Source organism: Acomys russatus, chromosome 13 (genome assembly GCF_903995435.1).
Source record: "Acomys russatus chromosome 13, mAcoRus1.1, whole genome shotgun sequence".
In the NCBI taxonomy this organism is placed as follows: Eukaryota; Metazoa; Chordata; class Mammalia; order Rodentia; family Muridae; genus Acomys; species Acomys russatus.
This window is the reverse complement of record NC_067149.1, coordinates 53,878,718-54,163,359: the sequence shown is the minus strand read 5'-3', so window position 1 is coordinate 54,163,359 and position 284,642 is coordinate 53,878,718. Positions and strand designations below refer to the sequence as shown.

The following is a 284,642-nucleotide window of genomic DNA, read 5'->3' as shown; positions in this document are numbered from 1 at the left end:
GGGTTGCAGAGTCCTTTGATTCTTGTGGCAGATGTGCAGTGTCTTGGAATGGCTTGTTTCTATTCCACAGAATATTGTTCCCAGTGAGTAGGTGTGGTGCCACCATTTCCAGGACTGATATGTAACTGGCCGTCTTCTTCAGAACCAGTCATCCCACAAAGTGCTAAGTGTCAGGACAGTGGAGTAGTCTAAGGCGACCTACTCAAGTTCTGCCTCCCTAGCGTTGATAAGGACATGGTGATCACTTCATTTCCTGTGTCTGAATTCGTTGCCATTATAGTTTTGTAGCCCACCCACTTCTGAGATGGTTGGTGAATATTTTGAGGTGAATGTTCTTTGGGTTATTAGACAGGCTGAGACTGTGACTAACACAAACCAAGAGTACTAGGGATTTTCTTTGGGCAGCAGAACTGTGAGATGAGAAACTAGGAAGGCTAAGAAAGCCATTTGTCCTTCTATTCTGCAGAGCTAAAAGTGGCCTGAAGTTTACAGTTCCCTCCCCCAGTCAAGGATGTCATGGCACTGGTGTCGCCCAGTCTCCTACTTTATCCATATATCTTGCTGCCTATCAGCCACATGTTTTTTTTTTTTTTCTTAAAGGTGTTATGGTATTTTACTTTGGTCACAGCAAACAGATCACCAAATGGGAAAGATGCCATCCCTGCTCCTACAGGTCACTGTTGGGTTCTACATAGCTGTCGTATTAGAGTACACAGAAAATAGCAGAAGTGGCCCTGGGCCAACTTTGGAAGAACTTTTTTTTTTTTTTTTGTCCAATAGTTAGTGCCATTCATTTATTTGACAAGTTTATTAAACATCTGTTACATGCCACTCATGAGGCTGTCCCCTCAGAATAGATCATAGAGTCCTCTTATGAACAGACTACTGAGGGGACAAATTTAGCAACACTTTATACTTGAGAAAAACTCTAAAACTGAGAACCTAGGAAGGAGGAACCACTCTAACTTATGGCTGCATAGAGGAATTGCATAGAGGAATTATTCCAGAGGTGGGGGCAAGGACCCAGGTTATCCTCAGGATAGGTATTCCGGAAAAAAACACTCAGGGGGCCTGAACAGTAAATGCTAATATATTGGAGCCCCCACTCCCATTTGCAGAAAGGTCCTTTGCACTTTGGTGAGCATGCCCTTTTGCCTCTTTGTTTACTTAATGGGGTGCCTTCAGCAGGACGAACAGGTTGGCCTGATGCTGTGGGCACATCAGAAGAACTAGGCCTTGCAGATTCACTTGGCAGGCTGGGCACATTCTGTGGGTCAAGCCGACGACATTTCCTACGTGGCTGACCCTGTGACATACATATAAATCTATTTCTTCTCTTCCTTCTCCTTTGTTGCTGCAGCAGAGCTGCAGCCCTTCTCTCCTTGGCCTCTTTGGCTTTAACACTTTCCTCAGATTCAAGCTCAGGCCCCAGCTCTGGTTTTGGCTCCGGCTGGGGCTTGGGCTCCTCCTCTGGCCAGGCTCCAGCTCAGGTTGGAGCTCTGGCTCCTTCACCTGCTCAGGCCGGGGTTCTGCTTGGGCTGGGGCTCGGGCTTGGCTTGGGGCCGGAGCTGGGGCTCCTGCTACACCTCAGGCTGCAGCTCAGGCTCTGGCTGGGGCTTGCAGCTCTGGCTTGGGTTCCGGCTTGGGTTCTGCCTCTAACTCGGGCTAGGGCTCTGGTTCGCTAGATGGTTGGTTGGAATGTCTACAAAGATTTGATAGCTCACAAACATCCGATGAAGTAGGATCAGAACTACTACTTTGGACCACATCTTTTTCAAGCACAGGTGTTTGGCGCTCATCCCCGGAATCATTTCATTTTCTATTCAGAATCCCTCAAAAAGGGATTGCCATCTTCTTCATCATCAATAACAATTAGTGGGTGATCTCTGGGGTGATCAGTGTCATAAGACTCATCTTCATTGTTTATTTTAGAGATCTTAGCTCTTTTTTCTTCACAGGGAAAGTCAGAGTCTGAGTCAATCACCACACAGCTGGACTTTTTCTGCTCTGCCATTTGAGGCACGTAGGCCTCATTGTCTTCCCTGCTGCTGTTGTGTCCATGTTAAGAATGTAACTGCTTTTGGTGTCTGGTGCAGATCGCAGCCACCACCCACTCCTGAGGATGTGAAATCTCTCTCTCCTCTCTCTCTCTCTCTAAAATTATTTTTAGTGTATTGGTGTTTTGCCTGCATGTATGTCTGTGTAAGAGTGTCATATCTTGGAGTTACAGACAGTTGTGAGCTGCCATGTGGGTGCTGGGAGTTGAACCCAGGTCCTCTGGAAGAACAGTTAGTGCTCTTAACCGCTGAGTCAATCTCTCCAGCCCCTCTCTGGTTTCTCTTACTTTCTGTTTTTGCAGGGTTTTCCTAAGTTAGAGGGCATTCCTCCTGTTTTCATTTTCTTCATCAGTTGCTAGTGACCACAGTAGGCCAGTGAACCTCTCCCTGATAACATCGGAGCCGGCCTTACCAAGGCCATCTTGGGGGACCTCTGGGGATGGGGAAAAGTGATTCTTTAATCCACATCAGCTCCATTTGGGCCAGAGGGACCTGGTTGGGCATCCAGTGGCAGCTGAAAATGGCAGAGAGACTCAGGGGTCACTTCTAGACAGGCTAAGAATATTGATACCACAAACCAGAATTACTGAGAGTTACCTGGGCTAAGGAGAGAATGTGGGCTGGAAATCTTGTACGGTTCCCACAGCCAATAGTTATCGAAGGTACATGGCAACCAGCACATGTGTGGGGAAATGATGCACACTGGCCTGGGGACTATGGTGATAGAAGACACAAAGCATGCACTCTTAGGATCTTGGCAGCAGTCCCTTTCGAGATTCAAAACATCGCTTCCATGAAGAGTATCTTGCAATAAATTTGCACCAGGTTGTGGCTAAGTCCACAGGCTGGTAGTTGGAAGCACCAGATTTCAGAACATGGTTGGATAACATTGACATTCTTGATCTTTATCTCTGTTCGACCTGCAGGTGATCACCAACAGAGACATGAAGGAGACCTTGCAGTGCATTGCACGCACCCATGCACACACTCAAGGCTGGACCTTCTTTCAGGAGGCTTCCTCAGCCCTTTGCACTCTGCAGTCCAGGCCAGGGTTTTCCACCTTCCTTGGAGAGGGACCAGGTGTGACATTCTGGCTGTGGCCTCTCTTTTGGGCTTTCCTGCCACACCTTGTGCTGCTCACTGCTTCTTTCACCCCATACACTGAGTTGGGTCCAGTCCTCATGTCCCTCTGTCCATGCTGATGCAGGATGTACTCACATCTGCCTCACTCTTGCCTGGATTACCGCAGTGGCCTCTTCACTGGCTCCCTGTGATCTCAAAGCATCTCTCTCACCATGTTATTTCCAGGCTTAGAATGCCTCTGGCCCCAGGCTGTCTTAATGATGATATCTGAGCTCTGCAGTAGATCTGCCGGACTCCTGAGACCCAGTTAACTGTGTTCCCCGGTCTTGTCCACTGTCCTCCCTGCTCTCCCTCTGGGCTGTGGCTAGACTGCTCCTCCTGGGCCATGGCTCCTCCCACCTGTCCTCACCCAGGTTAAGTACCTGCTGTTTGCCAGCCTAGGGCTCTGCAGACCTCTGTCCAGCAGGGCATTCTTCATTGCCATTTCTGTTTGTGCCCCCGCAGCTGTATCTGTCTACCCTTGTGGGTCCCTAAGCAGTGAGCATGGCAGCTCCTGGGTGCACTGGGGCTGAAGGAAGGAAGGAAAGGGTTGGGTGGATGTCCTAAGCATGGGCTGGTGTGTTCAGCATGGCTGGCCGCTCTCCTGGACCATTCTTTCTTGGTCTCCTTTTTTCCCTCTGTGCTGAGTCTACTGCTTCTGTCCAGGATGCTAGTGGCCACCAGGCTTCCAGAAGGAAAACCTGTGTGATCTCGCTGGATGCTGCCACCAAATGTTGAGGTTCCTTTCCTGTTATGCCTTTTCCTTTCCTCTTTACTTCATGGCCTGGCTTCACTCTTCACTTGGAAAATTGCCAAGTCCAGGTGTGTAATGTGTTGTTTCCCAAACTAGAGTAGGATTGTCCGAAAATGAAAAACTAGCCTGGATGTGGCCCAGCGACAGGAAGCTTGTCTGGAGTGCTTGTCAAGGCCTTGGTTCCATCCTAGTATCACAAGTTAATAACAGCCGCAACATCACCAAAAACAGTGCCGACCATTTCCCAGCCTTGACTTAAGGACAGAATCAATCTTGTTAGGCCTGCACCCTTGGCTGGCTATTTACTGCCTGCACCCAGGACATGTACTTGAACTTCATGCTGCTTTTAAGCCCCACTTTCCTGACCAGCCCTAGAGGCACTTAGAGCAAAGGGCACACTTCATCAACATTGGCCCATTTGTCCAATCCTGCGTGGCAGGTGGTATTCTATGGATTTGAGGCAACAGTGAGCCGTCCAGGAAATTTCCTGTTCCCAAGTTCTCTGCAGTGCTGTGAAAATTGATTGAGTGGAGTCTTCCTTCCTGGACTTAGGTGCCTGCCCTGGGGGCCTTCCAACGCAGTTGACCTGAGACCCTCCAGATCACATCTGCTTTGAGTCTGGGCCTATGCAGTGGCTCAGTCCCATTGCATGATGGTGTGAGCCCTTCTGCACTGAAGGCTGCTCCCAAATGCCCCAGCTCGTGCTTGGCCCTAGCAGTCAAGACTCTTACTGGCATGGCTGAGTACCACAGAAGAACTTACAGATTCCAAGTGATTCTCTCATCCTGTGCTGGCTGTGAGTCTGCTGCTGGATCTCTCTGCACCCCTGATACCCTGTGGAAGGGCAACAGTGTAGCCACCTCCCAAGTTCTGGACCCTGGATTTTTTCCTTCCTGGAGCACCAGCGTGACCTGGGCAGGGTAGGTTCCCCCAATTCTGGAGGCTCTGTCTTCTACCCTGTCCTCTGGCTTCTTGCCTGCTCCTTTGTATGGTTTAATTTATCTTCCTTGGCCCTTTGCAGCCTCCCCTGCCCTGTTCTGCCTCCTTTCTGCCTCTCAGCTCTCAGGCTCCTTCCATGACCCTTATTTCCCCCTGTCATTCTGATGTCCTCTCCTCCCAGCCCTGCCCTTCTTTCCTTCCCTCTTTCCCTCCACTCTCTAACTTTGAGGGGCCCCACAGAAAGCTAAGGAGTTTCTGACATCTGATCCACAACTTCTGGGACACTAGCAGCAGGCTGGCTCTGCTCTGTCCCTTTTAGTGACTGGCCTCCTGAATAACCAGAGACATCTGTAAAGACCAGAGTAGCATGTGGAGGAGGCAGGCACACACAAAGGATGCTCCCACATTCTCTAGCTTGGTTTTTAAACTCAGAGCTTTATTAATCAAATATGTATTTCCTCAGAAAGCTCTGTGTGAAAGCAAACCTTTACTATCTCCCTTTTTCCAGTAGGGGAATGTAGTGAGAATTTTGCAACTTTGGTTTCTTTAAAAAAAAAAAAAAAAAAAACAGAAATAATTTAAGAATATGCTTTTGTTTTAGTCCCAGGTGTCGGGATATGGGACTGATTCGCAGCAGCTGACTATAATTTGCCTTGTGCTCTAGCAGAGACACGGTTTTGCCACCTGCAGATAGTTTCTTCGATTGTGTGGTTTGGAATTCTGTTTCAGAGGGTAAATAAATGCTAGAGCCCCATAGGTGGGTTGCTGGTTGGCGGTTGGATGCTGTTGGTTGCTGCTGGTCGTGGTTTGTTAAGGAGTCATGCACAAAGAAGAAACAAGAAGAAATTAGAGATCCTGATGGAGATGATCAAACTTGCCCCAAGGAGCTCGACACCCCTAATCAGCAGGAAGTAGTCTATCAATAATGTCACTCCCTTTCTTCTTCCCTTTCAACCCTTTAACACTAGATAGGAGGGAAAGAAAGGATACAACGGAAAGGGGGTGATGTTTTCATTAGACTACTCCTTGCTGATTAAGGGTGGCAAGCCCCTTGGGTCAAGTTTGATCTTTGCCATCAGGATATCTAATTTTTTCTTCTTGTTTCTTCTTTGCACATGACTACTTAACAAACTGTGACCAACAGCATCCAACCACCAACCAGCATCCCACCTATGGGGCTCTATTTACACTCTGAAAAGTTCCCAGAATTCCAAACATCACACAACAGCAGAAACGATCTGTAGCTAGCAAACCCATGCCTCTGCAAATCATAGCTGCTATGAAGCAATCCTCTATCCCCACACCTAGGATTAAAACAGAAACATATTCTTATAATATTTCTGTGTATTTCAAGGAAACCAAAACTCCAAAATTCTCACTACAAGGGGAAGGTGAAGAAAGATGAAGTGATTTGTCCCAGGTCATAAATGGGGTGGGCACTAGAGCTGTCTCTCTACTCTACCCTTTGGGCATCATCCTTAGACCAATGATTCTTCTGTCCACAGTAAGGCAAGCACCTGTCATGCACATCAGCCAGTCAAGCCCAAGCTACGGTGACCCTTATGTCGAAGCCATGAACATCTATCTACTATCAGAAATATGACAAAATCCCAGAGAAGAAGAGTGGCCTCAAGGAACTATTTGAACAGAGATTCTCCAGTGCATTGGTCTTCATGAGTGCTGGGTAAGCCCTGGGCCTCTTCTTCCTGTCTTCACTACCTGGAAAGAGAGCATGGTGCCCTACCTGTGGAGGGAGGCAACCAGAGAGAGAGGAGGGGGCACACGCAAGAGGCCCCTGCTGGTGGGAACCAAGTGCTGGAATAGGGCCAAGGCTGAAGCTCTGGGGGATGGAGGGAGGTCCTTTGTTTTGGTTATTTCCTTCCTCTCTCCCTCTCCTTTCTGTCTGTACTGGGGGTGGAACCCAGCACTTTCTCCATGCTAGGCTAGCTGGCACTCCTCCACTAAGCCACACTCCTAGCCCACGGTTCTGGTGACACCTGTGGCATTCAGGCATGAGCAGGAACTGGGACAAAGGAGGTAGGAGGGAGCTGTCACCTGAGCCTTGGGTTCCCTGCCTGGTGCTGGTCCTTAGTAGCCCTCCAGTGTTCATCCTGAAGTGTTGAGCTAGACAGACCTCTCACCTACAACTTAACCCAGTGGCTGGCTCTCTCCCAAAGAGGCTAGTGCTGGGATCGAGGCCTGGAGCCCCACTTTGCAGATGTTTTATTTCACCTTCTGCTTGTAAGCGGAATGGCAGATAGGCCTGGCTTTCGGAGTGGGCAGGATCTGGGCAGAGAGGAGAGGAGAAAGGCATTTCCTCCCAGGTAATGTATGAATAGGAAAGAGAGAAGGGAGCGGAGACATTGTGGGGAAAGATGTATGTGAGAGGGAACAGTAGAAAAAGGTGAGCGGCTCCTCAAATGTTATGATCTATAAATCTGGAGCTTAGTCAACACTGGGATGGGATATAGGGAACCTCTTCGTGTGTGTGTGTGTGTGTGTGTGTTGTACGTTTGTGCACTGGCCTTGTACATGCTAATGCACAGTACTCTTGAGCTGTACCGAGCATATTGATCTTTCTAACGTGGCTGTCATTGATAACAAGAGGCTTTTTACAATGAAAAGCATCAATTTCTCCCTTTGCCTTCTTATACCCTAGCCACAAGCCCCTGAGTTCCAGAGCGCCCCCTTAGGGAGGGTGGGCCGAAGTCAGAGAGGGAATGCCAGAGGCCCTGGCACTTTTTTTTTTTTTGAGACAGGGTTTCTCTCTGTAGCCTTGGCTGTCTCTGGACTCACTTTGTAGACCAGGCTGGCCTCGAACTCACAGCGATCCGCCTGCCTCTGCCTCCTGAGTGCTGGGATTATAGGCGTGGAGGCCCTGGCACTTTAGTAGCCATCATTTGTCTGTCCTCATGTGGGAGGGGCCCAAAGGCAGAAAATGCAGTGAGGAACCTTTACCTATAATAGTGAGAGTCTGGTCCCTTCCCTCCTCCTACCTGCTGTGTGCTTGGCCACACACGCACTTAGGAAGGAAACCTGTCCAGACAAGAAACTGTTGCCTGCCTCACAGACAGCCTTCCTCCTGCTGCCTTTGTTTGCTCAGTCTGCCTCCCAGGTGCTGGAGAACCTGCCTAGAGCAGAGGCCACTTCCACTTCCCTGGATCCAAGCCGCTGCCTCCCTCCCCTGAGGGTTGCTGTTTGCACTGAGGGGCTGTGGTGGTAGTTCTGCAGCCAGCCTGGGCTTACCCCCAGTGCAAATGGTGTCAAGGTACAGCAGGAGAGGAGGGGGGGCCACTAAGGCCCTCTGAGGAGTACCCCGAGAAGCATGTGAGACCAGCAGAGATTTGCCCTCTGTCCTTGCTCGGTAGGGGAAGGAACTAATACCCATCTGTATACTGGACTAATACCCATCTGTATACTGGACCAAGCCAGAACAGCACCTCAGGCCTTCTTCCTGTCTAGCCTGCTGCTCTGTTCTGGGTCTGACACTTGTCCCAGGCATATGCCATTACATGCCAATGAATCTGAGCCTCCTGGCCCCTGCCCCCATCCCCACAGCTGGCTATAGCTATCTCAGCTCAGTTGTCAGTCACCTGATCCCCCCTTACCTGTTCCAACCCATTTGTGGGGTGCCTATCTGCACAGAGAGGGTCCATGTTAAGAGCAGGATTCAGAAGGCTGGTCAGTGAAGGCTTGGATGTCTCGGACCGTAGGGATTGGCAGTGTTGAGCTCCAAGGACTAGTGGATATGCTGTGGGGGTGGTCTCCTGTGGCAGTGACCACCGTCTCCTGAGGTTCTGGGACAACTTTGGGATCCCCCAACCCCATCCGTCTCACTAACTCCTTTGATCTCAATTGTGATTTCCTTCATAATAGAAAAAAAATTCTTTAACCTCCTTCAGCTCCATGGCCCCCAACAGTGCTGGGCTGGGTCTGGATGAATGGATGTCTTAAGTGGGGGTCCCAGGATGGAAGGTGATGATCAAAGGTCTAGAACTCAGGGAGGTTTAGGTTTTGTTGCCTCAGCGACCTTCTTCTCATTCCGCGCCACCCAGAGGTAAGAGGTGGAACAGCTGCATGCAATCGTTATGTAAAGCCATGAGTGTGGTTTGAGATCGTGGCTCTTGTCCAGGGTCCTTCCACTGGTGGATCATGAGAGCATGTAGGTATGAAGAGGCTTGTGCAAGTAGCTCCTGGGGTTCAGGGGGTAGGTAGAGAGTCTTTGTGTATAACAGCTTTTTTTTTTTTGGTCTCCCTAGCATGGTGCACAGAGAGATCTATCTGATGCCACAGCCACTGACATTTCTTCTTTCATAGTAGTTACACAATTAGCTTCACAGAATCCTTTCTATCTTTATATTGCGTAGCATGAAATTAAAGTTAAAAACCACCACAATCCAAGCTCATACCCACAACCCTCATATCTGGGAGGCTGAGTCCAGCCTGAAGAACATAGCAAAATCCTGCCTGGAAAAAAATAGAAGAAAAGAAAATAGCACACGGGCACAGGTGGATGTGTGGCAGATGATTAGTAATGCAGTGTCGGCCAAGAGCCTGTGGCCCGGTGACTACAGTCCACGACTCAGCACCATTTTAGGCTCTGACCTCATTCTTTGAAGCCCTACCTTCTCAGGCAGCCAGCATTTTTTTTTTTTTTTTCCTTCTTAAAAGGTTTTTTTTTTTTTCAACAAGATTTTTTTTGGCCTGTAATGCACTATATACATGCCTGGGTCAGCCTCAAACTCATGGCAGTCCTCTGCCTCAGCCTCCTGAGTGATGGGATCATAAATGTGAGCCGCCATATCCAGATTTCCTATCAGCATTTTTTTAAAAGCATGGTCCACTTCTCTGCTCCATCTTTCTAGACACAGCAGAATCTGAACACACAAACCATCTTTCATCATCTTTTAGGCCAGTCTGACAAACTGGTTCTAAGATGTGAAGTGGGAGAAAGCCCCTGGCTCGGCTCTCGTCCTCATTTATCACAGGAAGAAGTCAGGCCATGGCTGCCTGGGTTCTCAGGTGCCTGCCACCTTGTTCCACACCATTCAGCTGCCCTCCCCTACAGGATGGTGATGGAGGCAAGATGGGGACACTGAAGCCACCTGGGTAGGGAGTGGAGGGTGTTTAGTAAAGGGCGCTGTTTGTTTCAGAGACCCACCAAAGGCCCAAATACTGTTGGAATTGCTTTTTCCTTCCGCCTAGTGGCTGCATTTAATCTGTGCATGGTACACCGAGCCATTTGCTGTTCCATTTCCTTGTGGAAATAGTTTTCCTGAAAGAAATAGTTCCTCGGTTCCATAGCTGCTTTCCTCACTCAGCCTGTGCATTCATCTGCAGTAGTACATGCAGGTCCTTCTCAGCATTTTTGTTGCTACATAATCTCTGCACTGTGCCATGGGGCAATTAACACCTCCACCTCACTCCTGGCGGTTTGAGAAAGACCTCACTCCAGGATAGCTACCCCACAGGAAAGGAAAATGGTGTCCGAGTGTCCCCTGGAAGCCACTGATGACAGAACTGCCTGTGCCCTGTGCTCTTAATCCTGCCCAATCTGGCTCTAGTGCTGTCTTTGTCTTTACAGGAGAGTTCTGGGTATCAGAACCTGAATCAGGGCCTGCCACTGCCTCTGTGTGTACACACCCTGTGCGCCCCGGTAGTAATCTGAAACCAGCCGTGTCATGAGTGAAAAGGCTTCCTGTCTTCTGTGTGTAATTTGCAGGAAGATGGGTAAGAAGTACCCACACTGTGATAAGTCAAATAAGATGGACTCATATGTGGAAACTGTTTTATATATACAAATATATGTATATATACATGTAAATGACAAAAAGTAGGGGCTGGAGAGATGGCTTGGCGGTTGAGAGCACTGTCTGTTCTTTCAAAGACCCTAAGTTCAATTCCTGGCAACCACATGGTGGCTCACAACCATCTATAATATGATCTAATGCCCTCTTCTGGCCTGCAGGTGGCATTTGGTGGGAAGGGCAACAAGAGACAGTAATTGGGATAAATATGGACCAATATGAAAATCTGCCATAATTAAACACTCAAAATGTCACTGTTGCCAGGCATGGTATAGCATCCTTGGAATTGTAGCACTGGGGAGGCAAAAGTGGGAGAATTGCCACACGTTTGAGACTAGCCTAGTCTACAATAGTAAGTAAACAGGCCAGATGCCCAGAACGAAATGAAACAAAACTTTTGTACTATCTATGTGCTGCTTCTTCTTTCCTTTTTCTTTCTTTTTTCTTTCTTTCTTTCTTTCTTTCTTTCTTTCTTTCTTTCTTTCTTTCTTTCTTTCTTTCTTTCTTTCTTTCTTGTGGCTGGAGAGACAGCCGTGGGTGCTGGGAACCGAACTCTTATTATATTTTTGGTTGTGAGCCTAGCCTTAAATGGCTGAGCCATCTCTCCAGCCCTATGTGCTTCTTTTGGCAGATGGAGATTTAATGCAGAGCTAAGGTATAGAGTGAAGAATCCTAAATGATGGAAGCCCCACAGCTTCAGAAACAGCATGCCCACAGCTGAGTCTCAAGGCAGGGGAACTGGCCCTTCTAGCACTTTCCTCCCCCGCTGGGCTGAAGCAGCATTAGACTTGAAGCCCTCAGACTTGGTCCTGGCACTTGTCACTAGTTAGCTGCAGGGCCTTGGGCAAGCCCACCTGCACCACTGGGGCTAGTTGATAAGACGAAGCTGCTGAGAGGGACTCATGAAGGGTAAGTCTGATCAGCCCGATAGATGCTGGACTTCTTGTCTGGAGCATGGTAATGACCTATGGGGAGAAAAGGCCCACCAGCCAGGCCCGGGGCTCAGCTGATTTCCCTGGTAGCCTCTGTGGGCTCTTTGGACTAGAGTGATGCAGGCAGACCTGTGTTTGGAAGACAATGCTCTGAGAAGTTAGGATGAAGCAGCAGGAGGGAAGATGGTGCTGAGGAAATTGAGCCGAGTGGCCCAGCCAGAGATTAGAGAAGAGAGTGGTGACTTGACTCAGTAGTGCTGAGAGATGTGGTGAGAGGCCCACTAAGAGCCATTTCCGGAAGAGCATCAGCAGGGAACAGTGAAAGGCTGTCCAGAGGAAGAGACATGGACGACTTCTCAGCATGCTGTCTGCCAGTCCTCCATTCTGGCTTTCTGTCCTCATGGTTTTTTTCACTATCAAAACTGACTCTGCAAAAGTTCGATAAAATCATTAAAATGAAAACTGCTAATACAGGTGTACATGCCTGCAGATTAAGAAAAAAAAAGTCTTAAATTATGGAATTTCTGTGTTTTAGAGGCAGCACTGAAGATCACGTTGCTAGGCATCTCCCATGGTTTGACTCTTGAACTTCTCCCATGGCCTCATGTTTTGAGTGCTTGGTCTCCAGCTTGGGGCAGCACTTTAAAGATGCCAGAGACTAAGCAGTGGGTGCTGGCTGGCAAAACTAGAGCACAAGCAGCCAGTCTTTGAAGGTTGTACCCACCCTGGCCGTAGCTCACACTCTGCTTCCTGGTCAGCCAGGATGTAATCAAGCCTTTCTCCTGTGCCCTTTGTCTTCAGAGTGGTCTCTGAAACTGTGAGCCAACATAAGCTTTTCCTGTCTTTAGTTCTGTCAGGTCACAATGATGTCAAGTAGCCAATATGAAAACTTGCTGCCAGTGAAGTGGGATTGTCTCAGTGGTAAGGCAGACTAGGTGGTTCATAGGCCTTTGGAACCACCTGCAGAAGTAGTGTAGAAGGGGTACAGGGTATACTGTAAGAGTACTTGAATGAGCCTGGCAAGGGCATAAATGGCCAGAATGCTCATAGAAGTGAAGACAGTAGGCTGCTCATTAGTTTCAGATGGGGACAGGATTCTATTGGGAATTGTGCTAGGTGTTGTGTTACATTTCGGTAAAGAATATCTATGTTTGAGTGAATCTGAATTTTAAAAAGCAATGGGCAGATTTCCTTGGCAGAGGAAATGTCAAGACTACAATATTCAGGCCATGGCGTCATCATTGCTGCCTTTTAGCCAGATTTATAGTGAGAACTAAAAGCAAAGAGTGAGACAAAAAGATTAAAAAATGTGTATTGGGCAAGAAAAGATGTGTGAAAACAGCTGAAGTTGCAGACAAATCAAATGTAGACAAATGAGCTGCATTTTTTAAAAATGTTTTTGTGTCACTGTGAGCCTGTTTTAAAACATTTAATTTGTGTGTGTGTGTGTGTGTGTAGGAGGAGGAAGAGGAGGAGGAGGAGGCCAGAGGGGTGTCAGATTCCACAGAACTGCAGTTACCAGCAGATGTGAACTCCCTGGTATGGGTGCTGGGAATCAAACTCAAACTCAGGGCCCCTGTAAGAATAGTATGTGCTTTAACTACTGAGCCATTCCTCTCTCTAGCCCCAAGGCATGTCATTTTTATAGAGATTAGAAGCCTTGTACTTTACCCTGGGACAATAGGAATGGTATCCTGACTCTCAAAGTAAGCTCTGAGACCTAAAGCTCCCAGGCTGTTAGAGAAACGTTCACTTCTAAAGAGACAGCAAGCTGAAGGGGTACCCTACTGGTCAAGAGTCACCCAAGGAAATGTTTTCCTGGTTTCAGCTGCTTGGGCGCATTTGGCACATCTGGGCCTGTCTGCTTCTCAAGCTAGAAGCAGAATTGGTCATTGTCCATGTGGTGCTAGTTTTTCAGGCTCGTAGAATTCCAAGGTTATTGGACCATGTGGATCTTTGTATCAGCATTCCAAAGATAAACCTGTGAGGCCAGGTGACATGTTTTAGGGTCAGATTCCCTGTGAGAATCCTCCAAGCAGGATATGCATGAAGCTGTGAAGGTGAAGTCTAAGGTATAGTGGAGACTCCAGGATGTTGGAGATGCGAGAATGTGGGATGATGTCTGCCCAGAAAAGCTAGGTAGTCTGAGGATGACCTTGACTTCTGATCTTCCTGCCTCTACTTCCCTAATGCTGGGGTTACAGCACTGTGCAACTGTACCCAGTTTTGTGTGTAGTACATGTAAGACAAGCCCCCTGCCAATGAAGCCCCGCTCACATCCTTGGCTTTGATGCAACTTGTTTGTTTATTATTATTACTACTGCTACTGCTGCTGCTTGAGATGGAACCTGGGCTTTTGCTCCCTTGATATTTATATTCTTTCTCTTTGTCTCTGTCTGTCTGTCTTTCTCTCTCTCCCTGTCTCTGTGTCTGTGTCATTATTCCCCTCCCCACCACTGCATGTGCCTGTGATCACTACTAAGGTTCAGGCACATGGCAGTTCCACAGTTAGGTCCCTAGGTGTCCTCCTCCACCACAGCTTCATGTTCAGCACCAGCCCCATCTCATCTGCTGCTCTACTTCCACGTCTCTGTGCCTCTGTCCTCTGGAGCAGTGTCTGCCTGTCCTGTTGCTGATGAAATGGAAGAGCCTGGTTTAAACCCATCTGCTTCAAAGGACAGCTCTGCTCCCAGGTCCCCCAGGTTTTCCTTTTCCTCCCATGGAGTTTGACTTGGCCTAGAAGTAAAGGGATTCGAAGTCTATTCTGTTCCTAGATGCTACAGACAAAACCTTTGTATGGTAGTCTCTGTCGAGCTAGCTTCAGGCCAACCAGTGTCGTCCCCAGGAGTTTCTGTACTCCCTGAGGAAACAGCAAAGAGGAGCAGAACCCAACAAGCCTGGGAAGAACCCACTAGGCTTCCCTGGTACATCTGAGAACCCGCAGGAGCTTTGGGTAGGTAGTCCTAGCTTCAGTGCTAGTGTTCAGTGCTCACTATGAGAGGGGCCACTTCCCAGATGACATCCGTTGGTACCTTCCTGAAAGCCTATGCTCACTTCCTTCACAGGCGGAAGCACCTGCTCCAGGAGTACACAAGCACCAGTCTGATGGAGAGCTTCAGCCATGCCATCTCTGTCCCTGGCTTTAACCATGACATCTGTGTCTGCCCTGTAGGTTATCATCAACTGAGGCTTCCGGGAGTCCTTGCTGGGGATTGAACACATCTTTGAGCAGCCTGGAGTTCAACACTGAATCTACACGCTGATGACAGAGAGACTTGGGGAAGAAATGAACGTGGTTATCAGGGACTTAGTAGCCCTGCAGGGACACCCCCTGGAAGTGCCTAAAATACTGAGCCAAGTAGTCATGACTTGCCACCAGGAGCAAACTGTCTGATCCCACGAGGCCAGTAATCCCAGGGAATCTTGGTTTTTCAAAAGAGCTAAAATGGCTGGGTGAGCTGGAAGACCTGAGAAGAAAGATGTACTTGAGTTCCCAGAAGCCTCAGCCAAGAATGGCATCAGACTTTGGTGATCAAGCCCTGAGCATCCCCAGGCTGCCACTCTAACCTGCATCTGATGGCCATCGCAGGCCATCAGCCCATGACTACTGGGCGTGATTGTGTGTGTACTGTTACCCAGGCCTGCATGCATGTCCACCAGGGCTGGATTTCAGGTGTGGAGGTGACAGAGTTATTGAAAGGTAGATTGTTTCTGCCTTCAGGGTAGCAAATGACTTCCTCTGTTATCATGGCTGGGACACTGGTTCCAGATCAATGTAGGGAGGGCACAAAGTGGCCATGGCAGAGCTAGGCAGGGACATAAAGGTAGGTGCTGGGTATCAGCGGCCATGTGTGTGGGAAAGGGCTTGCGAGGTAAATACCATGGCTGTCCGCTGACTTCTAAGTCCTGTTCATCTTGACTGTGTGTCCTGACACAAATTCAGGAAAAGCTAAGGGAGACCTGTTAGAGGTGAGTTTCTGGGAGCCTGTCCCAGGATAGTTCATGTCCTCTCCAGGGTGTCCTGTGCTCTCCCTGCTGTGGGGCAGGAAGGAAGTGAACCTTCATGGTCCCCTGGTATTTGAAAGGCCTTCGGGTTCAGCAGATATGGCTACAGTGCTGGGATTTCTAGCTGCCTGGTCTTGGCAAGCTCCTTTACCCACCTGGGCACAGCACCTTACTGCCAAGACTTTTTTTTTTTTTTAAATAGGAGAGGTACCTGTAAAGTGCTTGGAACAAACTGCACAGTGGTCTGGGTCTGACTCTCATGTTCCCTGGCTCTGAGGTCTTCCCCAGTAGGATCAGTAGTTCAAGTAATCTGGAGCAGAAGTGGCAGGTCCAACCTGGGTGTGTTCATGTGTGCCCAGCTCTCACAGAGGTCTTCTGTGGGAACATAGACGTGAGCAGGATAGCACAGAGGTGACGTTGCAGAGTTGGAGGTGATGAACCCTCTGGAGTCAGACCATACTATCTCAATGTGCAGCCTGCCGGGCAAGTCACTTAACTGCACTGTACCTCAGTTTCCTTGTCTGTAAAATAGGTATAAAGTTAACCAACCCCACGTATGAACAACACCTTCCAGTGATGAGCACATCCACCAGTCAGTATTGGCACTGACTCTGACTCCAAGTGAGGAGCCAGGCTAGCAACCAAGCGGTGGAGGTGGGGTCCCCACAACTGGCCACCACAGATGGGAGAGATCAGGGGATGAAAGACTCGGAAGAGGGCATCCCGTGAAGGAATGGGAAATATTTACTGATGTTATTTATCTTCGTCACTAGGGGTGATCCCCAGGGCTTGCCACCCCATCCCACCCTTACCCCCACCCCCAACTTCTGCATCAAAAAACAATTTAATGAACTCCAGCTGAACCCCAGGCTGGTTGCATGACAGTAGTATACAGGAGACCTGCACTAAGTCTCCAAGCCAGTGGCATGGGCTTGCCTGTGAAGTTAGGAGTTCCCAGGCAGCCCCAGCCTTCTTCTCCCTTCCTGTCCTATCCTGCTTGTGTGGGGGTCCAGGAAGCATTGTGACCTGCCAGCCCTGGCCACCTCCGACTGGTTACTGGAGGTAGGGTGGAGACAGGCTCTCGGCTTTAGGAAAAGAGCAGACACAACCCTTTCCCATGAGCATAAGACGGAGGTTGGTCATGATGCTGGGGCCTAGTGTTGTTGGCCATAAGCTTCTCCTCTGACCTGACCTCAGTGGTCTATTCTCCAAAGAGTTGCCATAGGAGAAAGCGGTGCTAGCTGCTTCTGCACTGGAGCAGTGTACTACCTGGGCCAGTGGGAGGGGGAGCTGTTTCTGCTGCTCCTCCCTACTCCCCATACACCTGACTCTAGCCTTCCTGGCTCACTGGCTGTCTATATTCTCCTGCACTTGGCCTTGGCACTCATGGTCCCATGACTAGTAATGTCCTTCCTGTTTTCTAGGCCACCTGTGGCTACTTTTCCAAGAGATGGCTAGTGGTTGCCTCCTCTTGTGCCACAGTTTGGCCATGCCTGCTTTTGTATTCACTCCATGAGCGCTCACATTACATAGCCCTGACTAGGGCATCTCCATGGTCTTGACAGGGTCACCGATGGGGGTCTTACTTTCTTGCCTGTGCTGGTCTCAAGCTTCTGGGCTTCTGTGACCCTGCCTCAGCTTTTCCAGAAGCTAGGGCTCCAGGCCAACCCTGGCAGTCCATGTTAAAAGTGAAAGTGAGGCCCAAAGAGCTCAGCTAAGATGCTTTGACAGTTATTGCAGTTGTAACACTTGCTTTGTGCGTAGTTTTAGATGGACAAGAGTCTGTTGTAGCATTGAGCTTTTGTTATGTAAGCCCACGTCATCTCACCAATGTCCAGTAAAGTCTCGTTAAAAAAAAAAAAAAAAAAAATGAAGGCCTTTGTGCACACTTCTTTGTGCAGGAACAATCGAATTCTGTACTTGTTAACAGATCACAGACACCAGCACCTGGCATGTACTGGAGCAGGCACACAAAGGACAGATGCACACCAGGAAGACACACACTGCACAGGTGCATGTGAGTAAAGTTCACTGAAGTGTGGGAACACCAAAAGTCCTATGCTGACGCAGTGTATATGTGCATGTGATCAACCTTCCTCAAACACTCCAGAGTACCTGACAGTTATAGCTGCCACTCTGACTGGAAAGCACTCAGAGGTGAAGTTCCAGCCGGCATCGCAGCCCTGCTCTCCAAGAGCAAGTGCATTACAAAGTACCCAGGCTCTGCAAATCTTTGATCACCTCTCCGTTGAGCCTCCAGCAGGGGGCTCTTTGTGCAGACTCTGAGTGCCCTGCTTTTGGAAGCACAGCCCCTGTGCACTTAATGGACAGAAATGGACTCAGGAATCATTGTATTTAAAGAGAGGTCTGAGGAAAAGGTAATGGGTTCAGGCAGGGCCTGCAGGCAGGGTGTGAGCCCTTGCTGAGCTTCTCAAGAGCTTGGATTTAACACTTGGCCTACTGATCAGCAAGCTGCACAGACTAGCTTACAAACAGAAATCAGACCCGAATGACTGATAAGCTCATGTGACACCCCACTAGGTCACACCCAGCAGCAACACTCCTTGGACACTAGGCACTCTGTCTGCTCTCCCGCACATTCCATCCTGTGTAGGGGGCACTTCCTCCATGGGAAAGCACCAGTGCCTGTGGCTGGCGGGGGAGGGGGGGTTGGTTTTTGATTTTTTGAGACAGGGTTTCTCTGTGTAGCCTTGGCTATCCTGGACTTGCTTTGTAGATCAGGCTGGCCTCAAACTCACAGAGATCCACCTGCCTCTGTCTCTGCCTCTGGAATGCTGGGATTAAAGGTGTGCGCCACCACACTCAGCTTGACATATATGTCAATAGGAGGAGTTGGATGACATTAGAAGAGTGTACTTCACGTCCTGTGCCCAATATGGGGCTCCAGTTCTCCCAAGGATCAAGAAATCCAATTTCTGGACATTTATTATCAGGAATCTCCTTTAAAAAATGTTTTATTCTCAGCTGGGCGTGGTGGTGCATGCCTTTAATTCCAGTGCTCGGGAGGCAGAGGCAGGTGGATTGCTTTGAGTTCGAGGCCAGCCTGGTCTACAAAGGAAGTCCAGGACAGCCAAGGCTACACAGAGAAACACTGTCTTGAAAAAACAAAAAATTTTTATTCTTTGACAATTTTATACGTGCATATATCTTGATCATAGCCACCCCAAGTTCCCACACCCAAGTTTCCTCAATAGTTCTTTATTCCTTCCTTTCTTTTTTGCTGTGTGCTCCAGAAGTTCCATTGCATCCTGAAGAGTCAGAGCACTCAGTCATTGCACAACACTCCTGAGCACCTAATTCATATCGACTGCTGTCCTGTGCTAAACTGAACTAGTTTGGGGTACAGAGAGGGCTGATGCAGAAGCCCCACTTGTGCCTGCTGCACTCTCTCCCTTTGCTCCCCATCATGAGCAGGGAGGCATGACGCCTCGCCCGGATGACTGGGCCTGCCTTTCAGTGGGCACCTTCCTCCCTGAACCAGACTGGGGAAGACACTGGATTCTTACTTGAGTTGGGAGTTGGGGACATGTCTGCGAGGAGAGTTGGGGCTGAGAAGAGAAGCTGTGGTCAGCTCTGTGCTGAGTACGCTTAGGGACAAAGGAAGGAGGATCGCAGGAGTGTGATTTGCTCTCAGTAGTAAAGGTTTTGTGGTCAGGGGAGGTCAGCTGCCACTCACAGGGACATGAGGATGAGGTTGGAGAATTGACCACCTACGACAGAGATTCCTGTGCCCTTTTCAAATAACAGGACTAGACCCCTCTGTTTTTATCCAGACACGTGGTCACTCAGAATAAAACCACATTTCCAGGGGCTGGAGAGATGGCTCAGAGGTTAAGAGCACTGGCTGCTCTTCCAGAGGTCCTGAGTTAAATTCCCAGCAACCACATGGTGGCTCACAACCATCTATAATGTGATCTGATGCCCTCTTTTGGCCCGTAGGTGTACATGTAGGCAGAGCACTGTATACATAACAATAAATAAATAAATATTTAAAAAAAACCCAAAAGACCACATTTCCTAGTCTTCCTTGTAGTTGAAGGCGACAAAGTTTGGCCAGTGAAGGTAAGCAGAAGCTGAATATCCAGGGTGACCTAAAAGGGGGGGGCGTGATCTTTATTCTAGGACATTGACTGGAATGCTATATAATGACTGGTTTTAGCTTTTTTATATTTGTGCTTGCACACACACACACACACACACATACACCATCCCTGTATGTGTGGAAGCCAGAGGACACCTGTGGGAGTAGGTTCTCTGCATCTATGTGGGTTCTAGGGATCAAACTCAAGTCATCAGGCTTGGTGTCAATCATCCTCGCTCTCTGATCTCCCCAGTCCAGGGCTGGATTTTGTGTCGCTATTTTAGACCAAGATAATGTTAGGAATGGAAGCTCCCCGTGGCTCAGACAAACAGATAAAAAAGATCTTGGATCTTTGATACCGTGCAGTCTTATCACAGCCCTGCATGGGTTTCATATGAAAGAGAAATGTGTTATTTCAATCATTTAATAGTTTAGGTTATTTTTTACAAGTAGAAACCAAACAGGTCTAACCTGGTAACTCACGTGAAGGCATACAGTTGAGGCACGAGACGCTGTAATCATAATTACAGTAATGCTTTGCTCGCTGAAGCTGGGTCTTGGGTAGCGCAGGAGAGCCTAGCCCTCACGTCAGCATCCTCCTGAGCACTGTTAGCAAGCACCTGATACTGCACCTAGCTTGGAGGCACATTCTAGTGACAAAGCACTTCCCGATACACTTTCTAGCTTGACGTCCCACAGCCGCATTAAAATACTGCAGACATTCCTTTCCTGGGAGCCTCAGAGGCACCTGAGTCTGGTTAGCCAGTTGGTGTGTTAGCCAGCTGAAACGTCTCTCCTCCCACTGACCTGGTTCCACAGAACTCGTGAATGCAGCCGGAGCAGGTCATGAAGGTTCAGGATTTGCCCGATGCTGAGTATGAAGGTGGAGAGTGAGCCCAGATTCCTGGAACTAGAAGGGACACAGTTTTGGGGTGAGGGGTAGATTAACAGCAGATTGTCTTAACACGTAAGACCCTGGATTCAACCTCAAGACTTGGAAAATTAAAGAGGAAAGCTTTTTTTTTTTTTTTTTTTTTTTTTAACCGCAATCACCTTGTGGGTAAAGCAATTCTGCTGCTATAGGGGGCACAGGAGGCTGTGGAGAATAAAGAAAAGTGAACAGCAGCCGACGATTGGAGGGAAACGTGTTTGCCAGCTGGCGGGCTTGCAAGCCCATTTTAGAAGTAATCAGGAGTCATCAGATGCTTAGCCCAAGTCTGCTGAGTGTCTTGTGACCCTGTAAATGCTTTCTTGGTATCAAAGGGATCTGCTACTCTTTGCAGTTCTCCCTGCTCAGAGGACAACCCAGGACCTTGGAAGTCTGGCGCAATCTTCTCTTCCCTCTTCAGTATTACTTTGTTGATTTCTTCCCAGCCCTGAATCGCAATCCGCGACACTGGGGCTTGGTGTGTGCCAGCACTCGCACTCGGGGGAAGGTGTGCACAGACTGAGTCCTAGCTTCGAGCTGCTCACCCAGGTTCTAACAGCAGGCAACGGCAAGATTTCACTTGAGTCAGGACGTGGAAGCCAGCCCTTGCAGCCAGCTGTGTGCCTCTTACGCCCACAAGTTGTCTCTCTGGGTTCTGCTCTGAGAAGCAAGGAGCCCTAGAAAATCCCAGTCTGTCCAGCGCCGCCCCTCCCCCATGGCCCCTCTGACCCTGACTTGCCCACCCCAGCTTGGCACTGGAGACACATTAAAGCAAGCCTCAAATGCCTGCTCTCCGTTGGCCTGGGCCCCTCCCGGCTGTGATCTGCCCACTTGCTCTTGCTTTTCATCCCTCTGGTCTGGGATTCTTGGCTGTGCTCCCTGGCTTTGATACTTGCTTCTGCACTCTCTGGTTTGGCAACTCACCACCTTCCCCTGTGGCTTTGGGGGCCTCTGGGGTTTTTGGTCAGCCCTCTGCTGTGTCTCCTCCTCTGATTTTTGTGGCCTTCCTTGGCCTTGCATGAAGAACGGACTCTTTGGTTTGGGCTCTGCAGAATCCCACAGCTAGATCAGAGTTGGAAGTGGCATTGAGGTAACTTGTGGTAGGGCGCAAGAAGACCCCAAGCCCCCCAATCCTGTGTGTGGTCACAGTTGCTCCTCCTATGAGGGAGACACAGGCACAAGGCACCCATCACTGTTTGTAGCAGAGCTCCCGCATTAGCTTAATGCTCAAAGCACCAGGCCATGCACATCCCACAAACCATTTCTGAGCAGCACACAGGAAATGTCTGGTCCTGTTGTAGTTCCCAGGGACAGAGCTGTGAAGAAAACCAAAGCCTCGCATGCAAGGAGCCTGAATTCTAGTGGTGGAGTCATACAGAAGAGAAATAAAATCAAGGCAGACATTTTGCCTATTTATTTCTCTTGCTGCAAGTTGCTGGCATAGAATCTTGAGTCTGTCTTCGCATGTGACAGTGTGGTGGCACATGTGTTCAGGGGCAAAGGCACACACAGACATGCGCACATGTGTGTATGCACGTGCACACGCATGTGCGCGCGCACACACACACACAAATAGTGGAAGACCAGGAAAACACTTTGCCCTAAGACTTCCTTAGATAAAAGCCCAGCTGTTATATGAGAAGAAGCAAGGGTGGGGGTTACTGGTAGGAGGTATGCACTAAGGGAATGGTGTGTGTGTGTGTGTGGGTGTGTGTAGGTGTGTGGAGGCAGGGTTGGGGGAGGGGAGCTCTGACCTAGCTGAGGGAGCAATTTCAGGTCTTGTGAAGTGGAACGGTGGGCAAGACCACATGCACAGGTAGACACAGGTGACAATTAATGGCTTCCAGGGCTACTGAGAATGGTTCCCAGGGCCAGTGGGTACATACTTCAGGGACTTTCTGGGAATACAGAGTTGCCATTCACTCTTTTTTGTTTTGTTTTGTTTTCAAGACAGGGTTTCTCTGCCTAGCCTTGCCTGTCCTGGACTTTGGTCTACCCTCCTCTGCCTCCCGAGTGCTGGGATTAAAGCCGTGCACCACCATGCCCGGCTCAACCACTCACTCTTAAATCTTTGGTCCAAACCTGTGGATGATTCCCACACAAACTGAACTGAAGGCTGAGAAGCAACTGGGCAACTGGGCTGGGCTTCTTGCCGAAGTGCAGGTGTTTTTTTCATATTTTTTTTCAGGGTCTAACTGTGTGTCTCAGGCTAGCCTCATATTATCAGTCTTCAGGCTGGAGAGATGGCTCAGAGGTTAAGAGCACTGACTGCTCTTCCAGAGGTCCTGAGTTCAATTCCCAGCAACCACATGGTGGCTCACAACCATGTTGTGATCTGGTGCCCCCTTCTGGCATGCAGGTATACATGTAGGTAGAGCACTGCATACATAATAAATAAATAAATCCTTTAAAAAGATTACCAATCTTCCTGCTTCCACCTCCCAAGTGCTGGGATTATAGCTGTGTACTGTTGGCTTTCAGGCCAACTCCATTTGAACGCAGAGATTCCCTTTGTAAGCCCCGCCTCTGGAGACTTCCAGCTGCGGGGCTCCACCCCTAGGAAACCCAAAGGCCTAGGCCCCGCCCCTAGGGAGCAACTACTAGACCCTTACTCTTCCACTCCCACTGCAGGAGGGAGAGTGGCTAGATGCCATTCTACAGGAAAAAACAAACAAACAAACAAACCCTACCAATTCCTCAGTTTGCCCCAAGATCAAGGCCACATAATCCCTCCAATTCAAGGCAGCCCTGAAAAGCTCTGCCCACCCCCCCCTCCCCACCTCCCCACCTCCCCACCTCCAAGAAACCCTGTACAAACCCCGACTTTGGCTCAGTTCTCTGCTGCTTCTCACCTGAGCAGAGGCAGCCACCCCTCCCGGGTTGTAAATCTCTTGTGCAGCTCCTGACTGACATTGGCTACCTTTCCTTCCCTCCCACTGTGGGACACGTACCACTGTGTCTCAGTACTTAGAGCATCGGTAACTGTTTCAAAAGTGTTTTTGTTCTTTTAGGTGGTGTCAGGAAGAAAGCCAGTGCCCAGCCCAAGGCAAGAGCTCTACAACTGAAATGCTCCTTCATCTCCAAGCCTCCATTTTTATTAGTTTACAAATTGCTAAATGTTTGTCAATTACTTGATTGTCTGAGGGGAGCTTTTATGTAATAGAGAATACTAGAAGGTTTTGTGTTGACTTATTTTTTCAATTTATTAAAATTATAATTTTTTTTCTTTTTTTCTTTTTTTCTTTGTTTTTTCTTTTTTCCAAGTCAGGGTTTCTCTTGTAGTCCTGGCTGTCCAGGACTCGCTTTGTAGACCAGGCTGGCCTTGAACTCACAGAGATCGGCCTGCCTCTGTTTCTGGTTGTGCTGGGACTACATTTTGATTTTCAAGACAGGGTGTGTAGACTTGGCTGTCCTGGAGCTCACAACTCACTCTGTAGACTAGGCTGGCCTTGAACTCAGAGATCCAAGCCTAGATCTGCCTGCCCTTGCCTCCCAAGTACTGTGCATATCTATATAGCCTTATAGTGTAAGCCCAGTCTGGCCTGGAAGTTGCTATGTAGCCTGAGCTGTGAGTTTGTGATTCTCCTGCCTCAGCTGCAGACCTGGCCTCAGCTAAGAGATGCACATTTTAAGCTCTGTAACTTGTCGGTGTCCACATTATGCATCATCTTTCTGTGCTCGCTAGTGGTTTAATGGCGCTCCTCCATCATCTGTTCTTTGATTAATGCTCAGTTAGTCATGAGTTCTCCCAGCCTTTAATATCACTTACAAACGTGAGTAATTAAATTGGCTTAGACAGCTTAAAATATAATTAAGCGTTTCAAACGTTTGACATCTAACATCTGCCTAAGGCAGACTTAAGAATGTTACATAATCTTGGAAGTAAGTCTTTAACGATAAAAATGTCGAATGGTCTTCATAAAACACAGAGCTTCCGTTTCTAGCTCTCAGTGTACTCAGCCATGCACTCTGACCACCACACCAGCTCTGTCTCAGCAGTAAACACCATGGAACATGCTTCTGGACTTTTCCAATACCCTAAAAGGCAGATTTAAAAATTCTACCCTTCAAATTGGTTAATGCTGGGTGCAGGGGGTTGGGGAGTTTGGAAAGGAGACTACTGGAGGTAGGAGGATGATAGGGTGGGAAGGTGGGGGAAAACAACAAAAACACACTTTGTTTGCTTCTTTTGAGACAGGGGTTCTCTATGTATCCGTGGAACTTGCTGTGTAGACCAGACCGGACTTGAACTCCCAGAGGTCCGCTGCTTTTTCCTCTTGAGCCCTGGGGTTAAAAGCATGAGCCACTATACCTGGCCAAACTTTGTTTGAAAAATTCCTAAAATAAGTTAATTTTTAAAATCTTGGATTAAGATGAAAATTAGCTGCTTTAGAATTTACATGTTGTTTTGATTTTTCAGGTTAAGCAAAAGCCAAGAATTCTTTTAAACAATGGTGGTTGGGCTAGGGAGGTAGGTCAGTTGGTAAAGTGCTTGCATTGCAGGCACAGGAACCTGAGCTCAGGGTCAGTAGCTGGGCACAGTAGCATCCAGCTAGAATCCTAACTCTGAGGGGGCAGAGACAAGCTGGCCTGGATCTCACTGGCCACTCAGTCAGACTAACTGAACCTACAAGGCCTAGGTTCAGTGAGAAACCTCATCTTAGAAAACAAAGTGAAAAGTGATAGAGGAAAACAGTTGACATGAACTCTGCCTCTGTAAGCACACATACACACAAACACATCTCTCCTGTTCTCTGTCTCTGTATCTCTCTTTCTCTGTCACACACACACACACACACACACACACACACACACACACACACATACACACACACACACACAGGTTAGGATTGAATCTTAAATGAATTTTACCACCTTTTTTTTTAAAGCCAAAAAACAACAAACAAAACAAAAAACCCTGTCTTTTTGGTTATAGTTTTTACAACTACACTGTCCTAAAACCCCATGACAAGAGTAGTGATAAAATTTAATGTCTAATGATTTTTATATTTTATATAAAGAACCAGCCTCATAGGTGGGCTAATGTGACTAAATTGAAGATATTCGGACCAGCGCTAGAGCACAAACAAAACCTGTGTGTGAACCTGGGTTGGACGTTCAGCTAGCCCCTCACAAAACAGTTACAGATTAGAGCTAGTTCACCCTGCCCCCCCCCCCAAACAGTTACAAATTAGAGCTAGCTCACCCCTCACACACACAAAACAGTTTCAGATTAGAGCTATGAGCTCCAGGGCACTGCTGTGCTATGGGTAAGCGAGAAGTGGGGGGGGGGGGGTCTCTTGGAGACGGGACACTGAGTCTGCGGATTTGGGTGTCTGGCATGGATGTTGCTTTGACAGTCACTTTTTCCCCAGGCGGGCAGTTACCCACGAAGCTGGCTTTGCCCACTACTCATTTTTGTTTAAATGTAACCAGGTGCATCCCCTAAACCTCACTACGTGATGCCAGGACAGCAAATGCTCAGAGTAATTATTAACCAAGACTTGGCTATGGTGTTGCTATGATTTGGCCCTGGAATGTCCTCCAAAGCCAGAATGTTAAAGGCTTAGAGGCTTGAGTGAAGCTACTTGGGGGGGCAGGGGGGCGGGGGGCGGAGACTGAAGGAGGGGATGCTTAAAAGGAAGTTTTTTTAGGAATTATTATTTTGTTGCTTTGTTTTGTTTCTTTGAGATTGTTCAGTCACTATGACTGATGTGGTACTTGCCCAGGCTGGCCTTGAACCCAAGACAATCCTCTTGCCCTAGTCTCCCAAATACTGGAATTACAGGAGCTCACTGCCTTGACCAGCTTGTCAATGAGCATAATAGGTTTTCCACTTCGGCCTTTTCTTCCTTCTGCCTTTGGGGGGGATAGAACCCAGCCCACTCCAGTATGATTTGCACATGCCCAGATGCTGGCCTCTAATAGCTTGAGTACTTAAAGACATGCGGCTTCCTCAGAGAGCAGCTGATTGAAAATAGGAGTAGAAGAAAAATCAAAGTAAACGTGGTAGCTGAGGCCAGAAGCAAGTTAGTCTCTAACGATGTTGACGGTAGCATTAAAAAGAAACCCACACCAAACCAAGCCAAACGAATAGCAAAAACAGCAAAACCAAAACACAAGGTAAGCTTTGATCATCACAATTTCAAAAAGAAATCATGTATGAAAACAGAAAAAACGGAGTCTGTAGTAACAATGGATATGTGTTCTAGTAAAAAGGTGTGTGTGTGTGCTTGCATGCGCACATGTTCCTCAAATGCCCATTATCCAAACAACAACCCCACCAGTTGATTGGTGAGCTTTCCATTACTATAAAAATACTTGTTTGTTTGCATGCTAGGCAAACTGTCCTGCGGCTGAGCCTAAGGTCTGAAGTTGTTGGTGTGCCCTTGAAGGAGACTGTGGGCTCCTGGTTTCTTTCTGGTCTCATGTCTCAGCCATGAGGTGACCAGGCTCTGTTCTGTGGTGAAAGCCAGAATGTGCGGCATCCACACAGGTCCAGAAGCAACAGGCAGGCACTCGTGAACTGAAACCTTAAACTATGATGTCTGGCTTCTCTCCCCCCGCCAGTAACAGCAAGCTTACCAACATGGATTCATACATCAACTGAACAGTTGGCATTTGGGGGAATTCACACACCTGTGCCTCTTTTTTCTTACAGCACAAATCCATTGTCATGACAGACTCTGTTTTTTTGTAAGCAATTTCTTTTTGATATTCTGATGGTCAAAAGTTGCTTTTTTTTTTTTCTTTCTTTCTTTTTGTGTCTGTTTTTCTTTTAATACTACCGACAACATCATTAGAGATGTGCTTTCGGCCCCAGCCACCATATTTACTTTGATTTTTCTTGCAGTCTTGGATGGGATCAGCTGCTCTGTGAGGAGGCCCTGTGTCTTTAAGTGCGGCAGGCTGGTAGAGACCAGTAACTGTGGACTTGAAGAGAGCAGCACAGTATCTGCTGAGGACTGAAGGCAGAGCAGCTGCTGCTGGTCTCCTCTTGTGGGAACTGGAAAAAATGAGTTCACCTTGATGTGTCCGATTTAACTCCAGCTCCACTAAGTCCTTCAAAAAAAATATTCTACAGTAAGAGGTTTTCATTTAGTTCACCCCCTCCTTTTGGGGGAGGTCTGGGCATGTGAGGCAAGCACCCTCCTGTTGAGGGGTAGGTACTTCCAGCCCCTCTTCACGTTCAACTCTCAATTTCTTCTGCTTTTATTCTCTTCTTTGTTAAAACCACCCAACCTTCCTCTTCCTCTCCTTCCTCTTATCTTCCATCATGTGTCACTTCAGCTAGAAAGGGAACATGCATAACTGAGACTCTCTGGAAATTCACTTCCACAGCAATAAACTAGCAGGTACTGTTTTGCTTGCGTTTCCTTTGAGACAGGGTCTCCTGTCCTCCAGGTTGTCTTCAAACTTGATATGTAGCCAGGGATGACCTTAAACTCCTGCTCCCCCTGCCTCTGCCTTCCAAGGCTGGCCCCGGGGTGTTTGTGTGAGAACTTGTCTAGACAGACAGACAGACAGGTGAGAGAAGGAAGGAAGGAAGGAAGGAAGGAAGCAAGCAAACAAGCAGGCTGAAGATACGCATATGTTCATCCTAGGGCACCAAGCTCTTATGGTTCCATGTGGCTTATAGTATAGGGAGATGGTTGCTGTCACTCTTTTAACAGATGACCTGCTGCTGTTATATGCTGGTGAAGAGGAAGCAGAATCTCATATGAGGAAGTGATAGATCAAGAATCAAGGGATCGAGATATGAAATATTAAAACAGAATAAGGAGTAACATACCGAATTTTAAAGATGCAAAGAATCTAGGGCTGGGGGGAGGGGTGGCCCGGTGGGTGAAGTGCCTGCTTAGATGCATAAGAACTTGAGTTCAGATCACCAGCACCCACATTAAGGAAAAAAGAGCTGGCGAGGCACTGTATGTCTCAAATCCCATAGAGGGAAGGCTGAGACACAAGCATCCCTGCAGCTTGCTGGGCAGATAGGTAGTCTCACCAAGTTGGCAAGCCCCATGTTCGGTGTCTCAGAATATAAACTGGAGGGACGAGTGAGGTGGCTCAGCAGGTAGTACTTGGTCCCAAGCCTGAGTTTGATCCCTGGGATCTACAAGATGGAAGGAGAGAACTGACTCCCACAGGGTCTCTGTGGGACCTCTGACCTGCACAGAAACACTGTAGTACTTGTGGGTCTCTGTCTCCCTGTGTCTCTGTCTCTCTGTGTCTCTGTCTCTCTGCGTCTCTGTCTCTGCCTCTCTCTCTCTCTGTCTCTGTGTTTGTCTGTCTGTCTGTCTCTCTCTGTCTCTCTCTGTCTCTCTCTGTCTCTCTCTGTCTCTCTCTCTGTCTCTCTCTCTCTCTCTCTCTCTCTCTCTCTCTCTCTCACACACACACACACACACACACACACACACACACACACACACACGTGAATAAGCAGAATTTTTAAAAAAAGAAAATAAGATGGACCTGGGTGTAGTGGCACACACCTTTAATCCCAGCACTCAGGAGGCAGAGGCAGGTGGATCTCTGTGAGTTCGAGGCCAGCCTGGTCTACAAAGTGAGGCTAGGCCAGCCAAGGCTACACAGAGAAACCCTGTCTCGGGGGGAAAAAAAGATGAAGAGTGATTGAGAAAGACACTTTCCACACACATATGTACATACATTCATGCATACTCCACTCACGTATGGGTACACAGGTAGACATGCAAAAGATGCAAAGAAGAAATTCATCCAGATTTAAGGGGAAATGTACTGAGTGGAAAGATTCCTCCTGACCCACTTGTTAGGAAGACAGGAGAGGAGGTGACTAGGAATGAGCTAAAAGAGGTATGGGGAAGGCCTGAGGAAGCCATCTGTGGTGGTTAATCTGCATTGCCAATTTGACTGGATTCAAGACCACCTAGGAAATGGTGAAGGACATCTTTTAGTGTGTCTAGAGATTTCCAGAGAGGGTCAATTGAAAGGAAAAGACAGCTCAGAAGGTGGGTGGCGCCATTCAATGTATCGAGGGCCCCAAGGAGGCATGATAGAGATAAGGAAGCCAGCACTGTTCTGCAAGCTTCTCCTTGAGAGTATGTTTCGAGCACCACTCCCATCACTGACAGGCATCAGACTCCAACCTGGACTTAACACCAGGAATCCTCCGGGAGCTCCTAGGCCTTCCGTGTCAGACTGGGCCACTGAGGTTTACAGATTCTTTTTTTCCCCCCTAGACAGGGTTTCTTGGTGTAGCCTTGGTTGTCCTGAATTCAATTTGTAGGTCAGGCTGGCCTCCAACTCACAGAGATCCGCCTGCCTCTGCCTCCTGAGTGCTGGGATTAAAGGCATGTGCCACCATGCCCAGTGGCTTCCAGATTCTTAAATGGAGTAGTTATCAGATTCTCAGGCTCTCCAGCATGCCCTATAGTGTAAGCCTGAGTCCTCTTTTATACTATATATTCGTGTGTGTGTGCGCGCGCGCGTGTGTGTGTGTGTGTGTGTGTGTGTGTGTGTGTGTGTGTGTGTGGAGAGAGAGAGAGAGAGAGAGAGAGAGAGAGAGAGAGAGAGAGAGAGAGAGAGACTGACTCTAGAGAGCCCAACTAGTAGCATCTGATGGCTAAAATGGTTGGTCTTGTTCAAAGTAGGCCAGTGTAAAAAGGTACAAACTCGCAGTTTGTACGAGCCAATGACATTTATTGTCTGTAATGAATGTGGAAATAGATGGAAGTTTTATTGAGTTTGGAGAATTAGCAAAGGAGCAATTAGAATCCACTAAGGAGAGGGGTTTTGTAATTAGTTTTAAAATTAGACTAAGCGTTGGTTTTGCCCTAACGTGCCTTCTTTAAGTGCCAGCTGTAGTTTTAGATCAATAGGGAGAAAGTATAATAATTCTATGATATGCGTTTCAAAACCTTTTCCTCCTTTTTATGAGATAAACTTTACTGTTAAGCAAGGAGAAAGAGCAAGAAGTGAGATATGGAACTAGTGGAAATAGTAAAAGAAAAAGAAGCAGGTGGCTTGCCCTAGTTAAGGCCCCAAGTTCTGCTAAGTAAGGTGGTGCAGCCGCTGGTTCTCGGCGCAGCAGTTGAAGGAGCTTCGTTTTCCATTGGCAGGGTCTCAGTCTGTAGCCCAGGCTGGCCTTTGCCTCCTGATCCTCCCGAGGCAGCCTTCCAAGTGCTGGGGTGGCAGGAATGTGCTACCATACCGTGCTGTCATCAGCCACTGCCTTTTTGTTTGACTCTTTTTCTTCACTTAAAAGCATTTTTAATATTCGTCAATCTCACACATGTCTATAATTACATTACTCTCTAGTCCGTCCTCCCTCTTCTTCCCGGCAAGTCCTCCTCTTACTTTCACACCCAATTTTTTTTTTCTAGACAGGGTTTCTCTGTGTAGCCCTGGCTGTTCTGGCACTCAAATCTTTAGACCAGGCTGGCCTTGAGTTCAGAGATCTTCCTGCCTCTGCCTCCTTGAGTGCTGAGATTAAAGGCATGGGTCACCATCATCCAGTCCATTTTTTTTCCTCTTTATTATGTACTAAATTTAATAATGTCCACTTGCGTGAGCATGGGTGAGAAGTTATTCACTGGGGTGTGGCCAATTTACCAGGAGCTATGTCACTGAAGGAAATGGCTTCCCAGCTCTCCAGCAGCCACTAACAGCCCAAATGGCGCTTAGTCAATGGTGAGACCTCACAGACCTCTTCCCCTATCCTGACGGAATGCTGAGAGTCTCAGTGTTGTACAGCTGAGTTCATAAATGCAACAGCCATGAGCATGCAGGAAACAGCACCTCACAGTGTCCCTCCCCCACTCTCCAGCTCTTATATTCTTTCTGATCTCTTTCTTCAGTTTTAGAATCTGATATTAAATTTTTGTCAACTAGCCAGGCGTGGTGGCACTCACCTATAATCCCAGCACTCATGAGGCAGAGGCAGGCAGATCTCTGTGAGTTCGAGGCCAGCCTGGCTTGCAAAGTGAGTCCAGGACAGCCAAGGGTACACAGAGAAAACCCTATCTCAAAAAATAAATAAAAACTATTTTTTTTGTCAGCTAAGATTTTGGCTATTTATTTATTTATTTAGGCAGGTATTAGGTAACCCAAGCTGGCTTTGAACTAATAACCAAGGATTAGCTTGATTTTCTTATTCTCTTGCCTCCCTCAACTGCTAGGATTACATGTAGACATTTTTTATATTTACATGTATCTACAAATATTAAAGGAAAAGGCAGCCAGGCATGGTGGCACACACCTTTAATCCGAGCACTCAGGAGGCAGAAGCAGGTGGATCTCTGTGAGTTCAAGGCCAGCCTACAAAGAAACTCTGTCTCAAAAAAAAAAAAAGGTAATATAATTCTAGATTGTTTTCCAAATATGGAATATATAATACTTGCCCAACTTATTGCAACTGTAGGTAATATTTGAATTAGTATATAAATTTTATTTTATTCAGAAGCTTGTAGAAATTATATGTTGTTTTGCATTTGTGAGTAACTGTGATGTCATTTCAAAATTTCCTACATATGCATATTACTTGTTCTTGGTAGAGTTTCCTTTTGGAAACAGGACTGACGGAAACACACTTACTGACATTTAGTTTGCTCCGTGAATGGGGAGCACATTATGCCATCAATGGTGGGACAATGATCATTGAGCAGAGGTTCACGTCTGGTGATGTGCTAATTACCACAACTGCGTACGCAAATCAAAACCATGGCCATCTTCCTGTTACAGGATCTTAATCATCTGAGCGGTAGTCACTGCTCACTACCAATTCATATGCAGCGTCTGCTGGGACTGACATTTGATGTTTTTTCCTCCAGAAAGAATGAGTGAATAGATGACATTTCAGAACAGACATTAATTTTCTTGTGGACAAAAAAGAACACTGTTTCTAAGATTGGTATTGGCGGCCAGGAATAGTGACACGGGCTTGTAATTCTAGCACACAAGAGGTAGAGCCTGGAGGATCCCCAAGTCGAAGGCTAACCTGGACTACAAAATGTTTTTTTAAAAAAAAAAACCCTCCCAAAAACTGAAAGGAAAGTGTGTACGTGTGAGAGCCCAGGCATGTCTATAGAAACAGCCTCAGTACCCCAGGCTAACCTCCAATTGGCTGTGTAGATGCAGATACTTTTGAATTCCTGGTTTTTCTGCCTTATCTCTCAGATATGCACTCCTGGGCCACCATCCTGGCTCCTTCCTTCCTTCCTTCCATCCTTTCTCTCTCCCTTTCTTCCTCCCTCCCTCCCTCCATCCCTCCCTTCCACCTGTGAGTGTGTATGTGTGTGCATGTGTGCGGATGCTGTGTGTGTGTGTGCCTGATGTTGATACTGGCTGCCTTTCTCAATTGCTTTTCACTTTGTATGTGGAGTCAGAGCTGATATTCCATTAGTCTACTCAGCTAGCTTGCTTGGGGGACCCCCTGTCTCTGACTCCTTAGTGCTGGGATTCCAGGCATGTCCCTATACTTGCATAGCAATCTCCCCAGGACCCTCCATTTGGTTTTCTTGCGGCAGGGTCTCTCTCTCTCTCTCTCTCTCTCTCTCCCCTCTCCTCTCTCTCTCTCTCTCCTCTCTCCTCTCTCTCCTCTCTCTCTCTCCTCTCTCTCTCCCCTCTCTCTCTCTCTCTCTCTCTCTCCTCTCCCCTCCCTCCCCTCCCCTCCCTCCTCTCCTCCCTCCCTCTCTCTCTCTCTCTCTTTCTACGGAACTATGTTGCCCAGATTGGCCTTGAACTCTTGGCAATCCTCCAGCCTCAGCATCTGAAATACTGGATTTTCAAATGTAGGCTACTACATCTGGCTTATTTTATGTATTAATTCCTTTTGTGGCAATGGGGATTGAAAGTTGGGCTTGGAGAGGGTAAGCACACATTCTACCGCAAGATTGCACTCTCAGTCTCTCTATGTTTTAATTATTATATTAATGAACTTTTCTCTGTCATAAATAGATTTGTGTTTACTTAGAGCCCAGACTCCCTGGCAGGGGCTACACAGGTATTGGCTGTCTATTTTTCATTCCGTGTGTCTTATGAACAGTCATTATCTGGTCATCTTACTGGCAGTCGCACAATTTAATTTCACCCAGCTCTACTGAAAACACTTGGCTTTGATTCCAATTTTGAAGCATTGGCTTTGACTCTCTAGGAGCTGAGAGCTGCCTCTGCCTTCTGACACTTCCCTGTATTTCGTGCTAGAGATCATGGTGTGTCATTTTTCTTCTCTCTGTCATCTTCAGGGCTCTTTTCAAGCTGTCCCTGTGTGTGCATGCTAACCATCTTCCTCTTGAAAAAGGCCGGGCCAGCTGGGCAGTGGTGGCACACTCCTTTAATCCCAGCACTTGGGAGGCAGAGGCAGGTGGATCACTGTGAGTTTGAGACCAACCTGGTCTACAAAAGCAAGTCCAGGACAGTCAAGACTACACAGAGAAACCCTGTCTTGAAGAACCAAAATAAATAAATAAATATTAAAAAAAGGAAAAAAGAAAAAGAAAAACGCTGAGCTATGCCAAGCATGGTGGCGCATTCCTTTAATCTCAGCACTCTGAAGGCAGAGGCTGTGAGTTCAAGGCCAGCCTGGTCTACAAAGAGAGTCCTGGACAGCCAGGGCTACACAGAGAAACCCTGTCTGGGGGCAGGGGAGTCGAGGACTTTGGAGGGGATATAATCAGCAGCACTCACCCATGTGGCACACATATCTTAATATACAAGTCAAGAGATTTCTTCTTCACACAATATACATGATGGGAAAGGCAAATAACTCAGTTCCTGCCAGTCTCTACCCCAGATAAAGCACGCCTCTCTGTCCATTATCATCTGCCAAGCTCCATTCTGATGGCTGTGCCCTGCCTCAGCTGCCACCATGCCTAGCTCCACCTGTCTCCCAGCTATGTACCAGGCTGCTTCACAACAGCCAGCAAATGGCTTTCTATCCCCTTTTCTTCATTAGAGGACAAACCCTAAGAGAGTCTCAAGATCTCCGGCTCCCAGAGCTCACAACCCATGTCCACTGCCTCTCCTGACAGGTGAGCCCAAGCCAGAGACTTGATTCTGTGTTTCTTTTTCTTTCTCTCTTTTCTTTGTGAGATGGAGTCTGACTGCATTGCTCTAGCTGGTTTTAGCCTCATGGACTCATGTCTGTTGCCCTAGCCACTCAGGGACTATAGGGAGATGTCACCATGCACAGTGTCTTGTTTGTTTCGTCAGTTTGGCATATCTCGAGTTATCTGAGCATAGAGAACTTCAATTGAGAAGATGCCCTTTTCAGATTGGCATGTAGGCAAGTCTGTTGAGGGTGCAGCCCACTGTGGGTGGTACCACCTTGGGCAGATGGACCTGACTGTATATGAAAGCAAGCTGAGCAAGCCACGGGAAGCAAGCCAGTAAGTAGCACTCATCCTTGGTCTCTGCTTCCCTTCTTGCCTTGAGTTCCTGCTATGAATTCCCTTCATTAAGAACTGTGAACTGTTAGCTGAAATAAACTGTTTCCTCCCTGAGTTGCCTTCGATCATGGTCTTTATCAGAGCAACGGAACCCCAGCTAGGACACTGGGTTCGGGTCTTGCTGTTAATAAACGGCAAAGGTGGCTGGATGTGTCATCTATGGTTTTGTTCTGGCTCCATCTAAAGACTCCTGGCTGGCTGGGCATGGTGGCACACTCTTTTAATCCCAGCATACGGAGGCAGAGGCAGGTGGATCTCTTGTGAGTTCGAGGCCAGCCTGGTCTACAAAGGGAGTCTAGGCCAGCCATGGCTACACAGAGAAACCCTGTCTCGAAAAACCAAAAATAAATAAATAAAATAAAATAAAAATAAAGACTACTGGCTGGTGTGGTGGAATAAGAGGCACATTATGGGTACCCTTGTGGCTGGTAACTGAGGACAGCTAGAAGCCAGGACCCCCAAGTATCCAGCTATCAAGGAAAATCCAGACAACACCATTTGGCCAGGACCTTGACAACACTTTCTAAGATCCCAAGTAGATGCCCTGCTAGGCCATGCTGGAAGTAACTTGAGAAACTATGAAATACTAAATTTGTGCAGGTTTTGGTTTATTCCTTTCCCTTTTAATTTTTCAAAATTTATTTTTATTTTTTTATTTTTGGTTTTTCAAGACAGGGTTTCTCTGTGTATCCTTGGTTGTCCTAGACTCACTTTGTAGACCAGGCTGGCCTCAAATTCATAGTGATCCGCCGGCCTCTGCCTCCCGAGTGCTGGGATTACAGGCATGTGCCACCACACCCGGGCCCCTTTTTATTTTTATTTATTGTTTTTTTCTTTGCCTTTTGAGATAGTGTTTCACATAATATAGGCTGGCTTCACACTCACTGTATAGCTGTGGCTGGCCATGAAACCTGGATCCCTTTCTCTACCTTGCCAGTGGGTCACAGACAAGTGTCACCACACCTGGCTAAATGTGTGTAGTATTTATTTATTTAATGTATGTACACCTATCTATCTGCATGTATACCTGCATGCCAGAAAAGGGCATCGGATCCCAGTATAGATGATTGTGAGCCACCATGTGGTTGCTGGGAATTGAACTCAGGACTTCTGGAAGAGCAGACAGTGCTCTTAATCTCTGAGCCATCTCTCCAGCCCCAATGTGCATAGTTTTAAGACCTCAAGTCAGTTCCTATCATTTTTGCAGCACTAAATAAGCAATAACCTACAGTGTACGGCATCTCAGCCCCATTGTATGGTAGCTGATTATTTTATAACAAGCCACAACTTAAGAACTGGAAAGCAGGGCCACTGTCGCCTTCTTGTCCCATCCACTTTGACATTTGTGCCTGAACCAAGCAGCTGTGTCTTCTTTTCAGGAGCCTCTTCTACTCCCTGACCTCCTGATCCTCATCTTCAAAGTATCTCCCCGTTTTGTGTCCCCTTGCACCCTTTCCTGCCCTCGTCTTAAGCAGATTCAGTGTTGGGATGAATGGCGTTTCCAACAGGCAGACTTGGTTTCTTGGTTTTCCCTTTGAAGATTGACTCTCCTCTGAAGGAGGGAGAAACCTGTTTTTGTTATGATCCCAAGTGTGGGATCGGAACAGTCTTGTGAGAACAGGTGAGGTTAATCCACTAGAAGACAAACTACCTGGTGTGGGAGCTTGATTGTTGTCAGCTGAAAAGATCCGTGAACAGACTCTGGGAGGAGCTATATAAATGAGCCCAAAACTGGAGGCGAGGCCTTTGGAAACTTGGGATAATTTTGTCTGTTCATCGCTTCACTTCGAGATGCTCCTAGAGAGAACTGCTCGAGGAAAGGCTTGGGGGGCTCCCGGCTCCTGCTGGGGTTCTGGATTCTGATTGCTCCAGGTTCCAGCAGAAGAAATCCTACTGACTACACCAGGAGAATTGTTCCTCGGTACTGATATCCTTACGGTTTTGTTATTGTATTCTTTAATCCTCTTTTCCTATTGTTTCAGTTAGTCGGGTTATCAGTGACGTACTCTTGGTCAATAAGTTCATAATAAAATACATTGGTTAAGAAAACTGAACCTACACTCCTCCTAACCCACTCACTGGACATAGGTGGGCTCCTGTGTCTTGAGGCAGAGCTCATTTTCCCTGGCGTCTTTCTCCATCCCCCTCCCCACACTTGCTGGCTTACACAGCTCCTCAATACACTGGTCCTTCCCACTGTGTGTGTCCAGGGACTGGGGCCCTACTAGGTACCCCACTGTTAAATCTTTCACTGCCCTCCTTCTCTTCCTAGAGGCTCAGGATCCATGTCAATGGCAATCTCAAGCTGCTAACACCTTACCATGCCAGTTTGACAAAACCCAAACTTCAGATGAGCTCAACCATGCAGCATCTCCATGCCTGTGGCAGTCAGCCCCAAGCCACACTGGCTTCCACGAACGCTGCTGACTGTGTTCAGGTGGGGCCTCAGTTTACCTAGAAAATCCCGTTGAGTGTGCATGGTCAGTTGTCATTCTGAGTGATGACTTCCAACCTCTGTCATATCACAATTTTGGCCTTTCCATACCTTTACTTTCTCTGTCTATTGTCTGCCTCTGTAAGATAGGGTCTCAAACTTGATATGTAGCTAAAGATGGCACAACTTCTCTGGAATCTCTTACCTCACCTTTCTGGATGCTGAGATTATAGATGTGGAGTCACCATACCTGGGTCTTTTTCTTTTTGTCAAAAGGCAAATGGAAGCCATCAAATGACAATTGCCATGAAGGACATAAAAATCCAGCTGCACTTGTTTCCATCTCATCTTTCTTTTGCAATCTGTGTGCCATCAGATTTTTCTGCCTTAGCCTAATCTCTACGCCGATGTGGAGCTCCACCCATTCCCGCCCTCTTCAGAAGCAGCTCCTCTATCTTGGATGGTTCCTCCCCCTAAGTGGTGTGTGTGTGTGTGTGTGTGTGTGTGTGTCTGTCTGTCTGTCTGTCTGTCTGTCTGTCTGTCTCTGTTGGGCATGGTGCTGTATGCCTGTATTTCCTGGCATTCCAGAGGCTGAGGTGGTAAGTTCCAATATAGCCTGGGTTACACAGCAAGAACCTTGCCAGTAAATAAGTAAGTAAGTAACCATCCTGTTTCCTTCTGGAGCTCCAAATACTTACACTACACATTTTAATACTGTCCCATAGACCTCTGAGATTCAGTTTTCTTTTTCTTTTCAATCTCTCTCTCCTTCTAAGATGGATAATGTATTGATTGCCTTCAAGCTTGTTTACTCTTTCCAGTCTTCAGTGGAGATTCAGTAGGCTCACTTAGTTAATTTTTTTTTTTTTTTTTTTTAAAGCCAGCGTCTCACTAGGTAGCCCTAGCTGGCCTTGAACTTGCATCAATCCTCCTGTCTCTACCCAGGTGTTTGGATTACAGGCATGTGTCACCACTCCCAGCTTGATTTTTTAAAATTTTATTTTATATAATTTATTTCTAAATCCTCTGGGTTTTCCAGTTTCTAGTTTTAGGCTGTGGTTTCCTCTGTGTGTCCATTCCTTGTACATTTATTTCTTAATATACCTTGGACCCATCACAGCTATTTTAAATTCCTTTTTCTGATAATTCCAACCTCTGGGCTAGCTTGAGTTTGCCTTCTGCACTTTGTCTTTCCCTTGTGGGTGGCCACAGCTTCCTGTAAGCTAAGAACTTTTGGGTAATGTCCTGAGGATTTTGAAGACTATGTGTAGGCGACTCAGATTTTACTTTATTCCTCAGAAAACTGTTGGTAGTTTTTGGTTCAGTAGATTATCAATGATGTCTTGCTTGAGTCTCTGGTGGGCTAGCTCCATCTCACCTGCATTCTTCCTCTGTAGCTGGGCTGCCTGGGCTGCCCCCAGTCCTGTTTGGGTCAGTCATGAAGCCCCTCTTTTCTGCCCTCCTCCTTCTTGGAACTTGCCTCTTGCTCAACAGCAAAATTCTTGCTTGGAGCCGGCCATGGTGGTGCACTCCTTTAATCCCAGCACTCAGGAGGCAGAGGCAGGTGGATCTCTGTGAGTTCGAGGCCAGCCTGGTCTACAAAGTGAGTCCAGGACAGCCAGGGCTACACAGAGAAACCCCGTCTTGAAAAACAAACAAACAAAGCAAAAAATTCTTGCTTGGGGCTCTGTCATCTGGCTGCTCAATCCAGAAAGACAGTGATTTTTTTCTCTTTTCCTCTTTCTCTCCCTCTATCCTTTTCTCCTTCCTTCCCTTCCTCCATCCCTCCCTGCCTTCACCTTTTCCTCTGTTTTTCTCTTCTTTTTTATTTTTGAGACTGGGTCTCTCCATGTCACCTTGGCTATCCTGGCACTTGGAACTCATTATGTAGACCAGGCTGGCCATGAACTTGCAGATGTCCACCAGCCTCTGCTACCTGAGTGCTAGGATTAAAGGTGTGGACCATCGTGCTGTTTTTTAAAAAAAAAAATATATATATTGTGTGTGTGTGTGTGTGTATGTATCTTAGGATTACTATTGCGATAATGAAACACCATAATCAAAAGTAATTTGAGAAGGAAAGGGTTTATTTGGCTTACACTTCCACATTGTGATCCATCATTGAAAGAAGTCAAGACAGGAACTCAAACAGGGCAGGAACCTGGAGGCAGGAGCTGATGCAGAGGCCATGGAGGGGTGTAGCTTATTGGCTTGTTCCTCATGATTTGCTCAGCCTGCTTTCTTATAGAACCCAGGACCACTAGTCCAGGAATGGCACCACCCACAATGGGCTGGGCTCTCTCACATCAATCACTTTCATACAGTCTGATGTTATTGAAGCATTTTCTTTTTTCATTTCTTTTCTTTTTTTGGTTTTTGGTTTTTGGTTTTCTGAGACAGGATTTCTTTGCGTAGCCTTGTCTGTCCTGGACTCACTTTGTAGACCAGGCTGGCATTGAACTCACAGTGATCTGCCTGCCTCTGCCTCCCAAGTGCTGGGATTACAGGCATGCGCCACCACGCCTGGCTCTGAGGCATTGTCTTAGTTGAGGCTCATTCCTCTCAGATGACTTTAGCTTATGTCAAGTTGGCATAAAACTGTCCAGCACAGTGGGGGTGTGCGCACCTACTGCAGGTGCATGAGGCGGCCAGAAGAGGGCGTTGGATCCCTTGGAGTCCCAGGCTGTGAGCTTTCTCACATGGGTACCAGGATCCCAACTGGGGTCCACTGCAAGAGCAGTGTGCACTCTTAACCACAGACATCTCTCCAGCCCTTCTTTTTCTCTTCCTCTTGAGACAGTACAAGGTCTTACTGTATTTCCTCGCTGCCCTTGACAGTATAATTTTCTTGCCTTGGCCTTCCTATTATTTGGATTGAGGTCTGTGGTAGCACGCACAGCCAGGACAGTGGCTTTCTCCTGCACTTCCCACCGTTGAGTGCTGCCTCCAACACAGAAAGAAGATACGAAATGTGAACCCACTTCCTGCCATTTGTTTTTTCCACAGTTTTGAATCCCCCTAAAAAATCCTACCTCCTCAGGTTAGCTCTTCAGAGCCCTCAGATGGGTTTCTTGTTTTGTGTTTTGTTCAGAGTATATGGATAATTGTGAGTATTGTCTGTGTGAGTACTGACTGGGTGGTTAGATAATTTTGTGGGGTTTTTTGTTTTTTTGTTTTTTCTGAGACAGGGTTTCTCTGTGTAGCCCTAGCTGTTCTGGACTTGCTTTGTAGACCAGGCTGGCCTTGAACTCACAGCCATCCAACTGCCTCTGGCTCCCGAATGCTGGTATTAAAGGAGTACTCCAGCACACCTGGAAGGTGGTTGGATAGGAAGATCCTGTAAAACACAAATAGGCCTCTTGTCATGAGGTTGGTGGGCTCTCCCCACCCCCACCCCCACCCCCAGCCCCATAGTGCTGAGTATTGAATTCAGCAACTTTTTCAAAAAGGTATTTAATTTTATTTTATGTATTGTGTATGTATAAATGTGACATATGTGCCTAGTCTTATCGTAACTTCTCATGCCATGTTGTCATGCCGTATTTCCGGGAGGCCTGAGCCTTTCTGAAGGGAAATGGAGGAGTGGGGGAGAAGAGAGGTGTGGGGGAAGGGCAGGTAGGAGAGGAGGGAGGGGGAACTGTGGTCAGGATGTGATATTTGAGAAGAAAATATGAATACGTTAATCAAAATTATTTACTTTTATGTATGTGTCTATGTTTTCCCTGTATGTATGTGTATTATGTGTACGGCTGGTGCTGTAAGAGGGAGCCATGTAGCCATTCGTTAACCATCCAACATGGGTGCTGGGATCTGAACGCAGCTCTTCTGCAAGAATAGTCTCCTGCATGCCTCCCACTCCCCCCAGGATCTCACCTTGTTGTTAGGTTGGTCTCGAATTCCGTCAAAAAATTGGGACTACAGGCATATGCCACCATGCCTGACTCAGACAATTTTCTTTTTCTTTACTTTTGTCAGGTTTTTGGTTTTGGTTTGGTTTGGTTTTGGTTTTTCGAGACAGGATTTCTCTGTGTTCTGTGTACCCCCTGGCAGTCCTGGAACTCACTCTGTAGACCAGGCTGGCTTTGGACTCAGGGATCCATCTGCCTCTGTCTCCCCAGTGCTGGGTTGAAATGTGTGCACCACCCCCAGGCTCAGTCTTCACTATTTAAAAAGAGTTATTTATGTATGTATATGTACGCTTTATCTGTATATATGCTGGGTGACAGAAGAGGGCATCAAGTCCCATTATAGATGGTCATGAGCCATCAGGTGGTGGCTCGAATTGAACTCAGGACCTCTGAAAGAACAGCTAGTGTTCTTAACCACTGAGTCATCTCTTTAGCCTGAGAAATTCTTTTGAAGGAATTGTGTCACCATGCCTATTTTCTCAGTTCTTATTCCTCTCTCCAGCACTGGTTCTGCCTGATCATATGGAAGGAGTAATTTTTGTCAAAAGTACCATGATTTTCAGTTTGTGTCTTGTCTTCTTTCAACTCACTGCTGCCCTGTTAAAAATCTCACTTCTCGCCTCAGAAAATGACTCGCCAACTACCTGCTTAGCCTACTCAGGAACCAAAAAAACCCCCTTCTTCTTGCCCCTCTTCCTGCCTTGCTGGCCTCCACCCACGTCTCCTGGAGCAGGGATCACAGACCCGCACCACCCCACCCAGCCTCCGACCTTTCTTTTTCCTAATCTTCCACATCCTCTGTGGATCCGTAAAGTTCACTTCTGAGCCCTCTCAGGTGTATCCTGATGGCTCCTTCTTCACCGCCATCCACTAAGGCAAAGCTCAGCCTTAGCTTTATCGCTGAAGCCTGCGGTAGCCACGTGCTCTACCCACCCCACCCCCTAATCCCTTCTTTACTATACCCACAGTCACGGTTTAAAATGCAAATCTGATCATCTTGCTTTCTTTTTAATGTCACCCATGATGGCCTGTGACTCTTGATCCGCTTACTTCAAAGCCTCGAGTGCTGGGATTCCAGGCCTGCGCCACACTCCACACGACCCATGTTGCTCTCTTTTGTTTGAAACACTTTAGTGATGACTTATTTAGTAAACAACATGCATTCACATCATAATCTTTAACCTGGGGGGCAGGGTCCTCTGCTTATGAGACTATGTGCTTATTTTGTACAGTATCAACCCCGCCCCCATCACTGGCTTCTTCAGTGCTATGGCAAGCCCATGCTTGGGTTTAGTGCTGTTTATTTACTCAGTTTTTTTTTGGGGGGGGGGGCACAAGAGTCTACTATATAAGCCCTGGTGGCCTGGAACTCACTGTGTAGCCCAGGCTGGATTTGAACTCACAGAGAGATCCAAGTGAGTTCTGTGTCTGACTCCCAAGTGCTGCAATTATAGCTGTGACCATCACTGCTGGCTGATGTTTCTATTTTATATGTTTACAGTATTATATTATCATTTTATGTGTATGAATGTTTTTCCTGCATGTATGTCTATGCACCTGTGCATGTTTGGTGCTCTCAGAGGCTGGAAGATGGATCTTAATCTCCGAGCTACCTCTTCAGCTCCTATTTACCCATTTAGACAGGATCTCACTATGTAGTCCTAGCAGGCAGGGGGCTCACTGTGTCGACCAGATTTGCCTATAATTTAAAGATCCCCTTGCTGGTGCCTCCCACAGACCATTATGTTTTATTTTTTATTTTATGTGGATGAGTGTTTTTGCCTGCTTTTAGAACCGTGCACCATGTGGGTACAGCACCCCCAGATGCCAGAAGAAGGCATCAAACGCCATGGAATTGGAGTGGCAGAGGACTGTGAGCTGCTGCGTGGGTGCTGGCTATCAAACCCAGTCCTCTGGAAGAGCAGCCAGTGCTCTTAAGCACTGAGCCATCGCTCCAGCCCCACCACCATGATTTTCATTGGCCACTCTTTTTATATGTGGTCTACAGGGTAGAATCTGAAGTGTGATTTTTTTGGAAAGATTTGCTTATTTAGTATATGCACAGTGTTCTGTCTGCATGTACACCTCCCTGCCAGAAGAGGGCACCAGATCTCATTACAGGTGGTTGTGAGCCATCATATGGTTGCTGGGAATTGAACTCAAGACCTCTGGAAGAGCAGACAGTGCTCTTAAATTCTAAGCCATCTCTCCAGCATCCTGAAGTGTGATTTTTAAACTATGTAATTGTCCCTATGATCACTTGCGAGCAAACTAATATAAACATGGCTAATAGGCTTGTATTTATAGACTTCAACCAACTATTTGGATTTCACAGTTTGCCCTCCCTGCCACATGCTCTGCAGGTGAGTGTCCATATGTATGCCCTCTCCCATGCCCCTCCCACTCACAGACAGTTGCCACGTGCTTCTGCATGCTCTGTGTCACGTGGACGAGTGCCAACAGCATTGCTGTACTTGAAGGTCTTTCCTTGGCCTCTGTGATTCCTGTTCCCTTTCACAGCATGCCTTCCTGTCTTTACCCAGTCCAAGCCGACCCACAACGATCCCAGACACAGAATCTGCATTTCTTCAGGCACGTCTGATCAAGACCTTGTAAAACTCACTCAAAACCTGCCTCTACTAGAGAGGCATTCTTCCTGTACTCTCAGGTCCATTTTGGGTCAGGCACATGTATATACATGCTGATAGGATTGCTGGTTTTCATCCTGCTCACTGCACAACCTTTTCCTGTTGTTTTTTTTTTTTTAACCCCACCCTCGACAATGCATCTGAGGCTAGGCATTGCACACTCCAATATGAGAAAGATGCTAGTCGGAGGTGGGGTTGGTAGACTACAGTTCAGTGCCTGGTTTTGTAAATAAAGTTTTACTAGAACACAGTCATGTTTATTCACAAAAGTACTATTAGAGCTGCTGTTGCTCATGAATGGCGGAATTGTGTAAGTGTTTACTCTATGTCTCTTTGCAAAGTTTGCCAAGCTTTGATTTAGTGAATGCTTTTATTGTTCATTTGCTTTTGTTTGTGAGATAGGGTGTTGCTATGCTGTCCTGCCTGCCTTCTAATGAATGTTTTGTAATTGTTTTATGTAAAATCAATAAAAAAAAGGGCACAGTTGCCAGATTTAGCAATTAAAGATAAAGAGCAAAGGTATTTGTTTGTTTGTTTGTATTGAGGATTGACCTGAAGGCCTTGGCACATGCTAACCATATGTTTTTCCTCTGAGCCACATCTCCAGCTAACACCAGTTCTCCTAAAACAAAGACGTGTTACTCCATCTTACCTCCTCACAATCCTCCCAATCCTGTCACATCCACTTCACTCTGAATCTTAGAAGTAAAATACATCAAAGGGAAGGATCCTTTGGTAGGATATGCATTCTGTAGAAGAGCTGCACGGAATAGAAGAAGAGAACAGTCTTGGGTCCTCTTTGTCAGCCTTACCTTGACAATTAGTTTAAAGTCTTGCTGAGACCAGCAGGCATCAGTGACCAGCAACTGCTCTGCTACCAGCACAAGTCAATGTTGTGGAAGTCTTAGGAAATGGCTGCTTCAGCCTTCACTCCAGGGGGTGCTTCTTTAAAATAACAGATCCAAGCCTGGGGGTGTGTGTGGCTCAGGGGCAGAGCATTTGTTCAACGTGCTTATGGTTCTGGGTTCCATCCCAGAGTTACAAGGGAGGCAAGGAATGCCCCACTAAACAAAGATGAATTAGCTGTTAAGTGTGCCGGCCAAGCAGACAAGCTGGGATTATATCCCTCTGTGTGTGTGTGTGTATATACATGTGCACACTCGTATGTTGTGTGTGATTGTGTGCATGTGCCCATGAGCTGGACAGAGGCCAATGTTGGTGTCTATCCCTAGTCATCTCCATCTTATTTATTGAGTTAGGGTCTGGAGCTTGCCCCACTGTCTAGTGACTCCCCAGTGTCCTCCAGTCACAGCCTCCTCTGTACTGGGGGATTACCAGTGCACCTAGTTTTAAAGCAGGTACTGGGGATCCTAGCTTGGCTTCTCATGCTTGCAGTGTAAGCATTTTATCAATTATGTCATCATCCCAGCCTCCTGGCATAGTCTTTGATGCTGCCTGAATGGCTTGGGAGGCATTCCCTGGCCTTGTGAGCCCCAGGATCCCTTTCTATAGAATGATGGGATGGCAGGTGCTGTTGTGGAGCCTGTGATGGAAAGCGCTTGGTAGATGTTAGCTGTCATAGGTCTACTGGAAACTCAGCATCCTTGCAGGTCCAGTTCTTCCCATGAGGTGGCACCAATCAGCAGCAACTGTCCCTTTGACTTGGGGTGGCTGGCTGGAAATTTACTCTTTGCTTATTATCATTTTTGATTTGGTATGGTAATTTCAAGGAGATAAACTGACATACTAGATTGTGAAACCCCTGGGAGACCCAGAAAGGCCAGAAATATTGCTGGCGTTGGGGGCTGGAAGGAGCTGTTCCGGGTATTGCCTGTGGTCATAGTTAAAGTGGCATAAAATTCATTGTGCCAGTTAGGGTATCCTGAGAGTAAAGGCGGGATAATTAACAACCATGCCAGGACAAGAGGAGTAGATGGGATGTTCCCCCAAAACTTTATCTATATCTAGCTTAATATACGGTTATCCTTCCGTGTTTCTGAGATGCAATGGAATTCTTCAGAAGCCTGGTACCCATGCCTTTTGACATTCTTTTTCCAAAAGCTTCTGGCCTCATCACGAGGTTCATTTGAGTTTTTCCCTCAGTGGACACGATCAGAGTGTGTTCATCACGTAGGTGCTCAGTGACTCCCACCCCAACCCCACCGTTGGGGTTGTGTGTCGAAGTTGGGTGGGCAGCCTAGGCTAAAGCTGAGGGGAGAGAGCTCAAGATTCTCCATAATTCTGAGATTTCGGATCTGCCCGCCCACATTCTTTTCAAGTGAGAGGAGGTGGAGAAACGAGCACCCACCCCAAAGCCATCTTAGATGGTCCTCTCATCTCCTAGGCCTGGAGGAGTGCTACTGATAAGACCCTGTTCCTGGGTGAGGAGCCTAGAGCTGTCTCCACCCAGAAGAGGCAGGCAGGATCACACACATCCTGGTTCCAGCAGGAGCTCTCACTACCAGGCCTCCTCTTCTGGGTACCTCCCATTCTGCAAAGTAGACAGAATTGACCCCATGTGGTTGGAGTGCCGGTGTGGGTCAGCCTGGCAAGGTTGGGTGTGAATGAAGGTTTGAAGGAAGAGAGGAAGTTGTTTCTCTCCACGGGAAATGAGAGTCCCAGGGAGGGGCCCAGTTATGGGTTGAGTCTAACAGAAACAAGCAGGACGATGGGAGATAGCCCAGGAGCTAAGCGGAAACTGACAGGTAGCTAGGGGAATGGCCTGGAGATCCTTGCAATTTAAACATTTTGTCTCAAGCTGGTCGTGGTGGCCTGCACCCACAGTCCTAGCCGCCCCCCCTCCGCCCACCCCCCCACCAGTAAGATTGAACAATCATTTAAGCGACATAGCTAGACACTATCAAAGCAAAGCAAAGTAAGAAAGAAACACTTGTCTTCTGCTGGGCATGGTGTGATGTCTTTAATCCTTGCACTCAGGAAGCAGAGGCAGGAGGATCTCTGTGAGTTGGAGGTCAGCATGGGTGGTCCACACAGTGAAGTCCTGGCCAGCCTGGTCTGCAGAGTGAGTCCCAGGTCAGCCAGAGTTACATAGTAAGATCTGTCTCAAAAATAATTTTTTTTTTTCCTTCTGAGATTTTAGTGCACTTGTCAGGACAGAACATTTTCTATGACAGGACAAAAAGAGGGTGAAGGCTTTAGTGGCCACTTTGGAAACAAGTTTAGACTAGCTGTTTACATGAATCCAAGCCTGCAGGAAGGTAGGCTAGAGATGTCAAACTGAGTATCCCGCTTCAACTCGGCCCCTCCCGGCCCGAGTGCCCTTTACTAACACTTGGAGGCTCCACCTAGCTCAAAGGGAGGCAGCAGCTCCTCCAACAGGGTATCTCAGGGCAGTATCTAACTCACACCCCGTGTTGTCAACACCTCAAATAGTCCTCTCGAAATACCAGGCAAGAATTTCTTGGGTGCCCAAGTTGGAAAGCTGAGACCCTGGTCCCGTAGCTTTGGGGTAGCGTGAGTAGGCACCCAGCCCTGGAGCACTACCTTTTAGGCCCTGCCCTCCCTCCGCCTAGTCCCGGGAAGGCAAGGCCGGGTCAGATAGTTGCCAGGGACAGGCTCAGTAGTGCCACCTTGGGGGAACAGGCGAGCCGGGAATCAGGGTGCAGAGGGAGGCTTCGGGAACCCCGAGAGGAAAGAAGCACCGTCCTCCTTCCAGTACTTATACGGGGAACAAGCTGGAGTGGAGGGGACTCCGGTGCGAGCCTGGGCGAGACTCAGCCTCTGCGTGGCTTCTGGCAGCCGGGCCCTCCTACACCTCCTATGGCTAGTCCCCGTTCTCTCCGCCCCACCAACCCCGCCCCTTAGTAGCCCCACCCCCGCGCATTCAGACCCCACCCAGCCGCCCGGTGGAGGCCCCGCCCCCTCCGCCTGCCGGCCCCGCCCCCCGTTTCCGCTGGCTGCGGTGGTGCGGGAGGGAGCGGAGCCGGGGCGCCACACCGAGTCCGAGCGAGGTGAGTACGGCCGGGGCGGGCCCGCAGCTCAGGGCTTCTGACCGCACGAAGTTGCGGGCTTTCGGCCCGGTGTGCACCGCGCGGGACGGGCTGGGCTGGGCCTGGATCGGGTTCCCGGCTGGGTGGGCGTCTAGGGGTGCCCGGGGAGGCGGAACTCTGGGAGGGGGTGCGGGCTTGGGGAGGGGCGGGGGCGGAGGAGGGGCGGGAAGGGGCCTGGACCTGAGGGGCCTGTCTCGGTGTCCCCTTCTCAACCCCCACGTCGCGGGCTCTGCTGCTGGTCAGCGAGATTTCTGGAATGTGGGGCTGCAGGACGGTGGACCGCAGCCACCTCACGCCCCAGCCCCAGGGATGGGAGACCCATAGGACGCCTTTGGAAGAGAGACCCCTGGAACGTCCTGGGATCCCGCATACAGGATGGGGACGGTTCATCCTTGGCCACAGAAAGGGTCGGGGCTTACCGACAGACCCGCTGGAACCCCGGGCCACTCCTTGGGCTACTGCTGGCCCGAGCGACACTCAAGAGTGACAGGGCTTTGGCACAATCCTACATTTGAGATGTAGCCCATATGTGCGCTCAAGTTGGGCCTTAAAAAAAAAAAACTTTTTATGTGGTTAAAAAAAAAAAAAAAAAAAAAAAGTCCAAACAAGCAACAGCTTGTGACAGCGGCAATTGTAGTTGTCCTCTTGGGACTAGAGTTTTGGGTCGCTTCTGTCTGTGATGAAGGATGCTAGTCTCTTTAGCATCTTCCTCCAGATGACTGTCTAAGTTTGCCTTCCTCAAAGCAGAACTGACCATGCTTCTTTATGCAGCGGGCAGGAATGCAGCAGTTTACCTTTCTTGGTTCAGAGAACTAAATTGCCGTTTTGACCTAGTCTGCCCCCTCTCCTGGGGTGACCCAGGCATTTCCTCCTCCAGGAAGCTTTCCTGGACTAGTGGAGGGCACAAAGAACACTTGCTTTGATCTCTATATACCTGTCTGCCCCCCATCTATTCAGAACAGCGTCCAGGAAAGGGTGTGTGTGTGTCCTGTGAAGCTTGCTACCTGTAGAAATGGGAAGATAGGGGAGGGATTGTTGGAGCATCTCAAACAATGGACTGGGCGAAGCATTTATATTTAGCTGAGGAATGCAGCCTGGAGTTGGACAATCACACCACTTCCTATACTGTACCAGCCTGATCCTGGCGCCTGCCTGATGTGGCTGAGTACAGGGAAGGCTTGGAGTGAGAGAGGGAAGGACACTGAAGACCTACTGTGCACAATGTTGGCAACAACTGGGCGCTTCGGAATGGAGTGGTTCCCCCATCCCCTTTTATGTGATCTGCTTGGGAGGACTCTGTAAATCTGGGAACAGAGATGTCATATTAATACCTAGTAGCTAGTGTTCATATGAATTTGTGGTCAGCCATGTGCGTTTGCTGCCCGTAGGCTGGCTATAGTTCTAATGATCTGTACGTGTCCCCTGGGGTGGTACTTTTACCTGCCTTTTTGCTTAGGGAGATGAATTATCTTTAATGTTTCAAAACTCATCGAGAAGCAGTGCTTGATCTGGAAGCTTTTTAGTGCACCTGTCTGTCCCCATCTTTACTGAGCCCATCTGCACCCTCCCTTCAACCATGTGTGACGCCTTGGGCAAGTTACTGTCCTCTGCTCCCCATTTTGGAGGATGGGGTTGAAAGTCTCCAGGGCCTCTTTCAGCAGCACCTAAACTAACAGTGTAATACCACCTCAGCACCCAGGCAATTTATACAGTAAGATTTTTAAATTTGTTTTAAATTAGCATACAAAGTAATAGGTTCCATTATGGCATTTTCGTATGTAAATAGTAAGAGAAAATAGTGAATTTACTATGTAGACCAGGCTGGACTTGAACTCACAGAGATCCGGTTGCTTCATTCAGCCTCCTGAGTGCTGGGTTAAGAGGGTGTGGCGCCATTCCTCTGCCATTCTGCTCTCCATTTGGGGGGGGGGGGGTTACTGTCTTAGTCTCTTGCTGTGTGCTTAGTTTAAGTTTACTGTGGGCTTCTCCACAGGCATTGTGGAGGTGAGGTGAAGGCAGGATTGCAGTAAGGCCTGGAGCGAGCACCTCTGTTGGCCTAGGCTTCTTGCTCACATGATGAGGATAACAATACTGTGCCTCCTAGGCTGTGGGAAGGAGCCCTGACATAATGCGTGTAGCTCAGGGGCCTCATGCACAGCAGGTGTGCAGTGAGTGGAAGCTGTTATTTATAACCGCCGGGTGGCCAGACTAACATGCTGGGAACATGAGAGGGCAGGACTGCCCTTCTTCTTCCACTGAGGCCCAGGACTACAGGGGTGGTCATCTCATCATCTCCATCCTTTCTCTTGCGCCTCAGGCTGCCTGGTTAGCTTCATCTCCTACTCTTGTCCTTCCAGGATCCCACAGGTGCAGCCAAACTGGTCTCCCGAGCATGCTTTGGTCATTTCTTCTTTGCTCATAGTTTGTACTGTTTTCACCTTCCTGAGTGTGTCCTTTCCTGTTTCCAGCCTTCTTGCCCTCCAAGGCCTATTCAGGTGTAGCCCTTCTCAGAGGTCCTTCTGAGTCACTAACCTTTTGCTTTGGAATTCCTCTGGCATTTTGTGTCTTTACTTGTCTCTTGCTAGGTAATTCCTTAATGAATTTTACTACCATCACCGTCGCCACTGCCACCCCCCCCATCCTCTTCTTCCTCCTCCTCCTTCTCCTCCTCCTCTTTTTTTTTTTTTTTTTTTGGTTTTTCGAGACAGGATTTCTCTGTGTAGCCTTGGCCATCCTGGACTCACTTTGTAGACCAGGCTGGCTTTGAACTCACAGCGATCCGCCTGCCTCTGCCTCCCGAGTGCTGGGATTAAAGGCGTGCGCCACCACGCCCGGCTTCCTCCTCCTCCTCCTTTTTTTAAAATTTTCTTTGAGACAGGGTCTTGCTATATATAGTCCAGGCTGGCCTTGAACTTGTGATCTTTGTACTTCCAGATTTCTGGGAGGACAACATTTCCCGCCATGTCTGGCTTCCTTATTGAATTTTTGTGCTAACCCGATGATAAGAGTTGCTAGGCATGATGGAGTGTACCTATGATCCCAGCACTGTGAGGCCGAGGCGAGAGCGTCAGGCATTTCAGGTCATCCTTAGCTGCTTCCTGAATTTGTGGCAGACTCAGTCAGAACAAAAACAAAACAGAAAAGATCGTTTTCTTCTTTGAACATAGGATTCAGTCAAGAAGCTAGCAGAGAGGGTTCACAAAAATCACCGTTCAAAGTATAAAGTGAGATATGGTGGCGTACACCGTCGTTCCAGGTACTTGAGAGGCTGAGGCAGGAGAATGGCTTGAGACCAACTCTGGACAGTACAGTTAGTGAGTGCCTTCTAAGAGCAGGATGTTGTGAGAATTCAAAGTCAGAGGCTCACCCTGACTGGAGGTCAGGCAGCAGGAGGTGAGAGACACCCACTTTGAAGGGGTGTGGTTGTGGGAGCAGCCTGAGGACAGCCTTCTGACTAGCACAGCCCGATGGAGAGACTGGGCGGGTGGATGGGCCATACTGTAGGTGGTGTCACTTGTCCAGCTGGGAAGTTATTTCCATCCATCGATCCATCTGTCCATGAGTGTTGGTGAGCCTTGGGAGGTCCTGGGATGTTTGTGGTTTTGGCACAAGGGGCACAGGAGCAGATCTAGGCTCAAGGCGGCTAGTAATGGATGGAAGTCATGGTGAATGGCTGCGACCTGCCAGGAGTGGTAAGGAGGCTAAGACCCAGAGAGATGGTAGAGATGGGATCAAGACCCTTAGTTGGAGCTGGGGTGTGGCTTAGTGGGAGCACACATGCCTTCCGTGTGTGAAGTCCAGGTTCCCTCCTTATCATTGCAAAAGACCCAACTCACATGGACTGTGAATTTGTCACCTGTGAGGGGACAGACAGTACCCCGCTGTAGTCCTCAATAGCCGACCACTTCCCCTGATCTCTTAGGGACCTCGAATCAGGCCAGACCAGGGTTTGTGGCTTCAACACTAAAAAGAATGACAGGACTAAGCAGTACAAACCCGACCTGGAGATTTTACTAAAGATATTATAATACAGACTATACAGGTGCGCTGGGGGTGGGGTGAGGGTCCAGGGGTGGGATGGGATGGGAGGGGAGGTGCTTAGAAAGAAAGATATGCTGGGTGTGGTAGCATATGCCTTTAATCCCAGCACTCAGGAGGCAGAGGCAGGCGGCTTGCTGTGAGTTCGAGGCCAGCCTGGTCTACAAAGTGAGTCCAGGACAGCCAAGGCTACACAGAGAAACCCTGTTTCGAAAAACTAAAAAAAAAAAAAAAAAAAAAAAGATACTATGTGAGTGTGTTCTTCAGAGGAGATGGTGGGTGGGTGGGGCTCTGAGTGTGTGTTCTTCAGAGGAGATGGTGGGTGGGTGGGGCTCTTCTTTATAGTGTCACAGCTTGGTGTTTAGCCATATGCACAGTTGTGATGTCTGTCAAATTATATCTAAAAGCTTGCCTAGGTATAGCCCCCTTGTACCCACTTAGGTTAGAAATAGTCAAAATAACACGCATTCTTATTTTGTTTATGTTGATGCGTGTGGGCATGCGTGTGTCACTGTGAGTGTGAAGTCAGAGGACGGCTAGTGGAGTTGGTTCGCCCCCTGTGCCGTCTGGGTTCCTGGGTCTTGAACTCAGGTCATCATGGTTTAGCCCTGAACGATCTGCCCAGCCCTTCTCTCCGTTTTGACGAGAGGTTGTAGGGTGGCTCCGGAGAGGCCTTGGGTGGAATTAGGAGTAAATCAAGAGCCACCAAAGTTGCACAAGGAGTTTATTTAGTACACGTCCTTCCCTGCAAAGAAGCTCTCTGCTCAGGTTCCTAGGAAATTGCAGGCTACATCTGGGAAGGGAGAAAGGCCTCGAGCACTGGTTGCTGGCCTTGGAGCGCTTGTTTCTCAGCTGTGAGAGGTTTTAACCAGAATCTTGGGCGAGGGGCTACCCTCCCTTTTCATTTCCTACTGATTTTCTCTCGCGGTCTGCCTTGCCTAAATTTGATTGGATGGGAGCCCTAAGAGATGGCCCAGCGGTTGTTGCTGCTCTTCCGGAGGACCTCTCTCTAGTTTTTAGCATCAGTAGCCACATTAGGTGACTCACAGTTCCAGAGGATCCAGCAGCATCTTCAGGCCTCTGCACATACACCCACCTTCCCATAAATAAAAACAAATGGAAAAATATACCTAAACCCTAAAAAGAGTCGATTGGCGCTGGGCAGTGGTGGTGCACGCCTTTAATCCCAGCACTTGGGAGGCAGAGGCAGGTGGATCTCTGTGAGTTTGAAACTAGCCTGGTCTACAAAGAGTCCAGGACAACCAGGACTATTATACAGAGAAAACGTGTCTTGAACCCCCCCCCCCCCAAAAAAAACCAAGTTGATTGGATGAGGTCATGAAGGAAGCATGCCTGGGGATTAGCACTGGAGCCAAGTGGGGTCTGAGTAGGTTTCATTTTTCCAATGAGTTTCTCAGTATCTTTAGGATGTTGCTTCTAATATACAATATTATATAAATTATATATAAGTATAATTATATATGTATAAATTATATATACTGCATGTTATGTATGAATGATACAATTATATGTAAATTATAAAAATATAACTCTATACATAAATTATATGCATGTAATATTTAGCCTCTGATGTCCTCCTTGTACTTACTACCCAGGCATAGAGCTGTCTGGGTGTAGTTTCCTGACATTCACAAGTAACGAGCCCTGTATCTTCTGGAATCCCAACACTGCACCCACAGCAGTATCTGTACACAGGCCCGGTCTTCTCCGGAGTCATGTTTCCGTGGGGCGTCAGATGTTTCCTGTGTCTCTCCTCATGTCCCAAGTTGACTGTCCCTAGTGTTTGCTGCAGTTTCTCTTTCGCTCGTGGACTGTTTTCTACCAAGTTGTTACTGCTCCACTAGCGTTACTGTGGGTGGGTGTGGAAGACACGGAAACAGTGCATGCAGTTTCTTCCTATCTGCCTTATGGTATACAGACACCAAACTTACACCTCACGAAAGTTACAGATTCTTATATGTTGGTGAAAATTGTAAATACTAAATCTTTGGATTTAGTCTTTAGTCTTAACAGTCTGTTCCAGGGTTGGCAAATATAGGGCACGGATATTGTTACCTACAAAATGCCTAGAGCAGACATTACTAATCAATTACATCTGCCTTTCCTGCTGAGCAAGGGCTTGGGTTGTGCTCACAATGCTTTAGGCACCCACCACCAGCTAAGTGGAGTTGGCACCACAGCTGGAACCTGTTTGCCATTTCTGGCTTTTGCCAGTTGTTGAATGAGTGCATGGGAGACTGCTGCCCTGTAGAGTGGCCACCGCTGCACAGAAAATATCTGGTGCAGCTTCACAGCAAAGTGATGACTTAATGTTTCATTTTTCTGCAGGAGCATCCTGGGGCCAAGGTGCTTGCAAGAAATACAAGGAAACCAGGTCAGTGTCAGTCTGCTCAGAGTGCTAAGACCTCCCTCCCTTATCAGCCTGTCTGAGGTCAGCTTTGTATGTGTGACCTCAGAGGACACTTTTTTTTTTTTTTTTTTTTTTTTAAAGTCAGATCTCTCCTTCCTCCTTGTTTTGAGGCAGGGTCTCTCTTGTTTTCGCTGCTGTATTGCATAGGTGACCTTCCAGCAGACTTTAGGAGCCCTGGGATAACAAATTCCTGCTTCTACTTTTTACTTGCGTTCTGGGGACTGAACTCAGGTTGTCAAGGCTTGCTTGGCAAGCACTTTTTACCTATGAGTCAGCTCTCTAGGCACTCCTCCTGTACTCCTTCCACCCCCCACCCCACCCCTACACCTCCCCTGTCAGAGTTTTACTATGTAGCTGGGACTGGTCTAGAATTTACGTTGCAAGTAAGGCCTTGAGTTTTCCTTCCTCAGCCTCCAACATCCTGGGATTACAGGTGCAAAACTGGTCCTTTAACTGTAGACTGGGGGCTAGATTAGGATGCTGACATTTTCTAGCCAGCTCTTGTGCTCTGGCTCTTGACTTTGAATTAGATTTTGGGGTGAGGGGATGGTAGTTTGGAGGGGCCGGTAGCTCCCAGTTTCCTGTCTTCTGCAGTAGGTTGGGGAGCCTGATTGGAGGCACTTCCTACAGGCAGGCAGGCTAGAAAGACGCTTTGGGAACCTCTGGCCAGCCCCTGGTGCTGCCATCCTAGCACCAGGAGTGCCTAACTCTGCTTCTCCAGGCTCCTGGATCCTGCTGGTGGGATGTCTTTTTTTTCCCCCCAGCACACTGATACATCCAGGCCCCTGCTGAGCTAGTGGGACAGAAGCTGCTAGCAGGAGTAGAGTGGATGGTGCTGATTCAGGCTCCCTGTGGGAGCTGCTTACAGACCTGGGTTATGTTTTAATTTATGTGCATTTTATCCTGTGGCTTCTCCCTGCTGGGTGACTTGTAAATCTCTTACCTTCTGTGAACCCTGAAGTGTGGTTGGTGGAGGAAGGAGAAAGGGCTTTGATGGTGCATGTCTGTGGCTTACTGTTGACAGAAGATTCCCTGCCAATGAATCCTGGAAAAGCCTGTTGAGTGGCCCAAGAGCCTCTTGTCCCGGCATGTTTTGCGTATTGAACTTAGATGGTCTGTGTTTGTAATTTGTCAGCATTTAGCCCCAGGTTTTGGCCCTTTACATGTGTCCACCGTGAATTTAATGTGGTTCTGTTTAACAGCGGTTAAAATCTCATTTAACGTTCATAACAGTCCCAAGAGGTAGCATTTTACAGGAGCAGTGGCTAAGGCTGAGGTTTCATTTCTTGTGGGAGATGGAGCAGGCATGGAGCACAGATACTCTTGCCTTCTGTGACCTAGGCTGTTTCTTATCAGCCCCTGGGAATCCCCTGCAGGACTTTCCCAAGGACTCATCCCCCAAACTTTCATGTTTTGAGGGTGGGGTTAGTTCTGGCTGACCCTAACATAGGTTGGTCTCAAACTCACAGAGATCCACCAGCCTCTACTACCAGAGTGTTGCTGGTCTGTTAAAGGTGGGTGCTCCCAAGAAGTTGCTCCCAGTTCTACTTGATATGCCAAGGCAGGTTGATACCCATAAGAGGTATCCCCTTCCCTGAGAAGAAGGTGGAGGGAGCATCTAGGGAGGGTAGGGGAAGGGAAAGTTCTGACTGGGATGTAAAGTAAATAAATAAATTAATTAACAGAAAAAAAAGTGTTTGTGCTTCCATTTTTAAGTCTTTCCCCCTCTTCCTTGGGCCTGGACCAGTGTGGGTGCCTGCTCTTAAGAACCTGGGGACAAAGGGATGGTGTTCTTGGCCACAGTGCCTTCTTCCCCGTTCCAGACCCTATTGGGCCCCCACAGGCTGCATGAGGAGGAAGCAAGCTTCCCAAGAGGCCTGCGTCACCTTGGGCAGACAGACAGCTCCTGACATCACGCCTTTTTCAGCCAGGTGACTTTGTGTTTCCTCCTGCACATCTGTGCTGACGCCCTAAGTGAGAGAGACTCATTGAATGGCTTAGCAGACAGGAAGTTTGTCCTGACTGATGGGCTGTGGCCTCTGGGGCTTTGGTTTTGTCATTTCTTGTCATGCTTGTGAGCGGCTGGAATGACGTCCAACTTTGGGGAGGGGTCAGATCCTGCCTCTCATTGCAAGTGACCTTTGCAAAGTAATTGCTTTCTTTGGGCTGGGGCAGGGTGGTGGTGGCCACAGTGGGGGCGAGCGGGGGGGCAGGGGGGTGGTGGGGGAAGGCTAGGGTGTGTGTGTGGGGGACTGGTACTAAGGTCCTTTGTAGTTCCTGTCCAGGTTGTTTTCAAGGTGAGCTCTGTCTGGATTTAGCTTCCAGACCCAGGCCTTCCTAATTCCTCTCCTCTGAAGCTCTCTTTGCTGTGGGCCTAAAGGATGGTGACGGAGAGAAGAAAGAAAGTTAATGAGTAACCTGCTGCTCTCATTCCTGATGAAGGACTGGGATTGTTTAGAGAGATGGCTGCTTGTCTGGGGCTTAGGGTGGCCTGCCTCTCTGCCTCTCTTCCCTTTTCCTTCCCTTCTCATGGACCTTATATTTGGGCTCCCCTTGCTCACACTGTACTGCTAATATCTTTGTTCTTCTTTTAAAATTCTGTTCCGAGGATGAAACCAAGGCCCTCACGAGTGCCAGGAAAGCCCCCTACCTCGTTACGCCTCAGCTTCTGGTCAGCAGCCTTCACTTGGAGTGTGGGACTGAGGCCCCGTGGCTGATGCCTCCGGCTTTCTAGATTTGACCTCCATTGTAGCCCCAGCCAGTGAGGCGAGAACACCAGCCTAAATGTACTTCGGCTTCTAACCGAACACAAACCAAAAGCCAGGCAGAGCTGTGAGAACCCAAGGGCACGCAGGAGCTCCTTCTGGCCACCCGAGCCTCGTGTTCCAAGAGCTCAGTTTGTACTCTGGGGCCACATGTAGCATGTTGGTGTTTTGATCTTTCCCTTGGTTACTATTGTGCATGTGTATGAGTTTGCCACATCCCTTCCATCCACTGTTCCTCTTGTAGTGGGTGTCTGGGAATGACTTTTACTCTGATACTTGTGGCTGTCTATCTCTGTTCTCAGTGGCCAATATTTGCTAAACCATTTGGTCTTGTGGGTGAAGCAGGTGGAGAATAGCCAGGAGTCACTGAGGGGTCAGGAAGCCCCTAGATGCTTCTGGGCCACCCTTACTTGTTCGGGAGACATGGCTGTCCCTGCAGGATTTTTCAAGGGCCATGGTCTCTGGGCAGATCCTAGTGAGGCGTCGGCTTTAGAGCAACTCTGTGCAGATTAAAAAAAAAAAAAAAGTAATTTCCAAGCTGGGTGTGGTAGCATACACCTTTAAATGCCTTAAATTAAGGCAGAGGTAGATGGATCTCTATGAGTTCAAGTCCAGTCTGGACTGTGGAGTAAGTTCCAGGCCAACCAAAGCTATGTAAAGAGACCTTGACTCAAAAAATAAAACAAAGAAACAAAAGCCATAGAAAGAGAAATGGCAATTCCTTAGGTTAAAAAGGAAAATTGAAACACACACACACACACACACACACACACACACACACACACACACACACACACACACACACACACACACCCTCTTCTGGAGCTCTGGTGGGTAGTGGTCTGTGTTGTGAGTACAGCCTCCTAGCATGGAGTACATATATACTTGCTGCTGGCAGCTCACATAGTGTATTCCCTCAGGAATATTCCTGATTCAAAGAAGGTCTCAAGAAGCACAGTACAGGGGCCGTGGTCTTGGTCAGGGGTAAGCTCAGAGTGAGCTTGTAACGGGGTCTGATCATGCACACGCATGCTGTTAGTATGTATATGCATGGCTCATTGTGCCAGTGTGGATCTGGATAAACAAGAATGGGGTATTGTTCTGGGACTCAGCAGAGAGAGGCCCAGCTGTGGCCTCTCAGTAGGTCAGTATGTACCTGTGTCCCTCTTTAGTGGACATAGTACTGGGAGCCATGCCTGGTCCCTCTGCTGTAGTGAGCTGCCACAGCGTGGTCTCTGGGTAAGGCCCAAGCTCTTCAATTAGCTTAAGGGTGGAGGTGCCAGGGACAGAGGAGCAGATCTTGTGTCAGCAAGCCCCCAGCGTCCCCTGGGCCACAATCTGTGGGAGGACTGCTCTGAGCAGCAGGGTGAATGGCTAGGTTTGAGTGGAGTGTGTGTTTCCGGGTGTGTGCGCATGCAGAGTGACATGTTTTGTTTTAGAGAAAATGAGGTAGAGGTCTGGGCTTGCAATTTTCCACTTGTCTTAATCCTGGGAGAATCTAAACAGCTTTGTTTAAAAATTGGACATGGAGATTGCAGGGACCTGAGTGAAGAAGAGCTGTTGGGTCCCCTAGGAAGGCAATTAAGTTTACAGCCAGTGTGTGTGTATGTGTGTATGCAGCGTGTGGACTTGGCGGGTGGTGAGGCACAGCAAGTACAACATAAACTATGAAATGAGTCACTAAATAGTATATGGCACTGGCTCTCACTGGTTTGCTGCTGGGGGCGGGTGGGAATGGGGGAGGGGGAAGTGCCAGGCCACGAGGGGCAAAGGCAAGCAGGGTTGGCATTGCCCATCTTGGACCTGTTCTCCAGTGTTAAAGAAGCTGCGGGTGGTTTGGACTGGTCAGCCCGTGTCTGAGAAAACAGCTCATACCTCAGTGCAGGGAGAGTGTGGATGGGCGCCTGCTGTGGGACCTAGAGCCTGGCCTGGAGAGAAGGCTGGGCTTCAGGTGTATACAGGAAAGGGGCTCTGTGTGTTTGTAGTGGGGATGACAGGCTTGGAGGTTGGCAGAAACAAGTGTCACCAGCAGAGAGGAGGAGGACCTGGCTGGCCAGGAGGGTGGGGTCCTTACTCTAAGGTGCCTCAGGGGCTCCCCAGAGCAGCTTGGGTTTGGGAAGACTGGTACTGGGGAGCAGAAAATGGAGGATGGGAAAAGGATGTTTCAAGAAGCACAAGCTTATAGTAGAAACTGCAGTGAAATTCTAAAGAAAGCAACAGCTGCTCCTTCTTCCTTCTCCTCCTCCTATTGTTACAGAAATAAAACGAATATTCAAATATTACATAAGCTATAGAAATGGGAAAATCTCCTTCAGTTCTGCTTTTCAGGGATAATGGCCGTTAATACTTTGGTTTGTGCTCTTTCCAGATTAAAGTTTTTTTTTTCCTTCGTGTTTGTTTTGTATGCGTGTGTCCCAGGGGGTACTCCTACCAAGGTGCATGTGTGAGGGACTTCCACCATGTGAGTTCCACGATCAAACTTAGATTTTTAGGCTTGGCAGCAAGTACCTTTTGCCTACTGAGCCATCTCTACAACACTTTCCAGATATTTTTATGGGAAGCTGGCGCCTGGCCATTGCCCTGCTCATCTTCTTTGTCCACAGGTAGACTGCTTGGTTCCCTTATTCTTCAGCCATTTTTCCGCGCCGGAATGACTTCATTCCTCTCAGTGGCTGCGCAGGCTTGCTGAGTGGAGTTTGTGTCAATTTCCTAAGCAGCAGAATAGATGGCTCCAAGAACCAGTGGGTTCACAGAACTCCCGTCTATTCTCTGTGCTGTGGGCTAGTGCTTTGTTCTGAGCTCAGCTGCTCATGCTATGCTGCAACACGGTGACAGTCCACTGATGATCTTTCAGATCCTGGCGGATCCAAGAGAGCCTGGCTAATGTGTGGAGAGGCTGACTCTGGCTTTCAGGCGGTCCCCTCCACCCCCACCCCCACCCCCAACATGGTTCTCACTATGATGCAGGCTAGTAGTCTTTCAGTTAAAATCTGTGAGTGCCTGTAAGATCTGGCCTCTGAATTCTCCCAGCACAAAATCCATCTACTGCCAGTGAAGGCAAGGCACCGTCATCTACTGTTGGTAAAGGCAGCGCTCTGAGGTGGGAGAGAGGTTGTGCTTCTTGGTGATAGGACTGGCCAGGCCACAGTCAGAGTGTGTGTGCCCAGGGATGGGACAGCACGGATGAGCAATCGCTGTGTGCAGGGGGAGGAGAATAGCCTAGGGACCAGACCCTACAGGCGTGTGGGCAACAGAGCAGCCCCCTTCTCTGCCCAGCTCACTGTTCATCCTAGGCAAGTCAACTCGGGTCATTGGTAAAAAGGGGCATCTGCTCCCATGCCGCTTCCAAACCCTGCCTTGGGTAGTTTTGGTGTGCTGGGTGTGGGGTGGGGGTGAGCAGCTTGTCTATGCGAGTCCTCGGCTTTGTAATAGATGGTGTCTGCTACTCTCAGGGTCCTAGGACTGCTCCCTTCCTCCTTTTGCCCTTTAAAACTTAGCAAGGGCTTGACTTCTGCTGCTGTTTTTTTTTTTTTTTTTTTTTTTTTTTTTTTTTTTTTTTTAATTGTCTCTTTGAAAACTGTCAGTCTGGGTGACAGGCCTTTAACAAAGCCAGATGGGCACTCCAGGTCCAGATCTGCTGGGATTTCGTTCATCCATTGTAGACTGCAGGCTTTCTCCTAATCTCCTAGTAACCCCAGCTGTGGAAGAAGAGGACCAGGTCCTTAGGACTCAGAGATTTCACTTTCCCCTATTCCTCAGGCAGCTCACAGTGGACTTGACATTTTGACTTCTTACAAGGTGTTCGTTTTTTTTTTTTTTTATAGTTTTCTCATTCCTTGCCTCGGTAGCTCTTCTCTCCCTGTGAAATGTCATCGATGGCTAGAAGGCTGGAGGAAGCAGAAAGAGTCAGCAGCAGGACTCTAATGAATCCAGCTCCCTGTTCCCAGGCTGCTCTCTTGGAGCCATAGTGGAGCAGAGCTCCTCCTGGCTCTAGCCCTTTATCCATCTCACCTCTCCATAGGGCAGCCGCGGGGCATGCTCCCAGAACACAGCAGTGCTCTCTTCTGGCTGATGTGCGTTCTTCAAAGAAGAGCAAAGGCAGAGTGGGCCTTTGCATTGGGTTTTATTTTCTCCCTGCTCCCTGGCAGCATCTTCTGGGAAAAAAGTGGTTTGCAGCCAAGAGGTTCGCTGTGAAAGCGTTCTGCGCCCCCAGGCATAAACTCTTGGTAGCCTAATGTAGCTCAGCAAGGGGACTTGGTGAAGGCTGTCATTTGGGAGGGAATGTGGCCTAGTGTACCTGAGTGAGTTAGGGACACAGTATCATGCTTCTGTGGTGGCATTGGTGGGTGACACCTGGCCACCTTACTGGCTTTATTCTTACCAGTGCTGAGTGCTGATGGACATTCGTGAAGCTGACCTGCAGCCCTTTGAGCTATCTGGAATTCTGGGAAGGGCAGTAAACCTCAGCCGTACTTTGGCCAGGCATTTGGAAAAGCTGAGTAGAGGTCCTCAGCCTGCTGTGTTGGGGCGCTTGCTTAGTTTGAAGCAAATGGGAGGTCAGCTTCCCATATGAGAAGATCCATGGGGGGGGCTCTCTCTGATACCTAACCCTTCTGGTCACATCCTCATCTCCCTGTTACTGGTTCCTCATGGCTGTGAGGAAGGACTCAAACTTCAGTAAGCTTCAGGGTCGTAGTATCAAGCAAGCAACAGATAATTACTGAATGCTCCAATTCCTCAAAAAACCGAGAAACTCTTGGGTCAGGTGCTCTGAGGAAAAAGAAAGCTGTCAGAAAGTGTAGCCTTAGGGATAGGTGAATGTCAACTTCTGCTTGTGACTATCGATTCTCTGTTTTATCTAGATCTCTGGTTTCTGGTCAGGATGCTCCCATAGGGCTCTGTGGTACCCAGGAGTGGGCTGTGAGTAGGGTACGAATGGCTGCAGATGCAGCCAGAGCCCTCTGTGTAGGACTCAAATGAGAAAGCCTTCCTTGGCAGAGCTGGAATTTTTATAGTTAGACCAAATTGGCCATAAAGAACGGTGATACCCAATTTCACCCTCCACCCCAGCTACGACGTATCCACCTGAGTCACAGTTGTTTATAAAACCGCACATCCCTAGCAGGAAAGTATTCTCGCCTAAGGATGCTTACAGGATTATGCCTTAAGCCTTGGGGACCATTCTTAAAGGAGATAATTGCAGGTGGCACCTCCGGAATATGGATGTGGTTGAGATGGAGTTAAGAAATGGGGAGGGGCTGGGCGTGGTGGCGCATGCCTTTAATCCCAGCACTTGGGAGGCAGAGGCAGGTGGATCGCTGTGAGTTCGAGGCCAGCCTGGTCTACAAAGTGAGTCTAGAACAGCCAAGGCTACACAGAGAAACCCTGTCTCGAAAAACAAAAACAAAAAAAAAAAAAAAAAAAAAAGAAAGAAAGAAAGAAAGGGGAGGCAGGCCTCCCTACTACCAGGCCTAAGGCTGGGTGAACTTGGGCGTGTCCTGTACCTTCTCATGCCTGGAACACTGCAGTCTGGGGCGGGGGCGCGTGGAATGGCCTCTCTGTCTGAGGAGCCCGCATGTTGACATGCAGAAGAAGAACCCTGTGCATATGCTGGTGCTGGTGGAGTCTTCTACATCGGTTTCTCCTGACGGATTCTTTTTGGTTTACTGGCTTTGGGAAGCTGATAATAATCGCAGGGCATACATGTCAACAGAGGCAGCCGCAGAATTGGCCTTAGCCCTGGGGGACTGGCCTGCGGTTGATTTCCTGGGCCTGCCCCGTTGCTGGCCCTGGTGGTGCTGTGCCCATCAGCAGAGGTGGGTGGACTCAACCTCTGTCTGCGTGTGGGGGAAAGGGCAGTGACTTTAGTAAGGGAAGAAGGTAAATGGTGACTCTGGGCTGAAGGGCCTTTCTCGTTTTGGTCCAGTTGCTCCCTGTACTAGTGTGCTGATTTTGACGCTGGCTCATGGCTGGAAGAAGGGAAGAGACTGGGAAGGCAGGGTCAACTTAGCTTATCGTGAAAGCCTTGGTACACCTTCAGAGAAGTGGGGAAGGAGTCAGCTGCAGAAAATGAACATGCCTCCAGGCTGGCTGACACCACCCCGGCCCAGCTATCGAGGAGGGCGGAATGCTAGTCTAGCAGATCCCTGTTGGAAGAACCACACCCATGAGAGATGTCATTAAATGTTTGTTGATGAAGATACGAAGATAATAGGGTCCACTATGGAAAGAAACACAACTGGGCCAGTCATGGGCTGAGGGGCTTGTAGAAGACCTGCTTGCCTCTAGCCTGAGACTCTGCTGCTTGCTATCTGTCATTTGGAAGCCTCTGTCAGTGTTGGCAGTAGCTTGAGCAGGCATCTGGGGATGAGGTCTTCAGGGAGGGTCAAGTCAGCCACAGGTCTGGATCCTTCCCTGTCTTGCCTCCAAGGGAATAGTTCCCCAGTATGGTCCCTTTGTGAATGCCAAAGGCCAGCCAAGAAGTACTCTCTGGCCTTCCCCGGGCCGCGGTGCAGTTTTAAAGAACCTTCAGAAAGTGCTGTTTTGTGGTAGTGCTGCTTTGAACCCAAGGGTCTTTACTATAGTCTTAGTTCATGCCAGGAGATGAAGCCTTGCTGCTGCCACATTCTAAATCCAGTGGGGTAGGTCTGGTCTGTGGCCTCTGGTCAATCTCTGTGTGAGTTCATGCACGCGCGCGCGCACGCACACTCACACACACACACACAGACAGACCCAGACACACACACACACACACACACACACAGACAGACCCAGACACACACACACACACACACACACACACACACACACACACAGACAGACCCACACACACACACACACACACACACACACACACACACACACACACAGACAGACCCAGACACACACACACACACACACACACACAGACAGACCCAGACACACACACACACACACACACACACACAGAGGCATGGCAGTAATTGCTATCTTAGTATTGGGGATCAGAGATACAGCTTTATGCATGCTAAGCATGTACTCTACCACTGAGCCACACTCCCAGCCCCTATATTTTCATTTTAATAGATTATAGTAATTTATGTAGTGCTGCATGATATCTCAAATACGCACACAGTGTGCAGTGATCAAATCAGGACAATATCTTTTTAAAAAAGATTTATTTATTTATTTATTATTTATACCGTACTCTGCCTTCAAGAGGGCACAAGATCTTATTAATAGATGGCTGTGAGCCACCATGTGGCTGCTGGGAAGTGAACTCAGGACCTTTGGAAGGATAGGCAGTGCTCTTAACCTCTGAGCCATCTTTCCAGCTCCCATGGATAATATCTTAGGCACTTATCGTTTCCTTGTGTGGAGAACATTCAACATCTTCTCAGTTGAGAGGTGTGGTGGTACATCTTTTGAGTTTGAGCACTCATGAAGCAGAGGCAGATGGATCTCTGAGTTCGAGGCCAGCTTGGTCTACAAAGTTCTAGGATGACCAGGGCTGCATAGCGAGTGAGACTCTGCCTCAAACAGCAACAATAATAACAAGAGAACATCCTTTCAGTTATCTTGAGACGCCTGCTTATTTCTGTCAAGGACCCCCCCTCCCCGCCCCCTGACCCCCATGTGTGCTCTACAACATTCCAGCTGCACCCTGTGCCTCTAGCCCATCAAACGCGCTCCCTCACCATGCCTGTATTCTCCCAGGCTCTTGTGACTCTCCGGACTTTAACTTTTAGCCTCTACAGATAAATGAGCATGCAAGAGACATGCCTGCTGTGTCTCAGCTCTCTCTCATTGCACATGGCCTCTGTCCTTTCCGAGAAGCAGAGACTGGGATTCTCCTTGTTGGAGCTTTTCCTGTTTTTGTGTTGCTTGGCGCCTAATGGATACTCACATTTTTTTCCTTCTTCCGATGGTGGAGACAGAACCTGGCTCCATGCATATTTAGCACACACTCTACCACTGAGCTATATACCTCAGTCTCAGTTAAAAAAATATTATTATTATTATTATTATTATTATTATTATTATTATTATTATTTTTGGTTTTTCGAGACAGGGTTTCTCTGTGTAGCCTTGGCCATCCTGGACTCACTTTGTAGACCAGGCTGGCCTTGAACTCACAGCGATCCGCCTGCCTCTGCCTCCCGAGTGCTGGGATTAAAGGCGTGCGCCACCACGACCGGCTTATTATTTTTTTTTTTTTAAACTGAGTCACAATTTACTATAATGGTGGCTGGTTTGGAATCATGACCTTCCTGCCTTGGTTTCCTGAGTGCTGGGAATACAGGTGTATGGTACCTTAATCGCATCCCTCTTAAATTTTCTGAATGAATGAATGCTTCACATGTAATCTGAAAAGATATGTGCCCCGATGTCATCTGGTGGTCCAGGACTGAGTGCTTGCTGGCTGGGTTTAACCATCCATTCCCAGTCTTGTGGTTTAAGGTGTTTCTGGGAAGGATACAGGGGTCTGCCTCAGGTCAGGAGCCCCTCTGCAGGTACCCCCAGCTCTGGAAGTGGAGAGTCACACTGTCTCTCCCAAAGTCTCTGGAGAGGATGCTGAGGGAAAATGGGGGTGCTGCTTGGAGGTCTCACATTTGGGGAAACTGAGGCTGGCTCTCTTGGTCTGGGCAGTTGGGCAGAGGAGCCTAGAGAAAGACTTTCTTTTTTCTTTTTCTTTTTCTTTTCTTTTCTTTCTTTCTTTCTTTTTTGTGCTCAGCATTTTAATTTATTTATTTATTCATTTTACATCATGGTGTTAGTGAGACACACTTTCTTTTTGTTTTGTTTTGTTTTTTGAGACAGCATTTCTCTGTGTAGCCTTGACTACCCTGGACTTGCTTTGTAGACCAGGCTGGCCTTGAACTCACAGTGATCCACCTGCCTCTGCTTCCCAAGTGCTGAGATTAAAGGCATGTGTCATCACCACCGGGTGAGACAGACTTTCTTGATCTTAACCTGTATTTGCTTTGCTCTCGTTTGTCCTTCCCATATCCCAGACTGTTCTCTTCCTTTTCTTCCTCAGCACTGCTCGCTCACCCCACTCTTACCACCTCTGCTTCTGGTAAGGCTTGCAGTGAGGTGACCTCTCTGGCCTGTGGGCAACTTTGCAGGAGACCATGTTCCCAAAGGACCAAGTCCTTAAGGACTTGAGACCAACCAGCATGTGTGGGGTTATTTTGGGGTTGGTGGGTCGGGCTGAGATCTCTCTGGCATGCCCGGCCTCTAGCCTCTCAGAATTGACCAGAATATAAAAATCAAGGCTCCAGGAATAGCTAAGAATTTGCTTAACTTCTGGGAAGAGGTGCCACTGCCCTACCCAGAGCCCATAATGGAAGTGGGGCCCCCCGAGGGAGGGTGGGATGAGGAGAAGGGGCGGTCCCCAGGCTCCTGCTTCCTCTTCCTCCCTGAGCCTGCCTGGTCTAGGGGATGGTGAGTACACTGCAGGGCTCAAGGCCAATCTGATAAGGAGCAGGACTCAAGGACCAGAGGAATGTCGGTCCCCCCACTCCCATCCCTCCCCAGGGAGTTGCCTGGTAACAGCCATTGGCTGTGCTGGTGGTTCAGACTCTCTCACTGTTTCTCTGTCCTTTTCAAACTGAGGACTGACTGGCAATAATAGCTCTGGCTTCAGATCTTCAGGGAGCTCTTGCTTCGCCCTACTGCCTCCAGAACTTATGGGTGAGTATGGAGCACCCTCTCTATGATGCAGAGTATCTTGGAGCCCTTCCTCTTCCTCTTTCTCCTCCTCCTCTTCCTCCTCCTCCTCTTGCTTCTCCTCCTCTGCCTTTTGTATTTGAGACAAGATCTCACTGTGTAACCCAGGTTTACCCCTGGTTCACAGTCCCTCTGCCTCAGCCCTTGAGGGCTGGGTCCTGGACATGAACCTTTACATGTGCTGACCTGTCTGTCTGCTGGGAGCTGAGTGGACAAGCATGTGTGGACACATGAGGTCGACTAGAGCAGTGCAGGGCTCCAGAGCAGAGCAGCCCAGGGTCTTTACTGGCTTCTCCGAGCCTTAGGTTGTGTGTGTGTGTGTGTGTGTGTGTGTGTGTGTGTGTGTGTGTGTGTGTGTGTTACTGGGGATCAAAGTCAGGGTTCTGTTCATGCTAAGCAAGCCTTCTACTATGAAACCGCACCCCACTCCTTGTTTGTTTTTATTTTTATTTTTCGGTAGTTCTCACTATGTAACCCATGCTGACCTATTAACTTACAGTCTTCCAGCCTTAGTTTCTGAAATTCTAGGACTACATACCTGGCTAGCCTTAGATTTCTTTTATCTGTGAAGTAAAGGGCTGTGATGCTTGGGGAGCTTTCTGTCTTAAGAGTTACCCGGATCTGGGGGTAGCAAGAGGAAGGACCTTATATGGGTAGGATGTTTACATCCCTTCTGTGTTGCACCATGGGTTCATCTCAGCTAGCCTGACCCCATGGTGATTCCACAACCTGAGCGTTCAGAGGTCACACCAGTGTCTGAAAAATTCTCTCCTGTTCTCCGGACTCTTCTGCTTGTAATCGTTGTTCTAGCAAGTTCAACAGTTATTTTTAGCTACCGTCCGTCTCCACTTCTTTCTGTTTTCTTCTAGAACTGCCAGGCTGTCGCACTCTGTGCGTGTGGGTTGCTGATGTTGTGTCTGCTTTCCTCCGTCTGTCTTTCTGTGCTGCTGTTTGGACAGTTTCTGTCCTTGGTCTTCCTTTGCGGTGTCCATAGTGAGCAAATCCCCTCTGGCGTATTTCTCACCCCAGACACAGCGCACACCCCCTACTCGGTCCCATGAGTCTTTTGTATCTTTTCCATCTCTTTTGTCATATTTCTCTCTTCGGCTGTAAATGTGCCTGTAAAACCCGTTTTGTGTCTCCTTGCCTCTGAGGCTCAGCATCTCACATTTGACTTGTACCTCTTGATCTTTCTACTTCTTTAGTGCTTGCTGGATTTTGATTGGAGGCCAGTTAGTGTGAGTTTAATATTGACAGATGCCGGGTTTTGTTGTCGTTGCTTAAGTGTTGTCACACTTTATTCTGGCATGCATTTAAATGACTTGGGATCAGTTTCATACATTTAAGGTTTGCTTTTCAGCTTCTTAAAGGGTGCATCTTTAAAGCACCAGGCCTAAGTTAGCCTCACTGCGTAGTTAACACCCTTCTGAGGACTCTGCTGAGCGCTCTGTGGGTGAGGTCCCTCTCTGCATGTGTGCGCTCCACAGATGGCTCAGGTACTGCTTCCCAGTGGCTCTTTCCTAGCATTTAGAATTTCCCCCTGGTAAGTGCAGGGTCAGCTGGACACTCCAGGGGGCTCCTCTGCTCCTCTGCCTGGTTTTGCCTGCTCTCCCTTCACTCCCCTTCTCTCTGGTATTTTGCCTTAAAAGTCCTAGCTGCATGAGCGAGCGAGCTCTAGTTTCTGTCTCCTCAGCTTGGCGAGACCAGCAGACTCCGCTTGGAATCCTCTTCGAGCATCCATCGTGGGGGTGCTGCCACGGCTGTCAGCTCCTGGGCACAGGACCCCGCCTCCTTTGTTTCAGGAATTTCAGTCCTGAGCTGCCCTTGGTCCAGTGTCTGAGGCAGTTTCATGCCTCTGTTTAGTTTCTTAGCTGTCCTTCATCGTGGCTGGAGCCCTGCACAGTTTTACGACTCCTCGTGGGCCTCAGCTGTCCCTGGAGCCACCCTTCCCCACTGGGGTGGGTATCTTCAGTAAGAAGTGTCCTAAGACTGCATTAACAGCATCCTCCCCCCGCCCCCGCCCCCGCCCCCACTATCTTATGTGTTTTCTCATTTATCTCTCCAAGGTGGCTGTCCCCTCTACTACAAAGACACCTCTGCTTATAGTGCATAAAGTGAGTACCTAATGTTTGTTGAATAAATAATTGAGAATAAATAGAAGAAAATTTAAGCTACCAATAGCATTTGGTAACTAAGGAGACTTTTGGTGTTGTTTGATTTTGCTTTGTTTTTGTTGGATTGGAGCCCAGGGCTCCTGTCTACTAGTGCTGTAGCAGTGGGCCACACCCCTACCATGGGCCACACCCCTGCCGTGGGCCTGGGTGCAGTGTCTGTGCCAGTGGGCCACACGCCTACTGCGGGCCTGGGTGTAGTGCCTGGCTTATGAGAGTTCAGATATATGTAAACTCGTATGGTATTGGGTTAAATTTTTTTCTTGCTATCTACAGCAAGAAGAATCACAAAACAACCAGGAATTATACACACACACACACACACACACACACACACACACACACGTTATATTCATAATGTTTTGGCTATTTGAATTTGACAGCTTTGAAGAAAACATCTTTCCTATTTTGGTGAGTCTAAAATTCTGACTGTAAATCAATATCTATCATATTTCATCATTATCAACTTAAAACATCTATCTAGTCCTAAAAACAAAAATATAGAATGCTTCACGAATTTGCGTTGTCATTCTTGCACAGGGACCATGCTAATCTTCTCTGTATTGTTCCAAATTTAGTATATGTGCTGCCGAAGCGAGCACTTTTCTTGCCTATTTTGAAGCAATTCTATTCTGTAGCCCAGGTTGGTCTGGAACTTACTGTGCAGCTGAGGTTGGCCTTGAACTCTTGACCGAGCCACCCAAGTGCTGGGATTATAGGTGTGTGCCACCATATTCAGCTCAGCATTGGGTTTCTTCATTCTGCTTGGGACGTTGTTGAATCTGAAGTCATGTAGAGGAGGGGACCAGGAGAGTGGAGATGACACGACATGGGAAGTGGATGAGAGTCTCAGGAATGTCCATTTTGTCTGGGAATGACTTTTCTGAAGTGTGGTAGAGGAGGGCGTATAAGTGATGACCATCTTAGTGGGAATGAGAGTCCAGCCTACAGATACAGGTCAGGAGTCCAGGGGACTGGAATTGAGGCCAGGACCCGGACAAACTCTTCCACACTTGATGCCATCTAGCAGAGGAAGGGGCACCTTGGGAGCTGGTGAGCTGCTGGGATTTAAGGAAGAGCTCGTGTCTGCTGGTGAGGGATGTTGTGTTTGTGATGTGGCATTGTATAAAGTGATCTCTTACATACTGTGTACTCAACTCTAAATCTTACAGCTTAATTAGGACCCTGGGATTCCTGTCTGCCTTTTAGTCTTCCATCTGCAGTCTGTGTACACACACACACACACATACACACATACAAATACACACACACACACACACAGACACACACACAGACACAGATATACACACAGAGACACATACACACACAGATGCACACACACAGACACAGACACATACATACAAATACAGACACACAGAGAAACACACATAGACACACAGACACATACATACAGACACACACACACACACACACACACACACACACACACACACACACACCTGGAGTTAGCTTGCCTAAGTAGGTTTCTTTTCAGGGGCCTGCAGACTGGCAGCTAACCCCTCTCCCAGCTGCCATCTGCTCTTATCTTTAGCATTTTGACTGCCTTGCCCTCTTGTCAGCAGCTTGTCACGTTGTCTCCTTATTTGGACACACAACATCTTTGAGATAGAGATGACTGGCTCATCACTTTCCTGCTGCCTTCCTTCCTTCCCCACCATGTGGCCTGGGAGCTCCATAAATACTTCAATCTGTCCACCAGGCTCTAGTGGTTCTGGTTTAAGACGTACCACTCAAGGTAGATGCTGCTGCCCTGGACTTGCTCCCTTTGGGTCTCCTGGATCTTCTCTGGGGGCCTCAAGGACTGGAGGCTGTCATGGAGTTGTCACTCATCGGTCTAGGACATTGCACACTGTGGACTCAGTGAGCGGTTGTCTCGAGTGTCTGAAAGGCCCTCAGTTCTCTCTTGCTCTTTCCCATTTGCAGAGAGGTCAAGCCATATTCCACCCCAATGAATGATGGTGGCCCTGTAGCTCCTGGCTGGCCAGGAATGGAAGAGAGGCCAGTTCTGCAGGAATCATAAGCCAAAGAACCTTCTAGGCAGGGCCAGTCTTAGCTATTCTCAGGCCCTTGTCCAGCCTTCCTGCTTTTGGAACCTTTGGGGTGACTTCTCAGCTTTACCTGTTGGCTAGGAAAAGAGACAGCACTCGCCTGGCCCTTGGGGCCCTGGGTGAGTCAGCTGAGTGCACTGGGGAGCAGGGGCTGGGGAAAGCAAGACTGAAGTGAGAAAGTTGGTCAGGTGGCTGAGTGCCTGGGAGGACCATGGGCCCTAGACTCTTGCCAGCCTTTCCTCCTGTCTTTCTGCTCCCCTTCTGTCAGCTTTTGCAGCCAGGCATGATGGATATGGAGGAACACTGTCTACTTGACTTAGCTGGGGCTACCAGACAAGTTTGCCATGAGTAAAGTCCGAGTTTCTTCCTCTGCTAAATGGGGAGAAGACGGTGAAGATACCTTTGTAGGCCTTCCTGCAGTAACTCTGCTGGCTGCTGACTTCTCAGAGAAGGCCTTGCTATCCTGAAGACTATGGACTGTGCCTTCCTCAGCTGACTGCCAAACCCTCTGCAGACTGCTCTCCTCTTCCTTATAAAGGAGAAGATGTGATATTTGAGGACTGGATGGTCTCAGAGGGCTGGGGCTGGAATGCCCGTGGGCTCTAAACATCAGTACCTCCTTGGGAGGGGTGTTGCTCTTTGTTCTCAGCTGTATGCCCAGTGTCTACAGGGGCCTCTGATGGAAGCAGTCGCTCAGCAGATGCTGTGTGAGTGGAGTCCAGGGAAGACGGTCCCAACATCAGGTGGGAACCATGGTGCTCTACTCTGGCTGTCTGCTTTACACAAGATGAAGGCCAGTTCAGCAGTGAGGTTGTGTACCTGAGGCCACATGCTGCTAGTGGGCTGGGCCTGCCTTAGAAGCTAAGCATTCTGCTTCCTGTTTGCAACTTGTTCCATCAAAAGATTTGTCAACAAAGTGAGTCCAGGATGGCCAAGGCTACACAGAGAAACCCTGTCTCGAAAAACAACAAAAAAAAAAATTTGTCAAGACAGTGATACAAATGGCAACATCATTGCAGTCAGTATGGAGAGTGCGTTCTGTCTTAATCCCCAGGGCTTTAGCATCAGTGGCTAATTCTTCCTCCTCCCTCCCTCCCTCCTCTTTCTTTCTTTCTTCCTTCCTTCCTTCCTTTCTTTTCTCCTCCTCCTTCTTCTTTTTTCTTTTTCTTTTTTTGTGGAACGGAACCCACACTTTACCACTGAGCCGCATCCCCAGCTTCTTATACTACCTTTTTTTTTTCCCCTTTTCTTTTTTTGTTCTGAGTCAGCATCTCCCTGTGTAACCCAGGCTGCCTTAGAACCTACAGTGGGCTGCCTTTTCTGCCTTAGCCCCGAGGCCAGGCTCTCACAGCCTTCTTCTTAAATTGCATTTTCTGAAAAGAAATTTCCTAAACTTGTTTTTCATTCCCTTTGCCGACTTCACCAGTTCCGTGTGTCTGATCCAGAACATGCTTGTCCTTGATGGGACAGTAATGAAAATACGGTTTTACTCTGGGCCTGTGGATGCTGGTTCCAGGGCTTCTTGGAGGACATTAAAGCCCAGTGATGCTCGGACTCCTGTGTAGCCTGGTGGTATCTGCATACAATCAATCTATGCATATTTCCCCCCATATTTTTGGATTCATCTCAAGGTTACTTATGGCTTGACCTCTTCCCTAGAAAATGTCTGAACCGTTGGCAGACCAAAGTCCTTTTTCTGCAGGAGGAGAGTGCTGTGGTACTTGAGGCTGCAGTATGTGCTACGATGTTTCACACAATATAAGTACCCTTAGACTGTGCTGTGGAGGGAATAATGACAAGAAGGAGGCCCTAACATGTTGGATACAGAAACAGTTCCATCCCCTAAATACTTTTGGTCTGTAGTTGGTGAACCCTCCACTATGCAACCTTAGGTAGAGAGGGAGACTGCTTGCTTATCATTTTGGTCAGCTGTATCCATGGTTGCTGTTGTCTGCACACTAATATTTCACTCAGGTTTTTATGTTGTTTAGCTGTCTGTCTTTTCTGTATGGGTTTCAGTGTGAGATATGGTCACCAAACTTTGCTTTTGACACTGAGAGCATGCAGGCAGGAGGTCTGAGGTCTTGGGATCTCAGGAGTGCATTGGCTGTAATAGACTGGGTTTCTGGAGGCGGGAACCATGTGGCTCTGGGTCCCTCAGTGTGTTCTCTTAGCACTCAGAGCTCCTGGCTGGGAGACTGAGAGCTGGGGTTGGTGACGATGAGGAGAAATCATTTCAGAGCTTTCTAGTTCTGTAGGGTTCATCACAGTGCCAAGCTCCAGATGCTGGTACCCTATCTTGTCATTGTTACCTCTTGATAGTGACCTTGAGGTGTGGCTAGCATGAAGACTGTTTCTGTCTTAGGGTGCTGAGGAACCTTGTGACCACACTCTGTGTGTGTGTGTGAGAGAGAACAGTGGCGGAGGATGTGTTTTTCATCTTCACCTTTGCTTGGCTCATACTGGATGTCCCAGGTCTCATTAATTCCAGAGGACTGAGGATCTTTCTGTACCAGTCACTGTTCTTGGCTCTGGGGTACCCAGAGTGTGGCAGCGTCCTGCCCGAAAGTGCTTACATTTTGGTGGTGGAGATGGATTGTAAGAGTAGAAATCCCCAGATTTGGGGATGGTGACAAATGGCGTGGAGAAAGGTAACGTGGGAAAAGGAGTAAGCGTGGGTACAGGCAGGGATGTGAAGGCCTTATTGAAGAGGGAACATTTAAGGAAAGATGGGAGAAGAGTTGGAATCCTGTGGATAATGAAGGAGATGGGTTCCTTCTAGGGCAGAGGAGGCCGGGAGGGTTAATGGCGCTGAGGTACCAGCCCGTGAGTGAGGCTGACTGTTAAAGGCCCATCCATCTGGAGGAACATGAGCCCAGGGATGGTCACCAGGGGGATCTTAGAGCCTTTGAATGCCATTCTAAAAGCTGTAGCTTTTTGTTGTTGAGACAGGGTCTCACTGTGTGGCACTGGCTAGCTCTCTTGCTTGCTTTTGTCTCCCTGAGTGCTGGCTTTAAGGGCATATCCCACCACACCCAGCCAAAAAGCTGTAGCTCTTGTGGTGGGAGAGAGGGAAGCCACTGGGGGAATCTGGACACTGAATGACACCTTCGTTAAGTTTGTGTTCTTTCTCAGGCGCTTAGGGTACCCAACCCACTTAGCTCTCACAGCTTCATCTCTATCTTTCCGAGGAGGAGGCTGAGGTGTCCAAAGACCCAAAGGTGCAGGTCAGTCTTGAGGTAGTGTGTGCTCTGCGACAAGGGAGGGTCAGGCTGACTCTGTGCTTGCCCCTGGGCTACTCAAGCTCTCAGGAGGGCGATGGACTGCCCCTTCTCTCACTCTGGTTTGGTGGAAGGAAAGGCAGATGGGATCCAGATGGGGCCGGCTGCTCTAGGGGAAGGGGGGACTTGTGCCCCAGCTGCAGACAGCAGCCCTCCCACTGCAGGGCCCGAGTCTTTGTGTTTGGCTCAGCAGACTCACCCTGCTGTTTGGAGCTCTCTGCTACTGACTTGGGCTGGTCTTGAGCTTGTTGCCCCAGGCAGGGGAGCAGAGATCACTGCCTTGTGTTCCTCAGGGAAGGAACCTCCTGTTGTTCTAGTGAAGTTGGCCCCTAAACACCCAGCATTTTATCCTCTTTTTTTTTTTTTTTTTTTGACTTCAGATCACAGACTGTCACTCTGTAATCCTTGTATTTATCACTCCCTGAGGAAGAAAGGAGGGGTTTTCTCCATGTTTTAACGAAAGTGATCCAGGGTGGAAAAATGGAGGTCAGAGAGTGAGACTAAGTGAGGAGCCAGAGAGAGAACTTAGCCCAATGCTGGGTGAGCTCTGCCTGAGTGGGGCATTAGGGAAGAGCGGGAAGGCTCATGGGCATGGGCATGACTTACACACACTGGGTTTGTAGGTGTGGAGCTTATTACTCTTATATTGCCTGCACACCTTGGTGTCTCAATTCAAGGAGGTTCTGTTTCTTTCTTGTGTGATTTCACACTAGCTGAGTGGGGACTAGACCTGTTTTGTGTCTTATACTTGTATGCAGATTTTCCTGCACACTTACACATGCCCTGACTGCTAGCCTCTACGTTGACTTCATATACACACTCATACATGGTACACACACTTGCTTGTACAATGTGGCTTGTGTGTGCATGCATGCATGCATGCATATGCGTGTGTGTGTGCGTGCGTGCGTGTGTGTGCGTGCGTGTGTGTGTGTGTGTGTGTGTGTGTGTGTGTGCGTGCGTGCGTGCGTGCGTGCGTGCGTGTGTGTGTGTGTGTGTGTGTGTGTGAGAGATACATGTACACACCATCCAGGCCCAAAGAAAGGTGTTTGGGTACAACATTTGCAGTCGGCACTAACAGCTGCCCATTGGCTGACAAGACATGAAAGTTTCTGACAGTGGTACAGTCTCCACTATTCTGGACGTCACACTGTGACTCGGTTTACCCACTCTGTGTACAGAGAAGAGAGAACCTGGAGAGACTGAGTACACAGTAATCACTGCAGTGCTCTCAACTACTTAGACTATAGAGTCAAATGCCAGGTGTGTCCTGACCAGGAGCAAAGAAGGGAACTGGTTGTGGGAGGGGGAGCATCCTGCTGTGGCTCCCTGCTGCACAGTGCCAAGCCTGGCTTCTGCTGCCTGAGCAAGAGTGTCCTGACATGGAGTATGTACAATCAACAGAACCCAGTCCTTGGCTTCTGAGCCTGGGGGCTTGCTGTTGCTTTGCAAGGTAGAAGTGACAGTTATCATTGAGGGAATGTCTCCTCCCTGGCTGCCCTGATCCTTCATGTTCCCAGCCAGCCACAGAGCAAAGCAACCATGTCCTTGATTTTGCTGGGCTGATAAGATGGTTCTGCAGGTAAGCCCGAGGAACAGAGTTCAGTCCCTGGGACCTGCATGATGGAGGAAGGAAAACAACTCCCACAGCCTTTATCTTTTGAATTATGCACACGCGCATGCATACACACACACACACACACACACACACACACACACACACACACACAGCAACCTTGCCAGCACCACTGCCAAGAGCTTCAGAACACAGAATCATCACGCAGCTGCAGAAATCAAATTAGACTTGGGACTCTGCAGAGGCTGTAGAGAGAGGAAGGCAGGTGCTGGCTACTATGCTACCTCCATAAATTTAGGTGAGAGTGGTGGGGGACCAGGCTGTTACTCATCCTTGATTATGACTCCTGATTGAGAAATCCAGCAAGTAAAACCCAAGGGTAGCCAGGCAGGACTGCAAGGGGTAGAGGTGGCCTGACACTCATGTCATAGCTCAGCCTATTTGTCATCCTTCTTAGTTTCTACTCTGGAGTCTTTCCAAGTCTTTAAGCTGTAGCCTTTCCATGCAGGGTGGGAGAGAGGGACCAAGTACAGACAGTCTGCTCTGGCCCATGCCAGGTGCCTGTCACCCATGCCTCTGTATTCTGTGGGGTCTGGCTTGCCCTTCTGTTTACAGCAGTGACTTCATGGTGGCCTATGTCCTGTGGTGCTGCTGTTGGGCTGCTCCAGGAAGTACCCATCACAAAGATGCCTTGGTGTCCCCAAGCATCATATGTATAGACTGTATCTTCCGCTTTTGGTTCTTTGAGATAGGGTTTCACACTGTAGCCAAGACTGGCTTTCAGGTCATTTTCCTGCCTTCAGCTTCCCAAGATCTGGAATGACAGGTGTGAGTCACAATGCCTAACCTGGTTGTATTTATTTTCTTTACCACATTGTTTCAGAAATGACAGTTAAAGTGTTCCCAAGTAGCGAGGTGGGGAGATGGCTCAGTTGCTAAAGTGCATGTAAACTTGACGGTCTGAGTTTGATCTTTTACAGCATTTGTGTGAGAGACAGTTGTGGCTATACACATCTGTAAGTCCATTGGTGGGGAGGTGGCCAGCCTATTAGGCTGGTGAGCTTCAGGTTCAGAGAGAGACCTTATCTAAAACAAAACAAAACAAAACAAAAAAAACCCAAAACCAAGGTGGGAAGTGACTGAGGAAGACCCCAGGTGTATACACACACGCACGCACGCACGCACGCACGCACGCACGCACATGCACACACAGTAACCCCCAAATAGCATATTGGTGTAATAGTACTACTTGAGCATGGCTTTGCTCATTCCTGCCTTCAGTTGCAGATGCCAACTGGAACTCTTGCCTCCTGTGGTCACCGGATTGATAGATGGTGCCCAGACCCTGAGCCTCTGCATCCATTCGTGCTGCCCATGGCACCACAGTGTCTGTCTCCCTAACTGATCCCTGAGGACTCAGCTTAGATGTTTCTTCTCTTCACTGAATGCCCCTGCTTCCTCCTTCACGTGTAGCCCTCAGCTCCTGTGCTCACTCACTTCTGCATTGTGGGCTGTGGACAGGGAGGAGGATAAGATACTGTCTTTGCTGTGGAGTCTGCTGGGCAGAGAGTAAGTGATCTGTCATTTCCATTACTGGGACAAATGGCACAGGGTAATATGTCATGTGGTAGGTGCTCTTGTTAACAGTGTGGCATGTACAGATCTGAACTAGCTATCCACTGCACGCATAATATATTCATATTGGCTTAGTGTATGCTGGAAGCTGGAAGTGTGTGTGTGTACACATGCGTGCGCAAAGCATTGCTTAATTTTCCTTTGAATCCTAGGGTTTCTGTCAGAAAGTTCAGTAGCACTATGCTTTTCATCCTTTGCAGGTGGCATGACTTTTCTCTCTGGAATCTGATGCTTTGTGAAGTACCACCAAGGCGTGTCTTATGAGTGCCCAGTGTTTTAGGCATTCTGGATTCTTTGAGTTGTGAAACAAACATTATTCAGTTCAGGGAAATTTTCTTGCATTACTTCATTGATGATTTCCTTTTCTCTTTTTTTGAATTTGGACAGTAAATCTAATTGTTCAATTTAAAAAATTGTTTCTAGTCCCCTCATTTTGTGTGTTTGTGTGTGTGTGTGTGTGTGTGTGTGTGTGTGTGTGTGTGTGTGTTTGTGTGTGTGTCAGAGAGAGAGAGAGGGAGGGAGGGAAGGAGACATACAGAGACAAAGAGAGAGACACACATAGAGAGAGACACAGGCACACACACACACAGAGGGTGAGGGAGAGGGAGGGAGGGAGGGAGAGAGAGGGGAGGGGAGAGGGGGGGGGAGAGGGGGGGGATATGAGGAGCATGCAGCTGCACATGCCAAGGCTGTGTGTGGAGTTCAGCTCTCTCCTGCTTCCGTGTTAGAGACAGGCTCTCTTGTTTGCTGCTGCTTGTCCCGGGTTAGCCCTTGTGGGGATGTTTTCCTCTCTGCTCCCCATCTTGCTGTAGGAGTGCTGGGACTACAATCCTGAGTTCTGTGGGTTTGGGGGATGAGCTCAGGCCCTCACACTTGCGTGGCAGGTGCTTTACCCACTGGGCCATCTCCTCAGGCTTCATGGAAATCTTTTCTGAGCTTTACTTTCCTACCCTTTTTGAGAGGGAGGGAGGGGGATGGCTGCTGGGAATTGAACCCGGGACCTTTTGTAGGGTAGGAGAGCTCTCTATTGCTATGTCACATTCCCTGCTGCTACTCTCTTATTTTAAATAAGTATATTTTTAAGTTCCAAGAGATTCTATGTTTTCCAGATCTTCTTTTTAATAGCACCCTGTTTTGGCATCATGGGTACACGATTGCCTCTTATTTATCTGAGGACGTTAGCGCTTGTTTAACTTTTGGGAGAGACTATCTATTTTTACTATTTCCTCTGTGTGTGTGTGCGGGTGTGCGTGCGCGTGCGCGTGCGCGTGCGTGTTTTCTATCTTTCCTCTCCTCAGAGGCCTAGTGATCCTTGAAGCATGCTGGCATTTCAGTGAAGCATGAACAAGGCTACTGGAATCTCAGTTCCCCCTCCCCCAGCCACAGAGTCAGGAGACACCAAATGTGCATCTCTGAGCGGGTTGGAGGAAAGAGAGCAGGGGAGGGCACTGGTGGTGTGGTGGTGGGCAGCACAGTGTGGTGGGAAGGATGGAACTCTTAGGGAAGCAGGAAGCAGGCCTGTGGCTATCTGGCACATTTGTCGGCTTTCCTTTGCTGGGTGAAAACACCCAAGGTGAATGCACTCATGAGGGGAAACTATTTTTTTTTTTTCTTTGTGGCTAGTGGTTTCGTCTATGGTCAACCAGATCTGTTTCCTCTGGGACAGCATGCCATGGCCGGAAGCATGTGACAGAGCAAAGCTGTTCATCTCATTATGGCCAGGAAGCACACAGAGAGAGAGAGAGAGAGAGAGAGAGAGAGAGAGAGAGAGAGAGAGAGAGAGAGAGAGAGAGAGAGAGAGAGAGAGAGAGCGCCCAGAACATGCCCTGCAAAGAAGCACCCCTCGGTGGCCTGCTGTCTTCCACTAGCTCTCCCCTGGCACATCTTATTTTGCCTCTAGTGCCATGGTCTGGAGTCCAAGCCTTCCCCTAACATAGGCCTTTAGTGGGGACATTGCAGACCCAAACCAAAGCACTGGAGAGGCACAGTGCAGGCATTTGTTGTAGGAGAAGGGTGACGGGTGCTGTGAGCATTTGAGCTTCTCCCTGAAGAGCAAAGAGCACCTTTTTCTTCTGTGGCTTGCATGTCATCGGAAAGCAAGCAACTGGTACTTCGTTGGGTGATCATTACTTAGTGTTAATTGCTCTGCCCTCTCCCTTACCCTGTGCTTGGGCCCTTCTAGCAGCCTTTCTGAGCCAGAGCTCTCCCTCCTCAAGACCTCTGCACAGGTGACTCCTGCCCGCTGCCCCATATTCACAGTCAAGCCCTTCCATGGAGGAAGTTTTCCTCGGCCTGGTGCGGGATGGGTCCCCGTGTTCTGTGTGCTCATGGGTGCGCCCCCACTGGTAGTTTTATACAACAGTAGTGTGGTTCTCAGACACTGCACCTCAAGTGTCTGGAAGAGAGGCCTGGGCTGTGCCCTCACCCACCCTGACTCCCACTGGCTTGGCGCTCGCTGGTGGGTAGGTTTGCCTTTAGTGACCTGCCTGTAAATACCTCAGGTTCTGCAGACCACACAGTCCCTGTTGCGGTTCTTCAGCTCTGCCCTTGTCACACACAAGTGTCCACACACAACACACCAGTGAATGAGCGTGCCTGCGTTCCCATTCTATTTACTTATGGATACTGAAATGTAAATCTCGTATAATTTCCACATGTCATGAAATACTATTTTGCTTTTGATTTTTTTTTTTTTAAATCTTATAAAATATAAAAACCATTCTTAGCCTGCAGGCTGTGCAGAAATTGGCAGTGGGCTAGATTGGGCCCACAGACCGCCGATCCCCAAGGTAGGGCAAGCAGGGCTTATGGTTTCAATACATATTTGTTGAATGACTGACTGACATCTTGGACTCTGGCAAGAGGTAGTGAGTTGTTGCTTTCCCTTAATGAACTCCATAATCTCTGTCCTTTATCACATTCCCCATAAAGCATTGAAATTAAGAAAGAGAGCCAGCTGGTTTGCTTTATTCATATGTAGTTTACTTCCATAAAAACTCACCCATCATAAGGTATATAATTCAGTGTTGGTTTTTTTCTCCGCCCCCCCCCCCCCCCCAGCGTATCCGGTTTTGTGACCATCGTCACTCTTACTTTTAGAACATTTTCACTGCCCAGAAAGAAATCCCATTAGCAGTCTCTCCCATCCTTCCCCATCCTGTCTCTCAGTCCCAGCCCCAGACAGCACAAGTGCACTTTCTGTCTCTCTCTGTCTGCCTGCTCTAGCTGGAGTCATAGCACGTGACATTTTGTAACTGGCTTCTTTAACTTTGTGTCGTGTTTTCAGATCTCCATGTCCTAGGAATGTGTCAGAATTTTATTTCCTTTCTTTTTGTGTTACTGGGCAGTGAACCGTGTCTCCACCCCAACCAGCTGAAGAAGATTCCAGCAATGGAAAGGGCATGTTTTGTGTCTGTTGTCTGCTCATCAGTTGACAGGCAGGGTTGAGTTGTCCTTTCACTCATAGATTATGCTGTCACGAATACTCACGTGCAGGATTTTGTTTTGTTTTGAGACAGGGTCCTGAACGTTACCCAGGCTGGTTTTAACTTCCAAGCTTAAGCAGTCCTCCTGCCTCAGCTTCCTGAATAGCTACAACTACAGGCAACATGCTACTGCTTCAAGTCAGACTTTTTTGAGACCATCTTATGTAGTCCAGGCTGGCCTTGAACTTCTTCTATTTCTGTTTGTTTTTTGTTTTTTTGAGACAGGGTTTCTCTGTGTAGCCCTGGCTGTCTTGGACTCACTTTGTAGACCAGGCTGGCCTCGAACTCACAGCGATCCGCCTGCCTCTGCCTCCCGAGTGCTGGGATTAAAGGTGTGTGCCACTGCCCAGTGGCCTTGAACCTCTATTGTAGCTAAGAATGTCCTTGAAGTTAAAAAAAATTTTTTTTAAAGATTTTTATTTTATGTGCATTTTTTTTTTTTGGTATGACTGTGTGTATGTATGTGCACCACTTGTGTCCTTGTTTCCTTTTAAATGCAGGAGAGGGCACTGGATCCACTGGAAGTGGAGTTGGAGATGGTTGTGAGCTGTCATTTGTGTAGTGGGAACTGAATTAAAAAAAAAAAAAAGATATATTTATTACATGCAAAGGGTTCTGCCTGCGTGTGTGCCTACAGACCAGAAGAGGGCACCAGATCTCATTATAGATGGTTGTGAGCCACCATGTGGTTGCTGGGAATTGAACTCAGGACCTTTGGAAGAACAGCCAGTGCCCTTAACCTCTGAGCCATCTCTCCAGCTCCTGGGAACTGAGTTTTGTTCTCTGCAAGAGTAATAGTGCTCTTAACTTTTGAGCTATCTCTCTAGCCCACTTTGAACTTCTTTTGAAGAAAATATTTATTTTTTGTATCTGTGAATGTGTGTGTGTGTGTGTGTGTGTGTTGTATACACGTGTATAACACAGAGGCAGTGGGAAGACACAGAGTGTCTAAGAGAATCCAAGGGTCTTTCTAGCTCATCTTGCTGTGTCCTCCAGACTGTGGTCCAGTCAGCGTCTGGCCTCTCTGGTCATTTCCATAGTGGGGGACTCTTTTTAGCTGCTGGGCAGCTTCTCCTTTTTGGACCATCACTTCTCCTTTTTGGAACATCACTCCTTCAGCCGTGCTCTGCTGCCAGGACCCGGGAGAGCAAGCTGGCTCTGTAGTCCCTGTGTCAACTCTGAGAATACTTGACAACCACTCCCCTGGCCTGCTGGCCAGTCCCTTCAGCTGCCTCTTGGCTAACTTCATCTCTTGTGCCTGTTCCCGTTGGACGCACTCCAGTGTGTAATGGGTTTGTAGCCTTCTGGACTCCATGTCGAGGTGGACTGGAGGGGTGGGGCCATATTATCACTACTGCTGTTTACACACCAGAAGGAGTTGTGAACTTTTGGGGTGAGGAATCTTCACCTTTACAAGAGGGTGGTTTTATGGAAGATAGTGCTGAAAGGCAAAGCTAACTTCCAACTTCACCCTGACCGATAGCAAGCATAAAGCAGCAGGTGAGGCCTACAGAGCCCCTCTCTCTGCCAGCTCAGGCCAGGAGCCCTGGGCCTCCTGATGGCTGTTATTTGGGCAGTGTGCCCTGCTGGAAGGGTTGTGAGTTTTCCTCTCTGCCACCCGGTTCTGAGAGGGTTCAGACTTTGAGCTGGGGGAGGGAGGTTGTGACAAGCAGCAGCCTGTTGACAGAGGCATCTCAGCAAAAGGACGAGGAGTTGGAGCTGATCCCTTACATCTGGCTCTCGTTTCCGGGGGTGTCTCGCCATTTGGGGTGACTGCAATCCATGTGCATCCCACAGTCTCTCTGCTGTTGTCCATGGAGGAAAACATTCGGGGTCTGGGGAGATGGTAAATGATTAAGAGCACAGGGTACCCTTGCAGAGCACCCAGGTTAAGTTCTCAGTACCCACGTGATAGCTTACAGCCACCTGGAAACTGAGTCCTGGGATTGCAGGCTTTGTGCCCTCTGTGGACACTAAGGCATGTAGGTGTACACAGACATAGATGTAGGCAAGACACTCATACATGTGAAGTCAATCTTTTTTTTTTTCTTTTTTTAGAGATTTATTTATTGTATATGAGTGCTCTATCTGCATATACACCTGCAGGCCAGAAGAGGGCATCAGATCCCAGTATAGATGGTTGTGAGCCACCATGTGGTTACTGGGAATTGAACTCAGGACCTCTGGAAGAGCAGACAGTGCTCTTAACCACTGAGCCATCTCTCCAGCCCCGTGAAGTCAATCTTTTTAAAAAGAAAAGAAAAGAAAAGAAACAAAAACCTTGTATTTTTGTAACTGGGAGTTGAGAGGCCCACACTAGGCTGTGCTGCCCAAAGCTGTCCATGGGGAGGAGCTGGGCTTGGGGCATCTGCCTCTCCCTGCGGCTGTTTTCTAAGTTCAGTCTGATTTTCATTGCTCTAGCCTTCTGTGGTTGGTTAGTCATCCAGAGGTTCCACTGTCCATCTGTTCTAGGACTCTGAGGCAGTGGGAACATAATCTCCTCTGGGGTTTGGGCCTCTCTGCCTCCCTTTGTCTCATCCCTGCCTGGAGGCTGAAGGCAGATTAGTCTCAGAACATTCGCTGAGGGGGCTCCTCAGCACATCGGAGTTGTGTTGTTAGGCCCCACAGGCTCAGAATTTGCTTATGGTCTTGTGGCTTGGTAGATCAGGGTAGTCTGGAGGTGACAGGCTTGTGTGAGAGGCACTGCAGGCTGGGTCAGCACTGTTGCTATGGCCTCCACTTGGTTCCCAGTCGTTAGGATCTCCTTGGGAAGAGTGCACATGAAGCACATGGAGTAGAGTTTACTGCATTGCAGGGAAGATGCGAGCGGAGGAGAGGAGAAAAGATTCAAAGGCGGGAGAGGGCGGTGGCCGAAGGGACCATGGCAGAACCAGCACATTCTCAGAGGTGACGTGGACAGTGGGCATTATACTGTTCGACATTTGGAACACGCCTTGTCTCTTTTTCTGTGCTTTGGAATAGCAGTTCTCAACCTGTGGGTCTCGACCCCTTTGCTGCGTTAATTGACACTTCACAGGGGTCATATACCAGATCTTATGCACATCAGATATGTACATTATAGTTCATAATTGGCAGCAAAGTTACAGTTATGAAGGAGCAACAAAAACAGTTCTATGGTTGGGGGGTAGGGGGTCACCACGACATAAGGAACAGCCTTAGCGAGTCACGGCATTAGGATGGCTGAGCCACTGCTCTAGAACAGGAAGCTTTTCCTGAAGGGCTTTGTGCTGGCTCAGGTGATTGACAGACCTGTGTGGACTGGCTGTTACGGAAGGCCTGATGGTATGTAATACCTCTTGCTAGACAGTAATCCTGTAAGATTTAGTTAGGGCTTCTAGAGCCAGGGTTAGCTAGTTATGTGTTAATGACCTTCTGGGCAGTCAGGATGTCACATCTCCACCCAGGGCGCGAGATGTGACTCACATCCTATTTCTTAACCAAACCCCTGCAGTTCCATGTTGATTGTGAGGAAGGGGTCCAGGCCTAGTGTCCTCTAAGCCTGCTAATATCTAATTAGCTACCTAATAAGATCGAAGCTCCTGTTCACACCCCGGCTTTGCTAGTCCTCCTGTGACCTTGGGCAAATTAGATGAGGCCTTTTCCTTATCTGTAAAGTGGGGCTACCAAAGGACTTGGTTCACCCGGCCTTCAGGTACCGAGGTAATGGGCACAGTATCTGGAGCCCTGCCTGGCATGTGGGAGGCAGCATGCACCTGTCTGTGGTGACGGTGGTAATGAGGGGAGCCAGGAAGGAGAGAAGGAGGAGGAGGTGACCCTTACATTACTCATCCCCTCCACCAAACTGGAATTCCTATTCTATATTTGGTGCCAAATGTGGGGATGCTATGGTCCAGGCTTCCTTCTCCTCCTTCGCTGGCCCTCTTATCCATCCACTCTGCGCAGCAAATCACCACCCGGACACCATGAGAACCAGCCTCAGTCAACCAGACAGTTTCTTCATCTGTGACCCATGGAAGTTACCCAGGTGACATCGACTGAGCTTGACAGGTGGATTGTGAAGCCAAACAGAACACTGATTAACAGCCAGGAAAAGCTGGGAGGTGACAGTCTTAGGATGAAGGGTCTGGCAGCCTAGACATTTCAGAGTGGCATAGACTCAGGGCTTAGCTTGGCCTGGGGTACTGTGAGCAGACATAGCCTCTTGGGTTAACTCATCCGCATCCAAGGGGGATGCTTTGTGAAGTCCCACAAATGAAAGTTCTCCAGCTGTGTTCTTTGGCCCTGTGCTGGGTGAGCTGCTAGGCGTTTTGCCCTGGGGTGTTTAGAAAGTGACATGGTGTGGGTTAACTATCAGGATGGACTCAGTGACACCAATAACTCTGATGTACCTCACTTGGACCACACAGGTGTTTGGCATGTGTTTTATAGGGGTAACTCGAGGCTCAGAGGGGTCTTTTAACTCCCCTGAGTCTACATGGTCAGGGACATAAACTCAAGCCCTGGGGATTCTCAAGTCTACTTTCCAGGTGAGAACTGGCTCTGAACCCCAGGCGGCCTGTGGGAGTTCAGCTGTTCTTTGAGTTTTTGAGGTTTGGTAATCACATGATGTGCTCTGTGTGTACCTGTGCAAGTCCAGCCCCCCCTCCTTCCCACCCACCATGCCTCGACCTGGAGGGTGGGGCCGTGTAATTAACCGGTGGTCCTCCCCGCAGAGCGTGCACCTGCCTCCTCCTTACTGTGGGAGCATCCGTTCCCTCTCTCCTTCCTTCTTTCAGCCTGCCTCTTCTCTGCAGCCATTAAATCCGAATCAAAAGGCGTGGGTGACCTTGGGCTTTTGTTCAAAATACTGATTTTTTCTAAGAGCCCCCCTGAAGAGATGAGCTGTGTGAGACAGCATGCTGTGCACGGAGAAGTATTCCTGTGTGAAAAGAAGCAGACTGGAGTGCCCTGCCCAGAAAAGGCACAGGCCCGGTGGGTACTGGCCGCAATCTGGTGCCAGTCTATGGCGGCTGTGCGATCTCAGGCCCGTCACTTCTCTGTCTGGACCCAGGCTTTGCCTGGTCACTAAGGGTCTTTCAGCTTTAAAAGTTCTTCCACTCGAATGGCTTGCCTTTGGAGAGATGTGGCCCAGGCCCAGCTGCTCTGTCTCCAGCAGAGGTTTTCTTGTCACCCTGCTATGAACTGGAATGTGAACTCCTGGTCTTCCTGCTTTCTGTCTCCCAGGTGCCGAGTTAGAGGTGTATGTGCCCCCGTGCCCAGCCCTGGAGGCTAAGGTTTTGAATTTCATGGGTCTCACATAGCCATGCATATAGTCAGGGTCCAGTGGTGCTGTTCTGTATCAGAGCTCATTCCCCAACACAGGAGAGAGTTACACACACCCGTGGTCACCCTGAGCCTGCTTTCTTGTGGGGAACAACCTGTCAGAGTTGAACCTCAGACCCTACTCAGACCCTCAAGTCCTGGTTTTCCTGATCATTTTTATTATTTGTTTGTTTTGGAAACAAGACCTCAATGTATAGTCCTGCCTGACATAGACCAGGCTGGCCTTGAACTCTTAGAGTTTCACTTGCCCCTGCCACTGGGGTGCTGGATCACTTGGTCTTTACAGTGTCAGGATGTGCCTACACTGGCTCCATTGATTTCCGTTACCAAACTGTCTGCTGCAGACACTTGCTACAGACCTTCATCGAAGGATGTCAAATGAAGTGTGCTCTGGGGGACACAGAAATTAGAGGACACAGTTGTGGGGGGTGGCTCTCTGACTTGAGGCCACGGCCTGCCTTCTTCTGTTCTTTGAGCTGGTTCTGAATCCCAGAGGGGAAGGGGCCTTTATCTGCACAATCGACATCAAGTCTGTAGATAAGGAAGTTGGGATGAGCCCTCCTTTAGGGAGCAGAATGGCGCTTGTTCTGTCTGAATGTGCTGTGGCATTGGGGTAGTAGCCAGCTGCTCAGGCGCTAGTCCATGTAGGGATGCTTTTCCTGAATTAACGCAGTCTCATAGTTGTGCCTATTCCCTGTTTTCATGTTCCTTTGCCCTGACTTACCACCAGCTGGCATCATCTGGGAGACGCCACTTCTCTGCTCTTAGGAGAGTCCCCAAATGCCCGTTGTGTTTTGCCTCAGAAATATGGAGGCAGGAAATGGGGTTGTCTGTTCAGGATGGATGCCTGGGGCTGGTCCATGGTCTCTAGGAGACAGGCAGGCAGTGGGCTGGGCATCTAAACAGGGAAGGGCCCTGGGGGGGGGGCACCCTGAGGAGGTTGAGGTTTCCTGTGTTTGGTGTGTTGGTCAGTCCAGCTGTTTCCTGCTGATAGAGTGGGCGGACAAAGGCACAGTGACTCACCTCTGGTGTCCCTGTGAACAATGGTAGCTTTGCCCAGGGTCAAGCGGGAGAGTGCTGTCATTCTAGTCACCTGCTTGACCCTGCTGGGAGGATCCAGTGGCACCTTGAACCATTTCCCTGCTGGCTCATGGTACTCCAGAGTGTGGCCTGGTGAGCGGCTTCTTTCTCGTTTGCTGTGGCCTGTCCTCAGCCTTCTGTGCACAGCTCCTGGACTCCACGCTGACCGGCTGCCCGCTTGCTAGACTGGCCGTGTTTCTGTCCTCCCTTGTCCCGGGGCTGAAGTTCAGGGTTTGGCACAAGCGTCATGGTTTGAGTCCCTGCAGGCATTTGGGGCTGGATAAGTGTCAGATGTGTGAGACAGCTGTATGAGCCCTTAATCCCCTCCAGTGGCAGAGGATTAGACAATTTTTTGGTGGTTTCGTTGTCTATTACAATTTTTTGAAACAGCTATCATTTATTTTGTGACTTCTAGGTTCTTCTCACAGTGACTAAGCACCTCCACACACTAGCTCGCTCACTGATCTTTCCAGTAACTCCAGAGGGAGGTGTCATCACTGTCACCTCACAGACTAGGACTCTGAAGTATGAGAGGGTGTGGAACTGGGCCTAAGGTTCCCAGATCTTTCTCACGTCAGAGTCCTGTGACATGTGACTTCCCGGTAAGGACAGAGATATTAAAAGCTGCAAAGTAGGTGGTTGCACATCTGCCATGCAAGCTACTTGGGAGGCTGAGGCAGGAGGATTTCCACAAGGTCGAGGCTAGCCTAGTCTACGTAGTGAATTCTAGGACAGCTAGAGCTATATAATGAGGCTGTGTCTCAGCTCCTCCCCCCTGGGGGGGTTGGCAGAGAGAGAGAGGGGGAGAGGAAGAGGGAGACATGGACGGCGGCGGGGGGGCGGGGAGAGAAAGAGAGAGAGACAGACACACACACACACACACACACACACACACACACACACACAGAGACAGAGACAAAAAGAAAGAAAGTTTAAAAGCAGCTGATGACATGCTTGCAGTCCCAGCTACTTGGGAGCCTGAGGTAGGATTGCTTGAGCCCAGGAATTTGCAGCCAGACTGGGCAGCAGAACACTGTGACCCTGTCTCTTAAAAAAGAAAACGGGGCTGGAGAGATGGCTCAGCAGTTAAGTACACTTGTTGCTTCTGCACAGGACCTGGGTTCAGTTCCCGGCATCCACAGGATGGCCCAAAACCATCTGTACCCCAGTTCTCGGGCATCTGAAACTCTGGTTGGACTCCCATGAGCATGCATGTGATACACATAACATATAGACAGGCAGGAAGCATTCATATACATAAGCTTTTTTAAAAAATTAATTAAAAATGCTTTGGGAACTGTTGGTGGAAGATGAAAGGGTTGAATGAGAAGATACAGAGGTGAGCAGGGCTGGTCTCTGCCCAAGTTTGCAGCGAGGTGGACCAAGCAGCCGAGCGTTAACTGTTGGCAGAAGTGGTGTGACCAGGGCTCACAAAGGAGCCTCCCAGAGTGTGAGGTGCGTTTTTCCTGGCAGAAGTGGGAACTGCTTAGCAACAGGAGTGATCCAGATGTGAGTCTGGTCTTTGCTGGCCCATGCAGAGAACAATGCCATGTATGTGGAGAGCTGCACAGGGGCAGCACTGCTTGTTAATAATATTGCAGTTATTTGGCAGCTTGTGTCCGGAGTCTTAGAAATGTCCATTCACAATTCCGTGGCTTGGAATTTATCCCAAAGAGTTTTATATATATATTCAGTGAGGCATCATCTGCAACAGCAGAAAGTTCTAAGCCTACAAAGTGTCCAACAATAGAAAACGTATGTTTTTTTTGTTTTGTTTTGTTTTGTTTTGTTTTGGTTTTTCGAGACAGGGTTTCTCTGTGTAGCCTTGGCCATCCTGGACTCACTTTGTAGACCAGGCTGGCCTCGAACTCACAGCGAGAAAATGTATGTTTTACACAGCAAGCTACACTTATATAGAAGTAAGAAGTTAGGGGTGAGAACACACACACACACACACACACACACACACACACACACACATAAACACACACTGAATAAGTGAATATAATTAAAAGAAAAAGACATGCTGGTAACTGTTCCACAGCCAGGTTCTTGTGGATAATAATAATGCACTACGTATTTTAAAAAGCTACAAGGAAGATTCTTGAATGGTTTCATCATAAAAAGATGAAAAGTACTTGAGAAGCTGGAAACATTTAGCTGGGGTGACCATTACGTGACACATGCATCTATGTCATGTGATAGCCCATCAGTGTGGACAATCTTCGTTTTTATCTGTTAGTTAAGAAATACATTTAGATTTGGTTTAGTGTCTTAGGCCTATAAAGCCCCCACTCAGGAAAGTGGGCAGGAGGATTTGGAATTTAAGGCCAGCCTAGGATACATAGTGAGTTCTAGACTAGCATAGGCTAAACTACCGTAAGAACAAAGAGAAAATTTGTATAAGTTTTGGGATACCTTCATGTGAGGGGCTACTGTATAGCCTTTCAAAGAAATCATGTCTTCCAAAACAACATAACTGAGTATGGTGATGTTTATCTGTAATCCTAGCACTGTGAAGACTGAGGCAGGGGGCTGGTGAATTTCAGGCTAGCCTGTGCTACGTAGCAAAACCCTGTTCCAAAGGAACATCCTCCCTCCCATGGTTCAAAACATGCTTCTAAAAATCAAGTGAATACTGGAGGAGAAAGCTCTTTATGCTATAAATGCTGTTTTTATTTTTAAGGTTTGTTTGTTTGTTTATATGAGTGTTTTGCCTGCATGTATGTTTGTGCATCATGTGCATGCAGTTCCTACAGAAGCCAGAAGAGGGCATCATACTGCCTTGGAACTGGAATTACAGACAGTTGTCAGCTACCATGTGGGGTACTAGAAATCAAACCTGTGTCCTCCACAGAGAAGTCAGTGTGTGCTCTTAACCTCTGAGCCTTTTTTCTAGCCCCACACTACTTTTTTTTTTTTTAAGCAAAGGACAGTGCTAGTGATGGCTAGTGGATCTTAGTGGTTTTTCCTTTCTCTCCTCTGTCACATGCTTTCTGAAGCTTCTCTAGTGAGTCACAGCAGCAGAGAAAGGGGAGGTGGCTGGGGCCTGAGAGCGCTGCAGCCCTTCTCTGTAGAGCTGCCCCCTGAAGCCAGGCCAAGCGCTCTGACAGGGTGGTGGGGTGAGTTCAGAGAGACCACTCCTGCCTCTCAGCTCCTTTCTTTCCCTCACACAGTCTTCCCTTTGCTTTTCTCCCTTAATTGGATATAAATGTATGACTGAGGGATGATTTTTTTAAAAAAATGTATTGTTGTCATTGGCTGCGTTTCCTGAACACCGTGACAAGAGAGCCATTTTAGATTTCTCACTCTGAAGGATCCCTAATTTAAGCTCCATTCTACTCACGTGATTGTGATTGATTTTTCTCTCAGTAGTTCAGATGGTTTTCGTCAGGGAGAAGACTTTCCTATTCCTGCCTTAAATGGCCTCTGAAAGCCCAACTTGAAGTGATGGCTTGCTTGTTGCCAGGTTCTGTTGGGCAGGACCCGGCTGCCTGGCTCTCCTAGGAGATGGGAAGGGGTTGGGGGGTGGAGGGGAGTTTTGCAGTTTTGTGGCTGCAAGTCAGGTTGAAGGTGATTCTCAAGTGAGTTTAGAGCATTTGGGATCCTTACCCCAAAACAGCCTTGCTAGGGTTGGGGTGTGTGTGCGTGGATCAGGACTGGCACTGTCTGAGAGACTTAATTAATGGCCCAGCACTTGGCCTCTGACAGCTCAGAGGTTAAGAGCACTTAGTGACAGCTCTTCCAGAGGGCGCAGGCTCTCTTCTCAGCACCAACCTGGTAGCTGACTTTGGTGGCATTGTTCACTCCTAATGGTGCTGGGTGAAACTAAGGTCTTGAGAATGCTAGGCAAGCCTGAGCTATACTCTGTGTGCAAAGAAAGTGGCCACTGCCCTGAGCCTCCTGTCTCCTTCTACAGGAAGGCGCAGTCAGTTCGGAGAATCGCTTGAGCCCAGGAGTCTGCAGCCAGGCAGAGTCTGTCTCATAAAATCAATCAAGTCAGTTAACCACCTGCAGTAGGTCAGACAGTAGGTTTGGGATCAAAGACCCAGAGTCGGGGCCTTGCCATTGTGACTTGTTCATGTAGCCTCTGGGAGCCTCGCTTCCCTCTCTGTAAAATGGGAATCCTGCTGAAACAAAACTGTATAGGAATGATACGCGGGTTAAATGTACAAGTGTATACGAGTGCTCACTAAACGAGCAGTACGCATCTGCGGCTATTAAAGGCTACTGCCGATTTTAGAGGAGAGGTCCTTTCCACTTGCTCTGAGCCAGGGATATGGCTGAATCCGAAGTCTCCAGGAATCTGCATCCCCAGCCACATTCTCTGCCCCAGATCAGCCTTTAGGCTTTCCGCCCTCATTTCAGATGCTGAGCTCACCTAGTTTCTGAGATATTTGAACTCAGTGGGGAATAGCCTTTCAGAACTCACACAGCCTGTTTTCCCATGGCTTTTAAGGAGGCCTCAAGCCCAACACCAACCCTACATTGTCTCACAAAGAATGTCCCAGCCTCCTAGTGACTCCCCCATCCCTGCTGGACGGACCACTTTTGTTCCACAGAGCGTGAAGCAGATGTAGCATTTAAAGTCCATCAGGCCACCAGCACCATATGTATTTGCTTTTAATGGTTATTGTAGTAACTAAAATGTATCATTTAAATAAATTGCAAGTCTTCAGTTGAGTGGGCCTGACATATTCACACTGTTATATCACCACCATCCGGTCTCTGGGCTGTTTCCATCTTTCCCAGATGGAAACTCTGTGTCCATTGAACACAAACTTGCACCTGCCCTTCCTAGTTCCTTGTAATCATTTTTACTACGTCCTCTCTCTAAAGTTTGACTATTCTAGATATTTCATACAAGTGGAATCTTTTACTGACTGACCTTTTGTGGGTAGGTTTTTTTTTTTTTCGCCTACTCACCATAATGCCTTCAAAGCTTATCCAAGTTGTAGCTTGTATCAGAATGTACTCTTTTGCTAATGAGTAATATTTCATGGTGTGCCTCTGCCACATCTTGTTTACCTGTCATCCATAAATGATCACTGGATTTTTCACCTATTGTCCATTTCACCTTCCTCCACATATTTTAAAATTAAATAACCATCATCCTCAGTCCAAGTTACCCCAGGGGCCCTCCGCTGCATGTGTGTAATTGCTATATAATTGAAACGATGGGCTCATGTCCTGAGTAAGAACCATGGGTGTTCACAGGTGTGTTCCCGAGTGTTGCAGCCATGTATCCATTTCCCTTATGGGCTGGAAATGATCTTTATTAATTTGTCCCAAGTTCCCAGGGGTCTGTTTTGGGAAGCAGTAAGGGGTCTTGGTTAAGGCTGGGGGTTCTGAGGTCAGACCACATGGCCTTGTGCTGACCCCGTCACCTATTAGCTTGGCATCACACTTGCTGCTTAACTCTGGTGCGCTGTCTGTTGGGATGGTGTTGGTGGGGATGGGGTAAGTAACTTGAAGTTAAATGAGATGCTCTGTGTATCAGAACCAGCACAGCATCTGATGCATTCTTAAACATTATTTTAAGATAAAATTAAAGTGTTTATTTGTTTGAGACAGAATTTCACTGCATAGTTCAGGCCCACATGAAATTTACTATGAGGCCTGGGGTGGCTTTGAGCTCTCGATGTACCTCCTTTAGCCTTTCAAAGCTTAATATTTATTCATTAATATTCACACATGTGTGTGTACACACATGCTTGTCATAGGGTGCATGTGGAAGTGTCAGTGGACAACTTTGTGGAATTGCTTTTGCCCTCTTCTGCCCTTTTACCACGTGGGTCTCATGGATATAACTCAGGTTACCAATTTTGGTGCCAAATACCTTTGTTCTTGGAGCCATCTTGCCCAGCCCTGCATCAGCTTCCAGGTCTGTGTCTCCCTGCCAGGGCCAGACTTCCACATCTTACTTGAATTTGACTCCTTCCTGATCACACTTTGCTTGGGAGGAGTGGCTGAAGAGTAAGGTGAAGGGCCTCTTCCTCCACTGGCATTCCCCAGAGACAGGAAAGAGCAGCGGTGGGAGCGAGGCAGAAGAAGCCCTGCTCACTGTGGTCCCCCCCAGTACTTCCTCCTTCTGTCCCTTCCCCTGCTGGGTCAGCCCTTCTCAGATGTCTTCTCTTGTCCCTTTTCTTGCACAGACCCCTGCCTAGTACGATGAACTTGGCATTGGGGGAGGCATCTGGAAGCTTCCTTCAGGGCAGCGCTGGTGAGATGGCAAGAGAGTGACGTCCCTGTTGCTTTTGCTTCCCGGGGTCACTCAGAGCTCTACGAACCATTCACCCAGTGGTCAGTTCCGCTTCATAGCGGGACCTGGAGCCTCTGCCCGGCAAAGTGGGCAGAGAGAGAGAGAGAGAGAGAGAGAGAGAGAGAGAGAGAGAGAGAGAGATTGGCAATATGCGAAGCAGACGTCGGTTTCTCCCTAAAGCTGGTAGAGCTGGTGAGAACAGAAGCATCTCTGTTTTAGTCTCTATTTGACTACGATTTTCCAAATATTTATCATCTCCTCTCATCCCTCCTTGCTGACGTCAGCTTCTAGCTCCAGCCTGCTGGTTGTGTTGGGACCAGGGGTCGTCTCTGTTGCTCAAGCCCAGGGACCTGTTCCAGGAGATTTTCTAGGTGTGGCTGAAGCTGAAGGAAGTTACGAGGAAGAGTAGGGTGAGAATACGCACGGTGAGACCTCTCAGCCCCTGTGCTCAGGGCCAGCCCATGTACAGGGCAAAGCAGACCCCTTTGCGTGTGACCTTGAGCAGGCTTCTTTTACCCTCTTTGTCCACACCCTGGTGGATGGGATGGGATTAATAATGACTTGCCCAGTGGAGATGTGAGGAGGCACCGCGGGAATCTGTAAAGTGCTTAGCGTAGCGTCTGGCACACTGAGGATGCGCTAAAAATGCAAGCTCCTTCTATTTTTATTGGCGAGTTTTATTTCTGCTGTTTCCAGCCTTGCTTCTTACACCTTCTCCTTCCTGGTAACTCTGACGCTGTTAGCATCCCAGTGCCCTTGAACTTCGGTCCCTGTCCCCCCACTAAACCCACTCCTGGCACGGGTTCTCATACAGTAGCCGTGCCAGATTTCAAGGGTCAGACCTTCAAGGTCACTGGGATATTGACACTTGCTGTGTGGCATCCTCTCCTGCCCTTAATTCCTTGCCTGCTCTGCCCACACGCCATACACCTGCTGAGGTTCTCAATTCGGGTCTTTGTAATTGTTCTCTACCTTGAGGGAGGAGAGGAAGTGGAGGTTTATGGAGCCTTTTCTTGTGCCAGGAGCTTTTGGACATAATTCATTATTTTATGGGTTACCTCCGTGGACCCTCAAGGTCCACGGCATGAGTTACGTTTTTGCAGAGGAAGAAATGGAGGCGTTCCAATAGCAACTAAATAGCCTAGGGTCACATGCAGATTGCACTGCAGGACTTGGCTAAGCCTGTGCTGTCCCCAACTCCCAGTGCTGGCCATTGGTGATGACAAAGAGGGGAGAGGGGACTCCCTAGCGTGTAGGGCAGCTTCTCAGCTGCTCTGTGTCCTGGCTGTAGGGGACAGAGTAAGTGCTTTAGCTTTGTTACTGGCAGTTACACACACTAGCTGTACCTCCCTCCCGGGGCTGTTGTGCATTCCAGGAGGGAAACTCTGAGGCTGGTAAGCTTTGGCAAAGCACATGTGTGGGCACAGCAAATGTGCATGAACGCCAGCCATGCTGGATGCTGTGCTCAAGATCTTGGCTTCTCTGACTCTGGGGTGTCTCACCCTCTGATCAGCGCTGGCAAGGCCTGCCACTGCCTGATAACAGGGCTCTCTGCCCAGAGTCTCCTAGGTTTTAGACGTTTGTTAATTTTTTAACGTGGTGAAAGGCATAAAACATAGACTGTACCAGTGTGACCATTTCAATGTTGTTGTTGTTGTTAATTTAGTTTTTGAGATAGAGTTTCAGATAGCCCAGGCTGGCATCTAACTTGCTGCGTAGCCAAGGAAGATCTGCCTCCCAAATGCTGGGATTACATGCGTGTGCCACCACTTTCTGCTCTCACTATGACCTTTTAAAGGGGTACAGTTCAGTCCTTAGCATACTCACTGGGTTGTGAAATGATCCTGCCGCCGTGCTCAACTTTTTCATCACCCCGTAGCTCTTAGCTATTGTCTGCCAGTCCTTTCTCCCCTCAACTATTGGCAGCTACCAATCTGCTCTGTCACTTCTGGATACATGTCTGTAGCACAGTGCAGCATGCGGTCCCTTGCGTCTAGCTTTCTTCATTTAGGTAACTTCCGGGTCTGTCCAGATAGAAAGAGTGTAGGCATGCGCCTCTGTTCTTCTATGGCTGCGTAATATTCCCTCATATGTGCGCACAGCATCGTGTTGATAGATTCATCTGGCTTACTTCCCCTCCTGTGAACCTTCCTGTACAAGTGTTTGTGTGGGTACCTGGTTTTGATTCTGTGGGGGGTATGGACAAGGAGGGGGAGTGGCTGGATTATATGTAAAACTTCCTGGTCTGCTCAGCAAGAGGTAGCCAGACTGCTTCCACAGTGGCTGTGTCGTCCTGGCTCCCACCAGCAGTGTGAGAGGGTTCCAGTTTCTCCACATCCTTGCCAGCACTGGTTATTTTGCTTGTTTCTTTCTTTCTTTTTTTCTTTCTTTTCTTTCTTTCTTTCTGCAGCCCTAGGTGTGAGGCAGAGGTTCACTGTGGCAGATTCTGCTTCCCCGATGACTAATGACTCAGAGCCATCTCCTGTGGTTTTAGTATTCTTGCTTTCTCCTGACCCAGTTCTGTGTCTGTTCCCCGAGTCCACTCACACCTCTCCAAACTGGCTCCCAGCTCCTGGGCGGGACTCCAGCGAGCCAAGCCGGGGCAGGCAGCCTGAGTTGAGCATCCCACTTCTGGCTGCTGGGAATGCTACTTTGTCTTGTTCAGGCTCTTCTGGCTGGGCGGGGCCCTCAGCTGCTCTTCGGATTCCTCTTCAGTATGCCACTGGCTGCAGGGCATCCTTGTCCTGCCATCCGTTTGGTGGCCATTCCTTCTATGCAGGTTGTGATGAGGACCGAGCACCTTCTCCTCCCCTTCAGGGCAGGAATAGCTCCACCAGGTTGTTGCTGGCTTCGGCCTGGAGGCCCCTGTTCCTCCGTAGGATTGTCCTGAGAGGCCCAGGAAGAGCCTCACTTCCTAGAGCCAGCAGCTTTGTTTCCTCTGAGTTTCCTAAAGTGCTTCACTGTTCTCTCCCCCATCACTCATCACTGTGTGTGATGTTGGATCCCCACATGTCATAGGTTTATGGTTTCAGGCCTATTTCTGACCACGGAGTCAAAGCTGCAGTTCCCCCCACCCCACCAAAGGAATCCTAGGCAGGGTAAGCAGGTGGAAGAAGTATTTTGGGGGTCTGAGGGTTTATCCCGAAGCCCCATCTGCTAGTGGCAGACCCTATCCACCATGGTCTCCTCCTCTGAGGCCCATCCCCACTCTACCCCCTAGACTTAGTTGCCTCAACAGGCACCATCCACCAGAGTAGGTTGGAGATAGTGACACCAAGTGCTCAATTTACTTAATCAGCGACTTGGTTATTACATGAAAATTTCCCTACTATAAAAGATATGAGGCTTGGTGTGGTGACACTCACCTTTAATCCCAGCACTTTGGGAGGCAGGGGTAGGTGGATCGCTGTGAGTTCAAGGCCAGCCTGGTCTACAAAAGTGAGTCCAGGACAGTTAGGACGATTACACAGAGAAACTCTGTCTTGAACAACCTTAGAAAAAGAAAAGAAAAGAAAAGAAAGAAAGAAAGAAAGAAAATAAAAAGATATGATAGTGCTGAGGCAAAATGTGAGAGCCTCCATGGCCTGTATAGCCCCCAACCACAGTGCCCTTCCGTGGGAAATCAGACATAAAATTGGGTGAGGATTGAGGATCCATTTAGATCTTTGCCTCTCATCCCAACTCCAGAAAAACCCATTTGAAAGTATTTGGTTGGGGGTGGGGTACGGTTGGGGGGGGCAGTGTGAAAATAAGTTGTGGGAGACGTGAGGAGGCTGAAGCGAGGGTCACCTACCGTGGTGGAGGCCAGCCACCACCCTGGTCAGTTCCTGGCAGGACACTCTCTGGCTCCACAGTATAGAACTATCCTGGGTTTCAGTTCCTCAGCTACCAGTGGCATTAGGTCTGCCATTGTGAGCGGTGATCCCTGGAGCAGCTCCCAGAAGGTGTCACAGGAGGGTGGCCGCCCTGACCTTGTTGGGGGTCAAGCTCCAGGCAAGTGCTTTCCTTCTTGCACGAGCCAGTGTTGACCTTGACTCTCCATCCCCCAGGCTGTGGCTAAAACAGAGCTAAACAAGTCACAGTGTTAAAAATAGCCTCACCCCTCACTTACATGTTCAGTGTGCTGCTTCAGCGGAGTGGATGGGCGATGGCTTGACACCACCTCCCTAGTTACCCAGTTATTGACATCTTACATAAGTTAAGCGTGTAGATACATTGGCCTCAAAGGGACCCGTGTAATGACCCTTTGTTGTACAAATGGGAGTCTTCTAAGGGAGGAAGGAACTTGCCAGGCATGTGACACAGACATTTAGGTGTCAACCAAAGCCTGAACTCAGGTCAGACTATGTCTGTCCTGCCACTTGGATGGGCAAGGCAGCCGAAGGTTCCTGAGGGCCTACCGTCTCTCTCTCGGGATAGCTGCTTTAGAGTGCAAGGTTGCTCAGGTTTCAAGGCCCACAGGCAAGCTGGCAGACAGATGGAAGGAGGAGGCCTTGCAACACTGGCAGCTAGCTTTTTTGAGTCCTCGGGGCTTCCAAGGTGAGAAGTGGGAAGCGTAGGTGTCTCTGAGGTCTAGGCTGGACTGTGAGGCCAGCTGCCTAGCCGTAGGGTGACCACTAGTACTGATGAAGAAGTAGGAGAGGTGGATGCATGAGCCAGTGATTGGGGCCCAGGGGGGGCCGGTGTGGGAAGAATGAGGGGGGGGTGATGTGCAGTGTGGAAGAGACAGCCATGCTGGCACAGGCGGGGGGAGGGGAGGGGGCCCGCAGCACGAAGACAATGTGGCAGCCTGGGGGCCGCCAGTCTGTGCTGAATGACAGGAAGGACAGCTGCAAGGCACCAGCGGAGGGGAGGAGGAAAGGCCACCCAGGACAGTAGCCTTGATCGGGACAGACATCTTGATCTACTGCTGTTTCAGGTCACATCTGTCCTTTCTCCTAGAAGCCCTCGGATGGAGAGCCAGCAGACACTGTGTTTTGTGCAGGTGTTGTACTTTCTTTGTCGTGCACCCATGACTCCTGCCTAGGTTCTATTTCACCTGGTAGTTGCCTAGTCCTAGTCCAGGCTTGTTGGGGAAGTGGATATGGTCACTGAACGTCTTGGTGGCCTGTGTGGTGGCCTCTGTGTGGTGCCTGTTCTTCTGTGTGCTGGCCACTAGATGGTAGCAGGAACCCTATTGGTTTCCCCAGCAGGTTGTATTAGTCAATCTAGCTCTGCCAGCCTCTGCCTCTGCCTCACTGACCTGTCACTCGAATGGCTTGGGACTCAAATCCCATTTGTCACAGGTTCAAGGATGGTTCTGAGGCAAGGCTGGGTGGAGTGAAGCCACAGCAGCCTTTTTTTTTTTTTTTTTTTTTTTTTTTTTGAGAAGCGGCTGACTCAGTGCACTGTCCCACGTTTAGATGTGGCCTTTGAGCACCCTACATGTGGCCAAGCCCTTTGGAGGGAGCTGCTGCAGTCAAGTGCATCCCAGCTGTGCTTTCAGGGCTGTATGGGAGCCAGAAGCAGGGAACAGGGTTTCTGAGGAAAGGGAAGGGTCATGCATGAGGTGGGGCTAGCCTGGGAAGAGCAGCAGTCTAAGGCCAGGGACATGATCTCCAGCAGCAGGCACACACAGCGATAGCAAACTCCCAGGAAGCTCAGCCTAAATCCAGATGTGGGCGGGCTCTGCTTCCAACAGCTCCTGGGTGTGCAGCACTGTATCCCGCTGCCCACGGCTGGTCGTGGTCACACATAGCTTTAGATCCTAGCCTGGTCCTACAGGGTGCCAAGCCATGCACCACCATCTCAGCTTCATCCTTCACTACTCTGAGCCTCGGCCCTGTGTCTGTAGGGTTTTTTGTTTCTTGTTTCTTGTTTTCCTGGCTTCAGGGGCTCACTGTGTCTTTTCTGTAGTTTGTGTTCAGGACTGGGATGTCCTCCTGAGACCCGTGAGGCTCAGAGAGGTCAAGGGTATGTTCAAAATTTCAAAAGTAAGCTGCTGAGCTGCGCATGACAGGGTTGGTGGGTGGAAGAGCAATCCTCACCCAGATGTCAGAGATGGGGACACATCTGTTGCTACCCCCACCTACCACCTCCAAGCGTCCTACTAGTCTGTATCCCAAACTGGAGGCTGGCGTGGGACCCCAGGTGGAGCAACCAGTCAGTCCCAGCTGCTAGAACTTTCCTCTGGTCAGTGGTGCTGTGAAGGCATTTGGCAGGGGAGGACAGTGTGTGCTGGAGTGCCCTTTTGCAGGCCTAACTGGCCTCCTAAGCTAGTGTTGCCACCCCAGGCCTATCTGTGGTAGTGTCTCTGCCTGGGACCCCTTTCCACGTGGCCTCCCCAAGTGGCATTATCCATGCCGGCTTCTCCATAGACACTCTCTGCTGTCGTTCACAGGCTTTGTACTGGTGCCTATGTCCACCCCAGGCTCGCCTGCACATGGGGCTCAGGGGAGCATCCCCTCCCCCGTGCGTTGCCATTTCAAAGGCTGCTGCTTTCCTCTCAGCCAGCCAGCTTGGCTGCGTTAGGCCTACTTCCAAGGCTCCAACATCCTGCTTGGCTTGTGTCCCCCCAACTCCAGCTGCAGCTTCCCTGTTGTGCTTCTGGCAGAAGGCATGCTGGGGTGGGGGTGGGGGCTCCTTCCCCTTGGCCTCTCTTCTCCCTATTACATCAGCTTACAGCCAAATACCCCTGGGGTCTGGTAAGGGAGGGTTTTTCATTAATTTTTTTTTCCAATGGAAATAATTTCCATCACTTGTCAGAGGGATTTCTGCATGCATCTCTTTAGGGGGGTTGACTTACTCCCCCTTTCCTTCCCAGCCTTGGGTAGCTTTGTTTCCTTAGCTGAGCTGTGTTGCTGAGGAGGGTAGTTTAGTCACTGGCTGTGTGACTTCCAGGATGTCTCTTGCCCTCTCTTGGCCTCTTGGCCCTTTCATCTGTCCTGTGGTGGTGGTGACAGGTAGTGCTTGGTGGGTTTCTGGCTTCTGGCTTTGGAACGGGATTAGCCCTTGTTCAGGGGTCCAGTGCAGCAAGAGGCCTTGGAGGTGGGCATACCTGTGATGGGACACAGCCTGATGCCCACTGTGCTCAGGAGGCTGTGAAGTCTAGTGAGCAGGGTCTCTCTGGCTGGCCATGTCAGGGATCCCTGCGTGGGAAGAACCCCTTTGCCTCAGCTGGAGCCAAGATGCCTCCTCCCAACCTCTCCACTTGGTTTCTTTCTTTCTCTGCCTCCCTTTCTCCAACCCTGCTCCCCATGGCCCTGCCCTGGTTGATGTCTTTGAGTCACCAGACCCAAAGACATGGAGGTCCTGGTCCCTGCCCTGCCTTTCTGCTCTGCTCTAAGCTCACTCTGCCTCAGATCCAGGCCTGGCTGTTGGTGACCCGAGACAGGGAGCCCTTCTCGGTACTTAGGCACAGAGTTTAGCCCACCCCCTCCCTCCTGCCCAGGGCCCACATCTGGCCAAGGGCTCAGTTTTCCCAGCTGTAAATTGCCTCCCGCTGCCCCCTGGCATCTTCTCAGATTTCAGCTTCATGGTCCTTTTTCTTTTTGCAGGGCATGGGGGTGGGGGTGGGGGAGTGTCTAGGGAAAAAAAGGCTCAGAACATTGCTCTCCCCCCCAACCCCATATGTCTGAGGTTGAGGAGAGTAGTCTTTGCCCAAGTGTTGGGTGAGCAGTGACCTGCTTGAGTTAGATTTCTTTTTTCTCAGCACTCCCCCAAGAGGGCCCAGCCTTACCCTGTGGTGTCCCTCTACTGTGTGTATGTGTGCGTACGTGCATGTGCGTGTGCGTGTGCGTGTGCGTGTGCGTGTGTGTGTGTGTGTGTGTGTGTGTTATGTTCTCTCTGCAGCCTGGCTCTGGCTTGGGGTGACTTGGGGATGGTGACTGTCTTCCCACCTCTGTTCTCCCTCCTGCTCATTCTTGGTGTATGTCTTAACTGTTAGCTGTAGGGATCATCTTGACTCCCTGAACCCCTCAGGTGGCTTCTCTCACCTCTCACAACTGATGAATCTCTGACTCCTGACTCCTGCAGGTTACCTGTGGGCCATAGGTCATACTCTGTCTCTATAGGTGCCAGCTGGTTGGCTGGCCAGGTCCTTGCTGCAGAACTTGCCCCTGCATCACCGTGGCTCTTGGTTGTTGTCTTCCTCCTCTTCCTCCTCCTCCTTTTCTTCTCCTGTTTTTCAAGGCAGGGTTTCTTTGTAACAGCCCTGGCTAGGCTGGACTCACTTTGTAGACCAGGCTGGCCTCGAACTCACAGAGATCCATCTGCCTCTGCCTCCCGAGTGCTAGGATTAAAGGCGTGCTCCACCAAGCTCTCTTAGTTCTTCTTACATGGGGAATACCTGTTTATTTGGGTCATAGAAGGGTAGGCATTTCAGGGAAGCCACCAGCACTGCCTGGAGGTGGATGTCATGAAGTGGCCGTGGCAGTGCCCTGGCATGGACAATGGCTGTGGCACTGCGGGTTGGTATTTTCTGGGGCAGCTCTGGATTAGCCATGGTTTTAGGTGTCTCACACCTACTGAACTCTCTGGGGATGCTGTTGAAACTGAGGGTGTGTCTTATGGAACAGGATACAGGACAGTGAAGCTGTTGAGAAAATCTTTAGGATTTTAAGTGGTAAGAAATGTATTGTCCTAGGCTTTGGGAGCTATGGGTTAACCCAGGGAAAAAAGCCTACCTCTTGCCTAGATGGGCTGAGAAAGTGCCACTCCTGCCATTCATTCCAAGTCACAGGAACAGTCCCTCAAGGTAGGAAGGGCTTCTGAGGAGACAGTGCTGGCATTTTAGGACATTGAGGACTTTTACAATGAAGGGCCAGAGTCAGTTTTGGACTACTTGTGTGTGTGGGGGCAGTGGGGCATCCTAAATGAAGAAGGCATGTAACTGGCCTGTAAATGAAAAAAGTATTCTGGAGTTGATGGTGAAAGACTCCCCCCATGGAGGTTTTGGGGTGAAGTGTAGGAGGACCTAGAGCAAGTCTAGTCAAGCTAGTAGACGTAGTTTTGGGGTTTCGTGTATAACGGCTCAAGGATGTACTGGGTCCCAGGCAAAGGACAGAGGGAAGAATGGCCAAGTGTTGTGGACCAGTAGAGATGTGAAGTCTATGATAGGAAGTTAAACAGAAGCTGGGGTCACTTAGAAGGTTTGGAAAAGCGGCGAGTATGGCATAAAGGCCTGGTGCTGTAAAGACTGGCATAGGCTGGTGGAAAGTGATGGAATGTGATAGGTTAATAGAGGTCAGAGGGGAACGTGGGAGTCTATGCTAGAGGTCAAAGGGTACTGTGAGATTCAGTGGCCTTTGGGGTTCTGACCAGAGGAATGGGCTGGGTTTTGTGTTATCCAAGGTGACCCATGCTTCAGAAAACTCTGCCAGCTCTCAAATATCCTGCCATGAGGGAGTTTAAAAGCTGCTGGGCGTGGTGGCACACTCCTTTAATCCCAGCACTTGGGAGGCAGAGGCAGGTGGATCACTGTGAGTTTGAGGCCAGCTTGATCTATAATGTGAGTTCAGGACAACCAAGGCTACACAGAGAAACCCTGTCTTGAAAAATCAAAATAAACAAAAACAAAACCAAATAAACAAAAAAAAACCAGACAACCAAACCCAAAACCCCTCTCCTGTTCACTTTAAACTAGCTCCTTAGTGCCCAGACCTCTGTAGTCCTCTGAGCCTTGGGTCCCACAGGGGCATCTGAATGAGAGCCAGCCCCTCTGCTTAGCACAACTTCAATGGCTTTTGCAACTGGTCCCCTCCACTTCCAGCATGGCACTGACGGATGGGTGTTCTGCTCACCTCCATGCTTTCAGGATGTTGTGTGTCTTGGTGCCACTCCCTTCCTCCTGCCCCCTCTTCTGTGCTGTTTACTTCCACTCATCTCCCCAGGGCTACCAGGACCAGGACCCCCGTGTCCTTGCGGAAGCCTGGTGTGACCCCATCACCCATGGCCTCTCCTTCCGAGGCCCTGGCCCTTATTTGCTTCTGGCTTTCATGATGGTGGTGGCGGCCAGCCCATTCTGTTTTGAGCAGAGGCAGGCATGTGGATTCGGTGTGGTGTCTGGGTGTTTGTGCAGCACAGGGTTAGTGGTCTGGATGTACCTTTTGGATCGGGTCCCTCATCTGCAGCTCCAGCCTGACTCCACCATGCCTTGGGGCCTCGCTTCCTTTCTCTTTTGTGGGAGCAGTGCCTCACTGGAAGAAGCTACTGCCTTGAGAAGGCACAACCTTGAGTGGGCAGCTGCTTAAGGCCGAGGCTGAGCTGTGCCACCGTGCTCAGAAGGAGACCTGTGACAGTGACTAGGAGACCGCATGGCTTCTCTCTTTGGAATTTGTAGGACTCTAGTTTCCCACTTTCCCCACCTGACTGGTACATGAATAACTGGGTTTGGTGCTCAAGGCTTTCCTGTGGGGAAGCTCCTAGGATAACCCCTGACATGCATGTCTTTTGAGTTGAGACAGCTGCACGTAGGTGACACCCTTCCACTTTCAGTTACCCAAGCTTGAGAGCCATCATCTGCCTGCTGTTGCTGGGCTGGTGCAGCCCTGGCTGCAGGGGTGAGGGGTGGGGGTGGGGATGGGCATGGGGAGGCTGGTTGGGGGCAGTGGGGTCCAGCCTTGGCTGTGTCTGTTCTCTCCCTTGCCCAGACCAATCTTTCATACGGTACCACACCCCACAGTCTCCCCTCTTGGTGGTGGTGGTGGTGGTGGTGGTGTGTTCTCTCTCCTGGGGCTCCAGTCCTGCTTTCAGGCAACCCAACAGGGTTCAGGCTGCGTCCCTCTGCACAAGCTATTCCCTCCCTCTTCCCACTCCCCTTTCTGAGAGGGCATGAAGCTGTTCCCGGGCTGGTCCTAGCCATAGGAAAAAAGGGCTGTGGGATGAAAGGTGATATATAAATGTAAGGTGATGATTATTGATTTGACAGGGACAGCTGCCTGTGGTGAGGAGTGTAATCTAGTAATCCTTGTGTGAAAATCGGATCCGTGCCTCAGCAAGTTGCCTGAAAGAGCAAAAAAGACCATTTTCCCTCTCCCCTCCCCATCCCCACCAACCATGCCCACTTCCAAAGCTCCCATGCTCCTGTTGTCTGGCAGAACGTCTGCAGATGCATGTAGCATGCATATGTATAATTATATTATGCATCCTGCTGCATGCGTATGGCATCCATGTGGCACACACTCTGTGCACCTTGCTTCTTTTGGTTGTAGTTAACACTTTATCAAGAGAGGCAGGAGAATCGCTGTGAGTTTGAGGCCAGCCTGGTCTACAAAGCAAGTACAGGATAATCAAGGCTACACAGAGAAACCCTGTCTCAAAAAACCAATAAATAAATAAATAAGTAAATAAAAATAAAAAAGCACTTTATCAAGGCTTCTGAAGCTTTCCCACTCATAACCGATTTCTGCCAGGGAAATTTTTACATGATCCTGGGCATATAGTATGTAAATCAAGCATTTACTGACAATGAATGTTAAATTTATTTCAAGATGATTGTTAATATACATATTTTATCATTTATTAAAGACAATAGCAAATTTGCATGCTAATGAGTTGGATGAGCTTGTGTGTTTTTCCATAAAGAGTTACATCGTGGTGGAATATTTGATGCTGCGAGACACAGAGATCCTCAGTGTTTTTCAGAGTTGATCGATATTTGGATTTAATGATCGTCAATGCTGAGAACGCTGCTTCACACAGATACGTAGCATGAAACCTGCAGAAGTCTGTTGAGACCTATTTGAGAAGTTGTTGGAAATGCTAAACCAAAAATCACAATTTTATACAACACTCAAAGCAGCAACTCCAAGAATAATTTTTAAAAACCAAACATGCTTAGTGCAACACAATTCAGAGATATGCTAATTTGATACTTAGGCACTGAGGAGTGACAGTAGGAAAACATGCAAAGTCTTTGTTTTCTGTAATTAAACTATTATGTTTCTGTAGGAGCGCACAGTGTTGTACGTATGTGCAAACACTGTGGCTCACAGAACTCAGGGGTCTTGGCTCTTAGCAGAGATGCTGCAGGCAGTGTTCATTGGTGTCCTGTGGTGTGGCAGGTCACGTTGCATGTCCGGTGTTCTGATCCAAGGCTGCAGGGAAGTCCCATGATGCACCTGGAGTGAGCTCCACCAGAATCACCTTGGATCCATTACAAATTTCAGTTTGAATTAGTTTTTGGACAGTGTGAATTTATAAAGTCTTTTCAGCCCCTGTAATGTTCATTTGTATGTGGGGTTCAGTCACAGCCCGTTGTTTAAGAAGCCTGACTTTCTATGATTTTGAAAGCCAGCATGTTAAGAGTGCAATATTACTAACTAACCCTACACCTGATTTGAACTTCTCTTCACACAGACATCCTTTCTTGCTCAAGATTGCACATTGCATTTAGTTGTTGGGTCTTTCTCAGTCCCAGCCTGCCTCAGTTCCTCAGGTTTTCTTTCTCTCCATGACTTTGGATGACTGAAAGGCCTGGTCAGCACCCTAGATGTTGTCATTCTGAGTGTGTCTCGCTTTCTCATGAAGAGATTGAAATCATACATTTGGTGCACAACCCCTCAACAGTGACACTGCCCTCCTCAGAGTACAGTATCAGGGGGCCACGAGGCCCGTGTTATTACTGATGATGTCACCCTTGGTCACAAGGAGGAGGCGATGCCACCCGGTGCCTGCACTTATAGAGCTGTAATTTTTTTTTTCTCTGAAATTAATAAGGGTTTGCAGGAGCAGATACTTCTGACACTAGACAAACACCCAGCTGTGCCTTGGACTTTCACCCACTAATTTCAGCTAATCCATCAACTGTGTTGCCTGCTACAGTGGTGTTTGTATAAATGTAATTTTCTGTTTACTTCATTGTTCTGCATTTATTAATTGTAATTCTGGAAGGAACTGTCCTTTCCCTCTTATTTATTTATTCACTTAGTTATTCTTATCATTACAGACTCATAAATATATAACACAATAAAAAGCACGGACAAGTGATACATAATAAACACAACATTTATTCTCTGGATTCTGGGTGAATAGTTGCCTATTTTGTTCCAGTTGCTCTTGCTGTAGTCATTGAGACATCTTTCACTTGGCGCCTGTGACCTTTTGAACCAACACTGCTCCTATTGTTTTATTTTTAAAGCACTGCTTACGTTCAGGCATTGCAGAGGAAAACTCTAGATTCATGCCCTGTCCCTGGAACCTGTCATGCTGTAAGGATCCCTGTTTCTGCTGGAGACCAGTGTTTACAAACCTGGATTTGGTCATTGCTCTTAAAAAGCCCTGGCTCCTGTTGGAGAATGGTATTTAGAAAGCAGGAGGCAAACCCGAGCTTGCTCAGTGACGCCAGGGTCTCACTGCTTCCAGAGCTCCCAGGAGAACAGAGCCTGGAGACACATGGCTGCCAACAAGGCCATGCGTGCATCTCTGTTTATTTCTGTTTATATTGTTAAAATTGTGAGTTTGTGCTGATTTTTAATTGCTTTTAATTTGGCAGCTTTGCAGCTGGCGAGAACTTGGACTATCAGATCCAAGCTGTCCCCTCACTGAGGAGAGTGACTGAGGGGATCCAGTTCAGGTGACCCAGGCGGTCAGAGGTAGGTTTGGGGCTGGAGCTTGGGGTTCTGGATACCTGATGTACTAGTTACTTTTCTCTTGCTGTGATAAAACACGATGGCCAAGGCAGCCCACGGAAGGAAGGGTTTAGTTTGTGCTTATGGTTCCACAGGGATAAGAGTCCATTATGCTCATGGCTCAGAAGTGTGGTAACACGCAGGCGTGATGGCTGGAGCAGCCGAGAGCTCACATCTCAAAACACAAGCAGAGAGAGAAAATGTGACATGGTGCAAGATTTTAAACTCTCAAAACCTGCTTCCGGTGACATAGTTCCTCTAGCAAGGCTGCACCCACACCAGGGCCAGCAACTGGGGACCAAGTATTCCAATGCCTGAGAATCTGGGGGAACATGTTACTCAAATCAACCACACCTGACGTCTTTTGATAGTGCGTTGAACAGTGCCCTCTGTTTGCATCGATATCTACTTGGAGCCTGGGTGCGCTTTCTAATTTAGAATAAGGCTCTTTAGAGACAAAAATCAAGCTGAACCGAGATCCTGTAGGGTTGGTTATATTGGATTAGCTGATGACTAGTATTCATCTAAGAGAGAAAGTTAGACACTGACGCGTAGGGAGAATGCCATTTGATGATGGAGGCAAAGAGGATTTGTCTGCTAAGGACTGCCAGCTACATCCCCATCTGAAAGAATTAGGAAGGAGGCTCTCCAGGCAGTTTCACAGAGGCCTGGCTTTGTAGACATCTGGGCTGTTTAGCTTCTAAAACTGTGAGGCACGAATTCTGTTGTTTAAGGTGTTAGGTGTTGAAGGATCTGGCGGAGCATCTGATGGTATATTGCTTGTCCATCCCTTGCGGATAGGAATTCACTCACTGTCAAAAGATGTCGGGTGCGGAGGTGTGAGTAACAAGTCCCCCATATTTTCTGGCATTTGAACCCTTGGATGGCAAGATCCCCAGGCCTCTCAGTCACTATGCTCTGTGAAGTTCCACACCCCTGCGTGACCTGGGCTGTGCTCTGTGTGATTCTGCATTTGGGCCAAATGAGGATACTAAAGGCTTGGAGTTTGAACAGTCCCTTCTGAGGGTCCTCACCCCCTTCCCTTGTCCCCAAACCTCAGCACTGCACCCTGTGTCCTTTGCCTTGCACAGCTTGAGGGCACCTTCTAGCAGCGCTTGCTCCTCGTTTGACATAGCTAGTTCATTCCTAAGGTTCTCCCTGTGCCCTTCTCATGAGCACAGGCAGCCTGGGGCATGCGTGGGTGTGTGGTTCACTCTGCTCAGGACCTCTGGTCACACTGGCCGCGCTCCTGTGGTGACTGCCCTAGCTCCTCCTTCCTTGCTGCCTTTGCCCGCCGTTGCCCCCCTGGCAGCTCTGTCATTTGGGAAGTGGCTGTTTTATGTCATACAGATTTGATTGAGTACTTCTGTAAGGATAGGGGCCATTGTGTACCTCAGAGATGTTTCACTTGAATTGGTAAGTGTTGTCTTTATACTGGGGAGGAGGGGCCAGAGGAACACCCACGTCAGCATATCTTGTTGCCTTTGGGTAGAAGATTCTAAACTATGTAAGAGGAAGTTGAGATACTTTAAAAAAAAAATGCTGTCTTACTACCTTGTATCCCAATAGCACGTTCACAGCAAGGGCAGGCAGGGTAGGGACCAGGTGTCTGTGGCTTCCCAGCAGGCCTCTGCCAAGATCATCCTGCCTTGCTCTTTGCTCATTTCTCTGTCCAGATGGCTGGGGGAAGGCATGGCTGGCATCAGCTAAGGTAATGTATGACCAACTGGGGCCAGAGCAGAAAGGGCCCAGACCATTAGGGGGGTCAGGCTGCGAAATCGGAAATTAAAGGCTGGAGCCATGGCCAGCAGGCCCTTCCCCTGGTGCGGTATTCTGAGATCACCTGTGGTGGGCTGCATTACCTAGGGTACATGGGAGGGAAGGCTTGTTGGCAGGCCTTGGAGACAGATGGCTGCCGGCTCCCAGCCTAGTCTAGCAGTGAACCTTTGGGCACTCAAGTCCTGCAGCCATGAGCACAAGAAACTGTCCTCTACTCTGAAGCCACATTTCCCACCCCTGACCCCCGTTTGCTAGCCAGGTCCCCTCTTGGATCTCAATCTTGTCATCTTCAAAGTAAGAGCTTTGGATGAGAGGATCTCTCAGTGTCTCCCACCCTCGCCATTGCCTAGATTATGATCTGTAGTCACAATCAGATCAGAGCTGTGGCTAATAGGGGGCAGGCCAAGGGGCCAAGTGATAGGCTAGAGCCTGCTGGGGAAGGACAGGCTCTCTGTGGTGACTCCTCCCCTCAGGGAGCAAAGGTAAGGGAGGTCCCAAGGAAATCGAGGTCTTTGAAAAGGCAGAAGAAAGGGCTTTTTCCTTGTCTCTTGTCCTTGGTTTTGTCTTTCCATCTATCACCTGTCTCTCTCTCCCTTCCCCTTTCCCCCTTTGCTGCCCCATTTACAGGTGCTAATTAAGTGCCTACTGTGTTGGGAGCACAGCTGTGAGGAAGATGGCCTTAGACAAACCGCTGCACACATAATTAATAACAACCAGACTCAAGAGTTCAAGAGCCTCTGTACTGCCCTGTGCCTTGGTCTTTGCTTTCCTCTACTCTCTTCCGTCCTCCCTCCTTTTCCTCCATGGGGTATGGTGCAGGGGCCTTTCCATACCTCCTCAAGGCTGGGATTCTGGACTGTTGTTGGCCAGAAAGGCGAACTGTGCCTGCCCCTGATGCTTCTCTGTTGTGGGACCACTGGAGGAGGAATGGTGATGCCCATGTGCTTTATCAGAGGCCGCATAGCTTCTGAAGGTGTGATGCCTTGTTGGCTTGAAGCTAGACATTTCTTCATTTGCATCCTGGTACTATCTCCCACAAGTCACCCTCCCTTCTTTGAGCCTCAGTTTCTGGGTCTGGACAAAAGGCTTTACCACACTTGTTCTATTTTTGGGAGCATCATGTAAAGGAAGGGACCTTGTGATGCCTTGAATATGGCAGGTGCTTTCTATTCCTTCTCTTTCTTTCCCTTCTGCGTGAGTTGTGGATCTGGGCTGGAGGTAGGAGAAAGCCAGGAACTATGCAGTTCCCACTCCAGCCCAAAGCCAAGCAGGTTGTGGATGGAGCATTACCCGGCAGCAGAAGGTGGTACCCGGACAAGATGCAGACCTTGAGCTAGGAAAGGCCGGGAGTCTGCCAGGGGTTAGAGAGAATGTCAGGCATCCCGTGCATCCCAAAAATGAAGTGCGATGTGACAGCTGCCTGCTGTGTCCTGCTGGGTGTGGGAGCCAGAGAGATCCTTGGTAAAGAGGGTGGTTGATGGGCCTGCAGGACTCTGAATGCTGGAGATATCTCTCTCCTTCAGGTCTGCCACCGGCTCCTTCTCACTGCGTCCCCTTCCAAGTTCAATGCGGGCTGTGTTGGAGTTTTCTGCCCCTGTGGAGAGCATCTTGTGCCACGCCTGTAGCAACATGCCTCTGTTCTGCGTGCTCTCTGGCATGTTGCGAGCATTTACAGTGCATATAGTGTGCCTGAAGCGCTGGCTTTCTTCTTACATTTCATTTACTTTTGGTTAATAAAGTGTAAATGTAATTGGCCACCTGCTTCATCCTCGATGGCAGTGCTACCATGCACTGACCCACCTGTGGTGTGAGGCGCCTTCACAGCACATTCATGGACGTGGGATGTGGGATGTGTATTCATCACTAGAGTGTACACATGGTGTCCTATGCAGGATGATAAAGGGTGCCCTCAGTCTGATTAGACACACTTGGAGGCTGAGTGTAGGCTTGGCCCCGGGGCATAGTAACAAGTGCCTCTCTTGTGTGGGAGACACTGATGAGACAGGCAGGCCATTACAAGGGGGACTCCTTAGAAGAAAGGCCTTCAGGGCGCTTGCCTCTGTGGTCATGACTGTATGAATTTATAGGATCAGAGGAAACAAACCCAAGTTCAGAGCAGTCATTCAACAAATGTGGAAACCGAGGCCCACCATATAGTGGGCACTAGCATACCATCCTTCTGATTTCTAGGGCTGCTCCGTGGCCAGCCTTTCTTGGCACCAGGGGACCTGGAGACTGAAGCTGCAGAGGGGCACTGATACTTGGTTTTAAGTCTGTAAAGATTCCCAAGTTTGATTTGTGGCAGAACCATGTCTCCTGACCCTCAGGCCACCATCCACTCATACCGCAAGGCTGTTGCATTGCCATCTGCCTTCTTGTCTGCAGGCGAGGGTCCTGGTTTTTCTCCTCCATGGCCTAGGGTTAGCTGGTGAGTAGAAGGGCTATGGGGGTGGAGGGTGGGGGTGTTGAGGGAGAAGGTGGGTGCTGCAGGATGTATGAGAGGGCATGGTCTCTCATAGGGCTGCTGCTCCAGGCTCGTAGGCATGTAGCTTACTCCCAAGTGGCCTTGTTCTTCTGTGGAATCCACAGAAACCTGCCTGCCTGTGAAGGACCAGGAGGGATTGAGGAGCAGGGTCAAAATGGAGTCGAGTGCTCACATTCCACCCTTAAGAAGCCATGTACAGACGAGAGACCCTAGTTTCTCTTTCCTCTCCAGTGCTGGCTTGGCTGGGACTCTGCCCAGCCCGGCGGGTGGGGGGTGGGGAGGCCCTCCCTCCGTCCAGCTGTTGTGCACCCCAGCCCCTCCTCCTCTGCTGCAGCTGTCCTGGCTCCATCAATCTCAGCCAAGGCTTGGGCCGAGGTGGGGGTGGTGGGGGGAGGCGAGGAGAAGAGGGGCCTCTTGCATGTGTCTGGCTGAAGTAACTGGCTCCCGCTTCTAGGGGGATGTGTCTCCAGAGGGAGGAGGCTTCAGGGGGTTTCTGCCCTAGGCTCTTGGGTAGATCATGGGGTGTGGTTGCTAAGCTTTCAGCTTCATAGCATCTGTTTTTCTGGAAGGTCAGCTCTCTTCTTGAAAGAAAATGTGACTAGATAACTTCTTCCTTCATCTTCTGGCTCTTTATGGCTTGGCACGCACAGTGTTCCTGTATTATCATGAATGTATGAATGAACGGGCTGGCGAGGAAAGGCCTGGGGCCTTTCTTCTTCCTGGTGCACTGGCCTAAGTGTGTGTGCAGGTCAGACTTAGGCGTGTGGCCTGCAGGACAGGGACATTTTGTCCCAGCCTTGCATGGGGTCGGATAGCAGCCTGATTGGGCATCGCCATCATCTGTGTGTCTGGCCCTGTTGTATTTCCTGAAACCTTGTCCTTGAAGACTCTAAGGATCTTGGATTCTCCCTGAACTCAAGGGTAAGATGAAAAGAGGAGAGAAAGAACTCTTTGCTGACCAGACCTCACCGTGTCTACCCGCAGTGTTGGGGACATGTGGCCATCAGCACCATTCCCACAGATAGCAGCACCCTGTGGAAGAGGTTGACCTAAGGCCTCTGGAAGAAAGGCTCCGTGTAGAAGAGGCTTTGTTTGTTTGTTTGCTTGCTTGTTTGTTTCTCTTTCTTAGTTTTACCTAGTCCAAACACAGGATCGAACGACTGTCAGTCAAGGAATAGACATCAGTAATTCCAGGTCTGGCTCTGAGTTGGAGACATCTGGGAAGCTTGTCAATAATTCAGATTCCTGGGCCCCTGTCCCAGATCCTCTGAGCCTGCACCCTGCATCTTGAAAACCTGCGCCGATGATTTTCATGCAGAGACATTTTTGGGCTGGGCCAGCCATCCCACCTTCCAGGAGGAACCTCCAGGGAAGTAGATTTTCATGAGAGTGTGCACTGAAACGCGCCATCTTCTGAGGAGCCGTTGTTCGCTGAGCCATTGTGCACGCATTCTGTACTTCGCGACTGTCATTGGTGTTCTAGATACAGCTCAGGCCAGAGGCTGCAGGCAGCGTGAGTGGTACATGGTCTAGTTGTGAGACAGACAAGTTAAAATACAGTGTGAGAGGTGGGCTGCTGGGGACCCACACTGGGCTAGTGTGTTTACCTGGTTCTTACCTGAGGGACAAGAGATGTCCAGGGAGACAGACTTGACCAATAGCACCAGGGAGTTTTATTTGTTTGCTCTTTTGTTTTGTTCTTTAAGGGAAGCGAAGAAGTGTTTACTTTTGGATAAGTGGTCACAGAACTCCAGGTGGAAGGTGGGGGTGGCAAACGGACCCGGCGTTGGTCTTGGTTTCTGCCGTGTGACTCCAGTCATTTCTTGAGTCCCCAGTCCTTGCCAGTAGTGTGAGGCGTCCAGACTGCTGGCTCATGCTAGCTGCTCAGTGAACACTAGCTTCTCTTCACCCCTGTTTTACTGGGTCTTTTTGATGAGGACAGTATGTATTTGGAGTTCTCAGGCTTGCTGAGCCCTTCTTAGCTGGGGGTGGTCAAGTTAGTTAATTCCCACATACGGGCAGACTCCAGTGGGCCAAGTTCTAGGCACTGCAGGAGAGAGGGGGTGAATACTACCCTTTCACTACCCCAGGCTCCTTCTGGCCTTTGGGGACCCAGCTCTCTCCTGTGTGTGCCCTTTAACTCAATATTCCCTGCACAGCTCTGGACACGTGGCCGGAGTGCTCAGCATGCCCACTTTCTCAGGAAGCTGCCTTCACCCAAGCCTTCGTCCTCCGCTTGACATTAAACTCTGTCAACATTTTTTCCCCATGAAGTTCTTCCTCCTCCTGCACAGTCCCCAGTCTCCAGCCCGCTTCTCAAGCCAAGGGACATGATTGGATTGCAGTTGCTAGTACTTCCTGGAGATGAGTCCCCGGAGAGCCATAAAATCCAGGAGTGTTTCTGGCCACCTTTCCATGTAGTTTGTAGTGCACTGTCACACACCCACAGAACACGCGATTGTTTGCGCGTATTGTTTTCGTGTGTGCACATGGGTACATCCCCGTTGCATGTGCTCAGCTCTGAGGGAGCTTTCATGCTGTGTTACCTATGCCATGCGTTCTGGCTGCCACTGAATCCCTTGAGGAGATTTTCTGACTCCAGGCTCTGGAGGCCAGCCCCCCAGTACGTCATCGGAGTGGGCACCAAGCCCACGGCAGGGTGGATTTGGGTCTTGGCCACACTGCATTCCTGCCATTCTTTTCTCACAGGAAAAGTGCCTGGAAATAACCCCCGGTTGGGATTGCCTACATACAGGAGGGGCTGTGGGCTGCCACCCCGCCTTCACATTTGGTCCCCTTTGGCCTGTTCAAGCCCTTCCCTCCTACCTCCTCTTAGGGCAGATGCAGCCAGCTGGGTGGCCCACAGGGCTGTACATGTCCATCAATGGTTTAATGACCTGACCAGCTCCACTGCTGCCCCCTTCCTACCCTTGGTGGCTGCCACTCAGATGCCCATTCCTAGGAATTGGTTCTACACGCCCAGATACTGAACCAACTGGGAGGGCAAAGAATGGCGTTACCCTCTCTCCCTTCCACCATAACGTCTTTCTTCTGTACCCCCAAAGGAAAAAAAAAAAAACAAAAAAACAAAAACAAAAACAAAACCAACAACAACAAAAACCAACAAACTTGAGCCAGCCTGTAGAATTGAAGAGGAACACTGGCAGTCTGGTGTAAGTGAATCTGCTTGCAAATAAAAAGCCTGCTGGATGGAGGTCTGACTGGGCCTCTTGGCTCCGACAGCTCTCAGCTCTCAAGGAGCTTTCATTCTCCTCCTACCCTCATCTTCAGGGACTTCCTAGTGGGAAATCTGTCCCTGGGGAGTCTGATCTCTTTGGAAACTGGAGGCAAGGAAGTTTCTTTCTGTTTGCTGAGGCACCGGCTTTTTTTTTTTTCCCAGAGTGCATAGTAAAGGCACTTGCCAGTGCACACCCCTCCGTGCTCAGCCACCCAGGAAGCCATTGCAGCATCAGTTCTTCTGGCTGTCCACATGCCCCCAACACCAACACCCAGCTCCTCTCTTGCCTACCCATCAAGCCTTTGCCAGAGGACTGGCTTGATGCTTTGGTATCCTCCTGACCCTTGGTCATCTCCCTGTCCTTCTGCCTCCATCTCTGTTCAGAGGCCCCAGCAGCAGAGACAAAATGTATCTTGAGAAGAATGAATAAAGGGCATTCGTGGGGACCCATAGAGGTTGGGATGGACCATGGCATCACTGTGGGTCCATGGGTGTGAGATTGCTGCTGCTCTGGGCTGTCTCTAGCCTGGAGGCTGTAGTCAGAGTCACTTTCTTTCCTTCCCGTGGCATCAGAAGACACACTTGGAAACCACTGTGTAAATCACAGAGCCATAGAGGGTCCAGTGCGTGTGGTGGGTGGGGACCCCAGGGTGGCAAGAAGTCTGTGGTCACTGGAATGCTATGCCTCCTTTGATAGAGCGTGGGTGGGGGTGGTGCAGAGCATGCCTTCTTTGAAGCTCCCAAGTCTGCAGACTGATTGATGACATGCTTACTTTGTTCCTGACCCTGTAGCACTCCCACAGGCCCAAATGCAGCAAAGATTTCCCACCTAACTCTCACCACAGTCTGTTTTTGGATTGCACTAGTTTATTTCAGGGTCAGGAGCAGCTGGGCATATTCTTAAGAAAAGTATTATTGCCTAAACCATGCTTTCTAATAAGAATGCAAACCAAAGAGACAGGAGAAAAGGCCTCGAAAACTACCGTCAAGGCAAGCCATGGTGCCTTCAGCCCACGTTTGCTTGCGAGCATGTTGCCAAAGTCAGGATGTGGATAGGATTTTGTCTTTTTTGCTTTTTTCGTTATTCTACCACAGGCTCCATAATCCTCACAATTAGACTTTTAAATGCCTGTCACCTAGTGTTTTTCCAGTAGGTTGCAGAAGATCCATTAGTGTGTATGTCGCTGTGACAGTACATGTGCATGTGCATGTGTGTGTGCGTGCGTGCATGCATGTGCATGCATGTGTGTCCACATGCCTCTTTAGCTCTCTGTCCCCACTCTCCTTTGTGCTATTTCTCTAGGACGAATTGAGAGGCCCAGCCGTTCTTTCATTCTTTCCTAGAGTAGCGGAAGAGCTTACTATGGGTTGTTAAATACCAGCCGGAAGTCAGGTGCCTGAGAGCAGCCCCAGATTTAGCTCAGATCACAGTCCGATCAGTGTCTGTCCTCACAGCCTGCCCTTGGGAAGTCAGTCTGGTGGCAGAGACCTCATTTTAGAGGCCGGCAACTGCATTTTTGTTGTAGCTCTGGCTTTGAAGTCTCCTGGCCTGGGTGTCTATATTGAGGGTGTGCTGCGTGACTTATTCAGGAATTCTTTTTTTTTTTTTTTTAAGGTGTATTTACTTATCATATATACACAGTGTTTTGCCTGCATGTACACCAGAAAAGGGCACAAGATCTCGTTATAGATGGTTGTGAGCCACCATGTGGTTGCTGGGAATTGAACTCAGGACATTTGGAAGAGCAGCCAGTGCTCTTAACCACCAAGCTAGCTCCCAGCCCCCAGGAATTCTTTTTGATTTGTTTGCTTGACACAGGTCTCCTGTAGCCCAGTCTAGTCTCAAACTTACTATGTGGCTGAGGATGGACTTGAACTCTCCATCCCTCTGCCTTCATCTCCTGTGTACTAGGATCAGGTACACCATGGAGTCATTCAGGTTTTTCCCCCCGCTTGCTTTCCTGTCTGATGCCACTGACAACTACAGGAGAGAACTGAGCTAGCTTCCACCCACAGGGAGCATGAAGTGACCACGTGCTCAGTCCATTCATCGATAGCCAGTGAACTTGAGGCAAGGCTGAGAGCTCAGAGCAGGGATACAGAGTGGCTCAGTGGGACCAAGCTGGGGATGCTACATGTCTCACTCCTAACACAGTCCTGCTCTTCAGGGCCCGCCGATTGTTTACATCAGAATGTGAGCCTGGCGTTGCCAGAACTCGCATTTCTCTTTCTCCCTCTCTGTGTCTTGGTCTATAGCACAATGCCCAAACCTGTAGTACACAATTGCAAATATTTGGCTATGCAAAAGAGGAGCTAGTGCTTAAAGTCCAAATGGGAAACATGATTCTTTTGTTTTAAATAAACACTTAAGCACAGCTCTGTGCCTGCAGGCATCTGGGCTCCAGGTCTGTGCAGCAGAAGTTGCCGCCACTGTGGACCTTCAGCGAAACTCTGATTTTCCATGTCCTTCCTGGAAATCAGTACCCTGGGTTGGGGTGCCAGTGATCATACATGAGCACAGAGAAGTCTCCTTTCTAGAGCCTTCCCCAGCCCTGTGCTTACATGACCTGGTGGACACAGTTGCAATTTCTCAACTATGTCAAGGGTCTGGAACTGTTAAGGGACCTATATGTTTCTTTCTGTTCCCAGGATCCTCTCTCTCTCTCTCTCTTTCTCTCTCTGTCTCTCTCTCTCTCCTTCTTTCCCTCTCTCCTCCTCCTTTTTTGTTTGTTTTTGAGGCAGGGTTTCTCCATGTAGCTCTAAATATCCCGGACCTCGCTCTATAGTCCAGGCTGGCCTCAAATTCACAGAGACCCACCTGCTCCTGCCTCCTGCTGGGATTAAAGATGTCTACCACCAATGCATTGCTATCTTCTGTTTTTTCAAAGGGAGTTTCAATTTCCTAATTTTCAGGTAAAATCTTTTAGTCTGATTGTAAACAACTGACATTTAAAAGACACGAAGCATACCGAACTAAAACTGTCTCCTGGATTTGGATTTGGAGTGCCGGTCTCTGACCCTGGCTTCGTCTTTTTGGTAAGTTGTTAGGCTGAGCATAAAGCAATAAAATTAATATAAAGTCATAGAGATAGAGGGAGGCGATGTCCTCATAGCATTGAGGTCCCCGTCAGTAGCACAAGTGGGAGGAAGCCAGGCTGTTGTGGATGAGCCACAGTAGGACAGTATGCATGCTCTGAGATGCTCTGTGGATCATCGCTCGCCCTGTGTAGCTGTCGGACCTGATTGATAATATTCTGCGGTAGTATTCCCTCTGCTCCTGTTCAGTGGTGATAAGGAGATGAACGTGTCAGTGGTTGTCTGTCTGTCTGTCTGTCTGTCTGTCTATGTGATACCACGCCACTCTTTCTAGCCCCATTGAGTAAAGCTAGGCACTGTCTGAGCACCCATGTGAGGCCAGGAGTTGGCATCTGGGAAGACCAGATGGGGCAAGAGTCTGGTAGTTTCCCTCTGCTATGAGGGAATTGTCCCCGTTGAGCAGTTAGTGAGTATTTGCCACAGGCACTCAGGGGCAATTGCCTGCTTCTCCTCCCAGCAGCCCTCTGAGATCTGCACAAAAGATAAAGGGGTGTCTGGCTGAGGTGCTTTTCTGCCTTGAGCTCCTCAGGAAGCAGAAGGGACTTGAAGGCACCATGTATGACTCCACGGCTTCCGCAGATGACAGCCATGACATACGAGCCTAGAGACACTTAAGAATTATGGCATGTGAGGGAAGTAAACATTCTGTGTTATTTATTATTTATTAAAAAAAAACAAAGCTTTTCCCAGCTGGGAGGTTTCAGATCACTGACAGTGTCAAGTCCAATTTCCCTCCATTAACAACAGGTCGCATTCCCCTGCTGTGTCTGTGCCTAAGACATGACTCTGGTGTGCCTTGGCCATGTGAGGGCTTCTGGAGCGGAAAGCATGGTGGTGTGAAGCTTGGAAAGCAGACTAACCCCAGGGCACAGATCCATCATTCTCAATCCTGGGCCCAGGGCAACATCCTTCCAGGCTAGGGAGCAAGGGTAGCAGTGGTGCAGAATCAAGGTGAGACTTGAATATGACCTCCAGGAGTCACTGGAGTCCAGGGATCCAGTGATGACATGGGGAGAATGAGAATGTGGGACCCTGGAGGAGAGGGGCCTGGTCCAGGGCCTGTTGAGCGGAGATCTGGCCAAGCCGAAGGCCAACTTTGCCTTGTGCGACTGCAGGCTTGTATGTGGTTCCTGAATGTGACTCTCTCCCAGGGAGCCTACTGGCAGGCTGGTGAGCAGGAGGGAGTGGGCTTTATTGTTTCCCATACTTGAGGTAAGTATGGCATAGGTTAAAGACGTAGGTTTTGAAGCTAAACAGATCGGGTTTAGCCTCCACTTCCGGGCCTTATGATCTCTGTACTGAGCACCAGCGACTTCATCTGCAAAGTAGTGAGACTGATACTTCCTAGGGTATTCTATGAGGTTTAAAAGCCAGCACGGTTCTCGGACACAGAGCAGCAGCCGCTGTTGTCAGGGCCAACTGAGAACACGGCATCTGTAGGTGTCCTGTGTCTTGGGATCCCACGGGGACCAGCTTGAGCTCCTCCACTCTCAGGCCTCATTTTCCCACCCCCCTGGATCAGATCTGTGCTGGCAGACATCGGCAGGAGGACCTGCTGTCCAGGATGCATTCATGCCTGAATTGTAAGGCGCTGGCTGCATCCCTGCCTGAGATGTGATTATAGGGTACCGAGGGAGCTGCACCCCCTGATAAAAATGAGGCACCAAAAGAGAAGCAAAGCTTTTGTTCTCTCAGCCGTTCTATTGTGTCTCGCTCCCCTCCCCCACCCCTCCCCTCTATCTCAAAAAAAAAAAAAAAAAAAAAAAAAATTAAAAAGTATGAAAAAGAAGAAAAGAAATGGAAGAGATGAAGGGCTGTCAGCACCAGATCACAACACGGGCTCCAGGAGTTGGCGGCTTTTCAGTGCCTGCACAGAATTCCCTCCACTTGCTTTCCTCAGCTCAGCCTAATTAAGATAAATTGGAGCGTACCCCTAGAAACACAGTCTCCTACGTCCCTACCACCCATCGGAGGCCTCCCTTCAGTGCTCTCTGTTAATACCCTACACGTCCCTCAAAGGAGAGCCACTGAAGTGACCACCCCGCTGTCCACTGCTGTGGTTGGAGTCACCTTTCCCCAGAACCCTTTGGGTCGTGTCACACTTCTGTCCTGGAGCCTTCAGAGGGTCCCTGTTGCTTGTCTTCAGGCCGTGTTCATGTTCCTCAGTGTGGCATGAGGCTCTGCAGAATTTGACCTTGGCCTGCCTTTGCCTGGTTGTCCCCCACTGGGCCTTGCAGACAGCATATGCTTCCATGTAGCGGCCAACTCCCTGTTTCCTTCATGGGTCTGGAAATTACCTGCCTTTGTGCCTTTGGTCACATGGCCCGTTTGCTTGGAAAGCCTTCATCCTGGTGGGATTAGAGCCATTCTTCAGGGATTAGCTGAAGTGCCAACTCTTCCAAAAACTGCATCTTGCCCAGGAACATGCTCCTGCCTTGCCTGGCACACAGCAGATTCAGAATTAATGTTGAATTTACCCGTGGACCCTCCACTGTCACTGTGAGGGTCTCCTCCAGGGCCTCCTCAGAGCCCTGCTGTCTGTGTCCCCCCAAGCAGTGGAACACATTTGCACTTTAATTACACATGATCTAAGTTCTTCGGTATGTCTCTCTTTAAGTTGCACGTTTTGTTACTTTCCCAGCGTTGTTTGTCCTGTCTCCAGGCCTCAGAGGCAAGGGCAGTGACAGGGTTTGAGTAGAGCCTCTGCTCCGGGCTCTGCCCTGACCAGCTGTTACCCTGGGCAAGTAGCCATCCTCGTCAGGGTCTCGGTTTTCCACCTGTAAAACAAAGGGTGGGACTCAGCTGGCTGTAGGATTTGTGGGTAGGATATTATGAAGACATGATTGTATATCGCGTGTTTCGTATGGTTTGCGGACCGAGCTGTGCCCTCCAGATTCACTGGTTGAAGAAGGCCTTCTGACAGTAGTTGCGTTTGCAGAAAGGGGTCTTCAAAAATGTGCTCATTCATGGGAAGGGAGGTCACGAGGCTGGGCTCCACTGTGCCTGGCATCCTTGCAAGAAGAGTGTAAAGTCGCGAGAAGGGCTGTAGAAAGGCAAAGGAGGAAGGAGACTGCCTCCTGACGAGGAGAGAGGGGAAGCAGGCAACACAGGCCTCTCTCGGACTTTGAGCTCCAGAACCGCAGAGAGAGACGTTGTTGTTGAAGCCTGGCTGGTGCTTCGTTGCACAGCCCTGACAAGATGCTGCGCCTGCCTAGAGAGGCTTGGTGTGTTTAATTAAGTAGGTGTCACCTGATTTCTGTCCCCCCCCCCCAAAGGAAACCTCGTGCCTCCTAGCAATTTTTCTCCATTTGCCCCAGTCCTTACCTCACGTCCAGCCTGGACATTGTCAGATCTACATTCTGCGCCTGTGGAGTTGACTGTTTTGGTCTTCTGTCGCTGCCTTTTTCCTTTAGCATCCTGTCATCAAGGATGACCTGTGTCGTAGCCTGTACCAGATCTCCATTCCTTTTCACTGCAGAGTAATATTTCATTCTATGGGCATGCCCAGTGTTATTGAACTGTTTATCATTCCTGAATCCTTTGGATTATTCAGATTTTTTTTTAAATGAATGAGGCCTCATTGAACATTTATTTACAGGTCTGTGTGTGGCGTGTATGTTATCACTTCTCTTGGGTCTATACCTAGAAGTAGAATTGTCTGCTAACTGTGTTAGCTTTTTGAAGAACCCCAAACTGCTCTCTAAAATGGTTGTGGTCTATAGAACAGTCTACCACAGTGTCTCCATACTGGTTACTGTCTGACTTTGGGGGCCACACTAATAGGGATGAAACGACAGCTCCTTGTAAAGAATTGCTCTGTCAGAGCTACATTCTCAGCCCCTCGGTTTGTTTTCAGTTTGTGTCTCCTTTGTGAGTGATGTTGAACATTTCTTTCATAGAGTCGACGAGTCCATCCATGCTGTTCTCTTTGGAATTCTTTTACAGACTGGCTGCTTGTCCCCTTATGATTTGGCTGCACGAGCTCTTTGTATATTTTAGATTATGGACTCCTAAACAAGTTCATAATTTGCATGTATGTTGATGACCCTATTTACCCCTAGAGCCTTTAAACCTACCGTCTGAGGAGAAGGGGGTTTGGCACACAGCGGCCCCCATTCCTGCATAAGCTCCCCAGCCCCTGTGTGGCACACTTCTGTGAGGAGATTTTTGTAATTCTATGTTTGTTTAACTTGTTCTTCACAACTCCCAGAGTGGTGCTGTGTGCAGCTGGATGCTGAATAATTGATTCCGGGGGACACTGGAGGTCAGAGTGAGGAGCTTCTGTCGCAGCAGGGGGTGCTCCTGTCTCCAGCAGGGAGCTTGTCAGCCCTCCTCTTACCTTGGAGAGAGGTCTGAGGGCCCTAGAGGCCAGTGGTTGGTCCCTGGTAGGTGCCCAGTGGGGCTGTGGGGGTGGCGGTGACAGCCCAGACCAGCGGTAATGAATGTTTGGGAGAAAAAGGAAAGGACTTTCCAGTTTTCTGGCTCCTTAAATCCAGGCCTGCTTTTGGGCCAGAGAAGGGCCATTTCCCTTCCCTCAGCACTTCTTGGCGGAGCTGATAGGTCCCTTGGGTGGATTTAAGGGAAGTTAGCGAGTCAAGTTATGGTTACTCCAGGCTCTAGGCTACATGCTGCCCTTCTCTCCCAAGACCTCTTCTGTGGAGGCTGGAGGATAGGCCTCCCCACCTAGGTGATGCTGGGGAGATTGCGTAGCCTGTTGGCTAAGGTAGCAGTGTAGGGCAGTGGACAGCAAAGGGCTCCAGCCCCCTCCTCTTCAGTTGCCTGTGGGCAGGGGAGGGTCTTTGTCTAGGTACCAATGGATAGCTCCAGTCGGCCAGTGGCCCAAGTGTTCTCCACAAGCCTCTTCGTAGTCTTTTCCACGGTGCGTGGCCCACGAAGGCAAAGTATTCCCGAGTTCCTTCCTGCTGCTCACTGCTTAGTCCTCACAGGAGGCAGTTGGCGATGCATGAATGAATGAATGCCTCTGTCTCCTGAGCTCGAGCTGTTCCTCTCAGCCCTGAGTGTTATCTACGAGCCCTCACTCGCACCTGGTGACTGTTTTTTCATCTGCGTGCGCTCTCTCTCTCTCTCTCTCTCTCTCTCTCTCTCTCTCTCTCTCTCTCTCTCTCTCTAGTTCAGGACTGTCCTCCCACTACTCACCCCGGTAGAGTGTTTGAGCACAGGTCTTAGAACCGAGGCGCCATGCATGGGACAGGATCTGTTGTCCTTCTGTGTTTTACTCCGTTTCTTCTTCCCTGTCCACTCTGCTGGCACCTGCCTGTCGTGGACACTTGCCACCTACGAAGCTTACACCTGGTGGCGCCATGAGGACATCGGACTGCCCACAGGTGGGCGCTGCCCCGAGGGCTTTCCTGGGTATCACATCCTGGCGTAGAAAGCGTTCGCGAGAGATGGATGTCAGTGAGCACTATTCCTCATCTGTCATGTAGGATTTGCATATCTCTGTGTAGCTAGCCTCAACGCGACCATGTTCAGAAGGTATTACATTTGACTCTTGGCAGGAAGAATTGGAGCTGATAACACATGGTGCTAATCCCTTGTTTTGCCCTGGAGGATGCAGAAAACCCTCTGGTGTGAGCTGCTGCCTTGGGGATGTTAGAGGCTCACCTGCTCTCATTGATGTCCTGACGTGTTTCTCGCTCCTGCTTCTCTCTGCAGCCCTGGCCAGCCCTCTGTCACAGTGTGGTGCTGAGCTGGGATGTGGGCCGGTGGGAAAGGCACTGAGATGACCAGTGGTCGCTGGTCGCGTCCTTGGTTGGAAGCCCCTGAGAGCAGGGCTTATTCATGCAAAGCCCCTACTGGGGGACTAGGGAGGGAGGAAGGAAGGGGGGTGGCTGTACTTTATACTGAGTGGAGCTTTCCCTGGCTTGGTGTCCTGCTGTGGTTCTCGCTGCTGTCCTGGGAGGCCAGCTTAAGACCCTGAAGCAGAAAGGAAGGTGGAATCTTGCTGAAGTCAGCAGTGGAGGCAGGAGGGAGCGCGCCTTTCCGCATGTGGCATGGTGGGCATTTGGCCTGTGCTTTCCCAGTAAGGGACGGATACTCTGAATAACGGCAGATTCGAAAGAGAAGCGGAGGTCTGGAGGCTGCTTCCAGATCTCCCTGGCCCTGTTTATTCTTGGACGCTTTCTTCTCCTCCTGCAAATAGCTGTTTTCCCTGGCTCTACACTCGGTTAGGGTTGTAAGCGGAGAGTGGCGCTGGGTAGGAATGCTTGTAGGAAGAGTGGTGTAGTAGCTCAGGGTAGCAAACACAAAAGACTCCCTTTCTTTCCTAGAGGTAGAAGTTGCTGGTCGATGGCAGTGCTCGGCCTGCCCAGCCTACAGCCAAGGTGGCCTCTTCTCGGCTGTAGAGACCAACATTAGGCTGCCCGATCATAGGATGGAGCTGAGTCGGCCTTTCCATGTCTGCTGTGCGACCTTGGGATAATCCCTGGACATTTCGGAGCCTGGAACTTCCTGGCATGTCAGACCCCTCAGGGCCCTGAAATTCTAGGATTCTGCGGTTCACTCACTGGGAGGGTGTCTTCAGCTTGTGGCCTGGCCACGGAGCGGCGGGATTAACCTCCAGGGTCAGCGAGCTTGCGGAGTGCAGGAAATGCCTCTGTGTGATCCGTTTTTGGTCCGAGACAGGTGGTGGAGCTGGAGGAGGAGGGGGAGGAGGGGAAGTCCACTCACAGCCCTGACGGGGGAAGGGAGGCTGAACCAGGCCTCTCAGCTCCCTTCTCCTGATGGGTTGGAGGTCTTCAGGCCTCAGTACTGGGCCTAGAGTGAGGGTCTCAGCCGAGGGGCTGGGCTCAGGGGATGGTTTAGCCAAGCCAAGTGCTTGTTTGCTGTTCCTGCTGTCTGAGGGCAGGAAAGGGACGGTGTCTTTACTCCTGACTAAGGGGGAGGGGCTTGTTGGGAACCAGGGCTCACTCATTTTTCAGTAACTGTTGTCAAATGTCAGTCCCTTGGGCAGGTGCTGCTCTTTGCACTCTGTTGTGACCGCTAGAAAATTACTTCCTTTGAGCCATTATTCCTCCTTGTTCTTTTGTGTTAGGCTGGGGAGTCCTGGGGGACTTAAAGCGCCAGCAGGTCAGTGCCTTTGTCAAAGCTGGGGGAGAGTCTCCCCATTACAAAGAGGAGACACTGGGGCTCAGCAGGAGTCCCTGGCAGAGCTGATCCTGCAGAGGGTTGGGGGAGATAGGTGCCTCTGTCTGGGAGCTCCCTGGGCTGCACGTGAGCCCTAGTCGATCTGCTGGAGTATTTGCAAGGCGCCTGTGAGATTAGCTACTGAGCAGAGGTTTTATTTATGATGATGCCTAGAATTCTCATTGTTGCCTGCTGGAGTCGGCTCCCCTCCTTGGTGGTGCTCGACTCTCAAGGGTGTCATACGTCTCCCAAGTGGTATGTATGTGGGGTCATGTTTGAGGACAGCGGTCTGTGGAGGATGGTCCTCAAGGAGGCACTGTGCTATGGAAGAGGTCAGCTTTACCAGTCCATAGGCTGGGGAGGAAGTGACCAGAGTGTGGGAGTGACAGATAGCCCAGTCAGAGTGACCCACAAAATACTGTTATTTGGTCACTTGGTCATACAGCAGATATATTTGTCATTCAGGACTCCTGTGCTCAAAATAAGGACCTATTATGGGCAGGACAGGGCACTAGTAACATTTAAGCAATGTCAGTTGAAACACGCTGTCTTTTTTTTTTTTTTTCATTAACTTTAATTTAGTAGACATTCAGATTTTAATTTTAACGTGTTAAGCTATTGAAAGCAGCGATACTGCCTTTCTTTAAACAAATGTTCCATATTTTGTACTTCTCACTAATTCGGGAAGGATTTCTTATTACTGATTAATGAGGTTTTACTAAGAATAGGATCAAAGCGTTACACTGTGGAGCTCGGGTCGGTTCTATAGAGACGAAAACCACCAGTTGTTAGACTCCGAGATTCCGTGATCAGCCGCGCGCGGACAGTTCGGTCTCTCATGTGAGAGGCTACAGGGGTGAGCAGATGGGTTGAAGATGGGGAGTAGTCTTGATTTTTCTGTCAAAGGATAACGTGCTCTACAAAGTCCAGCATTTGGTGCTGAACTTTAATGAAGTGAATACATCCACGAGCCCTGACTGAGGGGCAGTTTCAACACCTTCGATCTCACCCCACATTGCTCTAGTCAAGGATAACCACCGCCTGGGCAGCGACTGGCACAGATTTGCTTTTGAACTTTACTACTAGATATACTGTACATTCTCTTTTGTATCTGGCTTTAAAAGAATAGTTTTAGACCAAACAGACACTCCTGTGTGCAGTGAGTGTCTGGAGACTGTTGCATTGCTTGTGCTGTGTGTCCGGATCTCAGCGGATTGGGATTCATTTATTTATTTATTTATTTATGTATTTATTTATCCTCTCTCTCACTGAGCATCCTGGTTGTTTCCCAGATTTGGGTTATTTTGAAGAAGTGCTTCTGTGAAGATTCTGACATGCCGTACTCACTGGACCCCTTTTCTGTTGGACTGCTGAGGGCAATTGCTGAGACATAGACTATGGTTCCATACTATTTTACTTCTGTAGATATTACTGGTTTTCCAAACTGGTTGTACCAATGTGGTGTTTAATGGGTATGGGAGCTGTTGGTGATGTCTCTTGCTCCTGGGTTAGCCATTCCGGGAGTTATGTTGTGCCATCTTGCCGCTGCTTCTGCTAATTCCACTGAAGACCAGCGAGGCTGAGAACTATGACTCTTTTCCCTGGGTGTGTTTTTTGGGGTGACATACAATTGTGTAGCAATGGATTACTGATCAGCTGGGAGTAGAGAACACTGCACACCTGGGAAGGTGGGCATGCTTATCATCTTCTCTTGTGCCTGCCTTCCTGCTTCATGGTCAGGGTGGTGCTGGGCACACAGCTATTCGGGACAAGGTAGTTTAGCTTGAGAGGAATGGCAGAGTTGTGCCCGGGTGGATATGGGGCTGGGAGCCCACCACGGGCTATCATTGAGGCACGCACCACTCCCAAAGTGTGCTCCATGTCCTGGTAGCTGCTGTATTTGTACAGTGAGCATAGCTTCTCCTGACCTTCTGGATAAGCTTAGAGTCACAGGGACTAGGAGCATTGGGATCCCTATGGCCATCAACTGGAATTTGGGGACCAGTGTGGATAGTTTCCTCCGGGGGCCTTGGCTGGCACCCCCTTGTGGAGAGAACCTGCCATTGCACCCCATTTGTATTGCCTTCTTGCTGGTGCTTGTTATTCTCTGGGCCACAAGTCACAGGCATCTTTTCTGGTAGACTGAAGCCAGCAGGGCTTTGGAAATGAAGCAGGGCCTGGGGCCCAGGGCCCAGGGAAGAGCAGTGCTCAGAGGAAGCCCTCCAGCATACAATCCGCGTGCAAAAATGTCTTAAAAACCCAGGCCTTGGGCTGAAGATAGGGCTCAGTAGTTAAGAGCAGAGGAGCAAAGTTCAGTCCCCAACACCCACATCTGGTAGCTCACAACCATCTGTAGCTCTAGCTCCACTGGGACCCAACACCTCTAGCCTCTGCAGGCACAAAGCTACACCTGCCCCTGGCCCCTCCCCCACATAACTAAAAGCAATACAAATAAGTCTTAAAGAAGGAAGCTCAGACCTGGGCCCTCCGTGGTATCAGCTCAGCTCTTTGCAATGCTTGGGGGTAAGTGTCAGCCTTGGCAGAGAACCCTTTCCTCTTTGCTTTATCATTGGGAAAAATCTTCACCCTCTTTGTGGCACTAACTCTTTCCAGATGCTTCAAGTCTTTAGCTGATAAGGTCTTCATCAGAGTCACTCCTCTGGCCCTCTTCTTTATGCCTCTTTCAGTTCAAGAGCCAGCCTGGGCAGGTTCCCAAGTGTACCTGATGTCCAGGGACACTGGAGGAGAGAGACCAGGATGTGGGAGCATGAGCTCCGTGTCCAACATGAGCAGAGATGGAAACGCAGGTGACCATCAGGACCCAGCCTGACACAAGGACAAGGGGGTGGAAGAGAATGCCACGTATGGGGGAGTTGGCAGGGCTGGGGTGCACATTCCTCTCCTCTGCCTCTTTTCCCCTCTCTTCTTTTTCCCACGAACCCCCCCACCCTTCCGTCTGCTAATCATTAGTACTTGCTTGCGAGTTGCCGCAACCAGTCTCTTTACTGATGAGTGTCTCCAGACAGATTCAGGGTTGGGAGAGACTTGGGCTCTGGCTGGGGAAGGTTTGAGCAGTCCCACTTCTCTTCCTAGCCCAGATCCTGAGAAACCAAGATGTCGTGCCTTTACACATCTCTACCAGTAAACTGAGCAAATGAGTAAGATGAGGTAGGTCCGTCAACAGCCCCACCCCCTCTCCTGGCCGGCGTGGGCGTGCAGATGGATGAGCTCAGGTTTGGACATGGCTCACGAGGAAGATAAGGGAGAGCTATCAGGTGGTGATCTCATGTGGCATTAAGTGGAGCAGGAACGTGAGGTGTTCGCGCACTCATCCTGTCACTCCTCTCCGCAGCAGTCCAGACTGTCTGGCAGCCGACTTCCTGGATGGGCCTCTCTGTGGAGTGTAGTCAGAAGAGAGAACTGGCTCTGCTTCCACTCACGTGGGCCATCTCGCTGCCCTCTGCTGTATCCACGTGAGGGCAGAAGCCCTAACACGCAGGCTGCCTCCCCGCTCTGGAAAGTGCTCTCTCTTCCCCTGTCTGTACAAAAGCTACCCACAGTGTTTTGGGTGGTTGGGGCAAGTTTGAGTGACTTCGGTCAGTGCCCTCGGAGTGGAAAGGTCCTTGTTCCGGGAAGTTGTGGGGAGAGATACTATGAATATGAATATGAATGAATAATGGTTTAGCCAAAAGCTCTTGGCATAAAGTGAGTAGCTATGAATTCTGGTTCAGAATCTAATTAGCTTGGTGACCTTGTAAATTCCTTCATCCTCCTTTTCGATGCCATGACATAGTGGCAAAGCTAATCAACCTACTAAGCGAACAGGGTTACTTTGGCTCACAGGTTCGAATGTTTCAGTCCATGGTTAGCTGGCCTGTTGCTTCTGGGTCTTGGTAAAGAAGAATACCATAGTGGTAACAGGCTGCATGTTTCCCTGAAGGAGACATGAACACATATGTGTTGACCTCACATAGGGAACCAATGGCGGGGCAAAAATACCTACTCCATTTAAGACTGGCTTGGTGAGCCGCTGGGCTTATGAGTTTGCTCAGAGGAGTATGGGTGATAACCTTTCAGAAGATTTGTCCGTGGAGTTCCCCTGTCCCCAGGCAGCTTTCCACCTCCTGTATACGCTAACACAGTGCAAAAGCCTGTGCGACTGGGACTCCAGTGCTTGTATTCTCGGGGGTGGGGGGGAGTCTGATGGCCCTTGCCCTGCTCCTATGAAGAACTATTAATAGATGTCTGAGAACCTCATGTCGGTTACCGTAGCATCTCTGCTTGGTTGTGGGCTTCCTCTGGCTCTCTTACTCGTTTTCTTGTTGCTTGGTCCAATACCTCGCAAGAAGCAACTGGGGGTTAATTTGTCTACAGTCTGAGGGTATCACTGAGGTGACCGTGTGGTGAAAGGCGGCTTTGGGCAGGAGGAGTGCAGCTGGAGTGTGGCTGCCTCTCATCTTGCCTGAAGAGAAAGCAGAGCACAGGCTGTAAGGCCCCAGTGGCTTCCAGGGGTCCGCTTCCTCCAAACAGCACTGCCAGCTGGGGATCAGGTGGTCAAACACCTGAGCTTGCAGAGGACATAGCACAACCCAGCCATAACGCTACTTATGTCTCCAAGCCAGTGTGCCATGGGCTGATGCCATTAGGAATCTGGTGTCTTGAGGTAGGGCGAGGTGGGGTGTTCCTGTTTGTAGCTGCTCAACCTTGAACAAGTCCCTTTACTCCTCAGACTCCACATTTGTCATTGGGAATAATAACGCCTGTCTCATAGAGTTGCTGTGAGAACTGAGTGAGGGAGAAGAACAGCTGGGAAGTATAAGGTACTCACAGAAAAATGTCACTTAGATCTGAATTCCTCTCCCATTCGTCTCATTTATGGTGTTTGCAAGGAATATTCCAGAGCATTTTTGACACATCCTCACTGGTCCATGCCAAATCTCAATATTTTCCGTCTTTTATTTATGGAGACGAGCTTTTCAGTTTCCCCAGATTTTTGTCTACTTCTAGCATCCTCATGTTGGACCCTCCTCTCTGAATATGCATTCATAGGGACCCCCAAAGCAGTTTTTTATGAGAAAACTTGAAGCCGTTTCTCTTCCCCCCTTGTTATCAAAGTCACGATGCTGAGAACAAAATCTAATTCGATGAGTTGTGAGACCTAAGGTTTAGGCCGCTCAGCTTAGCTCTGTGGCGAGGTGGGTGTGGCCTTAGGCAAGTCATTGTGGTTTTTGGCACCGGGATAAGTCCTCTGTAGCACATAGGTGAGGATCTTAGGGGTACTGAGTGTGATGGCACAAACCTCTAAGTGGGGCAGAGGGTGTGGCACCTGCTTGGAAGCAACCAGGCAAAGCTTTATGCTTCTCTGTCACACCCTTATCTTCTGGGAAGGAGCTGTCGCTCAGCAATCCTTCCGGTCTCTTCATTAACAAAGTTCTTTAACTCATAAAATCACAGGCTCCATGTTCCTACCACTGGGACAACTGGTACATGTATCAGTGTGCCCTCCTGGCCCAATCAGTCAGGGTCACCCTATTCTTACTGCTTCTGCAGCTATGCCCCAGTCCCAGCCTCCACCTTCATCTCCTGTGTGGACTGGTGTCGTGCACGGGACACTTTCCCAGACCTTTCTGCTTAAAATAGCTGCCTGTTCTGCCCCTCCCCCAACCCCTCTCCTCCCTCTTTGCACTTTCTGGATCAAACATCACAACTTTTCATAAGTCCTCAATTCAGAATATAAGCTGTATGAGGGTGAGGGCTTGTCTGGTTTTTTTCTGATTTTGTGTATTGCTATAAACCCAGTTACTGGGTCACATACTTACTTGGTAGTCTTTAGAAACTGTTTGGCTTAAGTCTGGGGATGACTGTCCACCCCCTTGTCACCGTTATTTGATGTCAACACCAGCTTGCCCACCCCCTCAGATCTTCCCCATCTTTCCTGTAATTGTTAGTTATCAGCCCTTGTGTGTACTCATAATAGATCCAGTAGATAACCTAGTTGAAGACTTTGCTTTGCCTTGCTAACACCCCCTAACCCCTAGCCCCACCATTGTCCTTCACAGATCCGTTATACAAAGCCTCCTTTAGTATCCCCAGGAGAGTTGGTTCTGGGACCACCTCCTTTTAGGTGCCCAAATCCATAGACTTTCAAGTCTCTTATGTAAAATGGTGTAGTTAGTATTTGCATATAACTGCGCATATCCTCCTGCATACCTCTCTGGCTTACTCAGGGAGGCAATGCAATGCAAATGCTATGCAAATAACCATTATGCTATATTGTCCAGGGAATAATGACAAGAGCAAAAAGCCTGTGCTTGTCAGAACAGATGTCATTTCTTCTCTTTTCTTTCCTTCTTTTTTTCCCCCCTGACTTTTCAAAAAGTTTTGATCTGAGATTGGTTGAACGCATGGATGCAAGAAGCCATGGCGTCAGTAGTAGTGAAGATATTTGGTGAATTTGGCATTTGCTTATTTGCTGCAAACATTTTAATGACTTTTCATTGACAAATTCAGCCTTAGAAGTGCTCTGGGCTTTTGGAAGGTGTGTCTTTTGGGTCACAGGATGCTGTCTCCTGTGGTAGGCAAGGTGCGAGTGTGACTGTTCTGGGTCGAGACTCTAGAAGTGTCCGCCTCCAGAGTGGTCTCTGTTCCCAGGGCATAAGGAGCACACCTACTTCTTTAAATTTCCTCGGAGGGTCAGAGTGGCTCCTTGAGATTTTAAAATACGCCTCTCTGGTCCTGATGGTGTCAGGTAGCTGCTTTATGGGTCCCGTCCTGGTTGTGATAACTCAGGCTAAGCTGGATAATAAACGAAAGTGGGACAGAGCTGCAGGATAAATATTGCTACAGGGCATCTCCAGTGGCACAAATCATGGGGAAAATATCTCCCAGGCTTTTCATTTCTCCTCTTCCTCCCTAGCCCTCTGGCACAGCAGCCTGCAGAGCAGGATCCATCCATCACAGGCCGCCCCCCCCCCCCGTGCCCCCCAGCCCAGCGTCTGTTCTCAGCATATTGCTGCAGAAGGCAGGCGGGGATGCAGATAGCTCCCTATGATGCAGCCTCTGCTCAGCCTTTCCACTCAGCTCCAGAGCCAGCCTCCAGAGCCCAGGTGGTGTGGGGAGCCAGCCTCCCCTCTGTGGCCTTTCCCAGCTGTGGATGTCACTTGGCCTGGCAGAGTGCGTTCTTCTCCTCTGAAACCAGAGGGGGTAATAATTGGTGCTTCTTGACTTGCTGAGTGTTTTCTGGTCCCCCAGAAAACCGAAATGGTATGCGGAGCCCACCCTAGTGTGCAGAATCTGCGCCAAGAACAGTCACTTGTCTCGCCTGGGTCCTGCCCTTGAGGCCTCCTGATTGTCCTGCTGACAACGACTGTCTGCAGGGGCAGAAGACCGTGAGGTGGACTGTGGGCTAGTTACGTGGGGAGACAGGTGGGTTCCTGTGTACCACTCTTGTAACTGATCCATCATCACTGTCACTTAGGAAGGCGTTGCTCAGCTTCGGGAGTGTGCTGGCTTTGTAATCAGTGTCAGCTCGGGTATTGATGGAGCCCGTGGGGAAGACAAAGCTGTCTCGGGCTTGTAGGATGGACCGGTAACTAACCACACATAAGGCAGGCGGGTCCATTAACCAAGAGGTTGAGAGGTAAGGTTCCCTTCCTGCTGTGCCTCCTACCTCAGAAACCTCAGCATTCTCTGCCCCAAGCTGACCCTATGCCCGTGTTGGCTCTCTAGCCCACATCTCCAATTCAGGTGCTCCAGTCTCTTCCCGGAAAACTCCGGAAGCTTCCTACCTAGTCCTTTGTCCTCCAATACCGAGACTGTACCCACTGGCCCGGTTATCTGGCTTATAGTCCCTTGCCATCCTTCAGAGAAGCCGTGCTTACTGACCTGGTTATTCTGACTAGTTCTTTGCTGTCCTACGGAGTAGCCATACTCGCTGACCTGATTATCTCAACTAGTCTTTTGCTATCTGATAGCAAACTCACTGACTTGGTTAGCCAGGCTTGCTGTGTGGTGGGTGCTCAGTGCCCCTAGGGGGTGGGGGGGATTAATGTCGGTTCCCTTCCCTGTGGCCCTCAGCAGCTGCCTTTGCCAGCCATGCTCCTCTTGTGCATTTGTGGGTCTAAGCCAACTTAGGATCCGCATTTCATGCTCTGGGAGGCGTTGCATTCTTCGTGGGAGACAGGTATGGGCTGGTACCTGTGTATGGTGCCTGGTTTAGAGCAATGGCATCCTGGGTGGAGGAAGTCTCACCCTCTGAGCCCCATGTTGATACTGAAGCACTTATCACATTCTTGTGCCCAGGAGGCAGAGGCAGCCAGAGCTCCGTGAGTTCGAGGCCAGCCTGGTCTACTTAGTGAGTTCTAGTACAGCTAGGACTATGTAGAGAGATAGGATCTCAAAACAACAAAAATAGTGGTTTTGTTAAAAATGTTTTTTCTCATTTTTTTCTCCAGCTCCCCTTAGGGACTGGAGAGATGGCTCAGTGGTTGAGAGCATTTACTGCTCTTACAGAAGACCTGAGTTCAGTTCCCAGCACCCACATGACAGCTCACAACTGTCTGTTAACTCCAGCTCGACAGGATCTGATACTCTCTTTTGTTTCTTTGGATACCAAGCAGTCATGGGATGCATATACATGCAGACAAAGCATCCATACGCTTGAAATAAAAATAAATAAATCTTAAAAATAAAGTTTCACCTTAGATTTCAAGTTCTTTGAGAACAGGGACAAGTTATGCCTTATGGGAGCCTGTATGCCAAGTTCAAGGCTCATCAGAACTTAATGTCTTTTGAACAAATAGAGCATAGTAGGACGCTCATGGACCAGGGAGGCCAGAAACTGTGTGTGTGTGTGTGTGTGTGTGTAGTTCTTCTCCCTCATTTGTTCAGAGGGATTGGTGCCTGAGTGACTCCAGGTTGCCTTCAGTTTCCCACATCCCATACTTCTGTGCAGTGAGGAGATGGCTGTGTCCATTGTCCTGAGATAAATGTCCTCCTTACAGGCCCAGCATACCCTCCCAGTTGCTCTCCTGTTGTTCCTATATGCGGATAGTGCCTCTTGTTTTAGTGGTATAGGAGCGTGGCCTCCTTTGCTGCTACCTCCCTGTTTTCTAAGTAGGGTAGCCAGGAAGACTCTAAAGGCTTTTGCCACCAGCTTTGCCTCTTGTGATGTGGTACGTTGGGACAAGCCTCTGACTTACCCTGTGTTCTGTGAAGATGGCCCTTGAGAGATAAAGCTGGTGTGCCACTTACAGTTCTGAGGGACCTGGAAGCGGGGATGGCAGCAGAATTGGAAGTGGTAAGGAATGGGAGTGATCGCTCTTCTTTGGTCTTGATCATGGAGGCACTAGGGTATCTGGACTTGTGGTCATACATGGGTGAGTCAGAGAGACAGAAGGAAGCGGGATGTTGGCACCCAGGCCATGTGCAGCTGGAGAACGTATGGGACCAGGTTCCACTGATGCCAGGAAGGAAGCCTGGGTATGGCAAGCCAGATTCCTTGTGCTTCCTGTCATCCTGGCCTCCTTTTTCTTAGCTCTTAATACACTGAAAGCCCTAGACTGTCTGGCTGTGCCCGTGGGAGCCATGAGAGAGCTAGAGACTGGAACTTTCCAGAAGGCAAGGAACTTTTAACAAGAGGGCCTGGCTTTGAGGGAGCATCCCCAAATGCCCCCAGAAAGAGTTTCTCTCTAGTGCAGAGGTGCTCAGTGTTTCGAGCGCCTTGTTTTGCAGCCTCAGTTTCTCCTCCTGTCTCACTCCTCTTGCCCTGTGGTGGACTGTGTGAATGGCATCACAGCGCTGCAGTAAGAGTTGCTTTCTAAGAGGAAGGATGCATAATAGCGACCCAGGACTGAGCAGGGATGGAGGCTCTTGCAGAAGTATTGTGAAAATGAGCATTGATTTTTAAGTTTTGGAATCTGCATTAAGGAGAACCATGCTAGTGCCCCTGCTGCTTTTTTGGGGGGTGGGTTGGGGAAACATGCACTGCCCATCTGATCCAGTGAGGTCTGAAGAGCCATGGGCGTGGGCTTCGCCCCAGCCTTTGCCTCCATGGACCTTCCCAGTCTTGAGCACTTTCCACATGCGCGTCATTTTTTTTTTTTTTTTCATCTGTCATTCTAGGCGCCATGTTAGGTTCTGGGATCCACAGAGGAATAAGGATACCCCTGTTCTTATTTCTCCAGTGTTAGGGTGAGGACTGCAGCATTGTGTGGAGCAAGAACCTTAGTTTTGGGGTGCTCAGAGAGCGGAGGAGAACATGTGTACCTGGGGTGGAGAAGACAGTGGCTCCGTAGCGAACCCGAGTGAACTGGGAAAGGTATGTATTCCTTACAGGGAACAGTGTGTGCAAAGGCCTGAGGAAGCATGTCCTTTCTGCCATGAAGAAGCAGCTAGCATGTACCAGGCACCTCCCTATGTCGCCTGGGTTTTAGTGGATGCCAGGACATTTTAATGTGCTATGCCTGCCCTTTCCTGTATGGTCTTAGAGGACATCTGTTAGTATCTGCCGATTAGTTTGAATGTTTTGTTTCTTGGTCCAAGCACAGTGCAAAGGCTGGCTAAAAGAAAGCTCAATAGTTGAACGACTTCCCTGCCACTGAGATGCCTGTCCCTGCCATTTGGTGTCTTGGGCTCCATTCTAGGTCCAGGACCAAGGCATAGCCAAGGATACATCAACCTAGGGTAGAGAAAACCCTGGGAGAAGTTTGAATAGGAACTCCAGTATTTACTGAATACCAGGACCCACCCTCCCATCACTTCACTGAGAATTGGATACTGTCAGGCTTTCCTAGCCTACCCAGTCTTGTTTGACACGATGCACGCTGGAGCCATTGAGATCCTCTGGAGGGTGGGGAGTTTTGGAAAAGTGGCCAACGTTTGTGTAAAAAGAGGCCTAGATAGAAGAGGTCACACAGGAGATGCGAGAAGCCCTTTGAGAGCCACTGAGCAAGGAATGTAGGGGTGTGGTGGGATGAAGACGGTGAAACACCTACAGTCATACCTGTGTCAGCACTTGTCTGGAGTGGATGAGGCCTTGGGTTCTAACCCTAGCACCACACCACCACAACTCCCCCAAACAACCAAGGAAAGAACGAAAGAGGAAGTTGTGAAATTTCTTACCGTAGAAATGTAGACACAGTTTGCACTCGAGAGCACAGCACTGGTTCTGCCATTAGAAGGCATTGAGTCTGCCAGGGGTCTCTGGGCAGATCGTGAGCTCCCATTGGCTCTTCTGTCTGGGGTCTTGCATTTGACTTGGCTTCCCTTCCACAGGCCGCTCAGGGCTGGGCGTGCAGCATGTGTTATCACATTGTGGTGAGGGGCCGGCTGGGTTCCTTCCATGCCCTGTATTCCTTGGTCTTGCTGATCTTTTGTTCCTTCCCTAACCCTTTCTTCCACTCCCTACTTGCGTGGTGTATTTTTTTTTTTTTTTTCATCTGCATCTGTCTTTAGCATGATGGGCGAGCCATAAAGATGGAGGTCTTTGACCCCGGTGCTTGACACTTACAAGACTCAGTGTAGTCACCAGCTCATTCCTGAAAGCTTAGGTGTGGTTCTTACATAGTTTGAGACAATTAGGAGAAGCTGTGTCCAGGCTGAGGGGACAGGTAGGACTCTGCCCTGCCCCTATTTGCTTGTGACATTGTGTTTGAAGGGTGGGCTGGGCTTGTGGGTCCGGGCAAGTGATCTTTCTGGGTACACTGCAGGGGATTGTGTAGACGTTCTGTGGCTCCCACCTGCCTATTTCCTTGGTCCTCATTACACAGAGAGATCTGGTTGCTCGCCCTCTGATGTGGTTTCTCCTGGGAGGATGGAGGAATGAGAGTTATTCCGTAGCTTTTTATGCAGAGGAATGTGTGATTTGAACAATGCTGAGCTTGGAATGCCCTGGATTCCTCTGATGACGCTGGCATTAGACGGGACCCCATCAGGATCTAGAAATAGGCGCTGGGAGCCTCGGGAGATCCAATTGTTTGTGGCAACCCCAAAGTCATCATCTTGCCTTATCCTGGAACCAGGGATGCCACAGACAGGAAGGCACCTCCCAAAGTCATCTAGGAAGGAAGGGACTGGGAACAGCCATGCAGGGTAAATTACACACCCTGACACTTGGCCGGGTGTACCCCAGGTGGGGCAGGCTCAGCTGGCCTAGGGTTGCAGCTAACACCTGCTCAGGTCACCTGTTCCTGTCCTTAACAGTGCCCCTCTGCAGGCTTCTTCCTGTTGCATTTGAAGCCTGTTCCTCTCTTCTGCCTTGACTAAAACAAGAGGTGAGGCCATCATCCTCCTCCAGTGTGGAACCTTGGGACCCAAGAGGGTATGATGTTTCCCTTCTGTTTTGGAGACCCAGTGGGAGGTTCTGTCTGCTACGCACAGATGAGGCAGGCAGCTGAGTGGAATTTGTAACGGATAAAATATTGGCTCAATTTAGAATTGGTTTTCTGTAATCTAATAGATCACACAGGTGTAGTTCTGTGCCGAGCTCACGTCATAGGTTTGTAAAAAGCCAACTTTGATTTGTTTCAGCAATCAAGCGATGAACCCATGAATGAAGAGTCTGGGTTATATATTGTGCGTTGGAGAGCTGGGGCCCTGCAGAAAAGCACCCAGAGTTCAGATTCCTAGCCAGAGTCTGCAGCTGCCACTGGGTCAGATGGCCTAGGGACACCTTTCTTTTTCTTCTCATGGTGTGCCTAACTTTTTGGCATTCATAAAACTTATTGCCATGTTTGAGAGTGAATCCCCAGGTATTTCATGCAGCTGGGTCAGCCTTCCTGTCCAGGTGTGGCCCTGCAGGAGGGGACCAGCTCAGAATTCAGTGTCTGGAAAGTACATGCTCTAGTGGGCCATCAACCCACGATCACTGAGACTCTTGTGGGTGATCCATGTCTCTACAGAGGTGCAGGGGCTCCTTCCCAAACTCTGTGATTTGTCACATATGTGCATGTATGCACTCACGCACACACGCACGCACACACACTCAGTTATGATAGAAAAATATTTCATGAAGTAATTATTTAATTTTAAAAACTATTTTTGTTGTTGTTGTTATTATTAATTATTTTTTAAGCGTGCATATGTGTGCAAAATGTACACATGCCAGAGCTTAAGTGTGGAGGTCAGAGGACAACATTGTGGAGCCAGTTCTCACTAATTACCTTTCATAGGTTCTGGGGATGCAATTCAGGTCACCAGGCATTTGTGGCAAGTGCCTTTACCCACTGAGCCATCTCACTGATTTTTTTTTTTTTTTAATTTACTGTGTGACTATGGTCTCTTGCCTCCCCTCCCTTTCTCTTCTTCAGTATCAGAAGTGAGGCTCCCGTGGACACAGATGCCAGGATCCAGATCCGTGTATTTGTTTTGTTTGTCCAAAAATCCTCTGCTGACCCACTCAACTGATTTCATAGCCCGATTGGGTCACAACCTGTGGTTGATCTGGGGGTTGCTACAGAGTAGAGCAAACGGAGACAATTAACATATGAATCCATTTGGGTCACAGCACAGGCCCAGTCAGTGTAACCCAGGTTATTTCATTCTTGAAATTGGCTTTCCCATCTTCTTTGTCATCGGTGCTTTCAGAATAGGTGCCTGTCAGCCACGTGTGCCTTCTAGCAAGGACCCTCGCATCATGTTTTCACACTCTCTCTCCGAAAGCACCTGGGTCTTAAGTCAAACATGGCTCTTTCCCGGGGTTGATTGAGGCTTATCATTTATAAAATTCTAATCAGAGCCCTGATTGGTGGTTTCACTAATTCAGCAACATTTGTCGAGAGCTGTTAGAGTCTAGCACCTCAGGACACCAAATAAATCAGCAAATTTGTGCTTGGGAGTTAGGGGGCTCATAGAACCCACAGTGCCCTGCCCTCAAGGAGCTTGGGTAGGAAAGGGGGGCACAAGGCACACAGAGGCAACGCTGCATGAAGGGTGCCATCGCAGAGACACTGGCTAGCCCTGCTGGAAGGAACTCAAAAGGGGAGGAACCAAGTAAAGAGGCCAGTTTTGAGTTGGGTCTTGATACCAGAGTTTGAGTGGAGGGACTTGCCAGGTTGTAGGAATGTATGTACTCCAGGTTCCCTGCGTTTGGAATAAAAGTAACGATTTTTACGTTGAAGCAACCCCGGACCAGATTTATGTCAGAAAGGCAATTGCTAGGGCTTGCATAATAGAAGGCAATGTGGAAGACAGGAGGGACCTGGGGAGTGCAGCCTGGGCGTTTGATAATCTTTAGATAGGTTAAGGAACAGGACCGGGGTATGTGGACAGGAAGAGGGTGGGGGTGGATTCTGGGCTTAGGGGCTGGTAGAGGGGCAGGGCCTGAGGTCTCTCTGGGCTTCCAGTTAAGTGACCGTGTTGTTGTTGACACTCTTTTCAGCGAAGGGAAGAGAAGTGGACTTGGTATTGAGACCCATTGGAGACTTCTGTGGGACATAGGCCTGTTTAGTGGCTCTGGGGTACATGGAGCAGATTGGCTTTCTAGTTGGTCCTGTGCTCATGAGCTAAATGGCTCAGGGTGAGCTACCTAAACTTTCTCTTTCTGCCAAATGGGATATTTATTGTGTGGGTGGCTTTGGAGGGCTGGAGATGACGGGCACTAACAGCCTGGTGTTCCATGCGGGTACTGTCAGTCGTCTGGACTAAGAGCTAGACCCGGTCTCAAGTCTCAAGTCTGCCCCAGAATTGCATTGGACCTTGGATATGCTACTTCCATGCTTGGGGCTTCAGTTTCCTTTCTTAATTATGGAAGGCACCCAATTGGGTGATACCTAATAGAGTTGAATGCAAAATTTCTGTAAGTTCCTCTAAAACCGAGAGACGAGAAAGTGTCTGCACGTTGTATGATGGAGCTTAACATGTTTGCAGTTGTGCTGGTCATGGCATCCTCTACCTTAGGGGACATTATTGAGAGGAGAGCGCCGGCAGATGGCGTCCTGGTGGTTTAGGCCGTGTGTCTTCAGTGTGCTGTGGAGCATGGAGAAGGCAGTGTGTGTCAGCCTACAGGGACAGCACCCAGCACGCAGATCCAGAGACCTCATAGACTATATAGCCTTTGGCAATAGTAGATTCCAGAATTGAGCACCCTGTGTGCCTACTGTGTGCTAGATGCTTCAGTGGGTATTGGAGGCACTGCATGGACCAGATATGGGAGTTTAGGGGCAGGCATTAGCAGAGGAGAGGTGGGGAGGGCTGTGAAAGGGTGGCCCAGGGTCGAGAGAGGGAACCGTGATAGAGAAGGGAAGGACTGTGACGTCATCTTTCTCCAGTGAGAGCCTGGTACTCAGAGGGGAATCAGGCTCTGGAAGGAAGACGTTCTATTAGGCAAACCAGTGATAATTAGAATTAAAAGAATAATTCTCCACTTCTCCACTACTTAGTAGCTATAGCTCATGCCATGTACTGAATCAGGCGCCTTCTGTATGTAGTTCACCAACTGCACACTGTTAGGGATTTATTGTGAATTTAGATGAGGAAGCTGGGTAACTTTTAAAGAACGCGGAAGTGGCTGATTGTTCGTCACATGCACCCTTCCTACATAGAAAGCCAAGGCAGGCAGCTGGGGCTCAGGAAGAAAGAGCTTGTCGTGGGACCTGAGGAGTGACGTAGATACTCCAGCAAAGTTTGAGCAGAGTGTCATCGCTGCCCCTGTTTGTTCTCTGCCCTTTCTGGAGAGGGGAGGAGAGGGTAAGCAAGAATACTGTGAGTCCATTGTATCCTGGGACAGCTCAGCAGGCCGGCACCTTGCCTGCAGGAAAACTGAAGCCTACAGGGGTGAAGTGATTTGTCCACAGGCAGAACCTTGCCTCAGACCTGAGTCTTCTGGCCCTACCTCCTGTGCCCTTCCCTCTGCTCTCCACTGCCTCTCCAGAAATCCATCAATTCTATGATCTGACTTCCTTTGCCCACCTGGATCTGCCAGGCTCCCCGTGATGTCTGTCAGTGGCTGAGCTTAAATCAAGCCACAGCCGGAAGGTAAGTTCACTGAATGGTTCAAGGCACAGTTGGTGCGGATGCTGAGTGTGCATGCATGTGTGTCTTACAGGGCCACCGTAGGGCTTTGACGTCTCTGTTGGGGAGGGGCTGTGTGTGGTAAGGAGTGTACTGGGTTTTTGGCAACATGGAACTGGTGGCGAAGCTATGGGATGTAGAGCCATGGCCTCTGATCTGTCAGCCCCTCCTGCCCAAAGAAAGGGGTGCAGATGTGGGAAGTTAATTACTCAATTAATTCTAACAGCTCAGGCAGCTTCTGCTCAGGAGATGATCTGCTGATGGGATGCGGAAACTGCTCATTTGCTAATTCTAGTAACTGACAGAAGATGGAAACGTCAGAGGTTGGGAGGCAGGAGTGCAGTTAGTGCGCCCTCAGGGACCTTAGAACGCCAACAACCTTGTTGAAGGGGTCTCTTACCAACCTCTGCCTTTCTTCCTGTGATTTCCTGTTCCTTAGCATTTGCATTAGCACAGTTGGTTGGATTACATCCATCCCTCTATCCCTCCTTCCATCCATCATCCATCCATCCATCTGTCTGTCTGTCCAACCATCCATGCATCCATTGGCTTACTGAGTAGCGGCACATGACGAGGCTGTGGTAGGAGCTGAAGGAGACTTGTGGTGTCCTGTTCTCCGCAGCTGACAGTCCACCTGCAGTTTGTGCCCTCTTGCGCTGTCTAGGCAATCCATTTACCCAGGGGCCGTGCAGAAGGAGCTGTGTGTTGTGGCCACAAGGAGGATCTTTAATTGGGTCATCAGCTTGAGGAACCTCCAGGCCCCGGGACAGAGGGCTGATTGAAGCTGAGAATTGGGGCAGGTTGGTCGGGAACTTAGTGAAATGATATGATCATCTCTGAGACTGGAATGGCCAGGGTGGAGCTGAATTAGAGGCAGAAGGAGAAGAATCAGAGCAGCGTGGCAGGATTGTGGAGTGGCAGGTTACGTAATAGCCCCAGTCAGGAAGTAGAGAGGTGGGGCTGGAATCAGACACGGCCCTGTGTCTCCCAGCTAGGCTCCATCTCCCAAAGGCTCCAGTCTTCCAAAACCAATACCACCAGCTGAGGATCCATTGTTCAAGCCCATGAGTCCTTGGAGGACTTTTCATGCCCAAACCATGATGCAGTGTCACTTTAGAGGCATTTAAAATGTCTTGAGGCTGCTTTGGTCTTCTGTGCAAACCCCTACAGAAGAGGGGTTGAGGGATAACAGTGAGAAACTCCTGCCCCAGCATCTGTAGCAGGAGAATGTTTTCTTGAGTTCGTGGCACACCCCCTGTATTTGTAGGGAAAGGAAGAGCCAGTAAGAGCCAGTCGCCTAAGACAGCCGTCTAAGCCACAACCCTTAAATGGTAGCACATTTTAGAATCCCCTGGAAAGTTTATTAACAGAGCGGCTGTGTCAGGGTCCAGCCTCCAGATAGTCCAACTTAGCAGAGCAGCACGGGCCAGGAATTTGCATGCTGCTTCTGACTCGCAGCTTCTAAAAGAGGAGGCTTGGGAAGCACAGAGAAACTGCTTAGAAAGCACACTGCGTTGTGCAGAGTGTTGGGCCAGGACTCTGAGGAAGTGGGTGCTGACCAGTAGGTGTTTGGCCTCAAGTCTTTCAGGCCTTTCAGACTGTGAGGGATGGTGTCTGCTGCTGTTACCTCCTGGTACCCTGTGAAGGTCATGCCAGTAAACCGCCTCTGACCACATACATTTTCCCATATGCATAGCTGCTGTCACTGCTTATAAAATGTTGTCTGTTTAGAAGAGTCTGTCCACAGAGGTTGAAGCCAAGGAGAGGAAGGGAGAATGCTGTTCCCTCAGCCCAGAAAGTGAGTCTATTTCTTTAAGGTGTGGGTGGGTACTTCTGGCTTGAGGTAGACGGTGACAGGGAGCCAGGTCCCAGAGCTCCCTAATTACAGCACCTGCTGGCTAGCTCTTCTCTCAGTGGTGCTGATGCTGCTTAAACGGTGCAATTAGAGTTGTAGGATGCTGTTGGTGGCCCTGGGCCTGCGTGACCTGTCCCGCCCTGGGTGATTTTGCTGATGTCCTGAAGTGTGAGGCTGGATTGGTGCTAGCCCATGTCCAACGCGCCTGCTTTTTCCTTCTCTTCCCAAGGCAGCATCCAGTCACACAGATATTGTTTGGTGGTATAAAGGTTGGAATATGGCCGCCATGTGTTACAGAGGGATGATGTCATTGGAGTTGTGTGGAGGTTCACTGGGTGGGGGGGGGGGTTGTTGCTAGACTCCATCCGTTCCTTGGTTCTATGGTCTTTGTTCTTAGCTTTCGTGTCCATTGAGGTCAGAGGACATGCTACCAAACATGACAATGACAAAGCCTATCTCTAGACTTTGGCTTTAGCTTTAGGACGTATGTAGATGTCACCAACACTTCTTTGCTGAGTGAAGCAGTCTGACTAGCGCAGTAGTGGGAGGGGCTCCGTGGTGGGGGACGGTGAGGAGTCTTTCTCAGATAGCATAGAATTCATCCCTTGGGGCTGTTTTACTGTCTGACTCTTGTTATCAGGACAAGGGTGCTGTGCTAGCTTTGGGCGGGGCTAGGAGTCCTTTTTGCTGTGTAGCCTGGGGTCACGTTCAGAAATGGAATCTGGATGTGCCTAAGACCGGCCCTGACTCATGTTCCTATGACCTGTAGGTTGGAAGGTGTGGCTGGGGGTTTCTGGTCTCTGTACCGAGGGCTGGTGAAAGGGGGTAGATGGCCAGGCCCCGCTGCCTAACTCCCAAGTCAGCCGTCTCAGTGAGCTAGTTTATCTATCTCTCACCCGGGCAGGCCGCCTGCTGTGGTTACGTGCTACAGCTGGGCGTGCAGAACTTAAAATAGCAGTATGAGCTGTCCGCCTTGCATGTGGGGAGCCTGCCTGAGGCATGATGGGGCAGCCGCTTGGCCCTAACCACTGGGGTAGAGAGCATTTGGGGGGTTTCTTGGCTCAGAGTAGGAGATGGGGTAACGAAGTGGCTGGAGGCATGTAACTGGTGTCTAGGGGTGCAGAGGGCTTGTCTTCCCTGGACCTTTTAAGGAACACCTCAATCGTGACCTCAGGTCTCCCACGGCAGCTCAGAGGCCTTCAGTTTTGGTATCTTGCTTGGCCTTCTCCCCTGCGCTTTCTGCTGTTCAGGGTTAGCTATGTAGAGCCCCATTATAGCCTAAATGAACAGAGCAAGTAAAGGTCAGAGTTGGGACAGGGGACACCTGTGCTAGGTTCCAGTGGCAGGGCCAAGGCATCCGGGGTCTCTCCTGGGCAGGCGATAAACTGGGGAGGTGCTTCCTCATCCTAGCTGCCTCCTCTAAGCAAATCAAGATGGTACCTAAGAGAAACCACCTCCAGCCCTCCCTGCCTTCATTCACTCAGGCAGAAAAATGTTCAGGACACACCCACCACATGTGGAGCTCCGTTCTTGGCTGTGGAACTATGGCGATGAGTGAGACAGACATAATAAATCCCTGCCCTTCTAAAGGGCATTTCTAGTGGGTGGCGGCATCATAAACAATCTATGTAGTTAAAAACGTAAGTTCCGTTGTGTTTGGGCAGTAAGTGGAATGGAGAAAGCAGAACGCGGTGAGAGTGTTGGCGGGGAGGTCCTGGAGGAGACATCTGAGTGACGGTTAAGCAGGCAGGGGAGTTCACCGTGTGGAGATCCCGAGGAACGAATGCTCAGGTGTAGTGAGCACCTAGGATGAAGAGGCTGAAGTAAGAGAAGAGAGTGGGTAGTGTGGCTAGAGTCGGGGTGGGGAGAGTGAGTGATCCTGTAAGACTTTCATCTTTTACTCTGGGAGCCATGGGAAGGCATAGGGCTTTACACAGAGCACTGATTGGGTCTGCTTCATGGGACAGGATCACTGCACTTGTCTTTCTGGGGAGGACTCAGCAGACCAAGGAAGCTCCCCTCCCTCCTTTTAGGCCACAAACCCCAACCACGGAGACTGTCTGTGTGAGGAGGGCCCCGCTCGGCATGGGTTTCTACTCCCTGCCTTTGAGTTTCTTTCAGAGGGAAGAGAGTGGGTTTGTTACAGTTGGCCAAAGTCCGCATACTCTGCCAACTGAGAGTCGTAGTAAGTAATCAGAGAATTTGCCAGCTGGTGTTAAACGATGGGTTGTTTGCAATTGGCCATGGTGGCCATTGGTAAGCATTGTGGACCAGGGCTTCCCCCCATGGGCTGCTGGGTAAGCACTTAGTAGTCTATTGCTGTTTTATTATCTCCACTCTGCTGGACCGTGGTTTTGGAGGGCAGGGCCCGCCTTTGCTTTCATTTGGCAAAGCGTCTGTGTTCATGGTCTGTGAAGTGTGAAAGGGCATAGGGAGCAATGGCTGGAGGTGCTGAAGGTGGTGGTCGGGCAAGCAGCGGTACGCCTCCCAGGGTAGGCAGGCCATGCGTGTCCCACGAGGTTTCAGTGGATGTGGAAATTTCATGATTGTCCTGACTGGGGAATCCTAATGGAGGCTTGCTTTTTGTTTTTTTAAATCCAGCTTCTTTTCCTTTCCTTTGTCCCCATGTGTGTGCAGGGTGTGAAGTGTGCCTCAGTCCGCGCCGGCCTCGTACACAAAAGCAGAGCCTAGCGCTGGGCTCAGTTAAAGCTGCCAGGTCTGTTTTAGAAGTCAAGAGACGTCGGTTTCCCCCAAGTTTCTGAACTGATTTCTCATTTAGAACTTGGAACACGTCCCCTGCTTTTATCTTGCAGGGGTCTGGTGTGAGCATCCGATAGGATCAGAAGTACGAAAGTCCCTCACAAAGAGCTGGTCCCAGGAAGCGTTTCTTTTGCTTATGCTATCTCTGCTCTGCAACTCCCCCTCCTCTGTCTTCCTCCTGCTAGGATGTCATGCCAGCCCCGGCTCAAGCCACTTTTCTTTGTCTGCCTTCTTCTCCTCTGAGCAGGGCCCACCCCCCACCCCCCAGCACTTATAGTTGTACATTCTCAGTCCACTTATTCTGTTCTTCCCAAGACACAGACGGAGCAAAGACATTCCCTGGTGACACCGTAGTGGTGAGTCCAGGATGGGCACTGTATGGATGCTGAGGAACTCTTTAGCGACCAGTTAACTCGTGTGGTCTCCTTTGTTTTTGGCAAACTCCTATGACATGTGCCAGTCAGCCAGAGCGTGAGTGTGAATGGCTGTCCAGAGGACAGTGCTTTCTAGTAGATAAAGAGATTTCCCAGATCACCTGCCCCTCATAATCACACCTTCTCCATTTCATGGATGAGAAAATAGAAGTGTGCCCATTCATTCATTCATTCACTCACTCACTCACTCACTCATTCATTCATTCATCAATCACATGCCCTGAGCTCAGAAAACTGCTAGTCTCCTGCCTGGGTAGCCTGGGATAGAACTAGGGCCCTGAGACTTTTGTATGGCCCCCGGTCTCAGTGTGTTTGCTTCAAGCGCATCTCTTCAGGATGCAGGTGGGGTGGGGTGGGGGTAGACCATGCCCTTTCAGAAAGATGGATAGGGCAAGGCTTTACTCCTGTGCAGGCTTGGGGATTAGGAGGAGAGGGGTGGCTCCTTAATGCCTGTCCTTGCTCAGTCCAGCCAAGCATGGGTGTGGCTGGCATTTGCTCTGGCAGCAGGCGGGGAGGGGAGGAGCAGATGTGCCCTGGCTCTCAGTCTGGCTAGGATATTAGAAGCACCTCTTGAGGCTGAGCTTGAGGGCCGAGAATTACATGGGCACCTGGACACACTGAGGCTCACAGGGTCCAGGATGGGCGTTTGACCTCTGTTATGGTTTCTGGAGATGGCTGAATCTGGAGGGTGACTATAGATGGATGATCTTCAGCAGGGAGGACAGGTGGCGGGGATCCACTGAGGTAAAGACACACCAGCCAGGCAGTGGAAGTGTCAAACATGTGTGATGACTCTACCTTGTAGCAATAATGTTTAACGCATGGAAGGGTGAATAAGGAGGAGACCTGGTAGCAGAGAGCCCAGGTAGGAGCTGGCAGGCAGAGGGCAGTAACAGGGAGGGAGCTTGTGTCAGGGAATGCGTGTGTGTCACTGTCTTCAGGGTGGTGTGTGTGTACAGAATGTGCATTCTGGACCTGGGCTGAGAAAGTGTGGCATAATGGGTCATACACATCCAGTTTGATTGGGTGACAATGGGAATGAACTTCTGTTGACTCAATCTATCTACAACTTTGGAAAGACTTCCTAGAGCTGCTAGAGGTTTGGGAGGCCAGATGGCCGAGGAAAGGGGCGGCTTACGGCAATTTTCACCTCAAGTATCTTCACATGAGGAAAGATGTTTGGAGGGTTTGGGGGGCCACTGGGTGCTTTCAGAATGACCTTCTAGCTGGAGACATCTTCAGTGTCTTGAACCAGCCTGAAGAAGGAGGACAGAAGGAGCCAGGTGGGAGCACCTGCTTATGCCTTGCTTCTTATAGTGACCCTGGAGGTTCTGAGACCCTAAGGTGCCTTGTGCCCTGTGAAATTTGTGAGTCGTCAGACATCCAGCAGGGAGACCTACTCTTAGGAACACCGTCCCTCTGTCAGTGGAGACGAAACACACACGACTACCTCTGATGGGCTCTGAGCTGGCTGGACATCTGAGTACATCTTCATCTTAACTGTAGAGCATGGCTAAGTGCTGTTTCTGCTCCGTCTCCCCCAGGTGACTCCAGCACCAGCCCTGTGGCCTCCAGGCACAGTGGAAGGAGACAGGGACAAGGGATAGCAGACAGTAGCTCCTAAAGTCAGCATGAGGGTCCTGGCTTTAAGGCCAGCTTGCTGGGTCAGAGAGCACTATCCAAGCCTGCAAGTCTGTGTCCTCTGTGGAGTGGTTTAGGAATATTATATTTGCTGGGTCAGTAAATTTCCACTGGAGCACAGCAATAAACCTCAGGCTTCATCATACTTGCCTGTGTCGTGCCGTCTGCCTTATCTCATCCTCCCGAAGCCACCTGCCCTCCTCGATAAGTACTAATAACAAATGCTTGCTTTCTTTTCCCTCTGCTTCCTGGGACTGAATGGCCCGGTATCGCCACGTGTGGGGCTGCAGGCCCATATGCCTGTCCAATATAAGTGCCTCAGGCACCAGGCTTTTCTAGGGAGGTGATTGGCCTGAGGAAGAAAGAAGGGTCTGGCTGGGGACTCTCTTGAGAAAATGTCTCAAGGGGCTGAATGCTTGTGGGGACAGAGAGGATGCTGGCCCTCAGCAGGTCACAGCCTGGGAGGGGTAGGCGAGCCCAGGTAACACTGTAGCTCATTAACTCTAAAGTTAAACTCTCTGCTCATGGACACATGGCCGTGGCCATACTGTTGCCCACTGGACTGTGGGTATGAGCAAGTCAGACTCCCAAGGAAATGAGGTTACAAATAAGGGAGCAGCTGGGAGGAGAGGAAGGGGGTGATTGGTTGGGACTGTAGTCCAGGAAAAGTGTGGGATGGAGTTGATGACAGGAGGAGAGGGGATATGCGGAGTCTTGCTGCCCTCGTGGCCTCCCGTGCTCCAATCTCATCTTCCTTTCAGGTCTATTCTTGTTCGTTTTAGTCTCAGCTAGCATGTGGCAGCCAGCACATGGAGTGCACTGCACCTCTGCTCCATGCCCACTTTGCCCAACTGCATCTCCTCCCAGGATGCTCTGCTGCTTGCCTATCCCTTATCTTCTTCCAAATTGTAAGCGCTGGCATCAGAGCTCAAAGATCCATAGAGAATCTGCCAGTCCAGCACCCATGGGTTATAGTTGAGGAACTGGTAACCAGCACCCTGAGCCTCTTGTCACTGACTGGGCAGTGGAAAGCTCCCACAGACTCTCTCCTATACATGCCCTCCTTTGTGCTTTTGTGAATTTGTTTCATCAGTAAATTCTAGGCTGGGCCTGTGGGTCAGCCGTAGTGCTGGGTACTGGGTATGCAACAATGAGAAAGATCAGGCTCTGCTGCTCAAGGCATTGTGATCTAGTGGGAGAGAACCAGCCAGGAAATTGTCACTTGGAGAAACACATACTTTCAAACTGTGATGAATACTGTGGGAGAAACAGGCAAATTGTACTCTGAGACTATAATGGTGGGGAGGGAGCTTAGCAGCCACAGGTAGGGAACCCAGAAAGCCAGAAGAGAGATCTTTGTGAAGGATCCCAGAGACTTACTGAGGAGGAGTGGAGTTGGGGAATGCATAGTGGGGGGTGGCCAAGCAGAGGGAACAGCATGCCCAGAGAGGAGAAGAGAGCTTGGAGTGTTTGCTGAAGCCTGCAGGGTGGGAGAGAGTGGCTGGGAATGGCCTGGAGAGGCAGGCAGGATCCACTGGGCTGGACCTTTAAGGCTTTTTAAAAACTCAGAGACGAGGTCTCATACAACCCAGACTGCCTCAGACTCTCTATGTAGCCAAGGCTGGCTTTGAACTCCTGATCCTTCTGTCTCCATCTCCCAAGCCCTGGGATTACAAATGTGCATCACCATGCCTGCCTCTTCAAGGTTCTTTTAAGAATTTGGATCATGTGCCAGGCAGTGGTGGCGCACACCTTTAATCCCAGCACTCGGGAGGCAGAGGCAGGTGGATCGCTGTGAGTTCGAGGCCAGCCTGGTCTACAAAGTGAGTCCAGAACAGCCAAGGCAACACAGAGAAACCCTGTCTTGAAAAACAAAACAAAACAAAACAAGAATTTGGATCATGCTACAGTAGCAAACATGTTTGTACATATGTATCTGCACACACGGGCACATGATTAGAATGTAAATGGGCACGAGACATCACCACAGGTGTTAAAGCAGAGAGGCTTTTGGTAAGATGATGTGCCTGCAGTTGGGCTGTGGAGGTTGCTGGGGCTTGTGCAGCCCCCCACCCCACCCCCGGGTGAGCAATGAGGTAGCATGGGTCAGGCAGTGTTTGCAGCATCCTATGAGGTGGAGAGAGACACTGTGGTAGGGTTTAGGGTTGGTCTGGAGCAGGTGACATATGGAGTCTAGGATGAGGGTGAGGGTTCTGGATTAGACCATGTGCTAGACATCCAGGCCATTTATCAAGAAGGGAAGTGCTGGGTAAGTCAGCCTCCTTGGGGAATGTAAACTCCAAGACGCCCCTGACAGCCACATGGGGACAGTGGGCAAGAGGAGTCTTGTCTGTGTGCTTGGGACTCAGACGACAGGTGAAGACCAAGCGAGCACCCAGGTGTCATCAGCTGTCAGAGGAGGCACTGGCGTTCTCAGTCATAGGACATTGCATGTTGGTGGTGGGGTGTCTTTTTTTCTCTGTTCAACCCTGCCCTAACCAGACAGGGATGGGGGCTCTGTTTACTATAGTTTTATTTCTGTTGATCATGATCATGGTACTCCAGAGTGCTGGACGTTTTTCTGTGGCCCAGACTCTGTGCTTTGTGTATTGCAATTATATTCCTCACCTCGGGTGTCTGATTTTACCTGCAGCTTGGAAAGTATGCGTTGTTGTCTCATTGTACAGCTGGAGACATAGAGACACAGGGCAGCTGGGTGCTCATGATAGAGTGTTCAGATTTACCAAGGCCCAAAGCCCAGAGGCTCCACATGGCTGTTTCATAGACCTGCTTCCTGTACTTGCCTATGAAAACAGCTAAGCCTTCTCCAGAACCCGTCCAGGTGTCTCAGTCCCTAAAGATGTCTAGTGTGAGTTGGCTTCAGGGGATGAGGTTGACTTTGTGACAGTCCCTGTAACTGTGTGGCTCTGCATGGTTGGAAGCCATATTTCAGTACTTCTGGCTAGATCAGGAGTGAACTGGTTGTGGTCCCGTTTCTTAGAATCGTAGGTGACTGAGTCAGCTAGAGGTACTGCATGCTTCCCTGTCGTGGGGTCCTTGTGTATGTCCAAGGGTCTCTGACTCATTAGACTTCCTCAGCAACCACGCTTCCAGCACATGTTGACTGCAGGCCAGAAGTGGCTTTGCTCTTGAGTTTTGAAATCTGGCATGTAACACTGTGGCATTCACATGAGCTCTTGGGACTGAGCTGCAGGCAGCAGTGTCCCTGTCTGTGCTCCCCTGGGAGCCCCTCCACCAGGTTCTATATACCCAGCACAGGCAGGGGGTCAGTGCTGGTATCCCCCCCCCGCCTCCCCACCTCTGGACTCATCTTCCAGAATGGCTCTGTGGACAAGAGGTTAGCTTGTTACCTGTTTATCCATCCATTCAGGGCCATGTCATATATTGGGGCAATGGCTGTGAGCACATCAGTTAACATCATGGCATTTGTCCCCCATCACTTGCTGGGTGTTTCCTGGACTGCCTCATCAGAGTCTGATGTCCTCAGGTGGCCTCCCTTCCAGGAACAATTCCATAGATTTTGGCTTGGGTCCCATCCTTTGGTGAACGAACTTGGAGCTCAAGTGTCCAGCTTGGGCATGATAGCCTTCCTTTTTTTTTTTCTTCCAAGTAGCTACTAGGTGCATATGTGTAATGACCAGGATGTAACCATGTAACTGCGGTTGTGTTTTAGAAGCCCACAGACCAGAGCAAAGGCAGGTAGGTCATTACAATGTAAACAGAGTGCTAAGAGGGAGAGAGGAGCAGCTCTCTAGAAGCGGCGCCTTGCCCCATTTCTAATGTCCTAAACAATTAATTCATCCCTTCTTAGCACTATGAGCCCTCCCACGGGGACAAACCTTACTTGTTTTCCTTTTTAGTTTTAGGAACCATACACAAACACACAAAAAAATAAAGAAGTATCTTTAATATCTTTCCCTCCCTCTTCCTCCCTTTCCCTCACCCCCTATTTCCGCTTCCTCCCCCTTCACCAGTATAGCCCAGGGTGGCCTAGAACTCAGTCCTGCCCTAGTCTCCCAAGAGCTGAGCTAACTGGAGTAGTGTGTGCCTAGCTTCATTTAGCGCCCCACTTTCCACCTCTTCATAGTTCTTGTCATCCTCCATTTCAAATCCATGCTCCAGCTGTTCTGCTTCCTTAGCAAATAGGAGCATGGCCTCTTCACTGTTTCCCGCCTACTGAATTTTCATGTAGACCTCTGGCAGGTGGGCCCCTGCTAGGGACCACTCAGGCGTTCCTGAGGAGTTCGCTCAGCAATGAAAGCGTTCCTTCTATAGCCAAAGAAGATCCCAAATTGGGAGTTTAGAACCTGGGGCGAGTAACTTCTTTCTACAAGGGTTGACCAGCTGGCTCGTTCCTATTCACTGCAAGGCCCCACCACCTTGGTCTCCCCTAAACTGGTGTCATGTAAAATGCTGCAACACACTGTCGCATACAGCAGTGACAGCTTGGGCCAGAAGGTGTCTGGGCTGGTGAGGAAACCAGCAAAGGTTGAGCCCGTTTCACCTGCAGTTTGGTGCATTTTATAGAGGCACTGAGCACTTGGCATTTCCTAGGAAGCCCTATCTCCTGGCTGCCAGTCAGGAGAGATGTGGAATGCTGGTTTTTCACATTTACTTTTCTTGCTCTTCTTTGAGAAGTCTGTACTTGCTTTACTTCTTTCTTGAAAGAAAGAAAGAAAAGAAAGAAAGAAAGAAAGAAGGAAAAAGTAATACAGGAGGAGCCTCTTAAAAGGCAGCCAGCACCTCCAGGCTCTTCTGGACCTGTGAGGCTGGGGAGGATTGTGAGTGGCCTGAGAGAGGAGAGTCTCAGGCTTCAAATCTCAGGAGCTGAGGCAGCTTCCACTGCTGACCTCTCACCCTCTCTTCTCCCCACGCTGCCAGGCTCAGCTTCCTAGGCTCCATGCTGGCCATGGGCCTGGTTGTCTGGAAAGCTACAGAGTATAGCTTCAACTTTCACATGCCCCACAAGTAGGTTGCAAAGTACCTCTTGTTCACACCCAGGCCTGTCCCCTCACTGCTTTCTGAGTGGACCACACTCAAGACAACACCCCCTTCTGCCCCCCATCCCCATCCCCAAAGAGCCCTGGTCCAAGGCCATATGATGGGCAGCTCCCCAGTCAGCCTACCACTCTGTTGGACTTCCCTGGGTACTAGTGGGGAGGGTAGAAGGGTGGTTGCCACAGCCACATGGTGGGTTCCAGGGACCCTGGGCTTGTCCCATTCATTCTGGTCATTCATCTTGGTGTCTATGCTCTTGGTCACAGTGATCCTTCTCTCACTAATGGATGGTTTCCTCAAGGAGGCAGAGGGCAAGATGGGCACGTACTGACCATCTGCCTTTGTCTAAGATAGAGTACATACCCTCCTCCTTCCTCACTGCGTTCTTTTGCACTCTACTCTCTCCATTCTTTGTTACAGCCCTCAGGCCTTTGCTGATGACCTGTCCAGTCCAGAGCACCACACCAAGACCTGCAGACCCCACCCCTCATTCAGTATCCCTTTAGCTAATGACCTCTCCATCCCCTGAATCAGGACCTGCCATCTCAGGCTCCCTGTTGATCTTTTTTTTTTTTTTTTGTTAGACTGGAAGACTGCCAAGGGCAGCAAGTGTTTAAAAGCCAAGAGAGGATGGCATGTGGGCTTGGAAAGCACACCCAGGCCCATCGTTTTCTTTTCTGGAAAACGGAGTGGTTACCACGCGTATGTGATAGATAGGTCAGCCTGGAGATTATAAGGGCTGATGAATCGCATTTGCTCTTCTTAGTCTGATAGTGACTCAGCTGGGTGTCATAGTAAGACTTCACTGTAGCTCTGACAAGTGTGATTGAGGAGGGAGCAGGGCTGTGGCACTGGACAGCCTTCTTCTCTCGCCTGCCTATTGTCAACCTGGCTTTTTGGTCCTAAGTCCTGGAGGTATACGTTTTTTTCTAATCAGACACAACCATGGGGCAGCTCAGGGACCAGGGGAGACTGGTATGGTGCAGGTGTGAGCTAGGGAGAAGAGATGGAAAAAGATAACAAGGTAGGTAGGGGCTAGCATGAGGGTGGCTCTTGGTGACGCCTCATTCCACCAGAGATAATAACAGTACCTCTTGTGTTCAGAGCCCACCCTCTCTGACTGGTCTCACCCCCTGTTGGCTCACTTCACACTTAACACATCCGGGTGTTCCTGAACTCCACAAGGATGGACAGAAGGGATGGTGGCCAGGCAGGTGTGAACTACCAGGGGAAAGCAGCACCCCTGACTCCAGTCCAGCTGATGGACATGAAGTAATGCTGTAAGAAAGATGTGATAACCCTGCATCCTTGAGCAGTCCTGAAGAGGACAGGAGGCATTAGCTATTCTGGTCAGACTGCTTGGTAGTCCCACAGGAGCCAGCTAGACATCTGCCCCTTTTTCTGCAGACAACATCCCAGGATCATTGTGCCCAGCAGGAGAGATTCTGCTGGTGGTGGCTTCCACACTTTGCTGCTGAGCTGTCCCCCCTCCCCCCTTTTCAGAAGGGGTCCAGAAGAGTGAAAACAGTGCAGTGTCTCTAAAGCAGCTGTACCCTGGATCTAAGAGTTATCACCTCTAGGGTGGGATGGGGGGGGGCTAGTGAAGGTGGAGTGAGTCCTTTTAGTTGGAATCTCTGTCCCCCTTGCTGCACCGCCTCGGCTAGTTGTGTCCATCTGTGCTTCCTTGGTAATGAATAACTTCCCGTCCTAATGAGGTTTTTGTGCTGTCTAGAGGGCAGGCAGTAGCAATCCCATGTTTCCTCAGGGGCTACCCCTTAGGGCTCAGGACAGAGGATTGAGGGTTCCAGGGTGGACACCTCTATCCCTTGGAAGGGCATGATTAATCCATTTGGTCATCCCTCTGGAGTGTCTTCCGGAGGCGCAGAGCTCCTTGTTAGGTGCTGGGAGCCTGGTAAAACTTAGCTTCCACACTAGGGATTCCACTGCACAAAGAGAGACTCGGTCCCTGTCTCCCCCACCCCCAGCCTTCTAGTTCTTATCATTTGCAATCCGTGGTGGCCCCAGGTCAGCAATGCAGACTTCTGCACAAGCCCCGGGGAGGCTGTCTTCATTGCAGTGCAAGAGGATCAAGGGCTGTTTTGGACGTTCCCCTGGCAAGCACATTCCTTCTGTCTTTTTTTTTTTTTTTTTTTTTTTTTGACCTCAGCTTTAAGAGGTCCCGGGCTGTGACCAAGAGAGCACTGCTACCTTGCGCTACTGCTGGCATAAGCAGCGCCTCACTTTGAGCCCCTTGCCCCTTGTAGCCCACCGTCCCACTCGAGAACACGGAGGCGGGGGCTCGCGCAGCTGCAGGAGTCTTTCGGAGCCGCGTGCGCGCGCGTGCGTGCGTATACGCAGGGAGGGAGCAGGGAGGGCGGCGCGCCCCCGTGGAGGCCTGGGGGCGCTTTCCTACACCTTGCGTCTCCGCTGCGGTCCCTCTACCGGTGCGCAGTAGCCATTCTCACGTGTGCAAAAGCGTGTGTGTGTGTGTGTGTGTGTGTGTGTGTGTGTGTGTGTGTGTGGTGTGGGTGTGTGTAAAGGTACTGCTTGAGACCATGTACCCCAGGCTAGACAGGCCGGGTATTCGTAGGGGGCGGAGGCCAGCCTGGTCGTAGCTGCGATTCTTTACCTTCCAGCTTTTCTCCCCAGCCCTACACTACACTCTGGCTTCCTTGGGTCCTTGGTACCTCCAACTGTCCCCCTCTACTCACCGTCTTGCTGGGGCAAAAGAGACCAGTGCTTTCCCATGGAGGTGCTAGTTCATTCCCAGCCACTGAGCCCTTGACATTTAGAAGGGCTCTGGGCACACTGGTTTAGGCACACAGCGGACCGCTAATCCTATTAAAGATATTATGTCATTGGGGAGGGGGGTAGCTCCCCCACCGGAGCCAGGCAGGCCTTGAGCCCATTGGTCGAATGCAAAGCAGGGGGCGGGGCCCAGAGCCCGGGGAAGGGGCTTTAGGCGATTCCAGAGTCGAGAGTCAGGCCTGGGATTTCGCAGGACAAGCCCAGCGGTTGCAGCTGCGGCGGATCCCGAAGCTCTGCCCGTGGTGCACTCGGGCAGCCCAGAGCCGGCAGCGGCTCCTCAAAGTCGCGGAGCAAGGGAGGCCGGGCTCCTGCAAAGTGGTGGGGCTCCAGGCTGAGTCTGGGCTGGAAGAGGCGTGCCTGCGGAGCCTGGATCCCGGCGCCCTTCGGCCTCGAGTGCAGCGTCCGGTCGGCGGTGCAGCCGCTAGGGAAAGAGCAGTCAAATTGCTGCCTCCCCTAAGAAGCCTAGTTACGTAGGCGAGCCGACTCCAGAAGCGTGCTTATAGCAGTGCCGCAGAGCCCTCCCGGGCCAGCGGGCTAGGGCTGGGAGCGGGGCGCCGTCCCAGAGGCAAGGAACCCCAGGCAGCGGGTTGCTCCGCGAGTGCTCTTGGGTGCAGAGAGGGGGCGTGCAAAGCTCCAACAGTCCGCCCGCTCAGAACCTGTGCCCGACCGGGGTGCCCCCACCGTCCCACTCTGGGAGCGATGCCCCCCGCCCCCCGTGTCCCCCGGGAACGACTCGAGCATGGAGAAGTCGAGTAGCGAGGATTCTTCGATCCACCGGAGTCCATCTTTGGACAGCAAGGACTCAGACTTTGCCAAGCCGTCCACCTCTGGCCGCCCATTCGGCCGCGGCTTCACGGCTGGCGCCTTCTACGGCACCGCGGGTTCGCGGGGTCAGAGCCGCACGGAGGCCGGCGTTAAGACTGACAAGTACAATGCGCCCAAAGGCAGCAAGTACGTGGTGTTTTACCTGGACCTGTCCTTTGTGTTCCTCCTAGAATTTAAGAAGTGCAACATGGCCAGAGGCTGCCTCTGCTGCTTGAAGTACATGATGTTCCTCTTCAATTTGATATTCTGGGTAAGTCCTTAACGTTGAGTCTTCAGTTGCTCCCTCTCCTTGCTTTCCACACTATTCCTCCTTCTCCTCCTTTCTCTTCTGCTCTAAGGTAAGTGCTTAAAAAAAAATATCGCATCCCTCTTTTTGCATCTTCCTTTTCTCCTCTCATCCGTGGCTGAATGGAGGCTCCAACTAGTCGGTGGTCTTCCAGGAGAGACATGCTCTGCCCCTAGGAGCCTGGCAAAGTTTGCCACTGCCTCCTACCCCACGGAAGGAAAGCCACGCTGAAGTAGCTGCCTGGGGAACCTGCATCAGTGGGCGTGGGTCAGACTCTGAGCAGCTCTGCCCTATGGTGGTGGGAGACACCGTGAGCATGGTTTCTGAGTTTCTTCCATTGCCTCTCAGTGCAGAACAGTCTGGAGCATTGTGGGAGTGGGATGGGGGTGTGGAGGTCACAGTCTCCTGCTCATTGAGGTGGCTCCCAGGAAAAGGAGGAGGCAATAACATGGGATGGGGGACTGGCTGCCGCTTTTGGCCACACTTTCCCAGGCTCTGGGATGAGAAGGGACAAAGGGAGACAGGCAGTGATGCCCCCTGTCTTTGATGAGAGATGAGAAACTGTCTATGGATAGACCGGCTTGGAAATTCCCCCTGCCTCACATGTGACACTGGTGACTGTTTGTTCACAGGAAGTACTAGTTACACAAACTGGATGCAAACTTCTTAAAATTCTTACCGGGTCCTTTCACCCTTACTACTGCCTGTGCCTTTTTTTCACCAGAGCTCAGACTAGTCAGCACAGATGTTTGGCTCAGCCCCAGGCTCTGTCCTGGCCACTGGTTGGAGGCTGCCATGCATGGTCCAGGAGGAGCTTGGGGGCAGGAGAAAGACATCCTCAGTGAGGCTGGGTGGCAGTGGTGTGCATCTTCTGCGTAGTGACCTACTTTAAGAAAAACTTTTGTGCGTGCGCGTGCACATGTGTGTGTGTGTGTGTGTGTGTGTGTGTGTGTGTGTGTGTGTATAGGGGGCAACATTTCTGGAGAAGTGAAAGCTCTGAGCTTGGAAGGAAGAAGAGCGTGTCTTATCTTCCTTCCATTCTTCATTAGATTCTTGTGTGACCTTGAGTGGCTCACTGTGCCCCTTAAGATTGGGGCCTCGTCCGCAGACCAGGCCGTTAAGAAGGCTTCATGATTCTTGCTGGCTTAGCTACGTGGTACCCTGAGGGTCAGGGGGGCACCTGAGTGCATCAGTTTCCTTTCCTGAGAGACTAGCCTGAGATGAGGTGGGTTCCTCTAGATGTTTCCATAGTTGGAGGTGGGGGCTGGGACTGGGTCTGGGGAAGGGAGGTGTAGGGGAGGGGGCGCTATGATGATTAGTGTCACCTGTCATGCGGTTGGAGTTTTAGGAAAGCTGGGGCAGTTATTCTGATTCTCTTTCTGGTGACGAGAGCCATTGGAATGTTAAGAATGACAATGTCACTGTCTTGTGGGCCAGTGCCTTCTGCTCTTTCCATTCCTTTGCCAGGTTCTGTGGCAGCCAAGCCCTTGTGTGTGTTTCTCTAGTGTCTTGGTCCACATGGATGCCATCGTTTTTATTGTTGACTGCAACCTTCTTCCTCTTTCATTTTTTCCCGTACCTTTTTGATTTGCCCCACACTGCACACATATTAACTATATGAAGACTCTGGGCAAAGTAGATGTTTAGTACCTTTTGACCAATGACTCTCACTTAGCAGCGTGGGCTCTTGGCCACCTTCACCCCGCCGCCTGCTGGCCTCTGTTGGTATAACAGCTTGTGATGCCTTCAGAATGTTGGAAGCTTGGTGTTGGGCAGGAGACCTATTAGCAGGCCAGGGTCTGTCTGTGTCATGAACATAGCAGGGACCTGTAATATGTTTGTAAGCAACCAAATGAATTTCAGGAGTGAACCGCAGCATGGAGTTACGTGGCTGGGAACCCCAAGTCCCAAGTTATGGGGAAGAGAAGCTGCCAATAATAAAGGCCGTTCTAGCCCCTTAAGCCATTGTGTGAGGAGTGATTCTGTCTTTTCTACAAGCGTGGCAGCAGTTCCAGTCGAAGCGGTTTGTTGATGTGTGTGCTTGCCCTTTCTAGTGTGTAGTTAGAAGCTGGAGATCTTACTGCCTGGTCCTAATTAGAACTCCTCCCTGGCAAGCATTTGTACTATCCCACTCCCTGACTTTCTAATTTCTTAGTATTTTCTGAATTCCTGTGACAAACTACAAGCTAGGGTGAGTTGAGTTTCGAAGACACATTTTCTTTTTTAATGCCACTACCAGATGAGATGCTGAAACAGGATGCAGATTTTTAGGAAAGATGGAGGATCTGGCAGAAGAGGAATGGGTGGCTGCTTATGTGTTTGCCAGTGCTTTCTGGAACTCGGAGGGATCTGGGGATGGTGGGTCACCGTACTGTACTCAGGTGAGGAATTCTTCCAGGCAGGTGCTTCTTAGCGTGATATAGGGGTGGAGCAAAAGAAGGAGCTAAATGAGGGGAGACCATGTGGTAGCGTGGCTGCGCATGGTGCTTGGGAGGCCTCTGCTGCTCTCATGCACACTGCGTGGGGGAACACAGGAGGAAACGAAGCCGGTGGCATAGGGAGGGTCAGACTCAGCCTACTGACATCAGAAGTTAGAGTGATGTAGCCATCACCTGTTTTAGTGTCACGGCCCAGAGAGGCTTTTTCTGAGGACTAGGGTTGAATTTGACTTTATAGTCGATAGAGTATTTTTCATGGATCCAGAGCCCATGAGGTAGGCACAGTGCCACACCCCCTATATGATGGAGCCTCTGGAGGAGGCTGGGTTCAGTGTGGTTCGGGTGGGCTCACACTGCAGCAGCTGCCCCCGCGCCAGCCCCCCTGGCCCCCCGCCCCCTCCCCCCAACACCCCCCACCACGCTGATGGTTTCCTCACCACTGGGTGGAGCTTTGAGTGCAGTGGTATTGGTGACATCACCAGGGGTAGGACGGAGGTGGGGCTGTGCTGTTTGCCCTCCTCCTTCTTACTAAGAAAGGGGCAGGTGCCTCCCAGACTGCTGGGTGCTTGCCTGCTGGTGGGGGTCCAGGTCTGTTCCTGGCATACTGGCTTCAGCAGACAGTTCTAGCCTGGTAGGCGGCCCAGTGCACCATGGGAGCCAGGGGCACCCAGGAGGACTGCTTTTCTGGGGACCTGACATAGATGGAGAGAATTAAGGAGGGGGATTTGTGGCATTCCCTATCTTGGTTCCTTTTATACACACACACACACACACACACACACACACACACACACACACACACACACACACACACACCCTGATTCTCAGGACCACAGATACGTCTGGTTTCTTAATGGACAGAAATAGGAGGTCTGCAGTCTACAAAAGCTTTAGCCCATCTACCTCTGGATCCTCTCCAGGGTGTCTGGGAGAATATTCCAGATTGAGATTAAGTGAATATTCATTCCTGAAGGGCTTTTGCCAATAAGGAAAGGAGTCAGGCACAGAAGGGATCCGTGTGTGCTGAGGCCACATGGCCTTTTCTCTGGCCAGCAAAGCCTGATCCCAGCCCAATTCTTCCCAGCCTGAATCCAGTTGAGTACAGTTGCTTTCTGAGATGGAGGGGCCTGATAAATCTCCTTGAAGGGCAGGCCCCTCTTGTTTGCTGTCTTTGGGTGTGGTTGGCCAGGGCAGACCTCTCTACTGCCTCAGCTGCACATGTTCCATACTGGCATGGCCATGCCTTAAGTGCCTCTGTGGGCTCTGGACTAAGTAAGGTCTGTATACAGTGAATCTGTGCTATAGAGAATTTGTCGGGTACCTTCTGGTTTCAGATTGGGACTTGGCCTTACCTGATCCTTCCATGCAGGAGATTCACGTAAAGCAGGCAGCATAGGGAGAGACAGGCATTTCCCATAGTGCTTGGGAGTGAGGGCTGACTCCCCAAGAGACTGCTATAAGCAGATCTTTTGGAGTTTGGGTGGGGTCATGTCTGGCTGCTGGGGTCAAACAGCAAGATTGAAGGGCCTGGCAGGTAGCCTGAGAGACCCCTGGAACGTGGCCGTGAAAGAATGCCAGCCCTCTGTTCATTTCCAACGCATTAAAAATTAAACTTCCTGGTCTTAATATCTATTTTTAAATCATGTCAGAGCCAGAAATTGCTGTCAATCAAGAGGGAGGAGGAGGGGAGAGAGAAAAAAAGTCCCAAATGAAATAGAAAGAACTGCTGGGACCTCCAGTCTTCTCCTGCCTGGCCAGGCCTGGCCCCAGGGAACACAGCAAACACGGCCAGCCTCTCCCCTCTAACACTCCGGCTGCTCCCACCTCCTGCGCTTGGCTGCCCTTGGCTGAACTTGGCAGCAGGCTTTCTATGGCTTAGTAGGGTATTGGGTCCCAGTTGAGTCCATTCACTCACTCCACAAGTATTTGCTGAATGCCCGCTCCATGCGCAGGAGCCTCCAGCTGGTAAGGACAGGGCAGATCAGTTTTCTCAGGCCAGGAAGTCACGGAATCAAGAGGTCATCTGTCCTCTCCTGTGTGCAGCACTTGAACCCAGGGCTGCCAAGGGTGGGATCTATGGAGATGGGGACCGCCTCCTTCCCCATCATTTTAGGGTGGGCAGCTACAGGCCCCAGCATCCTGGCTTGACTTGGCCTTTGCTCTCCCTGCCCCCTCATGGCTATACTTGAGTTCCCCTTCACTGAGATGCTTCTCATATCAGAAAGAAAAAGAAGTTACAAAGAGCTCCGGGCTCCTCTTCATCCCCGTTAGTTTGTAAAACACACTCAGTGAAACATGTAGGTTTTCTGTTTTCTTCTACTAAAAGGACAGGTAGATGCCCAGTGGCTTGTGTGTGCAGCGTGAATTTATTGAACACTTGCTGTAAGCCATTGTGTTAAGTGGCTCAGAGTTCCATGGAGTCAGACACACATATGAAGACAGTAGGTACTCAATAAAGCTACTTAATAGAGCAGTGTGGCTTAGTAGAGACCAACTACAAAGATCCTAAAGCTGACCAAGTTGCACTTGGGTTTTGAGGCATGGATAGGAGCTAGGTGGTCAGGTGAGACTGGGATCCAGGCGAAGGAGAAAGGGTGATAGACTCTTCAGTGACCACCATAACAGGTCTTTCTGTGTCACTTGGCGGTGAGCTGTTGTAGTGAATAATCTGGCTTTAGAGCCAGGCTCTTGTTTTCCCTCCCAGTGCTGCTCCCCCTCCCCTGCCCCTCCCCTCCCCCCTCCCCCCCCCCTCCCTGATGTGTCTGCCTGTTTGGTTCCAGAAAGGAAGCTTTGAAGCTGGGCTAAACCCATCGCCAGAGTTAAGTCTTCTGAGCCAGCTTTGTCCCTGCTCACATTCGAAAGCTAATCTGCCTGCAGAAGTGGTGGGGGCTTGGCAGGGGGCACTCCTGGCAGGAACATGAAAAATGGCCTACCAACCATCCAGGAAGAATACCAGGTCAAGATCTGGGCCCCGCTCTTTGTCTGGAGAGCTCTAGGCTTCGGAGGACACCTAGAATCTTGCTTCTGAGGGGTCTGTTTTCCCTTCAGCAGCCTGTCAGGAGAGCTAGAGAGGTCCTGGGGGTGCAACTGGGTGTGTATGCTGCTTCAAAGCCCTGCAGGGGCGCTGTTTTGGTGGCTTGAAGAGATGGATGTCATAGCCAGGATTTCTGTCTTCAGGGACCTTTCATCTTGCAAGAGTGTAATTCACATTGACCAGGCAGCTTTCCACACAGACAGATTCTATCCCCTCTCTCCTGTGTTCCCATTACCTACTGAGACAGTCTCCTCTGTGTGTGTGTGTGTGTGTGTGTGTGTGTGTGTGTGTGTGTGCGTGTGTGCACGTGTGGTCTGTCAGCATGTTAGCTACCCATCCCATTGTGTACACATGTGGTCTGGCAGGACACCTAGCCCAGAAGATGCCGTGGTGGGTAGCTGTGCTCACTTTCCTGCATGCCCCACAGCGGAAGGTTGGGACATTCACCCTTGTGTGGCAGTGTAGGCCATAGCTCTGGAGTCCTGGAAAGAATTGCAGGCATCTCTCTAGTTAGGGATTATTTGGAGCGCCTTTGGCCTTAGGGGTATGTGGAGCAAAGGAAAGGGGAGCAGAAATTCCCAGAGAGGGCAGTATTAGAAGATAATGTGGCGTCAGCAGTACCTCACCTCAGGGCTTGCAGCTGTAACTGACAGTTCTTCATGAATCTGTGCTTGTCATAGACACAGTTAGCTACATACTATCTCACCATACTCTCCTGGTCCTTGGTGTACTGAGTGAGGTCTGGACCAGGCTAGCTGGTTAGTGGTCATGTTGTTGTGGACCACATGGTGTCCCCAGTGCATGTCAGACTTTGCTTAGTCTATGACCTGGCCTGACTAAGGCACAGTAGGCACCAGTTGTTGCACCATATAAAAGCAGTCAGTTAGGGCCGGAGAGATGACTCAGAGGCTAAGAGCACTGACTGCTCTTCCAAAGGTCTGGAGTTCAATTCCCAGCACCCACATGGTGGCTCACAACCATCTGTAATGAGATCTGGTGCCCTCTTCTGGCATGCAGGAGTACACGCAGGCAAAACCACTGTATACATAATAAATAAATCTTTTTTAAAAAAGCAGTCACTTAAAGGGTTTAATATTGCCAATTGCATGTGACACACACACACATACAAACACTATATATGTGTATTATATGTGTGTATATATATGTGTGTGTATATATAGAATATATATACACACACACACATACATACATACATGCAACCTATTTTTGTCTCTCACCAAGTGTCCCCACCCCACTCCTATAGCCCCAGAGAGAACCTTTATCTTTTAAAACAGTGTGCCATGTATTCCAGGTGGCATCCTTGCTCATCATTTCATTGGCTTATTTTAAAGCTTTATGCATAAGCCAGGCATGGTGGAGGCAGAGGCAGGTGAGTTCAAGGCCAGCCATGGCCACATAGTGAAACTCTGTCTCAAAAACCAAAAACAAATTAAACTTGGAAAAACTCTTTACACGTGTTATATGGTGTATGAGTGTGTACGTGTACATTTGTTTATGAGTGTGTGTGTGTGTGTGTGTGTGTGTGAGTGTGTGTGTAAAGATATTGGCTATCCTTGAATGTGGAGGCTAGAGATGGAGTTCAGGGATCTTCCTCTATTACATTGTTTTATTTTTGAGACATAGTCTTAACGCTCAACCTGCAGTGTGCTGTTTCGGTTGACCTGGTATAGTACAGTGAGCCCTTGAGACCTGACAGTCTCTGCCACCCTATCTTTGAGTTATAGTGGTGAGCCACAACATCTGGCTTGTTACATGGGGTTTTGGCATCTAAACTCGGGTCCTCGTGTTTCTGCAGCAAGCATTTTATACGCTGAGCCATCTCCTGATCCTTTAAACTTTAGATGGAATGGATAGATAGAACTATTCAGACTGTGTTTCTACCAGCAATAGAGCATTTGTTTAGCGTGCATATAGGACCTTGAGATTAATCTTTAGCAATACACACACACACACACACACACACACACACACACCACACCACACCACACAAAAACAAAACAAACAAACAAAACCCCAAATTAAAATCCAACATCTTTTGTGTTCCGTTTGTGTCTGTAAGTATGCCTCTGTCTCTTCACTCAGTGGCAGTTCATAACATGACAGCCTCAGCGTGGTCTTTCCTCTTTTGTGAACATTCCTGCATAAGTTTCCTGGAGGATTTTATCTAGGCCTCAACAACACATGCATGCACTGCAGCATGGCGGCCATAGGAGATTGCTGTGAAAGCATTTCAACATCAGGCATTTCCATAGACTACACTTGGAGACGTGCCCCCGTAGATACCCTGTGTGCTTGTGGCACACAGGAAAAGGAGAGTTGTTTCCAGGGTGGTGCATACATTGACTTTCCGGTGGCTCTTGACTGAAAATGGGTGATGGATGCTCCAGCGCTGTCGGTAGGTGTGAGGTGCTGCATTGCGATGGCCTTACTCAGCACCCCTGATACCAGCAGACACCGTTCCCCATCCTCGTTAGCCATTCTCACCTCTTGAGTGGGTGCCCCATTGTGTATTTGGTCCACTTTCCTATAGATTGGTGTGCCATTTTTTCCCTGTTACTTGTTAGTTTTATGTTTTGGGTATTAATTTGTTGTCAGTTGAATGCATCACCAACACTGTTGATAGCTTCCAGTTTGAGATTCTGTTTGTTTTTACTTTGTTCGTGGACTCTTTGGATAAACAGAAATACACCTTTGCTGTTTCTTTTGTTAGATTGGACTTTCTCTGTTACTTCGGAAATGTGTTATTTCATGGTGTTCTTATATCTCGATAATTGCATGATGCTTGCCACTACATGGGCACTCAGGAACTGCGGACTGAAAAGTAAGGAGGAGCTTTTGTATTTCTCCAAGTTTTTATTTTTGTATTTAGGTCCTTAATACATTTGGAATTATTATGTGTGTCTGACATGGGACAGAATGCTGATATTTTTTTTCTCCTGTGTATTCCAGCTTCATTGATTAATATCTTCCTTCACAGATGCATGATACCACCTATGTTTTCATACATGCCTGGGTCTTTTTGTGTGACCGCAATACTGTAAGTCTCTATGGCAAGGCAGACTTCTGGTTTTTCAAGAGTGTCTGGCCATTCTTGGCCCCTTATTCTTCTGCATAAATTCTGCAATCAGTTTACATAGTTTTTTAGCTAAAAATCAGTCAGTTCCCCTCCTTGTCCCACACTGTTGGCATTTTCATTAGCTGGCCTCTAATTGAGTCTGTTTATCAGCTCAGGAGGAATTCCATCTTTGTGTTTATTTGTGAATGTAAATTGTATTCAAGCATTTCAATCCATGAATATTTTATATCTCTTTACACAGTAAGTCATCTTTAATGTCCCATGTTGTTTTGTAATATTTGGAGGTCTTACCCACCATTTATTAAGCAGAGGCTTCTGAACTTTTTTCCACTTTGCCTATTCCCCAGGGCTCTACTGTCACGGCCTAGTCACCTCCCCCAGAGGACCTGTCTTCTTATACTGTCCCATTGGGGTTAGAATTTCAACCCATGAATTTTGAAGTTGGAACAAAAATTCAGCCCAAAGGCTTGTCTGTGTATAAATACATGTGAGCATATACGTTTATGCCATATGTATACTTGGATATAAAACAGCCAACACTTTCTCAAGTATATGTGTGCAGGTATGTGTCGCTCTCTCTACATGAGTCATCTGTTTCTCACAGTTTGCTCCATGAATGTGTGTGGCTCTTGGGCATGAGCTGCCATTTTCTAAGCATCTGCTTCCTTAGGGGACTGTAGATGAGCAGGAGCTCTTAGATGGCAAGCACCACATCCCCTCCTTAGGAAAACACCCCTGTATTATCCCAGTGGTGCTGTTGAGCATCCAGGGTGGAGTGCAGAACATTTGGCAGATCTCTTTGGTTTTTTCTGCCTCAGCCTCTTCTCTGTTTGAGATCAGCCCCTCATTTTCCTCTCTAGGGAGCTTCCTTGGTCTGTGAAAGGATGTAGTGTAGTTCACAGTCCGGAAGGAAAACTGAGCCACACAGGCCATGGTGGGCGGGAGCCAGGGCTGCCTTGGAAGTGTGGGCATCGGGATACTGATGTGTTGACCCCCTGACACTGTTGCATGGGTGTGCTGCTGCTGTTTTGTGTTTCATTGTCAGGAGTCAGCTTCTGAGGAGAGGGTCTAGTATGGCCATGTGCTCGGCCTTGCTGTACTTGAACAGTGTGCTTTGATTGGTTGGACGAGACCATCCATGCTGGGGAGGAGAGGTGAATTCCCCAAAGGAGATCAATGATGTGGACACGAAGAAAAGCGAGAGGGCAGCAGGCCAGCCAAGCAGCAGATGCCAGCTGCAGTGCTTCCCCCTGAATGCATGTGACACCGGGCTGCCAGAGCCTGTTCATGCCTGAGATCTGTCCTCTTCATCCTCTCTGAGAGGACAGGGATGGACAGGGAGGCTGAGACCCAGGAGAGAGAGAGCAGTGGCTACTGTCCCTTTCACAGTCTGGGCATCCCCAACCTGTCCCCAGTGGGAGATGGCTCTAGTATTCGCTGTTGCTCTGCTTGGATGCACATGTTGTCTGAGTCCCACAGAGGAGGGTATTTCCAGGGCCCCTCAAGCTAGGACATCTTTTGGGGGGGGACAATTCCTTATAAACCACAATTGCAGACCCTAGTATCTCAACCCCTTCTCCACAGCCATTCCCAGTGTACTCTGCTAGACCTGCTCACTGTCAAGACTTAACTGGTGACCTGTTCATGGCATTGCTTTCTTACCGTGCTATCCTGGGGGCCAGCTCCTCAACATGCCTTCCAGCAAAGCCCTGCAGTCCCAGGAGCCAGAACCTCTGTTCCTCTTTCTTACCTTTATGAGGCAGCAGGACATGGATGACCCGAGCCTTGTCTAAGTTCCCGTGTGCTGCCTTGCACACGTAGAAGGCTTGCGTATCACTGCACGAGCCATGCGATCCCTTCATTACTCTGGCTTCCAAGAGGCTCCGAGGTTGTTTTCTTTGGTCCAAATCATCTTGTTCACTTTCTTCTCTTGATGTCCCTTTCCATCTGGGTTTCCATAAATAACCTTTGGAAGTGAGGGCAAACCTATGGAAGCAGCAGTTCTCAACCTGTGAGTTGAGATCCCTTTGGGGGTTGAATGACCCCTCCACAGGGGTCACATGTCAGATAGCCTACATATCAGATATTTACATTACAGTTTGTAATAACACCACCGTGGCAGTCATGAAGTAGCAAAGAAAATCATTTATGGCTGGGGCTCACCACGATGTGTGAGGGGTCTGTATTAAAGGGTCTCAGCATTAGGAAGATTGAGAGCCACTGTACCAAAGGCTGGTGGCAGGACAGTGGGAAGACTTAAGTGTGAGAGAAGTGATGCTGGGGAGCCGCAGTGGCTTCGGGTGGGGCCATATGGTCCGGGAGCTTGGCAGCTTTGTGAGATTTAGCCCTGTGGAGGCAAGGAGAGGGGTGGGAAGTCTGAAATCAGCAGGATGAGGCCAGATGCCCTGTGTGTGACTTCCCACTTACTGCTGTCACAAGGCAAAACCTGATGAATAAGGGACTGCTCAGAGGCGAGGGCAAGAGAGAAGGGTTCGCATGTATGATGAGCACCCAGCACTGTCACTCTACTCTCGCTTACCGTGGAGGTCAGAGTGTGAGTCTGAGTACCAGCTGCTGCCCCTGCCCTTTGACAGGCACAGGCTTTGTGTAAGAGGTCTGCTGCTCAGCAGATGCTAAAGGGCGGGGAGGGAGGGCCCCAGGGTCTGGAGGACCAAGGAGTGGGAAGTAGCAGAAGGGAAATAGGAGGAGGCCTGTGGAAGGGCAGAAACAGTGGGATTGTGGCAGTGGGGCAGGCAGAAATGTCAGGCCTGGGAGGCAGCTGCAAAAGGGTGAAAGCAAAGGTCAGGACCTTCTGTGTATGCAAGGATGCTCAGAATGGGGCCTGTTTGGAGAAGACCTCTAGGTGAAGATGACAATTGGAAATCCTGTGGGGATGGCTCTGTTGTCTAGGGGGAGGGGTCAGGAGAGCATGGTGGCTGCCTAGGTGCTGGACAGGGGAGCTTGCTCGCGGGGAAGCACAGTGGTGTGTCGCAAGGCTTTTGCGCCTCTGGCTTGCCGTAGGAGGCTAGGTGCATCCCGAAGCCTGGCTCTGTCCACTCCTTCCCAAGGGAAGAAGTTCATGCTTGTGGCAGAAGCCAGTCAGACCCAAATCAGAGCGACAGCTTGTCAGGTTGATGCGCCCAAACTCCACAGCAGCTCTGTGATGTCCAAGCCATTTAGGACACCCTGTATGACTGGTCCCCGTTGCCTTGAGGGAGGCATCGGTGGGAAAACAGGGACCTTCAGGAGCTAGGAGGATGGGGGGAGGAAGGTAGATGCCTTCAGGAGAGGAGGATAGTGAACAAGATGCTCCATTTGTTACCATTTATGGCAGGCATCAAGAGATACCCGCCCTCTTTTCCCCTCCCTTCCTCCCTCCTCCCACCTCAGCCTACCCCCCTGAGGGCCCCCTGCCTCAGCCTCCTGCTGGGAGGAGGGGGGGTCTATGTGAAAAGTGCATGTTTCCCCGGTGGTGGAGGGTCTGATTCAGAGCCGTGGGTGGAATATTGACAAGAATCTCAGCCTCGCTGGTTCCTTTACTCCTCTCCTAAATGGCAGCAGCTCTCAACCTGTCGGGATGGGTGGGGTAGGGTGGGGCTGGGCAACCACCCAGCAGTCTGGGAGGTTCTGGTACCCAGCCACTAATCAGCTGCTCCCTCCCTGCTGCCAGAAGAGAAGGGACCCTGTCCAACAAGATGCCACCAGGTAACTTGTGAGGAGGAGCCAGGGGGGTTGGTCCAGACACTTGTTTTCTTGTCCTAAGTGTGTTGCCAGCTGGTTGTTTGACCCAAGGTGAGCCACTCTCCCGGCCTCAGTTTCCTTATGTGGAAAGGGTTAGATTTGTCCACTCAGGGGCAGGGCCCTTTCCTTAGGCTCTGATGTTCTGTCCTTTCTGCGCACTTGGATCTCCTCATTTCACAGTGGCCTCAGTTGGGCCGTGGACCAGAGTGGTAGGTATTTCATCTCTCACATGTGGTAAAGCTGGAGCCCAGGGCGAGGGGGCCCGGCAGCTAGATAGGCCCATGCCGTGACGTCAACAAATGGTAACCCACTGCCTGAGAGTTGGGGAAGCTGACCCAGATTCTTGCTATGCCGGGAGCTCACAGTGCTGGGGGAGCAGCTGTTCTGATGCTGGCCTGGGTCAGAGACAGGAGCTCCCGGGCTTCAGCTAGATGTGTCCCTGGGGGCTTAGCAGAGAGAGAATTGTCCCTCTATCCCAGTTCCCACTGTCGAGTAGGAAGGAACCTGAGTCTGTAAGAGATGGGGACTCCGCCTCACCATGGCGAGTGGGTTTTACCCTGCCCCCATGCCTGGGAGGGCTGTCACGCCAACGGAGCAGCTAATGAGGGGGCGGGCTGCTTTATTAAGCACCCTTTCTAGGAGACTCTCTTGTTTGACACAGGAACTGTGGCGGTTCCCTTCCTATTGTTAGAAGCTGTAATTGCAATTGCTTTAATTCCTCCCTCTAGCAGTCAGCATTAGGAAGGGTTTTCTCTTTCCTCCCTTGCGCTGCCTGGCCTTCACTGGCCTTGCCTCTTCAAACTGTCCATGGCTATCTGGGGTAGCCTGGTATCCACAGCCTTTTCTTCTTTCCTCTCCCATAATGAAATGGCCTGGCTTGTGCTCCCCGCTGCTACCCAGTTTTCCCTGCAGACAAACAAAGCCTCCACCAAACACATGGCTCAAAGCCAAGGCTAGTCCATGTGTGTGTGGCAGGGCATGTATGTGAAGGTCAGAGGACAACTGGCAGGAGTGGCTCTCTCTCCCTTCATGTGGATCCCAGGCGTTGAACTCAGGCCGTGAGCCTTGGCAACAAGTGACTTTACCTGCTGACCCATCTGGCAGAGCTAAAAGGTCGCTTCTGAACTGCGAATTTGAGAGTCTGTCCTGATCTCTCAGTATAAGGGGAGGTGCCCTCACACAGCTTGTCACCACCGCCAGATCCTCCTCTGCTCCTCAAAGCTTCGCCTCTGTCCTCTTTTGGCTCCAGCATATGGAACATGAGTGTGTGGAACCTTAGGCAGGGTCGGCAGTGCAGGCCTCCCCTCCAGCTCTGCCATGGTTCCCCTTGAGGATCTGTGTGATTCAGTCTCTAGTGTGTAAGATGAAGCTCACCTCTTACTCCCTGCCTACCCTACCTGGGAGAACTGGGAAGGGGTTACAATGGGATGAGTTAATGAAAACATATATTACTTCTCGGGAAAACTTGAGCCTCATAGCCATTTACATGTTTTGTGTTGGGTTGATAAACAGAACTGCAGACTAAGGGAGAGCATTACAAAGGCCACCAGATGTTCTGGGTTCTGTAAATCTAAAGAAAGATTGTTTCGCGGTTAGCAACGTAATCAGGTGAGAATTCACTTTAGAATTTCAAAAGCAAAGCAGATGACAGGCCATGGAAAAGTGACTTTGTCCTGGTCACCCCCCTCAAAGGGTCAGCCACTGTTAAACTGCATTTGTGGGACCCATAGTGGTACCTCTGGGGGTCTCTCTTCCTTCCTCGTTGCTTCCAGCTGCCCTAAATACAGCAGAGAGGAGAGTGTGAGCTATGGAGGGGCAGCTTCCGCTGGGACTCCTCAGTCTTGGTGTTGGTGTTGGTGTTGGCTCTATCCTCCTGGCAGAGGCTTCACTAGATGACCATCAGGGACCCTTGTGTGTTTCAGGGGGCTGGTCTCCGTTTCTCTCTAGACAGGAAAGTGACCAGTCAGTGGCCAGGGCTATCCCTGCTCCAACTGCAGCCCTGGGCTGACCATCCAACCCCTTTGATTGACAGGCACTGGAGCAAATTTGCTAGCTTGGGTTTATCTGCCCTGTGGGGATACAGGCGGATCATCCTGGGCTGGTTTCTGCTTTAACCATCTGATGTGGCAGTAGGTTCTGTAAGCGGGAATTCACCCGGGAGTCTCACTTGTTCCTGTCGCTATGTATCTCCTTTCTTTCCCTCAGAGACCAACTACCCTGGGCACTCACTAGTCTTTATGGTCGGGAGTCTGTCTGGAAGGGTAGGAGAGCCTTTCCTGCTTTAGTCCTCCCCCATTTATGGTTTCAGGGCTACTGGTTCTCCTTGAGGAGTTTCTCTGGGATAAACAACCTTATTTGGCCGTTGGGGAAACTCAGTGACCGAGAGAGAAAGGGATGTTCAGGTCACAATACAACAGCATCTACTTGTCTAGGTGGATGTCGCAGGACCCAGGATCACTATGGCGGTCATAGAAGCTCATTGTGGTGGTGGGGGGGGGGGTGGGGTTCAGGCTTCTAGTGCCAGCCATGTAGGTTCCTAAGGGTTTAACCACCACCACTCCTTTTTTTTCCAAGAAGATTTTAGATGTTGGCGAGTCAAGGGTCCTATAGATGGGAATCTATCCCCCAGGCCTTGAGCTTAGTTAGTCATCAGTTCCCTTTGTGGAGGGCCAGGCAGGGACACTGTCGTGCAGAAGTTGAGCTCTCTGAATGGCCTCTGCCCTGTGAGGGAAGGGCTGGCACAGGAGGGCCGCGCGGTGCATGATGGAGAACCTCTCAGCCTGGCTGTTTTGTTATTTGCCATATACCCTTATCTCTTTCAATTGTTCCTTAAATTTTACCATTGCTATGTGTGTTAGTTACTTTCTAATGCGATAAGACACCTTGACCAAGGCAACTTACAGAATAAAGTTGGGTTTTAGTTCCAGCGGGTTAGAGTCCATGATGGTAGAACATAAGCATCAGGAAGCTGGGGCCTGACATCTTGAACCACATGAGGGGTGAGGGGAAAGAAAGAAGGGGAGGGGGAGGGAGAAGGAAGGGGAGAGAGGGCAGATATGGTCGTCTTTAAACTCCCAAATTTCACCCCCAATGACGTACTTCTTCCGTCAAGGCCACACCTCCTAAACTTACTCAAGTATTCAACTACCCAAGACTGTGGGAGTCATCTATTGTTCAAACCACTGCGCTGTGTATGTGTGATGAGAGTGTGTGAGTGAGTGTAGATGTGTGTGTACCATGGAGGTCAGGGTCAGTTTACTGTAGGGCTGCTTCCCTCTTTCTGCTTGTATTAAAAGCTTTGACTCAGTGGCCCTTGGCAGATGTGTTGGGTCCTGGGTTTTACAGCTGATAACTGATGGACAGGTGACAAGACCAAGCTCCCTGGCAAGACAGCATTGGGAACAAACGTTTGGACTTAGGGCATGGGTTGCCTGCTTTCTGCTCTCAGCCTCCACTTCCTCCATCAGCCTCCACTTCCTCTGCTGGACCCTCCTGTGGCTTTCTCTTGGGCAGGAAAGACTAAGGCACTGGACTCCCTCATCTTCCTTCAGGCCAGGGAGTGTGAGAGGAGATAGATGAGGGATGAGCTGGGAGGTCACATCCTGTGACAGAGACACTGTGGAGGGGAGGAAGAGAGTAAAGACAGGAGTGGAAGGGACAAGGCCACAGGCTGAGATCATGGGGTGGCCGTTGTGGCTGCCTCATGTAGCTGGCAGTGGTTCCTGCATCCGCCAGGTTGGTGCCTCAGGCCCCTCTCCTTCCTGCCTATGGTGATTAAGACATCACCAGCTGCTGTGTTCACAGCTCTGTCTACCACCAATAACAGATGCATCTGGCTGGAATCTGGGTCATTAAAAAAAAAATCCTGATATTTCTCTTCCTTCACCCTCTCCCCCTACCCGCCAAATCCAGACCCTGGCCTAGAGCTGGAGCCCCCAGAAGAGGGGAGTCAAGAGGTGCAGAGAGCCTGGTGGGCCTGATGGCTGTCAGGGCCACTCAGCTAGCCAGATGGCTGTTCTTGGTGGATGTCTGGTTGTTTCCGTGTCTGTGGCGTTGTGCAGTGAAGGCCTTAATGAAAAGTGATGTGCCAAGGCTCGTCCCTCCTGTCATGGCCTGGGGAGACTAGACAGGGTAGCATCTGAGACAGCATCCACGAAGATGGACAGGTGTGCAACGGATTTGGCTCACAGCACCAGTTCTTGCAGGGCTCCTGAATCTCTGCAGAGCAATGACAGTGGCGGGCGGCTTCCCTGTCGGCTGTGAGTGGCCATGCCTGGCACTTTACAATGGGTGGCTGTTTCATCTGTCACTGTGGTGAGTTTGTCCCTGCTGAATGTACCTTGTAAGGGAGCCGTTTCCAACTGGCCCCCATGCCATCTCCACTCAGGCACTGTATTCATTGTGTCGGTTGCTTATCTGAGACCAGGAATGTGGATAGAGGATGCGACTGAGGGGAAACTGAATCAAGCCAGGCCGGCAGCTCTCTAATACCATGATCCTTTAAAGACTCCAGAGATCTAGTTGTACATTTTTCTCTGTGCCTTGGGAATGAGCAAGGAGGAGTGGAAGGATGATGGGTGGGCTGATAAAGGGGCTCACAGCAACCCTGACCTGTGTTAGTGATGCTGTCAGCCTTCCATACCCATCACTACCTTATTTCCCTTTCTTATACCAGCTGAGGACAGATGAGGGAGCAGAGAACTCTAGAGCAATTAGCAAGACCCTGATCTCTTCCTCTTTATCATCACTGGGATGGAAGACTGATGGTCTTGATGGTCCCAGATGGGACCCCAAGGCTGGGCCTCACCTCTTCAGTCTCCCCTACAGGGAACACATTGCTGTTACAGGGGGAAGCTGAGCAAGGCTTGGCAGTAGGGCATCCCTGAAGCATGGACAGGAGATGCTCTTGTGGGGCCAGCTAAACTTGGCCTCTTTGCTGGAAAGTGAGGTAGAGGTTAGGGGAGGTCTGCAGCAAGGCAAGTGATGCTTGGGGCTGCCTGGAAGACTCAAGCCTAGAGATCTTGTTCTGCTGTTCCTGCCCACTGGCGGGGGGTGGGGAGGGGTGGGAGTGTGTGTGTGTCTATCTCAATGTCATGTGAGAACTGCTGCCAGCCCCTTGGGAACACCATCTATCAGAGAGGCCCATGTGGAAAGTCAATGGGTTTTAGTTATTTTTTCTAGCTGTGATAAAACACCATGACCAACACAACTTAGAGAAGGAGTTTCTTGGGGCTTATGGTTCCCAGGGGTTTAAATGGTGAGCGTGGAGACTGGAACAGGAAGCTGAGGGCTCACTTCCTGAACTGCAAACATGAAAGTGAGAGTGAACCCGAAGTGGCATTGACTCTTTAAACTCTCAAAAACCAACGTCCAGCAACATGGTTCCTCCAGCAAGGTTAAACCTCCTAAACCTCCTCAACAGTGCCATCAGCTGGGGGACCACATGTTCGGATGCCCAAGACTGTGGGGGAGCATTCACAATCCAAACTACCTCAGAGGTCCACAGTAGCTGCCATTTCTAGATTCTCCCCTACAAAAGCCAGGGACCTCCCATTACAGGCCTTGGCTGTGGTATGTGTTTTTGCCTGAGAGATGAGTCTGGCTCTGGAGCCATCCTTCAGCCATTGCTCTTTTTTGAAGACATGGAGACATCTTTCAGATCTCATCTTTGGCATGAGATCCCTGGAGACTTAGCGGTAGCCTGACCTTTTGTGAATCTGCTGGCTCTTGGGGATGGAGGAGAGGAGAGGAATGTGTCCACCACCAGGAGATCATAGCTGAGAATTGTGGGTGACTGGTAGTACTGTCCTCCTGCCTACTCTCTAGGCGTCACACCCCACTGTTACTTATTTCCCTTTTTCCCAACCACCCATCCAAACCCATGCATCCACCCACCCACCCACCTATCCATTCACCCATCCACCCACACACTTATGTATGTACCCATCTATTCACTCATTCATCTGTGCATCTACTTAACTGCCCACCCACCCACCTATCCATCGACCCACTCACCCACCCACCCACCCATCCATCCACCCACCCATCCATCCACCCACCCATCCATCCACCCATCCATCCATCCACCCATCCATCCATCCACCCACCCATCCATCCACCCATCCATCCACCCACCCACCCATCCATCCACCCATCCATCCATCCACCCATCCATCCACATACCCATCCAACCCATCTTCCAGTCACCCATTCACTTGTTCACTCCAGTAATTCCTTATACACCTAGTTATATTAGAAAAGATAAAGCAAGTCTACAGCAATCCTTGCCCTGCCATGGCTGTTCTGCCTTCACACAGTCAGACTGTTTTGTGTTGAAGATGCTATTACAGATATGTGAGCACCAAAGCTTTCCTCTTGATGTCATAAGACTCACTGTTTGAGGATAATTGAGCAAGTGTATATTGGAGAGGTGTGATGGCTTCCCGGGGTGCTCTGCTGTGGACACATTGCTCCTGAGCCAGGCAGACTCTATGCTGTCTTTTCCTGAACATTCTCTAAATAAACATTTGTTGGACTTCGAATGTGCTATGGGCAGTGCTAAGCCTTGCCAGGACACAGCAGGGAGGCACATAACATAGCAGCCTGGGAGGGATGCATGAGTGATGGTCTCCACTTCCTGTGCACAGGGCTCTGTCCCATCTTAGTGAGGCGTGATGAGTCCTGGTGAATCCTGGGGCACAACTTGGATGTCCAGAGTTGGGAGCAGCCACCAGTAGGTTGTTAGGTTGGATCCTGACAGTGGCCGAGGATTGTGGATGCTTTCAGGGCATTTACCAATACAGACCCAGGCCCTGGGCCTTCCTAGTGTCAGGCTGGTTGAGCACCCTGGCTTCAGGGAAATATGTCTAGATGAATGCACAGGGATCCTGGCCCTTAACCTCACAGTCTGTTCCTAAACCAGTAGCCTCTCTGGAGCTTGTGGCTACTGAGAGATGCTGATGGGATTGTCATGGGAGGGCAGTGGGCACGCCCTGCTATGTCCTGGCTCTAACCATGAGCATGCTCTATTCAAGGACCATTCTCTAGCGGGTCCTTAGTAAATATGAACCAGAGTCTGGAGCAGAAGCTGGGGTCCAGCTAATCTGGCCTCCCCAAGCTCTCCCCAGGATTTAGCTTTCTCCTTAAGTCATACCTGGTATAGGGACACTGGACTAGCTAGATGTGGGATTTAGGCTTCAGGGGTGCTCAGGGCTTCAGCCACAGCTCTGGCTATGTAGATGTCCATGGTACCCGGACAGAGGAGTACCATGTGGGCAGGTTACAACCTGAAGGGGCCCAATGCCCTAGATGCCCTCCCCTGTCTATTAACTCTCCATTAACATGCAGCAGTGGCATTACTGCTAACAGTTTGATTTATGTCACTGAAGGTTTTGCTTACAAATTAGAAGCTGCTATTGTGCTAAGTCGGCTTTCAAATCGATGCGGAGTAATTGCAGTACACGGGTAGCCGGGCTGCATTAACATGAACAGCCTGCTATCATCGTCATCCTTGGGACAAACATGACCATTATAGTGAAACTCCACCCCGGTCTCCGCTGATCTGCAACCCACCGCCAAGGATGCCAGCCCTGGATGGAGACTGTCGCAGATGGGCTTGTCAGGAACAGGGTAGGGGGAAGCCATCACATTATAGTTGTGTGGAGACACAGAGCAGGGACCTCATCTGCTTTGCGGTCTGTCCTGTCCCTGCGCAGCATGTTTCCCATGCAGCTTATGATCAGGCTTTGGTCCTGGAGCAAGAAGCACAAGAGCCACCATGCAGTGCTGTGGTAGCCAGGCGTACCTCTGTGCCTGCTTGCCCTCTGTGCCTTCCATCCAGTTACAGTACCTAGCAAGAGGCCAGGGCCATAAGAGGTTTGACGCTAGACCCAGCGGGACAGTGACAGCACTCATGGCTTGTTAGAACAAGTAGCCTAGGGGCTGCTGGTCACCAGACTTCCTGGTGACTCTCCGTCCTTTTCACACACTGGAGTCACTTGGTAGATTTCAGACAAAATGTGGATGTTGGGCTCAGTCTTTAGATCTTCTGGTTTAATTGGGGTGCATGCGAGGTAGCCAGGAGCTTGGAAGCTCCCTAGGGACTTGCCCATAGCCAGGTTGTTGCTGCCTGGCCTGTTCAGGTGGACTTGTGCTAATGATCTCAGGGGAAAAAATTCCCCCAAATGATAGGCAGAAAGTTTTTTTCCGCCTAACTATAATCTCTAATTATTTTTAGTCTCGTTAGCTGAGAATGGGTAGCTGGCCTCTGTACCGCCGTTGTCGTGTGTGGGCGTCAACTAGCAAGGTCCTGGTCAGGACAGCTGGCTTCCCTTGGGACTCCCGCCGGCTTTCCCAGGGGCTGTGAAGCTTACTGTTGGGCACGGACTGAATACTGCGTTCTGGGTGCTATGCTAAGCGTCTTCACCAGCTTGTGACATTAGCCAGCGCTCTTTGGTCTGGGGGAATGTCTGAGGTGAACACAACTGAGGCCAGAGAGTGAGTCCCTGCCAGTTGACATGGGAGGGAGCTGAGATCCAGAGGTTGAAAGAGATTTGATGAGGAAATTACATCAGGGATGCTGCCAAGGGCGAATTAGAACCCAGGCCCACTCCCCCCCCCCCCCCCATTTAAGGATGAGGAGAAGCTAAGTCCGAGGAAGCCTCCTGAAGCTGCCAGCACACTCACGCTTAGATGCATCACCACGCCACAATGGCTGTGTGATGGGCTTGGGGAATGACAGCTGTCCGATCTGCTTTGACGTCAGCAAGCACCGACCGGCCTCTGACAGATTTCCCAGTTCTGTCAGCTTCGCTTCAGTGGCATGTTTCCTGTTTGGGAAAACAGGTCTGTTTGCCTTCCACATACCAGCCCACCCTGGGGGTGGGGTATTGGAGGTTTCTCTGCCCCTCTCAGCATCTTAACATCTTCTAGGCCTACCTGGAAGCTTGGCATCTCAGAGGATGGCAGCTGAGAGGGTGGGAGGATTCCCTAACATACGTGTGTACCTAGGACGGTCCTGGTCCAGCAGAAAGGCTGAAGCTTCTTTAGTAATGAGCTCACAGAGACCAGGGACCCAGGGAAGTGTGACTGGGTAGGGCAGGGTGTGTGTGTATGTGTGTGTTTGTGAGAGTGCATGTGGTGGTCTAGGTGGGGGTGGTTTTCGGGTGGCTGCCAAGTGAGGCTAGTCCTGTGGGATGTTGGCCCTGAGCTGCTGCATCCTCAAAGGAAGATGATCAACACATCCCATGTGTGTGCCTGACTCATTCATGCTTGTTCCGGAGCTCAGGAGACACGCCAAGCAGGCCCTCACTGTTTTCCGCTTTCTGTCTCTCCTTTTCTCTTCTCCTGCCCCCTGTCTCTGGGAGCTAAGAGCTCAACAGCAGGGACCAGAAGGGGTCTCAAGTCTAAGGGAGGTACAAGAGTTTGTTTTTCGTGTCTAAATAGATAAGACTATCTTGTAAGAGTCTGTGACAAGGGCTGGTCTCTAGCCCAGGGCCACCAGGCTAAGTTCTCAGGACGCGTACACAGATGTCTCTCAGCTGGAGGCAGGAGCAGAGTCCTCTCCTTACCCTGCTCCAGGCTGTGGTGTGCTGTACTGGGGCCTCTGTACTCGGGTAGTAAGTACCACAGTGGGCCAATCTGAGTGATCGTTTAGTACTGAAAAATTAAATGCAGGAGCTGACGCCAACAGCACTTTCCACTAACACAGGGAGACTCAGAGCCACAGAACAGCATTCCAAGTCATCTGCCACATACGTGTCCCTGGCTGAATGTGTCCCCCGAAGGCAGTGCACAGTCTGAATTGAGTCAAGCTAGAATTGGGGGCCTGCCTGGCCTGCCTGGGCTGCCTGAGGAGGGCTGGCTGTGAGAACTTGGGATAGCCCATCTGGAGCCTGGACCTGTGTGATTTGTCCACGCAGGCCTTAGCAACTCTAGCGTCATGTGTGTGAAGGGGCAGAGCAGGAAGCTTTCCCCTTAAGATGACATTTGTATGGGGTGCCCGAGGAGCAGGGAGTTAATGCCCTCGGCAGTGCTAGGAAACACAGGGACCCATGTGCAGAACCGAGCTGGTGTTCACATGGCAGGCTGGTGTGTGTTGCACACCTTCTTCTGCCCACCTTTGCTCCTGTCATTTCACACCTCCTGTCCCCTCACCCTTTGGGCCATGGGTGACCTAGGTAGGGCAGGGAACTATGGCATTCCCTTGCAGCTGGGGCCGGGCACTTTTGGAGGCCAGGGGGAAGCTCTCTGGCAGCTCCCGGGGAGGGGCAGTGAAAAGGTCATCTTTGGAGCCTGTAATAAAGCAACCGACAGGGGTTCTTCCTGGTTTAGAAAACAGGTTCATCTACATGCCCCATTTGATCCCTTAAGAACATAGCAAAGACAGCTCATATTTATTGAGGAATTACTGTGATCCGTCACATAGCCTACCCTGTCGGATGTCCTCAAGTGCTGCAGGCATAGGATAGGGATCAGTGAGTGATGAGGCTGGGGAATTGCCTTAAACTCCTTGAGTGCCTTGGCCCGAGCCTCGGCTCTGAACTGCCTCATTGGTAAGGCAGCTTTGAACTTTGGACCCTGGGGACCAGAGAAAGCACCCTAGGGCCCTTCTGCTCATGTTTTGGCTTATCAATTAGCTTTTCCACTCAGATCTCCCAGATACCCTTGGCTTTTCCCCCCTGATGGTCAGGCTCCTTCCTCTCCCTCTGGCTGCATGACCAAGGTTTTCCTGGCTAGTGGCTTTCCCCAGGCCCTGCTTATACAGTATAGGGCCCAGGTCCAGGGGAGCTGGGGCTGCTTGGTGAAGCTCCCGGAGGTGGAACTCTGTCTGACCTACGTCCCTGTCAGGTGAAGCTGGACTCAAGGCTAAAGGAAGTTAGGCAGGAGGCCTGCAGGGGTCCCACAAGCCTGTGGATGGAGGTGAAACCCCTTGTGGCCTCAGCCCACCCAGCAGGTACCTCTGGCCACAAGTGTTGCTGCATCCATTGCTATGACAGCACCATCTCCAGGCCTACCGCTGTGAGGTCAGAGGCAATGCTAGCTACCCTGGGCTGGGTGAGTCTGCCTCTTATGTCTGAAGATCAGCCAGGGCTTGGACCTGGAGGCGAGGACCTAGCAGTGATCTTCTCCTTTCTTGGAACCCCTCCTTCTCTGACATCTGGTAGGTACTTAATCATCAAGGGCCTTCCCACCTCCTCACCTTACAGAAGTGCCCTCACTACCTGTTGCTCTGCATGCCTGGTTGGGAGTGTGTGGCTTGGCTGCGTGGGGGGCACGGGTCATGAGCATCTCCGTTATCTACGAGGATGAGGTCAGGCTTTGCTGGCGAAAGCAGCTGAAAAGCTATCTAGTCCTGAGGCTTGCTTCTGATGACCAGCTTTTCCCCTGCCCTGTGGTCCTTTTCCTTTGTTCTTCTCCAACCAGCTCTTTCCTCCTCCTCCTCTTCCCCTTTTCCTCACAGCTACCAGGTCCCATTCCTTCAGGGACTTCCTCTTATGCTCTGAAACCGATTCCCAAGAGCACACATAGTCATCATTTCTGCAATTGAGGTTGTCTGTTGCATACTTTCCAGCCCTTCAGCGCTGGTCTTCTGGCAGGTTCCTCAGTCCCTAGAGACTCTGCCTTCTCCCCAAGGGACTCCTAGGAATGAGCAAGGTAATGGCCCCCCCACCCCCTGCTTTCTGTCCCACTACTCTAGAACTTCTGCTGGGGCTGTATTCAGCCTTTACCTCTGATCCTCAGTTTCCCCAGGACAATTCCTGTTCCTTGGTGAGCTCACGTGTTCCTTGGCTACTGTAGAATCTCTTGAGGACCCATCAGGCTCCTGTGCTCCCCATCCGGAGGCCCCCTTTTCTCCATGTTTCTCCTGCCCGGAGGAGGAGCAACGAGGAGCTGAGGAACTCGGATATGAAGGGCCCTCATGACCTACATACGCCTCCTGCCAGGGAAGTGAAGGATGTTTCTAATTGGGAACATGGCTTAGTCAAGAGTGCGTGCCTGGATGTGTAAAGAGTGTTGAGTTTTTTAAAAATAATTTTAATTTCTCATCAGAGAATGTCGTGCATTCCTTCCTGCTTTCCCCAGTGGAGCCTCCCAACCCTCCAGGAGGCAGCGGAACAGCAGGTGGAAGAGCGAAGAGTGCAGGGGAATGGAGCAGCTGGATTAGGGTGGGGTGACCTTGGGATAAGGCACAGCCGCTCTCTGGGCCTTCCGATTTCCATCTATGCATTTGACCCTAAGAATTCTTCCACTTCTAATCCCAAATATGCTCCAGAATTAGAGGAGGGCTATCGGTAAGGAGTCTTTTCCAGGCTGGACCTGGTACTGATCTTGGCTCAGTCGTTGGCCTCGGTCCATGTCGCCAGAGAAGCATGCCACAGGCTCTTGCTACCGCAGAGTAGCTAGCTAGCCAGATATACACACCATAGCTGCTGCTTGCATCTCCTGCCTACCCACCCGAAGCACTGAGGAAACTATCCTTTTGGTGTAGGGGCGTGAGCTTGTAAGGTCGAGTCATGGGAACTCCCGTAGAATTGGCCCACTCTAGTGGCAGGGTGACGGATACTCTGGAGCTGGGATGTGGATGGCTGTAGGGCGTGGCAGGCGGCGCCTTTAGATGATCTCCCAGCTCAGGTTTCTTGTTGGCTTTGCTCTGGGGCTGTCTGGTTTCCAAGACTCCTCCCACCTCTGCCTTTTCATCTGCAGCGGGTGCTGTGGGTGTCCAGCCATGAAGCTGGCCACTCTCCCCAGCTCCACACTCCCTGTTGTCCCTACTGAAGCACATTTCTGGACTTTTCTATTTTTTTATATGACTCTTTTAGGACGAGCCTGGCAAACTCCTCCCTTGGCTTCTCTCTTTGGTGGAATGGGTCCACGGCCAGGACTTGTCTGTTCAGGGCTACAGTTTCCAGCTACTCAGGGCTTTCACAACCAAGAGCCTGTTCTCTGTGCTGTCACTCTCAGGAAACATGTGGTCTTCCCCTAATTGTCAGCTTCCAGGATGACATTTTTATTTTTACCGTGAGGTTTATTTATTTTATTTTTTTTTAAATCCTACTAACATCTCCAGGATATGAAGCCAGCTTATTTATTTTTTCACCAAGAGACAAGACAGAGGAAATGAAGTGATTATCTGTGTGTGTGTGTGTGTGTGTGCATGAATTCACATCTAGACAGGTCTGCGCGGGACCATCCCTGAGGACTGGAAGCAGCTCTGATGCTTGCCCCTCCTCCCTGCTTTCTGCCACTCCGCTATGGAGTGAGGTCATGGGAACTCCTGAACTGTAAGAAAATCTTTAAAAAAACACATTTGGGATACACCCAGGATGGGAATGGGGGCCTCAAGCCCTAGGATCATGGGCCAGGCCAGTCATCTCTTCTCCAACTCCAACACCTGTTGTTCTTTTGAGTGCCTTTGGGCAACCGTCAGCAGATCTTCACCCGGATGTCCAGCTGCCATGGCCACGTTAAGTCAGCAGGCACAGTAAGATATCAAGGGCTGCCTAATAAATACAAAAGGATATAGTTAAGTTATAAAAGATGCTAGGAGAAACGCTGAGGAATTCACCAGCTTCACAAGAACTACTCACCACCCATCTGCCACCGGAGTCAGCTTCATCCCTGCCTCATCCTCTGGCCTCCCCCTACAGAGGGACTCCCCACCCCTCTTCTCGATGGCATTTTTTGTCCCCCCCTTTTTTTTGGCAAGGTAACCACTCGTGTGTATCCGTGAACAATACACCCTACAGCGTGACTTGCTTCTGAGCTGAGTAAAGCAGTGTGATACCATATGCCGCCTTTCCTAGCTCTATTTCTTTTTCTTGTAGCTGTGACAAAATACCTTAAGCAAGAGGTTCATCTTGGCTCATAGTCCATCGTGGTGGAGAAAGCATGGTGGGGGTGGGGTGGGGTGGTGGCTCCGTGGTGGCAGGAGCTTGCTGGCATCTCAGTGAGCCAGGAAGCAGAGAGGGGAACAGAAGTGGGGACAAGCTGTAACCCCTATGGTCCACCCTACAGCAACCCATTTCTTCTAACTATGTCTCCGATTCGGATGGTTCTGCCACCTCTTTGAAAGAGTATCATCAGTTGAGGTTCAGGTGTTCGGACATATGAATCTGTGGGGACATCTGTGCTGGCTATCCTTGGTTGTCAACTTGAGTAGAATTAACTAAAACCCAAGCAGTTGGGTACATATGTGAATGACTTCTTAACTCTGTATTTTTTGTCTTATGACCTCCAACTTTAACTTTAACTTTTCCAGTTAAAATATAGAATTTGTAGCTCAAGTCAGCTGCTGCACAGGGTGTGCGTTGGAAGAAGGGTAGTCTTATATGGTGAGTATATTCCATATAAAAGTTAAAGTTAAAGTTGGGGGTTGTCTTATATGCTGGAAAATACAGTAAATCACTTGGAGTAGGAGGAGCCACTTTTAATCCAGGTCCCTTGAGGTGAGAAGATCCACACCAGTCTCTATAAAAATCATGGAAGAAGGAGGCTTGCTCTCTTTGCCTGCTTGCTCTCACTCTCCCTGGACAGCCCATTCCTTTACTGGCACTAGAGGCTACTTCTTCAGGATTCCCGAATATACTGAAGGCCAGCTGAGATAGCCAGCCTTGTGGATGGAACCACTACTGGATTCTTGGATCATGCATTGGTAGATAGCCATTGTTCCCCACACGGTTCTGTTCCTCTAGACACCCCTGACTAATAATAATACAGCATCTTTGTTTGTTTGTTTGTTTGTTTGGTTATTTGTTTTGTTTTTGTTTTTGTTTTTAAATTTTTCAATACAGGGTTTCTCTGTGTATCCTTGACTGTCCTGGACTCACTTTGTAGACCAGGCTGGCCTCAAACTCACATCCATCTGTCTGCCTCTGCCTCCCGAGTGCTGGGACTAAAAGCGTTGTGCCACCATGCCCGGCCAATAATACAGCATCTGACATCTAACCTGTGGCATGAGGATTGTGTTGCCGAGTCTCCTCTGTGTAGGGCTTGAGTTTATAGTTGACTTTTGGTCCCTTTTGTGTAGTACGTCACTCTGTGTTCATAGTTATCAATGTCTGTTGTCATGAGCAAAGTTGTTGTAAGGATCTTGGCTGCCTTTTTTTTTTTTTTTTCTATGCACGTGAATAAGAGCTTCTCTATAACATGAACCCAGGAGTAAAACTGCCAGGTCAATTCCCAGCAACCACATGGTGGCTCATAACCATCTGCAATGAGATCTGGTGCCCTCTTCTGGCCTGCAGCTGAACATGCAGGCAGAATACTGTATAAATAATACACACACACACACACACACACACACACACACACACACACACACACACACACACACACACAATCTGTCAGGTCTTGGGTACAAGAACACTTTCATCCTTTGAAATATTTGAGAGATATCTAGGCCAGGTTGACTGAGGTATGTCTGGAGAGGTGGGCCGTTCTGGCCTTGGAGGTAGCCATATCTCTGTAGGCATAGCTCTAAGGCTGGGTAGTAAGAGCTGCATTTTCTCAGCGCCTGGCTTATAGCACTCTTAGCAGCAGGATGGACAGGGTGTTGCGAGCACATGCTGGGCTGGGGCAGGGGGGCGAGGGGTGTTGCTTTCCAATCCTGGAGTCAACATTCAGCTGAGATTGGGGAAAAGAGGGGCTAGGCAGGCTTCACGTCAGCTGTGATGCTGACAAAGGAGTTGGTGTAATTTCCTTTGTTGCCACCCCAGGTTTAAATCCTGGCCACCCTTCTGCATCTAGCTGCAATCCCAGTTGGAATGAAATCCTTCCTGTGTGCCACCCACAGGCACCTTGTCATTCCGTGAGCTTCTCAGATGCGCTAATGTCCGGATTGATGAGTTGACTGCTTCCTTGCCTGAGAACATGATCTTCTCCCAGATGTGAGTCCTCTCCCCTCACCCAGACCACCAGCCTCTTTAGTCCTTTGCTTCCCACTCTTTGGTGGACCGCTCCTGCCTCCATCCCTTAATGCCTGGCGTGGTGACAAGTACTCAACAGATGCTATCGCGAGTTGACTGAGCACACCTGCTCTTGGACTGGGTGCTGGCTGCTTTATCATCTCTCCCATTCCTCGCCTCATGCTAACTCTGAAAAGAACACTCTTAAGACCCCTATTACCGGGAGGCTCAGCTATTGTTTATAGAAAAGCTTTTAGCTGCCTGTGCAGCGGAGAGGCGAATTGGAGGGCGGTCTGTGGGCTGAGAAAAGCATGGGGCAGTTGTTGTGGCTCCCCATGCTCACTCTGGGATGAGCCCGTCCCTACTTGCTGAATTATGCTAAGCAGTGTGGAAGACTGCATCCTAGCAGCTCAGTGGCAAGAGAAAAATACTACTTCAACCTCCCAGGCTTTCCTACATAGCAGAATGTGTTGGCGGATATACAGACTAGCGGGTCAGGAGCTGTCGCAGTGTAGGAGTGAGTGGGGTGAAACAGGGTAGTTAACAAGAGCACAGGCGTGCAGCATGCTGTGGCAGAAGGGCCTGGATGGAGGACTGAGGTGTGCGTGCCAACCAGTGTTCTCTTGCTGTTGTTGCCCAGTGCCTTCTCAGTTCCTCATCTGTGCAGTTGGGCAAAGGACATTCTTACCAGGGCAGTCCTGGAAGCCACAGATCCTGCTTGTGCAGGTTCCTAGTTCCTGGAGGCTTGGCTCATGGAGCCCGGGTCTCAGAGGATCAACGCAAATGTGCCCAGGGTGGGTACAGGTGTGTTTTCTTTCTTTGTGTGGACTTAAGAAGTTCCCACAGTTGGGCCTTACACCCATCATGGCGCTGGCTGCTCACACATAGGGAAGGGACGGTCCAAGGAGGTAGAACATACGGAGGTACCCTCCCACTTCTCCATCATAGGAAGCAGACGGTGAGCCCTGCTGGGGCTGGTGGCTTGCTCAGCTGCTCCTTTTGCAAGCCTGTTGTGTGAAGAACAGCACACTTCAAGTCTGTAAGACTTGCCCTTGAGGCCCCCACCCCTGTCTGCTCCACAAACAGCCGCTCTGCAACTCGGAACCAGCTGCTGCGCCTCACCCTGCTGGATGGTGCAAAGGAGACTGTATACACGTATCTCTAGGGATGACTGCCAATACACAGTGCTAGTTACCATGTATGGAGTTTTTCTGAGAGAGCCACGTACGGTGTCAGCAGTGAACCTGACAGAGGGGTGATAGGCTTGCCATTTAGCACTAGGGCAGCTAGTGCCCAGGGTGGTTGGTTATGTACTATGCCCCAGGCTGCATGACCAGTGGATGGCAGTGCCATCCGTTCCTGTCTCTGCTTCTGAGGTTTGAGCTTTGTCCTTGCCACTATGTTTATTCCCCTGCAAATAGGATAATCTGCCTGGCCTGTAGTTGGCTGGGTCTGAAACTTTCACAGCCTGTGGTATTCACTGAGAGATTAGTTGAGGCTTGCAGGGCATGGGGATGGGGTGGGGTGGAGATGGGTGGGGTGGGGGGTTGGGGGGGGAGTGAGTGTGGAGGTAAAAAAGAGATAGCTCCAATCTGTGTCCCCAGACTTCATAGGAGTTCTTCTGAGGATCTAGGCTTTGACGTGTGTTGGTGACAGGTTGATGATCCTTTTCTCAGGTTCTACAATAGGCAGGGGGAGGCGACACACAGTGGCAGCAGCATGATACATGTACCTGAGAGAGTCCAATGCTTGACTCCTGCCCTGGAAGCCATCATTGGGTGTTCTCTAGGTACCTTGTGCTAGAGAGGACTTTTGAGAAATGCATACGGATGGGACCCTGCTGCTAGGGGTTCTAGGTTGTCAGAGACACATAGACACATACATGCATGGAATGACAAGGAGACAGCAGTACATGGGAGGGGCTTCCCAAAGTGGGGTACACCCCAGTCACAAAGAGGCTCCAGCAGGAGGGTATCAGGAGAGAGGACTCTCCTTAAAGGTGGGCCAAGGGCTTATTGATCAACACTGTCCCTTTGTTATTTTCCCTTCATTGTTCCTGTGTGGCTGTTCTCATGGAGGGTTAATGATATAGGTGGCCTTGGGGACTTACCTTCTGACAGCTTGTAATCAGAGACAGATACATGGATACCCCCAGGCATGCAGATAGGGGGATGACCATTTATGTGACTTGTAACTTACACAGCACTAAGTACCTGAGGTCCAGAGAAGGTTCTAGAATGTGTATCTCCCTCCCCTCCCCCCATTATACCAGGGTGCCCCTGGCTGGATGCAATCACAGATACGGCTCTGTTACATCTCGTCCCTCTTGCCTCCGCAAGGACTCTTAGCCTCTCAAAGCCACATGGTGGCTTCCCACAGAAGGAGCTCACACCCTTATCTCTCTGTTTTTGCTGTGAGCACAGCCTGTGGCTTGTGATGGGGCTGGCGTGTAGAGCCTTTTTGAGCTCTCAGGCAGGCTGAGGGCATAGAGTTTCAGTTTGGGGGGTACCTCCTTTTATCTATGGAGAGGTCAGTGCTCACATGTCCCCTCCTCCAAAGCCAGAGGTGGGTGTGTACATAAGCACAGTTTCTCCTGCCATCTCTGGGGCCACAGCCAGCTGCTGCCTGAAGCAGAAGGGCCTCAGAGCACCATCTGCAGCCCATTCCACTGGTATGAATTTTGCAAACAACCTTTTTAATCATGTTTATGAACTCCGCGTACATTTGTCGCAGGTTGGGTTTTCTGCAATGATGAAGAGACTTGGCTGTGAAAGCCAGCAGGTTGAGGTTTTCCATCTTAGCCTCCTGGTGTGGCCTTCCACTGCCTGCTCTCTTCCTTCCCACCTCCTCCTATGTTCCAGAGGAGGACTAGCATGTTTATTTCATTTGTGCCTGCTGCTCAAGAGTTCACAGAGAGATTCTGTGTCCCCCACAGAGCAGAGGGGGCTGTGCTGTTCTACAGGTTAAACAAAACAGGTTGAGAAAACAGTGAGCTGCCAAGGGTGGTGGTTAGAAGCAGCTAAACTGAGCCTTGATCCCTGGTCCTCAGACTGTGTCCTTTTTGTTCTCAGCCCTCGGTGCTCCTACAGTCACTCTGCCTCTCACTGTTGCCTCCCACCCCTTCCTGGGGCCACATGCAGGCAGTCTGCAGCTGCTGGGGCCAGCGTGCTTGTGCAGAATTGTGGTTTGTGGCTTTAGTCTGTTCCCACAGTGCCCTCCCTGAATGTCATTGAAGCAGCAGGACTGGCTCCTTTTCTACTGCCAGGTAGGAAAGATGAATCCCTAGGGTTCTCTCCCCAGACAGCCTTGCCTACCTTGCCATGTCTCATGCAAAATCCCATGGCCTCAAAAAAAAAAAAAAAAAAAGTATTAATTGGAGTCAGAAGGTATCTAAATATATGATTTTAAGTGGCAAAATAGGGGACAGAAATTGGTAAGTTTTTCATTTTTCATCTGTGTGGATTTTGAACATGAACATGGATTTAAAACATTAATGCAAGTCGGAATGTCTCAGTGAGCAGGGTTTTCCGAAGTTTAGCCTCATAACAATTATAAATAAACATTAACATTTGGGGAAGTAAATGGTTTGAAGCAGGGCCTGGAGGCACATACCTATCATCCTAGCTACTTGGGAACCTGAGTCAGGAGGATGACAAGTTCAAAACCAGCCTGGGTAACTTACTGTGACCTTGTCTCAACATTAAAAGATAAAAGCAGCGCGGGGGGGTGGGGGGGTAGGGAGGAGGGGGTGGTGTCAAGATTTACCTCAGTGGTTGAGCACTCATCTAGCATATGTGAAGACCTGGCTTTGATTCTCAGTACTGCATAAAGAGAGAAAGTGCTTGAAGAGGTGGTCATCAGATCCCAGGCGTGGAGGGGCTGGAGGGAGAGCACTTTGGGGGATGCTAGCAGAGGCCACAGGACAGAGCAGGGTGCTCTCAGGCTTAGCTATGCTAAACTTGGTGGGTTGTGCTAGCTTGTGGCATTGGACCTGTGGGTAAACCCCCGCCCCCTCCCCCCCACATTGTGGATACTTTTATGCTAAAGAACGTTGTTGAATTACTTGTTTCTGGTTCCCCAAGGCAGCTCAGAGGGCAGAGCTGCCCCATAGTCTCCCGTCTTGTGGCTAAGGTTGGACCAGAAAGCTGCCCAATTGTTCCCCACTTCTGTTCCTTTTGTTGAGGGGAGCGAGCATACCTCTTTCCTTAGCAAAAGGGACAAGGCTTAGCCCATAGTACAGAGATTGGGACAGGTGCACACTGGCCCTGGTCAGTCTGTGCCTGGAGTGCTGCCCCTGTGAGAGGACTGCTCGGGAATGGTTGCCTGCCCTCCCAGTGGCTTTAGCTGTAATCCTCATTAGCAGGAGCCTTACCAAGTGGGCATTCCCATCTCCCCAGCTCTCTGGGGTGAGGACTGGGTGCCCGCAGCTGCCCTGTTTACCACTGCACTCCTTCTGCCTTGCACACCAATACTCAGGCTCAGACAGGGGTCACTTTCATGTGGGGCCCCATTGCTGGCAGTTGCCGAGTTGGATGTCAGTTTGATCTGTGAGAGGCAGAGGTTAGCTGTGTAGGTGGGCACAGACAGCCTGTAGTGTGGCCGAAACCCAGAAATACTAAGTCCTTCCTGGCCTTCTTGGAGGTGCACATGGGTGGTAAGAATCTGGAGTCACACCAGAGCTGGCCTAGAGGGTGGGAGGTCCCCTTGGTCAAAGTTCCAGGCATAGCATGGAGCAGGTGAACCAGAAACACCAGCCTGCTCAGCACACCCATCCCTCTGCGGCCAGCTTTTCACTGAAGAGATTTAAAATGTAAAAGCAGAAAGAAGGGTGTGTGGCCACCATGCGGTGTTACCATCTGGTTTCGTCCCTTATGCTCTCTCCTCCTGGCCTGCTTTTTCCCTATGAAGGACTGGTAAGAGACTCCATGCTGTCATTTCCCCTGTAGTGACTTTCAGGCCCTGCAGGGACACATTTGGAGGCAGGAGGCCCTAATGTAGACTCCTACGGTCCTCGGGGAGGCCAGACCCACAGGGAATCACAGCGCAGAACTAGAAGGCCCGGTCAGCAACGGCGTGCAATTGTTTTGCATCAGGTGTGGTCCCAAGTATCCCACATGTGCATTTCTGTTACTAGTCCCCGGGTCAGCCGGTGAGAACGATTTTCACCTCATTCCCATTTATGGCTGTGTGGAATAAAGAGGCACTAGGGAGCGGGCCTAAGCTCACACAACTGTGTAGGATGGAAACCAAACACTGAACCTGAGGCTCAGCCCTGTCCTTTACTCCGTCACGTTTAGGGGTGTTCCGAGAGAGCGACCGTGCATTAGACCATGCATTTGCTCCCTGGCCCCATTGTAGTCTTTGGGTAAGGCTGGGGCGGGGGAGCACAGTTGGGAGCAGCTCTTCCTTTGATCATCCAAAGGCTTGCTTTCTTGCTTGAAGTATGTATTTACAGTCAGAGTGGCTTCTGATTTTCTCTCGTCCAACTTTCTTCTCCTGCCAAGGCCGTGGCCTCTTCTTCCTTTTGCCAAGGGGGTGGTGACATCTTTTCCTGCCTGCTCAAGTGGGCCGGGTGGGCTTACTTCATACCTAAAGGCATTTAGGGTGAGACTTTTTTTTTCCTAGTGGGAGGCAGAGTGGGGTTGGAGAGGGAGAGTAATCATCCTGCATTAAGGAAGAGAGAAGGATGAGGCTGCATAGGGCCTAGGATTTCCTGTGGCTGTCCTGTGCTTTGCCACCTGTTCTTCAGTCTCTCCCTGGTGGCTGCCTAAGCCCTGCTGCCTCTCTCTACTCCTCCCTAGTACTGGGCCCTCTGTTTGGCATACACCTCCTCAGCAGTGAGATGGCACATTGAGCCTCCCATTACCCTGAAGGCTTTGACTATAGGGAGCTTCCTTCTTGCGTCTCCCGAGGAAGATTGAGTCATTGGACCTAGTCCTCTACTCTTTGGGGGAGGACCCCCAAAGGTGAGCCTCCTCTTTGTGAAGAGGTCCTGGTGGACAGGTCTGAGCGGTGTCTTTGAGACACAGGGATGTCTTAGCATTTTCACAGTGTAGCTCTACATTTCTGCCATCTGGCTGCTACCTCATCTCTCAGGAAGGGAGCGTTGCCAAGCACCTGCAGGTGTATGGTCATATGCCAAGGACCTCATGGGCATTGTCATCACCTGATTCCCACGGGGAATCTAGGAAGTAGTTATCACTATCTGCCCGTCTCACAGCCTCCGTAACAGATGATACCAGAGTAAGAGATGGTAAGTGTCTTTCCCCAAGTCACATAGCTGGTACGTGGAGGAAAGGATGTTTGAATTCAGGGCTGCCTGACTTTGAATCCGTTGTTCCTTATGCTGGCTTGCCTCTACATTACCATGGTGTTAAGTACAAGCCGTACATTAATACCCGTGATTGACTGGGTGTCTTGTATACTATAGCTGTGGCACTAACATGGCATGGCTGTCTGAAAGCTAGGGTTTGGTGGCTGCTATTGTCTTTGGATCTGTGTAAGAAGTACTAGTGGCCAAGCATGGCAGAGAATGCTAAGTATCACAAGCCATAAAAGAAAACCACATTATAACAGTATGCTGTTTTCTCGCCTTTCCAAACGAGGGAGGCTAAGAGGATTTGTTGTCATTGCGGTATGGGGAATGGAGCTCAGGGTATTTACACAACGTAATGATAATCTTTAGCTTTGCGGTTGGCAGTGTAGGCACCGACACCTCTGTAGAAAATAACATCACAGAGGGCTCGAGGGGCTGTAAGAACAGGCCTCGCTGACCAGGCTCCACACATCAGTCTTCCTCCTAAGAAAATAATCAGAATCGCTGTCACACACGCTGTGCGTTGGGGGTCTTTACAAAGGAGTGTTGCACATGATTCAGCGGCCCTAAATTATGGAAGAGAAAGTGAAACGCATGCGCGCATGCGCGGGTTTGGAACGTGACAGAATGCCCATGCGAAACAGCTCCACGTGGTTCCTCTCACACGTCGTGAAGTTAGTTCTCTTTAGGGATACGTGTCTGAGTTTTGGGAAATACCTACGTACCTGTAGCTCTGCTTTTTATGAGTTCAGTCGTGCCTTACTTTTCCTGCTGCTGTGGTAAAATACCTCAGCAAAAAGCAATTTACGGAAGGATGACAGTTCGAGGGCGGGAAAGTCTTGGTGGCAGGAGATTGAGGCAGCTGGTCACATTGTGTGTACAGTCTGGGGACAGATAATGATGAACGCTGGGGCTCAGCTCCTTTTTCTGCAGTTCTGGACCCTGTGTCTGGGTCTTAGCCTAATCACAACATCCACCTCCAGACGTGCCTGGAGGCTAATCTAATCTAATACCCCACTGGTGTGCCTGGAGGCTTGTCTCCTAGGAGATGGCAGACTCCGCCCCCCACGTTCACAGTCAACACTAGTGGTCACAACCTACTCATAGTCGACTGGGTTTCCAAAAGGAACTGAGTTTTTGTTTGTTCATTTGTATTTTGAGCGATAATATAGCCTTGGCTGACTTGGTATATATGTCAGGCTGGCTGTAAGTTCACAGAGATCCGCTTGCCTCTGCTTCTCAAGTTCTTTGATTTAAAGGTGTGTGCCTTTCTATATCCAATTTCATCATGGGGTGTCTATGTAGAGGAGGAGGCATGATATATACAAGGCTTGGTCCTTTCTGCAGTCTCAGGCATCCACAGAGAGCTTTGGAATGTGTCCCCTAAAGACAAGGTCTGCCATGTGGGCTTGTCGTCACGACTGTGCAGTATGACTTTAAGTGAGGAAAGCAAGTACATTGTCCGTTCTTTAAAAAATAAAAACAAGGGGCTGGAGAGATGGCTCAGCGGTTGAGACCACTGGCTGCTTTTCTAGAGGACCCAGGTTCTGTTCCCAGCACCCAAACGGGCTCACAGCCATCTGTAACTCCAGCTCCACGGGTTCTGATGCCCTCTTCTGGCCTCTGTAGGCACTGCTTGCACATACTGTACATGTATACATACAAGCAGACACTCATATAAATAAAATATTTAAGAAATACACAATAAAGAAACAAAAGGCCAAACTATACAAACTGACCAGTAGTAATTATATTCTCACTTACCTATCATAAACTTAATTGTGTTTTCTTTCTTTCTTTTTTTTTCCCCCGAGAGGGGGTTTCTCTGTGTAGCCTTAGCTGTCCTGGACTACTTTGTAGATCAGGTTGGCCTTGAACTCTCAGTGATCTGCCTGCCTCTGCTTCCCTGAGTGCTGGGATTAAAGGTGTGAACCACTTCTGGGTAGGAGTAACACTCAACATATGGTTGTGTTCTCTGTCCTCCCCACTTCTGGTGTTGCCTCCTGCCCCCTGCCCCCTCCAGTGTTCCTGACGCAGCTTCTAGGGCTCTCCAGAACAGTGTTATTTTTACTTTGTTCTCAGCAGGCAGAGCACAGGTAGGTTGAGCACCTAGAAGCTAGTCATGTAAGCCTATGAATCAGGTGGGCCTGAGATGGCTACCTTAGGGGCATGGTGGGCCTCAGCCTAGTACAGCACTTACCACTGGTCCCACTCTAGATGGGTTATAGATGTGCCTTCTGCTTGGTGTTGGGAACCCTTAAAACCCTGCCACATAGTCTTCTCTCATCCTACCACTTGTAGGTTTTAGTCTGCAGCCAGGACAGCCACCAAGATGATTCTGGCTAAGTCCAGGGGGCATCAGGGTTCCTACAGCAAAGTGCTCTTCCTTCTCTTTGTGAGCCCTTGGAGGATAGGTACGGCCTCTGCCCATCTCTGTGTTCCCCAACAGACAGCATAGCACAATGCCCCGTGCAGAAGGTGTACTGGACAGGCAAGGAGCTCCAGCAGTGTGTGTGACCCACACAACTAGGCAGAGTGACAGGTCACTGTGTTCAGAGCCCTAGCTCTCCCTTGGTTACATCTTTGACAAGTTATTTCCTCTCGGAGCCTCGCTGTGCGTGCCTATGTGTGTGATCTCCAAGGGTATTTGTCTGCCATGGACTATTGTGGTGCTTTGACTGCTAGATGTCAGGTGTCCCTTTGTGGCAGCCGAAGCCCACATCCCCTTAATAGACAGTGGTGTATCTAGAGGACTTCTGTAAACCAAGGCCCTGGGGCTCCTACTACAGCTTTTACTTGAGCCTAATAAAATTGGGGTATTGAGTAATAACGGAGGAGGGACAGGGTCATCAACCAGCCTTAAGCTCTAACCCCTGCAGCGTGCAGGCACACCTGAAGTTTCTACCCCAGGCAGGCTTTGGGAGGAGGATCCACTGAGTCCAGGAATTTGAGATCAACTTAGGGCATTAAAACTGCTTTTTCAGCCAGGTGGTGGTGGCGGCACACGCCTTTAATCCCAGCACTTGGGAGGCAGAGGCAGGCAGATCTCTGTGAGTTCGAGACCAGCCTGAACTACAGAGTGAGTTCCAGGACAGCCAAGGCTACATAAAGAATCCTGTCTTGAAAAACAAACAAACAAAAATCCCAAAAACCAAAATAAAAAAACCCACCCTGCTTTTCAAAAGGAAAAAAAAAAATGGTGCACGGGGTGGGTGGGGGGAGGGACACGGACTAATAGCTCAATGCAGTGACATCCCATGAGCCCATGTGATAATGCGTCATATTCCAGGAGCTTTTCCACCTTCTTGTGTTTAGAGACCACAGAGTGGTTGACTAACTCACCAAGTTATGGTGCCATTTTCAGAGTCCCTTCCAAGGGTTGGGCCCAGGCTGGGGACTGGGTGCACACTCTCACCACCTCAGTGAGCCCCCGGAGCTCCCTGGAAGGCAAGTCTGCCTTTGTTCTTCAGTTTGCAGGAAAAGAGACCCGGAGCAGCTGAGAAATGCACTAAATTTTCACAGGAGTTGGCTGTCATGCCAGCTGTGTGACTCAGGGCCATGTTCATCCCCCAGAGCTACCCTGGCCCCTCATCCCCAGATGGCGGAGCCTTGCCTGAGCTGTGGAGATAGTGCTATTGGCTAAAGCATCTTAGTGCTGGACCAGACAGATCTCAGCCAGGGAAGTTGTCTAGGGGGACCAGCCAGCAGGAAACAGCCAGACACCAGTCCTCTGCTGCTGCCCGCTCCCAGCACCCTCTCTGTGGGCTGGCTTTGTTTAGGGAGGCTGAGGGGGGACAGTGAAGGCTTCATTGATTTCCTGTCTCACAGGAATAGGCTGTGAGGCAGCTGGAGATCACGGCCTGATAGCCTGTGTTAGACGGGGGGCGGGTGATGGAGCTCTAGGCTCTGAGAAGCCTTATAGACTGTGCAGCCTTTACTTACCATCCCAGGGCTCCTGTCTCTTGTGCCCTCTACTTCCTCCTAGAGAGCCAAAACTTCCAGACCCAGCTTGGCCCACAGTCAGAAATTTTTTGGGGGTAGAATCTGGGCTAAGTCTTGCCTGCTGGGGACCCCTGCGTGTCAGTTTCAGCAGTAGCCCTGTTGGGGATAGTTGACCCCAATTGTGCCCTCTGAGGTAACATCTGGCTACATGAAGCTGTTTAATGTCTTTGTGCTTCATCTTCTTGACCCAGACTCTTTCCTTTCCCCAAGAGGCTGTGAGCCACAAAGGCCCAGCTCTCCATAGATGAGAAAACTGGCTTTCTCTTTTTTCCCTGTCTCAGTAGCCCCTCACCTTTACCCCCAAAGGCTATGGATACCTCAGAAGCTGGGGTACTGAATGCCTTACCTTATGCCTGTCTTGTAGGAGGTCAGGTCACAGTCTTGGTCTTGGGTTCTAGCCCTTCCCGGAAGGCATGAGGTAGATGGATCCCAGGAGAAGAGAGGCAGCCGGTGGCATGGCTGTCCCTTCCCAGAAGCTGCCAGGCAGTGTCTGCTTTGGGAGGATAGCTGGCAAGTCCCTCTCACCACCCCACCAGACCCTGTGCTGCAGGCAGACAGTGAGCATCCGTGGCAATGGAGGCCTCCAGATGGTGAGCCCCCCAGCAGTCCCCCGGAGGGGACCATGTGGCTGATAGTCTCTTTAGTCACGGTTTGAAAGCCAAATGATGAGAAGCAAGGGCTAGCAGGAGCCAGGTCCTATGTGCGCCAGCAGCACAGAAGGAAAGCATGTGGTCCACTAGGTTCATACCACCAGGACCTTCTTCCCACCAGAATCTGGGGCCTTGAGGGGCTTCCTTTGCAGGGCTCTGTGTTCCTCATTCCTCCTGAGGGCTGTGAGCTCACTCTGGTCTCACAGCATGAAGCTCTGTGCTGTTGTAGCACCACACACCTGTTTCTACTCTGTACCTTTGTTTCTCCATTCTGGGTGTCCTCGTCTTTCCAAAGGCCTCACTGCTCCTTAGAAGAGGTGTTAGGAGCAATGGATTTGTGTGCTGTAGACTGGCTTTTGTACAGATGCTAAGAGCCCCTGGGATGAAGAGATGAAGGCACTGCCCGCATCCCTAGGTACCATTCCACCCCTCCATCCCCAGTAGGTCCTGTGCCTTTGCTTCCTGCTGGCGGCGCCTGGTTCTGGAACTCGGCACCACTCTGGTTGGACCATCCTTGGGCAGCAAGCAGATGCCTGAACCAAAGCATGCTCCTTGCACCTGCCAGTTGGTAGAGCGATCTGGAAGATGCCAAGCTCATTTCTGACTCTCAGGCCTTGGCCAAGGGAGATTCAGGGGCCAGGGAGGACGTCCTCAGAGCAGTTCCTGGGCATCCGCCCTCCAAGGGGAAAGGGACTGTTGACTCCTACCTCAAGAAACAGATAGTTGTCAAGTTTTCTTTTTCTCAAAGAACGTGGGTGTGCTACAGTGGAGGAAGGTGTGTTGGGTCGCAGCCTAGCTGAAGTGGAGGGTTGAGGAGAGAGATGGGATATGACTTGTCCTTGGCTTTGCCACACAAGCTGGAACACCTTCCTGGGCCCTGATGAGGGTGGGAAAGGGCATCTGCTGGTTCTCCCATTAAGGCTGAGTCTATGCTCCCTTGATCTCCTAGTCATGTTTTCAGCCAGTGACGCCAGCATGGTGACAAGCCCCTTGCCTTTGGCCCTTGTGAGAAGGCTGGCTTGCCTTTTGTTTGTCTTTAGATGGTGCTGGCTGGCATAGTGACATACTTGAGGCTATATTTTGAGGTCTATTAGGCAGAGTTAGGTTGTCCCTCTCGTCGTCCATGATTTTTGCATACTTTGATCCCATTGGTTTTACTTTTCCACAGTAGAGCCTCCCTTATACATCACTTCTAATCTACGCTTTTCTTTTGGGCATCTGGAACGTTTCATGTGTGAGGCAATCTCCCATTATTGTCAGAGTACCTAGAACTGAGGACCTCTGTCCTTCTCCTCTGTAGCAGCTGATGAGCAGCCAGGAGCCCTGTCTCATCTCTGCTCCCACATCCTGGCCAGCTTGCCCATGCTGAGGTCAGCTTCTTGGCTGTTACATACACTGTCCTAGGATGGTGGCTCGGGGACCATATCTGTGACTCGGAGCCCTTTCCTGGTGCCATGACAGAGCCCCTGAGGTATGTGAAGCTCAGCGCTTAGCCTTCAGTGCCTGTTGTAACCTTCCAGGTCCAGGGAATGGCTAGGCTGATGGTGGTGCATGTTAAGCTGCCCAGGAAAAGGGGTGTGGACTTGGGAGAGCCTCTGCAGAGAAAGAGAGGTCTGCTGTTCACACTTGAACATCTCTCTTCCCACCTACCTCTGGACTTCGGGGGTCATCTTAGATCTAGGTACAGAGCTAGAACATAACTGTGCCTGGGGTAACTTGCAAAGCCCCTGGGAGTAGAGATGAGAGAAATGCTATGTGTGAGGGTCCCTGGGTGTCTGAAAGAGGAGGGGTAGACCAGAGGGCTGAGTGACTGCTCACTCAGTCACTAGTGATGGACAGGCTTGAGATAAAGAAAGAGATGTTGGCTCTTCCCTTTGTTTGCTTTATTTACTTTCTTTTTAAGGGTTTTTGAGACAGAGTTTCGCTGCATAGCCCACGTTGGACTTGAATTCAAGACTCTTCGGCCTCAGTTTTGTAAGTGCTGGGATTATAGGTATGCACCACCACACCTGGCAAGAAGTTGGTGCTTTAAAAAAAAAAAAGTTCACTTCTGTTTGTGAAACTGGCGTGTAAATCACTAGGGAATGCTGGGAAGAACTGAGAAGGACAAATCAGCATAAATAAAATTACCTACAATGCTGCTCTCCAGAGAGAGCACTGCCTACTTGTTGGCATTACTAGGGCTGTGAGAGAGGTTCTTCAGTGGCAAAGGACATTAGTGTAAAAGATGGGGACACAGGACGATGTATTGGCATATACCCCTACTGTACTAGGTGGCCAGTCAGCACCATACCTAGTCTCAGAGTCCAGTGGAGGGTGAGCCTGGGAACCGAAGGCAGAACACAGAAATGCAGAGCGAGAGAGGCAACTGGGACCAGAGCAGCCCCAGTGACAGCCCCTGCCAGCAGAGAGCCCTGAAAGGGCTTTCCTCTCAGGCTCCTAGTGGCAGGGTCTCCTGTTCAGGCAACGTGTTGGTTTGCTCTGGTCTCTGAACAAGAGAAGGTGGGTCATTTTTTGCTTCGTAGGTTTTATCTGTTGGCTTCATGGAATGAGCACAGTTTCTGTGAACTGCTGCCTCTCTCACACCCTTAAGACCCACCCTCAAGGCCAAGAAGGGTCAGTGAGCATAGTGCTTGGCATACAAGCTTGAGAACCTGAGCCCTGAGGCCCAGCACCCATTTGCAAAAGCTGAGAGAGGCACTTTGTCCTAGTGCTGTGGAGGCTGGGACAGGACCAGCCAGCCTAAGCCGTGGAGGCTGGGACAGGACCAGCCAGCCTAAGCCAAATCAGTGGCCTCCAGCTTCAGAGAGACCCTGCTTAAAAAAAAAAAGAAAGAAAGAAAGAAAGAAAGAAAGAAAGAAAGAAAAGGAAAGAAAAGAAAAAAGTGGAGTGCAATCCAGGGAGATGGTCAAGGTAGATCTCTGGCCTCAACTACTCAAACGTAGATACAAACCCCTACCTCTTGTTCTTTGCTTTCTTGCTGTCAAGCCTGCCACTCAGGTTCCCATGTGGCTCCTGTGGGCACTGCCATCCCTGTGCCCTCTAGGGCTGGTGTGACTGGATAAGGCAGGGCTGCTGGCTAGGCTTCCACAGCAGGTGAGGTGTAGTACCGTGTGAGAGGGTATGTGGTGGCAGCAAGTGGGGGAAGCCCATTCCAGGCCGAGGAATGGCACGCAGGCAGGAATGTTTATCCATGGCAGGTGCGCACTGCGAGCTCTTGCTGGAGCCAGGAGAAACCCCAGCCCCCTGGGCTCCCCCCAGTCCCATGCCCTAATAAGGCTGTCCTTATATAGCTGCCCTACACTCCCAGGGCCCAGGACAGGGACGGAGCCCCTCCTACTGTACACACTGAGGGCTCCGGCCAAACCCAGGATGGGCTTATTATCACAGCCGGAGTCAGCTGTTGGTCTGGGAAGCTTTCTCTAGTCCAGCATTTCGAGATGTGCAGCCAGAAATACAACCCTCCTGTTGGCAAGAGTGTAGGATTTTGGCAGGCTGCCTTGTGGCCTATTTTAGACTGAAAGGAGCAGAGAGAGAGAGAAAGAGGTACTTCTCAGGCTAAAGCCAGGACCCTCCCTGGGTTGAGTGGGCTGTTAGGGCCTTGACATTTTCCCATCCAAGAGCCATTCAAAGGAGAGGATCAGGGAAGAGAGATGGGCCTATTTTAGGGTGATCGCAATAAGAGATTTCAGAATTGCATGGTAAAAACTGGAGTTTAGAGAGCTGGTTGACCCCGCAGTCTCATTGGATGACTGTGTGGCTGTGTATAATGGGGGCTCAGAGCGTGTACTTGGATTGTCTCTTCGATTCTTTCCATCCAGAAAACAGACTCACTGGCCTGTTCTGCCTTCCAGACGTGTGCTGTGACCTCAGGCAATGGCTCATTTGCGACAAGCCTACACTGAACAGAATACCAGTCTCCCAAGAAAACCAGTCAAAAGAGTCTAGGGACACGGGAATAGAGGCCATTCTGTTGCTGACAGGTGCCCGCTGGGTCAGTGAACAAAGTAATGATGATGACTCAAGAGGACACGGAGTTGCCTGTAGCTTCATTTTAGACTCTCGACCTGAGCTGATGAACTTCTCATAAGCCTCTTAATCTGAGTAGATGGGATGGATGGTGGAGATGCCACCCATGGGCCACAGTGAGGGAAGTCAAAACCTGCTGAAGGCTGTGTGATATGCAGAGCATCTTCACAGGCAGTTACCTGCACTGATGCCACAGCTCAGAGAGGCCACCTTCAAGCCTAAGAGGGACCAGGGTGGGAAACTGCACCCTCTTGCCATGACCTCCCGGACGGACCGGTTTTTGGAGAGAGAATGCTAATGGTGCTGGCTGTGGGTGTTCGGTCAGGAATAGAACTGAATGTGTCAGTTCTCAGGGGCAGTGTTTCTTGTGTTTCTAATGCTGTGCATCAGTCCAGGGGTGGGTCCTCTGGCGGGCCGTCCTGGTACCTATTGGGAATCTCCAGCTGTGTGGGCGCAGCCCTGAGGATTCTGATGCATCCAGGGAAGTAAAGGGCTCAGAACAAGAGTCCAAAGCTAAGAGCAAATCCCAGCCCTCTCCTGGTTCACAGGGCAACATTTGCCCTCCTGCTGAGACTGGTACGGTTACACAGTAATATTGGTCTAGGTGTCCTTTTGTAAACCAGGCTGACCATTGCACTCTGTTCTGTACATCTCGGCCCTGTCCTGTCCTGTCCCGTTTTCTGACCCCAGTTTCTCCCTGATGCCATTCCCATCCTTAGATGCCCATTTGCTTGTTGTCCTTCCTCTCCTCCTCTCGCCCTGACATGGGAGCAGAGATGCAGCGAAGGGAGTCTCTCTGCAAGTTGGCAGAGAGCTGGGCACTGGTGTCCAGCATCATGCCTTCCCCCGCAGGAGCCTTCTAAACCATCCCAAGCCCACAGGCTGCACAGCTCCATACATTCCTCCACCAAAAGAACCCCGAGTTCTGGGTTTGTTCTTGTCCCCTGTGATGACGATGACAGTGGCAGTATCCAGCACACATATAGAGCCATGAACCGGGCATCAGGCATGGCTTCAGATGCCTTTCTTGCATTTGTTTTCTTAGAGCTTTGTGATGACACTGAAAGGAATACCAGAGACCCCACAGAAAGGTACAGAAGAGGGGTCAGGGGCCAGCTGAGTGGCTGAGGTCTCTACTTCCAAGCACACCCTTCTCTTGTCATGTCCTTTGGTGACCATGGGTGACAAACAGGCACCATGTACATCCACACGGATCTTCTCTCTCGTCTAGACACTCTCTGCATGAGTGTGGATGCACCATGCGTACGTGTACCAATTGTTGTGCAAACTATTTATTGGTTTCCAGGAGATGGAGGGGAGAGGCTGGCCAGAGGAGAGTTGCCCTGGTGCCAAGGTGCCCAACCTTGGGGCTCTTCTTGGCAGCTCTCAACCCTGCTCTGTCCCCCAGGGCCCAGAATAGCAAGCAGTGTGCATTCAGGGGAGATGATGAAAAGCGAGGCGTCTGGACTGGGCTGGAGGGCTGCTCTGTTCAGGGACAGTCAACCTTGGGGCTTCTGGCCTGCCTGTGTCTCACCAGCATGAGAGACACAGCCTTTTTATAGAGGCTGTGCTAGGCGACCTCTAGTGAGCCCTGCATGGGCCTCATCTGACTGTGGCATATGGACCCTTTGCAGAGGTGGCCTTAGGAGACACGGCACCCAGGGTGACCCGGGTTTGAATCTCCCCAGCAGCTGACTTGCCCTGCCCGCGGCCACATCGCATTACAGGAGCAGCCGATCAGGGCAACTGAAAAAGGAAACGGGCTGCGCCCAACCCAGTGCTATTATTAAACTTTTCTCTAGCGCCCGCTCCCCACTCAGGCTTTTGCCACCATATTCGTGAGACTGTGCCTGGGCCACCTACAAAGAATAAGACCATTGTGAGTCGATATAGGAAGTCCAGCACAGAGCCAGCATTGTTTCAGAGAACCATCCATAAGATTCCATGGCTTTAATGGTAGAAGGGTAAAGAGTTTTCAGACCAAATGTCTTAGGGTGTCTAGAACTCTGAAAACTTCTTTTTAGGTCACCTGAGCATAAAGTGAGTATCTTTTACATGGACATGTTGGAAGTCTGGCCTGGCCAATAAGTACACATGAATGGTTTGGCAGTGCGAGGTCTTCTAATTCTCATTGGTTCCCAAGAAAGACCAGAGTCTATAGAGGCAACAGGTGGACCAGGTGGGAACTGAGATGGACTGCCCTGGGGTTATGTACCCCAGGAAGCTCCTAGGAGCATATTCTCTGCCTTCTGTGAGCTGCAGAGAAATCTACCTCAGCAGCTAGGATGTGACCTGGTCAGCCAACTCTGTTCACAAGGTGCCTCCTGCCCACAGGACTAGCCGTGTGCCCCTTGACCCCACTGCTCACTCATTGTATTTTGTGTGGTTCTGCATTTCTTCTGACTTGGTTGTCAGAAGCCAGGGAAGTAATGAGCACACGAGAAAGAGGGAAAGAAGAGTTGCTGAAGAGGATGGGGTACCCCAACTTAAGGCCTGGCGTAGAGTTGGTTAGAGAGACTGTAGGGGCTGGACCGCGTTCACAGGAGGTCTAAAGTTTTGAGGAAAAGACTGGCTGACTGTGGTTTTCTCACGTCTGCCCCTGGGAAGCCACATCCTGCAAGGCCTGAGTGGTAGAGTCCCTGAGGCCAAGGCCACTGTCCTAATGCTGCACAGGGCCCTGCACTGTGATGGGTGGTTTCTAGTTCCCCCCAAAAAGGCGGGGGTGGGGATGGGGCAAGGGAGTATATAAATAGCAGATGACAGACTGCGCAGTAAGAGCTGCCTCTAGCGTAATTGTCGATTTTGGGAGTGCCCTGGTTGGAGCTGAGGGAGGTTAAATTCGGCCTCTTGGCTGATTGGCATTTCATGAGCTGGGTGCTAATCCCTTCAGGAGGTCAGATAAGCTTCCAGCAGCGCCCCTCATCTTGACTTTAGAGGCTAGGTTAACTCTTGGGGTGAACAGAAAGGCTCCCAAGTCATGCGCTTGGCATGGCCTGAAATAGAGCAGAGGCCCTCAATGAGCCCACTTCAGGACTGAATCCTGAAAAACTGTGATGGGAATTAACTAATCAATTAATTAATTAATTAGACAAGCAGATGGGTCAGAGAGAACTGCTGTGGGCAGCTCTAGCATAGAAGAGAACTGAGGCTTTCCCCAGAGAGACCTGGCATTGGCAGAGTTCACGGAGGGCAGAGATGAGAGAGAATAGGGTGCCCGCCTTCCAAAGCTCTCCTGTCAGGCTACTCATGGCCCAAGGACTCAGGACCCCTCTTGACCAGGTTGCTGTGCCTCTGGGGTCCTTATCCAACCTGGCAGACCAGGGTAGACGGTACCCACTTACCCCCTTGGGCGTCCCAGCCCACGGTGGCCATGCCACCCTCCACCAGCCTTCAGAGTTCTCAGGCAGTGCTCTCACAGTTCTCTGTTTTAGTCCCTTCTGTGTTCTGGGGGGGGGGGGGTTCTCCTGGAGTCTCCCCCATATCCTCCTCTCAGTGCAAGACCCTCCTCCACTTCTTGTGGGATTTATAGGCCACGCTTGTGGCTTTCTTGGAACTTGGTTCTTTTCAGGACTGTAAAGCTTGGTCCCCATGGAGTGTCGCAGCCCCGATGGGCAGTCCTCCACTTATGGCTCCATCTCTCTGCAGCACGTACGCCTTCATCACTTCACTGAGGCATCCAAGAACAACAGCGCCTGCTCGTTCCATTATAAACTCAACTAGCTGAAACCCATGGAGACACTGCAGGGATAAATTATGCCCAACGAGCTCTCCTGTTCAAGCCAGGCCCCTCTGCTGCCCCTGTCGCCCTTTCTGCTGACATCTCAGCAGGGCTCTGTAAGCCTCCTGCCTGTCCTCTTCCTGCTGCCCGACATGGCTCCTCCTAACTGCCTCTCGTGACCATAGAAACCTCGGCGACTTGAGGCAAAGGGCGTCTACTGCACGCTCCCAAGATGGGGAGACGCAATTCATGCCTTTTGTTCGTTTGTGCAAGATGCTCCTGAAGGCCAAACAACTTGCTGACCTTGCAGGATGGGTTGGCTGCAGGACCTCTTTCAGGCAAAGGCCTGGTATGAGCAGGGCAGAAGTGCTGGGAAGTGTGGAAATGCTTCTTCATTTTTCTGGAGTAAGGTGTGAACCTCGTGGGCATGGCTGGGAGTTAAATCCATCAGCTCACAGAAGAGTCTCCAGGACTAAGAGTTTCTCCTCTGAAGTGGAGAGGGCAGCTCTAGGCTATGGTGGGGGACAGCTGTGAGAATTAGGTGGTTCTGCCTCCCCACTCTGGTTTCCTAGCTGCTGCTTGACCCTTGACCCCAAGATGTCACTGACGTCATTATTTTTCTTCTTCCGTTTTCCATCCCACAAAAGCTGGGAAGAGCAGTGCTCAGTGGTTCCATGGCATGCCCTGCTTGGCCCCCAGGATCCTTTTCCCAACTGTAGCTGAGAACCAAGGACCCACCGGGGGCCATATTTCCCTCTGTAGCTTCCCCACAGTTACCCAGGGTGCATGAGTCATGCGTCCACAGTCTCAGATGCCCCTGGTAGCATCACCATTCTCCATTCAACACCTCTTGTCCTTCATCCAAGGCCTGGTATGGGGTCACCAGCACATGGTGGAGACACTGAGACAGCCCAACGCCTGCCAAGCCTGACGGGACTGATTACAGGGTCATCAGTGTCCCCAGCAGCCTTTGGATATGTGTGTTTATGTGCCTGTTCATGCTGCACCAGCCACCTTGTTATCTACCCTATTAGTCTGTGTCCCTTCTCTCCGTATATGTGAGAAATTAAGTCACAGAGAGGTTAAGCCACTTTTCTAAGGTTGCACAGCCAGACCAGGGGTTCCAGTTGCCCTGAGCCCATTGACTTCTAGCCTATATTTCTTCTCATTATTTTCACAGGGCTTTTCAGGCTCGGCAGTACACCCCCCCCAGCCCCCACCCCACCCCACTGCCATCCCAAGGACCTGGAAGGAGCTTTAGATGTTTGACCCACTTGCATCAAATGCTGCTTTAGAGGAAAATTCTCAAACACAGAGACATCCAAGTCCTGGGCTCCTCCCTCTTTCTCCTTCCCTCTCCCTCCCTCCCTTCCAGATGTTCGTGGAGCCTTTACCATGTGCTTTTCCCAGTGCAACACCCCGGAGACGTGCAAGGAACCAGCCAAGGGTCTCAGCTCCCACAGGACTCATGTTTAGTAGGGCAGCCAAGACAACAGTAAGCAAACAGATGGGCCAGATGCAAGGGAAGCGCAGGGAAGGAGTGAGCCAGCCACGCGGCTGCCCGAGAAAGAAAACTCTGGAGTAGAGAATCTCCAAGTGCAAAACAGTGTGGTGTGTGCTAACAGACCATCAAGAAGAACAAAGATGGAGATGAGGGATCCAGGGCGCGCAGGCCGTGGGAAGAGGGTGGAGTTTTGTTCTGCGCGAAAGGAGGAACCACTGGAGGAAGTCAAGCCAGGACCACCTGGCTGATGGGTGGAGGATGGGCTTCAGAGCGACCAGGGTGGCAGCTGGGAAAACAGGAACTGCTCACAAGAGTTCAAAGGAGAGGTGGTGCCCGTGCTGGAGGTGGGGAGAATGAATGGGCTGGCGGTATATGAGTCCGCTTTGTGTTGCTACAACAAAACACATGGGGTAATTACCTCATAAAGAGAAAAGGTTTAAGGGGCTTAAGGGGGTTCAAATCTAAGATCAAGACTTAGCCTGAGGCCTCTGGTGAGGGCGCCACATGGTAGTGATGGGCAAGATGTGCTGGGACAAAGTGTTCACACCACAAGCTAGGAATGAGAACGAGGAAGACCTCCCTTTCAAGGGCACACCCCTCATGAATGACCTCCCATTTGACCCCCACCTGTAAAAGGTCCTACATGCCTTTCCCGTAGTGCTACTCTGGGGAACAATACCTTTACACTTGCGTTTTTGAGGGTGCACTCATCAAAGACATTGCATCTGGAGATGGATATTGGGGTCAGAGCCCACAGGTTTTGCTGCTGCTTCTGGGGGCTGCTGTGACTCCAGCACGGGACTTTCTGCTGTGAGTCCGGCCAGTGTTTGATGCCTCTGAGGCATCCAAACTGACTGAAAGAGGAAGCCAGTAGATGTGTTGCCCAGCTTATGCTTAGAGGTCATCAGGCAGCCCCGAGGTTCTGTGAGGTGAGGGCAGTGCAGGGCACAGTTCCCAGCGCAGCTCATGTTTAACCAGTGAGTGGCTGGAAAGAAAGCAAGACAGTCCATGAATGACTGACAGGACACCATCGGCAGACCCGGTGTCATGTGCTTTGGGGATGAGAATTTGTTCCCATCGATCCACAAAGTTTCTTCTGGGGAAGAGAAAAGTTTGGATGTCCTTGGGCTATGTAGAGGGTCCTATTAGACTCTCAGGGTCCTTGACAATACGAAAGGCACCTTTTGCCCTGGGCACCAGCCGGTGCAGTCCAGAACAAGTTGTACCACGCAGAGCCCCAAGATCTGGGAGTTTTCGTCTTGTGCAAATACGGCTCAAGCTGAAAAATAGCCTGTGGAGCTGATTCAATGCAAGGCTCTTGTGGGAGATTCCAGATAAGAAAGAACACTGGCTGCCTGCGTGGCTGGCTTGGACAAATACGTCAGCAAACACACAAGGATTGGTGCTGAGAGGAGGGCCCGATGGCCCTCGGCACATGGGCAGAGAGTAGAGGTCACTGCCCTTTCATGGAAGTAGAAAGATGAGCAGGCTGATGTGGGGGAAATCATAAGGAAACTAGGTCAGGAGATGTGTGTGTTCACCAGGGATCAGCCCTCTGGATGGTCAGGCATAGGTGGTAGACTGAAACAGAAAAGCTAACCCTTGATTGAGGTAGCGGACAAACTCCATGCTAAGGGGCTCAGGCCACACCACAGAAGCTGTAGGAGTCTCTAGGGTCGTGAACATGGGGCGTGATTGGCTTGGCATGAAGCGTCAGGCTGTGACTGAGGAAAGCTGGATGACTGACAGGGACGCCTAGCGTTCAGTGGGAAGGATGAGACAGGAAGCGAGGCAGGGGAGTGGAGAGGAGGAGGGTGAGATCTGTGGGGATGTGACCTGAAGATTGGGGAATGGACGAAGGTCAGAACAATGACAGTCAGCGACACTTTACTCTGCTCCTCCTGGTTAAGAGCGCTAGGGGTTTGCTCGTGGGCTTCACAGCCGCCTTCTACAGAGCTACTGTGTGCACCATGGAAGGAGAGCACTGCCGTCCCACCTTAGAGTTGAAGACCTGGAGTCTTGCAGATCAGCTCACAGAGCTTCATCTGTTCAAGGTTCAGCTGGAGTTCAGAGTCCAGGTGTTAAGTCCACAGTTGAGCATCCACGGCTGGCCCCAGGCCCAGGTTCTGCCCTAGGCCCGTACAGAAGATAGAAAGACACACCAAAGATAGAGACAGTGGGAGAAAGTACATTTTTGTTTTTTGTTATTTGGGATTTTTATGAGAAAACACACACACACACACACACACACACACACACACACACACACACACACACACACACACAATTTATTCTTCGTAGTCCAGGCTGCCCTCACACTCGTGGCTCTCCTCCTGCCTCAGGTCCCCAGGGACTGGAATTGTACGTAAAGCCCACCATGCCCCATGAAAAGCATGTTTTTAGGAGATGAGAGTAGACATGCCTGATTCAAAAAAGACCATTACATAGGGCGAGTGTGGTGCATGGAAACACTGGGGGCCATTTGCAAACCAGAGGTCTGTCTGAGCCTTCTGATTCAAGGCAACATGGCAGCCTTCTTGGAAAATTGGTTCCCTTCCTCCTGAGCAGCCTAAAGGCGACCTGGTGCAGGTGGTGAGGTCCTTGTTTCCAGTGCCCACACGACAGGGTGCAGACTGGTGACATGGAGCCTAACAGGACTGTTAGGACCCCAACCAGGGAGATGGCTCTGCCCTGCTCTGACTCCCCAAGTGACCATGGCTTTCTGGTTCTTGTGCAGCAAGGGCAGACTGTAGGATCACCTCAGCATTTGGCTTTTTTCCTTGGAGTGAAGCCAGACTCTAGCTCCCCAGAGCAGCTGGTGCCAGGAACCTTGACAGTTCTATCTCCAAGAAAAAAGCTTGTTTTAAAAAAGCAATGTGTACCTCCAGAGACGCAAAGCTGCCAAGTGGATGGGAGCGACAAGTCTTCCCTGCTTGTTTGAGGGTATCTTCTTGTTAGTTTGTGGGTACCCTGCAGGCTGCACACTGGGGATCCCTCCAATCCCAGTGTTAACTTCCTCTGACTCCTGTGTCTGCCTGGATCTCCACAAACACTCTTTGGAGAGCTTTCAGGGAAATTGTCAACTGCAAAGTGCGAGCGTCTGCATTCCGCCCTGTCCTCCCCTCTCCGGCTACTGCTCACTCACGCTCTCTTTTTGTTGAATAAGCAAAACCCAGAGCAAATTTATTCCTTGGATCTCATATGAAAATGCGAGGTAATTGTTTCTTTTTGCTATTGTCAATGTGTTTCAGTTCAGCTCCTTGAACTTTACTCTCAGCTCCCCCTGCCAGCTCAGTTTAACATGTAGGTTACCCTACCCTCCCTTACAGAACATCATAACCCACCCCAGGCCTTGGTGGGAGTGGCCATCCTTATTTGGGGCAGGTGAAGAAGGAGGAGACGGGGCTTCTGGCACCTGCGTTTACAGCCAAGTCTGTGCCTCTGCCTATACTTGATCCAGGGTCCAGTGTCACTGGGCTTTGTCCAGGTATAGGAGAAACCCTGAACTCAGAAGTAATCGATGTGATTAATATCCAGGTCAGGGTATAATTAGCTGTCTTGATTTAATGTCACGGTGGCTTGGACCATTGCCAGTGTGTTTGTGCTTCAGTGGCTGCTGCCTGAGGCAGGTGGTAGATTGGCCTCAGATCTTGACCATGGGGCGTGGAGCTGGGCATCTTTCTGGGCCTCTCTTTCCTTAGCTAGGGGATCTTTGTCTTGATGTTGGCTCTCAAGGGCACTGGCTAAGTGATATTGTAGGCTCAACCTGGCTCAATCTGCACCATCAGGTTACATTCTTCCTTACTATTCCCTTCTCTGAGAAAAATGAGGCAATTTTTCTGTAAGAAGGGCAGGTTCTAGTCTCCCAGTCCTGTAGCTAGGTCACTTAGCTTTAGGGTCTCAACTTGCTCACCCAAGATAATGGGCTGGTGGTATTCTCTTTCTAGTCTCATGCAGCTGATAGAAGTGAAGTTGTGGGCTCTTGGGCTGGCATTGGATTTGGGTATTGCTCATATGAGTCTATTGCCTCACCCTGGGTCACACGGCTGATGACTGGCATGCATCAGAGCTCAGCACTTTCCTGGCATTACCTGCAGGCCCACCTGCCTTTTAAATCATAACCATATGAGAGACATGCACCTCTCCCTATGTGATGGTGGACAGGCAGATGGCCCTTCGCCTGCCATATGCTGCAACTCAGTTGGGGCATCGAGGGCTGAAAGAGCTTGTATACCAGGCCATCGGATAAGGAGGTGCCCACTGCTGAGCAGCAAGCTTGTCTGGCTGTGCTGTCCCCTCCCTTTCTCACCTGCACTCCCACACTAAGTTTGCCTGTTGTCAGGCGGAGCATTTCAGTGCCGGGGGTTGTGTTGTGTGCTAGGGAGGTAGAGCAGACTGGGCGGGGGTGGGGGGTGGGTGGGCGTGGCTCCGCCCTGCATCCCCATCTGTAGGTAGAGCATACCAGGGGCAAAGGTCAGCCCTTACCCAGGATGGAGAGGCCTGTGAGTGGTCCAATAGTCAGGACCACTGTAGTGTTGGGGACAGGGAGCTGACAAGACTGGAGGAGGAAGGAGGCCCTGCCACAGAGAAGCAAGGGACAAAGCCTGGAAGCAGAGATGTGTGAGGTGTGTTCGGGGCATCCTGGGTTCATAGTGTGGAAGCCAGACTATGGAGGAACCTTTTATCTTGTGAGCATTTATTGCACAAGAGTCTAGGTGGCTTAGGTTGTTCAACACAGAGACTGGGTCGTCATAGTGGCTCAGAGTCTTTCCAGCTCCTGCCTTTACCTGTCCTTGTGACACTCGGTTCACCTGCCTGAGGATGGACCAAGCCAGAGGTTACAGACTCCCCTTCTCTGAAAAGCCTGGTGAAACCCGGGGTACATGGGGCCTAACGAGAAGGGGGCAGGAAACCTCAAGTGGAAAGCCCTAGTCTGGCTTGGGATTCACTTCAGCCCCTTCCGGGTCACAGAATGACTTGAAGCCCGCCCACCCTAGCCCGCCTCCTCTTGAGCTGGCTTTCCGCTTATCTTAATTTATTGATGAAAACTTGTTTTACGGTCCAGAGCACAGACGGCAGCAGCTCCTTGCCAAAAGAAAGCACACTGCAAATCGGGAAAGCATGCTGCCTCCCAGAGATGGGTGGCTGGGGACCCCGAGGCTGGCAGTAGGAAAGTACATCTCAGTGATGCGTGCTTCATGGTCTACCTGTGGTGACGAGGCAGAGCTGGGAGGCCAGTTAGGGCAGCCATCGAGCCACCTGGTATGAGAGCAGAACAGCTCAGGGTCCTGCAGGCAGGCCTTCTCTTGCCTCCCACCCACTGGTTCCTGGCTTCAGCTGTTCTGCCTGCCTCTGTCACCTGGGTGGATGCCGACTGCAGGCCGTAAATACTAGTAATGGCTCCCGTTTATAGCTGTATACAAGGCACCGTGCTAGGAAGTTTATTTTCATGAATCTAATTTAATTCTGACGACAGCCCTGGGTGGTACGTAACGTTAATTCCCATTTAAGATGTGTGCGCTAGAGAAGCCCCCAGCTGGTAAATGAAGGGCCTGTAAATTTGAACACAGCCAGAGTTGCTTCTAGCTTTCCCTGACCCACACTATTCAGCTCTGGCCAATGGCTTGGGGGGCTCTCAGGGTTGGGCTTGGTTCTTATACCTGTGGGGTGGCACCTCCATGGGACCTGGCTAGCCAAGGGGGCTGATGGGTAGCTAACTAGCCAGGCTGTCCTTACTGCTCCTCTCTGGAAGTTGCTCGTGTGCCTCCCACTGAAACTTCACGTCCTTGTGGATAATCGCAGCATCCCTGTTCACCCCATCCATCAACCGTGGTCACCGTGTAGATAAAGGCTGGGTGCCAGTGAGCTCCAGTGTCCTCATCTATTAAAGGGGATAGCAACTCCGCACCTGCCAAGATAGGGTGTGCGAAAGTGTTCTCTGCAAAAACAAATGGCCCAGGGCGCTTGCTGTTCTGAGGCAGAGGAGAATGAAGAACTGTGCCTTGGCCTCTTTGGTTCCTTTCTTTCTTTTTCTTTTTATCTTTCTTTCTTTTTTTTTTTATGGTTTTTTGAGACAGGGTTTCTCTGTGTAGCCTTGGCTGTCCTGGACTTGCTTTGTAGACCAGGCTGGCCTCGAACTCACAGCGATCTTCCTGCCTCTGCCTAAGTGCTGGCATTAAAGGTCTGTGCCACCACCGCCCAGCTCTGTTTTGTTCCTTTCTGCTTGCCTCACAGAAGGCCAATTAGGACTCTGACATAGAATCAGCACAGAGTAGGGTCATCTGGGATGTATTGTGTTCCACCTCCACCCCAGCATGGCCGCCTTGTCCTTGCCCTTCCCAGACTGGGGGAGGGGGGTCCCTGACACTTGTCCCCACCTCCCATCACTCCACCTTCCCGCATCCCTCCCCTGCTCCTAAAACTGCCTAGGTCACAGGTGTTGATGGGGAGCACTGGCCTGGGCGCCCCGCCACAGCTTTTCCCACCTTGCTCTGTGCCCTGCCTCCACACTTCTTAACACACCACCCCACTTCTGCCAACTCAGACTGGGTGAGAAGTTGTTGAAAATGCAGAACAAAACAAGGTCTGAGGTTTTCTTCTTTGGACCTGTAGGAGGCGCGCCAGTGTACAGTGAGGACACCGGGAGTGTGGCAGGTTGTATTGGAAACCCAGTTCTCTGCCAGCACATGTGCACGTAGAGATGGGCTTTTGGGCTTCTCACTCTCATGAAGTACACAGAGTCAGGGAAATAATAGAAGCTGCCTCTGGTGGCTTCTGTGGCCAGGGCTAGTGTCCAGCTCCTGGCTGGGCACAAAGGCTCAATAAACACTGGCTTCATTGTAGGTATTATTCCTCTGTGACTGTCACCATCCCAGCACCATCATTGTCACCAGTTCTTCTCTCTTACCCTGAGCCTGGCTAGGAAACTTCTATGCCACATCTGTAGCACTGCATTATACTAGGCTAGGCTAGGATTCTCCGCTGACTTGTCCCACATGAGACTAGGAGAGTGTACCTTCAGGTCATGGGGCTTACTGACACAAGGAAGGCACTGTGGCTAGCCTTCCTTCCTAAAATAGTGCTGTGTGCAAGGGACACACCTCACTCCTTTGAGGAGCCCAGTGGAAAGCTTACATGTGTAAGGTGTGGTACACAGTGGGCTGGCCACCTAGGCTCCTTTGCTATTTGGCCTCTCTGTGCTCTTGTTCCATCATCTGCTCCCTAGAGTTGGGACGAGTGGGTGGGGCAGCAGAGACAAGGTGCTCAGGTCAGGTTATGCTTGGTGGTATCCTGAGTGCTTGAGTGTCAACTCTACAAGGAGGTGGCAGAGATAGGGGTGGCACAGGAGTTCTGCAGGCAAGGCCCACATGCAAGCTGCATGACTGTGGATGAGTATGCTGGGTACCACTGGGGACCAGCAGCTTGCAGCAGCAGGAGTGGCTGTGAGCGTCTTGGAAGGCAGAGGGTGACCCACAATTCCATCTCATGCAAAAGCACAGCAGGCTGGGCTCTTGGCACAAGTTGAGAGGGATCTCAGGTTGTCACTTAAGTTGGTGCTGAGACCATCTCTGGCAGAGGCCTGAGCTTAACTGGCCATGTCCCCTACAAAGCATGTCAGAAATGCCACCCTTCTGGCGTGGGCGGGTACAGCTCTGGATGGCAGTCCAGTCAGGCTATGGGCCTCTGATCCTTTGAGAGGGCAGGTCACAAGCTGACCATGCCAAAAGGCTGGAGCCCATCGCATGTGGGCCTCGGGCTGGGGGCAGACCCAATTGTAAATGTTAGCTGTTGTTTTTGCTCTGTATAGGGACAGTGTTCTTAGGTTGCCAAAGATTCACCCTCATATCCCTATGAAATGGCCTCCCCTGTGGTGAGGGACAGAGGTAGTGGAATGAAGCCACTCAGTGGCAAAGTAGTGTCACTGTGTGCCTTTTCTCCATGTCTGGAGGTGGGAGAAACCTTCTCAAAGCAGAAGAGCAGGCCCTGGCCATGTTCTGGGAGTGACCCCTGCCATAGGATGCAATGTCAGTTCCCAGTTCCCATATCCTGTCCTCAACCCCCATGCTGTCACAAAGTTTGAACAATAGTTCAATACCTTGTGTAGTATTTATATTCCAAGGAGCACCAGGCACACAGCAGGCACTGGCCTGCTTATCCTTGCAATGTCCCTAGTGCTGAGAGGCACTTCTTTTTCTCTCGCTGTGTGAGCAGAGAAATATCAGAAGGGTCAAGTGGCCTGCCAGGGCACCCAGTACCTCAGCATCTTGGTCTCTGGTCCTGAGATTTGGTTGCTAGTGGTCCTGCCTCCTCTCAAGGTGAACCGAGTGGCCACCAGCTATGACGTACTCCTTACACCTACCCTGCCTCCCTGACAGACTCAGTCGTGGTCACATTCCTGGCACTAATGTTGTCACAAGTGCTGTATGCCTCCATTGCATACCACGAAACAAACTTGGGAAAAGAGCAGAGATGTTGGTGCCTTTAGTGTCCTTTCCCTAGGCCTCAGAAGCTGTCACAAGCTCTGGGGTCCTTAGTGCTTCCTGCTTTGTAGTGACTTTGGAATGGAGGTGGCACCTGAAATGTGGTTCCAGGCTGTCTCCTCAGATCTTCCCTGGCTGCAAAGGCATAGATACCTGTGGCCCTGGGGTGCAAATGAGTGCTGGTGAGAGCTACATGACTGTTCCCTGAGCCTGCCTCAGCATGGAGCACTAGCCTAGCCCCAGGTCCATGGCCAGGTGGGTTTCTGGACTCCAGGGAGGCCTGAGGCACCATGCTGTTTCCTGCTGAGCATGGGGAATTGCATGTCCAGTGGTCCCAGAGCTCTCCTCCCCTTCTGTAAAGGACTGTTCTAGTTCACTGCACTAGCTCAGGAGGCAGAGACCTGGAGGCCATGACTGGATTATCAGCATAGCTCTTGGGACTCATTCCTGGGCCTGCCTGTAATCTTCTGTGTGTGTTCCAAAACACAAGGACGATCCGAGGAGCAAATGTGTGCCTGCGACGAAAGGGGCGGAAGCTAAAGCCTCTGACTCTGCTGCCAAGAACCAGCTGAAACTGGTTGAATTGGTGAAAGCCTGGGAATGCGGAGTCACAAGTGTGCCCCATATACCTTCTCCCTGGGACCTGCCTGAGCCCCATCTCATTTGCACCCCATGGACCACCAGGCTAGGCAAAGCTCTTCCTTCGCTCAGAACATGCCCGATTAGGAAGAAAGCGCGCTTCTTCCAGTGTGCGCCAGGGCGGGGGGGGGGGGGGGGCCAGCAGTGGCAATCAATGTTTATGGACTGTTGAGTGATCGCTCTTCCTATACAGGGCTGGCAGGTGCTCTGTGTCATCCAGGCTCTTTGGCATCCCAGCCACACGTCATTTTGTGGTCCTTCTGGGGTCCATTCCTCAAGCTTCCTACCTTCTGGGCATGAGTACCCTTGGGTGACATGACACCCCAACCATCGTAGTGTCCAGCCATGCAGGACATATAGGCCACGTTAACATGTGGGGAAACACTAGCTTCTAAGAAAGCTGATGGGTCTGGGAACGGCGCGCAGCAGGGCAGCAACCTGGACAGGTGCCCTTTCCTCCTGCGGGAGTGAGCCTAGCTTTAAGGGCTCTGTTGGGACAGCACAGGGTAGGCGGCAAATAGTCCTTGCCCTTTGTTGTGTAGGACAAGCATCTTTCTGCACCCTTCAGGGGGCTTTGATGCTCAGGACAGATCCAGATTCTCCTGTTCACACTGGGCCACCCATGCAAAGAGCGAGGCGCTGAGTGAAGCTGATCCCGTATGCCAAAGCCAGACCCTGAAGTCCCATCAGATGAGTCATACTCCAACAAAGCCAACCATGACCCTCCCAGAGACAAGAGGACAGCAAGCCCTTAGTACCACTGGTGGGAGCTGGTGACTGGGTTCCCCTCGCCAGCCCCTACCCCTATCTAAGCCCTTAACCCACATAGGAGTGATAGGTGTTGACCTTGGGCCTTGTGGGCTTGCCCTTGACAGGGTTTTTCCCACCCCCACGTTTGTTTCAAGACACATAGATACTTAAACACGACTGGTCTCACTCTGTACTGATGGGGTGGGAGTGGGGGGTTGGAGGAGGGGCAACAACAGTGCCTGAAGAGACACTCCCGAGGCATATTCAAGAGCAGCAACCTCAAAAGAGAAGTGAGGTACCCCCGCCCCACCCCCACCTCCCAGCACATCCGCACTGTTTGTATAGAACCAGCCCGCGCTGGAATCATCAAAATGTAACTGGGTTGTGGGTTGCAGGTGCTTTACACGGTGTTTATTTGGAGGAAAATTAGGCTTAGAAATATGGGTGTGATCTTCCTGTCACCTACAAGCTGCGGCCTGTGAAGTGGAGCTGTGAAGAAATTTGGAGGCCTGTGAGAAGAGCAGCATCCAGTGGGGAATGACCAAAGAGCAGTTCTGTTCAGCTTGAAATTCTGCGCACAGTCAACAGGAGGTAGAGCTGCCGCGGCTACCAGTCAAACCAATGAGGCTTAGGGTGGGCTGCGAGACCGTAGAGCTCCCAGTGTGGGAGGGCAGAGGTATCTTTGTCTCTGGTGCTGGTTCCCTCCAGGTAGAGTGACTTTCCACGTGAGACAGATGGGCAGCAGCAGAGGGTGACTCAGAGGTGAAAGATGTAAAAACCCTCTCCTAGGCCAGGAGGAGACTTGGGAGGGAGCGTCGCTAAGTACATGTGTTCAAATATTTAAAGGCCTGTCACCCTTGTTCCTGGTGAGCTGCTTGGAGATGAGGACTGATGTGTGTTAGCCAAGGGGAAGCAGGATCTCAAGCTCACAGGCCCCTTCCTGCAGTTGTGCGGAGGGGACTGGACTGGAATGCGCAGTGCGGGCAGACGCTTGCATGGCTGCCTCCCTTCTGGCTCAACCAAGCCACCACAGCCACCATCCTCCTGCCTGCTGGGTGACTTTGGCAGAAGTCTCTGACTTTGTCCTTTCTTTTCCCTGAGTATGGAATTGGAAGCATGCTTCCCTCCTCACCAGCCACCAGCTCCGTGCATGCGTGTGTGTGTGTCTCTCTCTCTCTCTTTATGGCTATGAGAATGAATAAGCTGCTGAGCCCTCGGAGGGAGGGAAGACGGCCGCTTGTAATACAAAGTAGCAGCCCCTCTCCCACCCTGGCGGAGCCTCTCTGCTCCCCGCTGCAAAGTTCTTAGCATGTTGGCACCTCTCAGGGCCAGGCAGGTTCCTAAAGGAGCCAATGTGTCAGGCTGTGCAATTAAAGCCATTTTGATCGTCTCTCTTATTTGCCATGCCTGCTAATTTATTAAATGCTATTATGCCATGGGCCTGGCCCCAGCTCATAGAAAGCACCGGGGAAGCTGTGAGCCCTTGTGTTCCGATGTCTCTTGCCACCCAAGAGGAGTTGAGGAGGCCTGGGGATGGTGTGGGGTCACTGCTGGAATCTACCCCCAGAGCCCGTGTCTGGGGCGGCTCTCTGCAGGCAGGGATAGGAGGCAGTGGGATTTAAAAGGCCAGTAGCATCCAGTCCTGTGCCAGGCTGGGGCAGGTGAGCACATACTACCCAGGTTAGGAGTGGCTGAGGGGTTACTGGGGTTTCTAGGAGTAGAGAGGACAGGGCATACAGGGAGCTTCTTCTTGAGTGGGAATGTATGTATGTGTGCGTATGCTCCTGTTTCTGAGCTGTGCCCTGCTCAGGCCTCTCACCCACCCACCCACCCACCCACTCACTCACTCACTCACTCACCCACCCACCCATTCAGTTGCTGAAGAAACATTTAGTATTTTAAACATTTTTGGGGTCCTGTGGTGGAAGAACAATGGAAGACTATGACCCTGGTACCCCCAAAAGAGCTGTGATTTTGGTGACAGAGCCTGGGGTGGAAGCTAGCACCCCAGCCCACCCTGCGAGGGCCCACCGTCTGATTGTGTGGAGATAGACTCCCCAGAGTGAGGTGACTAAAGAGCAGTCATAGGCTGGAGAGGTGGGGTACCTGTGTGAACACCCCACCTAACCCGGTCAATGAGTATGAGCCACCCTGAAGATGAGGTACAGCGTGCGTATATTAGGCCAGGTATTGCTGACGAACAGTGTATGGGATTTAATTGTAGGGCTATCTTGGTGTGTCCATATGCTTCCTGGGTCTCAGTTTACCCACCAGCCATGTGCTAGATGAGTTCTTAGGCGATGAGGAAGCCTGGTGCAGGCTGATGGACTCATCTTCTCTATGGGGCCTGCCCCTTTCCTTCTGCAGGACCAGGGTAAAGCCCAGATAAAATGGTCCTGGAGAAGTGGCCCCAATGCATGGACAAGGCTGGGGTGCTAGTCTAGGCCATGGAGATATACAGACCCAAGTCCCAGCCTTGATGGACTATGTGCAGACACTAGACTAGGGTAGAGGTTTGCCTTATCAACTTTGTATGTGGGTGTCTTTGCAGCCCTGAAATGAAACTTTTGAAAAAATCCCTTGCTTGAGGAAGCTATAGAAGTTTGGAACTTAGAAGCCTCCTTGGCCTGCCCTTTCTTGGAGATGGGTTCTAATCAGGCCTGGCCCACCCAAGGGGGCTGCTGTCTTCCCCCAGTTGGTGCTTATACTGTCTGGATCCTGATACCCCCTGAGTCACTCTGCCTCGCCCCAGATTCTTCAGCCTTGGGCTCTATGGTAGCTCAGTCATCTCAGTTGAGACAAGCCTCTGGTTTTAGAAGGGAATTTTCTCGAATGCCACTTACTAAGCTCTCTGGCACCCAGCTTTGGCCCTGCCACCAAGGCCTTATGCTTCCTGAATGGTTCCTACCATGGGGATGGGGGTAGTTCCTTGCCCTCCTCCTGCCTCACCCTGGCCATGGCCCTGCTCTGACCTCAGCACTGGTTTCCTGTCTTCATGGCCTATTACCTGCCCAGTGCAGGCCTGTCCTTCAACCCCACCGGAAACTTGTGTCTGCAGTCACCTCCTCTCTCTTGACCACAGCCATCTGTTAGATGTGAGCTCTGCCCAGCTTCTGCCCCGCTTGCAGTGTTGCAGAGAGTCTGTGCCATCTTATCCTCCTTTTCAGTGTCACCAGGGAGATAGGAGCGCTTTCTGTAGTGGCAGTGTTCTCAAGGAATTAGCTGCCACCTGGCCTCAGCATGGGGCTCAGGAAGGAGCTTTTTAGGCTCTTTGGTATCAGGGATGAAATAGTTCTTTGTGGTGGCCTCTTCTGGGCACTATAGCTTGTTCAGCAGTGTCCCTTGGCCTTTGTGCTCTACAAGCCCAGAACATTTCCTCTGTCTTCTCCCACTTCAGTTGTGACACCAGAAGTGTTCTGTGCGAGGAGAGAGGCATTTTGGAAAAGGGTCCAGGCAGCTGACTGTAGGGTGGACTGAGAAGCAGGGTCAGGACAGAGGGGGTCTGTGTAGGTAGGGGTGAGGCAGGATGTCTCAGTGCTTGTTGCCTCCTATGGAGTAGCAGAGACAGATGGAGTAGCACCTGAAGTCAGACAGTAGCGGCTTATTCCAGCCTGGCCGTGTCTTTCTGTCTCCCTCAGTGCCGTTGGCTGTAAAATGAAGCGAATGAGGCACCAATCTTTTATTTTCTTCTTGCCTGGAGCCCCAGGTGGGGCTGGGTCAGCTGTAGCTCATGAAGCAATGTTGATGTCAACAGGAGACCCCCAGGATGTGGGTTGCCCTATGTGTGCCCTGTGGCACCAAAGATTTCCTGAGAGCTAGGGGTGGGGACCTGTTTGCGGGGGTGGGGGATGGGGAATGGATGTGGGGGCTTTGCAAGGAGGCTGCTCAGGGGTCAGGCTCAGGTTTTTTTTTTTTTCTAAATGTATATATTCACTTTACATCCTGATCGAAGCCCCCTCCCTCCTCCTCCCAGTCCCACCCTCCCATCCTCTTACTCCTATCCCCTTTCTCCTCCTCATCAGCTTTTAAAAACAAGGAAATGAGGAAGTTTTCAGGCAGATGGATGAGGTAACCCAGATACATGTGGTGTGTACTCCCTTGTAAGCAGATACTAGCCACATGATACCGGATAACCATGCTGCAATCCACTCCGTGAATCTCACTGCGATAGGGAAATAGTTTAGGCAGCAGAAGTGGATGAAGGGAGGGAACAGGTTCAGGTCTACCTGATCTCAGCCCGGTGGGACATCAGACATGAAGCAAGATGTGACAGGTGTGCGGGGTTCAGCTCTGACCCACCCCCACCCGGTGTAAGAACACTCCTGAGCTGACGATGTCTGTGAAGCTTACAGATCGCATCGAAGGGCATAGGGTGTGGAGTCAGACAACCAAGTGTGGCCCTGGGAGGCTCTGAACTGCTGAGTTTTCCCAGGGATACAGAGGAGTCCCCCAAGAACAGAAGGGACCCTAGCAGGCCTGATCCCAATGAGGAGGATGGAGGAGCTGTGCCTTGACATAGGGCCTAGAGGCCTACAGTAACAGGGTGGTGGGGGCAGCTTGCAGCCTCAGGAGTCCCCAAGCCAGGTTCTTCCATCCAAAGCAAATGCCTGCCCTGGAGGGTTTTCTGTTACTCATTCCAGGGTCTTATTTATAGAGCCATAAATCTTTGGTTCAAAATCATGAATTTTCCAGAGTATGATTAATGAAAGAAAAATTGAGACGGCAGCACAGAAAACTGACCGGATTAAAGAAAGTCAGGGTGACAGGCTGGATGCAAGTTTAGGGCATCACAGGCCAACCCAAGAAGCTTCTGAGCCAGACTAGAGCGCCACCTAGTGGTCACAGAAGGCATTGGCACATACCCGTTCTTGATACAAGGCCTGGACCTGGACGTGATGGTGGTTTTGGGCCTGTGAGGGCAAGGCTCTAGCCACCATTGCATGACCTAACTCTGGTTCCCTACAGCTCCTCAGATCATTTATAGCTCAGTAACAGTAGTGGTTGGTAGTGGTATGTGTGTGTGTGTGTGGCGGTGGGCTGGAGGAGGTCTGGGCTGGGCTACCTTTCTGATTTTCCATTTATCAGAATTCTCTTCAGTCCCAAACCCAGCTTGCTTTCAACACTGCCTGTCTCCTATGAGACGATGTCTCATTGCCCCTGTATAGTCACCTGATATGTGGCCACCAGCTATCCCCTAGTCGTCACAATAGTCCCTGCATGTTCCCTCTGTGGCCTTTCCTGGGGATAGCAGCTGTGATGATTATCAGGTACACGAGTTGAATAGTGTCACACTCAGCCCTGGGGCGGAACACTGCCTTTTAAAAATTTATTTATTTATTTATTTTACCTTCAAGGTCCTGCTCTATCTGTCCCCTGGCTGCTTTCCCTCTTTTATCTTCTGCCACAGGTCCCTGCGGTCATTCTGTGGCAGCCACATAGCAGCTTGCCCCTCCTCGGGCTTGGTTGTCCTAATTTAAGGCCTCTTAGCTTGAGGCATCTTTCTCCCGAAGCATCCTTGCCTCCCTGCTTATGTGGCGCACTCCTATCTTTTCTGTTTACCTGTGCTCGTGTTGGTCACGTGTGTGATCGTGTGGATCTCCGTTCCATCTGGGCAGGGTGTTTGCCGGGGCTGTTGTTCACTGATGTCTCTGTGGCCTGGTGTTTGATGACCATGTGCCTGGTTAGAGTCCGTGGGCTGTGTGAGCAAAGGAAACAGAACTCCTAGAAGCCTACGCCCCTTTCCCTCACCTTTGTCCCTGAGCATGGATTTCCTTGTCTGCGCTTGCGCCTTCCTTGCAGTGAGAGCAGCTGGAGAGAGAGCGGGAGCTGTAATCACTTCAGAGAGCCAGGCAGCCCGCACATTCTCAGCACATGGTAGCTTCCCGGGAAAGGCCTTTCAGCAAACAATGCTTAACTCTATATTTCTTCATTTTATTAATCAGAGTTCTCTAGAGAAACAGAACTCAGAGGACGGACACACACACACACACACGCACGCACGCACGCACGCACACACACACACACACACACACGCACGCACGCACACACACACACACACACACACACACACACACACACACACGCACACACGCACACACACACACACACACACACACACACACGCACACACACACACACACACACACACACACACACACACACACACACACACACACACACACACACGCACGCACACACACACACACACACACACACACACGCACACACACGCACACACACACACACACACACACACACACACACACACACGCACACGCACACACGCACACACACAGAGGATTTGTTGGTTTGTTTTCAAGACAGGGTCTCATTACGTAGTTCTAGCTGTCCTGTAACTAATTCTGCAGAGCAGGCTGGCCTTGAACTCACAGAAATGTCCCTGCCTCTGCTCCTGAGGGCTGGGATTAAAGGTATGTGCCGCCACCACCAAAACGGGCTCTGTTAGAGTAATTTACGGGCTATGGCCCAACTATCTCAATAATGGTCACCTCCTCCCTGGAGAGTCAGCCCATGAAGCCGGCTGCCGCGGCTGGTCTTCAGTACATACAGCAATCCAGAAGAAACAGGCTCTGACGGACTGGCCAGCCGCAGTGAGGGCAAGCTGGCAGAGAGTGAGAGCTTCCTTCTCCCGCGTCTTTCATATAGGTAGATAGGCTGCCACCAGAAGGTGTGGCCTTGGTTTCAGGTGGATCTTCCTACCTCAAAAGATCCAGATTTAGGGTGAGCCCTCCCACTTCAGATAATCCAACCAGGAAAAACCCTTCCCATGTGAACCCAGCCTCTTGAGTTTTAGTTAGCTCTTGATGTGGTAAAATTGGCAACCAAGAGTAGCCATCACATTAGTCCGTAGAAAGGCGCCTGCACCCCTGGATTTTGTAAGGTCACAAAGCCAGGGTAGGCAGAGCTGAGATGTCCACTCCTGTGACCCTCAAGTCCTTACCGTTTACCCTTTCACTATGCATGGAAAATTTCTGTCTTCCACCTGCCTCCCTCATGTCCACCTATCCTTTGGTGACTGCTCTCCCCAACTGGCATCTCTGACCAGGACAGCGATTGCTTCTTCTAAACTCTTGTAGCCATTATTTGGCACCACTGTATACTGGTAGGTGCTGCATTTTTATCGCTCCCATTCAGCCAGAATGGAGGCCCCTGAAAGGCAGGTCTCTACACATGGCTGTAGCTTTTCTGGCACAGAGCACTGTGTGCTGTAGGTACTCAATATATATTGGCTGACTGATGGATTGGCTCCTCAGACTCAGCACATGTCCCTGGAGCCCTGAGGGAGCAGAGAGTGTCAGCAGGCCGTGGAGGTTTGCAGCTGTGAGGGGTGCTCTCCCAGGCGGGACTGCTGGTTTAGTCATCACTAGGGCAGCTCAGGTGAAGAGAGTCACTTTTCTTACAGGTCCTTCGTGCTCACGGTCCGCTTAGTTCAGTGCATAGCGAGGTGTGTTGTTTTTTACTTTGATAAAATACCTGGCAAATGCCACCTGAGGAGTTTTTTGGTGGCTTGCAGTTTGAGGGGACAACCCATCAGGGACAACGCTGCCCACACTCAAGATGGGTCTTCCCAACCCAGTTAAGGCTTTCGGGGTAGGGATGGGGGAAATACCCGAATAGACATGCCCAGAGGTGTGTTTCCATGGTGGTGCCCACCGAGATGATAACGAAGATTCACCAACACAGGAAAATAGCATGGACTTCTATGTCCCGCCTTTACCCAGCCTCTGACTACCTTTCTCCTGCCCCTTCACCCACGTACTTGCTTTTCAGACTTCAGAGAACAGTGGGTATGTGGCCTCTCTGTTCAGGCAAGTGGGAACCGAAGTCTTGGCTCTGGGACTCTCTCCCATAGACCAGCACTTCCTTCTTGTCCGGCCATACCCCACCCCAAGCCTCCATCCTGAGCTTGAGGGTCTTCTCTTCCCAGTAGAGTAACCTGAGTTGTATATTTGTGTACTTTTCTTATTTCCCTTTTGTCTTGTTTAACTTGATCTTCAGAGAGACCGTGTGAGATTTACGAAGCTGCCTCATCCCGTTTGTGGGACGGGAGACTGAGGCATGCAATGGCAAGTGGTGAGCCAAAGGCTTTGGGTCTGTGACGGCTCCTTGGCTTTTGATAATGTTTTTGTATCGCAGAGTCAGGGCTGGGGGACATGTGGGTCTTTTGGGGTTTCTGGGAGCTGAATGCAAGAGCAATGCTGTTGTAACTTTTTTTTCTCCCCTCTCTCTCTCTCTCTAGCTCTGTGGCTGCGGGCTGCTTGGAGTGGGCATCTGGCTCTCTGTGTCCCAAGGCAACTTTGCCACCTTCTCCCCCAGCTTCCCCTCGCTGTCTGCAGCCAACCTTGTCATCGCCATAGGCACCATCGTCATGGTGACGGGCTTCCTGGGCTGCCTGGGGGCCATCAAGGAAAACAAGTGCTTGCTCCTCAGTGTAAGTTAGGCCCCATCCCCCTTCATTGCTTTCAGTGGGAGGGAGGGGGGGCGGGGGCGGCTTCCGAACCTAAGTCCGTAGAAATTGCTTCTGTAGTGTTCGGTCCCCATCTCTCTCTTTGACATGTGGCCTGTCAGGCTTTGCTTAGGACTAGGTGACACCTCCCAGACTTGGGAACCCTGCCCATCCCTTGCCTATCCTCCCCTTCCCCCTCCCCCTATTCTCACTTAGCACCCACCCCTGCTCCTTGCCGCTATCCCGCAGCCATGTTTGGACTTGTCTTTTAGTTCTTCATCGTGCTGTTGACCATCCTCCTGGCCGAGTTGATTCTGCTCATCCTCTTCTTTGTCTACATGGACAAGGTAAACCTTGCAGACGGGAGCAGTGTGGATGGTCCCACAGCCCCCAGCACTGCCCCCGGCCGGGGAGGGGGGCGGGGAAACAGTGGCTGGCTGAGCCTACTACAGAGGGGTCTGCAGGAGGCCTGAGGGCATCACCCTTCATCAAGTAGCTACTCCAGCATTTCCAGCTGGCCTGGCATGGGCTAGGGAGGAGAGCGGGGTGGCCTGCGCTCAGCCAACCTGTGGCGTTGCCCCTGGTTTGCCAGGTGAACGAGAATGCCAAGCGGGACCTGAAGGAAGGGCTGCTGCTGTACAACACCGAGAACAACGTGGGGCTCAAGAACGCCTGGAATATCATCCAGGCCGAGGTGCGGCTTGGGTGGGGTGGGACAGGCCATGAGGCATCTGTGCTGTTTTAGGGTAACCACTCCCACTGGGGCATTTGCCTAAACTTGAAAGGGCCAGCCAGTAGCATGGGATACTACTGGGGAGGGGTGTAGAGGTGAGCACAGGAGACAGCATGACCTGGACACAGGTGTGGATGGGCCGGAGGAGCTGTGGTGAGTGGTTTAAGCTTCCTGGTGAATGACAGGGGTCACCAGATCATGTTTGGCTCAGGTGATAGTCTCTGATGTTGGCAAGAATACAAGTCTCTATGCCCCCGCTGTGTGCCCCACATTAGACCCTGGGAGGGAGTGGAGGGCGGGCCAGTAGACAATCAGCTTGGGAAGGTTGTTACCACAAAAGCAGGAGCCCAAGGAGCTGGTGAGCAAATAGTGGGCTGGGCTCTCCTGCCCCACATCTGGTGATGCCCCCCCCATCCCCCACATCTGGTACCAGCCCTCTCTCCCAGCTGGCCTAGGAGAGAGGGGTCACTTACTATCTCTGAGGCCCTGCTACAGCTCAGAGAGGCCAAGAAGAAGCTCTTTTTCTCATTCCCTGCTCCTGGGTGGCTGCCTTGGCGGGGTTGGCCTGAAAGAGAAGAGAGCCTGGGAGGATGAGCCAGCAGTGACACTTCTGGCCTCACTGCCCACAGATGCGGTGTTGTGGAGTCACTGACTACACAGACTGGTATCCAGTGCTGGGGGAGAACACAGTTCCAGACCGCTGCTGCATGGAGAACTCCCAGGGTTGTGGGCGCAACACCACCACCCCCTTGTGGAGAACGGTGAGGCTGGATGCCTGTGCCTGCCTGCCTGCGCTCACTGAGGGCCTGCTGGCTTTGCCTGGCAGGAGGAGTGACAGGAATTAATTAGTTCACTGTGTCACTGTGGGGTGGGGAGAAGGATACACTGGAGGGAAGCCAGTAGTGCATGTGCGTGCGCTCACGCTCTCTCTCTCTCTCTCTCTCTCTCTCTCTCTCTCTCTCTCTCTGTGTGTGTGTGTGTGTGTGTGTGTGTGTGTGTGTACACGAACATATATGTGCTGGACCCACACTTGGGAATCAGAAGGCAAAGGATTGGATTGGGTTGAGGCTGTACAGCTGGGCTTTGCGGGTGGAACTGGGTGATTGGATGCTGTTACCAGGGGCTAAGGGGGGGGGGGAGGGTTGGGAAAAATGAAGGGAGGGCCAGGCCACTGGGACTCAGCATTGTGCTAACCGTAACCTGTGCTTCACTCCCCAGGGCTGCTATGAGAAGGTGAAGCTGTGGTTTGATGACAATAAGCACGTGCTAGGCACAGTGGGGATGTGCATCCTCATCATGCAGGTGAGGGGACCCTAGGAACCCCAACCTCTGGGTGGGATAAGAGCCCGAGCAGAGACATATATGGTCATGGTCTAGTGTGTGTATGAGGAACACAATGTCCAGGCCCAGCAGCGAAGCCACTGCCATGCTGCAGAGCCCTGAGTGGAGTCACACACACTGCCATACTACAGAGCCCTGAGTGGAGTCACACACTGCCATGCTGCAGAGCCCTGAGTGGAGTCACACACTGCCATGCTGCAGAGCCCTGAGTGGAGTCACACACACTGCCATACTACAGAGCCCTGAGTGGAGTCACACACTGCCATGCTGCAGAGCCCTGAGTGGAGTCACACACTGCCATGCTGCAGAGCCCTGAGTGGAGTCACACACACTGCCATACTACAGAGCCCTGAGTGGAGTCACACACTGCCATGCTGCAGAGCCGAGTGGAGTCACACACTGCCATGCTGCAGAGCCCTGAGTGAAATCACAGGCAGTGAGCAAGGTGGTGCTCGTAACAAGTGGGGCCTCAGACCAGATGCTGAAGCCAGTGTCACCAGACATGCTCTCCACGAAAGCCAAGGGTGTGCATTGTTCCTGGGTCACCAGCTTTACAAATGGGCCATATGACACCTGGGTGAAGCTGCAGGTTGCTTTTTCCTGCACCTCCCTGTCTCCACCTGCTTTCAGAGTTTTAGTTGAGGAGCATAAGTGATATTCAATGTTGTTCGAGGCACTTATGTCCAAAGACATCACTTCATGTATTTTGGAACCAAACAGAAAGTGTTGGCATGGGTTTTAATGACTCCTGCCACCTACCCCCTGCCTTCTTCCTCGCTCTCTCACCTCAGCTGCTCTTACCTCCATGGAGGGTCAGACCCTGCATGCAGTCCACCTTCTCCCCAGGCCCCCGTGCATAGCCTGGGGAGCTGTGGTCTTCTGCCTGCGTGGCTCAAAGGGAGCGAAGTGCACCCACCTGTGTGTGGTCCCAGGTCTCCGGGGTGACTCCTAGACCATGCTTGCGCAGTCTCCTGGCTCATTTCCCAGCACACTGGGTTATGTCCACTTTTACATTAGGTTCTCTAGGGAAGTCCCAAGCTTGTGAAACCTGAGATCTGACCCCAGGACACAAGAGCATCCCTTTAAAGTCCTCTCCTTGTCTTTCAGATCCTGGGAATGGCCTTTTCCATGACTCTGTTCCAGCATATCCACCGGACGGGTAAAAAGTATGATGCCTGAGCGCATTTGGCAGCGCCTGGCTCCACCCGGACACTGTGTACCAGGGAAGAGGACCTGAGTCTTGTGTCTCCTGCCTGCCCTCTGATGGCCACCCTGCACCACTTGCCGGACTGCCCTTCCCTGCCCACATCCTTGGCCTTGGACCTCTTGGAGGAGGCTTCATGCAGAGACCTCGGGACGTGGGCACCTGGATTACTGCACCTGCATATTTGCCAAAGACGCCAGGGTGGGCAGGATGTCAAGGAGGAAGTTCCTTCAGTAATGGGTTTCTGTCTCTACCCTTTTCCACATTGACACTTGTCCCTGTGTGGGGCGGAGAGTCTGCCCCAGCAAGGCCACTGCCGTCCATGGCTACTCAGCCAGAGAGCCGGCCATGGTGCAGTGTGGCACCACCAGGCCAGGCCCCCTGGAGCACCCTGCCCGGGTTTTTATACTATAGTGTAACTTTTTTATTTTACTCTGATTATGATTATTCAGGAATATTATCTCTCAGATAAGTTTAGGATTAGCTTTCTGATTTATAACTTTTTACTGTGTTGATTTCCATAATGGTTTGAGTTTCCTTTTCCTGTGGGTGGGGACGGGTAGGGAGAAAGGACCTCCATCTGCTTTCAGTGAGGACACACCACTGTGCAACACTAGGGAGGCGGTAGGAAGAGAAGTGCTGGGCCTTCCTCCAGAATTCACCCTGAGGGAGAGGGTGCAGCCATGGTAGATAGGGGACTCTGCCAGGCCTGGCGACCATGGATGGAGCCAAAGAGGCAGATGTCATACAGAACATGGTGCACGCCCTACTCAGGAGGGCTAGGATGTGCCTGAGCTGGGGAGGCCACATCAACGGGACGTGCTTAGGACAGGGAGGCAGTGAGCTGCTTTGCTGAGGGGAGAGGGACAGTGAGAACATTCTGTGCCATTTCCTTCCTCTCAGTCCTCTGTGGGCTTTCCTCCTGACCTATACGCACCCTGTACCCCAAATTGTCACTCTCACACATTCCTGCTGCGGATTCCTCTGGTTCAGACCCTGCTGCTTGCCCTGTCCTGGCCAGTGGAAGCAGACATGTTCAGCTGCCCAGGCTGAAACAAGAGTTTCAGGACTACCAGGAGACGAGGCAGAGTTAGCCAGCCCCACCAGACTCACTCAGTTGTTGGCTGCCCTGCTGAGGGGAGGGGAAAGGGCCATACAGATCTCGGGGCCCTCCTTCCTTAGGATCCATTGCTGTCCACGCTGGGTGGCTGGTGTCATATCCCATGTAACCCCAAAGAGACAGCATTACACAAAATCTGAGAAGGCAGGCTCACATGGCCACAGCAGTACTAGGGAGAAGGGCCTCATTCTGGGTGCGCAGTGCTGGGCGTGGGAGATGGATGGAGGCAGGCCGTAGTTCCAGCTGTAGCAACAGTCCTGCCAGCACAGATACCCAGCGTGTCCTTCAGTGAACAGAGCAGAGATGGGCTTGTGGGCCTGGCCCAGCAGCCATCTGGGATCCAGAGCGCCTCATTCTCAGGGTTTCACGTGGTAGCTGCTTTTCTCATGCCGTTTGACTTACACTCACCACTAAGTCCCACCAGGCCAGGTCTTCTCCAACCTGGTCACACCACCCAGCCATAACCCCTCTGGCCTCCTCGAATAATAGATAGTGCAGGACCAGGGGTGTGGAATCTAACGTATTTTCAGGATTCCAGTTTTGGGGGGAAGAAAGGATAGCAGGGAGCGCTTAGCACGTTGGACCCAGAAGTTGCCAGTCCCAGGAGATGGAGTTCAGGTAGACTGATTAGACAGTTGGAAAGCAGATGCGGGGCCTGCTGTATAATTAGTTTGTGGGGGTGTAGGGGTGGGTGGGTTTGTTTATGCCTATCTATGGAATTTTTAACTTTCCGTTAATATCAACAGCGAAGTCCCAGTACACTGGGGGCAGTCAGCCTCCCTGGTACCTCACATGTCTAGAGTGTTTCAGAGTGGTGCTGGTCCCTGGAGTCTTGGCTGAAGCCCCCACCCCCCAGCTTCACCTCAACTGTCTGTCCAGCAGAGCCAGATCTTAAGTCCTGACTGCCTTCTTGCTTTATCTGTGTGTGGGTCATTTGCAGAGGGTATGTCCTGAAACCCTGCTCATCTTGGGGAATGGCCCCCCTATGTGCTAGAAGGCCACAGCAAGTGAGGTTATGGGAAGTGGCTCAGCTCTTGCCCAACCCCCCCCTGGCTGTGAGCTCCCTGAGGACACTCGTGCCATGAGACCTTCCTTACCTGTGTCCTCCCTTGCCTATGGTAGAGCCATTTCCTTCAGGTCCCACACAAGCCATCTGTAGATCCGATTTGGAAAGTCCTCTCAGTTTGCTGGGGACCTTGCGGAAATGCCTGATGATGGAGCTGCAGCATTTCTCCACAGCCAGCTGACTGGCAGAGAGGCTCAGAGGGCAGGGTCTGCAAATTGCTCTCGGATGACTGACAGGTGTCAGGGTGCAAGTCTCCTTGTGCCTCTACACTCTCTGAGCTGGAACGGTATCATCCTGTCTCTCCTGCAGCCGGGGCCGACACCTCAGCTGCCCCCCTTGCACGTGTGTTGGCCCAAAGCCTCCAGGCACTTCAAGTTGATGGAATTGATTGTCCCCTCCTCTCTGGCCCCCTGCCCACCCTCTGGTGGAGGTGCTAACTAGCAGGGACATGGCACAGGACAGGGAGTTGGTGCCAGGTGCTTGGGGTCTGTTCTTTGCTCCACAGCCCCTAGGTCTGGCGTCCCCTCTCACGTTCCTGTTCTCTCATTTCCGGTCCCTCCTCCATGATGGGGGAGTCCTGGTCTCCCCTGAGTGAGCACTCTGAGGCGTGAGGCCTTCGGGCCTCTGCTTGCCTTGCTGTCCCTGGGTGGCCAGAGAGCCAGGAGTGCACGCTGATTGGTTTCGAATGCACTTTCTGCTTGCAATGCCTTGTCTGCATTTTCTTCATCCCAGGTCCTGCTTTAACGAACACCATGTTTTTAGCATGTTTTTAAAATAAAAACTGATAATGTGTCAAAAGCACAAACAGACTGTCATTCAGTGGTATGTTTTCTCCCTGGAGCCATTCCCAGGATAGAAGGACCCAGAGGGAGACCACACCGTTCCATTTTAAGAGGACCATCTCTTCCCTGTGGCCCAGGTTTCAGATTGGCCAGGGTAAACAGCTCTCTGTCCCCTCTATGGAGGCCTGAGGCATCCTAACACATACACTTTTTATCTAGTGGCTGACACAGGCTTAATCGGGTTTCCAGTGACCCAGGCCTTCTGTATGAGAAGCTGTCATTCCTCCTCAGTGACTGGTCACCCACAGCTGCCTGGTCCTGTGGTCAGATGAGGGAAGAGTGAGAAACAGGTCCTTACTTCCTGTAGGGGAGGACTCTCAGGATAGCTGCAACCTTTGCCCTAATGCCCCTACTTCTGAGGATTCCTTTTTCAGGAGTACAGGGACCTCATGGCATCATTTGGTCCAGGCAGCATCCTTCTAGGTAACTCCAGACAGCCTCCAAGAAAGCCTGGGAAAAAATGGACTGGGTGGATAGTCATGTGGAGGCTCCTGCGGGTCTCAGTGCCTCCGTGCCGGAAGAGTTGGGTTCCGGCGCCTTTGGAGCTTTCTTAGACTGTTACAGTGAGAAAATGCAGATGAGGGCGGCCTAGTGTCCTCTTTGTCCTGGATCCCTGAGGGCCACTATCTACAGTGAGGAGGCAGAGATGGAATGAGCCAGGTCGCGGGGGGGGGGGGGGGGGCTAGAAGCTTATGGACATGAGGAAGCTCCAAAGCCCTCCAATGTACAGTAGTGTCTCCCTCCCTTAAGAAAATGGCCAGGTTGACACCAGCTTGTCCCAAAAACACCAGCCTGCAGTGGCATGCTTTCAACCTCTAGGATGCCATCTCGAGTTTTGGATAGAGTCTGAAGGTCCAGCTAGAATGTCTCTCTGTGAGGCTCCCCAGAGGTTTCAGAGCAAGAAGTCAGGCAATCCCCCATCTGTTGACGGTCAACTGGGTCATAGGAATTGGCAAGGAAGGCACTTCTCATCTGTCCACTTGTTCCCATGCCTGGCCCCAGGGTGTGGCCACATTTGCTGGTTTCTGCCAGGTCATTGTCCTCTCTATTTGCTGGTGGTTCACTATGGTATAATAACCTCTTTGTTAGTACTTTGGGCAAATAAGCCAAGCCAGAATAATCAGGTGGCCTCCTTTAGTCTTCTAATGACAGGTCTAAAGTTAAGAACATCATGGGAAGGAGTGGCTTAGATCACTCTGGGGATCCCTCAGGTGATCCCCCATTAACCTGGGATGTGGAAGAACAGCCTCCCATCTGTGCTTAGTGAAGGCAAGAAAGGTCAGCTCAGGAGCAATAGCTAAACAGACCTGGCACCCACTGACAGTGCTACCAGACCTTGGGAGCCAGACCAGGGCAGCACAGACAAGATGTCACGTTACTCACAGATATGAATTCAAACTCCCACCCAATACCTACTGCCTTAAGGGGTGGATGTCACAGAGCCAGCCATCTAATGTGGCCACATGGTTGCCCTTCAATACTTGTAATTATATTCTCGGGGTTCGGGCAATGATCCCAACTTGCCTAGCAAGAGGCCTCCTAGAGGAGATACTGTTGAGGCTAGTAAGGGAATAGTTAACTTAGCCTGGGGTGCAAGGGAGTGTCTGAGTACAGTGGGTAGAAAGGGACAAATCCCTCTCCTCTGTACAGGTCAAAAGCCCAAACTACCACACAGGAGTGATAGAACACGGGGGTTTAAACCCAAATAGAGGTGTGTAGCCTTAGCTTTTAGTGAGCTATCTGGCTGCAGTGTATAAAGTGGCCAGAGGGGACAGTCTGGCTGAAGGGATTTAGCTGGGAGATGAGCTGTAGTGGCTAATTAGATCGTGTGTGTGTGTGTGTGTGTGTGTGTGTGTGTGTGTGTGTGTGTGTGTGTGTGTTTGGGGTGGGATGGGACCATTGATCATTGTCACTCACCCCGCATTACATTCCACTTAGGCAGGTGAGTAACTCGTTCTTTGCACTGATGGATGTATGTTTTAGTTACCCGACAGAAGCACCTTAAGGGAGAGAGAATTCTTTAGGGCTCACAGTTTGAGGGTGCAGCCCATCATGGTAGGGAATGCATGGCAGTAGGCTGCGCACTGGGTAGGCTGTGCACTGGGTAGGACGTGCACTGGTCACACTGGGTTTGAAGTCAGGAAGCAGAGAATGACTATTGGTGCTCAGCTTTCTCTTTTAATTTGGACCAGGACCCCAACCCATGGAACGGCGCCATCCATATTCAGGTGGGTCTTTGCAGTTACATCCTCACAGACATGTCCCGAGGTGCGCTTTCACGGTGGTTCTGAATCCAGTCAAGTTGACACTAAAGATGAACCATAACAATGAGAGATTGCATTGTCTGGCCCTGAGTGCAAGAGTTGGCAGATGTTCTCGTGTGACATAGCTGGATCTCGTGTGTTTGTGTGTGTGTGTGTGTGTGTGTGTGTATTTACTGAGATTTATACTTGCAAAACACTCCCACAAACTATTCAGGATCCTTCCGACCCCAAACATCTTCCTCGTCTACATGCCTAAGTCTCACCATTAGAGCTATACCATGGAGAGGAACAGAGCCATAGTTTGGGAATTGAAAGAACTGGATTCACTTCCCACTCTGCTTGCTGTCCATGAGCACCTCAGCTAGTCTCTGAACCTGTCTTGATTTTGCCATCTGCAAATTGAGAATAATGCCCATGGTACAGATCTATGAAGATGTCATGAAAGAATTCATGTTCCACCAAGCTTCACCCAACACAAAGAACAAAATTATGGGAGTGGTGGGGGGAGACAGCTCAGTAGTTAAAAGCATTTTCTATTCTTGCAGAAGACTCGGGTTTGGTTCCCAGCACTCACATGGTGGGAACCATTCATAATTCACAACCATTTATAATTCTAGTTCCAGAGGACCTGAAACTCTCTTCTGTGGGCACCAGGCACACATGTGGTACACATATTTTCATACAGGAAAAGCACTCATACACATAAGAATAAATACATCTTTAAAAATATTAAAAGAACAAAACCATGTCACTGGCAGAAAAATGGTTGGATCATCATTGCACAAAACAAGACATGTTCATACAAATATCACACATTTTCTCATGTATGGAATCTAGTTTTTATTAAAAGACATAAAAGCATAGGAAAAGGGAGGAATCGGTGAAGGCAAGAGGGTACAAAAGAGGGCAATAGAGGTATGACCAAAATATGACCTAAACTTGAATGCACCCTATTAAAACTAAAGAGGCTGGAGAGATGGTTCAGAGAGGTCCCAGGTTCAATTCCCAGCATCCACATGGCAGCTCACAACCATCTGTAATTCCAGTTACAAGGGAACTGATTCCCTCGTCTGGCTTCTGTGGGCATCAGGCATGGACATGGTGAAAAGACATATGCTGGTAAAACACGCACACACATAAAAGAAAAAGAATAGAAAAGTATAAAGGCATCCATCTTGTTCTTGGACAAGTGCAAATACCAAGTCCCCAAACTAAAGGCAGGATCCACAGAAAAGCATCACCCAGCCTGAATGCCAGGGACATGATAGGGTGGTGTGGAGGGGCAGGTGTTTCTAGGAAGAGAGAGAGAGAGAGAGAGAGAGAGAGAGAGAGAGAGAGAGAGAGAGAGAGAGAGAGAGAGAGACTCAGTTGATAAGACACCCCCGAGCCTCAGCTCAGCTCCAGCTGGCTCAGCACCGCCACTCAATAATCCACAGAAGTCAGATTAAATAAATGTCATTCGGACACGAAAATATTGACATTGTGCTCGTCCCTTCAAGCTTTCAGCAAGATCGGGAGGCTCTGTGGGTTCTGCTGAGTCTGACAGTCATGAGATAGCCTGTTGTCTCCTTAAGCCAGGAAAAAGAATAGCAATACCTTGCAGGCCAGCTCTTCCCTCACATTAAAAAAAATGCCCCTTTGTGCTCCCAGAGGCCAACAGAAAGCTGAGGTGACTCCAGACATGGGCTGGTCCCTCTCTGTAACAGAGTAGAGAGACCACTTAGTTGAGGATGCTGCAGAGTGCTCCTTTCTGGATCTTGGGGTTAGCACTTGTTGCCCAGATTTTTTTTTTTTTGGTTTTGTTTTTTTCTGGGTACAGAGTTTTGGAACTTAGTCTGAGCTGATGCCCCGTGAAGCTCAGCACCATGTGGTTAAAGCGAGAAGTAGCCCATGTGTACCTTAATGACATCAGAGAGCCCCTTGTCTTTTGTCCGATTCCTGTTCTGACTGTCTACAGCGAATTTTCCTGGAATTTAGATATATCCTTAATATATAGAATTGTATTTCCCCCAACAAGGCCCACCCCGTTCAGCCATGTTAGCTCCTGGCCACCCAGGGAAAGCATGCTGAGTATGGTATTTGGTCTTCAGCTTAGGGTTTTCTAAAGCAGTTTGGGATTTTGAACGTCTGATGGGGAGCAGGGATGTGGCTCAGTGGTCGAGCACCTGCCTTGGGTTTCATCGCCTAACACCACAGAGTCAACCCAGAGACCGGTTCCGGTTGTTCATCACTCCTGGTCGTGGGAATACTAAACCTCTTGGCTCTGGCTGGCTGTTATGGCTTGAATCATAAATGTCTTCCACATGGTCACATCTTGAACATTGGCTCTTCCAGTTGTGGCTCAGTTTCAAAGGCCTTCACGGGGTGGAGCCTGGCTAAGGGAAGGAAGTCAGTAGGGGTGGGCGAGTCTTGGAAGATACTATCCCCGGTGTCAGTCTCTGCTTCCCGGTTCAATCACCGTGTGGACAAGCTGCTGCCACGTGCTCCCATTGCCACAGCCTCATGTGTCTCCCCGGTGCGGTGGACTGAAATCCCTCAGAACCTGTGAGCTGAAACAAACCTCTCCTCTTATTTCTTAAAGATTTATTTATTTAAGTATACAGTGTTTCACCTTCATGTATGCCTGCCTACCAGAAGAGGGCGCCAGATCTCACTGTAGATGGTTGTGAGCCACCATGTGGTTGCTGGGAATTGAACTCAGGACCTTTGGAAGAGCGGGCAGTGCTCTTAACCACTGACCCATCTCTCCAGCCCCCTTCTCTTATTTCTTATTGTTATTTCCATCAGGCATTTTGTCATAGCGATGAGAAAAGTAATGCATTGGCTCTGTGAGAGTCTTACTGCAGCGATGGTGTTTTGTGAGCCTGATGCAAAGGCTCTGCCTGGGCCCACAGCTGAAGTCATTAGGGTTCCAACGAGAGGGAGAAACAGGAAAATGCAGCAAGTGCTCCTGTGTGTTTATAATTAGGCAGGAAAAGAGCATCGCCCCCTGTGTGTATCTTCTCTACTACGGCCTGTTAGCCACTGTGGAGAGGCAGTGTCCCCAGCCATGATACCCTAAGGCTTCCATGAAAGTCCATGAAGTACTGGCATCTGTTGGGAAGCGATGACATGTGGTAGGCCGGCCTGAAGCCCCTGGGGAGGTCTTGCCATTGCTTCAGCGGCAGCCTTATGCTGCCTGCCCACCTTGTCAGCTGCCAGGGCCATTTAGACAGCAGTTGTGAGTCACCATTAGTGACAGCAGTGAGCCACTGTTAGTGCTGCTTGTATGCAGTGGGGAGGAGTGTGCAAAGTACATCCGTGCCCTTGTGTGCACACTCATAGTAATGCTGGAGGGTGAGCAGAGAGCTCACTCCAATGGGATAGAGAACAATGAAAATGTCTCAGACCAGGGCCATTCCCCCTAACTCTTAAATCTCAGGGGGCTCTGCTGTGATTGGCCAGGCCCTGGGGTGCCCCTGCAAGGAGGATCCCTGTTTAGGGATTTCCTCAGGTGTCCCAATACAATCAGCTCTCATGGCTAGTGGCCAGGCTTCCTTCGAATTCTCAGTGTGTCCCCCTAGGGACCTTTGGGGTCCCACCCCTCCAAGAGCCACTACATATTAGGGTTCCATGGGCCAAGCTTACCGTCACCAGACAGCAGCAACTTCTGGAAAGAATAGTGAATTTAGGAGGTAGTATGATTTTTGTCAGGAAAATCAAAACCATATCTTCGGCCTGTGCACCCGGTGAGCTGCTGTCTGAGCAAGCATTTAAGTCTGGCTTCCTTTGGTGTGTTTAGTCTTTTGCTTTTAAATCATTGCATTTGTGGGAGGGAACATGAATGCTGTGGCTTGCATGTGGAGGGCAGAGGACAACCTTTAGGAGCCATTTCTCACCAACTGCCATTCATATGATATGTTCCAGGAACTGAACTCAGGCCACCAGGTGTGGGGGCACATGCGTTTCCTTGCTGAGACATCTCACCAGATCCTGTTTTTAATAAAAGTTTTTTTTATTTTTTTATTTTTTTTTATTTTTTATTCTTTGGTTTTTTCAAGACAGGGTTTCTCTGTGTAGCCTTAGCTGTCCTGGACCAGGCTGGCCTTGAACTCACAGAGATCCATCCGCCTGCCTCTGCCTCCTGAGTACTGGGATTAAAGGTATGTGCCACTATGCCTGGCTAATTTTTTGTTTAAACTTTTTTTTTTGAGACAGGGTCTTATTATATATCGTGGATCTTGGCTTGCCTGAAACACACTATGTAGGGTAGGCTGGACACAAACTCAGAGAGATCCACTTGCCTCTGTCCCCTGAGTGCTGGGATTAAATGTGTGCACCATTACACCTGGCCTGTTTCATATTTCTCCTCCCGTCTCTCTGTCTCTCTCTGTGCATGTGTGTGAGTGTGTGTGTGTGTGTGTGTGTGCGTGTGTGTGTGTGTAAGAGAGAGAGAGAGAGAGAGACAGAGAGACAGAGACAGAGACAGAGAGACAGAGAGAGACAGAGACAGAGATAGAGACAGAGAGAGACAGAGACAGAGATAGAGGCAGAGATAGAGACAGAGACAGAGACAGAGATAGAGGCAGAGATAGAGACAGAGAGAGAGACAGAGATAGAGACAGAGACAGAGAGAGAGACAGAGACAGAGATAGAGGCAGAGATAGAGACAGAGACAGAGATAGAGAGACAGAGAGACAAAGACACAGATAGAGGCAGAGATAGAGACAGAGACAGAGATAGAGGCAGAGATAGAGACAGAGACAGAGATAGAGGCAGAGATAGAGACAGAGATAGAGGCAGAGATAGAGACAGAGACAGAGATAGAGACAGAGACAGAGATAGAGACAGAGACAGAGATAGAGACAGAGACAGAGATAGAGACAGAGACAGAGATAGAGACAGAGACAGAGATAGAAACAGAGATAGAGAGACAGAGAGACAGAGGCAGAGATAGAGACAGAGATAGAGACAGAGACAGAGATAGAGGCAGAGATAGAGACAGAGACAGAGATAGAGGCAGAGATAGAGACAGAGACAGAGATAGAGACAGAGACAGAGATAGAGGCAGAGATAGAGACAGAGACAGAGATAGAGGCAGAGATAGAGACAGAGATAGAGGCAGAGATAGAGACAGAGACAGAGATAGAGGCAGAGATAGAGACAGACAGAGATAGAGACAGAGATAGAGGCAGAGATAGAGACAGAGACAGAGATAGAGACAGAGACAGAGATAGAGAGAGCTGTTAGTGGATACCCATGGTCTGTGGTGTGTGAAGAAATCAAGGGCAGCCTTGGGGACTAGGTTCTTCCCTTTCACAGTGGGTTCTGGGGATCTAACTCAGGCTGTTAGGTCTATGCAATGGGTGGGATCTGAGCATGTACCTGCAGAGTCATCTCACAATCCTGATTTACAGAGTGCTACACCAGCTCAGGGTACCTGGGACTCACTAAGTAACCCATCCTGGCTTCACACTTTCAGTAATTCTGTCTCAGCCTCTAAAGCACTGCCACGAGAGGAGCCGGATTCAGCGCTGGCTCCTGAAGGTGGCAGGTGCCCCTTGCAGGAAATGTGAGCATAGTCACTGACTGAAGACAGGAAGCTGGAAGCAGAACATGCTTGTTTCAGCCCAGCCCTTGTTAGAGGTCCAAAACATTGGATTAATGACATGAGCAGAAGAGATCATTTCAGACAAGTAAATGGTGAGCTGACAAATGGGGCCTCTGTCGGCTTTTGATAGTTGTGGTCCTCAGGCACTTTAGGGAATGTCATGACCAACACAGAAACTTAAGTGGGGCGCAATGTATTTGGTAAACAGGCCCGGGGTCTCCTTGCAACACCAGTTCAGCAGAAGGCACTCGTCCTAGGTACAAGTCTTTTATTATGGCGTCCAACAGCACAAAGCACCAAGCTTACAATGAGGTCAGTGAAGAGCTGCGTCTCACATCTGGAGTGTCGCTGTAAGCGGGAGGTTAAGGCAACTTCTGTCTTGGTAGACTATTCACATCCATGGACCAGCTGGACCTAGAGCACATCTGGCCTCCTAACAATGAGCTCCCTGGGATTTCTATGCGTACAGGCATGGGGTAGGAGCAGGTTTCACAGGTATATAAACAGGAGGGGAAGGATGAGGCAGGCTTGGTGTCCAGCTGGACAGACTAGAGTGACCAGGGGGCTGCAGAGCCACCCCCCAGGCACATTGAAAAAGGTGGGATCTAGGAGTGTACTGAGTCTCCTTCCAGGAAGAAGACCCAGGCACCTGGCCCACTGATCACAGCCGTAGAGTCAACAGGGCAGGTGTGTCAAGCATGCATCATCTAGAGACAAGTACATGCCTGGTTGTAGACCACTCCATGGCTGGCTTCATCCCACCTTTTCTGGGACCCCAGTGGGCACAGTCTCAGGCTGCTCCGTGTGTGACCCAGGCTACATGGCCTCAGTGGCTTTTGACCCTTGGGTCTCTGCAGGAAGGTGGCAGTGGCCTTCTTGCGGGCTACACCCTGTGGGTCAGTGTTGTTGCTAGTCAGTGGCATCGCCACCACCTGGGAATTTAGCAGGAATGCCAGCAGATGGCTCTGGCCTTCCTTGGGGTGACTCTGGGGAGGCAGCCTCCTGTTCTGAGTGCTCCCCTGGAGGTACTGAGGGGAGAGCAAGTATGAAATGCACTGGCCATGGAGGATGTAAGAGCTGCCTGGCAGCCACAAATTGTGATGCTTTTCACCTGAACAGCTTCCACCATCCCCCCATCCCTCACCCCACCACCCCTGCTCTTGCCTCTTTGCCCCTAGCCCAGTAGAGCCAATGGGCAGGAGGTATTTTCAAAGCTGCCAGGGTTCTAACCGATCCGTTCATTCCCTTGACTTGAAAACCTTGGAAGCTGTCCAGAGTGGCAGATTCTGAGCTCCGAGTGGGTTCTCAGATCAAAGTGGTTCTTCACACTGACCTGCTGTACAGCCCTCCCAACACCTTGTAAGCACCTTTAGGGCCTGAACCCCTACAGCCATGAGACAGGTGAGCACACTCAAGACAGTGGAATGGGGATTCTAGCACATTCTATTGGTGTCCCTATGGATAACACTTTGAAGGAGAAATGTAGGTCCCCAATGAACATCCCTAAAGCCACACCAGAGGTGCTCTGGCAGGTGTGGGTACACTGATGGGGAGGCAAAGGGACAAATGCATGTAGATCTCTCAATGGAGGGGAGGGAGAGGGGGACAAGAAGGCAGGGGGAGGGCCTGGCCTCAGGGGGAGGCTCAGCATCAGCAGCCAGGGGACCTCTGCATCTGGGGGTGGCTCTGAGAATGGGAGAGAAGGAGAGGCATTTCATGTCCCAGCCAGTGATCTCCACATGCACCTGCCAGAGCACCTCTGGCGTGGCAGGTGCAAGTACACTGATGGGGAGGGAAAGGGACAAATGCATGTAGATCCCTCATCTCCTTATCATAGGGTAAGGTTCACTCTTGTTCCCCAAACACCAGTCACCTGGGGGGATTTGGGGGCCATGATGTATTCTTGAGGTGACCACTTTGAGCCTAGGGAATGGTGACTCATGTGCTCAGGGCGAGGGTGCACTGCTTCAGCTACACTGAGCTCAGGGCCTGGTGTGGGACCCCAGTATGTTTCCTGCTGACCCGGGACTGAGGGATGGATGGCATTCTACAGGTGTGTCTTTCTTCTCTAAGAAACTCTCAGACTTACAACCCCCAAACAAGGACCTGTCCCTGAGGGTAAATAGGGAGAAATAGTCTGGCATGGATTTGATGGACATACCTCACTACAGACTCCATCCTTGGCTCCAGCCTTGGCAGCTGTCAGGCTGAACCTGGCCTATGTGGATTTCATGTCCTCTAACCCCAATCTTGTCACCAAGGCTGTCAAGGAAGTCACATTTGTGGCTGTCCACCAACCCTGCAGCACTGACTGGGGCCAATGGGACATATTCTCCCAGACTACCTCTGCATCAAGGCTGTGCAGATGGTACCCACTTGGCACCTCTGTCCTCATCACCCTGAGGATTAAGGGAGATGCTTGAGGCTACACTATCCCTTTCACACTATCACCCCCCTCAGTGCCTTTTTGGGAAGAATATGGTCTGGGCCCAACCCTGGGTTTTTTTCTCAATCCTCCTTCTATATGCTTGGGGAAGGACCACAGGCAGACAGACAGTCTTTGAGTATCTGTGTGAACCCTGGCAAGGTAGAAGGTAGCTAAGGTTTTTCTCTCAGCCATACTGTGTCTGGGATTGTTGGGAGTGTCTTCTTTGTACTGAGTTTGTACAGACAACCCAGGGACATTCAGGCACACAACATAAGCCAGCCCAGGCCCCAAGTAGCCCCCAGAGAATGCCAGAGTGGAAGAGGCTGTCTGACCTGAGAGCTTAGTGCTCCCTCTGTCCACACAGCTACATCCTGCCCTGAGAATGGAATTCTATGTCCACACAGCTACTTCCTGGCCTGAAGAATGGAATTCTAGGCAACCAGTGGCCCTGAGTCCACAGACGAACCAGTGGGAGCTCACCTCCCTCCAGCAATGGTTCCAGCCCAGCGCGATCTGGGCTCACCGCAGTGAGAACTGAGTTAGGTAGAACGTGGTCTGAGTGCTTTTGGTCAACAAGATGTCCCTTGTTCATGTGGAAACCGAGATTTGCTTCTGTAGAGAGATGAGCAGGACCCACGTGGGGCTGAGGCTGGGAGTGGAGTCCTGGTGTGCAGAGCTGCCCAAAATAATAATAACCAGAGTTGGGAGTCCCCTGTGGCTGTCTGAGAGTTGATACCTACCATCAACCTTGCGTTTTCTTAGGATTTTCTCTCTGTGGCCTTTAACACACGGGGAGTGCTCCCTGAATATGCTCTATTTCACTCAGTGACTAAAGAGAGGAGCAAAGGAGGGTTTGGGGTCTACTCTGGGATAGTGGAGAGGGAAGTAGACAACACAACAGTGGGGTCATGAAGGCACTGGGAAGTGGGATGCAGGTAGCTTCATCTCCCCAGTAGCTATGACTTATAAGTCTGTGGTGTTCTCCATTTGGGGTGGGGTTGTCCATTCACTGACATTTTGAATCTGGCACTTTGGGGTCCAGACTGGGGACAAGAGTTGGGGCTGGGGCTAGTGAGCTTCATGTGACTCTCCCAGGTGCTGCAACCAACCCGCTTTCTTAGCGCCCTGTCCTGGTGGCTCCAATAGCCTGGCCTTAAGATACCCCCCACCCCCCACCTTTCAACACTCCTGTCCCAGGCCTTCCAGGAAGGACGTGGCCAGCTACTGTGTGAGGAGATTAAAAACAAAACAAAACAAAACAAAACAAAACAAAACAAAACAAAACCCAGTTAGGTTTAGGGAAGGGATAACTTAACCCAGGCTGCTCAAAGTGGTGATTTTTCTCTGAGGAGAACCAGCCGGGGCCCCATGCCAGTGGAAATCACACACCAAGCCCTATAGGAGTCTCAGAGGGACCAGCCTTCTATTCAAGACTCAGGTGCTGAGACGGAGCAGAGGGAGCTGAGCTCTGCCTTTCTGTGCCCCATGCCTGACAAAGGGCTCTGGCTGTTTCTTTCCAGGATCGTCCCTTGCCAAGGGCTCTGGCAGCGGATGAGTGCTTAGAAATGGAGGAGTGGGCTGAGGACCCTGGCCAGCAGGGACACACAGGAGCCACACGCACAGGCACTTGGTGGGCTCTGCGGAGGGCGCAGGGAGTTCATGGCCCTAGCGCTGACTCTGGAGGCCTGGTTCCGGATGTGGGATGTAGGTCCTTGTGTGGGACAGTCGGGAGGCTATAGGGGCATCCTTTAATAAAAGTGTTGCTGGAGCCTTCGGTGCAGGCAGCAGGTGAGAACCATCCCGCAGATCTGCCAGGTGGAGAGAGCAGAGAGCAAAGAGACCTGAGAACCCCACCGGCTTCCGGCTGGACGCGGGGAGGCCGTTGCCTGCGCTGGAGAGGGCTGGAGATCTTCGCCTCTTTGGCTCTGCATTTCTCACAGGATCCCAGGGGTAGGGTGGGGTGGGGTGGGGTTGGGGGGGGAGCAAACTCTGAGAAGTGTTCCTCCAAAAGGAATGACTTCTGGGCTACAATGAGCTCGAATCATTGCTATGGTTATATAACACAAGTCAATCCTGTGGGTCTGGGTTGGGGTCCAGTGGCTGCTTATCCCCTCAAGCACCCACCTAGTTTGTGCTACTGGCCTGCAGGCCTAGAGGTCCTCTATAGGCAGCTCCGTTTATCAGGCTCCTCCGTGATGACATCCCCATTTCACACACCAGAGCTATCTGAAGCATCTCTTAGACAACTTCCTGCTTCCCCAGGGCTTCATAGACTAAAACCTATCCTGAGTTTGGGAAAAACACTGAAGGTTCCTATGAGCTCAGCGTGGGAACTCTGGCATTCTGCTTGCCTGGTACCCCTACTGTATCTACTGGTTGAGCAAGAATACAGAGGCTCCCATCTGCCCAGTTTCCTGTATGGTTCCCACCCCTCAAACTACAGAGGATCTGTATTCTCCACTCCACACTCTTTGCTCTCCCAGCTCTGAAGCTGTCTCTTCCTCCCTCCTCCTTCCTACCTAGGGGCACCTTAAGGACAAAGAGATGGGGATGTGTCAGATCCCAGTGCCCCATGGCTGTCATCCTTATCTTGCCAGTGTAGTGACAGTGTAGTTGCTCAGTCCTTCTACTCTGTGTTTAGGACAGGAGTCCCGTGTCAAGCAGTCCCACACTGTTGCATGGCACAGAGATGGAGGTGAGCGCCTCTATGTAAAGGACACTCCTCTTTCCCTGGCTTATTTTATAGGTCTGACCTTGGCTCTGCACGCCTGGGTGCCAGGAGAGCCTCAGCCAGAGTAGGAGCAGAGCCACGAAGATGAGCGTGGCCTGAGGCAGCTGCCTGTCCTTGTCAGGTTAGCTTCAGGTCATCAAGGACAGGTTTATCTCTTCACCTCCCTCCCACTTCCCTGTTCTCGGCCCAACAGGGTGGACAACTGAGGCCACAAATGCTGCTTTCAGCTTTAGCCTCAGTGCTAAGAGCCCTGCTAATCCACCTTGGGGACTCCAGATCAGAAGCCCAAAGGCAGCTTAGGAGGTTATCTCGCCTCCACTGGCTTTAAGCAGCTGCTGTCAGAGCCATCCACAGACAAGCACCCAGGGACTGTGGCACGCTGCTCCTGTCTCCATCTCATAGTCGGATGCTTTCCCCATGGGCTATCTGGGTCTTTCTCATGCACACAAAGAGAGCAGGTCCTGTGTGTTGTAGGCTGTATCTGCCTCACCTCAGCATGCAGTTCACTTGAGATGGTCCCACATATGCATGCACACGTACGCATGTGTACAGACATGCACACACACACACACACACACACACACACACACACACACACACGTGCCTATATACTTCACCCTTAACTGCGTGGAAGGATACACTGATGCACACATGCATGCACGTACGCGCGCGCGCACACACACACACACACACACACACACACACAGAGACAGACAGACAGACAGACAGACAGATAGACAGAGACAGAGAGAGACAAGAGAGAGAGGCACATGAGCATGCACATTTATCCTTAAGTGCACAGCATGGATGAGCCATGTAGCAAGCACAGTGACATGAGACAACAGAGAAGTTCTGGGAGGGAGTGTGACCCGGTGAAGGCAGTCTACCTCCTAGGTGTGGCTCCTGCCACCAACTCCACTTGCACAGGGCACAGGGCTCCCTTGGGTGCTGCTTAGTACAGCATTTGGTCACACATGGGGCATTTTTTTAAAAACAGGGGGCTGTGGTTCTTGGTTTCTTATGAGGCTTCTCAGCAAGCAGCTGGTGGTCTTTGGACAGCATGGAAGAAGAGCCTGGCTTGGCCCATATGCCCTTTCCGTTCTTGCTAATGACTTGCAGATCCCAGCCCCAGCTGTCTCTTTTAGCATCCTACCTGTGGGCCTTCAAGATTGGTTCTATTTCAGCTGGGCAACTTAGGCTGCGTCACCTCAGGGGTAATTACAGCCTTCTCTAAGCCTGTCCTGGCAGGCAAGCTTCTTCTAAAGCCAGAAGTCAGCCCCTCTCACATCTGAGTGAGGCCAGCAGGGCCTCCAGGACCCCCATTCACTCTATAGCCATCTCCTGCCACTTCCTGTCAACCCCCTTCAGAATTTAGTATCCATCACCTCCTCCAGGAATTCTCCCTAGCCTCAGGAATGGCCAAGGCAGCTTTCATTTTTTTCCCCCATGAATCCAGTGCACAGTGCCTGATGGCAGGGCAAAGCCCTGTGTGCTCGCCTGCCCCTCCCCTCACGCCTATGGAAGGCCCCACACCTGCCCTCCATGGGCACAAAGCCAGTGCACAGTGCGCCCTAGAGCCTCCTCCGCATGTCTTCTGGGTGAGAGATGCCTCCTCCGAGTTTGAGGAGGACAGCCAGAAAAGATCCCTAGGCGACTTACTATAAACTCTTTAAAGTTTCCCAGTTAGAATATCCTATAAGTCACTAAGATTATGCTGGTGTGGAAACTATTCATAAAAGCAGAAGCTGGTGGAGGAGAAAGAACACCAGGCATGGGGTGGGGGGGGGGCAGGGGGAAGGAGGGGCAGCTGGTTTTGCCACAGTGGTGGTGTGATCTTCAGGGAGTGACTTCATCTCTGGGACTAGTTAGTCATAGTCAATGTGCATTAATAAGATGGACCCAGCAACCCTCAACTCTGAGTGAGCACAGGTTTGATTGCTTGACAGGACCCTAAGTGTGTTGAGTTACACGGTGGGACCACAACAACCTGGGAATGTGTGCCCAGAGGTTTCTGTGAGCGGAGGGGCTTCTCCCTTCAGCGTTCCTGCCATCCGACTTCTGCTCCAGCTTGCAGTCACAGAGACAAAACTCTGTGAAGGCCACTGTTAGGCCTTCCATTTGTGTTCAGAGGCGCCTTATGGGTCTCTTTGTAAGTCCCACCCGCAGTTCCCACCTTGCTGCCAGTCTCCCATGGGAAGTCTTCCTGTGGCTTTCTTCTCCCGCCTCCTAAGCCTTCCATACCTTATGTCTAGCTCCAATTGCCTCCTCTGGAGTCCCTGGAATCTGAGGAAGCTTCCTTTGAAAATACCCTGAGGTCTGGGGGCTGCCTTGGCCATTGTATGTAGCGCTGGGCCTTGGCTGGGTTCAAAATTTGCCTAGGGATCTTACTTGTGGCCGAGGTGAGGATTCCTCCTGAGCCCACGTCATGGTGTAAGTGTCATCACTTCCCCCGAGCACGCACATTTTGGTCAACATGTCAGTGCAGCAATAATGAACCTGCTCAGACACGTGGCTGAGGCCAGCGTGGGCAGCCCCGCACTTCTTGTGTCGTTTCCAGAGTTCAGAGAACATGTGCCTAAGGTGACTGGTCAGTGAGATAGGAACCTTACCAAGATCTCAGGGCAGTGAAAATGTACGGTTGCTGAGGGGTGGGCCAGAGCAGCAGATTCCAAACTGAGTTGCAAACTATGCTTGTGCCTGAGGGCTCGAGAGCCACTAGTGATGGCCCGTACACTTGGCCTGCCTCCTGTTTCGATGCCAACAATCGTGCCTAGCAGACCAGTCTCCTATGTACCAATTCCACTGGCTGCTGCTTTAAAATGATTTCTCCAGTCTCCTTATCCTACAGGTAAAGAAGAGAGAGACTGAGGCTTCCCTGAGGGCACACAGCAAGACGTGGGGATACAGTTACAGTCTAGGCCTTTTGGTACCCAAGCAAGATTCATCTAGTTCCCAGAAGACAGAATGAGGAGCACCATTTTAGGATGATATTCTGAGCCTTGGTGCATGTTTGTGTATGCGTGTGTGTGTGTATGTAAGTGTGTGTGTGTGTGTGTGTGTGTGTGTGTGTGTGTGTGTGTGTGTGTGTGTGTGTGTGTGTGTGTGTGTGTGTGTGTGTGTGTGTGTGTGTGTGTAGGGGCCTGGTGTCTGCTCTAGCTAGGAGGAATAGACCTGATTTGAACCCTTGCTCAAGGTTTCAGGCTGCCTGTAAGGACTGGGCAGATTAATATCCATCTTTGGCCAGTAGAGGGCACTCTAACCGAGGTTTGGCCATTACCAGCCTCTCTTCAGAGAACCACAAGGGAGAAAGCTGGGCAAGGGGTGAGACGCAGAGTCACAGTATGGGGAGGTGTAAACTGCCTGCTCAATGGCCTGGCCACAGTGGCACTGACCTCCTCTGACTTTGGGCTCCAAGCATTTTCATCCCTGTGCCTAGCCCTCAGGGTTATTACCTTTGGCTACAATTTGTGCAAAGGCCAGGAAGAAGCGAACAGAGGTGGGCCAGGCCTAGTCAATGTTCTTCTAGGGCAAGCCCCTAAAAATCTGCATGATGGGTGCCTGGAAACCCCAATGAGACAGAAGCTGGAGGGATGGGCAGCCCCTGCCTGGTCTTCTGCTACTCTTCTGGGTTCACTACAAGGGGCAGAGGCCTATCCTAGGAAGTGCAGGAAGGGCTGTGCAGTGTCCCTGGGCTCCCTAGCTAGCAGAGAGGAGACCAAGGAACCACTGGGAAATTTTGGATGGATGATGGATGTGTGTAAAAGTCAACGCAATGAGCATCTTTTATGGGGCACTTGCATCTGCTTGGCCACGAGGCCGTGACTTGCACACATGACCTACCATCACAGGAGGAGAGATGGCTTCATTTTATGAATGACTGAGGCTTAGAGATGAAATAACTGGCCCCTAGGTCACGTGGCCCAGCTCATTAGTGGCAGAATCAAGAAGGTTCTCCCCCTGAGAGGCTGGGGGCTTTGTTCTCAGCATTTGAGGCTGCAGCTGGCCCTCCAGTCCCACTGGGAGGGCAGTGGAACTTGGTCTGGAAATAGCACTACACTAGGAGTCTCCTCAGTCAGGTGACATTAGCATTCCATGCATTTCCTTCCCATGGGACCTCTGTGTGGGGCAATTCACTTGGGAAAGCCAAGGGCTATAGCGGCTGTGGGCTTAGGCAGGAGGCTGTGTGGTCTCTCTGGGCCTCAGTTTTCTGATGTGGCAAGTACCGGAGAGTGCTCTGGCCACGTGGCTTGGGTCTGAGGTAAGGACCCATTAGGAAAAAGAGCCTGAAAATGCTCTGGGACCACAGAGAACCAGATAAGGCCAGCTCGCACCTACCTCAGAGGTAGACGTGCATGTGAATACGTGTGTGTGTGTGTGTGTGTGTGTGTGTGTGGTGCCCTGTGTGGGCCATGTGCTGTCCTGCACAACCCTGGTTCTTATGTAGGCGATATGAGAAAGAGGAAATGAGCCTCATTGTGCAGATGAAGTTTCAGGACAAGGAAGATAGGCAGTGGCTCAAGGTCACGTGGAGCCAGAGCCAGACTGGGATCGGTGTCTGACTGTTCAGCCCCTTCCCTCCTTGGGATGTCACTTACAGCACTGGGGTGGGGGACACCGAGCAAGACATCATGATGCCTAGGTCCTCCTAGAAGGGCAGCCGCCACACAGTTCCCACCACTGGAAGGAGGCAGGAGTATACATGAGGAAGGGACCACGTTCTGTGCCTGCTCAGCCGCTGAAGAGTCCCTCCTCGCTCCTCCTCTAAGGTCCCTTGATTGGAGCAAATGTTGGGATGGAAGTCGACTGCTTGCATGGATGCAGAGGAGAGGCATGCAGGGGGAGGCACTGAGAGCCAACTGTAGCTTTTCCTATCCTTGGGGAGATGCATACATAAATGCACATGGAATGACGGCAGGTACACACACACATATGCACACAGGCAACCTAAACACACACATGTGCACACATCCTGGCATAGATGTTCACAAACCCAAGCAGGTTGTGCTGTGCACACAGGGCACACACTACGTACCTGACCCCACACTCAGGGGGGTGTCCCAGATCCTGTCAAATCCAAGTTGTTCAAGGCTGTCTGGGGACTGACAATATGTGAGGTTCATCCTTGGTTGCAAAGGGAGGCGGGGAGGGCAGAAGAGGGCAGGGCCAGGCATGCATGTGCAAAGCATCAGCTCCTTTCCCTAAGACAGGTGTGTGAAAGAAAGCTCAGCTGAGGGAGATCAGCCCCTGCTTCACTCACCTGCAGACAGGCCACCCCGATGCCCACTGCCCCCATGAGCAGCAGGTGGTCAGCTAAGAACTGCTCCAGCTTGGCCATGCAGCCTCCCTGCAAGGTAAAGGTGGGTTACTCAGGCCATGGCCCAGCATGACACAGATAAGCGGGTTGGGAAATGAGTGACTAGCATCTTGTGTGCTGCTGAGGCTGAGGGGTGCCAGTGGTTGAAAGGACCAGCCTTGGAATATCTCATGGCCATTTGGAGAGCCCTAGGGGACAGACCATGGTGTCTGAAACTTTTAGGAGGACCTAATGATTCTTAGTACCCTGTCAGACCTTTGAGGATGACTCCAGGCTCTGTGATTGCAGGCCAAAGGGTGTGTTTTGCTTTACCACATTCTGCCTGCTGAGCTGGCCTTTCTGGGGATCCCCGCTAGGCCCCAAGTGACCTCAGCACTCACCTCCACCTTGTAGATGTTGGAGGGGTGGGCCCGCAGACCACAGCGGGCTACCACTGTCTTGCAGCAGCTGTCGGGCACCTGTCGGCCCACGGCTTCCTGGGACAAGATGTATGCGCTGTGCTGCCAGTCGGCTGAGCTGTTACTGCCACAGCATTTGAACTGAGAAGAGAAGAGGGGCTGGGGTGAGAAGGGTCTGTGTGGTGCTCCTGCCCCTGTGACCTAGCACCACAGGTTATGCTATTTGGGCTTTAACCTGGCACCTCGCTCCTCTGTTATTTCCCTTGGGACAAGGACAGTCTCTCTGGGGCCTTTTCTCTGCAGAACACCTGTTGGCTAACCTGTGCCAGATATTCTAGGGGTAGGGATTATCTGAGAAATTGGGGAACAGACAGGTTTGGAGCTTGCCCTGAGACCAGAGGGGCATAGATTGTGTCCCAGAGGCTATGTAGGACACAGGGCAGTCAGCAGTGACTACAGAGGCTGGTGTGAGTGCTGAGTATAACCCAGCAGGTCAGCACATTCAGAGTGACTCAAAGGACACGTGCTTGTCACTCCTCCCCTCGGAGTCAGGACACTGAGATCCTAAGACCGTGCATCCTAAGCTGCATGACACAGCTGCATTGAGTCTGTCTCTTGGGTGTGGGTGCAGGGACGTTTGATGCAAATGCAAGATACCGATTACATGCCAGGAATGAGGCCGAGGACCTGGCTCTTAGCTTACCATTCGCTGTCCTTGAGAGGGTCACGGCAGAAGAAGGGCAAGTGATTTGTTTGGGGTCAGGAAAAGCCTGTAAGTGTGACCAGAGAGCTTGCACGCTAAACATGCCCACAGCACAGGAGAACACCCTGAACGTGTGCACAGTGTAACAGCAGGATCGGGACATACACGTGGCAGAGCAACTGGAGCGGAGAGAGCATGCACGCTACATAATATCACACCCAGAGCACACACATGACATAACAGCATGATCAGAGCATGACCACAATTCATGAGACCACACAGCATACAGAATGCAATAGCACACACGGAGCAATCACTGGGGTGAGCTGTGTTGAGAGTCACGTAGAAGTGGTACAGCGTGTGTCCGTGTCCGTGTGTGTGTGTGTGTGTGTGTGTGTGTGTGTGTGTGTGTGTGTGTGTGTTTGTTGTTCTTCTTCTTCTTGGTGGTGGTGGTGGTGGTGATGATGATGATGATGATGATGATGATGATGGACCTGAGCTGTTATATCACTTATAAAATGGGGACAAAAGCCTCGGAGGTAGGGCTGTGTGAGGATGGACAGAGTGGGTGCTTGGAGAGCCTTTAGCATTTGCACAGAGGCATTAGATGTCCTTCCTACCTGGATGCTGGCTGGGACACTAACTGCCCCAGCTTGGGAGAGGCCCACGTTAACATATACTGAGCTGTGGAGGCCGGTCAATGCCAGGCTTTACTTTAAGCTGAAACGCTTTCCCTGTGATTGCCCACCTCTCACCAAGACAAGGCCTATTCCCCTCCATGCCACTTCCAGCCCCATATCGTTACTCTCTAATCTGAGGTGCCCAGGAAAAACTGCCTGGTGTCACCTGTTGTCCACAGCTCCCTGAGTGAGATTCCCTGCCTTACCCTTTGTCTCACAAGGCTCCTTACATGTGACACCCAGCAGGTGCACGGTGCTTGCAATAGGTGGCCAACAGTGTGGGTTGCCCCGTCTTAGCAACTAGGCTAAGAACATGGTGCACGGCTACATATGTCATGTGTACCCGCGTGTACACAGGTGTTCCTTAGTCATTTTCTCTGGGATCTGCTGTGTCTTCTTGGAAACAGGACTTTTTTTTTCCTGTCCCTCATGTGCTGTCCAATTGCTCCCAATCAGAAAATTATTTCTTATTCTGAGCCACAATAGTCTGGTATAAAACACTGGGCCTTGGTGCCCATCTTTCTGAGGAAGGACAAAATCAGTCCATAGACAGGAGGAGCTGAGAGCATCATTCTCCCCCCAGGAAGGCAGCACTGGAAGGCAGCAGGGTGGGCTTTGAACAGAGTGGAAGAGGGGTACTGGGAAAGCCAGGGTTCAATGAATACTTTCCACGCTGTCAGGGGACACATCTAGAGGTGCTCACCATCACTGCACCTCTCCACCATATGGCTTAGGTTAGAGAAGTGTAAACAGAAGCTCAGAGAGGTTGAGCCAATTGTCCCCAGGGTCACACAGACTGGGAGAGACAGAGGCAGGATGTAAACCTTACGTCCTGCTGCAGGCGGTCCACTGAGGCTGTGATCTCTGTGGCCCTGGGCTGCCCATAGCGCTCAGTCAGGGTGCTGTTCAGGTGCCGCTTCAGCTCGTCACTCAGCTGAGGAGGGGAGCATGAAGGAGTGTCAGCAGAACCCCCACTTTCTTCTAGGACCCAGGTGTCTCCAACTCCTCACCAGCTGGCACCAGGGCACTGTAATGACTCAAGCAGTGCTGTGAGCTGACATGAAGGCAAGGTGTGAAGGGCAGAGCTGACAGTGGGGCTGAGGATGACGCGGCTCGCGGCTGCATCTCATGGGAGCTGCCTTCAGCTTGCTGTGTATATGAACACGGATCACAAGATGAGCTTCAATAGGTGGAGCCTTGTGACCCTGGGAAGCTGTGTGGACACTGGCTTCAAATGAGCTGCATGGTTGGGACACTCTGTCTATGCAGTCCAGTGTCACCCTGCTCTTGTCCTCAAATCCTGAACCGTAAGCACAGGAGGAGAAAGATTCCGAGTCTCACCCATCCAGGTAGGCACGGCCACCTCCAGTCTTCACAGTCTGTCAGCCCGCCATTTGACCCTTTCTGATCCCTAGTCAGTGGCTGTCTTAGCAGGTGGGTTCCTTGTTTAGGGATCCCAGGAGGGGAGTATCCTGCCTGAGAAACTCTCACTCAGGTTCTCACATGAAACCCAGCAGCACCAACAGGGGCAGAAAGATCTACCCAATCTGGGACAGGCAACTGGGGTGCAGAGGATCTCCAGCCCAGGAAACAGGACCACCTATGAGAACAGCTGCCACAGCTGCTCAGACAGCATGAGCCCTTGACTCTTGCTGCAACGGCCTCATGGAATCAACAGAAAACTCTTCAAGAGGACTGCATACTTACCCTCTGGTAGTATACATGTGCCAGGACTCCGGCCACCAGCTCCACGAGGAAGATGACCAGCAACAAGCAGAAATACTAGGGGCAAGCAGAAGAATGACCATCCCTGTAACAAAAGCCTCTGCAAAGAAGGGGGGAAGGGCAGGGATACCTGCCAAGATGCCTGTCATTGTCATTCTCCTCTTTCTTATCCACATCTGGACATAACAACCCCTGCTGGCTGCCACTGCCAATTTCCCCACTCACCTCTCTGCTTATTGGTCTGCGGGAAGCCCAAGGATCCACCCACCCATCTAGGCTTGAGTGGACACTGACTAGATGAAGTGCTACTGGCTCGCGGTGGGTGGGCAACATGAAGTTATCAGAGCGCTGTGTTGTCAGTGTTTCCGTAGGGTAACCTCAGAGGCTCCAGATGTGGTGGGGAGTCAGAGTGGGCCTTGTTGGAGGTGGTGACATCCATGACACCTCTCTAAAAAGGACATAGAGGCACTTGTCAGGCAGAGAAGGAGAGAAGCACACTTTAGTCAGGAGAAGGACAGCAGCCCAGGAAGTGCAGAGCACTTGAGTCTGGGCGATGGCAGGTACCCAGGTGGCTGGAAAGGAGAGACAGGCTGGGCCAAGAGCACAGGGCCCCAGAGGAGGCAAAGACAGAAGGCCATGGATGATGCTTTGAGGGATCCCCTGCGGCCGTGATGCTTGCGTCTATCTTTCATAGCTTTCCCGGAGGCTCTTGGCTGCCCTCGCCATGCCTGCCTCTCCCAGGCTCCTCGGTGCCAGCCTGAGCTTCAGATAGTTCAGGAGTATGGGGAGGGGTAAAGGGTTCCCAGGACTCTTCAATCTGTTTGGGCAGATGGTACTGAATGGCATCCAAAGTAAGCTGAAGAAGCATTGAAGGGGGTCTGTGATGCCTGAAGTCACAGAGAAAGCTGGTGGCAAGCCTGGCATCTGGGACAAGTCCAGGCTCTTGTGCTCACTGAGACTAACTGGATGGGTACCACTGCAGATTAGAAAAATACTCTCCGACCAGGGTGGTGTGCTTTGACAAGAAATGTGCAGGATGGATGCGTGGTCTTTATACATAGAATACAAGCTTTGGGGCTGTCTGTGGTAACCCTGACCCACGGGGTTGGGTTTTCATTCCCTTGCCAGTGGCAATGGTGGCATCCCCTACCCTGCCCACTCTGACTGTTTGGAGAAGACTGGACTTCCTGGAACTCTGACAGCTTCCTCCCATAGCATAGCCAAGGATAGGCTTGAGGTAAGCAGCACTTGTCAGACAGTATCAAGGACCAATGGCTTAGATCAGTGGAGGACACTCCTGGAACTGCCTGGCCTATCAGACATCGTGGCTGCACCATAACCCATTCACGGTCCCCAGGGCCCCAGTGATTCTAATATGTCTGCCCTTTTGGTTGGCTTGAAGTTGTCCTGCACTCCTTTTACCCAGATGTACTACTAAAGATAACTTTTATCCTGCCACACAGAGCCTATAAGCAGGGACTACTGGTTGACCCAGACCTTATGAATGCATATTAGTGTGCCCTCCAAGACATCAAGGAAGATGTGATGGAGTGCCTGTTCCTGAACAGCAGGATTGGCTGCTTGCAGCTAGGAGATCACATCTTACCACCTGCTACCTATCAGCTGTGAGTTCCTCATGGACACCAGTCCTGAGGAAGCTGTCATTTCATGTTGCTCCCTTGAGGAAATCACTGCTATGGTACCTTTTAGAAGCAGGTAGGGAAGAGGGAGGAGAGAGAAGAGGTGAAACCACGTCAGAGCTCTGGACTCTATGACAGACGAAACTAGCACTGACTACCACTGGGACTGTTCAGAGGATCCAACAGGTCATGTGACATGCTGAGTTGTCATGTAGAGGAGGTACATGGGTACTGCATGAAATGCTCAAGGAACAAGGACAGATGCTCCAGTCTGAGAAGGTGTCCCAGGAGGCAAAGGTCAAGTCTGGTGCTCTGAGAGGCCTGAGGTAGCTACGGGTGACACTTCAGGCAGCAGTTCTTACTGCAAGACGTTTGCAGGTGTGTGACTCACCTGGGCAGGGGAGGAGGACTTGAGTCATAGCTTCCCAGTGACAGCTCCCAGGAGGCAGGTGAAGGGTTCAGAAAATCCTGCAACTCTGAGCACGAGACTGCCTGATCCTAAAAGGTTGCTGTATTTGTGATGGGTGGTCATGAGCCCCCAATAAATGCAGCATCCCTGCTGTCTCCTCATTGCTTTACTCAGCCCTTGTAGCCTCCTAGCGCTCAGCTCCTCTGTATGCTTGCGAGCCTCTGCTTGCACCTCTTTACAGTTCCCACTGGCAGTGCCTCCCTGCCCTTCATTTCCCAGCTCAGTCCTGGCTCTACTATGCTAACCCCTGAAGATGTCCATAGCACCAGCTGCGTGTCATCTGTCTACTCATCCTTGTCTTTTTGGTCCTCTTCTTTGGCCTTGGTTGCTTCTGATTTCTTCCACTGCTGGTCCCCTGCTCCTTTGCTCTGGGGACTCATGGCTGTCTCAATTGCTTTTGCTGCAGGTCTCAGTCCTGTCTCCCCAGAGGCAGAGTGAGCCTCTGCCATTGGAAGCACATCTCAGAGTTCCTAGTCTTCCACGCTGCCCAGTAGGGTTGAGTTAAAGCTTGGGCAACTCCGCTAGGTGACAGGAGGAGTGTGAGACCCTAGGAGCAGGCAGTGAGATCAACCTCCTGCTGGTGAAAGCAGTTTAATCTTCTGTCCCGAAGCTACACAGCTGCTACCTGAGTTCAGCTTACTCAGTGGTTCACTCAATCTGGAAAAATTTTTGCCTTCAGGGGCCAGCTGGCAAATGCCAGAGACATTATGATGTTGTCACACCCAGGACAGAAGGTACTATGGACTCCCACCAGGCAGAACCAGGGTGCTGCTGACCTTCCTTGAGACATGGGACAGCTCCTACTGCACAAAACTACCTAGCCAGCAAGTGCCAGCATGATTCAGAGGTTGGGAAAGCCTGAGACGCATTCCCCTTCGGGTTCTCGGGCTGATCCTGCGACTGGATTTGCATATGTGTCCCTAGGCACTCTGGGATGCACAAAAGAAGACCAGAGAGAGTTATTCACTTTCCAAGAAGCCAGAGATGGAACTCAGAGATAACAAGCCTGAGAGGGCCTTGATTGACTCTGCCTGCCTGGGACGACACATCTGCACGCGAAACGACTCAACTTGACCTAAGCAAGCAAGGGCCAGGGGGCTGGAGAGATGCTAATGTTGTGTCATTACTTCCTTCATATGGAAGCATTCTCTCCTGACACAAAGAAGCTACAAGATTCATAGACCTCCGCCCAAGGTTTCATAGCAGGAAACAACAGTTGGACAGGAGAACATTTGGGTGAAGTTGGCTGCAAGATGTATAAGCAGTGCTGAGGATTCAGCCTCGACTGTGCTCGGGTGAGCTTTTCAGCAGATTTTGGTCACCGGTGCTCCTGCCAGGAGCACCAATAAACTCTGCTTTCACGAAGCTGGACGTGAGTGGAACTTTTTAGGGCGACGAAACGGTTGTTCACATCTCCCAGGAAGAGACATTTAGTCCCTGGGAAACTCTTCTATCTGAAGCACTGGGTTCCCCTCCACGCACCACCCCCCCCCACTTGCTTTTGGTGACCTGGGAGAGTTGTGTTGCCATGTGGATGGCGTAGGCGTGGCCTTTGTCCGGATTCTGGGGATCCCGCTTGCACATCAAGGCCTTTGTTTCTTGGAGCCGTCTCCCCAGTGCCCTTGCTAATTTTTTAGTAGAACAGTTTTAACTAGAAACAAAGTCAGATACTTTCTAAAATGATAGATCTTCGGGGAATCTGGGATTGCACAGTATTCTCTAAAACAAACCAGTATATTTTTTAATGAGAGGCTCTGCAGGAAATATGTCTCCCTGGGACGTTAGGGCAATTAATTAGAAACAGTCTTCAGATGAACTCACACAGCACTGGGGCAAGTGGAGTGCCAGGTAATTTCCCGCTGAGATATGCAGGGGCAAATGACACAGGGCAGCAGTTCAGAATCTATTTTGCCATTTTTGCGGTCAGTTACAAACTTTATAAAATTTCCCTTTCGGACTTCCTCTGTTCCATGGATGCCGCCAGAAAGAAGAAAGCTTTACCAAAGCGCCCCTTCTTGACCTACCTCCCCGCGCCCCACCCCTGCCACCATTCTGCTGATGAGAGTTTTAAAAAATTGTTTTGCAAGGCTTGCACTCAGGCCACCACATAACCTTCAAGGTGCTGGTCCAGGAGGGCTGTGAGATACCAGTCTATACTCAGAATAGTCTGGAAGAAAGAGCAGGATCAGAACTTGGCCAAAGTTAAATGGCAGTGAGACGGGCCCCACTGAAAACCTCAGCAGCTGAGCGTGAAGGATTACAGGAGTAGGCGGAGGGAGGGCCAGGGACTCCAGACACAGCCCAAACCGGAAAAGACAGAGCCAGCTGTTTAAGCAGCAAGTGACCTTGGGGGCAAATTATTTTCTGACAATTACCCACCAGCTGGAGGCACTTGGCTATTTGCAGAAGAGAGAGGATGTGGATTTGGAGCATCAAGTCATTCCTCTAACAAGATGTCACTATTGGAAGGTTGAAGGTGAATTCTAGCCCTCCTGGCGCCAGTCCAGTGCTCACAGACTGGGTCAACAGGCCACAGCCTTGCCCTGCTGGATGCTGGGCCCGAGCCATCCCACCTGGGAGCTGTGAGGTTGTGCCAGTCTATGGCTAGCTTTCACATTCGGTCTGTTGGGGGGTGCGGTAGAGGCGGGCGGTGAGGTGAGAACTGGCATGAAGATAGCTGGCTGAAAGCTGGAGGGGAGACAGAGACACTGCAAGGAGGGGGCTGACAGGTCCTGGGGAGGACGGAGGTGTTCTAGAAACATATGAAGGAAGTGTGACAGAGGTCATCCGGAGTGCAAGGCTAACTGCCGGGGTCCCAAGAGGATCACCTTGCAAGTGTTGGGCCTTTATGAATGCAAAACACAGTTTCTGCGAGGCAAGCCAAAGACAGATGACTACCAGGTTTTATGCGGGGACTTCCCAGGGTTCCATCTAAACGGGGCTGAGTGACAACAGGATCCAGGATAGGCACAGGGCTTGCAGCTGGCAGCAGGGAGAGAAGCAGGCTCCTCATGGCAGGGAACCTGAGGATGCTACTGCTGATAGACTCACGGATGAGGACCTGACCAACCTTCTGCCGTGAGCCTCCGGAATGGCCTGAGCTTTCCCATTTTTTTTCTCTCACAGGCTAATAGGGAGATGGAGTAGCATGTGATGGAGGCAGGGCAAAGATGGTGCAGGGGCCCAGGATGGGGTCACAGTGTGGTCTCTGGTAGTGAGAGTTCTAGGACAAGACTATTGATGAGAAGAGGGGAAAAAGAAAAAGAGGGGAACTGATAAGGGAGAGACTTCTACCAAGAACAAAGGGGAAGAGACCTTAAGCTCCAGGAAAGAGATAGCTTGGGGGTTGGGAAAGGTCTCAGGTCTTAGAGGACAAAGTGTCTGAGAAGGATTTAACCCCCCTTTCAGCATTGGGGTCTAGATTCCTCATCAACCAATAGCAGCACCACAGCCCTTTTCTCTTTCCCCTTACTGTGTCCAGAAGAGCAGGAGAGCCAGGAACAATTGGGCTGCAGAGACCTGCTGAGGTTGGAGGCTCAGCCTCAAGCCTTCCATGCCCTGTGAAGCATTAGCTGCAGAAGTTTGGAGGTCAGGGGTGATGGCGAAACTGAACTGGCTGTAAACACAAACCAACTAAAACCATGTTTCTGCAGAAGATGCTGCTGGAGGCGACAGTAACCAGGTACAGAGAAAGGTGGTCCTGGTTTGGGAGGCAATGGCACAGAAGCTGGCCTGGCTCAGGAGTGCAGGCCTAGCTTGTCTCTGTGATAAGATGCTGTGTAACTGGGACAAAGTTTCCACTCTTTGGGGGTCTTCTGCATTAAATGCAAACTGGGGTGGGTCTATTAAGAGTAGCATCCTTGGCCTCCCTGGGCTATGTGCCCCACCCCATGGCCAACTCGCTTCTCTCCCTGCAGCCGGCATGCTCTTCTGGCCAGGAAGATTCAGACAGGGCCTCCTTCCTCCCTCATGCGTTCTGCTGTTGTGTGGGGATTTCCACAGGAGCCTCTGGTCCCTCTTCTCTGCTTAGTGAGCAGGTCTTGCGTCCCTGCTTTGGGACCAGCTGGTCCTTGGGATGTCACATTCTCTGCTCTGTGGTGGGCTGAGTGAGGTATTATGAGTTTGTCACAACTAGAGGGCCTGAGGCTGCTGGCTGCAGATGGAAAGTCACGTGCTTCAGTCAGCTTCATGAGTTGTCATTGGGGTTTTCAGCCCCCAGCCCTCCAGCTTCCGGTGTGTTATATTTCAATAGATTGAAGTGTTCCTAAAACCTCAGTGTTATTTAGGGTACTGATGATGGACCGTTAATACAAACTCAATACGAAGGCCACAGCCAAGTTCAGGACTTGGCATGAAGAGGACACAGCCAAACATCTGCTACCACTACTCTTCTTCTGGTCCTAAGGTAGAGGGGGCTTCAGCCCCAAGGCCTGCTGCCAAGTCTCCAGAGGAAGGCAACCATTCTCTCTCTCTCTCTCTCTCTCTCTCTCTCTCTTTTTAAATAATTTAATTAATTTATTCAGATTACAACTCAATTGTTATCTCACCACTTGTATCCTCCCGTTCCTCTCTCCCTCCCTCCTGCTTTCACCTTATTCCCTTCCCCTAGGTCTATGACTGAGGGGGACCTCCTCCCCCACTATATGGTCATAGGATATCAAGTCTTATCTTGGTAGCCTGCCTATTTTTTCTCTGAGTGCCACCGGCCTCTTCGTTCTCTTTTGTGTAGCTATTTCTCTGAATTGAAGCCTTCCCCTCCTAAAGGGGCAAGCCGACTCCTAAGAGTTCGGAAGCTCAGGGAACTTAGAAGGGGTCAGGAGACTTGACAAGATTCACAATGTCATCGTCCCTGAGGTTATAAAAATAGTATTTGTGTGAGAGAGGGGACTCTTCAGTGGGGCTGCCTGCAAGCTAGGGGGAGCTCAGGGACACAGCTATTTCAAGTTGGCATCCCTATTGGGGTGGGTCCTTCATCACCTGTGTGCCTGTGAATATCTGCGGTTACTGTAACAGTAGCAGCAAGTTACTTGGGAGTACCCACTGTTTCCACAAGGTATATTTGGGTGGATTTATTTCTTTGGTATGTCTGGTGTCCATGTGGAGTAAATAGATGTTTGTCTCTCTTCGAAAAGTAACACAAGACTTCTGATTGTGCCTGCTTCCCAGAAGTGGGTGGGTGTGGGTGTGTGAAGCCTCAGTTGCTTGGATAGAGCCAAGTGAGGGTGGGGTGCAGTTCTGTAAATGACCTCTCTCTTCACAGGCCACTTCTTCCCTGCTGTTCTGATTAGCTTCCCTGGGTTACTTTCTGCAGCCTGGCTTGGTGCTGAGGGCTGGCCATCCAGAGAGTGGTGATATCTCTAGGTTTGCCAGGCACAGGGGCATATGCAGGGGCACGCACTACTGCCTATGCTTCTGAGGCTGGAGGTGCAGCAGTGGCACTCAGAAATATGGTTAGGTACAAGAGAGTGCTTCCTACAGGGTCCAGCCAAAGACCCAGGAAAGGAGGCAAGAATCTGGACACATCCAAGGACTTTCTTGCACCATTGGAAGTAATCAGACATAGCGACATTTGGCTTGGAAGGAAACCCAAAGACCAGTTGTCTAAAACCCATCCAGGGACTAACACTTTCAGGATCTTGCCTGAGTGACGGAGTGGGTTAGTACTGGGGACAGAGTTGTTGGCATCTTAGGAGACCAATTTGTTATAAAAGCCCCTCTACTAGGCAGTCTCACAAGCCAGAGAGAAGCCATGGCTTGACATCTGACCCTCTTCTCGACACCACTGTCATCATCTCTTTTTTCTTCCTCCCTTCTTCCATGGTTCACATGACCCTCCTTTAAGATCAAGGTCTTCAAGATCAAGGAGATATCCAAGATGGTGTCCCCCTGTGTGCACAGTATTGGAGTAGCAAAAGATCAGAGATTGTAGACCAAGCAAGTGACCTGACTGCAGACTCCAAAAATGCCAACACCTATGTTTAACAGATGAGAGGAGTCATCTTGAGAGCTAGGGATGCACAGTTCAAGGCCCTCATGGATGGCTCCAGATTCAAGGGACACACGGTCCTCTGCTCCCTCTCCCCAGCACCTTCCTCTTAGCTGAATACTACTCCCAAGTTCCAGGGACACATAACTCTCCAGTGTCTGGACACCATATTCTTCCCACATTTTAGATACCAGGTATACCAGGGACACAGTCTACAGTTCTACCCATACCCCTGTGAAGAACTGACAGACAATAAGAGCATGCAGGGCTCTGTTCCAAGACAGCGGTGCCCAGTGGAATCTGAATACCAGGAGTGCAGTGACTATGGGGCAAGCAAGTGGCTGTGCTGCTGATTCCAAAAATGCCAGCATCTGTTTGTGTTTCCCTTAGGGAGAGGAGAGGATCCCAGGTGCCAGACATACATAGTGCCACCCTCAGAACTCCCGGCTACTCCCGCCATCCTGATAATGACTCCAGATTCCAGAGACTCACAGATCTAGCCTATGGTTCATGGCTCTACTTGCCATCTTTAGGAGACCTGCAGGACCTCAGGATCACACTCAGGTTAGACACCCATACCCTAATTCCCTGCCTATAGATCCAACTTGGACATAACCAGGAGAGAAGAGCTGTAAGCTATTCCAGGAGATCCATCCACCAGCCCACAACCAGGGCTTCCCCCTCCTGCCCAAGAAGCCCAGTAGGCTCCAGGAGCAACCATCCAAGTCCAGGGACAACCATATGGCTAAAGGCCAACATAAGAACACAATCACCCAAACTAGAACAATGTGGCAACCAGAACCCAACCATTCTAATATGACAAGCTCTAGATATCCTAACAGATCTGAAACACAGGAAAATTACCTTAAACATATCCTTACGAAGATGATAGAGGTCTTTAAGAAGGAAAGGAATAAGTACCTCAAAGAACAACAGGAAAATACAATAAAACAAATAGAGACCTTTAAAGAGGAAGAAAATAAATCACTTAAAGAAATACATAAAAATACAATCAAACAGGTGAAGTAAATGGATAAAATGGTCCAAGAACTGAGTATGGAAATAGAATCAATAAAGAAAACACAAACTGAGGAAATCCTGGAGATGGAAAACTTAGGGAAGAGAATGGGGACTACAGAGGTAAGCATCACCAACAAATAAAAGAGATGGAGGAGAGAGTCTCAGGCATAGAAGATACAATTGAAAAAAAATCAATACATCTGTCAACAAAATGATTAAATCAGAAAAAATTCTGACACAAAATACTCAAGAAGTCAAGGACACCATGAAAAGATGAAACCTAAGACTAATAGGGATAGAAGAAAGAGAAGATTCTTAGCTCCAAGGCCATAAAATGTTTTCAACAAAATCATAGAAGAAAATTTCCCAAGGCTATGCCTTTAAACATACAAAAAGCTTACAGAACACCAAATAGATTAGAGCAGAAAAAATTGCCCCACCACATAATAATCAAAACACTAAGTGTATAGAACAAAAAAAGATATTAAAATCTGCAAGGGAAAAAGGTCAAGTAACATATGAAGGCAGACCTATCAGAATCACACATGGCTTCTCAACAGAGACTCTAAAAGCCAGAAGAACCTGGGGAAATGTCTTACAGACCCTAAGAGACCACGAATGTTAGCTCAGACTACTGCACCCAGTAAAGATTTCAATCATCATAGATGGAGAAAACAAGATATTTCATGACAAAACCAAATTTAAACAACATATATGGACAAACCCAGACCTACAGAAAATACTAGAAAGAAAACTCCAACCCAAGGAGGTTAACTACACTCGAGGAAACACAGGATATAAATAACTTCACTGCAACAAAACCAAAAGAAGACAAGTCACAAACACACCGCCACCACCATCATAATAAGAGAAACTAACAATCATTGATAATTAATGTTTCTCAACATCAATGGACTCAAGTCTCCAATAAAATGACACAGATATGCTAACAGAATGGATGTGTAAACAGAACCCAACATTCTACTGCATACAGGAAATACACCTCAGCAACAAAGATAGATATTATCTCAGAGTAAAGGGCTGAAAAAATGTTTTCCAAGCAAATGGACCTAAGAAACAAGCTTGAGTAGCCATCCTAATATCAAATAAAATAGACTTTTGACCAAAATTAATCAAAAGAGATAGGCAGGACATTTTATACTCATCAAAGGAAAAATAAGCCAAGAGGACATCTCAGTCCTGACCATCTATGCCCCAAATACAAGGGACCCACATTTATAAAAGAAACATTAAAGATTAAACCATACATCTATCCCTATACATTAATAGCGGGAGACTTCAACACCCCACTCTCACCAATGGACAGATTACTGAGACAGACACTAAATAGAGAAATAATGAAACTAGCAGATGTCATAAATCAAATGGACCTAATAGCTATCTACAGAACTTTTCACCCAAACACAAAAGAATATACCACCTTCTCAGTACTGAACGTATAGTCAGTCACAGAACAAACCTCAGCCAATACAAGAAAATTGAATTAACCTATTGTACTTTATCAGATAACCATAGATTAAAGCTGGACTTCAATAACAACAGAAATAACAAAAAGCCTACACACTCATGGAAACTGAACAACTCAATGACCACTGAGTCAGGGAAGAAATTAAAGACTTCCTAAAATGTAATGAAAATGAAGGCACAACATACCCAAACTTATGGGACACAATGAAAGCATTGCTAAGAGTAAATTTCATAGCACTAAGTGCTTTCAAAAAGAAATTTTAGAGATCTCACATTAACAACTTAACAGCTCACCTGGAAGCTCTAGGGAAAAAAAGAAACAGACACACCTAAGAGGAATAGACAGCAGGAAATGATCAAACTCAGGGATGAAATCAATAACTTAGAAACAAAGAGAATAGTATAGAGAATCAGTGAAACCAAGAGCTGGTTCTTTGAGAAAATCAACGAGATAGACAAACCTTTAGCCAAACTAACTGAATGGCATAGAGACAATATCCAAATCAGCAAAATCAGAAATGAAAAGGGAGACATAACAGCAGACACTGAGGAAATTTAAAGAATCATTAGGTCTTTCTTCAAAAGCCTGTACTCCACAAAATTAGAAAATCCAAATGAAATGGACAATTTTCTGGATAGATCCCACTTACCAGTTAAATCAAAATCAGGTAAACAAGTTAAATAGTCCTATAGTTCCTAAGGAAATAGAAGCAGTCATCAAAATCTTCCATTAAAAAAAAATCCCAGGGACAGATGGTTTCAACATAGAATTCTACCAGATGTTCAAAGAAGAGCTAATACCAATACTCTTCAAACTATTCCACAAAATAGAAACAGAAGGAACATTGGCAAACTAATTCCTATAAGGCCACAGTCACCTTGATACCTAAACTACACAAAGACCCAACAAAGAAAGAGAATTTAAGATCAGTTTCCCTTATGAAGATTGATTTCAAAAGTACTAAAAATACTAATAAATCACATCCAAGAACACATCAAAAATATCCATCGTGATCCAGTAGGATTCATCCCAGCCCTGCAGGGATGGTTCAATATATCACAATCCATCAACATAATCCATCATATAAACAAACTGAAAACAAAAAAAACCATACAATCATCTCATTAGATGCCAAAAAAAGCATTTGAGAAAGTCCAACACCCCTTCATGTTAAAAGTCTTGGAAAGATTAGGGATATAAGGCACATACTTAAACACAATAAAGGCAATATACAGCAAACCTATAGCCAACATCAAATTAATTGGAAAGAAACATAAAGCAATCCCACCAAAATCAGGGACAAAACAAGGCTGCCCACTCTCTCTGTATCTCTTCAATAGAATACTTGAATCCTAGATGGAGCAATACAACTAAAGAACATTAAAGGGATACAATTTGGAAAGGAAGAAGTCAAAGTATCGCTACTCACAGATGATATGATAGGATACATAGGTGACCCCAAAAATTCTATCAGAGAAATTCTACAGCTAATAAACACCTTCAAAGTGGTTAGATACAAAATTAACTTAAAAACAAACAAACAAACAAACAACAACAACAAAACCCGAAAACCAAAACCAAACAAAACAACCAGTAGCCTGCCTACATACAAACAACAAATGGGCTGAGAAAGAAATTAGGCAAACTACACCCTTTGCAAATAATATAACTATCTTGGTGTAACTCTAACCAAACAAGTCAAAGACCTGTATGACAAGAACTTCAAGTCTCTGAAAAAAGAAATTGAAGAAGATTTTAGAAGATATTAGATCTCCCATGCTCATGGGTTAGTAGGATTGACATAGTAAAAATGGACATTTTGCAAAAAAACCTACATATTCAATGCAATTCCCATCAAAATACCAACACAATTGTTTACAGACCTTGAAAGAAGAATTCTCAACTTCATATAGAAAAACAAAAAACACAGAATAGCTAAAACAATCATATAATAAAAGAACTTCTGGTGGTATTGCCATCTCTGATTTCAAGCTATATTACAGAGCAATAGTAATAAAAACTGTATGGTACTGGCATAGAAACAGACTTGTTTATCAATGGAATCAAAATGAAGACCCAGAAATAAACCCACAAACCTGTGGATACTTGATTTTTTAAAAAGATTTATTTATTTATTATTATATATACAGTACCCTGCCTGCATATATACCTGCATACAAGAAGAGGGCATCAGATCACACCATAGATGGTTGCGAGCCACCATGTGGTTGCTGGGAGCTGAACTCATGACCTCCAGAAGAACAGTCAGTGCTCTTAATCGCTAAGCCATCTCTTCAGCCCTGGACACTTGATTTTTGACAGAGACACAAAAACCATATAATGGAAAAATGAAATCTTTAATAAATGGCGCTGGCCTAACTGGATATCTACATGTAGAAAAATTCAAATAGATCCATATTTTTCACCCTGCCCAAAACTTAGGTCCAAGTGGATCAAAGGCTCCAACATAAAACCAGATATACTAAATCTGCTAGAAGAGAAAGTGGGATTCAGCCTTAAATTCATTGGCACAGGAAGCACCTTCCTGACAGAACACCAACAGCTCAGGTTCTAAGATCAACAATTAATAAATGGGACCTCATAAAACTGAAAACCTTATGTAATACAAAGGACACTGTGAACAAAACAAAACTACAGCCTAAAGACTGGGAAAATATCTTCACCAACCCTACATCTGACAAAGGCCTAATATCCAAAATATACAAAGAACTTAAGAAATTAAACAACACACCAAATAATCCAATTTAAAAATGGGGTACAGAGCTAAACTGAAAATTCTCAACAGAGAAATCTCAAATGCTCAAGAAGCACTTAAAGAAATGTTCAGTGTCCTTCGTCATCAGGAAAATGTAAATCAAAATGACTCCGAGATTCCATCTTACACCCATCAGAATGGCTAAGATAAAAACTCAAGTGACAGCACATGCTGGTGAGGATGTGGAGAAAGGGGGACACTCCTCCATTGCTGGTGGGAGTGCAAACTTGTACAACACTTTGGAAATCAATCTGGCACTTTCTCAGAAAATTGGGAATAGGGCTTCCTCAAGACCCAGCCATACTACTCCTGGGAATATACCCAAAAGATGCTCCACCATACAACAAGGACATTTGCTCAACTATGTTCATAGCAGCTTTATGCATAATAGCCAGAGACTAGAAACAACCTAGATTTCCTTCAACCAAAGAATGCCTAAAGAAACTGTGATACATTTACACAATGGAATACTATTTAGCTATTAAAACCAAGGAAATCTTGAAATGTGCAGGTAAGTGAATGGAAGTAGAAAAGATCATTCTGAGTGAGGTAACCCAGACCCAGAAAGAACACATGGTTATGTACTCACTTATAAGTGGATTTTAGCCATATAGTACAGGATAAACATACTACAATTCACAGACCCAAAGAAGAGATGCAACAAGGAGAATCCAAGGGAGGATGTTTACATCTCACTCAGAAGGGGAATTGAATAGACAGCATAAGTGGGGGGGAGAGAGAGAGAGAGAGAGAGAGAGAGAGAGAGAGAGAGAGAGAGAGAGAGAGAGAGAGAGAGGGAGAGAGAAAGGTGGGAAGGTAGGAGAGGGAACTCAGAGAGAAATGAGGCTGAGAATCAGACCTAGGAAGAGAGGAAGAGTGAGGTTGGGAAGACAGAGGGCTTGCAGAGAGAAAATAAACCATGAGTGGGGGCTTCTCTGTGACAAGCTGGAGACCTATAACAGGGCAGGCTTCTGGGAGGATATGGGGTGACTCTAGCTGACACCCCTAGTTGCAGGAGTCACGGAGACTGAAGAGGGCACCCTCTAACTAGACAGAACTCTTAGTAGAGGGAGGGGAACACCAACCTACCCACAAAAACTTCAACCCAAAATTTCTCCTGCCTACAAGATGTGCATGGATAGAGATAGAGCAGAGATGGAAGGAATGTCCAACCAATGCCTGGGCCATTCTGAGACTCACCCCATTCGAGAAAGCCAACCTCTGACACTATTAATGATACTCTGCTGTGCTTGCAGATGGGAGCCTATCATAGCTGTCCTCTGAGAGATTCCACCCAGCAGTGGTTGGAAATGCTGAGACTCACAGCCAAACATTGGGTGATACACAGGGAGTGTTGTGGAAAAGGGGGAGGGAGAGGAGGATAGAAGGACCTGGAGGGGACAGGAGTTCCACAAGAAGACCAACAGAGCCAATTAACCAGGGCCTAGAGGGCATTGTGGAGACTGAAGCACCAGCCAAGGGGCATGCACGGACTGGATCTAGGCCCACTACACACATGTAGATTATTGGCAGCTTGGGCTTCATGTGCATCTGACACAGACTCCATCGCCTGCTTTTTGATCTCTTTCCCCTGGTGGGGCCTCGACAGGCCACAGGGGAAGAGAATGAGTTCAGTCCTGATGTGACTTGATGTGCTGGGGTTGATTGGTAGGAGGGGGCTCCCCTTTTCTGAGGAGTAGGGGAGGGGGTAGGAAGAAGAGGGAGTGAGGGTGGAACCAAGAGGAGAGGAGAGAGGAGGCTATGATGGGGATATAAAGTGAATAAATAAATTAACTAATTAATTAAAATCAAGGTCTCTGGCCTCCTGGAGTATAGTTTGTCACTTGGTCTCGATGGCCTTTCCAGAAGGGGACCAGAGTCCATAGATGGTTGTGTAGGAAAGACATGGAAACTGCAAAGCCCTATGCTTGGAGGTAGTCCTTTTTCTACTCTAAGCCTCAGCAAATAGAGCTTTGTCATCCTGGGACTGAGGCTGAGGCCCAGCAGCTGTTAGACAGGTTGGTTTGATTGTGTGCTTTGTCACAGATCTATGCCATGCGTTCTGTAGACACCTGTCTGCTTCCATGAGCTCTCCCCACCCCATACTAGTGATTAGTGATTTCCCTGGCTCTATGTCACTGTTCAATGAGGACAGGAAAAGTGCATGGTGTGTGTGTGTGTGTATGTGTGTGTGGTGTGTGTGTGTGTGTTTGTCACATACAAACGTGAGTGCTGAGACTCACATCTCCACCAGCAGGCTCACAAGCAACACAGCCTAGAACCTTCTTTCTTTGTACTTCTGTCCTGCCTGTGAAAGAAGAGATGACTAAAGTGGCCCAAGGACAGATTGGGATAAGTAGGGTACCCCTAGTACCACTTCCTGGCTCACTGTCCTTTCAGGCATTGTCTAACCAAGAAGTTACTGTTAGCGCTTTCTTGGGCTGACACAAGCCGTGTGAAATGCCAGCTTCCGCTTAGAGCTATGGATAAGTTGCTTTGGACGTATTCTATTTTCTGGAGATGACTGCCTTGCCTTTATTCTTTATTCACCACCACCCCCTGCCCCCGTGTTAACTTCCTTTTGAAATCTTTAATCAGATGAAGGTGGCAGGAAACCTCAAGGGACAAACATAGCAAGTCCAGACCCACACAGAATGGGTCCCAAAGAGAAAAGGGAAAAGTTGAAAGGCAGGCATTGGCATGGTGGGCATCCATGGATGGCAGTGCGGGTGGGAGGGACAGCAAGCATTCTCAAGAAGAGTTTAGAGCACTGGCCTGCTTGCACCACGGCTTGCAATCCCTCCCTCCCACACCCTTCATCCTGGCATGTCTGCAGCCCCTAAGAGTCACTCTCCTAAGAAGGAGACACTCCTTGGGGACAGGAATAGCTCATCCTTTCAGATGCTGAAGCAGTGACTGGCTTGGTATGAGAACTCTGCAGAAGAGAAAAGGGATGGACTTTAAATTATTCACACCAGGTCTTCTATTTTAGCTAAGACTGCAAGAGAAAGAGAGACAGATAATTCAGGCCATCTGAGCTGAAAGCCGATGACCAGGACCCATGCCACCCAGATCAAAGGAGGGGCCTATTTTTAGGATTTGGAATGTGGGCCCTGCAAACTTTTATATCTTCAGCCAAATGAAGATCGTGATGGATGGCTCAGACTAAACTGGGTCTTTGTCAGGCGCTCTTTTATTTTTAGGGAGGGGGATGGATGAAAAAGTAAGTTCTAGAACCCAGTTTCTTCTGAAAGCCAAGGGACCCTGAATCACAATTCCATCTGGTCTTCTGAGGTTCTGTCAGCCAGGAGGACAAAGTCTAGAATCCAGGCCAGATGTATCTGGGCTGAGGCTCAAAGGCAGTTTTTGTGTACCTTGCCCAGCTTGCTGTCCAACCTCCAACCCAGGTGAGTGACTCAGCTCTCTAGGCACTGTAGTAACCCCACTGACACGGGCAATAAGGTATGAGGCTAATGAGAAGGCATCATAAGGCCCAGGAAGCCATGTTATGTAAAGATCATAAAAACATGGCTCCAATCAACACATCATAGCAAAACTCCTTTGAGAAGGGACCTAAATTAGCAGTTATTTTTAGGGCCGCTACTCCCAGCGTGCCCACAGCCCGGGTGAAGCCACATCCCCCATAGAAGCTGCTACAGTAAGAAGTTTGGTGTGTAACAGGACCCAGTCTCCTCAGCCTGACTTCCCTGTGTCCTCCCTGTGCCTCACTAATTTGTCTTACTTGGCGCCCCACTCAGCCTCAGAGCGGTCCTCTGTGCTACTGTCGTTGGTGGCACTTAAATCTTTAAGTCAGTGGCCTAGGAAGTCCCGGAGGGTCAGATCCTACAGCTAAGGCTCTAGGAGCCTTTAGCTCCCTCCCACCAGAACTAGAGAGCATTTCCCTGATCCGCACTAAGGTCCCAAAGAGCAGACCTTGCAGTGGCTGCACAGACACCCAGTGTCACACAGCTGGCTCTGTTATGCTCACCTAGAGAGGCTCAGGTTTCAATGGAGGAAAATGCTGGAATAAGTCCCTGCTCCTCTCAAGCCCCAGGACACTTTCCTATCAGCTCCTTCCTATAAACATCACTCTACATGTGTTTCTTAGCCAGAGACACTTGCCTGGCACCGGGAACCCTGGTGAATTCACAAGCTCTGGGGTGGGGCCTTAGCTACTGCACAGACAGGCTGTTTTATACATCTGTGTTCCCTCCTAACAGGGCTCAGGCTCATGTCCTTTTCATGACTCAGGAACCTCTGGTCTCTATCCAAATGAAATGTAAGGAATACAGGTTATTTATGGGGTTCTTTCCCTAGTAGCTTTGCTCCCCAATTTACTTCAAAGTGAAGTTACTGGCCATGCAGCACGAGTCGGTGTTGCCAGGGTGCCAGAGAGAATATGAAGGTAGGAAGGCTGGCTCTGTAGTGTGTGTGGGTGATCCCTGGAGGGGGGTCCTTAAACACCGCCTCAGGTGGAGGACTGAGCAAGTTCCAGAATGTGTGTGTGTGTGTGTATGTGTGGTGTGTGTGTATGCATGCACTTGTGTAAGTGTGTGCATGCACACACACATGCAGTCATAGGTGGGCCCATAGCCTGACCCATCTTTTTTTTTTTTTTTTGAGACAGGGCTTTTCCGTGTTAGCCTTGGCTGTCCTGGACTCACTTTGTAGACCAGGCTAGCCTCTAACTCACAGAGTTCTGCCTGCTTCTGCTTCCCGAGTGCTGGGATTAAAGGCCTGTGCCGCCATGCCCGGTCTGGCCCATCTTGTATGTCTAATCTGAGAGCATATCTGGAGATCATGCAGTTGTCCTTACTCCTTCTGTGTACCTTTCTGAGCAGGTTCTAGACATGACTGTAGAACCGTCAAGCTCCTGCCTCTGGGGAAAGTGGGCAGAAGAGGGGAGTCCATTCTGGGTTCACAATCACTCCACATCTTTGGGCACTTCAGCTCTAAAGAGAGTGAATCTTGCCCCTCTGGGGATAGGAGGTGTACTAGATCAGAGCACAGGAGATGGACAATTTACCCCTGTCTATCGATAGATGTGTGTTGTATTTTTCACTGCCTCAACACCCTCACAATCAGGTTGTGAGCACCCCAGTCACTAGTGACCAGGAGGACCCAGACAGATAGAACTCAGCCCTATCATAATTTCCCTTCCTAACATTCCCCAACTCTGACTTGCTGACATTCAAAGGCACCTGTGATGTCCCTTTGGTTTCTCTTTGTGTGTCACCCCACCCCAACCCTGTCAGGTTGATTACTTTCTGCTTCCCACCTGCTTGGCTGAGCCTGCTCCCTTGGTGTTCCTCTGAGCGACCCCTCGCCTTGCTTGGCAGGTCGCTTCACCTGTCCCTCCTCCCCAGCTCCTGTCAAGTGCACATCATGAATCTGAGCAGCTCTGTGGGCGTGTGAGGCCCAAGTGAGTGAGCATGCACCAGTGTTGGGAACAGTGCAGATGGCAATACCTTCACAGGGTTGGTGGAGTGTGAGGAGCACCCGGTGGTGCTCAGTGAACAGTGGCCATCTTTGTCGTCAGCTAGCTGTGCCTAGTCAGCAGAGGTTGTTTCCCAAGGCTGCTGGGGACACCTCAACACCCTCCACCTCCCCCATCCCCAGATGGATGGCTGAGTCAGAAGCTAGGTCCTCAAGGGACAGTGTCTACATTCTGTCTTAGGCTGTCAAGAGGGAGCACTGGTCTCCCCAGCAGATGGCTCCTCTCTCTGCCTCTTCTCCTGTAGGAGGGAAGGACGTCCAGGGCTGAGCAGCTTGCCTTCCTAGGACAGTCCCCAGGAGTCAGGGACAACAGCTCTCCTAGAACTCCAGGCCTCTCAGAGTACAGCAGACCCAGAGACTAAGCCTGTCAAGGAACGAGGTCTTTCTCTGGGCCTGGTAGCCCTATTCCCATGAGACTCAGTTCCCACGAGAGATGGTCCCTGAAACACAGGACAGTTCTTGGCTTGAGTTTTTATGAGCCAGTATCTTTCTTCAGATGAATGGTCAGACCTGGGACATGCCAAAGACTCCTCTCAGGACCTTAAGTGGCTGACAGCTGTTAGAGACAGAGTTGGCCTTCTATATCAGTGGGTCAACCAGCCTTGGGTGGCATGTGTGGGAGCCAAGCCGGCTGCGGTGTGTCTGTGTTTAGTATGCACAGAATGTCACCACCAGCCCTTAACAATAAGGCACACTTATTTGTGTGGCATTTGCCTGGATTTGGTACCATAAGTAACTAAAGGTGATTTTTGAGGAGATGGTGTGTGGGTTTATGTCAATACTGCACCATTCTATATAAGGCAGGTGAGCATCTCCTGGCTCTAGTTGTGTGTGTGTGTGTGTGTGTGTGTGTGTGTGTGTGTGTAGTTGGGTGGGGGAGTGTTCCTAGGGACGGGCTGCAGGGGATGACCATGCTCTTGCCAGGCCATGTGAGGGTTGCTTTCCACCCCACCCCCTGCCCCACTGCTAGAAGGGGGCTCAGAGTATACAGCCTAAAGGTTGGTCCTCTGCTAGAAACTTTAGCCTACACATCACCGTGTGCCCTGCCAGCACCCTGGCTCCAGGCCCTCCCTCAGAGCAAAATGAAGGAATTCTTCAAAATGGGAGCACCATCCAGCTGGGCCTGCAGAGAGCGGCTTTTATATCCAGGCCAAAAACTAGGTCGCTGCTTTGAGAGCTGCTGCAGGGGCCAGGCCTCAGGCTCCCCACTGCAACCCCTGCCTCTCACTCCCTAGGACAAGTGCAAGGCAGAGCTGCACAGGTGGATGCTGGGGGTGGGGTGCAGGTTGGGTCTAGGGATCTCAAGAGCCCTGTGAGGCTTCTTCCGGTTGTCTGCTTTCTTTCAGGCTCAGCCTGATTTCTCTTTGAGATTTGGATCTATTCTGCAGCTTAGGCTTTCTCGCAAAGCCCAGGAATTTTTTTTTCAGTTTTCTCTGCCTGCTTTTTTTCTTCTGAACATTATGCTTGGTCTGGGGTGGGTACAGAGAGGCCACTAGATTATGGGGAGTCAGTCACAGTCAAAGGGTGCTGGAGAGCTGGGTGTGTGGAGCCTAAGGTGGTCTCAGCCTCAGGGCCTCTGTTGGTTCCTCCCTGGGCTCTTTCCTGACCCTGAGTAGCTGCTTGATGAATGAATGGTCAAAGCAGTTAAGCCTGATCCATGAGGTGCACATGATCATGGGATTTCCCAGAGAGCATGTTAAACAACACATGGGGCATGGCAAAACAAAACAAAACAAAAACAAAAACAAAAACAAAAACAAACAAACAAAAAAAAAACCCAAGCAAACAAATAGAAGTCCATAGAACAAAGAACCTGGTCTTTCAACAAATAAACTGGGGTAACCACCCACAGAGATAGAAAGAGACAAATCAACTAACTTTAACCCAAGGGCCTAGTGAAACAAACTTATAAAAAGGATAACACTCCATGGGTCAGCTGGGGAAATCAGAAGCTACCTCATTATTTCCTGATATTAAGGACTGGATATTGATCGCTTTTAGCAGTGACAAAAGACCCTTAGGCTTAAGAAATATTGAAACATAAATGGCAGAGTACCTGGGGCTGCTGCACAACACAGGGCATGGCATGGGGAGGGCATGTACCAGGTGAGGGTGATCGGGAAAAGACAAGGGCGAACTCTGGGTGATGGGGCACAGAAGATCACTGTGGCACGGATTTCAGTCTTTGCTTATCTGTGAAAACTGCGTGCTAAAATCTAGAAGGGGAAGGAGGAAGAGACAAGGCAAGGGGAGAAAAAGAAGAAAGGAGGAAGGAGGAGGGGAGTAGAAGAAGGAATAGGAGAAAGGGAAGTTTAGAGGAGGAAGAGGAGTAAAAGGGAGGAAGAAGAATAGGAAGAAGCAAGACCCTAGAAGTTGCCATGGTAACTGCAAAACCCAGGACCTGACTCAGGTCCTACATATGTGGAGAGCACAGCCATCATACACCCTGACAGAAGCCACCATGCTCTGACTCCCCAGTATCCTCTGTGTCCTACTTAGGCTGGTAAGCCCACCCTGGGCCACGTGTGTGATGTTTCCCCGCCCCCCACAGAGCACAGGCCTACACTCACTCTCCATGGAAAGCCACGCGCTGTAGAGACAGTTTCCACAGAGGGACAGAGGGACACTCACTGTGGAGAGACAGCTCTTCTGCTCCCGGATGATGGCCCCGAAGCCCAGGAAACCAGTTGTCATGACGAGAGCACCAGCGAAGATGAGGATGTAGGCAGAGGCAGCAAATGTGCTGGAGGCCAAGATGCTGAGGTAACCGCTCTTCTCCACCAGTGTCCAGATACCTACAGCCATGACAGCTGCCCCACCTACCTGCAGAGACACAAGACAGATTAGGTGGCAGCTGGCAAAGCCTCAGATGCCACCTGTCTAGTGCCCACTCGGGCGCCCGACCCTTTTCAGGCACTTTGCCGATTAGTCTTCCAAAGGGCCTACAGGAAGATTTTCTCTGTTTAGTTTAAACAGAGGGAAGAGGCTTCAGGTGCTCAGTGGGCTGGCCAGCAGCCCTCCCCCCTCCCTGAAGATGCAGAGATATTTGGAATCTAAGTCTGAGCCCCAATCTATGCTTCTTGCTAACTAGGCATGAAGACCCTTTGCCTTTCCCATGTCATTCTGGGATTTCTCATCCTTAGAGTGCTCCCAGGTAGCAATCAAAATTTCCCAGAAGGTCTTTTGTGCTGGTTCATGCTCACATTTGGTCAATGGGTGAAGAAACAGGCCCACGGAAGAAAGCTGCCCTGCCTGAGGTCTCGCTTCTAGGATGGACAGTAGCAATGCAGAGCTAAGGTGTGTTTTCAGTGCCTGCTCCCTGGAAAGGCGTTTGTGCTCCTCGTACACCTGCACAGGATGGGGAGGGAGCTGCCTTTTCATCTTTGCAAACTGGCATGTTCCGGTTTGATCCTGAGATGGGGCTGGGATAGGATGATGCTGCCTTGCTGGTCTGACAGCTGCTCCCGAAGAGGAGTGTCATGGAGCACTGCCAGGCATTCAGCTTTCTCGCGGGGCCAATGGACCGCTTTGGTAGGTGTGACACTTAGCATAATGCATTTATGCACTATGCATGTGCTCCAGGTGCCACACTTGGAATAGGAAGACTACTTACCCAGGACTCCGGGACTTCTGAGCAGCTGTGGCATCTGATCCTGGGAAGGTCAACTGCTCCCTGGCCCTAGTCTCCAGGTCCCCATTTAAGAATGGGCCTTTTCCTCCAGCTCCATAGCAGAGGCTTCCTTAGCGATCTTAGTATGGTCAAAGCAAGAGAAGCCTGTCCCTGCCTCACTCCATCTCAGCCCACACACCTGGGATGCTCATCCCTGTAAAATGTTCCCCACCTGTACCACAGTGACTCCATGGTCACCTCCCACTCTCACTTCTGTGCAGTGACAGACCTCAGCGGAGTAATTCTACACACACCAGGCACCTACACCATGTGGTTGACATGTACTCTGCCAGTGTCTTGTCTAAATATTACAAACACACTGAGAGGATGGGGCAGGGTATATTATCTCTGCGTCGCAGATGAGGAAGGACACTGAGGCTTGCAGAGAATAGCAGTGTGCCTGGGGATGACACCGTGAGCGTCAGAACTGAGATTCAAGGCCAGGTCTTTTGAGGACAGAGGCAGGACTGTCCTTGGATCTCACAGAGTGGGTGTGCTTGCTCCTCCGCTTCTGCTGTTCAAATGGATGGTTCTTCCAAGCACTCTTTTTTATCTCCACTGGTCCCTCTAAGCGAGAGAAGCCAGCGTAAGGGCACGCGCTGGACCACAGCTGTGCTGCTAAATGGAACTGGAGAGGCTAACAGTCCCTCCACCGCAGGATGCGCAGTTTCCCCCTCCCGTGGTTACCTCTCTCAAGTTAGGGCGTATCTTTTGATGAGTGGCGCAGTACACTATACTTGCCAGCACAAAACCAATGACAGAGTCTACACTTCATGCTTCGAGTCAGGAATCCCAGGACACAGCAGACTTTTAGAGTCCACACAGTTCTTATGAACAAAGGGGTTTCTGAATCTGGGTGGATGGAACTGAATAGCCAATGTGAATGACTAACGGATACCCCTGTTGGTCGGCTTCCATGACCACTGGGAACTGTGAGAAGAATATTGTCCCTACCCCGAAATTCTCTTATATAGCTGTATTGCCTAGAAGGCTTGAGTGAAGGTCTCAACTCTGAACAATTCAGCTGTGAGATAGAGATGGTCCTTTAAACTCTTTGGTCCTTTAAACACCTTTTCATCTTTTAAGTTTAGGGAGCATCACTAGATTGGTGGTTGCAGCCTACATCTTCTAAAGGCCCCTCCTTCAACACAAATTAACTCTTCCCCTCTTCAAAACAAATTAACTAAAGGCATAGGATACTGCCAAGAAGAGATTGTAAACAGTGTGAGACAGTCAGTGTGACCACGATGAGATATAACGCCATCAAGCACCTCAGAGGCAGGGTGTTTAATGGGTATAATCTCTGTATGGACACATTTTTTTATTAGCTGGGTTGATGCTGAGCCACTATCCTTTCCCAAACCAGAGAGTAATCTGAGCATACATATCTGGGACCCTTGGAAGGATAGTTAATCAGAAGGACAGTTAATCTGCTGGGGTGCATGGAGCCGCTCAGAATCTGGTAAAAGGAATCATTTAACACATAAAACAATGCATTTGTGATCCAGGGCAGAAGTCTGCCGGTACACCATGGACAAAGAACAAATCCAGATAAGTCTCCGAGTTTCTCCTACGTCCTCAGAGTCGTGGCTGCATAATCACCTGGGGAGCCATGAAAAACCAGTTTTTGGATGGAACCCGGGCCAATCAACACCTCTGAGAGTGAGACCCAGGCAGGGACATTAATAGAAAGTTTCCAGGTGCCCCTTTGAGAAGCACAGCGCGCAGGTCCAAGAGTTCCACCCTTCTCTCCCCAGTAGGTGGCGCTGTGTGGAGTCCTGCAGAACGCAGCAGGCCAGGAGCTTCTCAGGAGACAGGCTGCTTTTTTTTTCCTGGGAGCAGCTGCCCCAGGCCTGTTGACTTACTTTCAGAGCTTGAGCAGAGCTCAAGGGTCTGGGAGGGATTTGTAGGGACAGCCTGCCTGACCAAAGTAGAAGACGAGCTCACACTGGGTCTGATAACCTGAAGAAAGCAAGAGAGTAGTGTGTGTGTGAATCAATGGGTCTGAGACGCCTGAGGTCACCACCCCTGACAGTTCCTGCTGATGGCGAAGGTAGCTACTGAGGGGCCAGTACAGTAACAAGCCACAGGAACAAGAAAGTCTTACTCCTTCAGGGACTTTGATTTCTTGTATGGGACTTGGTCACCTTTGAACAAGAAATAAAGATGTATTGAGATGGGTCACCAGGTGTCACACACAGGAGGGCAGAAGCCAGCAAGACTGGGCCAAGTTCTTTTGGTTGTATGATTAGCTGTGTGATGGTGGGACAACTGGGCAGGGACTGTCGGGTTGGAGCGCTAACCCCAAATCCCATTTCCCCAGCTGTTCGCCTACGGTTAGTTCTGTAGCATCCAGCTCTCTGTAGAACAGAGATAATTTTGTGTCAAATAGTAACTGAATTTCTTCACCATGGCCTGCAGCCAGAGGGCCCGAAAACACTGTAGGTTGGGAGTAGGGGGAGACGGACAAAGGCACAGCAAGACAGGAGGGGCAGAGGAGGTCACCCACACAGGTCGTTGAAGGAACTGTTCATTTTTAGAAGAGTAACACAGATGCTATTTGTGTGATCCAGGGCACTTGGCCTAGCATGAGCAGCCATCCTTGTCCAAGGCCTGATAGAACCAAGGTGCAGACCTGTACAGAAAGCAGGCAGAGGAGGGTGTGAGCGCAACCACAGGATTTTTATTGGTCAGGACTTCACGGGTAGAATTTCTCTCTTGGGGACACAGGAAGGACAATGGAGTCTCTAGGAGGGTTCTCTGCTCTCTGTGCTGGGCAGCCCAAAGCGTGGGAAGGCAGGAGCCACACAGGGTGATGGACTCTGTGTGTGTCTATGTGTGTGGGGTTGGGTAGGGGGCAGAGCAGAGCTGCTTACTACCTGCTCTGTGGCATTCTGGAAAGGTCTGTGGCTTTGTAGAAAGGCTGTCCCATTCAGGACTACACTTCTCATTCACAAATGGTCCCTGGGTGCCCTCTTCAATGGCACCATCGCTCACCCAGCAGCCTTTGCAGGGGCACTGATGTCTCTGTGTCATTTGCATGCTGATTCCACTTCCTGTTAGACCCTCCTCCCTGTCCTCACTGCACTGTCCTCCTTGGCTCCTGACCCAGGTCATCCTTCAGCTCTTGTCCTACCCAGAGCTGACCTGGGCCCCTGACTGATTGGCACACCTCCCACAAGACCAGAACCTCAGCCCCAGACTCTCCTACATCTGCCTTTAAATCTCTGCCCTCACTTGATTGGCTTTCCCTTCGTAGCCTGGCTTTAACGGCCCCTTAAGAAATGTTCACACTTGTTTTTCTTCTATTATTTTTTTAAACCTTTTTATGTGTAGTATATGCATGTGGGCTGTGTGGGGATGTGCATGCTTGTGAGTGTGGCTCCACAGCATGTATGTGGAGGCAAGAGGCCATCTGTGGGTTGGGCGTTGATCTTCCGCTTTGCTGAGACAGGATCTCCTGTTTGCCACCACATACACTGGGCTAGCCGGCTCTCCCACTTCAGGGAATTCTCCTGTCTCTGTCTCCCCTCTTGTTGTAGGAGTGATGGGGTTACAGATCTTGTGTTCTGCTGTGATTGGCTTCACTTGGGTTCTGAGGATCCGAACTCATGTCCTCACATTTGCGTGGCACGTGCTTTGCCGTCTCCTCATCCATCTCCTAAGCCCATGGCTGCTGCTCTTGAACCCACTGCTAGTGCCTCCAAAGCAAGGCTGCACCAGTGAACAAGAGTGTGGACCTGGGCAAAGTGAAAGGGTCTGGATGCTGGGTATATTGGCCATATGTATCTGGACACACTGCATTGTTGTCATAAAGGAGAGATAAGCCTGTTTTTGTTATGATCCCATGTGTGGGATGGGGAACGGTCTTGTGAGAGAACAGGTGATGTTAATCCACTAAAAGGCAAACCACCTCATGCGGGAGCTTGATTGTTGCCAGCTGAAAAGATCCAGGAACAGACTCTGGGAGGAGAAATGTAAGTGAGCCAGAAACAAGAGGTGGGGCTTTTGGAGACTTGGAATAGTTTTGGTTGCTCATCACTCCGAGATGCTCCTAGAGAGAACCACTCAAGGGAAGGCTTTGGGGCTCCAGATCCTGCTGAGGTTCCGGGTTCTCCAGGTTCCAGCAGAAGAAATCCTGCTGGTTATGCCAGGAGAATCGTTCCTTGGAACAGATATCCTTATGGTTTTGTTATTGTATTCTTTAATCCTCTTCTCCTATTCTTTTGGTTAGTTGGGTTATAAGTGATGTACTCTTGGTTAATAAGTTTGTAATAAAATATATTTGTTAAGAAAATTGAGCCTACATAGTCACTCATCTGGTTCCCTGTTTCTCATCTCTTTCCCTCCATCCTTCTTATGCTGACTACTCTCTTTATTCCAGCAGACCTCTTCCAAGCCCATTACACGTGTGCACCTACTTTGGGCTCTGCAGGAGAGCTCTGTACTACGTCTGCTGGCAGCGCTCTGCTCACTCCTCCTGGCCTGGAGGAGCTCTGTGAAACGGCTTAGGTGGAGGTCTATGCCTGTATCAGTTTCTGTCCCCCAGACTCCGGGGGCAACAGTGACTGTTTATTACCACTGTTTCCTGGCCATTTCTTTTTCTTGTAGAGGGGCAACCTGTCTCTCAGAGCCAGGTGTACCCAACACCCAACAAATCCTTTTGTCCTCCCTCCCTCCCAGTACCAAGCCTTGTGCGTGTTTCTATAGTTACGCTCCTCACAGGTGGCTTGCTTTGCTCAGTACACTGAGTGTGTCTCCCCTTAACCTCTTGATTAATGCTAAAGTACAGGGTACATGTCCTTAGGGAAGGAAGAGGAGAAATAATGGAGGAAGGAAAAGAATCAAGGAAGGGAGGAAAAGAGGAAGAGAGGAGAGGCAGGAATCCGGCTGCCCTATTGGATCAGATGCTGTCACATTGTAAGGGGTGAACAAAGTCACCTCAGATAGGGCCCTGACACTAGACCCACTGGACAGTTCTACTCAAGAGCCTCAAACAGCTGCATCACTGGGAAGTCCTGCCCGAATATAAGAGATGGCTTTCTCACAGGTGGCTAGATGGGGCCTTTCAGTTAGCCATCCACCCTCTGGGTAATCTAGCACCTGAGGGCCTGTGGGGCTGGGTGGGAGTCAGTGGCTTATGGAAAGGATAGTCTCCAACCTTCGCTGAGGGTGGTGCTCAAGTCTTCCTTGTCTTTCTGATCCCAACCCCAGCTCACTGTGTGTGTGTGTGTGTGTGTGTGTGTGTGTGTGTGTGTAGGTAGGTAGGTATGATTGCCCACACATACTCAGAGGCCTCAAGCAGACTCCAGATGTTCTATCCCCCCCCCCCCCTTTATTCCCATGAGACAGGATGGCTCATTGAGCCTGGAGCTAGCCAGGCTTTTTACAGAAGTCCTGTGGATATAAGCTCAGGTCCTCCTGCTCACACAGCAAGGGCTCGTACTCACTAGCACATCTCCTCAGTCACCCATGTTTCTCTAGAGAGGTCCCCATTGGTGGCACCAAAGCCTGGCTGGCCCCTCAAGGCAGAACAGGCTGTGAGCCGAAGCAGCATTCCCAGGCTCCTCCCAAAGCCTGGCAGAGCTTCTGGGAGGTTGGGGATGCTTTGATTATTGACACAGCCAAGCAGCTAATTAAAATAATAAATTAGAGAACAGCAGAAGGGTGACGGGAACCGTGTAAGGAGGGAGCGGGGAGAAAAGTGTCTCTTTGGCAGCCACGCAGGAAAGCTGGGCATGTTTGCTTTTCAGGGTCACCCAAGAGGTACACCAACGGTGGCATCTTTGAGCCCTGATCAGAGCTAATCCAAGGAGGCCTCGGGGGGGGGGGGGGGGGGGGGAGCAGAGTGATGGGAGGGGCAGCTCTGAATCCTGCCCAGGGTGAGTACAGTGGGGCCTGCTCTGCTTTTCTCAGACGTGGGAATGTGTTCCACTCAGGCCAGTGTAATTTGACAGTGTCATTGACAAAACAGAAAGGTCTCAGAGGGCATCATGACCCATGCAGGCAAATTTAGCTTCAGAGGCAATGTTTCATGTGAATGCTCCTTGTTTTCTCTGAGAGTCATGATGCTGGAAGCTCTAAGTGCAGTGCTAGGAATGGGGGTGGGAGCGCGCTGCTGAAGGCATGGTGATCACCAGTTCATCCCACTGCATTAACAGCAGGGCACCAATACAGACCACCAATTCTGCCAAAGATTGCCACAGTAGCAAGTTCTAATTCTTAAAGTTCTGGCATCCCCATTCCACATTAAAAACAAACAAACAAACAGAAAAACCAGAGTACACAAATCGCCTAGCAGCTTGATCGTTGTGGTGGTCTGAGAGAGACTGTCTCCCCTCGGCTCATATGTTTAATACTTGGGCCTCAGTTGGTGGAACTACTTAGGAAGGATCAGGAGGTGTGGCCTTGTTGGAGGAGGTCTATCACTGAGGGTGGGCTTGGAGGTTTCAAAAGCCCACCCCTTCCCAGTTAGCTCTCTCTGCCTCATGCTTGTGGATCAGGATAGAAGCACCTCTGCTCCAGCACTATGCCTGCCTGCCTGCCTGCTGCATCTCTGTCTGCCGTGATGGTCATAGACTCATCTTCTGAAACTGTAAATCCCAAACAAGTTCTTTCCTCTGTAAGTTGCCTTGCTCATGTTGTCTCTACACAGTGATAGGAAAGTGACTAAGATAACTGTCAGTCACTGAACTCAGTGAGCCTGGTCCCCATCTATGCAGTAAGGATGCTAGCGGCACTGACAACTGGAACTGAATGGAAGGTCATCAGAGTGCCCATGCAGCCTCTCAGTGCTGAGCATCATGACCGCCAGGATAGCATCCTGGGCTTTTTTGTTCCATGTTGGCTTTTGGCAGAGCCCTGCAATGTGGACCTACACTCAAGAGGTATAAGAGAGACTGTACTCCCAGCCTCTCTGTGTCAGTTTCTAGATTGGATGGTGAAGGGGCAGTGGGCAGCAGGCTGGAAGATGTAGAAAGACACCTTCCGCCTCAATGCCCTTTACTGTACTTCTTTCAGGAAAGCAGAGCCCTGGTGACCTCATGGGAGGCATGCAGACATTGCTGTCATATGACTGGTAAGCCACAATGATTGGGCCTTGGGGTGTGTCTTCAACACTTCTCTCTGGTAGGTAAATTCTGCCCAGTTTGAGGGACCTGAGCATCACTGGATCATGGATTTCCAGGCCTAGAACTGTGGATATAATCATTTCTGCTGGTTAACGTCACTGTGATACTTTGTTCTGTCACCCTAGGAACCAACATGTCACCAACATGTAAGATGTGGGTAATTAATTGTTTTATACTTGTCAGTCTCTTGGAGATCATCCAGAGAGGGCACAGGAGATTTTTATGGCTAGAGAAAACAGTCGTACAAAGGAAAGTTTGACCCAGGCCTGGTGATTTATGCCTGTTATCCCCGCTGAGGCTAAGAGAGAATGGCCGCAAGTCTGAGGACAGCCTGGGTTACAGTATGAGACCCATCTCAAAAAAAAAAAAAAATCCAAAAAAGGAAGAAACAGGGAAAGGGTGGGAGGAGGGAGTATGCATGCTCAGCAAGAATTCTAAACACCTAAGTGATTTATCTGAGGGTCAGATCTATGCATGTGGCCTAGTTGTCAGTCCTCAGCCACAGAGCTTAATTATCCAGGATCTGTACCCCTGGGCCTCCCTGTTCCAGAAAACTCTTTCCTGGCAAGATCAAAGCAAGTTATTTTATTTTATTTTTTGTTCTCAGGAACTTTGCAAAAATATATTTAAGCAAACACTGTCTATATCGTTTTAACAGATAGTATCTGGTGCTGGCAGTTACCACTATACTTTGAAGCCTACCCTGAGCTCCTGTCTTGGCCAGGAAGGAGCTTGGAGCCAGTGTGACCCAGTGATCCTTCAGTGTTACTGAGGTGGGGGTGTGTGTGGTTCTCCCTTACCTGGTACCTGGAGCCCAGCCCTGCCTCATCAGGATGCTGTTTTGGGGGCATTTTCAGGTCTAGAGCCTAGGGATGCTCTTTAAACTCTAGCTGAGGAAACAGACTTAGAGATCTAAGCTAAGCTGCCCTGGGCCACAGCACCCACAGCTGGCAGGGTCCTTGCTGCCTGCAAACTGCCCTCTTAGTCTTTTCCACATTCAGTGAGACCACAACAGGAAACACACAATCAATAAATACCGGATGTGGTGGCAAGCCCTATAAGCTCAGCAGTTGGAAAACTGAGGTAAGAGGATCACCAATTGAAAGCTATGCCGGAATACAGTGAGATATCATCTTAATAAATGAATTAAAATAAAATGTAGCATCTCTACAGGCCACCTCGGTATTGATGGTACTGTATTCCTGATAAGCCAGGTAATCAATCACCTCTGAGAAGCAGAGGCCACAGGGCTGTGGCAAACCTGTGTCAGGTGCCATAAAGACCATCCCTGTCACAGTGCAGCTCTGAGACGATGGCCAGGCAAGGCTGGAGGGTTTCAGTGGGGAGGGGGTATCATTTCAGCAGTCGGGATAACATGGGCAGGGTGTGATGGTGGCAGGGAAGATAGATGAGGCTGCACACAGCTGGTTCAGCCTGGGTGCGATGTCTCCATGAGAGCTGCAACCTAGATCCCTCCCACCTTCACAGCCAGGGCAGGGCTGGCTCTGAGCAGTGGGGCATGCCGAGCCCCTGCATGGTCTTCGGCTTGGGAGAAGTCAACCTTGGCAGTGACCCAAAAACGAAGGAGGCCAGACTGTCGGGAGGGGTGTGCCATAGCCTCTACTTACCCAGAAGAAGAAGTTGAAGATGAAGAGCAGGTACTTCAGTTGGGCAAGCAGCCAGTCATCCTGCTCGGTCTTGCAGTGTGCCATGGCGGCTGGGCCTGTGGAGAATACAAGTATATCAGGTAAGACAATACAACAGTGATTCTTGGTGTCATTCCTACCCCGGTACCTGCAAAGGCTTCAGCAGTCAGTGTTTCACACTAGGTTTAAGGGTGTGGTTCTGGGGGTACAAGTATAACTTGGACCCCAGAGATGCCCCATCTCTGACTCACCACCTTGTCTTGTTCCGACTTCCCCCTGGAAGGATGACTGTGAAATCAATGTGGCCCCAGAAGGCCTGCAGGCCGCTGGCTCTCTTTGCTTCTTGGTAGGTACATATATCAGCAGATAGTCTCTGCTCAGGGCTGTGGCAAGTTACTTGACCTCTGTGTGCTGCAGTGCTTCCTGGGTGGAACATCTGGGGAGGGGTACACACTCTGTACTCTGGGAGGAGACTCTTTCCATTTTAGGTGGGGACTTTGCCACCTGGAGTGTGTTGCTATAGCCCAGCCTCTCTTTCTGTGAGGTATGGCAAGCAAACCACACACAAGCAGAGGGGCTAGGCCAGTTTCTTATCTGTCTGTCTGCCTGCTTGCCTGCCTGCCTGCCTGCCTGCCTGCCTGTCTGTCTGTCTGTCTATCTATCTATCTATCCATCTACCTATCATCTGCTATTTATTTTTGTTTTTTTAAGACAGGGCTTCTCTGTGCAACAGCCCTGACTTTCCTGGAACTCGCTTTGTAGACCAGGCTGTGCTTGAACTCACAGAGATCCCCCTGCCTGGGTGCTGGGATTAAAGGCATGCGCCGCCACTCCCGGCTCAGATCAGTTGATCTTGTTGGGGAAGGGGTTCCTTTGTCCTTGGAAAGAATGTAGGCTGATTTTTAGAGGTCAGTGAGGTCAACTTGTGCCTGATTCTGTGCCAGATTGTTTCACTGGTTATTCAAGGTTTTCGGCAGACTCCTGCCTGCGCTGATATGAAATGTGTCAAGCTCTCAGTTAACTCTACTACTTTTCAGGTCTCATATTCCCCAGCTATGCTATGGAGTACGTACAGATTTGGAGCTGTGACATCATTCTGATAGATCAGTCCCCCTGCCTTTAATGAGCACCATTCTTTATCTCTGACAAGGCCAGATCCTTAAAGTGACAAAGGCCATATCTTTTTTTACCCTGTCCTTCTGGTTGCTTGGCATGCTGGTGCTATGGCTGGGTACCAAGCAGCCACTTTGTTCCCCAGACTGGAAGCCATGGGTTGGAAAGGGCAGTGTAACATATCCAATGAACACAGGACTCTGATAATTTTGGACCTGCTACTCTGTCCCTACCCTGGTCACCTCCAGCACATTTGGAGTCTCTTTAAACCACACGTCTGAATGTGTGGCAGCTCACGGCTACTACTACTTCTGGTGAAGCAAACAGTGAGGACCAAGGCATGTGCCAGCATGTGCCAGGTGCGCCACATCTGGGCTGTGATCAGAGCGAGATGTTGGCTATGGCCACTGAGCAACTCATACACATATTTGCCT

General features: G+C 50.1%; 2 protein-coding genes, 1 long non-coding RNA gene and 1 other non-coding gene across 7 annotated transcripts; 2 read left to right on the top strand and 2 right to left on the bottom strand.

The window, feature by feature from the left end:
- Window positions 1–4,492: 4,492 nt before the first annotated feature.
- Window positions 4,493–14,970, top strand: LOC127197510 (uncharacterized). The gene is made up of 3 exons (XR_007831688.1): window positions 4,493–4,853; window positions 6,378–6,556; window positions 14,677–14,970. It is a non-coding gene; the product is annotated as an uncharacterized LOC127197510 (long non-coding RNA).
- Window positions 14,971–47,940: 32,970 nt separating this feature from the next.
- Tspan9 (tetraspanin 9) lies at window positions 47,941–227,569 on the top strand. Of its 4 annotated transcripts, XM_051155434.1 has the most exons (10): window positions 47,941–48,030; window positions 54,457–54,502; window positions 107,349–107,448; window positions 156,749–156,828; window positions 223,428–223,619; window positions 223,907–223,981; window positions 224,227–224,328; window positions 224,997–225,128; window positions 225,586–225,669; window positions 226,816–227,569. In XM_051155434.1, exons 4-10 carry the CDS (start codon window positions 156,766–156,768, stop codon window positions 226,885–226,887), a joined length of 720 nt encoding a protein of 239 aa, XP_051011391.1. In that variant the 5' UTR covers window positions 47,941–48,030; window positions 54,457–54,502; window positions 107,349–107,448; window positions 156,749–156,765; the 3' UTR covers window positions 226,888–227,569. The 4 variants fall into 4 exon arrangements, with proteins under 4 accessions (XP_051011391.1, XP_051011392.1, XP_051011393.1 ...); XM_051155435.1 differs by lacking the exons at window positions 47,941–48,030; window positions 107,349–107,448 and having other exon boundaries at window positions 54,470–54,502; XM_051155436.1 differs by lacking the exons at window positions 47,941–48,030; window positions 54,457–54,502; window positions 107,349–107,448 and adding an exon at window positions 69,110–69,128.
- On the bottom strand, window positions 69,680–69,787 carry LOC127197820 (U6 spliceosomal RNA). The gene has a single exon (XR_007831777.1). It is a non-coding gene; the product is annotated as a U6 spliceosomal RNA (small nuclear RNA).
- Window positions 227,570–241,867: 14,298 nt separating the features above from the next.
- Window positions 241,868–283,168, bottom strand: Tspan11 (tetraspanin 11). Its single transcript, XM_051154605.1, has 7 exons — window positions 283,078–283,168; window positions 273,281–273,472; window positions 251,756–251,830; window positions 250,878–250,982; window positions 248,648–248,806; window positions 248,211–248,297; window positions 241,868–242,030 (listed from the first exon to the last, which is right to left on the bottom strand). Exons 1-7 carry the CDS (start codon window positions 283,159–283,161, stop codon window positions 241,971–241,973), a joined length of 762 nt encoding a protein of 253 aa, XP_051010562.1. The 5' UTR covers window positions 283,162–283,168; the 3' UTR covers window positions 241,868–241,970.
- Window positions 283,169–284,642: the final 1,474 nt, after the last annotated feature.

Excerpts from the sequence above, each read along its gene's own strand:
- Tspan9 (XM_051155433.1), top strand. The coding sequence starts at position 156,493 with ATGGAGAAGTCGAGTAGCGAGGATTCTTCGATCCACCGGAGTCCATCT. Across the intron at positions 223,620-223,906 it reads ACAAGTGCTTGCTCCTCAGT|TTCTTCATCGTGCTGTTGAC; the intron begins GTAAGTTAGGCC and ends CTTGTCTTTTAG. Across the intron at positions 224,329-224,996 it reads GGAATATCATCCAGGCCGAG|ATGCGGTGTTGTGGAGTCAC; the intron begins GTGCGGCTTGGG and ends CACTGCCCACAG.
- Tspan11 (XM_051154605.1), bottom strand. The coding sequence starts at position 283,161 with ATGGCACACTGCAAGACCGAGCAGGATGACTGGCTGCTTGCCCAACTG. Across the intron at positions 273,473-283,077 it reads TCTTCAACTTCTTCTTCTGG|GTAGGTGGGGCAGCTGTCAT; the intron begins GTAAGTAGAGGC and ends GTGTCTCTGCAG. Across the intron at positions 248,807-250,877 it reads TGGACCGCCTGCAGCAGGAC|TTCAAATGCTGTGGCAGTAA; the intron begins GTAAGGTTTACA and ends TTCTCTTCTCAG.